General features: G+C 39.4%; 1 protein-coding gene and 2 long non-coding RNA genes across 3 annotated transcripts; 2 read left to right on the forward strand and 1 right to left on the reverse strand.

Annotated features, from left to right (window-relative positions):
• Positions 1–8,365: 8,365 nt before the first annotated feature.
• Positions 8,366–234,231, reverse strand: ptprsa (protein tyrosine phosphatase receptor type Sa). Its single transcript, XM_030082488.1, has 36 exons — positions 234,052–234,231; positions 189,801–189,900; positions 135,759–135,981; positions 121,695–121,837; positions 117,911–118,052; positions 100,102–100,290; positions 84,894–85,004; positions 82,446–82,457; positions 74,386–74,655; positions 73,590–74,171; positions 72,780–72,916; positions 72,519–72,663; positions 65,320–65,640; positions 62,775–62,968; positions 61,432–61,458; positions 60,155–60,272; positions 52,837–53,430; positions 51,682–51,776; positions 50,769–51,019; positions 50,457–50,544; positions 49,402–49,614; positions 48,970–49,130; positions 47,058–47,069; positions 46,619–46,734; positions 38,183–38,280; positions 35,307–35,430; positions 31,633–31,808; positions 29,465–29,584; positions 26,979–27,133; positions 25,521–25,806; positions 17,217–17,395; positions 16,678–16,804; positions 16,418–16,543; positions 12,975–13,129; positions 9,590–9,725; positions 8,366–8,959 (listed from the first exon to the last, which is right to left on the reverse strand). Exons 3-36 carry the CDS (start codon positions 135,853–135,855, stop codon positions 8,891–8,893), a joined length of 5,769 nt encoding a protein of 1,922 aa, XP_029938348.1. The 5' UTR covers positions 135,856–135,981; positions 189,801–189,900; positions 234,052–234,231; the 3' UTR covers positions 8,366–8,890.
• On the forward strand, positions 53,399–79,185 carry LOC115381222 (uncharacterized). The gene is made up of 3 exons (XR_003930409.1): positions 53,399–53,463; positions 78,065–78,073; positions 79,174–79,185. It is a non-coding gene; the product is annotated as an uncharacterized LOC115381222 (long non-coding RNA).
• LOC115381221 (uncharacterized) lies at positions 56,274–75,681 on the forward strand. Its single transcript, XR_003930408.1, has 3 exons — positions 56,274–56,384; positions 65,700–65,711; positions 75,671–75,681. It is a non-coding gene; the product is annotated as an uncharacterized LOC115381221 (long non-coding RNA).
• Positions 234,232–288,358: the final 54,127 nt, after the last annotated feature.

The following is a 288,358-nucleotide window of genomic DNA, read 5'->3' on the forward strand; positions in this document are numbered from 1 at the left end:
CCCAGATCCTCCTGTTTACCCAAAGACTCATCTATGAAGCTGCACGATTAGTAAATTGTGATCAGAAAATGTATCTTATATAATAAACTTTCATTTTATGCTATATTTCATAGGTATCGAGCTGCATCTTACTGTAGCTCTGCATTAAAATGTGATGTTGTTTTGCAACCACAAAGGTGAGATTAATGCAGTTTTTAATCTATCTTCATTCTTTTAAGTACATTGCAATAATGGTGTAGCATAGCAACTAACCTTTATAAAAATAGATGATGTGCTCAGCATTTGGCTTCACTGTATTTTCCATGGACTTTGTCCTATTCTAAATTAATGCTTTGCACACACACACACACACACACACACACACACACACACACACACACATATATGTATGTATCTCACGACATATATATATGTATCTCCATCCTATCTATCTTTTATGCCTGTTTTATCCAAGACAACTGTGCGGGAGCTCCATATAGTTCAAGTGAAGTTGGCCGAAGGGCAGGGTACACCCTTGATTGGACGCCAGTTCAGTGCAGTGCCACAGCGGAGACACACCCACAGGCAATTTTGCGTCACCGGTGCACTCAACATGCATGCTTTTGGATTGTGGGAGGAAACTGGCAGGACTGGGAAAAGCAAAAATCAAACAAACAAAAAAAAAAAAATTAAAACAAAACAAAACAATACACATGCACAGGGAAAATGTAAATTCCACTCAAAGACATCCAGCATGATATCAAACATGCCTTCTTACTGTGAGGGGAATGATAGCCACTACCTCACTGCACACTCGACAAAATATACAGTCAGTTAAATTATTACTTATTGATATCATCCCTTCTCCTTTTATGGTGTCTTGTGTCAAATTTCTGGACATGTCCATACATGTTATTTTGGTCCCTGAATAGCAGCTGTGTCACAATAACCAACCCTTTATGAAAACAAACTGTGAAATGTTTGATATGTTCAATAATATAAAACAGATATTTCTAACGTACAAAATGAAAAATATCACACTTCACCCGCTGAAACAGCGATTGTTTGGGTAATCACTTCTAGTTGCCTGTCTGTCGGGATAACAATATATATAATTTTTAGTGACTGTAAAAAAAAAAAAGAAAAAAAAAAACATCAAACAGAAGCTCTCAGCACAAAGGAGGTGGGGTGGAGGATGTTGGGGCACTCATGCTTGTATTGAGAGCTCCGACCTCTAAGCAAGGCCGAACTTTCTATACAGTTTGCAGATAGCTACGTCTTACCTAACCATTAGTAGAGACAGCAATTGTGCCCACAATAATATTAATATCCACATTTCATAGCGGAAGGAGAAATAAGACCTGTGCAGACAAAAGCTATTGATTGCATTGAAGACATATTTTCTATGACAGCAGCTTGAAAAAGGCAGCTTATGAAAGAGCTGGTGAAAGCTGATGCATGGTTCCACGTCCTACTGAGTTTTAATTGACAGATGACAATAAAACTGGCCATTTACCAGAGATGCTGCCTACGCTTAGCAGATGTGGCCTTGGAACTGCTAGCATGCAAGTGTGTACCTCTGTGCCCAACACCAAGCTGTACATGGAAAAACATATGCAGTTCTAAGAGCTGCAGTAGCCAAAAAACGTGGCAGACCCTCCTATCCCAAGAGCTTTTGAGAAATTCCATTTCGTATCAGGTGAGGAAACGCTTGAAATGGAAACACTCACCAGATCAGTCTCATTCATTTGTTTTTGTATATAGGTTCACGGTAGGGTTAGGGTTATATCAGTGGTCGGCTCTGAGCCCCTTCTTGTTTGCATTGGTGAGAAATAGGATGATAAATGAGTTCAGGCAGGGGGTCCTCTGGACCATGATATTGGAGATGTTATTGTAATCTGTGGTAACAGTAGATGCAGGTGGAAAGCAACCTGGAGGGGTGGAGATCTCCACTGTAGAGAAGAGAAATGAAGGTCAGTGGGCAGAAGACCCATTACAAGGGTGTGAGTGGGAGGAAAGCAGGTGTAAATGTGAATATACAAGGAGAAAATGTAGTGAAATTGATTAAGTTCAAGAGTGAAGCCAACCATCCAGGCAGGAAGAGAAAAGAGTGCTGGCAGGGTGGATTCAGTAGAGACGAGTGTCAGGTCTGAAGTGCGACCGAGGGATAAAAGCAAGAGTCAAAGGGAAGGCTTACCAGACAGCAGTGAGACTGGCTATGAAGTATGGTTTAGAGACCGTGGCACTGCCAAAAAGACAGGAGGCTGGAGATGGCAGAGATGACGATGGTGAGATTTTCATTGGGAGTGAGCAGGATCAACAGGATTAAAAACAGTTCAGAGGGACAGCTAAGGTTGAGCAGTTCAGCAATAAAGCAGGAGAAGCCAGGCTGAGATGGTTTGGACATGTGCTGAGGGAAGATAGGAGATACATTGAACAAAGAATGTTAGGGATAGATGGCTCTGCTCGCAGGAGTAGAAGACGAAGACCTCAGAGGAAAACTATGGAGATGACTGGTGTAGCAGCAGAGAATACAGGGTATAGGGTGAGATGGAGGCAGATAATCCACTGTGACAACTCCTGAAGGGAATAAATGAAAGATGAAGATGAAGATTACATTTTTCTAGTTGAATCCCTTTGTCCTTCCCACTGCCTTGGTGCCTTTGTTAACCATTTCTTCAGTCCAGATTGCCTGAAAAGCTTTCTTTCAGGAATTCTGTGTCCACATCCAGATGTGTGATGAGCACCTGATACTAATTTAGTATTTCTATATCTTGCTTCAACCTGTAGTGGTAAACAAATTTATATTTTAAAATAATAAATAAATAATGGTATTTACTGTATGGGCTAGTTCACTTCAAGAGCTGGTTATTTTGACACAGCTATAACTCGGGAACCAAAATACTATCTGTAAGCAGCACAGCGCGAGCGGCAGTAAACAGTGAGCACCAAGAGGGGATGAGTCAAGGTTGAGTGGTCCACTTCTTTTTATTTTCTTGTGCAAAAAAAAACAAAAAAAAAAAAAAAAACAGAAAGTGCAAAAAGTGCCAAAAAGTGCATGGGAGGATTTTGAAGGAGCATGGCTTCAACAGCAGCAGTGCAGAACCCAGCTACCAACTACCCTCAACTACAACTACTACTGGCTACAACGAATGTCTTCAGGCCCTTAAAGACATTCACCTTAAGTGGGTAAAACCATAAAAACTCCAGTGGTGTAAAACAGCTCACTAAAACTATGTTAAAATCCTCCACTACAAAAGTCATTATAATAATCTAAAGAAAAGCAAAACCCAGACTTAAGAATAAACTGAACTAATCACCCAAATAAATAAATGAAATCCTAAACCATATTGAAAACCTGTGGAACCACCCCCCACTGATTCCCACTCTTGGTGAAGCCCGAAACCTTCTTTCGACTGGACACCACTCCTGGACACAACAGCAGAAGGTGTGTAAAAATCACACACTTCACCACACTCACACACCAACACCTTCTCACATTCACTGCATGCACACCAACAACTAAAACGAAAGCCAATTAAAAACAGGCACACATGTTGCACATACCCCAATTTGATTAGTCATATTTGTCTTGCAGGCCCCCCGCCATCACCGCATGTGACACACCCCGAGTGGACACACACGCAAACAGTATTTCAATAAATAAATAATTTCAAATGACAATCGTTGTCCAAATTATTTCATGTGCAAATTAGCTTCTTTAAAAGTGCTGTGAGCATTTTAAAGTGCTTTCAGAGTGAGAAAAAGTGCTCAGTGCAAAGGCACAATGTCAAGTTACCAGTAACGAACGGCCTGTTCATTACACTATCCAAAGACATGGGAAGGTTTTTTTTTTTCCAGCTTAGATGCTACAGTGCCGTGATGATGAGCACTCACTTCACAGTGAGATATTGTCCACAATTAGTTGAGAATTTTGTCATCAAAAAGGAAATTTTGGCCTCCTACGTATTGACTAAGTGTATCCTAGGATAGTAACTGCAGCAAATATTTCACTGAAACACTGTGTAATCGAAAATAATCACACTATAATTTGCATGTTGTGATTCACAGCCATTGCAGGGCCAGTGTAAAGCAAATAGTTGCATTTGGAACCAACACATTTCTTTCATTTACAGACACTTCACAAGCAGATTTCTGAAGAGCCCCACTTGACAGATGAGAGCAAATACCACCAGGTGAGGGTTTACCTCTGCACCAATATCAGCCTGCCTGTGTGGCATTTATCAAGCCTGAAAAGGGGCTTAAGGACACATCGGGATGTGTTTGTGAAGAAGCCGGTGGATAAATATAGGAGGACGCTAATCAAGCCATCTATCAACAAAGGAAGAGCACCATCTGTGTGCTTTATCACTTGTTCCGCTGTACAGACTTTTCAGTGCAGGTTTCAGTCTAATGAATGTGTAAGGAAAGCAAAGCTGATGTAACCGATGCTTGAGAAGCCTCAACATAAATTTGCATATTAACAGATGCAGTTATAAATTGGCATATAATCAGAGCCATGATTTCTGGAACAATCACGACATCACAAATCCTATCAACCCAAAAAACAAACTAAAAAAAAAAAAAAAAGAAAAAATCACATACAAAACTATTTTCAGACAACATTTCTTTAATACAAAGTCAACATATCTACATACACAGTGGCTTTAAACCAATTATTGTTTCAGTTCGAAGTAACAGTTTGAAAGTGATAGCACTTGGCTCTCATATAAAGGAAAATCTATTATGCTGAGTTTGGGTTCTTTTTTGTTTTGTCCATATGTACTGTATATCTTCTACTTTTTATGTCATTTTTTTGTTAGTGTTGTTCTTTTGTTAGTCCCCCTCATCCCTCTCCCAAATATTCAGCGACATATTCCAATAAATTTTGGTGGCTGTTTTCAAAAGTCTAGCATTTTTTTACATGAAGTCAAAAGAGTAACACATTGCACAAGCTTCAAAAGACTTCCATGGTTTCAGTTTTGGCATGGGCCCAACGTACCAGTCTTTTCTGATTTCCACAGTCCATGATTTCAGGATTTTTGTCCATTATGAAACATCTCAAGGTTTCCATTGTTCAGAAATGACAAGCTGAAAATGTGGATTTGCAGCGAGTTTTTGGTTGTCCTGGTCATTCCTTGGTTGCATCGCATTGCTATGTTTCATTGAGTCCTGATTTCTCTCTGCATCCCGTAATGAAACATGGTTAAACATAAACACAGAGATGTGATTCTATACAAGGCTTAAGATGCACCGGGGAGGCAATAAATCAAATAAACCAACATGTCATGTTGCAAATGAAGCATGTATGGCCTTTAGCCTGGCTGTATTTGTCCATCAGTTAATAATGGATTTATGGATTAACACCTTGGCATTTTAGTGATTTGGACAGCTGAAATCTTCTGGGGGTTTGTGAGAACTCTGAAGCTCCTATACCTTCTCAGGTGAGAAAAGCAGGAGCACTAAGCTAAGACACCATTAGAATTCAGTTTTATCTTTGTGTTATCTGGAGGTTTAATTGTTTTAACACAATCAGTCTTCAAAGTCCTCTTATAAGAATAACAGGGTCTTAAATTGATTGATAGGCAATTCAGACAGTTGTCAGAGGACAAACCTTCCTAACTTCAGCTACATTTAAACCAGCAAATGATTTTGTACCCTTGTTGAGGCTTATAGGTGTGAGAACAGAAGCTGGCATATTTCCCTCTTTTAACGGGTAGCAGGGGAAATTAAAGGCAGAAAAAGGACGAGTGGTAATTAAAGACCGGGAAGCAGAGCTGGAGAAAGAAGGTTTCAGAAAACAGGCTTCACAAACATCAAGAATTTAGATATGAGCAGAACCTCGATTTGTGTGTTTCGGTCCCCACTTAAAGTATGAGGTCTTGAGGGTCAAATGATACAAATACATATAATCTACATATTTGTTTATTTACAAGTATACTCTAGATCATGGAGGATATCTAACAAAATGAATGGCCACATTAGGTCTAAAAATAACAAAATAATAATCATAATAATTATAATAATTAAAAAAAGAAAAGAAAAAATGGCTTTAAGAAACACAACAGTGAGGGCCATAGTCTGTACATGATCAAACAGGGTACAGTACGTCAAGTTGGTCTGCTATGGATGACAAAAAGAGTCAATCATGACATTTTTAATTGATATTTTGCTGATAAGTTCATCAACAAGTTTCCTTGATGAAAAGAATACCAATGTGTATACATCAATGCTGATAAAGAATCTCATCAAGGTTTAAAAAAAATGGTATCTCTTCATTCCTCATCGCAAAGGCTCCACTTACAGGTAGAGAGGATCAACAACATTGGTAGGAGGCAGAGGATGGCATCTCCTCTGCCTTCTTTAAGAACTAAGATTGATATATATATATATATATATATATATATATATATATATATATATATATATATATATATATATATATATATATATATATATATGTCAGACAGTAACAAAAAGTGAAAATCCATTCCATTTTCATGAAGGTAAAAGAAATGATAAGAAATAATGATAAAAAAAGAAATATTGAATTCATACTAAGTGTTTGGACATATATTCATAATCTGCATTTAAATATATATGCATGTGTCAGTGTGCATATATATGTATACATACATATATATTTGCACATACACACAGACATGTTGTACTTAACATTTCTACAGTGAAAAAATAGAATGTCTTTTAACATAATATGAACAGATAAGCATTTCTCTTTTCCTGCTAACTTTTAAAAAATGCAATACAACATCTCTGTTAAAAAACTAAACCAAACAGAAAATAAAAAGTCAACTATGTCATGTAAAATAAAATGTCATAATACAACATTAATGTTTTGTTTTTTTTTTTTTTCTCCATATAATGTTACAGTAACAATAAGGCTTTTTTGGAAATAAGAAGAGATTACACACAGTTCTGTCCATTGCTCTGGTTTTTGTGCACATCCACCGGAAACGTTTGCAGAATCCGTACGCTCGTACCAAAGCGCTGATCTCAAAATGAAAGCGTGGTGATTTTGAAACCATGATGTTTTTTTTTCTTTCTTTTTTTTTTTTTTCTTGTTAAATCAGACACATTTACATTAGTATGTGAACTTGCAGTTGTTTTGGGGGTATCTGCTTCAAGTTTATTCTATATAATCTTAGGGCTGTGCAAGATACTTGTACCGAAGAATTTTGTTAACACATCATGGCATCGAGATCCAACATGGCTGCTTGGTCTGGCTGTGTCACCCACAGAGACATCATCTATAAAACATTGGGAGAATACCAAAGCGTCTACTTTGTTTATCCACCTGTTACCAAACACACATACAGTGGAGCTATAGGCCAGTTTTCAACCACGTAAATGTACAGATTTGTAATTGCAACAGGCCTTTGCCACTCTTGAGTGTCTTATACAATGATATAGATGATTATAGAGGAGGCAGGGGAAAAAAAGAAGCGGCGAACGATGTCTTCATATGGATGCACTTTCAGTCATGCCCACCAGGGCGCGAGGAGTTAGCAGAGCTGGCATCTTTTATTCATTAGTTTCCTCTACCTCCAGAGTCACATGAACAGCATACACAAGATAAGCAGCATGTTTGGTTTTTGACAAAAAATTTTAAAAAAGGAAAAAAAGGTAACTCCTCATAAGACGAAAAACTTCTACACGATGACGATGAGCATTGGTCACTGTACACAAAGAAAGCCCCAAGGTAGTGGCCTTCCTTGTTTGGTTGTTCCTTTTGTCCCAAAGCTTCTCGTCCACCAAATTTCATCTTGTGTTCAAAATGGTGGATGTTGATGCCGCTGCCCCATGATGCAATGGTTCCAAAGAGAGGAGTGATTGTAAAAAAATCCTGGGACACGGCTGCCATTTCTCTCACTTCGGCCATCGGGAAACGACTTGGCTGGATGCTCCTGCGAGGTCCCCCCGTCCCCCAATACATCTGGGGACTGTGACGTGAGCCTTCTGGGGAACTTTTCTGCGTAAATACACTGTGGTACTTGTCACTCTGGCTATCTGGATTTTAGGATACTGATATTCTAAAAATCTGCAATTTGGTAAGATTACCAGAATAACAAGATCTTTTAATGTTTTACCGTTTTCCACTTGAGTGCCTCTAATCGTCTTTCAACTTTTACCGCTAAAAGCAGGCTGTTTTTCGATGTGTATCCTAAAGCTGTGTATTTTTGCTTTTTTTTCTCACGTAGGTTTTGCATTTCATTAGTGGTAAAACTCAATGTTTACTCCAAATATCAGTCTTCCTGTGTAATCATTTTTTTGTCTTGTTTTAGCTGAATGACCACTTGTCTTTACGGGGGCATCCAGAGGTTGATCATTTCTCAGGACACCCCTCTTATAGAAATATTTGAACCCCTTTTACACCCAGTCTTTACAAATACATAAAAGTCACCCAGTCTTGGCTACATCCGCCTGCTTTTCATTTATCTCTGCTTTCCTTTTCTTTCATTATCTGTGTCTTGTTACTGTTGTGTCACAAAGATATTTTTGAGAAGAGAAAAATGTCCACGAATGTTTACAATATCCTCCACATCGAAACACTTGAGGTAAGGTAAGCAGTCTGACAATTTGATCGATATCCGCCCCACAGCTTGAGCCGCAGCTTCTGGTTCCTCCCCTGCTGAGGATTTTCTTTTCTGTAAATGATGGGCAATTTTCTTCTTTGTGATTCATCTCGAAAGTCGAATTGGAATTATCCTTAACTGGTTGCTTTGGGTGTTATCTACTAAAAATCTATAGGATCCTGTTGTGTCTGAATTAGCAGTGTTGATGTGATCAGCTGCTGTCATCATTTCCAATTATAAAGTTTCTATGGCTCAGGAGACTGTTGAGGTCGGGGGGAAGGGGGGCAACAGGATTTTAGGGGTGAAGGGATGGCTTTTTACGTTGCATAGTGATCAAAGCTTCCTAAGTACTCCAGAGCAGCGTGGTAGCAGAATTGGTACTCATCCTGCAAAAAAAGAAAAAGAAAAAGGCACAAATATACCTGTATTAGTGAAGGAAAATGAAATTTACCAGATGGTTGCAGTTATAATATGTCTGTTTAATATATTCTGCAAGAGTGTGTGCGTGTGTATGTGGGTTTTCTATTGACCTTCGATTGAACACTTAGAAGTGATGCCAAATCTGTAAATATCCTTGAGTGCAGAATAAGTCCTCAAACATTTGACATTGTATTACAGCAAGGCAAAAGATGACAATTTCTTTGCAAAACATTTGTAGTAAAAACATAATTAGTGAATCATTGAAAAAAAAAAAAAAAATATATATATATATATATATATATATATAATATAATATATTTAAAAAAAAAAAAAAAAATATATATATATATATATATATATATATATATATATATATATATATATATATATATATATATATCAAGAAACGAATCAACAATCAGACCATACACCCCAAAACAACTGGAAAATTTAATGGGAGCATGAAAACATCTGATGAGGCAAATTTATGAATGATCTGGAAAAATCTACTTTATAGATACAGTACACTCAATGACAAATGTATAATGTATTCTAAATGTCTCTTGGGAATTGTGTGTGTGTGTATAATAACTTACTTCAGTTTGCACCATGGCTGGCCTCTGTGTCCGCAGCATCTTCACTGTCTGGAAGATATCAACCACGCCTTCATAGCGCATTCTCTCCAGGACGATGCTGAGGGTGATGAAGACTCCAGTCCGGCCCACACCAGCACTACAAACACACAGATACCAATCGCATTAATAATGACACTGAGACAATGTGTATTTTACCTTGTGTCTTATTGTGCACTTATTTTATAACATGAGTGCAAAAAACACCTTTAAAGTAACTGATATGAGACGTGTCAACCTGGAACAAGCTCCTACATCTTTTTTAAATATTACTTGCAACAAAGTTGCACACTGTGAACTTGGAACCCCGACAGTCAGAAATCCTGCAGGGTAACACAAGCCTAGCACAAAAGCAATTTTTATGTGAGAACCTTGTGAAAGCATTTACATGCATGTCCATTTTTTTTTGTCCAACGCAAAATGAGCCTCAAGGACACGGGCACACTCCAAATAACATACACACAAACAACCCAGCAAACATTTTCTGTCATTAAGACCCTCCTCCCATGTGTCAAAAAACTCAGCATGCTGCTGCTCTCCAGAAATACAGGCTGAGTCTTAACTCAGATCCTGAAATACTTGAGAGTTGGCTCTCTAAGCTGCTTTGCTGTGAAATGACTTCCACTTCACCAATGGAACAATAATTGATATGACAACAGATTTATTTGGGCTTCTTCCAGCCTCTGATGCTATTTTCTTGAATGAGAAGTGATGGTTGCTTGCAGACACATTTGGCTTGGAAGTGGCATGCAAGTATCCTGACAAGTGTGTGCGTGTGTGTGTGTGTGTGTGTGTGTGTGTGTGTGTGTGTGTGTGTGTGTGTGTGTGTGTGTGTCTGGTAGAGGACAAAGGTAAACTCAGGACAAAAATATAACTTGCATTATTTGATTAAAAGAATGATATCAAGCACGGCCATCTAACCACCTTAAATAATAATTACCCCAATGCCGTACTGAAACCCACCCAAAATCTCTTCCTGGGAGTCAGTCACAGCCTGACACATAGGCTCTTAAACTCACTCCTCTCTCTCTCTCTCTCTCTCTCTCTCTCTCTCTCTCTCTCTCTCTCTCTCTCTCTCTCTCTCTCTCTCTCTCTCTCTCTCCCTCTCTGTTCAGAAAGATACTGACTCTCTAAATCTGAAGGCTCGGGAAGCCACTGCAGACTGAGAGGATTTGGTGTCCCCATTCACAGGAAGTAATCAGGCAATTAATGACAAAAAGCATGTGGGTCTATTAGATAGAGGCTGAAAAAAAGAAGAGGAGGGAGAAGAAAAGAAAAGAGGGTTGGAGTGAAAGAAAAGAGGTCCTGGAGAATGGGTGGATGGGTAGACAGGCAACGAGAGAGAGAGGATTAAAAAAAAAATAGACGGGCAGATGACAGACAAGGAAGGGTGGCGCCAGAAGACAAAATAGTAAGAGGAATGGGAGGCATAAGCTTCTCCCTTGAAGGAGACAAAGCCTGATGGAGGAAGGATGGAAAAGGAGGGATGGGGAGGAGGTGTCTAAAGTACTGACAGATAAAGCAAGCAATCAACATCTACTCAAGAGAAATGTCTTTCCAAATGAGATATCTGCCTCCTGACACCTACCTGTAACCCGATTAACTGCACAAGACTCTAATGATTTGAGTGGTCATGTGACCCTTGCAGTTTGCATTAATAGTCTGAGGGCTCTTTCGCCCATTACTCTAGTCGTGCAAGAACCACACTTTCACTTTGAGGCAGCATTTTCTCTCTCTAATAATGACTTCATGGGAGGGCGGAATAAGTCAGTCTTATTGGAGCTTCCCTGACAGATATTACAACTCCCAGAAGGCCATTTGGTGGCTGGTGACATCATTGGTTTTTAATACTGGGGAGGTGATCGTCTTCTCCATGATGTCATGGCGCCTGAGCGCAAAAAAGGCACGTCCCGCTGTCCGAAGGTAATATATTGTCATGAGACGGCAAGGAAATTATCCATGTTGTTAAAGCTATCCATTCCAAAGGAACAGACGTATCTCTGGAGGCTTTTCAGGATGCAAATTAAAAACCACACTGAAGGAAATGGGCATTTTGATGAAACTTTGCCCCCCCCCCCCCCACCCTTGTTTGTCTAGGACAGCATACATAAACCAGAGCCCATCAACATGCTACAGAAAGTCACAACTCAGATGATTCCAGCACATGATAAATATGACCGATAAGAGGTCTTGGTGGTGACCACTCTTAAATATGACTTTCTATGAGCACCCATGATGCCAAGGTAATGATGAAAGTAACCTTGGAAGTTATATCTGAACTGATAAAAATGTATCACGACACAATCATAAAAACCAAAAAGAATGGCTGTATCATTTCATGTGTCTCCTTCTTGCAAATGCCAAGCCACATCTGAGCCTTATCAATTATGGAGGAGAAGGGCCTGTGGAGGTGCAGAGCTAGTGTACTGCAACAAAAAAAGAGGAGTGATCATATCTGAAGGTGCTATTAGACCTGCACCTCAGGAGAAACTGTGCTGCAAAACAATAACCACCTTAAGTGATTTTATCGTCTCTCTATTCTTGAAGCCTATATCTTTTAAGAAGCGAGGCAAGTCTTTGCTTCACTTGGCGAAAAACATATTACTGCAGTCTTGTCGGGTAAACCCAGAGGAAAATAAAGGATTTTTTTAATGTTATTTTTTTTAAGTATTTTATTTCTTAAAAGCATGTCATGTTTTGTGTCATCACGGATTAAAGATGAAAAGAGAAAGGGACTATCATTGCGTGGTCATATACCGTGACCAAGTAGTGAGGCAGTGCTGAGCATTAATGAATTCTTGTTTTTGCAAGGTTATGAAATATGTCAGTTTTATAAATTGCTTTTCTGAGATGTAGGATGCCCCCCAAAAACTGACAGGAGTGCAGTCACAGTGACTTTGACCTTTTATCATAAAAAATGAAAATATTAAGGTATGCAGTATTTAGTTATCACATTAAAAAAAAGTAGGACACACATAAGGTCGAAAAGACCTTTGTCTGTCAACATATCATTAGATACTGAGTGGGAGCTCTCTGGAGTATGTGAGGTGACACTATCCTGATTTTTGGTCGCTAAAAGCTGGACAACATAATTTTCAGGTGAGAGCAACGGTGTATCAAAATTGGGTAAATCTTCTCAACACATTGTTATGTTATTCTAACAGCAAGTGGGGATTTCTTTGTGTACTGTAACCTTACCTTTTGATCATATGAAATGAACAAAAAAAAGAAAAAACTTTTTTAGAAAATGTTTCAGCAACTGCAGATTTCTGATGGTACATTGCTGTTGATAAAATGACCCACTAAGAAAATACAGAACTAGAGACAACATGACATTCGGTGCTCTTACCTGCAATGAACAGAGATTGGTCCATCCTGTCCAAACTGCTCCTTTGTTTTATGCACCTGGCCTATGAAGTCGATAAATCCTTCCCCTGATTTGGGCACGCCTTGCTCAGGCCAGTCAGTAAACTGGAACTGCCTTACAGTTCTGGACTGGCCATCCTGCAAAAACAATGGAAAGCAAGTCCATAAGCATCTTAATGAGGTGTGAAAGCAGAGGATACACGAACAAAGGATGTATCTAACAGACCAGTGAGGAACTTTACGTCTGTGTGCATCACCTCTTTTGAATCTATTACTAATTTAATATCGATCCCTCTCTAAAAGGCAAAATCTGCAGATTCAATGACATACACAGTGTACAAGGACACAGCGTCCCCTTCTCTCTCCCCTTGTGTCTTTACCCCCAAGCCCAATGTTTCTCCGGTTGTGTTAGTGTGCATGTGTGTGTGTGTGTGTATGTGTGCGCGCGTGTGTCTCACAAGTAGGTCCCAGTTAAAGCTAATCAATAATGTATCTGCCATGACAAGCGTCTTCTCCCAGACACCATGTTGAATAGGATAATCCTGCAATCCGATCAATAAACCATCCTGATGGATGAGCAGAACGAGTGAGGTAAGAAGAAATGGTAAAGGACTAACGGAGCAGGAGGTGAAAATTGGAACCGCAAACCCTGGCACACTGACATGCACGTGAGAAAAAAAATGTCAATCTCAACAACTTAATCTCATATTGATTTATATAATCTTGTTTTGATGGGTGAGACAACTGTGAATGCTTCCTATGCAAACAAACACATTCAAATACATTTTTGTGGCATTGCACTAGGACAGGGGGAATGATATGCTTTATTTTGAGAGAGCTGATTATCCAGTCTGAGAACGCACAGTCAATACTTGTGTCCTTGCAAAAGAAAGTTCTCTTCAAATTGTCTTGGAGAGAGTAAGTTTCTCAAGAAAGTCAGCAGAGACAAGCATTTTTGCAGAGACAGGCTCCGCTTGATGCCACCAGTAATTAAGACAGCCAGGTGTTCATTTCTCCAGTTGTTTCTCACTTCCCTGCACAACAGACTTCAGCTTAGACATGACGTGTCATTCTCACACTTTCTCTTTCCGTTTGTTCACACTGCAAATGGTACAATTGGTTCAATACTCGCTTGGCATTTGGAGAAAACTGGAGTTATTTTTGTCTTTAGCAATAAGCTTGCAAATCACTTTGAAATGTAAAAATGTCTTATATGCAAGCAATGTATTAGGACAGAAATTAAATTTAAATTGACACATGTGTGAGGAAAGACATTAATAGTACAACAATAACAATAAATATGAAAGTTTTATGTCCTAAATGAGAAAAATCACTTTACCCACTACCTGAGGGTCTGAAATTATTGCTGGTAGCTGCCCTACATGTTCATTTATTCAGATTTTCCCTTCAGCTAACCATTCCCCTCTTCTGCTTGCAGGCTAAATGCAGATGGTGACTGTATGCGGAATGTACAGTGCATACAGATAGTTTATGTCAAAGGATATACATAATCTGTCTATTGAATCCTTGCGCCCGTTGTCTCATGTGCCAATGTGTGATGTGATGTGATAGCTGTGGAAATGCTTCGACATGGCAGCCAAGATGTAATCATGTACATTTATTGTACTTGACAAATACAGCGATCTGGGTTTTAATAAGTTAAGCTCCATATACCTATTCTCTTTGTGAAACATCTCGTGTCTCTTTCCCTGTTTTATGACGCATTGCATGTTTTCTTTCTTTCCTTGCCTTTGTTTTCCATCTCAAAAACATTTAGCCTCAGCAGGGGGATTAAAAATGAAAGAGGGGCAAAGACAACAACACAATAAACCAAGCACGCCAAAGAAAGAGAGGAGAAAAAAAAAAGAGGAAAATTTAACACACAACCTGAGGGCCCACGCGGCGTGTCAAATTGTGTGATTAAATACGTGACTGGCTCACAAGATGTGAGTGTTGAGGCGTGGAGTCTATGCTATTACTGCACAGAGGCATGCGACATACACGTGAACACACTCAACTACACACTTCCACTCAAACAAAAAAAAAAAAAAAAGAAAATGTACACTGATTATCTAGAATGTGGGGTGGAATTTAGTTTACCAACACACTGAGATGCATATACAATCACTAGCAGAGGCCTCAAGCCTACAGACGTACACACAAATACACTACACACGAACCCACAACAGATCATATCACTCTCCATGGCTCCGCTTTATTTTCTTAACTGCAATGATAAGCCTTGGCTGTCTGTTTGCTACCATTGTGCGCTCTTTGATGGATCCCTGTTGAGAGTCTTCTGAAAGAAACCAGCACTAACCGCCATGTGCAATGGACTGATTACATGCAGACATATTAGTACACACGTGTCAAAATATGTCTGTGGATTTTTATTTGTCCTTTTGTTTTAACAATTTTAACATACAAACGTAGACAAGGCAAGCATATGCCTATATTTGTGGTGAGAAAAGCAAATCAGCATGCATTAAGGTGCATGGTCAGAGCTGAACTCATGAACCTGTGTCCATGTTGTGCTTTGCACATTGTTTTGTACTTGTTAGGAAATAATGTAAAAGCTGAAGCGGAATTTCATTCAGATTTCTTTCCTCAGTGGATGGTATGTCTGTTTGTGTCTCAGCATATGTGCATTAAATTTTTTTGAAAATACCAATTACATGGCTGCTAACTAGCTGCCATACCACTGCGGAAACCATGGGATACAGCAACCACTTCGGTAAAGACAGAGGGAGCATTTTCATTCCTCCTGCTGGATTTCTGCTGTTGCAGCTTCAAAACCGTCAAACTTAATTGGACCAAAAAGGAATCTTGAGGTAAAGAGACTAACTTTAGCAATGTGGGCTTTGAGCAGTTCAGGGAAAGAAAAGTTAGTCTGGTCATGAACTCTCATTAATGAGGTCATTGTGGGCTTTAGTGAAAATCCATCTTATCACTATTTAAACCTTTTTTTTAGATTTTTTAACAAAATATATGATTAATGTACAGTATTTGTGGACAGCTTTTGTTCAAATCCAACAAAGAAGGACACTCTTGATTCCAAGAAACTGTTTCTGGCAGCCTCATATAAAACATTATTTTGAAGTTAAAACTGTTAACAGCCTATTAATATGGATGTTTGAAATGTTTGAAAATTTTACAAGCGCATCAACAACAAGAGCAACAACAACAAAACAGTCAAAAACACATCACCAAGACACTTAAAATACAGGTCGGATGAATGTATCATAATGTTGCAATAAAAAGTGATCACTGTAAATCCTAACATAAAGCATATAGGGATGTGATGCACAGATGGATAATGAACTAATGTTATTTTGGTATTTTTTTTCCCCACCTCCAAAATAATATCTTGTGCTTTCATAATTCATATCCAACCCATCCCATCAAAGACTTGACAGTATTGCTTACCCTGGCATCTGTGACCTTGAACTCTCGCAGGATGTACTGGGGCATGTTGTACTCTGCCATGGGATCCACCACAAAGTATTGATATCTGGCAGAACGCTCTGCTGGCCAGTACTGGTGACACTTTTCCTATTTAGCAAAAAGGACAAATAATTTATTTCAAAGATATTATTATTATTATTGATTTATTTAGTTATTCATTTTTTGCATAATTTTAGTCTCCAACAACAAACATTTCAAAGTAATGTGAATTAAAGTCTTACCCGGCCCATTTCTCTAAGTTTGGTCAACATGACAACAATAGTTGAGTTGTTCTCCCAGAGCATTCTCCAGAAGTCTTCTGTTGTCTCTGCCAGAGGTCCTTGTGTGGCAATGTAGGCCTTCTGTTGCCTGCAATAGAATCAGTCATGTTTGGCTTGGATAATGATTTTGTTTAAATATCACTCATGAAAAGCATGGCTAAAAGTCTTCACAGCACATATTTATTGGTGATCTGTAATGCATTATTGTAAAATATCGGACCATTGCTATCACTGAGTGGTGCACACTTGTGGATTGCAAAGAGTAAATGATATGGGATGAAATAAGTGAGTTCTTTAATTATTAACCTGGCTGCTACATTAGTATACTGATCAGTCATAACATTGTAGCCAAACGCCTAATATTGTTTTGGTTATAGTCAAAACAGCCCAGATGATTATCTGTGATTATAAGAAGAAAAAAAAATAAATAAAAAATTGTAGTTACACACATTTGCACACTTCATACTAGCATTCTTCCTGCTTTGTCAGGCGAAACCTACCTGTACCCATCAATGAAGCTGGCATTGATGTAATCAGACCCTTCCAGGCCTCTAATTGGCTGCAAGCAGACACGTGTGGTCTCGTACGGCATGATGTTGACCAGTCGGTTCTTGAACTTGTTGCAGGGAAGGTTGGCACTGATGAAACGTGATGTATGAGCTTTGGAGTTGGCCAAGCGCTGATAAAGAAGAATTGAAGGATCAGATTAATACACCAATGAATGGACAGCATAGAGAGAGAGAGAAAAAAAATGTTCATCATAATGCATGGATTGAATTATATGCAATTGAAGAGATAAGATTAAAAGAAAATGGAAAGTAATGTTAGATGAAGTGAGAAAAGCTAAGGGAGTTTCAAAAGGAGAGAGGTGTGTGAGATGAAATATGCTGGAAAGAGGACAGGATATGATAATAAAAGGGGATGGAAGGGAAGACAGGTGTGAGATGGCTGGAAAGTGGGGCCCGTTAGTAGCAAAGTAATAAAGAAAATCCAGTAAGAACGTTTCATCAACATTTTAACAAAAAAGACAAAGCTTCAAAGGGACATTGTTTATCATAAAAACGCATTTATTGGGAAGAAATTCAAAAATTTCATCCCCATTTTCAACTTGTGAGGTCCTGCAGGGTCGGATGCAGTGAAAAATATGCCTCATGCTCAGACTAACAAGCCTCTGGATCAAGTCTGTATGAAAAAGAAAACTCGTCCAAAAGTGGGTCACTAGCGCCTTTGATAAACGCAGTGTGGTATGTGTGCATGAAACACAGACTCACACAGGGATTTTCAGACATACAGACAAACGGACACAGGCACACAACACAGAGCATAATGATCAAAATGAAATGGTGCACTGCTACCTCATCATCACCACAAGGACCTGAGTGGGAGTTTGCGGGTCACCAAGTCCTATGATCACCTCTTTTTGGCTTCAACGTCTCAACAAAGGATGTCTGTGTGTTTGGGTGGGTGCGCCAGCTTGTTAGCTGGCAAATAGAAGCCACCTTCCTTAGATTGTTTAGGATTTCTCTCAGACAGAAAAAAATGGTCTTAAAAAACCTGCACAAGAACCTGAGGAGGTGAAAGAGGCAATAGGTGCTGCTGACCCTCATCAAAAAATAGGCAGGAATGCAGATTAATTTTTCATTCAGTGGGTGTCCAAATATAAAAAGTCAAATTGTTCAACTTAAATTGGAGAGTAACTTTTCATTTCCGCTTCCCATCAGAGTATTCTACTGTGTTTCTCTCCAACTCTCCCCTGCAGCACAAGTACATCTGTGTCTGTGACCACTTGGAGCTTGTCCAGTGTTTTTTTCCCTCCTCCCTTGGTACTGTTCTCCTTTGATCTGTGTTTCACAAAGGCACCTGGAAAGGCTTGAGGTGGCCTGGCATGGCTAAAGAGGCCCTCCGTTACACCAACAAACACCAAAGAGAGAGCAGGGAACTAAGCCAAACCTGGCAACCTGTCATTCAACAATGCAGAGATGTGCCTCATGTACCACTAGTCATGACTGCCAGCCTCATCCCATTTATAGCATAACTCATCCGGTCACTGGGATGATGTATTACAAAATTTGGGCACATCAAACCAAAATAGGTATCGTCACATTATGTATACTGGGAAGTGTGGTTTGCAGAAGCAGTTGTCTCGAGAACAAAAACACAGCAGTATCACAGTGAACTTGTTTTCTTCTACCACAAACACTTTGTTAAACATGATGCAATGATACATCCATTTTCTGATGTAAGCTGTCTTCAGAGTGCATTAGCCTTAAAGTATGGGTTCAATATTAGGTCATAAATGTTTTGCATCTGTAAATGCAATTTTCTACACGTTCACATTTTTTTTTTCTCCGCGGGATGCAGAATTTGATTTAGAAATACAAACTCTGAAATTATGCGCAAATATTCATGTACAGATGCAACATATTTGTAACCTACTATTGAGCCAATACTGCAGTTCTAACAACATAGTAAAGTTAAAGCTCATTTTGAATTTAGGACACTGTTCAAACCCCTGGAGGTTGCCCTCTGTATCCTTGTTGGCTCCCTGTGGGGGTTTTGATCCCTTTATTCGACTCTCAGTCCCTGGAGGAACTTTGTCGCCTTCAGTCCTCAAATGAGCTTTAGTGTTATCACCCTTTTGGGCGACTCTGTTTACTCCCCCTGTTCCTGGGCATGCCGAGTGGCCACATCAGCTTACCCTGATTGTAGGCCACCCACTTGACCTGCCCTAACTGAACAGGACATGGACCTGTCGTTCCATTTGACCTTGACCATTTGCTCTGCTCCCGTGTTGCCCTCCAGATCTGCCCTGTTTGCTCACTGTTCCTGAGATGCCACCCAAAGGCCATTTTCTTTGCTTTTGGAGGGGCTTTGTTGCCTTTGCCGTGCTCCCAGCCCCCCAAGGGGCTTCATTATGATTGCCCAAGTCACTGTCTCGAGTCCGCATCAACTTGCCATGGCCCCTGCTCACCATCTTCCTGAGCTGTCCCACCAAACAGCCCTGCTTCCTTGGCCCATGGAGGGCTTTTGTTGCCTTTACTCCCTTTTCATCACCCTGCAGGGAGTTCATACTCATTGCCCGCTCACGTTTTTATTGGGCCACCCTCCCAAGTGGCCCATTCCACTTGCCCTCTTTCAAAGTCGACCCCTCCAAATGATCCTGTTATCAAAACATGTTTCCAGGGTCACACTCCTTAGCTGTTCTGTCTGCTCACCCTGATTCTGGACTGCTCCCCCGAGCAGCCCAGTGTGCTCTGCCCTCAGACAGGCCCTTGGTGCTCATCATCCGCAGAGACCTTGTCACAATTTGAGCCACTGTCCCGAGTGGCTACATCTGCTCGCCCTGTTCCTGAGGCACCTTCCCAAGTGGCCCTATTGACCATGCCCTGTTCAGGGTAGGCTCTCCCAGACGCTTTCTTGTATGGTCCCGTCCGATCGCCCTATTTCTGAGCCACCTTCCCAAGTGGCCCTATTGACCATGCCCTGTTCAGGGTAGGCACTCCCAGCCGCTCTCTTATATGGTCCCGTCCGCTCGCCCTGTTCCTTGGGCTGCTCTTCCATGTGGCCGTTTCTGCATGCCTTGCTTCTTGGCCTCATGCACGAGCTGTCATGTTTGTACGCCCTTTTTTCTGGGTCGCCCATCCGAGCTGTCTTGTTTGCTCACACTGTTCCCAGGCTGCACACCTTGAGCTGCCCTGATCGCCCCATCCCCAGAGGCGGTTTGTCACATTCGCCCACCTTTTAAGCCCCAAGAGGGGCTTCATCATCATTGTTAGGGTCAACATCCTAAGCGGCTCCATCTGCACAGTTTCCAAGGATGCCTTTCCAAGGACTAATGAGATTACTTGGGCTTTGTTCAACGTGCTAGCTCAATGTGAACTTTTCACATCAACATCTGAAATCCATACCACAGTAACTGTTATGGCCCTGGTGCTTTGGTTCATGTTCTGCCTTGTTATTGCTTAACTCCGTGCGTGTGCATATAAGTGCTGCCCTAAAATTTGTGGGTTGATCCTTGTTCCTGATGTCCGATTATCTGACCATTAACACCAGCCTATTATCCTGGCCTGTGTATGCTTGCCTCTTGTACCACTTTGCATTTTTAGTTCTCCATTGTGGAAATGTTTAAGCACTATTTTTTGTTCCAAATGTTCAATTCTCCAATAAATTCTCTAATTGTTGTATTTAACAACTTTACTCAAAAATGTCCTTGGTTCTGTACATTGCATTCTTTTTCCACATATCAGAACCAGAACAAAACAACAAAATGGACAAAGCAGATATTAGTCCAGGGCTAATCAATTTGAGAGCCGACGTTTTGCATGCTTTAGGTCTCTCCCAGTTGCTGCACACCTGAATGCAGTAAGGAGTTGTTATTGGGCTTTTTGTTTTAGAAGCTTGGTGATGTAATAAACATCAGATTGAGGTGTGCTGAAGCAGGGAGACATTTAAAGCATGCAGGACATCGGCCCTTAAGGCCTAGAGTTAGGTAGCATGACTTAGTCTGTTGACGAGCACCAGGAGGTAAAGCTTGTGTTTGTGTCCCTTCAGTGAAGAACTGCAATAAACTGTGAACCTGGAACAGAGGGTGTAACAAACTATATGGGACTAGGTTCCCAGAGGACTCTTCTCTTCCTGCTCAAAAGCTCATCCGAAAGGCTGCGAATGGGCCCCCAAACGGGGTTCGTCACCACTGCAATCCTGCTCGGCTCCCTGAGGAGCTTTGTTGCCTTCAACCCGCTGCTTGACCCCCGGAGGGGTTTTATCCTCTTTGGCCCTCCGTGTGGCCCCCGGAGGGGCTTCGTCACCTTCACCATACCTTCTCTGCCCCCTAAGGGTCTTTCTTGCATTCAACCTCGTTCTTGGCCCCCGGAGGGGCTTGGTCACTTTCACCCCCGTGCTTAGCCCCCGGAGAGGCATTGTCATGATTGCCCAGTCTGCCATTCCACGTGGCCCTGCTTGCTTGCATTGCTCCTTGGCTGCCCCCTCGAGCAGCTTCATTCACTCGCCCTGTTTCCAGTCTGCTCACCTGAGCAGCCCTGTCTGTTTGCACTGTTCCCAGGTCGCCCATCCGAGAGGACTCATCACATCGCCCTGTTCCTGAGCCACCTCCACAAGTGACCCTCTCCGATCGCCCTCTCCGTGAGCCATCCTCCCATGTGGCCCAATCTGCTTTGGCCCACTGAGAATCTTTGGACTTCATTTGGTATGGACTTTTTTCCTCTCCAGACTTGCTCCATACCAAATCAGATATTGTCAATGTGAACTTTCCACATTGGTTTCAATTGTACCAATGTTGTCAATTCCGAGGCCATCATCCAAGCAACCCGATTTGCTTCCACCGTTTCTGGGCGGCCCCTAGAGCCACCTTGCTTGCACGCCCTGTTTTCAATCTGCCCACCTGAGTAGTCCTGTGTACTCATGCTATTCCCAGACCACTCTTCCAAGTGGCCTCATCGGCTTGCTCAATCTCTATGCTGGTCACACAAATTGTCCCATCTACATTGCCCTGTTGAGACTCTTTGGACCTTGATTGATGTGAGCTTTTTTTTTTTTTTAATTTCCAACTTTTCCCCCACACACCACTTTGTACCAATGTTGTCAATAATAATAATGACACCCCCCCCCCCCCCCCCCCCAAAACAAAACCCAACAAACAAACAAACCAACCAACCTACCCAGAAATATAAAATATTAGCACAAAAACACAAATTCTCATTCTAACGCAATCATTCAACACCAAAAATGTTTACATCTATTCCAAACTACATCATGATTTTTGGTTTCTGTGTTCTGTAATTTATTGACCATGTTTGGACTGTTTATGAAGAGGCTTCAGGGTCTTTCTTTTTGATTGGTACCATCTTTATATCCAATCAATTCAAATAATTTTTCAATCCAATAAAAATAGGATGAGAACTGTGATCAGTATCTTGAAAACAGATCAATGGGACAATGGAGAAACACTGAAACACTTTCCTGTGTTCATGTTGTATTTCATGAACTGGTTGATGCTGAATGCTTTCTAAAAATGATAATATATATCTGAACATGACTGTTCAGGAAACAAGCTCACATGTAATAAGGTGTTTGATATTTTCCAGATTTTTCTCTGCTATCCCTCCTGTATTCAACTCCTGTAAGTCCCACCAGACACAGCTTAAATCTGTACAATGCTGTGTCCCACCTGGGAGTTTACAATGCCCTCCCACCTTTCCCTGTTATGTAGTATTCTGTCCAATCGTTTCCTTCGTGCCAAGTTAGCATACAGTCATCCCTTTATTCATTAGCCAAAAGTCCCTCCCCTCACTTGCCCTGCCATCCACTTCCATTTGTCATCATCAAGTATTAATTACTTAGCTCACCCATCCTTATTCATGCACACAAACCTCCCTCCTCCATCCTGACGGTAGCGTGGACGTTATTAATCCCAGTACGGCTCTTGACGCCAACTCAGCATTATCCCTGTTACAGATGGCGATGAAGATTCCATCACAGTTGAGCGCCAGTGAGTTAAGAAAAAAAAAAAGGTCGGAACACACCGGCACTATTATTGTTTCTTGGCAGGGGGGCTGTGTTGATGAATGACAATGGGAAGATGACGGATGATTTGAGAGTGAGACTGTGTGCAATTCAAGGTCAGCAGAAACTGACTGGAGTAAGGAAGAAGAGGTGAGTTTATATGCTGATGATTGTTAAAGATTTCTGCTTGAGATCTATGTAAGTTTACACTGTGTCTATCCTCGCAGACTGCTTTGTCATGAATTTAGTAATGAAAGCATAAGCTCTTTCTGCCTTGAACTTAAAACTCAAATCCACACTGCCTTCAGCCAGAAATCCTCCAATGTGCCTCCTAGATTAAACCCAATTTCTTTGCTTGAGCATATTATTTTAAATCCTCAAATGAAACAAAAGAAGCTCTGGCCCTCAGTTCTTGAAGTCTTCAAGATTTCCATTTCCTAGCTCTGAAAAAAGCATACAATAATCCACAGTGTGTATCTATGTAATTAAAATATTGAAGTGAGGCTCAATAAAGGAAGGGAGATTTGCTTTCTAGTCCATCTGGGATCCCATTACCTGGACAGCATCTTTCAACTGCCAAATAGCTACCATGTAAATGAGGCAGGCTTAATTTATTCCTATTTCCCTTTGGCTGAATGGTATTACATCTTTAAGCAAAACACCCTTACGTCAAACGCTGAACTCTGTAAGCTTACACCATGCTCATTCAGTCTTGCCATTATGTCTTTATGAGCAACACACTGAAAGAGACTCCCCACCTACCTTTTGTCTGATGCCACATTCACATTTACCTGACATACTGAGCAAGGATTCACTGCAAACTGCATCTACTCTCAGCTTAAATGTTGTTTTCTCAGTCTGCGATATAACCATCCATTCTATATCCTCCTCTTTTTCTTAATCTAATTTTACAGTTGCTAGCAAGCAGCTGGCTCATAACCACTTTTTTTTCTTAAACACCAAAATGTGAACAACACAAAACATATATACCAACTAATATTTTGGCACACAGCAAAAAAAAAAAAGAAAAAAAAAAGAAAAAAAAAAGATGACGAACAAATATGTTAGAAGGGGAACATAGATTTGCATAGAAAGTAGTAAGAAAAGAGAGGTTACTGCAAGGCTCATTTACAAAAGCTTACACTGGGTTAAAATAAAGTGACAGAACAAAAGATAACATAGGATAGAAGATGGATGGGTGGATGGATAGATGTTCATTATACCTTTATGAGAAGAAATGAGAAGAACTTAATGGAACCTTAACATTTAAATTAGGAATGTTAAACATAAGCCCCAAAAGCCAAAATGGCCGGCAGAAAGATTCAGTCCAGCCTGCATTTACTAGTCTGATGACTTTGCAACACATTCACTGCGGTTTCTGAAAATGTCAGTGCTATTCCAAATTGGTGTCTCAATTTTTGGTGAGAGGAAATGAAATCAAGCAGTGGAGCAATTCAGTAAAATGACAGCAGAATAGCCTGTAAATACTGTAGACTCCAAAGATTGTCCTTTGTTTAGGTGCAAAAAGTACAATTACATTTTGAAAATGTAAAAATGTAAAAAAAATGAAACGAAACAAAAAAAATTATGTCTATTATGAATTATCCAAAAGTTTTAAAGACTAAGCAAGGCGAGATTCTATCAGTTTTCTGAATAGATTTTGCAGATTTATGGTATGGCTTGATTGTCAGTGCTACTTCATCAACACATATAAAGCTACTGTTCACTGTTGTATCTCCAGTGTCTCAAATATGAGAACTGTTGATGTCTGCTATTCAGTTTCAGGTCCCAAAGCTTCCTGATGACCACTAATGAGTCAATTAATATTTTAATGCAACAGTGAAGACAATTTTGGACAAGTTGGAAGAGAATCTAAAGAACAAAGCCAAGCCATGTTGTGGAAAAATTAAGTGCAGAAAAAAAAAGGATATTTTTATACTTCTTTGCACTAAAACAGAGAAAAATGTGTTTTTCATTTGTGCTATTATGCTATCATTTGACTGCTCTGGCCCAACTGAGAACAAACAAAGCTGCATGGTAAACCTAGCCCTTTTACCTGGAAACTAAAAGACTGAGACAAAAAACAAGCAGTTTGTGCCATAATTTTCATGACAGATTACAGCAGTAGTTAAAGTTCATCTGCAGCAGCTGCTAATATGCAGTCTTCAGCTTTCAATACTGATAAAAAGAGACAGAGCATAAACACAGTGTAAAACAAACCCCCTAAAAAATGTGGGTTCTTAAAAATGACCATGAGGTTATTGACCTGACATTTCTTGTACCTTAAACTCAAGCTCCATCCCAGTGACATGCTCGCCACTTTCAACCTGGGCCAGCTTCTGGATGTAGGAATACAGGCTCCGGGCTGCCACCTCAGTGTTTCCGCAGGCGACCGCCTCCAGCAGAGCATCATGAATGAAGCTGTACTGGTCCTCCGTCTGCACCATGTAGTTCCTCTGTGAGCGCATCAGCGTCACATGACCGTAAATATCAACTGTCTTCTCGTGCTTGATACGCTCAAGCATGGCATCGATGACAATGAAGCAGCCTGTCCGACCAACACCCGCACTGAGGGAGGAAAAAAAAAAGAGAAATAAAAAGGAAAGAGTTTAAGGACTGCAAATTGTATACAGGTCAATTTCTACAGTGTTATTTAAAAAACAACTTATTTTTTCCAGACATCTTGAGTCATCATTCACAAGATATCCACACATTTTTTTCCCCCTTTTTTGGGGGTTGTTTTTGTTTTTGTTTTTTGTTTTTTGTTTTTTTTTTTTGAGGGAGACATGGTTTGAATATTTGAGTGGGAAATTAAACTTGAGAAAAAAAAAAGATACAGCATGTGAATACAGAAACAATGCAAAATGACAAATACAAAAACACATGGACAGTGATGGAGGCTCATTGAAGCACGCTGTCAAATTTCACTTTTATTGTGTAGTGCTTTGGACTCACTGAAGTCTTCTTATCTTGACAAAAAGGAAGGTTTCAATTTGAATAAGCCATTTGAGAAATATCTCTTGTAAAAAGGAGAGGAGCTAAGGAGTGAAAAGGGAGAGGCAGAAAAGATGGGAAGGGATTACTGTGAGGCTTTTGACAGAAAGAAGAAGAAAAAGGTGTAGAAAATGACAGCGGAGAAAAAAGGATGCCATATAGAGGAGGATGATGTGACCAATGGTGAAAAGAAAAGACAGAGGTCGCATCAGAAAGAGTGCATGTGTTATGTAATGTATAATAAAAAATACACACGGGGAGCTCCTTTTTCATTCTGTTTGTTCATGGATACATATTAATGCAATATAATGGCGGAATAAAAGAAACAGGAACCCATGTGTCGTTCCATGTGATGGGTTGGAAAAAAACTGTAACAGTGAGTTCGACCAACCGCTGTATTTTCTTAAAAAAAATATTTTACTTAACTTTTACGCAACAATGATTATAGTTATAGTAAGTTTTAATAACAGAGCACACACACACACACACACTCACACACACACACACACACACACACACACACACACACACACACACACACATTGTCAAATATACACCAATATGACATCACAATCGTGCAACAAACAATGCTGAAGTTTAAGGTGGTTGCTTCTTCATTGGTTTGTTTCTTTCTTAAAAGATTGTGCCATGCTGCCTTGGTTCATTGAAAAGCTTTTGTGAAATCTCAACAAGACTTACCTGGATAGATAAAAGGCTTAATAAAAATACAGAAGAATCAATCTGACCTGCAGTGAGCAATAATGGGGCCAGCATCAGGTGGGTTGCAAGTCTTCACCCTACGAAGGAAGGCCAGGAAAGGGGTCGGGTACTCTGGTACTCCGTGGTCAGGCCAAGCAGTGAACTGGAACTGACGAACCTCCCGCTTCTCACTTGAGCCATTCTGCAGGGAAAATGGAGAAACACATTTGGATTAAATATAATGCTGAAATGAAAGTTTTCAGAAAACGATATCCAGTTTAGAGCTGAGTTAACCTGAAGTATTGCATAGTTAATGTTTCAATTGATTTTACAGTTGAAAACATTCTAAGACCGTTTTCGTTGAGACTTTTCTGATTTCATGAACTAAAAACTGTCAATTTAAAAAAAAAATTCAATTACCATGTACTAGAATTGTCAGACCCCAATGCAAGTTTTATAATTGTAGAGTAGAAAAAAACCCCACTCAGTCCTAATCTATCTTAAATGGAGACATAATATACTCACTGTGAAAAGAAAAAGAAAAAGATTTGACACTGACCATTGTGACAGTGCTCTCTGAAGTAAAAATGGTTTAGACAGGTACTTCTGAAAGGACTAGATTTATGATCTGAAATAGATCTTTGGTGCAGTGTTGCTTCTCAGGTTATACTTTGCCTTTTGGCAATACGTTAAAACAGAGCCTGCTGATCAGTCAGACTCAGCGGCAGTAAAGCACGCTCAATGTCAAGCTTATATCCTCATCTTAATAATGTTTCTACTGAGAGCACTTGAGACATCTACATATGCATGCAGCAAACACTCACATTACACCATATCTGTCTGTTAGTCTGTGTTTTAAACTCAAATCTTCCTGCATTTTTCCTGCACTTTGAAGAAGCAATAGAGAGAGAGAGAGAAAGAGAGAGAGAGAGAGAGAGCCTTGCATCTTTTTGTCCTCCTCTCTTTCCTCTCTGTAGACCCTCTAATGGAGGTGCTGTTTGCATTTCAGTGCAGTGTTTCTGCTTTCCTGACAGAGGGATTTTTTTCCTTGCTGAATAAATGAATAAATGAGTGTGGTAATTAAAAGCAAACTGACCTAGTTCTTATTTTCCCTTTTCTTTTTTGGACATTCCCTGTTTTCTTTTCTCTCTCTCTCTCTTTTAAAGCCACGGCACATTGGTTACGACTGGTGCTTGGCTGCTGAAATGCTTTAAATAATAATTATTTGTTGTGAAAAAAAAAGACAAAACAGAAACACTAGACACACTTTTGCTTCTCTGAAGGACACAAACACACGTGTGTAGATAGGAACCATTGCTTTTTAGATACACTGTTGTGTAGATGATCGTTCATCTACTAACAGCCTCTGCTACCTTATTCCTCACCCAGCAAACTGAAAACAGCTCAGTAAGAAATCACAGCAATGGATCCAGTTATAAAGAAGGAGAGAGAGGACAGATAGAGGGAGAACAGCATCAGTGGGTTTGATGAAGGACCAGCGAAATATGAATGGTCCCGAATATCAACCAGCTGGCTTTAAAGCATCATAGGTGTTACTAGTTTGCTTTGCTTTCGCATTCCTTTTTTTCTGCTAAATCTAAAAAGCAAACCAGCATTGTACAGTCTAGTTAAGAGAAAAATCTGATAAATGTCTAACCTCTCCACTCTCCACAATCTTTTGCAATCTCCTGATATTTTCCTGAAGGCTGAATGAAGAGAGGTCCCACATGTACTGGTGAGTTCAGTTTCTCATTTCTCTGTTTGAATTAATTTAAGTGTGTGTGTGTGTGTGTGTGTGTGTGTGTGTGTGTGTGTGTGTGCGCGCGCACACGTGTGTGTACGCACGCTTTCTTGTGTGCCTGTGTCAGTCATATCTAAGGGTGACAAGTTATTTTTGCATGTAAGGTGTGTAACTTTTGTTAATACAAAAATAAGCATGCATGGGAGCTTGCATGTAGAATATCTTCCTCTTGACAATATGCTCATTTGTGTTTTGACACTGCCTACCTGCTGGTGTGCTTTAATCTTTGAATTTGTGCCTGTGTGTGTGTGTGTGTGTGTGTGTGTGTGTGTTGGGGGCTACAGAAGCATGAGAGCAGTCTGCCAATTATGTATATTGAGTTTCTCTTCAACTCACTTTACCTAAGTGCTCCAATTTGGCAGATGCACATAAACAGATGATACATTGAGGAGAGACAGCTGAACAAGGTAAAAAGGGTGGACTAGAAGGATAATGGAGATGAGGGGTTATGTGTATATACCTTTTGTTTGTTCTGTTTATGGAAAGTGTACAATTTATGTGATTACTTTTGTTTGAGTAAATCCTGTAGCTGTATCTAACTGGTCCTCTGGTTACAGGGTGAATGATGAATAACAAATAATGACGTCTACAACACCATAACAGATGTAAGAATTTTTTCTATGTCCTTGCTTAAATTTGTTGTATAACTGACACAAACACAAGAACAAGGCAAAGGTAAATCTCGGTGAAGGAGGAAAAAAAAATAAACATAAAGGGAAACAATTTACTTACCTTGTGTAAGGAGAAAGTGCGAACACAGAAAGTGGCCAATTCTATGGTGTCCAGCAGGGTCACTTGAGTCATACCGTATGTTTCTGTGCCACGGCTGGGCCAGTACTGGTCACATTTTATCTGGGAAAAACAAGTGGGAGACAGACACATGAATGAGCTGAAATTTTCTTGCTTTCACTTAAATGGCTTCTTCACGAATGAACAACATCCCACACATAAATGGAGTAGTTAAAAAAAAAAAAAAAAAATCACGTCATGTTTTCCCTGACACAAATACGTATGGTTCTGCACCACTCATAAAGCAAACCCTCCTGTGGATTAAAAACACCAGGCGGTGTTGACAGAAACACTGCTGTGGCTGCCTTGTAATTTACATCTGAGAAACAACACTATGTACACCCGACAGATGTGACTGTCACAACAACTCCATTCTTATAGCTTAACTGCAGCAACCTCTCTCACTGCAATTACAATTTCAGATACTTATACAAAACCTTGCTTTCTAGTACACTGAGTAGGAGTAAAATGATTTTTTGAACAAATCCTGGATCAGTTTCTTATCTAGTGGGTGTACAGTAAATCTGAAAAACACAACACCTGCTTCCCCCAGCCGTTGCCGTCTGCCCACCTAATAAAGATTCATTCAATATGGGGTGTGAAAGTGCCAGTGGACATCTGATCAGATCTGACAGCTAGTGAGGGAGATGGAGTCCTCTCCAGCTTTATCTCCCATTTCCTGCTCAAGCTGACAGTCAAGTTCCACCGCCTGCTAATCCTGATCACGTTTGACAGGAGAGGAATGCGCATGTCAGGATAGAGGATAGGTAAACAATTGAAAGGGGGTAGAAGGAGGGAAAAATGAGTGGAGACACCCGGGGTGAGTGAGTGTGATGTTGACACAAGGTTAAATTGACAGGATGAGACATCACGGCTGGCTTTTTGACATTTAGACATGTCCCTCTCTTGCTCAGTCAGAATATTATCAACACAGGTTCCTCCTTTCGGCAGTGAATGAAGAAGTTTTCACCTCCAGTGTCACCCTTTAATGAAGTGAAACTATCAATCCAACACGATAAAAAAAACAAAAAAACAAAGCAAAACCAAAGTGTATTTGTACGTAAAAGCAGAAATGTAGATTCAGAAAAAAAAGTACCAACAAAAACCTACTCAGAATCCTTCAAAATGTATGTATGCAGATTGTTATTACTTATCCACAAGTATAGAAGCAGAATGTTAATGAGATATGCCTGATTTAAAACACTTCATATATGAGTAAGAGTTTCAATCTATTACATTTTATATAACAACAGTTTAACGTCAAACTGTTAAATTAATAAAACAAAAGATGAAAACAGCTTATTTTAACCTTTCCCTTTTACACTTTTCATAAACGTTTGACTGCAAAAGGCTTAAACAATTGGGTCTGTACAGGCTTCAGAACAATTAATCTCCTTATACACACTTAAATTGCGAGTATACAGAAGAATAAGACTGAAAGAAAATAACCAACTATAGTGGATGAGTGGAAACACCCCAGCATGTCATTTCTGCCTTCTTAAACTAAGCCACTGCGCTCTCCAGCCACTATTTCCTCGAACTTCCACTTATAACAGATGGATGTAGGCGGTATTGGTCACAGGTACTGCACAAGCTCTTCAGCTCTCTCTTGCTCAAAATCTAATTTTAGCTTTCTGCACTGTACAGTGTAAGTGCAACAACTTGCGCTTCTCTCAGCACTGCAGGGAACATGCAACAGCTTGCCACTGCAAATAAGACGAGAAAACAGAGCTAAGCGTGTGAAGATGCCACCGGTGGATAAGAACAGCTGACTGATATGCACATGTACGTTTGAGTGAACAAATATAGCCTGAGAGAAATTTCACAAATTCTCTGAGAAAAAAAAAAAAAAAAAAAAAAAAATCTGTGAAAAGAAACCAATTGTGATTGCTGTTCCTTAAAAAGGATCCAAGACACAAAACAATGTGAAGTCAAGCCATTTTAGGCAGCTGGTGAAAGTAGATGGTGTTATGGGGCAGAAAAGGAAAACACATTCACACACATTTAAAAGATGTCACTGGAGATGACCCGAGGTAAAAAGGAAGAGGTAAAAAGGAGCTTGCCCCAAGCGTTGCCCTGCGTCCGTCCAGAAATAGGCCGAGCAGACTTACCCGTGACTTCTCTTCCAACCTTGTCATCATGACAACAGTGGCTGCTCTCTGTTCCCACACCATTCTCCAGAAGTCTCCAAACGTCTCCGGTAAAGGACCCTGGGTGGCAATGTAGGCGTTCTGCTTCCTGTAGCCATCGATGTAATTGGCGTTGATATAGTCACTGCCTGTTATACCTGCACATAAAGATACAGAGAGAAATTTCATTACTGAAGGTGGAAAATGTTCTTTGGCTTTTTTTTTTTAATTCAAAATGCTTCTTGATCTTTTATCATTTTTTTTCTGTAACATTTTTTTCCCATACCATCTGCCTCAAAGATTCACACAGTTTCAAACACACTACTTCCCACCAATGAATTTGTGTGAATGTTAATTTACAAGAAAAGCAAACAACTAAAACCTGGCTAAATTCAACCAAATTTTTGGAGCTGTTGAAATAGAAGATTCCAGTTCAGCCAACCGTGGGACATATTGTAAGTGTTACTTCTTTTTTTTTTTTTTTTTTTAATACAGCTTATTTTTTATTTTGACAAAAATGATTAAGCACATCATGGTGTGTTTGTTAGCAATGTTGCCTCACAGTAAGAAGAACTGGATTCAAATCAGCTGTGTCAAGTCTGCATCTTCTAAAACAGGTACATTAGGTTAACTGGTGACTCAGATTTGGCCGCAGGTGTGTATTTGTGTGTGTCTATCCTCCGACTTTATCCCTGTAAGGAACTGGTGACCTTTCCCGGCTAAACAGTGCCTTTTGGGCTCTTTTCATCATTACTGGGATGCTACATTGTCAAATCTGGTTGAAGGATTCTCTTGTAGGTTAAAGTCCTTTGAAGAATACTAAATACAGAGTATTTTGTGCTTTTCTTGGCTGTTGACGTTTCCACACTTTTGTGCTACTGCACAAGGGACGCACAACTGAGAAATAAGGACTCTGTGAGACAGTAGTTTCAGTCACTAGCCTACTTTCCAGACTGCTGTATCGTGTGTTTTCTTAGGATGATGTTTCATTTTGAAAGGACCCAACTTGGACACATTGAGCTGGAGAAGCAGAAACAATAAGTTTGTTTTATGACCAAAAGTATTTTGGTTACAATGGAGTTTCTGAAGAGTCCTATTTTTTGTACTTGCTCAAGTAAACTTAATGAATTTATCACAGAAAACCAGATAAACCCTTTTTTTTAGTTCTAAAAAAAATCCACTTACACCAAATGGAGCACCCTTAAAAAAAATCAAAGAAAGAAAGAAAGAAAGAAAGAAAAGGTTGAACATATCCACCTTTTTCAGCATCTAACAGATGCAAGCTCGGCCCGTTAAAGCCTCTTGGCTTAGCCACACAAATGTGGTGACAAATAGTGTCACTTATGGGAGAAGTTTTCGACCAGAAAATACCTCTCACAACAGCTCAGTTTGTGCAACACTACAGAAATGGCTTAATTGCTTCAGGAAGTGGAGCTCATAATATTGCTTCTTCAAGTCTGATGAATGATTTAACTGTGCTACACAACGGTGGTAAATAAGCCTCAACTCATATGCCAGTGTTATCTCCACTTGGCTGCATTTTATTTTCATCCATAGCTTTTATACCACAGTGCCAGTCACAACACAACACCGTTCAAGTTAGATGATATGGATTGAAACACTCTCTTCTATGATTGCAGGCAATTTTGGTGTTAAACAGACTGTGTCGTCAGGCTGGAATTTGACAATACTAACTAAACTCAACTGGGATAATAAAGAAACATAATCTCGGTTTCAAAGTATCCCTGCTGTGATGATACAGTGGAGCTAAGAAAAAACACTCCCGTCTTTCCAAATGAATTGATTTAAATGCGACGTCTGCCTCACTGGCACAGCTAAGTATACTGCTCCTGCGTCAATTTCTCTTTTAAACCGCTTTGATTCTCGCAAGGTTTCTTCTGATTTACCACCACCACCACCATGAACGAAGCACGCCTGGAGGATACCAAGGGGTAAATCAGCCACTCAGCCACCACAGTCAGGACACAGATATAGCTGCCATGCCTCTCAGCGTGCTGCCATGCTCTACTGCACAATGGTCCCACTAAATCCAGTCATAAGGACCTCTTCAACATCGCTGTGTAGAAGAATGTAGAACATTTCCTCGCTAAGGATGATCCCGTATACGCAGCGTCTTAAAACTCAAGCTGTCCTTGAGCTCGGTGGAACTCACTATAGGCTTGGCTATTTTAAGATGTTCTAAACAGAACGTTTAAGGCAACATCCCAACATCATGCTCAACACTGAATGCTGTGAAGACATGACAGGGCATCAAATTTATTTTTCTATCCAACAAGCTATATATAGTGGTCTATATTAAGGCAGCATGTAGACTAATTTAATTTTAAAATACACACCAACGACCTCCAATGTCATCAGTGTCTATTTTGAAGATGACTGACATCTCCTGACTGAGGCAACAGAAAATAAAACACTCAATTAGACTTTCCAGGAGGTGAGACTGAGTGAGGACATTGCAAGGTGGACGAAAACGAGGGGGCATGTAAACATAAGAAGAGAGAAGAAAGCAAAAACAGAAAGGGGGAATAAAACTAGGAGAGGCAAATGTCATTAAAACGGGTACCACGTCGCACAATTTGACTGTGGTGCCTTGGCTTTAGTCATAGTTAAGTGAACACAGAATGGTGGTGTGCATGAATTGTTCTACTGCTGAGACTAATAGCAAAATCACTGCACTGTAAAATAGAAATTTCAAACTTGATTAATTTATGTATTTATGGACGAGGCCCCTTTTTTCCCTGGGATAATTTTGTTATGCATGTTGTCGCACCCTCAAATTGGCCTGACTCTTGCGAAATGTTGAAATCTAGTCTGAGCAGTTACAAACACAAAAGACGAGTACTCTGGAGTAGGGGAGTCTGGCATTACTGTGATGAGTCGGGAGCTCTTCTGGAGACGCAAAGCCAGAACAATGTCAGCGGTGAAGGGTGACTACCTCTGACAATGTCCCTTGAGATTTAGGAGTCAGAGGAAGAGGTTTTCTGGCTCTGATGTTCTCAGTACTCTGTCTATGAGCAGTTAAGAGACAATTCAAGGGAGAGGGGCAGATCTGATGAGACAAATGGGACGTTGAAAACACTGGCTCAAGTCCTGGTTCAGGCGCCGTGTGACATGGGAGCGCTGGGCCCGAAGATGAGCTTAAACAAGTCCTTTATAAACACTCAAAGAATTCATTGCATAAACTGTTTACCTCCCTTAAAAATAATTGAGCTGAAAAATGTTTTAGTTTAACATCCAACAAAAGGCTATTTTTTCTGAAGAAAAAAAAAAAGAAGTCACTGGTTGCTGCTGAACTGTATCTGAACTTCAGATACTATGAATTATTCCCCCCAGTTACTGCAGTATTTTGTCCTGTTTTTCCCTAATGAGCCAACACAATACTTGTCTAATCCAGTTCAGCTGTGCGGTTCATACATTCCTTTTTGTCAACCTCTCTTTCTTGTTGTCATCATAAAAAGTGAACCTCAATTTTATTCAGTTCCAGGCAAAATAAGCTGCTGTACAGATATGAACTTCAAAAATATGCACTTAGATTTTTTTTGATGTATTAAACATTTTCTCAACACGTGGACAGTGTTTTGCTCAGAAAGCTGAGCTGGTTTTAGAGGAAGAGTGTTATGATAGATGAGGCTTACCTTCAATGGGGGCCAGGATGACTCGGGAGTGATCGTAGGCAATGACGTTGGCGTAACGATTTTTGGGCTTGTTCACCTCCAGGTTGGAGTGTTCCCAGGTGAACTGCTGGCCTGGATCAATAGACTGACGGGGGGCAGACACAGGCAGAACATGCACACATAAAGAAGCAATCAGAGGGGCCGTGAGAGGAGCTGTGCTGCAACAATACAGCCTCAGTGTCTTCATGGACAGAGGGGAGGGAGCAGGAGAGAACAAGAAAGCATGAAATGCAAAAAGAAAGAGAACACTGTGTTTTTCACACTGACTGAAATTCAGCAGCTGCACATTTACTCAAATGTAGATCCCTAATGAAGAGATTGCATGAAGACAAATAATGATGAAGCTGAAGCGGACGCCTCTACCCCCCTTGATGAGAGGCGCGTGGAACAAGGTCCGAGACAACTCCAGCTGCCTCTTGAAAAAACAAGAGCCCTGAATAGATATTCTGAATCCTTGTCAGGACAATTACATATTCCAACACAATTTCCTGTTTGCTGATAGATGTGTGCTCTGCTCTGTTAGTGTGGTGACAGCGACTTGAATAATATTTACAGTTAAGCATGGGGGGGGGGGGGGAGAGAGACAGAGACAGAGAGAGAAAAGTCAGGAAGATAACATGCAATCTACACGCAATCATTACAGCAACGAGAGATTCCCTGTGTTCTAACCTCATCTTTTATTCTTTCTCTCTGCACTGTGTTTGCACCATCCCCTTCTCTGTCCCCATTTTTCTTATCAGCATCTTTTCATCTCCAAAGTCTTCTACTTTTATCTCTCTTTATCTTCTTCATCTACCACCTCCTCCCTGATGTTTATACCCCCTCTTTGTTAAACAGTCCTCCACCTACTCGATTATTTTTATTCCGCTTTTAAATGATCCTATTGATAACTATGAGTGCATGCTTCTTAATATTGGGGTCACTTTCTCTGAAAAGTCTCTCATTTCACAAACTGGAAACCCTACTTGTAAATTGTATTTTTTTTTCTCTCGAGTAAATTACATTTTGGAAATGTGACTGTCAAACGTCCAGCTCTGATTTTGAAGGATGACTGCTTCCAAAAGTGATTTGAAAACCAACTGGACAATAATTGCTCAAACTCCTCTTTCACAAACTACATTTTCTCCCATTTCCCTCTACCCTGTGATCCATGATGATGTGCTCGGAGATGAATGACGGTTCCTGTCAGGAAGACGTGGTTTTCAGGACACAGTCCCCACCTGCCTGGCACTAGATAAACTCTGGGCCTTCAGCATCATCATGTAAAACTGTGGTTGCCTTTTCATTGCAGTTTGTTTGTCACATTAACTTCTCTTCATCTCTACTCTCCAGCTGTGAAACCCCACTCTTTCCCCTCACTGAATCCTCATCATTAACCAAGCTTCTCCACCTCATCTCTCTCTTCTCTCCCCTCGCCCTGCTCTCCTCAATTTTTTCTCCTCTCTCACATCCCGCCTGGCTAAAAACCAATCAGTCAAAGCCCCGTAGAGCTGCGCTTGGCAAGCTGGGGCACCAGGACGAGCAGCCATTCATCAAGAAAATAACAAAATTAAAATTACACTTCTCTATTTAATTTGGTCATTTATTTTTCCTAGGGGGGTGGCTGTGTGAAGGGGCAAGCGGACGCAGAGCGACTGAAAAAGACAGAGTTGAGCGGGTGGTTTAAGGCTCTTTCAAAGCCAAGTAATTAGAAGTTGTACTCATAGCAAAGCATCAACTCTGGCATAACGTTCTCCCGTCTCTCTTCCCCAACGAATGGAACAAGCTTGTCCATTTGGTATACAGCCCGGATGTGGATTTATAAATAATAGATACCCAAGAAATACTGGATTGCTATGAGAAGTCATTATCCACCAACATCCACCAGCAGGCATGATGACGGCAATCTATGCTAGTGTGCCCGCTTTCTACCTTAGCTTGGCGCGCAGCGAGGCGACAGGCAGTGTGATTTAGGGATGGCAGGGAGGGGATATTGCTTGTATGCAAACGAGAGCTGATTCAGCGCTCCTGATTTCTAATCAACTCTGGTGTCATTTATAACCGCTGCGGTCTCAGAGCTCAGACAGCTCAGTTACCCTTTCTACACAGACACACACACGCGCACCACATGCACGCACGCACGCACGCACGCGCGCGCGCGCACACACACACACACACACACACACACACACACACACACACACACACTTTGTTAGAGCCTGGATATGTGTAGTAGTTCTGGGTTTAAAAAAAGATGGCTGTCTTTATTGAAGAAGGAAGAAAAAATTTAGTTTAAAATCACTAGGGTCTTTGAAGAATTCCAAAGTCATTTATTTATCATTTTACCGATATGTTACATTTTCGGAGGTGAATGTTGAAGATAGTCAGGAGTCTGTTCTGCTGAGGAAGAAAATATGGTACTAAAGTGGTAACAAAGTTTCAGGTAATCACAAATTGACATTTCTTTCCTAGAAAAATATTTGGATGGACATTTTATCTTGTTGCTCTGGATGTAGTACAGCTGAATAATTCTTTTATTTTACCAAGAATTTGAAGAAATTGCATTTGGGAGATCAGCGGCTGCCAGCATCCTACCATGGGAAATTCCATGTAATTCAGAATGACAATTTCCGTGCTCTGCTAATATATGTGGGGGAAAAAAAGCAGCTGAGGTGTACTGATATTTCATAATTGCTCAAGTACTGCCAGCTACGGTGCTGCCAAGAAGCAAGAATGGGGAATTTAAAAAGAAGAGACATAGCAGAAGGTTCTTTCTTGTCCTTTTCCAATGAAAACACAATCAGACAGAAATCAATGATCTGAGCCAACTTTGAACTTTGAACTTTTGGCCCACTTACCTCATATTCCTGGGAGAGTTTGAGGTTGTCGTTGGCCTTGAGAAGTTCTGTGTGTTCAGCCAGCTCTGAGATTGGGATAGGAGGGTGATTCATCATACCTGCTCATGAGCCCCAACAAAGAGAAAGAAATTCCACAAAGGGAAACGAGAAGGAAGAGAATGCGTTAACACTGTTGGCAGGATGCGTGACTAAAACTTACAACATGACACCACGAATCAGTTATGAGTGACAGCTTCTTGTTTACAAAACAAAGGTTTTAGTGATGAGGAAGCTTGTGCAGAACGTGGTGAATGTCACACACAGCAAAAACATATTGACTGGTGATGTTATAGTCACTTATTGAACCAGGCCAGAGCTCAGATGTTGATCTAGGCTGTAATGTAGCAATACTGACAGATGGTCGGACCTAGAAAACAAAGGCTGCTGATTGTGCTCAATTATGACTCAAACATTCAGAGGCATCAATAACTTTAATAACAAGACAACGTACTTTAAAATGATACAAGACTTAAAAAAACAAAACAAAAAAAACAACACAGTTTTGATAGAGACATCAAAGTTAAGAAACACCAGAGATCCTTTATACTCTTTCTATCAGGTGAGTGTGCATGCTGATAAAAACTCTTTGTACTCCTCATCGAAGATAATGAAAAGTAGCATTTGCTTTCATGGCTGCTATCAACAATAAAAAAATAAAAAAAGGAGAATTCAATACTGGGTCATGAGACCACAAAACAACTTTGTGATGGAAATGAGTCTCTCTTGGATTTCACGAGGGAAATATAACATGACATATAAGTAGTTATAAGTAAACACTGTGAGATTCATTGTTTCCCCCTCAAGTTATAGGCATTTACTGTGAGGGAGTACATACCCCTACTTCTACTATAGCCTGTGCTGTGTTGTCAGCATTGTGACCATTTTCACAGTTGCCTCTGTAAATAGCTGCTTATTCTAGGATCGAGCCCTGACCTGGGGGTTTATGGAAAGGGTGGTGAGAGGGAGAGAGGAGGAATAAGGAGGTTTAGGAGTGTGAGTGATGCTGAGTGACACAGTGAGCTGCTCCATTTCAGCCAGCTCGTGCAAAGCAAGCAAGACACCTTTTTTTTTTTTTTTTAAAACCTGTTGGTTTTTTTTCAGTCAAGGCATATTTATCCCATACCTTTCAAAACCACCAACAAGTATTTCTACTTGTATGTCCCATATGGTCCTCTACACAATTTATGCTCTCTTTCAACCAAACAATTTGATCAAATTCAAAAATGAATCAAGTTTTTCACTTGGGTGGGGATTTTCCCTATTTTCCCCCCGCCTTGCTCCAATATCCTGTGAATATTGTGTTGCTGCTGGTATAATGTTATCAGCACTGCTGTGCACTCCAGTCGCTAATCCATTTAGTAGCATAATGCTGAGGCCATGTAATGGAATATGGAGCAGTCAAAGATTGTGGGTCTGTCCCTGCGTGTACTCTGGTTATACTTAACACTTTTACATTTAGCAAAAGACCTATTTTCTGCCAACGTTTGAGGTCAACAAAACGTTGACGTCTCCTCACAAGAAAGTCACTTACGTTTAATTGGGAATGGAAATAGACATAATCACATTAATCATACTTAATTTGTCTTGTCTGACAATGCTTAATATCCCACCACTGTCACAGAGGTCACCAATGTTTTGGTTGCTTTTGTTGAGCTGAAGAGGGGTGCTCGGCTCTTAAAGCACTGACAGTCTTCATTAGTTTTGCTAATTTGTTTTACACCAAGAGAACAACGTGGCCGTCTCAACTGCATGAAAATAACAAACCATATAGGAGACATATGCCGACTCTTGGATTGCCAATTTGACAAGACTTGTGCAACAAAAGCTAGTGTTCTCAATGGTCAATTTAACATAATTTCTTTCACAACGAATGTGTATTTTTTTTGTTAAAGTTCAATATTTTAGGATAATAGTATAACAGATAATATTAATGCCTAACAGCAAAACAAAATGTTTATTTATATTCAAGTTTCTCAGTGAGCACACCCTGCAGATCATAGGGGAGGCAGTATGCCAGAGGTATTAATCACTTCTGTTGATGTCAATATACCAGCTTCGAATTCAAAAGAAAAACATTTTAGAAGCTATGAATGAATTAAATAAATGTATATGCAAATGCTGAGCCCTCCTTCTCTTTGAGAGAACAAGAGTGGGCTGTTTGAGGAGAGATCAAAGAATATTTGTGTTTGGTTATGTGTGAGCGGTGGTGTAGTTTACTATGTGTGTGTCCCTGTGTATCTGTGGGTGTGAGTTACAGGCATACTCAAACTCCATCAGTTCCTTTCAGTCAGTGTTTACTGCCCACACTACTGTCTGCATGTTTAAGTGCTTGCTAGGGTACAGCAGCCCAAAGTGTGTGCATATACATCAAAATAAGCTTTGTTGCACAGCCAGTGGGATAGGCTGAAGGTTACAAATATCAGGATTTGTTTATTCCCTCAAACTCTGGTTTGTTGCTTTCGGAAGTTACTGTAAAAAACAAACAAAACTATAAGATCTTTTTTCTTCTCTCACTCGGTTTTTCTTTTCCAAAATCACTGTATTGTTTCCAGGACAAATGATCGATCACACCGATTTCTACTTTAAATCATTCTGATATCAAATTTACTGACGCTGCATTGCAATGATTTAAGATAATATTTAGTTTTCAGTTTAGACTTTACTGTGACCTATCGCTGGACACTGTCAACCAAGGTCAAATTACCGTTCTTCTCTCCTCTCTGTTACAAACCAGCTGACCAAATGCTTTTTCCTAGCCTTTTAAAACCTGTTTTTTTTGTGTGTGTGTTTTTTTACGGCAATCAACAGATTGATCACTGAACATGCACAAAAAACCTGAACAAACTAGTGTCTAATTACACATTTCCAATTTCCCCGATCTGCAGTCGATGCGCCTGAAAAATATAATGACTCTTTTTTATAAGCCAAATCAGCTTTTCCTAAAGCCTATTTATGATGTTGCAAATTTCCATATAAAAGGGAAGATGTCTGGGCAAGCAAAGAAAATCGAGGGAGGGAAAGGGGAAAACCAGAAACTCTGCTTTTCTCTCGGATGATTTTTTTTTTTTTTTTTTTTTGCAGCGAGCAAGGAGAAGGGGTGATCAAATGTCGAGCCATTGTTTGCCACTGCTTTAATTAATTCTGCTCGTTATCTGCGAGCACAGAAAAGACCCTGTTGGTTCAGAATGGAAATGGAGCAGTGGTAGTGAAGTAAGAGGAAGAATAACAAAAAAGGAGGTAGGGAAGGGGAGGAAGAGAAAGCAGAATAACACACTGTACTCTTGTCAAAAATAATGCACCTCTTAACCATCTGTACATCAGCAAAGGTGATTCTATATTATTTATGCATGGTGGATTAATGCACAGCCAACAGCCCAAGTGAATATTGTGACTGACATTCAATAAAACAAAACAGCCCAGTTTACCAATAGAAAAAAAAACACAAGTTAATTAGTGCTTGAACTTTTGTTTTATCATGTGGAAAAAACAAACATAGGCAAATTATGTATTCGTAAATTGAGGCAAGCGGTGCTCAAAAAAACCTCAAAACAAAACAAAAAAATAAATGTATAAAGAAAGCTTGTGCGCAAATTCTAAAAGCATTGAGACTAACTTTCATAGTCAAAATCTGCTTCACTCTGAGGACTGCTTAGACCAGAATCTGTAGAGAGTAGCAAACATATGGGAGATGATTTCAAATAACTATATTGCAACAGAAAAGAGTAGAAAAAGTTATGCAAACACAAAACATGAAAATGTGTCAGGGTCAACTGATGAAAGGCCATGACATAAAGGTATTATCAATTCACTTTCTACATGCACATCTTTCTTTTCTTACTAAACCAACAGTTCACCTTCTCCGCACTGAGTTTCCTTTCGATTCCTTGAGCTCTCCACCAACAACTGAATTATCGAAAACTCTGGACAGCCTCATAAGCCTCCTCAAGAGAAGACTGATTGGTTATTGGTGTTTAAGCCTACTGCACACACAACGTAACTATTTCTACCAAAATGCCCCACGACAACAGGAAAAGAAAAACTGACTCGCTATCCTAAGGTTTCAATATGAAGGGCCCTGTTAAGAATACTGAAAATGAGACAGACATAGGAAAAACAGCTTATGGTAGCCGGTGAAAACCAGAACTGAAAGGTCTCTTTGTTTGTGGCCTGGTGCCGAGGCATTAGGAGTGAAAGGTGTGGAAAAGTGCCCACATTCCTCACTGACAGCTGCAGAGCTGGAGCTGATGGGAGTCAGAGCTCTGAGGAGTGTAGCAGTGGCTCAAAATCTTATCTGCTCCAGAGGAGAAGTCCTCTGAGGCTGCAGCCGGTCAATGTTATGTTCACATATTCTCAGGTCACAAAGCTGTTCAAGCAGAACGTAGCCATATGTGACAACGCTAACTGGACATGTGGCAAAGAGATGCAGTTTGATGGGCTGTGGCCAACCTGTCCGTCAAGCAGAAGCTAAGAAATTTTACCAAGGAGATGAAAGCTGTGGATCGATTGAAAAAGAAAGATGCTTTGCTTCAAGGGCGTCTGTAAAAAGGCAGAAATGAAGGGAAAAAAAAAAAACAACAACTAGAAATTGACTTTAAAGAAATGAATTTGAAATATCTATTTCCTGGTGTTTCTTTTGATACTCAAAATATCTTCAAATTAAAAATGAAACGTAAGTTTACTTAAACCACTGCTAAGCCTAACTGTGCTCACCGGAACTTCTCGATGGCGTTTTATCTTTCACTGACTTCTCGGTGAAAGAATGTCGTGCCAGTGGCGCCAGATGAGTGCGGGGAGATGAAGACATTGAACATCCCCCTCTCACTAATTGATTTGTGACAATGACTAATTAAACCTAGCGGGTGGTTCTCTGATTTACTGTCTCCAAACGTCATTCATCACAGCAGGAAGGAGGTACAGGCATGTCTGATTATGTTTACGTGTAAGCGTGTGCTGTATGCGGGTATGTGCTTCGACAGAACTGGGAGGGGGAGGGCACGGTTGTTACAACCATCGGAGTAATCTGGAGAATTGAGTAGGCTGCTGGTACATGCGAGGGACTCGCTGGTGTCTGACTTTAAAAAAAATGTGTGTGTAAGAAAATGTTTGATGTGTATAAATGGCATAAATGTGGAAGTGACTTTAACAGAATTACGGGAGTGTGAAGTGCTATGTGTGATGCTACATCAGTGAGTGAAGAGATAAAGACGAAGGGATTGGAACGGGATAATAAAAAATGTCAGAAATATGATGAAAGGTAAACTAAATAAAACTGATTTCTCCTGTCAATTTACAGACATTTTTTTAATTAAATGGCCAGAAGAGACCATTCACTTCGGCACTTGACACCTGACTGAAGAGGCTCTAAAGCCCAGAAGCTCGAGGTCCTAATAAATGATGGAATGAATAGATAAATAAATCTGATCACAAAAAAAAAACACCTTAAACATTTAGTGCTTGTTGGAAAAATTGCGATGAATATCCAAGATTGAAATTCACCAGCTTTTTAACAACAGTGCAAAAGAAGATGGGCTAAAAAAACAAAAAACAATGTGAGCACTTATTCCAAAGGGAATATCTTTGTCAGAGATAGAGTAGATATCCACTGTGTTGTACTGCTTCATTACTTTGGCCCCATTTGCCAATTAAACCCAAGGCACCAATGAAGATAATGACAAAACAAGACACTCTGTGGCCCAAGGAGTTATGGGATGACATTGTGAGGCTGTCACATCACCTACAGGCTTTAAAGCACGCACACACACACACACTCACACACACACACACACACACACACACACACACAAACGCACGCACGCACGCACGCACGCACGCACGCACGCATGCACAAACACACAGCATAGACATTCTCACTCAAACACAGTGCTTATTGGAAGCTTCATAAAAAACACATTTTATGCTCTCCAGCACTAGGGGTCAGTGAGCACACATTGCCAATGTGGCATATGCTCTATTGGATCGGCAAGGCCTTGGATAACTGCACTGGGAGTATGCTCATTTGAACAATGGCTGCTATTAGCTGATGGGGATGTTCACAAATGCTCACCGGCCCACTTAATTGGGCTAAAATGTCCATTCAAATTAAATTCCTCGGGTACGCAGATAACGACAGCACCTAATTCTGTGGAACAACGACAGGGCTGTCGAATGGGAACGGTCGCCATATATAAAGAGAACCCTCAGCATTTATTGGTGGATATTACGTAATGGAGCAAGAGACTGTAAGAAGAGTCTCTATTGTTCGAAAGACGGAAGAAGGGCAGCTGAAGGGACAGTGGAAAGCACTTGAAGTCAGAGAGACAAATACGAAGAATGGCCACAATGACACCGTTATTACAGAAGCAATGATAGGGCCCTGAGTATCAATCACGACTTAGATAAGGAGAGCCAAATGAATGCAAGGTTTCTGTATGTAAGATTTTTTTTTTCTTTTTTTGCATCTCTGTCCATTATTGTGCAATGTAAAAAAAAGAAGTCAGTTTGTTGATTTAAAAAAACAAAAAAAAAACCTCAAGACAGCATGGTTTTACTCCCAAACAAGCAAAGGAGAGATGTTCTATTTAGAACTCCAAGCCTTTTGACAGAAGGAACAGGGACTGGCCCTGGTTGACAGATAGATGGAAAAAAGAGAAAAGTTTGGCTGTTTTATGCAGTCTCTGGAGAATTCCCTCTCTTTTCAAAATTCACTAGGGTACGGAAGAACCGTGGCATTTGCACCAGGGTAAAAGTTTCTTGAAAATGTGGGTTCATATGTCAAACAACTGAATGAGACGATACAACCTGAATGCTGGGAGACCTTGACTCTAAAGGCTCAGGGGGATCCACTTTTTCTTTTTTTACCTTGTTGTAAAGAATAACTAGAAAGCATACACTAAATTCAAAGTAGAAGTAGATCAAGCGCAGTTTCGAAAATCAAAATCCATGGCTTGGAATGGGGCAGCGGGAAGTTAATTTAAAGCGATACTTCAACATTTTGGCAAATTGGCCCATCTAGGGCAATTCGGTAGTCATTTAGAACAGCATACTTACTTTTTTTGTGAGGGCGAGCTGTTGTTTATTCAGCGGTGAGTCTGAGGAGAGCTTCACGGCGGACATAATGGAAGTGGATGGTACAGTAGCTTCCCTCGTCAAACTCATCAATCCAACACAATCCAACAACCCCAAAACACACTTTGGTGGACACGTTATAATCCCCACATTCACTACGCTGTGAAATATTAATGCAAAATTACGAGATTGAGCGTTTTTTTGCGAAGATTGCTAAGACGGAACTACTTACTAAACATGGCGTCTGGGCGTAGTGATCTCAAAAGAAAAAGTAGTTCCCAATATTTGCTTCAATGTCGTAACGCTACAATATTATTTGTTGGTGTTTCACAGCGTAGTGAATGTGCGGATTATAACGTGTCCACCAAAGTGTGTTTTGGGGTTGTTGGATTGTGTATTTGATGAGTTTGACGAGGGGAAGCAACTGTACCGTCCACTTCCATTATGTCCGCCGTGAAGCTCTCCTCAGACGCACCGCTGAATAAACAACAGCTCGCCCTCACAAAAAAAGTAAGTATGCTGTTCTAAATGACTACCGAATTGCCCTAGATGGGCCAATTTGCCAAAATGTTGAAGTATCGCTTTAACAACAGACTCGCAACATGCACTATGGTTCAGACCTAAGCTCAACAAATTATATGAGGCTTGCTAACAGATAGGCCAACCAAAACAAAAGGGTCTGTAAAGGAGAGTGAAGGAAAATACTGCACAAGCTTTCACTGGAGAAACATTCAGAGATAATCAAAGTGTTCGTAACACCAGACTTAGGACAACAAAACAGGATTTCTTTTCCACTACAATAGGCATGATTACTATTTGTTATTCATCACTAGTTAATTGTTACTTTAGGACATGTTGAATGCACAAATGTGGCCTGCAGGTAGTTATGAAAGCAAATTACGTCAAACAAAATGAAATGGAGGAACAGCACTGACATGACGTTCTTCTGCACAAATTAAATCTGGAAATGCATCACTTTCACAAAATAGCCGGATTTTTTTATCTTGTGTTTATCAGTGTAACATTGTCATGGATGAGTGACATGTTTGTTATTTAATTAATAACTTGCTAAGCTGCATGCCTCTTAATACAAGAGCTATTGGTTTACATTCTTCGCCACTTTTTCTTAAAACTGTCTTTTTCTTTTACATTTCAGTTACAGAGGTTTCTTCCAAGCAGTCCGAAAGAGTCTCAAAAATGTGGCCGTAATGTTCCAGAGACTTCCTGAATAAACTTCGCTGTCATTATCAAATCATAGTGCAGCAAAACCATACTTGTGTTAACAAGATAACATTATGACTTTCAGTATATGTTGTTTGTAAATTCCTGTACCTGGAGTTTGGAAGTTGATGCGTCTCATTTCCACGGGGTCTGTCGGATGGTGGGGCGTAATATCCGCATTGTTCAGCAGACATTTTGTACGTGGCTCAGACTCTTTTCTTTTACGACTGTGAGCAAGACAAACCAAGAGCAGGAAGAGGGGAAGACGTACAACACAACAGAAAAGAAGAAATTTTAGTGAACAATTGTTCCAACTTGACAGTTAACAGTCTCAATACCTTAACAAGTCCAAACGACTGGTGGTTTGGGGGGGGGGGGTCAGGAAAGTTTAGACTGAGGATAAAATCAAGAAAAGGGAAGCCAGGAACATGTATCAACTATGCAAAAAGCTCCTTCACCCTCACTAATTAATGCATTTATTTCTTGCTGACGCAGGCTGTTTTGTCTTTTCTTGTAAAATGCATTAGATCTAAGTAAGACTAAGCCTTACCTGTCAGGTTTGCTGCTTCCAGAGAAAGCAATAGGAGTCAAATAAATATATAAAGATGGTGAAAACACAACACACAAGGAGAAAAGGAGAGGGGGAGGCAAGAAGAGAGATAAATCAATAGAGAGCAGTTTAAAATTCACAGGGGTCGCTGCCGGACTCGCAAAGAGCGAGATAAAGCTCATCAGCATTTGGAGGAACGGTGTGTGTATGTGTGCTTTATGTGTGCATGAGTTTGTGTGTGCAGTAGTGTCAGTGGGTAAGAATGAGTGAGTACTCAATGAAAGATTCAAGTACGCGCATACATTTGTAAGGCTGAGTCTGTGTCTATGTGCACGAGTGTGTGTGTGTGTGTGTGTGTGTGTGTGTGTGTGTGTGTGTGTGTGTGTGTGTGTGTGTGTGTGTGTGTGTGTGTGTGTGTGTCTATATGTGTGTGCACAAGGGTGCAGATACAGATGGGAAAGGGGAATGTCAGGGCCAAGGGCAGACCCGGGAAACACTATTCACCAGGGAGAGATGGGAGAAGATGGGACAGTGAGGTGGAGAGAAAGAGAAGAGAGAAAAAAGAGAGAGATCCAAGGAGAGATGTTACTCTCCCTAACCACCATGACGGAGGTAAGGCAAGGTCAGACAGTCAGGGATCATCTGACAGTAGCAAGCTGCACTCGTGTTGCTCACATCAGCCCTGGCTCCCTTTAGATAGTTCAAAGATCCTCCCTAGTATGTAGGGGGACTTCTTGCTTTATACTCGTTTGCTCAGTTCATACTAGCAGTAAGTGAAAAACAAGGGTGAAATATCGACTGTGTCACTGTTGTAATAGCACAGGAAGGTCAGTCTCGTGACAGGAGAGCAGGGACACTTAAAATGTCCATTACAACTAAATGAAAGTCACATAAAAGAATGCAGACAATATATGAATGACTATAATAACTTTCAAAAAAGCCGAATTAGAGCGATGACTGGCCATATTTTGTAGCAATGAATTTCAGAGTGGGTAATATGTACAATACAATTATTACTAGAATCTCTAACCTATCATTTTTGTGATTTTTCAATATTTATATTTAGTAACGTACATCCACAAATAACTGATTAGCTGAACTAGTCTAGTTAGTTCAGATAATGATTGTGAATTTCCGGCAGCCTTGCCTTTAAAACCAGGCAAGGACCCTATTCATGTCACCATTTTAATTTTATGATTTCCGCTGCGTACAATTTTATGATGTCTCGCATTGTAATTTAATGTACTGCTTTATGGTTGCGACTACAAAAACCTTCATTGTACATTTGCATTAAAAAAAAAAATCTTGAATTATGATCATATAAACAAAGTTGATTGCACCGCTGGTCTAGTTAGCAAACATCCTCTCAAAGAATCTCTTCCTCTCTTCTTTCTCCAACCAGCTCATTTCCCAAAACCATCTTTTTTCCACATAATTTTAACATGCACCAAGATTGTTGGGTCTTGGATTATCATGCTCCTATGAATACAAAATATGCCCCTATTTCAACATTCTCCCCTAACATGCAATTATTTCCCAAGAGCCCAATTTCACAGTAACACAAACAAATAACTGGTTCAACATCAAATGACAAGAAATGCTCATTGTATGTTGCTGGATAAGGGAAAAAACAAACAACAAACAATCTAAAACACATTTATCCCAATTCACACAAAACAAACAAATTATTAAAATTGCACCTTATGTAGCTTGTGACATAAAGAAACACCAAAAAATACAAAAGTTCTTTCAAGATGAGGTGATGCAAAAAATGGCTAAAACATCTCGGGAAAAATATTTCCAGTTTTGGCCATTTCATCTAAGACTTGTAAACAATGAAAGTTTTTTTTTTTTTTTTTCTGTCATTTGAGGTTCAACATCATTATATATTACGATTCTAAAACCAACTCACTTTTTGTACAGAAGGATGGCGATGACAATGCAGATGATGAAGACCACAGCCAGGACAGGGCCCACCACCCAGATGAGTCCATCACCAGTCTCTAATGGCAACGTTTCCACAAGCTCAGGCGTTATCACTGAGTTAGTATAGGGGCTGGTTGCAAACATTTTCTGAAGAGTAAAAGACCAAATCAAAGTCATCAATATGCAGGATGCAACTGAAAGTGTGTCATTTCACATGTTAGAGGTGGATAATGTTTGATATCCAGTGAAACATAAATGGATAGCAATAGCAAGAAATAAGGAAATAAATAAAAAAAATTAATTATGATACATGTGGATACAGTACACAGCACTGACGGCGAAAAAAAAAAATCAACTGCCACTGAGTAAAACATAAAACAAAGAACAAAAGCAAGACAAGTCTTAGCTGGAAGCCTACCCCGGCAGTCGCATTGAGTTCAGCCAGAAGGAAGAAGACATATCCCTGGCCAGGTTCAAGAGGCTTGTTCTCACAGGTGCTGTGGCGGTGGTCAGATCCTACAGTGAAGCTGGAGGGAAGCTGTTTGAAACAGGCTGTGATGTAGGGCTTCCTCTGATCCAGCTGAGACAGTTGGCGCCGTGTCCGGCGCTTTGGGTTCACCTCTCGTAATAGCTAAATGATGTAACAGGAGATTAGTTAAACATTTTTCATGGTCGTATTGCACATTAAAAGTCCCAAGTCATTTGACTAATCTCTCAAATAAAAATGAACACTGACAACAATTAAGTCATCTCAAGCATTTGTCTGATGTCTCAGAGAAGAATATGAAGTCAAGGAGGATTTTCTCTTTGCCTGTCTATAGAGTTTTATTAAAAAAGAAAAAAAAGGTTAGTTTTTACATTAATTGACTGCATCCCTTTTTAGTGAACAGCTTGGAATTGAAAAAAAAAAAAAGTAGGTGCCACTGCATCCTTGGATTCAAAAAAACCTGCTGTCTGGCAATGCTCCATGCAACCGAGCTCCAACTCCCCCCAAACCAACATTCAAGCTCTTTCATTCAGTTCAAACTGCAGACAGAGGCAGGCACTAAGCAGAGGGAATGTGTGTAATCCCAAATCCAATAGGGATGGTTGCTGTTGATCTGGTGTTCAAGGTGACCCCGAGCTATGGGAAGAGTGGGAGAAGACTGTGTAATTCTCTCTTCTGTATGCTTCAGGGGATAAATTAGCATAGCTGAGATGTACTTATGCCTGTGTTGTGTGTGCCCATTTCTGGTACATGGTGTGCACAATGCAGCTAGCACATGCTGGTAACACAAACATGTGTCTTTGGAATCTCTCCCCGAACGATTTTTATAGAAAAGAGATGACAGCCCTTTCATCATCAAAGTGCTGCCAATGTATTGAAATACATACATACCACATACATCTTTCTACATGATCCAGTTCTCCAAATAAATTTCACCATTTCTTGTATGAAGTAAATCCACCACTTAAGCTTTAAAAAGCTTTTACCTCTTCCATATCCATCTCATCAGGGTTCTTCAGGTTCATTACTGTTCCAGAGGTCCCCTTAAGTGGCACCACCACCACATAGTAGCTCCTGAAAACATTGCAACCATAAAGATTTCAATAATCAAGCTTTTTTTTTTTTTCCTTTCCTAAGAGTGAGAATGTAGATAGTACATCTTTGTAATGTTGTCAGACTCAGTGACTGTACATAAAGCCTATACAATATTTAAATATTTAACAACTGTATAAGGCATCATCTTTATTCCTAAAGGCAATGCAGATGATGTTTACAGTATTTTAGCACTCTCTACTCACTTGACAGCCTTGTTATCAAATGGCGGGAAGGACATGATGAGCATGTTATCCGGGTCAGCATAGGTGTCCAACTTGGGCTTCTTAACCAAAATGAGCGGCGCTGTCCTGGCCACAACACGGTGTCTTGGACCTCCATCCACACTCTCTTGGCATGTCACCTTGAACTCATAGGTGGTGTTGTGCTTTAGCTCAGTGACGAACACCCTCATCTGCCCGGCATCTACATCCATCTTGTGTCGGTTATACTCAATCTGGAGTTCAATGGGTCATTCAGAAGCGGAGTTGATAATTGGTGGGACAGGCAGTTGATGAGTGAATTGACACAAATAACAGGTACAAATAGAAAGGCAGTTTAAAATACATGCATTATTTAATACTTGCACAAGAAGAAAGCCAAAAGTTGGAATTATTTATTTATTTATTTATTTTTGCTTTCTGATTTATAAGAGTTTTTACGAGCTGCACATTACATCTGTAATGCTAAGACTACAACTGGATAGTCACATGCTGGCTAACACTGAAATTTAAATCAAAACCTTAATATTAATGGTTGTACTGACATTGCTTAATAATTACCACTGTTACTGGTAGTCTTGTCCTTGTAAGGCTTCATACATTGTAAGTGATTGATAATGGGATATTTTCAAACAGTTTTCATGATAAATATATCATTTCATTAATTTGTCAATTGACCATGCTTCTCAATGTTGTTGATAAGCCTCCAATCACTATCTGTGCCAATAAACTGTCAAATCATTTAATGAATTGGCCTTAACGCTGATTATTATCTGAGGTTCTCTGATGTACTGATATCTGTATAAAAACCTGATTGAGTTTACTCAGTGAGAATACCTGACTTATCTATGTGTGTATCTCAGCTGATCCTGGATTTGTTTTGAGAACATGAACTCACCGTGCATTTGTATGGCGACCTGCTTTCAGAAAACTTCCACGCTATGACCACTGTTGACTTGGTGGCCCACTTGACAGTGAAATTCTTTGGAACATCTGTTGGGTGAAATGATGCAGGAAAAGGAAAAACAAAAACAAAGAAAATCCATCTTCAGTGAGTGGACATGAAGAGAGAGCAAGGAGAGAAGAGTAAATGAGGAGCCTCTGGTTTAAAAAAGTTGTTCCTCCCCTGCAAGGGTCCTCTGGGTTGGAGAGTGAGTGTAACGGTGAGCTGTGATTGGCTGTGAGAAGGGCAACGCCATTGGTTAGGACACACAGTACGTAAGACTCATGGATGACATACCCATGGAGCACAAAGGTGTGCCTACTGGCCAGCCACCGTGGGTAGTGCCAACCCATCTCACCGCTGTCTTTGAATAACATCGATCATTCAATCACTATCAGCTGACCCATGTGGTCCAAATGCCAAGTGTCTCTACACCTCTATAGGGGTCCGGGTTGGCACTGCCAACGTGCTGCCATGCGGGCATAGACAGACCCAAAACACAGCATGCCAACAGTCCTCAGCAGTGCATCTGTGGGATGCCATGCCACAAGCTGTCCTGTTTTGGGACAGGGGGAAGGGCGAAGGAGGCTTCAGGAGAGGAAGGGGATTAGGAAGGGAAGAATATCTCAAAACAAACCCAAAATCAAAATAAAGTAAATAATTAAAATCTTATTTCTGCAATGTTTAAATATTCAAACATACTCTTGAAGTGACTTATTTCGCTGAAGTCCTACCTTGTTTGAAAACTGGGGTTGTGAGATAGCATTAGCTGCGTGAATGTGCTTGGCAAAGGGCTGCAAGGATGACTGACAGGAGTGTCTGACCACATAGCACTTACCTTGAATGTCTAGGCTGCTCGCCCCTCTCTCAAATGACTGACTATAACTTACTGACTTGGCTTTTACCTGGTTTGGGTTAGTGAAGTGAGTATCCCACGGCAAGCAATTAAAATATCAATCGTTCCCCTTTGATGAGGAGGTGTGGAGGTGGTTGAAGGAGGGGGTGAGGCAGTTTTCAAATTTGTGTTGCAGTTTTTTTTTTTTTTTTTTTTGCCAATTTCCAACCCCCCTGCCAACTGGGCTGGGAGAGAAACAGGCGAGCGAGCCCTACCTGCAGGATCAAAGGCCACCGTCCGATACTGGATAGGCGGGCTGTAGGGCCCTGGACCTATACTGGTGTGTGCACGTATTTTGACATCATATGCTGAGTTCGGTTTGAGGCTGTTGAGCACATAGCTGGACAGGCTGGGGGGCAAGCGGAGCTCCTGTGGCGCTTCTCCGGTTCCGGCTTCTTTATATGCCAAAGTGTACTCTGTGATTACTCCGTTCCTCTCTGCAGGCACTGGTGGAGACCACGACAGCTGCACTGAGCAGCATGTCACATTGGAGCCCTCATTAATCTGAGGGTATCCCTCTGGCGTATTTTCGGGCAGAGTGAGGTCCATCACAGCCTCTTCCCCGAAGCCCCCTCTGCTTTTGGCTGAGATCTTAAACAGATATGTGGCCCCTCTGTGAATGTTGCCCACAAGGTATTGGCGTTCCTGGGGAGCAAATTCCAGTGTGGCCAAAGGAGAGACATCTTTTCGGCCAAACTGGAGGCGGTAACCTTGTAGGTCCATACCATCGGTCAGGTCTGGAGGATCCCAGCGAACCATGGCTGATGTGTCTGAGTCCTGAGCCACTGACAGGTAGGGAGGACCAGGCACTGCACAGATGAGAAAACAAGTCAAAACCAGTGGTTTAAAAAAAAAAAAAAAAAAAAAAAAAAATGCATGATTTCTACCAAATGCAAATATTCATATTTTTGAGTCAGATTTTAATGTGACAAAGTGGACACAACCTGAAGTGAAAAAATAACTTTTGCTATGTAATCAATAGTGTAGTCCTCTACCAAAAATCAGTGATACTATCAAGTTTTGTTTTATTTTTCACATTATTCTTAACCTTCATTAGATTGTTTCATACCCTGTCATGTGATGTGGCTTCTATTTCTCCTCCTCCTCCTCCTCCTCTCAGGAAGAATATGGCAATTTTTAAATATTTTATAATTACAGAAATGCTAAAGTGCTTCAAGTGTGTGGTTGTTACCACAACCATTATACAATGCCGTCCCAGCACAGTTGCCATTAATACCCACAGGATACTACCAAGTCAGTCATATTTTAGAACAAGGAGCAGCAGACCAATACGATTATGCCCTAAGATATATTGCATATTGAAAAATATGGGAATAGACTTATGATAACAATGCTTCAATTTTCAGTGGCTACTCAGTTACCTTTAAAATGAACATAATAGGTTACAGAAACACCACTTTTGGTAGTAAGTTTAATTTAGATTTAGGTCATGCTACAGTTAACGGCGCAGCAAAACTGAGCTAGATTGTGTTGCAAAGAGATGTGAAAGATCCTCTGAGCTTTTAAATTCGTGAGTGATGAGTGTGCCCATTACCATTTCATGATACACGGAAGCTCCAGCCCAAAATCGTTTCAGCACAGCAAAGCATTACTAAAACTTTAAGTAAAGAACAGTGCCTCTTTCAGCTAGAGTCATCTCTTGTTGTAAAATGGATGATCTACTCTTGGGGTCTAGACACCATTCTTCACTGCGGCCCAGTTTTGCTGCTCTTATGGATGACACACGTCTCATGTTAACTCTCCTTTTAAAGTCCCATCACTGAGATAGAGGCAGGAGCAGTTATGGGAAGCCTTCACTTCTCAAGCTGCCATCAAAGCTATTGTGAGATATGAGACCGGCTGATTCACACTTTAGCCCTGCCGCTCTGTAAACAGATTGTATCTTGACTTATTCATTTATGTCCCTCCTTTCACTGAAATGCATGGCAGTGGCAGAACAAACCTCTGAGAAACGCTAGCGAGGTTGTAATGGCCATACGCATTGTTACCAATGAACTCAATTGTTACTAATATGAATACAAATCTGATAATGTCAAACAGTATATTCAAGATAATTATTTATTTTCACCTATCCCCATGGAATTGTGGAGCAGACCGATAATCTTTGTGTAGAGTAGAACTCTATCTCTGTGCTGTTTTGGTTGATCGTATAAGGCCCAAGTCTGCAGTCAGCTCCGACTCCTATATTATTATTATTACAGTTGCACACAAAGCTGTTTGGCTGGGAGCCAAGTTTGGAGTGAAAGTAATTCGGAGAATCTTACATTAGTTTGAGGCAATGGTGCTCACTCTCGGTGGAATACTATCATTGCACTAGTGTAGTCGTGTTTATGTATCTCCGTAGCATACTGCGCCAAGATTAAAGTCTTAATGTATATGTCGACAAAACATGGAAACACACACACGCCCGCACACGCACACACACAGAGCAATCTACTCCACACAGTCCTCCTTCCTCGACTCGTATTATACTCATCTGTTTGCTAACGGCTTGCTTTCTGCGCACTTTTGCTAGAGGAAGATGGGGGTGGTGAGTGGATGGTGGCTAGTCAGCTGAGCTTTTGCCAGTAATGGAAAGGCGGGGGTGGGCAGTCTTGGGTGAGACGAATGCTCCTAATACTTCTTGGCCACACTGGCTCAGCTTGGTGTCTTATAAAAGCCCACTCTGCCTTCATGGCTGCCGCTAATCAAGTAAATAGAATCCGAGAAAATGATCCTCTCATGACTATGTGTGAGTTTGTGTTTTCCATTTTACATGTCTGTGCTTCAATCATAAATTCAACAATCTGTGATATGTATTTCCGGGCCCAAAACACTCTTATTATTTGTTAGTTTAAAGCTGTAGTTTATTGCCCACTGTTGAGAGGGATCACAGGTACTGAGCCCACAGGCAGCAGGTAATTGTTCGAGGGGTGTGCAGTGTGTGTTTGTGGCGCTACAGGGTGATGAGGAAGCGTCAGAGTATGTTGAGGGGGTGAAAAAAAAGCCTGAATGAAAGATGACGAAGGTGACTGGGGACAAGGAGCAATCAGTGGCACAGAAGCCACAACAGGGGTATGACGAGACGGGAATTTGTGCATGTGTGTTACCAGGAGTGATTTTAGGGTTTTTGGACAAGTTGATTGTGCCGCTTGACTGTTTGTGTGTGTCACCCTACAAGAGACACACACACACACACACACACACACACACACACACACACACACACACACTCACTCATGTACGCACATACCTATGCACAACAAACAAACATGCATACATGCACACACTCTCAGATACTTTCCCAATTTCAGCCCTTCTTTTGCAGACTGCCCAATCTTGCCTTTCATTTTCTGACCTCTTTCCCATCCCTTACTCAATGACCATTTCAGGGTCGACCCCGGTTCAATCCCCCCTCGTGGGCCTCCCGGCACGTTTCCCATCAGGCCACAGTATTAACAGCTCACTCTTGACACTTACTTGGCCCGACTGAAAAAAGGGGCAATCAGGTTTCCTTCTCATATCCTCCCACACGTACACAACACTCATGTCAAAATACCGCAGCATACACACATGCAAAAATACCCAATTACATCTATACTTGTGCAAATAACTGAACAAAAAAGGATGGATTATTAACTGACCTGTCACCTTCGGTGAAAGAATCTCTGCTTTTTTCATTGTTTTGTGACAAGAAATAAAATCTCTCTGAGATTAAGCTGTGATTACACCCCGCCAATAGAGATTTAACATATGTATGGGAGTATGGGGGGAGGTTTTTGACCTTAACAGTAATGAGAAATCCATCTCTCTTCAACCTTCATTTTCCCTTTACATGTTTTAATTTAGTATGCTTACTATAGCAGCAAATGTATTTATATGCCGGGGGTTCATGGAGAGAAGTAATTGGTTGAGTAGAAAATGTCATGGAGACAAATCTACAATAAATTTCACATGGTCCATTTGGAGAGCCAGAACTAATGCAGAAGCGAGAGCAGGGAGAGAAAGACAGACAGAGCACCACTACAATAATGCTTTTTCACTCAATCCAATGATTTAAAAAAATGACTACATCAAGAAATTAATGAACATAACAAGATGACCAGATCAGATATTTCCTGTAGTTAGAACTGAAATAGTGGTGAGACTGTAAACGTAATTTAGTGTGAATACACCAAGTGGCACGAGCCACAACAACAGGAGTTCTTAACATTTCAAGGATGAACAGGTTTACACCCAACCGAGTAATGCAAACCACTTTATGAAATTACAAACAGCTAAAAATGATGACAAATGTCATTCATGCATGCATTATTATCAACCTTGCATCATACATATGAACTTGTAGGTATGGCCATGTCCCGTAGTACAAATAGATTCAGTATACTGTATGTATTTTTCTTCTTCTTCTTCTGCTTTATGTGCCGAAGGCCTTATTTTAGAAAAGTTGTCACTCTCATAACTGTTCACAGAGCAAGAAAAAAACTGATGTTCAATAAAATACCTTTCAATGTGCCGATGGGATAGCAGAACATCTTCAGACACAAACATTTTAATCTTTTGTCAATAAAGAATCCTTTTGAACTCCACAAAACTTTTTTCTTCTTGGCCATGGTTATATTCATTTCTCAAGGGAAGAGTTTGGAAAGTGTGAATCACGAAAGACTACTTTTTACTCTCGTCTTTCATTCAACAAATAAAGAGCCACAGACAAAAAAAGAGAGAAAAAAGTGGAAATCGCTTGCACTTTCAGTTGCATTTATATAATACGGAGTCTAGATAGATTCTTTTCAAGCATGTCTTGCACATCAAACTTCCAGACCGGCTTGTTGGAAAGTCAGAAAGATGAAAATACGTCACCATTAATGTGAACTGACTTTCTGCTGGCAAGAAAAAAAAAAATCAAAACGCAACAAAACAAATAGCATGCTCTATATCATGAGAATCCGTGTATCATTCGTTCAATTCATATTCAATTAAGAATCAAAAAACAATATATTGAAAAAAGAGTCATTTTTCCTTTTTTTTTTTTTTTTAAATTAAAAACAAATAAATGAAAATTGGTTTGTTTTTCAATATCCCATTTGCTAAAACAGATCAAATAAAGGAAAGTTGAAATATGGCCACAGAGCAGACTTTAATGTGATTTTTCAATTTCTTCAATCTCCGTGACCCGGAAGTTCTATTGTCTGTGTTTCGGTTTTTGCCAGCGGGAAAGTGGGCGGGTCACGTCAACCTGTGGGTCAGTTTAAGGCCAGCACACACTACAGGATTTTTTTCAATCTTTCCCGATTCAGAGAACACACACTAGAAGACAACAGAGGACAGATCGCACCAGATCTTCCTCTCCTGATCGTCGAGTGTGTGTGTCGCTCTGGAGCAGAACACACTAGCAGATTCTTCTGCCGAGAATTGGCTCCTCACTCTTCCAAATCTTGCGTAGTCCAACGTGACTTTGCGCGGTTTCCCTTCATTCCTGTGTTTAACACCCCCCCCCAGATCAGATCATTTTCTTATAATTTTCTCTCCACATTTGATAAGAATTCAACTTATTAATCTGTGCGTGTGTTTTTTTTTTTTTTTGTTGTTGGTTTTTTTTACTTTACTTTTAAAGCCATACAATACAAAAAAAACCAAAAAAACATCTGCATGTTAGAGTATTTCACTACTTTTCTTCAGTTGTCTATGCTCACTTTAAATTCAGGCTGGACTTGTCAGGTGTGTCCTGAAAAGGTCACGCAACACTGACAACACAGACGTCCAATCATCCTCACACACATGCACTCACAGCTTCACGCAGCATGAGGACGGCAGCAGTAACCCTAACAGGTATGGGAAGCTGGAGTACTGGAAAAACCCACATAGGTATGGAGCAAAAAGACAAACTCCACATATGTGAGTTTGAACAAGGAACCTTCTTTCTTTGACTTTGAAGAGCCAGCTATTGCACCACTGGGGCCCTCCATTTCAATTATTTACATTACATATTGAAAGACTGTCAACTTCCTTATATGTTCACACAAGGACAATGGCATATAGGTTTGAACAGCCAAAAACACCGGCGCGTGAAAAGCAGGAACACAGCTGAAAGATGGCAATGAGCAATGTAAGTGTTTTTTTAGACCTGACTATATTTTCACAGAGTTTCATTTTTTTTTTTCTTGAAAACTTCGTGCTAACCTTTGCCAGAAATAAACATTCCTTCTCATTTCTTTACATTCAGAAATGTAAGTAATAATGAAGATAGTTTTCCTCCTGGGGAGAAACATAATCCTCCAAACTGGCCTAATGCTCATCCAGTCCTGACAGGGGAATAGAGAGCAACAGCACTCATCCAAACAGTAAACCTGTAAAACATACACGTCAAGACCCAGAAAAATGCCCTATGCTTGCATGTACCAATGCTGGGTTCTTGATTGTTTCATACATGAAGGGTAGTGTTCGCTATGTGTGTGCGCAGGCTTTGCATGTCTACTTAGTTGTGTTCTTATGGGCTCTTTCAAGGTTTCTAAAGCCAATTGGCATAGATATCCATACGAAACACTTTTAAATTCTTTCAAAGAACATTTTCATACTGTTAGGCAGCCAGCTACTCAAGCTTACGTTATGTTCATGGTAACAAAGCTGCTGGTTTCAAATTGGGCATGCTAGACGTCTGTAAGGTGAAAAGGATTTGAAAGGTGCAGACAGGGGCATCTAAAACTTTATCTTTGCAGCTGGAGTCAAAGACAACATAGTTGTCATGCTAGAAAAATGTAATGTCTTTTAGCTTTGATCAGTGGCTGTTCTTTATCCATGCAAAATGCAAAGGTCACACATTTTCACACTTTCAGGCCTTTTCAGGTTTCTGTTGCAACCACACTGTGTCCAGATATAAAGGTAGCTGGACGGTAATGAAATGGCACTGTTTATTTAACACATATGATATTGAAGTCTGCTCTCTTATTGTTATGAAACAAACAGAGAAAGAGAAAGAGCACTTTGATTTGCGGGAATTCATCGTGACTATCATATCCAGTATTGGTGTCTGGAGAGGAAGGTCGTGTTTCTCTAGTCAGAGTAAATTGTAATAGTGATGCCATTTTTATAAGACTTTTTAGATCTTACAATTTTTTGGGAAACTCAGGCTTGCTGTGTTGTTGGATTTTACTCATGCTTAATCAGATTTTGAATAGCAGTTTTGATCTTTAGTCCGATGAATAATAACTAAATCTAATCTCAACAATGAACAATGCCACAGTATTCAGAAAAAAAGAAACTCTGAATGTCCCTAATGAAATTATCATTATTATTATTTATCTATTTTTTTTTGCATTTGTTCAAATGTGCTTTTTCTGTTTAAAAAAATGCTTGAATACAATAATCTTCAGCTGCAGGAGGGACTTTTTGAATGATGTTGGATTGGAATGATGTAGAATTGATGAGAAAGACTTCTTTAAGTCAGAGGCAGACGAAGGCAAGCTCTCTTTAATGCGGCACTGAAAAAAATTCTATGAGAAAACAAACAAATGAATAATTTATCCTTGCACTCACCTGCCCCTTTGGTCACCACCAGTTTGGGTTTGCTCCGAGCTCCATCCCCCTTGGTGGTGTATGCTGCCACCGTGATGGAGTAAGTGGTGTCTGGCTTAAGTCCTCCAATGACCATTTCCTATGGGAGACATGGAAGAGACAGGAACAGGAAAATGTCAAAATGTGCCTTGAATATTTCATGATTTGACCCCACTTTGTGCAGCTAAAACTGCCTTATGCAGAATGTTAATCTGAGCAAAGTGTCTCCTGGTCCTCTTTATTAATTTTCACGAGGCATGCATTAAATGTAATGTTTCCCCCTGTGTAATGGGAGACCATTCCATTACGTAAATCCTTTGAGCTGCCAAGGTGGAGGGGGGACATTAGGTATGTAAATGGAAAGTGGCCCCCTCGCAATATTCCAATCAACAACTTAACTTTGATAAATGCATGCTGAATACATCCTAACCATTTGCTGGCAGTTTTTACCTCAGCCATTAAGTTTCCTTGAGTCCTCTTCAAAGAGAGGCTTCCGATCAATTCTAATGAATCTTTCAAAGGAGCAGGTTTGAACGAATGCAGAATGAGGTTTTTAACAGGCTGCTTGGCAGAGGGATGGGAGAAGTCAATAAAGGTAAATGAGCTATAAGTACTGTCTTGCACTTGACATGGGGCTCATGTAACACAGATGGACTGGCGCTTCAAAACTGGGTTCAGAACGGGGATGAAATATTTTGTTAATGGGAAAAATGTAAATGTTCATTAAATATGCTATGTTGATTCCCACTGTGTTTTAAGGGTATCTACAAAAGCTTTCCCTAAACCATTGCCTCCATACAGCTTAAAGCAGACTGAGTGTAAAAAAATAACTAAAATAAAAACAGAAAATTGAAAATCTCTCTCTCACACACATAAATACACACACAGACACACAAAAGAAGAAAAATAAAAAGTCACACCACGACCACCGAAGCACAGGACAAATCACAGCACACAGTATGAAACACATAACATTAGCATTCCAGGCATAGCAGCCAGTGAATATTGCATCAGCCATCATTTTGTACAAGTTAAATGGCAACATACTTTTGTTTGTTTGCTTTCGTTGCCATATAGAGATACTCTTATAGGTTAATTCATCAGGCGATTGAGGTGACGCCTTTGAGCCACTTTGTTTACCAAATTTAATTGAAGATTCAAGTGGTTTTGTAAACTGCCAATCCAACCAGGATGATGCAGTACCCGCTGTTCATACCCTTTCGGGTACACAGAGCACTCAGGCGAAACTTCGTACTCACATATTCGGCTGTATCGTCCGTTTCCCACTAACCCCCAAGCCAAAGAGGAGAGTGCAGGAGAGAAAGCAATGTTTTTTTTTGGTTTGTTTTTTTTTTTTAAAGAAAGGGAAAAAAAGAAAAGGAAGAAATAGGATTGTGAGAGACGGGGGCATTGAAGGTTTGGAAGCAGTGGGCTGGTCCCAGAAATAAGTCACTAATTTTAAAAAGTCAGGAGAAAGTGAATTTATGTCAAGTGTATGTTATGAAGACCAACTTCAACAAAGACGAAGGCTGTAAAGGTCTGCCGGTATGGTTTGGAGATTAACAATTGTGCCATTTATTTAGCTATTGGTAGCTACATGGGTGAAATATTGTCATTATAACTAATGACTAGACACCTAATGACTAGATTAAGAAATAGGTTTAAATTAATTTTTTATTTAATTATTTAATATTAACATAAAAGTAAATATATTTCTGTCTTTTTTGTGCAAAATGTTCTTAGTAGTCATGAATCCATAATTCTACCAAGCTAAGCTTTAATGCCATGCTGGTGGAATATGTTCTGAATGGACTCTATGAGCCTTCACATCAAATATTCCTAGATTAATTTAATTACATAAAAATTATTAATTGCATTCCAAGAATATTATTTTCTGCTCGTCACACTACTGCTGAAAAGCTATAATTTCAATTAACATGATTGCTACTGTGCAGGAACTGTCTCATTTGGCAGGACACCTCCACAATTGTGCTGACAGAAGTTTTACAAAAGGAAAGAGGGAAAACACAACCAAATGGAAACAGGCAGCATCCATTACAATTCTGCCACCTGAGGCTGTATTTTGGTGAAATACTTTTCATGCCAATTTCCCTCCTCCCCCTAAGCACCGAATACTATAATCAGCATTTCTGTTGAGTTGTTGTATTTGATACCTGCACACAATCAAATATTTCATGACAGATGCTGCCATAAAGCAGAGGTTGAGACATTCCTAATGAAAGCCACAGAGGTAGAAGAGGGAGGACAAGATGAGTGAAGCTTTGATTATAGTTCTAGTTGTAGGCTGAGGCGAGAAGAATATTACAGCAATATGAAATGAAATCCAAGGGTAGCAAGGATCCATATGGCTTTTCACACTCTTGCAATATTTGCACAGCCACAACAGTGTGGATTAAGTATACAATTTACTGTCTGCTTAGGGAAATAAAAGTTATGCAAAGCTTCTTCAAATATCCATAAATTTGCAATTTCATGTGAGCAAAAACTGCATTAAAAATCAGTGTATGCATGCCATGAGGTGGTATCTACATTTTTCCATTATAAGTGATCTGTAAGGGGGAAAACTGTGAAATGGTCATACCTGTGCATCAGCCAGCATGACATCCTTGATGAGGGGCTGTCCCCGTGACTCGCCATTTTCCACACGTACATAGTGAACCTGGTAACCACGGATCTGACCGTGCTGTTTGCCTGGAGTCAGGGAGCGCCACATTACTTTAAGTGCTGTGGAGTTCAGCACCTCCACCTCCACACGCCTTGGAGGAGCCCCAGGAACTAAGTGAACAAAGCAAGACATTAAATCAGGATCATTTCTGGAAATTGCTCCACATTCACCACTAAGAACTTGGTAACAACTGTACAAATAATATTTATAAATAAAAAACGTAGAGCATGCTACGAACAAACATAAGATAGCATCAATGATATCACGTACCACAAATCAAATACATCAAAACACACTTATTATTAAATGCAACATCTTCCAGTATTTGCAAAGTTACTTTCAAGCTGAAAAGTAAACAACATTTATCATAAAGATTTAAATATGTCTGATCCTATGTTTGGAATATTGAAAAGCTTTACCAGAAGTCTATGGCAATACATGCTTCAAGCTTTCTAGTTTCTTATGTTATGAGCATAAAATGAAAAACTTTGTGACAATGTATACAACTTTTTAAATATGCATGTTGATGTATGTATGTTGTTATGTTTTCTTTTTTCACAGTAATGTATCAGAATAGAAATGTTAACATTTTCCTTTTGTTTCATAGTTTCACTCTGCAAATTCTGTAAAACAATTTTAGATATAGTTTTAATTATGTTGGTGCAACAAGTGCCAATTCTGTATGTGGTATGTTTCTGTGAAAGTAGTTTTAATCCATGACACACACACGTAAAAAAGGTACATTGCAGCTATTCCACCACAAAACACTAAAAGTGTTGCTATCCTTCTCATTTCTTTTCTAGTCTCAACACTGATCTGTATCAGTTTTCTCTACAGAGCAACAGAGCATTAATCCATGAATGTTGACTTCAGTGGCATGAATGTTTTATTTCCTGATCAAAACTGTGCTCCATTTGACGTCTTGTTTCAACTTCATGTTTGCAAGTCGGTTTTTGCTGTGGCCAGTCCACACTCGAACCCGATAGAAAGTTAAATAAACATATTTACACAAGATGACTACATATGAGCTGAACATTCCAAAATAAGAGTTTAGATCTGCAATCTGAACATAGCTTGAGTGTCTGTCAGTGGGAGGCCTCGTTCCTCAGCCACACTGACAGGTCTTTATGGCGTGCCTTGCTACCAGAGCTTTCAGTGAGTCACAAAGAGTCTCTTTCTGAGATAGATGTGCCATTAATAAAGCTTTCCCCAAAAACTGCCTCTATTTTTCTCTTCCACAAACACTTTGAAGTCTCTTCTTCACCCCTTAAATCACTACCCATTTTCTCCATCTTACCCGGGATCATGTACCAATCTTGTTTATTACCAAAATCTTTTCTTCCTTTTAGCCCTGCCTCTTATTTCTTTACCTGACACTTCTCTGTCATGCGTTATTAGTGTAATGACACTTGGAAATTTGTTAAAGCCAGTGTTAGTCTGGTCTGGCTATTGCTGCTGCGGCTCCGCTGATACAATGGCTTTAAAAATAGGTACGATAGGAATTTAGGTTTGTCTCCCCTGTTGCGGCTATTGTACATCAGTGTCAGAAAGAAGCTTAAAATGCTGTGGTAATGGATGTGTAATGGATCGTGGAGAACAGTCAACGTCAGCCATCCGTCAGTGATTCAGCTGTGCTCACATCTTTAGTTCTCAGTTTATATATTTTATTGTTCGGCGTCTTCACTCCTTTGTCATTTAGGTCCCTGCAATCCACAACTGTATCAAGCCTATTTTTCGTCCTGTCAACGAGGAAGTATCTTTGCTCTCAGATTTTTTGTTTTTTTTAAGAGCACTTTCCACAGTGGCTGCCCAAACAAAATGTATGGAAATGTAAAAAAAAAAATCTCTGTTCCAAGCTGTAGTCATATTTTTACCTGAAGCTCAAAGATACACCAACAGCAGTTATTAAGCACAGTGACACTGTTGCTGACTACGTTTCATCCATCCAAGCCATGCAACGACTTCGAATATACATACTGGACATCTTTAACCTCTAACCACACTGTTACCACAATAAATGCTCCTAGAATATCGCCTCAAATTGTACATCATTTATGAATGCTTATGGCTCTCAGCAGAGCAATACGATGTTTTTAAAAGCTCAGAGATGGATGCAGGAGAGCGGATGTGGTGGCTTTTATGATTCACATTTGGTTAGCTGCTTTTTAATAGCAAAATACTTCATTTCCCAAGTGTGTTATCTACTTCAAGTGTCCCCATTCATATGGTGTATGTCTCAGAATACCTGTGTGTTGTCTTTGAATCACTATCTTGCAAAAGTGCGACCACCCTGAACTAAGTGTGCTTTTAAAAAAGTATTGTTCTTCTAAATTAAGGGTTGTTTAATGAACTAACACACATGCAACCAAAAAAAATTTTCTAAAGAAAAGGTATGCACACTTTCACTAAGTAACAAAAACTACCATTAGTCTGAGGTCGATTATGAAAGAAAATCATGTACCGTCTTCGTCTGTCCGACAGATGAGGGACTCGCTCTCAGGGCCTGATCCATTCACAGTGGAAGCAGACACAGTGATGAGATATTGGGTCCATTTCTCCAGGCGCTGCAGTAACACCTGCTCTTCTGTTGCAGGCACCATTGGCTCTTCCGTGGCTTCCACATCATCACCGGCCCCTTCTGACAAGCCCACCACCTGGTAGCGCACCCTATACCCCACCAGGTCACCATTCTGACTCTTCAAAGGCGGGGGGTGCCAACTTACCAATAGGGTGGTGGAGCTGGTGCTGCTGCACTTAATGTCTTGAGGGGGAGCTGAGGGCTCTGGTGAGGTGGAAAGGAAAGGAAGGGAAAGGGGGTCGAGGATGAGGAGGATGGGGAAGGGGTAGGGAGGGGTGAAAAACAAAAAATAAAAAAGATGGGAGAGATAAAGAAAATGAAAAAAAGGAAAATTCAAAACTCAAACGGACAAAAAAAAAAAAAAAAAGAAATCATAAAAAAAAAAATCAACAATAAGAATAATCCAAACAAAATTGCAAAACAAAGACAGAGGCAAAATGTTAAAAATAAAGATGAAACAATCAAGCAAATGTAAACATAAGAGTCATAAAAGGACAACAGCACGTGCTTGGGTAATAATGAATCAAGATGTGTGATGCACCTCTGTGGCTTGTATATCCCACTAAAAGGCTTTAAATCCTTTATCTCTCTCTCTCTCTCTCTCTCTCTCTCTCTTCATACACATATATATATGTATGTGTATATATATATATATATATATATATATACATATACACACATATATATGTATATGTATGTATATACATATATATGTGTGTAAAAAATTACATGACCTAAAACAAGCTATCTAAACCCCAGCGAGGGTAGAGCATAGTCTGTTTTGTAACAGCATTAAATTGCTCCAACTTGGTGGGTCTTATTTGTGTCTGAAGTGGTCTTTGAAAACAAGTTAAAGCCTACACATCTGTGAACTTTCTAAATCAAACTCGGTGCCTTTCCTTTTCTAATCTGAGCCAAGCTCTTAGACAGCTTGTGCTTGTCCAGGGTGCGCTGTGCAGTGAGCGATAAAATATTTCACTTCTCATCCTGGGTTTGGCATTATACGGATAAGAGGACATGTATGAAAATATTTCTGACCGAGCTGGGTTTCCTCTATCCCCAAGATGGTTTTATGAGAAGCCATATTCCTTACATCTCTGTGTGACCAACCCAATTCATTATTACATTTTTGTATGAGATTGTATGCACAATAATCAAACATAAAACTGAATTTCACTGGAAAAAAAGGCATCCAACACAGAGCATATTAAGGGGGGGGAAAAAAAAAAAAACTTAACGAAAACTATTGAAACGAGCAACATGTTCTCATTCCAAAAAGAAAGCTGGAGAGATAAATTAATAACTGAAAAAGGGTACTTGAAAATGATTTTTTCTGTAACCCAGATGACTCGACAGAAAGAACCACAGTAACGGTTAAAGGTTCAAAATGACAACTCATGGGAAAACATGAAAAAACAGGATACTTGGCAGAAACAGAAACTAAGAACAATTTACTAACAAAAAAGAATTAAAATGAAAATTACACAAATACAAAATCAAAAAGATCTCACAAGCATTGTCTGCATCATACGTACCTGACTCCCAAAAACATTAAACTTTAAAGACTTTCTTACCACCAGCACCTGACTACAAAGTGTGTACTGTCAAGACACAACACTTTCCCTCTCAGAAAGCCAACCAGAAATTTTGATATCCTCAACATAAATTTGATTGACAAAAGAGTTCATTTTGCACCCATTTTGTGGTTGCTTGGAGGGAGAGAGTTGGCTCTATGCTGTAGCCAGGGCTGTTAAATACTGTATTGTTGGGCCGGAGGGTCCACAAGACTGTGAGAGGGGAAGCCCGTTGGATGGAGGAGGTAGTCATTCCCAAAATATTCTGATTTTGTAAACGTGGGCAAGCACACAACCATCACTACCTAAAATAAATCCCATTTCACAGCACTGCACCAATGTAGCTCTGTAAAGCTAAGTGCCATTTTGAGAACGCCAAAACAAGAGAACACAGGTAGCGAAACAGATTTCTCATATTGCCATATTCATAAAAGTTTAATGATAGTGTTCAGACTGCAATGTCACTTTGGGTAGAACTGCTTTTGAAAAATGAAACTGAAAAAACAAAACCAAAAAAAAAAAAAAAAAAAACCCAAACAAAAAAAAAAAACTAGTAGTTTTAAGTATAAGACAGGCCTCCTCTCAGTGAAAACTGAATGTTCCAGCACACAACAAATAAGACAGGATCTCAGCCTCAGTTCCCAAACCCTTCTCTGTGTCCAATGGGCTTATTTACTTAAGGTCTTACTGGATTTTGAGCCTTTCAGCTTCTTTCCTTCGCTCATATTGTATTTGCAAGCTCTCCACGTCAAGAGTGATTGCTCAGTTCTCAATCTTTGTGGTGCAGAAAAAAGGCTCTGAATCTGACAGAGGCCAGGCTATCACAGTGCACAGGCATCCTCATGCCTGATAACGGTTAAAGAGTAGCTGGGGCACAGCTTTAATAAAGTGCATATCCCATGAAGGCCATTGGTAGGATTATGGATACTAGAACTATACAACCACAAAAGAAGAAACTCAAAGCTAATGCTTCACTTGAAGTTCTTTTGAAGCTTCCCTGACATAGTTTTATAAATGCTATTTGACAAATAATTAGTCATGTCTGCATTCAAATCTTTTTCTTTGACTTTTTTAGGTCTGTTGTGATGTTGGTGCTTTGGATACAAGACGATAACGTTAAGTAATGGGAGCATACCTAATTATAATGATAGCCTTCAGATTAAAAGTGTATTCAGTGCAAAACCATCAAGTGCTTATACATTTCAAATATCAATGCTATTAGTTTAGCTATCATGGCAGTTTCTCAAAACATCTTGTCAACTTTTAAAATGACATACTGTTAGTAATTGTGTTGTTAGATTTCAAGCACATGTCTGTATTTGAATTGTTTTTTCATCAGAGGCCTCAAATGACAGGATGTTCGCATTCATAAATCATTACAGAATTAATCCTTTCCTCACCAATGCCAAATGGCCATGGTGTAGCTCACACAAATACTCTAATATATTTGAAAACCTACTTCAATTACTGTAAGTGGGGGGCTAAACTGCTTGTTTTGTTAAATAGAGAGGATTTGGAATGCCACTTTAATTTGAGAGATGGCACTTGACTGGCTACTGGCAGGTTCTAGGTATAATCTAAATGTGTAACAAAGCCTGACAATCCAGGGCCTTGGCTCATTGCTCACCGCTAAGCATGAAATTAATTCTGATGCTATGAAATGGGATTCTTATCTGCCTCTCTGGGGCCTTGCAGTTCCCCCATACCCATTCCAAGGGTCTGTTTAAGGTCCTCTAACAATGCCTTGCAACTAGATAACAGCTCAAACAAATGTCAGGAGACCTCCCAGCTCTCGGGTTGTGGACCACTCCGGCCACGTCTGAACGGCCTCACAAAAATGGTCTGGACCTGGTCTGAATTTGGCAGCATACCCCAGGAGGCTTTGTTTCTGAATGAGGGCCGCTGCTGCCTTATATACCCACACCTGCTGTAATTTTGGTTGAAGGAAACCAAAGAAAATAATTTAAAATCTCTTTGTTTTTCCAAAGCTTTTGATATCAGTCAAAGCAATTCCAGGGGAACGTTTTTTTTTTTTTTCATGTGACTTTTCATGAGTTTCTGACAGAGTGGCCCCCATGACAAAAGCCTCTGGTAATGCTACTTGAACTGAGCACAAACTTCAGCAATCTGTGAACATCATTTTACCACAGATAATAGACAACAAAGCAAACTGGAAAATCATGTTGTCTGTCTTTCTTTTCACTTTTGTGGCAAAGCGTTTCAGTCTGCCAGACATCAGTATAGATTTAGATCGGCTTTGAAGGGTAATGAGTCGACCAAAGGTTGACTCCCTGTCGTGGCTGTTGTCATGCAAACAATGAATAATACTTCTTGAGAAGTGTATTCTCAGGTTAGTTTAAGGTGTATATGTAAGTGAGGCTTTTCACAGTGAACCTGTGTGCGCGCCACACACATCACAGAAGCTTGACGCTTGTCACAATCATGTTTTATGTTGAAAGGTCCAAAACTTAACAAACATTGTCATGTTTGTTGCATGCTAGACTGAAATTAACCAAAGCATTGAAATAGCTAGTTAGATTAAACTGTAGATCTATTGAATTTTAAAACGCATGTTCTTTTTTACTACAGTTTATTTCTTTTTTCCCCACGGATATCTTCTCAAAAGACACAGTCCCTGCTACACTGCCGTGTTTTTACTGCATTTTACCATTTGGTTTACTGTTGCTTCTGACTGAATCTTCTACAGACATTAAATATTTTATTATACCATTAATTAAGATATACTTAAAATATATGTGTTGGAGTTGTAGAAAAGATATGATGAACCGGATGCAGAAATGGCTGTTCCTATCCGAGTCTTAAGGAAGCTGTCGCGGCAGACTGAATCCCTAAACCACACCATCACTTACCTCAGAGCATCCAAAAGATCAAGTAAGTTATTGTGTTGTGTTAGACAATACTCTGATTTGTCTGACTCAGCCTTGATTTGTCTTACAGTGATGAGACAGGATATTTCTTATACCTGCTTGTGCAGGGACTCTTCAATCTCTGAAAAATAATAACTGAAAACACCAGAACCTATTAGGTCAGACGTGTTATCCACATAAGTAGAATAGATAGGATAATAGCTACTAGACCTAAATGATTGGTAAGGAATATAGATTATTCTGTCATTGACAATAGAGCTTGTGATCGACACAACATTTACAAAAAATTTTTTTTTCATAATTTCCAGGACAGTAGTATCAAATATCCACAATATACTGACAGATATCTTCAACCAGCAGTTATTCGTTCTGTCCTTTGCAATCATGAGGATGAAAAAAATAAAAAGAAGAGTCCCTTGTCCCAAGCAGAGTTACACTTATTATTTCCCATTTTAGCTCAAAACTAAAATTCTGTCAGTAGGTCTGCAGCGCTGTAGTAAGTGTGCATGTGTGTGTGTGTGTGTGTGTGTGTGTGTGTGTGTGTGTGTGTCGTGGACTTGGGTTCTTAACGAACCCAAAACAAAACAAAACAACTGAAGCAAGCTACTGTTTGGAGTGATGTTAAGCTGTTATTTCAGGTAACCCAGAAATTAATGGAAACTGATAAATTAATAAAATATCTAGCGTAAAACCCCTTAATCAAAAGATTCAACATAAAAGGAAGAGGACATAAAGTGAGAAAGGTGATGTCAAGCCATTCCAGGGAGAGCTTTTGTTCCAATGCAGAGGGGAACAAGTGGCATAGAGAGAAACATAGCTGGAGAAGGGTGATGTAAGAGGAAGAGAGGGGTGTATCCAATCCAGTCAGCTTGCGGTGTATCGGTCAAGAACGAATGCCAAACAGAGGGGAGGAAATCACAAACACACACTGACAGGTGAAAATGTGCACAGACAATCGAGAGACGCCAAGACAGCAATGGGGCTTCATGAACATCAAATCATTTCATGCCTGGACTGATCAAAGATCAACTGTGCAGTGGCAGGTGCTCATCAGCACCCCATGTGGACAGAGTGAGTGTCACATGCAACTGGCGCTCTCCTCAGTGACTCTGCACTGTCTGTGTGGCTCTGCTGCATAGCGGTAACAAAAAGAACTGTGAAGTGGTTGTTCCAAAGTCCCCACGCCCAGACGTAGGGGTACAGCCAACAAGTTGCACTGGTAGAAACAGAAAATGTGTTAAAATACGTCTACTCCCACCACCATGGCTCTCCTATGTCCCTGTGAAAAATTCTGTGGTTTAAATCTCACCAAAATAAATAAATAAATAAATAAATAAAAAATAACAAAGCATGATCAGTTTATTAAGAATAAAAGTAGCCACTTCAACAATGCCTGTGTCATTGCCTCTGATTTCAATATTACGCATGAATCACATTCACAAAGATCCATCCATAATCCTATTAATCCTGGTACATTTTCATGGTTCTTTACCATTAATGTATTAAATGTCAATACACAGCATCACTGTTAATCTTTGTGTGCTGTGTAAACCCCAAAGACACGAACGTAATACCCTGTCATCCCAAAAGTACTTGCATCTACAGTTGGATATTTGATTGGATAATCTATGCGCAGTTTCTTTCTCTACAGCCTCCGCGATGCACTACGATATCAGTCCTGATATTTTTAGCTGACGGGTTTAAATAATTTAGAGGTGCATTGTGTTTTTAAACTAGAATAATTTCAGGAGAGCTGGTTTACCGCAATAAATTTAGGAAGTGGACATGTAAGTACTTCTGATAACTGTTTTGAGTGTATTTTGTTTCTCTGATGACCAAACACCGCATCAAACACTGCAGGAAGGCAACAGTACATATGAGAGCCGTGGTGGTTTTAGAGGAGAACCAACATTTTTTGTGTCTCTGTCACGTGGGAAGTGCACTTGCTGTTGACAAAGAAAAAGCAAATACAAACAAAAGTGAAAGGGAATAACAAAACTGCCAAAATTTCAGTCCACATATAGTTGATTTGTTTGACAGTGAAGGCACTCATATACTGTACCAGAGCCATGTTACAAAAAAAAGGTATTCTTAAATTATAAATTAAAAAAAGATGACTGTAAAACACTAAATAGTACCTTCATTGTTGTGAAGCTTACTTTCAATCTTCACTCTCCACAAAATAAACTCTTCTTGATATAAATGTCACCTTTCATAAGGTACAAAACAAAACAAAAAACCCATACCAGCAAAAGAGCATATGTATCAGGGTTAAACCACATATTTAGTTTAGAAAAAAGGATAACAAAAAAGAAAAATCACAACAGGTAAAACAGTTTGTTATCAAGTCTACATCAGCTCTCATCTGTGTGTGTCCGGGAAAACCTAGTTATAACTCAAAGTTGATGAAGCAACTGACATTAGAGAAATGTTGTCAAGCTCCGGTCAAAAGAAGAAAAACAAACAAAAGCTAAAACATATAACCTAAACAGAAATGTCTTTAGTAAAGGTTCAGAGGCATAAAATCTTTTTTTTTTTTTAACAATTCACTGAGGAAAATCCCTTTGTGAACACAACCTCAATAAGAATAGGAGAGAAGACCGAATAAAAGGCTACATACTGGCTTGCAAGGTCTTGTGCGAAATGTCATTTGTGAAGGCTCCGATGCCTTTGTTAGAGTTGGCTGCCAAGGAGAAGCGGTACTCTGTGTTGGGGCGGAGACCCTCCACAACATACGAATTTGTGGGTCCGAATGTTTTCTTCATCTGTTGATTGAGAACATATTATTGGCAGGTCTGACTTAAAACAGCTTCACAGAAATGTGATGCTGGATGATCAAAAGTACACCTTCTACTTTAGATTCAGCCACTGACATACTTACCGGGGAGCCATAACTCCCATCCGTGTAATGAAGCTCATAACTTATGATGCCTTCCTTCTCATAAGCTGGTTCCCAAGTCAACTCAATGCTGGTGTCTGACACAGCACCAACCTGGAATTTAGATGGTTGACCTGGAACTAAACAACACAGCGGAAGAGGGGGTAGGGGGGAATGACATGAATTATATATATATCAAAATAAATGCATGACCAGACAAAGACGTCGATGCTGTTCATGTGACAAGTGTCATAAAATTGTTGACCTGCTCAGAAACTTCATCAGAAATTTGTATACTGAGGCTGGTTGTAAAATAATGGGAATTCGATACAAGGAAAATGAGAGGAAAGCATAACAGGATAGATATGCACAGTACTGTCAGCTTTTACTTGTCAAGGGGGACTCTGAGAGTAAAAGTCTCACCTTGCCCTTGACTGAAGTGAACTCACAAGCCCTGAAGCTGTTTTCTTTGGACTAGTATAATAAAACAGGCTTTTGTCATCATTTGCAGATGTGCCAGTGAACTTGGTACAGCAGAGGAGTAAAAGTATTTTCTTGCAAGCAAACACAGCCTGCCTAAAGTTGCAGGAAATTTGTGCTGTTGATGCATAAAGCCAACAAATAAAGTTCCTTGCTGGATGTCAAAATATTCCCATAGGTCACAAAAAAATGTAACATATAAAGATTTGTTTTTGTGCATGTCATTTTAAACTAATCAGCCTTTGTTCACAGTTTCACATTTTCAACATTTACAACTTACATTTTCTACATCAGTGGTCAAGATGACCAAATAACGAGTGGACATTTCCTTACCTCCTTGTAGTACTTTAACATGGATGGGTTCTGAGAAAGGTCCATCACCTACAGAGGTGAATGCGAGAACTCTGATTGTGTAGGTCTCTTGAGGAACTAGACTTTGGATAGTGGTAATGATGCTGTCCTGAACATTATGAATCTGCCAGTTGCTCATGGGCTGTGAGGCGTCCATGGTGTAATAAACACGATAGCCCTTGATTTGCCCATTGGGCTCTTCCGGCTCTTCCCATTGCACCAACATGGTGTTTTGGGGAAGGATTTGAGCTTTAATGTTTCTCGGTGGACTAGCAGGGGCTTGTTCACCAGTCCGAGTTTCTACTGGTTCGCTGGGTGGACCCTGACCAATTGTGTTAACAGCTGAAACACGGATTTCATACTCTGTGTTGGGGTAGAGGCCACCAATGCTGTAACGCGTGGTGGTAATGTCATCCACTGTCTCATATTTGCTGTCTGGTGACTTGGCTCGATACTGGATGATATAGTATGTGACTGGATCAGGGTTTCCAGAGTCCCAGGTAATGGTCACACTAGTGGCAGTAGTTTCAGTAACCACAGGGGTACCTGGAGGCTTGGGAAGAGCTGGCAAGGTGACAAAGCAGAAAACAAAAGAAGATATGATGATCATGTCAATCACAAACTGAGGAACTCTGCAGTATATACTAAAAGCTTAGAATCAATTAAATCAAACTAAATCTGTATAATTCAAACAGCCACTCAAATTTCTGAACAATGTAAACTACTCAGAAGTAATCTTCTTCATAAGCATCCTTCTTCATAACCAGTTATCTCTTACATTTGACAGTGATTTGCGCCACAGCTTCAATGATGCCAAGGCTGCTCATGGCCACACAGGTGTAGTTGGCCGACTCACGAACGCTGCTCAGTTCAAGAACATTCCTGCCCACTGGCATCCCATCCTCTGGTGTCAAGTCCTCTGAGTTCAGCATCCACTTGACATAAGGCATGGGCGATCCCACCGCCACACACGTTATGTTCACACTGCCACCGGGCATAATTTCCTGACTCGTTGGTGGAATGGAGAAGCGAGGAGGCACCCGCCGGACTGGGAGAAGGCATGAGGAAGGGGAGAGGATGACAAAACAGGGCAAGGGAGTCAAAAAAAAAAAAAAGAGAAAGAGAGAGGTAACAAGAGAGGCCGATGAATATGGATCCTTCTCAAGGAAATATTTAACATAAAAGATTCAAAATGTTAATGTGAACTGAAACACAAAATAAAACTACACTCTTCAAAACATAAAGAAAATATACAAATAATGAGAAGGAACTAAACTAACAGAACTGCTTCAACAACAATATAGATTAACAATTAAGCAACGATTCATAGCAACAAGGTTCCATTGACCAATATTTGACCCATCACAGCACAATTAAAGACACAAAAATCTATTACGAGTTTCTCATCTTTGGGACTGAACTGCTGACATACATAGCACTAGCACATAACTGATCGTGAAGTATGAAGGCATGTGATAAAGGCCATGTGATAATGTTATCACATAAGGCCAGCATGGCAACCTGGAACTTCCTGTCCTCTCAGGCACTCATGCCAAACATGAAGTAGGCCATTATAGGCTCCTTCCACAGCACAGGAAGTGTAGGGTTACTGTACTACTGACCATCTCCATGAGGTCTCTAATGAACACAGTCTACCGTAAGTTTGCACTTGACACCTGCCTCTACTTCCTAGTTATCTTAAAGATGAGAAACTTTAATCAGATTTTTGTGGTTTAGGGTAGATCCACTGGACAAAGCCTTATTAAGATCTGACACGGTTCCATTGATAGATGCAGCTATCAGTTTCACAGACAGCATGCATAAATAGATCGAGGTAAATTAAGGAGTAAATGATAACAAAATCAGATATAAAAATTGAGATAAAATGCATAGAGGAATATAACTGAAGGGTCGCTAGCATGCCCAGACAAAAGACGATTGGAGAGGAAAGTAGAAGTACAAGATAGAGGATATAACATCCGAGGAGAAGATAGATTGAGAGGAAACAGTAGCAAAGAGTGACAGAGGAAGAGAAAAAGAGGGGAAGGTTGGAGGGGGTAAAGGGAAGGGTAACCCGCTTCAGTGCTGTGTAAACTTTTGTTTCTCTTCAGCTAATGTGACAAAATGTGATGATGGCACATTGTCACATCGCAGTTCTAGTTAACACAAAATAAGTACTGAGGAACAAGGTGTGTGCCTAGAAATACACAGAAAAGGAAGTATAAGTTGAAGCAAGAGAAGTCTTACTATCACATAGTGTTGGAGAAAAGAAACAGAACTGGATCAACAGGGAGTAGAAATCCAGAGAATAAGAGGTAGAGGGAAAGGCAAAGACAGAGGTAGCTGAAAAGGGCAGAATGACAGCTAAGAAAGGGAGACAGGGAGAATCTCAAAACTCATGGACAGGACTGGAAATCTGAGTGGAGGGAGGTTGAAAATGAGCCTGAGACGCAAAGGAAGGGCGTGACAGGTGTCGTGTATTAGCACGTGTTTAAGTAGGCAAAAGTAGACATGTTTTTCTTTTCTTTCTTTTTTTTTTTTTGTTGTTGTTGGGAGTTGATAGGCATGATTGTGCGTGTGTACAGTATGTAAGAGTCAGAGAGTGAAAGAGTATGACTGTGTAGAAACACTGTTTCTTCATGAGGAGCATCCCAGCAAGCACTTGACAGGAATATATTGTTTTTTTCATACCTACACGCTCTGGATTGTATTCCATAGTTGATATGGACGTTTAAGCAAAGTGAATTATTATTATTATTATTATTATTATTATTATTATTAATATTAGTAGCAGCAGTAGTAGTATTAATTGAAACATATCATGTTGTATAAATCCCAAGAAATCACATGCTACAGGTTTAAAAAAAATGTTCTTGATTAAACTGAACAAAACAACAACAACAAAAAATCACATTGACCAAAAGCTATAAAAGTGAAAATCCTTGGGTGATCTTTTAAGAAAACCAGACGGTCTGCATCTAATATTGTCAAACTGTTTGTTGGGATGCTAAGATTAAAAAGAGAGAAGGAAGTAGTAAAGATGTAGAAGTAATTAAAAAAAAAAAAGATGAACTAAATGGAAGAGATGACTTTAGAGACAGACAAGACAGGAAAGACAGGGACAAGGGACAAGACACAAGGCAGAACAAAACAGACTCAAGCAGCAAGACAGCAGACAGGACAGACAGAAGGAGACGGGCAGACAGACAGTGACGGATGGGCACGCAGACATACTGTACATTACGCAAAGGGGAAGGAGAAGGGTTTGGGTTGTTGGAGAAAGGGGGGAGGAGGATATAAGTGGGGGATAGAATAAGGAAATTGTGGTTCTAATCGATAAAAAAAAGTCAAAACAATAACCATAATAATATAATAAGAATAAGAATAAGAATAAAAAAAACCCAAAAAAACAATCATGGCTCAAAGTGGGTTTGGAGGTCTCACACACTGGGGCTTAAAATCAAGAATCGACTACACGTCCCCTCCTCCCCACCTTAAAACGCTGCACCTCAATGCAAATGCTACTTGGGAAGTCTTAGGATGGGTGGATGTGACGTGTGTGGGTAGAGCAGGTGGGGATACTGAAGGGGGGAGGATGGGAGATTTGGGAGGAGGCTAAGGGGGTGGGTTGCATCAAGGATAGGTAGCATTCCAAAATACACCGTGTCAATCCAAATGGGATTCATATGATCGTTGCGTTGCACAATTTGAGTTTTCCACCAAACTAAGGCACAAATATCACCTACACACACTCTGAGGGGATTTTTACCTGAGGGCTGACACATACTGAAACGGCCATGTAAATACTGTACGTCGGCATGTCATCCCAAGGTGTAAAACGCTTTCATGAGTAAAATAAAGCTGAAATTATGTGCAATCTCCAAGAGAAGAGAACACATTTTAAAATATATTAGCTTTTAACAGCCAATACCTATTCAGCCAGAAAAAAAAAACCCCGAATATATGTTTTACACATTTTTTCTCTTAAATCATTGCATAAGTTTAGATTACGACTGAATGAAACACAAATTGGGCTCTTTTGATCTGTAGTCTTCAGAACATTACCCTTTCAGAAATTCACTCTTGATGTCCATCACTCCATTACTCTAGAAAATACATGATCTAACCTTGAGGGGAAAAAAAAAACCCTTCTTTAAAGCTGGATTTTAAAGAGCTGTTTCTTTGTGGTACAAACATTATGAACTTTAAATATGTACCAAGGCAAAAAGTCAATAGCAGATATGAACAGCCCTCTGTTCTTAAAAATCTCCAAAGAATAAAAAAAAAAAAAAAAAAAAAAAAAAAAAATAGAAAAAAATGTCAACCAGAAACAAACTGGGATGCGGTTCTTTCAAAAAGTCTGCTGTACTCTATCAAATATTCATCAACTATTATATCCTGACTTCACTGAAAGGGAAATGAAAATAAACAATAGGACACAGCACATTTTAGCTGAGATTTACTTTGTCTCATCATGACTGTGGGAGATATTCTACAAAAAACAACAAAAAAACTTGTTGATCGTAGAAAAAAGAAGAAGAAGAATAAAAAAGTCCCATTACAGTGGGAATTAAAAAAATATATCCTTTCATTTTAGTTTGTCAAAAAATGACTGATTAAACAACAAAGGTGAAAGGGCAGCCCATTCCTCACACTGACATGCATGGGTGTGGCTATGGCATGAGTGACATATACAGGTGCGCCCCCATGGGCAGACACCAGAGAACCAATACAATCCAAAAAAATGTCACCCAAGCCCATCCAAGCATGCCATTCATTTTCAAATATAGCATTGTTCCAGACACACACGCACAAAATCAAATGAAAGGAAACAAATGAAACTGAACAAATCCACAAAAAGAACTATGTCCGAACAGCATAGACAGTACCAGAGTGCAGCTGTGTTCAACAAAGAGGTATGCATCAATACTATTAGATGTTTTTCAGCAATGATTTGTCACTTAATTTTTTTTCTCTGTTTTACTCCAATCATAAGAATGGTGAAAATGCAATATGCTAAACAGGGAGTATATTTTTTTTATTATCATGATTACGATTATTATTGGGGGGTTTTTCAGGGGGAGATGACCAATCAAAGTGTGTCTGAGGATGCTCTTCTCTCCCTGGGGCTAAGGTCAGCTAATGGACCGGGAGCTGTAGTGGCTGAGTGAATGAGGTTTCCCCACAGGAAGATGTAACTGATTATATTAGCGTCTCCAGTGATAGGGCAATGAGGGAACTAACAGCGGTGACCTGTTGATAATTATTTTGTGCGGATGGTAAGTAAGATCTGAGAACTTTCAACTTGTTGACCCTACACTCAAAGACTTTTGTAGTGAAATCATTCCTGATACTGGGAAACCTAGTGGCGAGCAATCAAGCTGCAACTAAAGAGTGGACAAGTGAAAACTGGAAAGGTTTTACTGTCAACAGCACACACCATGTGTTTGACAGGTAAATTAATCTGATATATGATTACTAAGGAAGGTTCAGAACTCAATGTCACATAATATTGTAAATATAGGGGGAGGAAATTACAAGTTTCAAAATGCTCAAGACAGTTTAGGAGGCATAATTTGCATAGCTTAAGGTCAATGTCGCATGCAAATGAGTCATTGCACTATCGTTGACTGGACATGGGCCTGAATGTTCAAGTGAAGTCTTATGTCAATGGTCCAGTGAGCCTCGACAAAACTGTGAAAGTGTGTGATGGATCCTCTCCTATCCTGCCATAAAATGTGTTGATAGCAAAACAAAGAAAAATAAAGAATCCCAATTGCATGGACAGGCTCCTCATTCACAGAGACCATGAGCCCAGCCGGCCCATTTGGAATTGAGATAAAATGAAAACCAGCATATACCTTTCATTTGGACTGCTAATAATATATAAATCTTGTTTCAAGCCCCAATGTGGAGAGAAAGACGAGAAGCCTTACACTGAACGAGGTGAAAAGCAGTCGAGAGAGAATGCCAGAGTACTGTGCTAACGCTAATCGTGGTCAGTGTTGTGGAGGGATTTGTGCCAAAAAACAGAGGTCGGAAGGTGGACATTATCGGCCATTTTGGTGAGGCAGGTTTTGCTGCCCCAAAATGAAGGGGGGAAGCCAAAATAATGTGCAGCCTTTAGTGTCACCTTGAAGCTGAGATTACACCCTCTTGCTGCCTGAGGACACAGGCGCAGTATGGAGATCCTTTAGTCACACTTGCCGAGTGAGGCCTACGGCATTTACATATAAGCCGCAGGGGTCGGCCTGTATTAACATACCTTGGCTGCGCCACAGTTAAACAGTCACTATGGGTGGCTCATCAAAATGGAAATTATTACCTAAAGGAAACTGACAGGAATTATGGAAGGGGTATCTATGAGCAAGCAATGGATTTAGGGGATTTCACAGTGTACCACTCCTTTCTGTTGTTTTAGGTTGATGATGAGCAGCCGAATAACACTGCAAGCATGTCCCCCACTGTGTGGATCTCTTCAGTGAGTATTATCAGTCAGATTGGAAAAAGGAGCGCAATCACGTAGTCTCAGTAAAATAGGAAGTATTTGTTTTGTCTGGAGCGTAAACATATTTCTGATACCAGTGTAATTTTCCCAAAAGGTGGCTGTTATCTACAGGACTCCTTGAGACAAACATCTAATAGAGATGGCAGGATTTTGCTTTGGCCAGTGAGAACATAAGGTGTAATCTAGCTTTCTTTCCCAACATTACACACAAATGCATAGCAGGACATGCAAGCACATTCATACCCAAGCAGATACCATTGTAGGAGGGTATTCATGCACATGCGTACATAACAGCCTAGTCTTTCTGCATCAGTGTTATTTGCAGGGCATAGAAAGAGACATACATATGGAAATAGAGATGAAAACATTTCAATGATCTCCTTTTCTTTTATTGGTGGTGTGCCTTGTGGACCCTACTATGTGCAGGGTGGTATGGGCAGATCGCTGACTGCTGGTTTTCCCAGATACTACAATTACAATCACTGATCAAGGTCATTATGACGACAATTTGGCACATAAGAACACTCAATTGTGTTGGAGACAAATACTTGAGCAGAAGGGATGACAACATATGTTTTCCAAATGGCATGTTTTAAGCACAAATTATTGGTTTGCTGAACTGCTGAAAAATTGGCATTGAAGTGGTAGTTTGCAGCCTTGTGGTGTTGAATACTTTCAGATAAGGTTTGGCTTGCTAATACTATTAGACTTGCATTGCCTTCTACATAGGCTTGAAGAAAAGACTGAAAAGCTACAAGATAAAAAATACCTAAGTGAAATCTCTCTGTCAATGTGCACATATTTAATGATTAAGCATCGACTAACAAGGTGCTTGGCGCAGAGAACACTGAATGCAATTTGTCAATTTATCTTTGGTGCCTTTTTAGCCTCACTGGCCGTTCACCACATGCCTATGCAAATTTCACATCGATTATTTTAATATCCTCACGGTTGGCATACTTTAAATGTTGTGTATTGTTGAAGACAGTAGAGTCATGAGATTAACAGGGGACCTCATTACAGCCAAAAAACTATAAAAAAAATAGTGTAATAGAGAGCTGCTCAATGCGCAAAGCCAGTATATTTTACAGCAAAGTTTTGCATTGGCTGCATTGATCACAAACTTATTAAGCATTTTTCTTGTCGTACAATATGAATGTTTAAAAAGAATGTGTTTTCATTCACTTTGAGATTCCTCATTACTTTAGTAACAGCAACCTGAAAAATCATTTCTGGTGTATGAGTTTATGTGTACTGGGGAAGTGAGGCTTTTGAATAATAGATTATAATTTGATTGAGTGTCATGACTGCGAGGGAATGCAAACAGCAGTCATTCAACAAAGCCAATCATGTCTAGCTGCCGCCATTTGAAAATAAAAGTATCTTTGAGCACCCGCTAAGCAACAGCAAATGTGATGTCGAAGCCATCATATTGTTATTGATCCACACGACACTGTAAATGGCATCCCTTAATGGCTGAGTGAAATCACCATGGAACCCAATCAGGCCCAATCAGGTCTAATTTTGTCAGTAATGGATTGCTATAAACAAGATGACAGAAACACTGGCTGCATACACACTTATTATTTCATTCTGCATTTGCATTTGCACTCCGAGACTCAAGAAGCAGAGCAGCATCATTTTGAAAAAGAAACACAAATTCCACAAACAAATGACGCACAAAAAGACAAACATTTTGAACAGAAAAATTAAGGTCAAAAACAAAGTTGGACAAAAAGGAAAAACACGAACACAACACCATAATTACAACACAAAAAATAACTGGAAAAATAAAATAAATAAAAGGTAAGCCAAAAAAAGGAGTGTCTCAGGGAAAAAAACTGGTTGAAAAACCAAACAAGGAGAAAGAAACAACTGAACAAAACACAGGGAATGCAGAAACCAAAAGACCATCACGGCCAAAACGATTTTGTACAGGCATGCAAGCACAGTTACATTCTCCCATCGTGCAACAGGTCCTGTTATTTCCACATGCTGGGTTTCCATGATAACACGTGCAAGAAAGCCTTTAGGTGCAGAAGCAATACCAAAGGATGCAAAACGAGAAAAGGCCCCACAATGCAAACATAAAAAGTAAATTAACAAGACCCGAGCTAATCGGGTTTGCTTTCATCATTTCTTCCTTGGAAATAAATAAAAGTTTATTTTCAAAATCATTTAGCACTTTGGAATAACTGATTAGTATTTCTTCAAATTAGTAATTAATCGAGCTAAGTAATAGGCAAATACAGCTAGAAATTTTCAACATGTTGATTTTTTTTTTTTTCAAATGTGGGTTAAAAAAAGTAAAAAAGAAAAAACACACCAACCTTCTCGAAGCTCTGAGGGATGTAAAGGGGTTGATGCAGAACACAATGACATGAGGAGAAGAGAAAAATAGGGGAAACACAGAGAGAGTAAAAAAAGCCACCTCAAGGTGTTTAGCTGCAGCTACATTTCCCTGTTCTTTAATCTTTTTTTTCTCCTTCTTTTCCCTTGTCCCTGCTAGTGACACCCGTCTTGAAAGTACACTTGCCTGCCCCCCCCTCAAATAAACTTTGAACCAAAACAATCAGATTCACCCCAGTGGCCGCACTGTCGCCTGGTAAGAAAAAAGTAGTGAGGCGCCACTGGAGTCAAATCATGCGTACCATACTCATAATTCAAAATTTCACAAGCTCCTTATAGCCACAAGGAGAGGCTCCTGTGGTGGCTGTACTTGCTTTTGTTAGAGAAGGAAACCAAACAAAGAGAAAGTAAAATAAAATAAAATAAAAAAACTAATGAGAGATAGAAAAGAAAAAGACACAGTTTGGGATGAAATTAGCAGCTGCAGTTCAACTGAAAACCTTTCAAAAGCCGATGAGAAGCACTGTCAATATGCTTTCTGTTTCACATTCTCTTTTGACACATTATGCACAATATGCGCATCTACAATTTAGCTTCATTTTGTTCTGTCTCCTAAAACTTACTCTAACCACAGCTGCTAATCTCAAGTGCATTTTGCTTCGTGAACAAAACATAGTCAACATCAAGTATCAGAATCGATTGACAAAAGTTAACTGAAAACAGACAAAAGTTGACACCATCAAAGCATAACAAGTGTGTTACATAGTGTGAAAGTATTTCAGTAATCATGGCCCTCGTGTACTCTGTTAAATGCATGCTGATGGAGCCAGTGTTCATGGAGTTTGCATGGATTGTTGGAAATGATATCAGGGTATAGTTTTTTTTTCTTTCTTTCTTTTTCCTTTGACCAAAATAACTACGAACTGTCCCAGTGCTGTGTCAACAATGTGTTCCCGTCATTGTTATTTAATGCTTCTTGTAGAACTCTTGACTGTAATTTCCAATGAACCTTTCAGCTTTTGGCATGCTGCACATGAAGAGGGTGGATAGCTACTTGACAGTGTCATTGCATCGCAGTGCAGACAGCATGAGCCTTCAAATGGATGGTGGCAAGGAGAGACACTAATCTTGATGAACCACATTTTTTACCTTCAGCTCCTCACACGTTTGAATTTTTCTTCCCTATGCTGCTACTTCACTGGGTATGATAATAACAATAATAATGAAAAAGCAGCTCCCTGACCCATTTTATAATGTCAGAGTTGTGAATTATTTATTGGGAACAAAGTTATTTGGTACACAGCAGAGGGAACAAACTGAGTAGATACTGAGGCATCTTTATTTAATATGCACAATATAAATAATACATGTCGAAAATGCATCTGCTTCAATTTATTAAAGCTCCCTCAACAGGGATTCATTGTCATTTAGCATTAGTGGTGGATGGTAGGCTTTTGTCTTCATTGTCTATTTCCTATGAAACTCTACATTCCTTGTGACTGATTGTTTTTTTATATCTTCACTTTGCTGGAACATGCCAGCCAAAATTACTACTGACTGTAGAAGACTTTAAAGATAAAACACCAAAGCAGAAACAGGGGAATTCTATGGATTTATGCTCCAGAGCAGCATGATGACGGAGTAGAAGAAGTGTACTATTTATACTCTCTGCGACAAAACGCTTTTTTTTTGTCTTGTTTTGTTTTGTTTTTTGTGTGTGTGTAACACAGAGCAGCTGACTGTGTTAACAGTCCCTTTCTAGTACTTCTTCTCCCCCAAATCAGGAGAAGGTTAAATGTTTGGGATTTTGATTGGTGAGCAGTAATACCTTGCCACTCAATCAAAATCAAGACTTACCGTTGTGCTCCTTTACCTGTAAAAAAAACTAATCAAAAAGAAGTCCTTCCAGACTCTTTTTGGGTTCCAACTTTGACGGAGGGGGAAACATTTGATCGGGCACACAATTACAGGTAAAAAATATCTTACAACCGGTAAAGTAAAGACATACGGCTTGTTGTGCTACACATTTCCTTCCGAGTGAGTAGGGGAGGGCATTAAAAGACAAAATGGAGCATAACATCATAACAGAGAAGAACATTAGTTGGTCAATTATAGTTTTACATTTGGAAGTTTCAGTGCATATGAAATTACATTTATGGGCAGGCAATGCTATCAATGCTGAAAGATTTATATTACTTGGCTAACACTATTTTGCAAAACACATTTTGTGCAAATACAACTAGGCTGGAATGGAAGCAATTATCATCTGTTAAGCTCAACAGTAATGTCACTTAAAGCTGAGCTCCACTGTGAAGACATTTTAGTAAGAATGAGTAGATGATTTTATTTAACTTTTTTCTTTCTTTCTTTCTTTTCTTTTTTTTTTTTTTTTTTTTTTGGCCTGATTCTGGGGCCGGGTTGCTCCCTACCTCGCACATAAAGATTAGCAGGGGACGAGTAGCGCACGCCTTCCACATTAGACGCCACGCACTCGTACTTCCCCTGGTCTGTCTCCTCGCTGTTCTCGATCTGCAAGGCACCTGTAAAACGACAACATGTGACAAGAGGGGGAGGGGGAGATGACAGAAACAGAGAAAAAGGGAAAGCAGGGAGGATGTGATTAGTAAAACTGTCTGTGACGGCCCGCAATGAAGTCAGACAACGCTCTAAGTGGTGGGCATCTTGAATTTATCACAATTACTTTGTCAAGAACAATTTCTTTGTGCACCAGTAATGCAGATTGGCGTGACAAACTGAGTTCCACCACAGTCGCAGTCATCCACAAACAAAATGTGCTACAATTAATTAAATAACAAAACATTGCACTGAAACAGTCACAATAAATTTGTAGCCAGGATGGTGTGCAAAGCCTGTCTAAGTCATGAGATCTGTTACCAAAAACTGAAACAAAGCAACGGTGTGTGATGAAAGGTAATCACAAAAGGCTGTTTAGATGGTCTGGTGAACTCAGCGAGATTAACAGATCACACTCTGCCCTCTAGTGTGATCCACCGCTGATGGAGAGGTTATCGGGTCTCAGGAAACAGTGGAACGGTGCGTTTAGTTTAGAAGTACAGCTCTATAAAACTGGAGGATAAACATGCACGAAGGTAATCCATAGGTCTTTGCAGCCTGATTTATTGACCTTTTTTTGGTTATGGCTACTTCCTGTTTGTTCATTTTTTAGTATTGGAAGCAAGGAGGAAATGATAATGGAAGAAGCTCAAGTTTGGGGCACAGAATCCACAGGATTACATACAGATTGATTTTCAATTTTCAGCCGAAGAATTTCGACTCTAATAAAAGTTATGAAGACATGCAAAACATCTGGAGCCCTGTCTCACATGATCGGGTCTAATACTGATGTCTTGATGAAAGCATTTCTAATAATCAAGTTTAATTGTCTAAACATCTAGTTTTTTTTTTCAATTTAATTTTATGAACTCAGCTGTGTTTACTTGATCTCATTTCATAGATACATACTTGATATCTACCTCTTTACCAATTCACGGTTGAGAAAATATGCATTCTTTCTATTCCATGCTCAATTAATTATTTTTTCTTTTAATGTAATTACACTTGATACGACTACTGCAGGGCTTAAGGACTTCCAGCATATTGTTTTTCTTTCTTCTACATTCCGCCATTTGGATGAATAAATAAACCTAAATGATTGACAATGCGGAAAAAAGCGTGTGGAGGGAGACAAAAGAAAGAGGTGAAACAACAGGCGTCAGATCATTCCTCGTTAGAGCGCTGTTGACGGCACTTCCTGATGATATCATTAGGGCTTCTGGCTGCCTCAGCAGACAGATTGCAGCCCAGGCCTCGCTGACAAACACAGCACCACTGCTCGTTAACGTTTAGCCAGGAAGCATCAATATGCCAGCAGCTGCCTTGGATGCTTTGTAATATACCATAACCTACTCCATCACATCAAGTAGGGAGAACAAAATGTTGTACATGGTTACTATTCTGGAACACTGGTCTAATAACATGTTTCAGCTGCGCCACAAATTAGACTATTGGTCTTGCTTAATTATAAGGATTAGTCACGCCTTTACTTTGTCTGTAGCTTTACACTCTGACAGTATTTTACACTTTATACTCCTGATATATGTCAATATTGACAGAAAGATTTACCCTGCAATAGTCTATAGGACAATATCCTTTTGCTCTATATGTGGACGTCTTCTTCGTATCCCCTTTCAGCTCATATCCTTCTCCTTCTTCTGAGGGAACTGTTTCAGACACATGGCTCCACATGAAAATGTCTACCTGCAGAGTGCAGGTGGTACAGTCTTCATTGTGGGTTTATACGAGCATCTGATTTGGATCTGTTTGGTGTGCGCTTGGAACTGCAAATGGCAGGCCTGGTGGCAGGTGGGTTGGAAAGTGCTCAGAGGCCTGGCGCCTCGGCACCGGGAACGTCACAAAGTGAGGGCTGTGTGAAGTTTCAGTGCATGTGGATGGTAGTGGAAAGTTCTAACAATGGCTCCTTCAGCCTTGAGTGTTGAATTGCAAAAACTTTGAAAGCTGGCTTTTTTTTCCCCCTTGTGTGTGTGTTGAATCATAAGCAATGCTTTAAACATTATATGATTTTATTATTAGCTATTGATTTTTTCTGGGTCCAACCGCTTCCAATAAATCTCAACATACCCCCCCAAAAAATTAGATATACCAAAGATTATTTACAGTAAAAAATACAAAAAAAAAAAAAACATCGATATGACAAGAACTGCAAAAATGTATTTCAGAGTAATTTATCTTCAAATCTGGCGGGTGTATACTGGTAAAGAGAGTGAAGGAGTCTTTGGTGAGATGCTGGCCTTTGATCAGTTACTTTAAATCATTTGGGGAGATTCCTCACTATTATCTACTGTTTCTACATTGCCACTGGTATTACTGCATTCAAGCCATTAGCTTAAAAAACGAAATAAAAGTTTATCCCATTGCAGCATGTGACGGGAGGGCAGAAATAGAACAAACCATAAAGGAAAGAGAAGGAGGAAGGAGTGAAGGTCATAGGATGCAAGAGATGACAAATGTAGAGAACCACAGAATGAAAATATGCTATTCTGTTGGTTTGTTTTTCTGTGTTTGATCTGACATGGCTATATGGATAGTGTACACAGAAATTCACAAGTATAGACATAGGACACTGATCTGCTATCAATTGTGTTACATTTTCTTTCACTTCACTTTTTAAAAGTGTTTCTGATTTATTTTGTCGTCTAATTTCCAAATGATTTTGTAAAGAAAAAGAGATAAAACAGATATTTTCCCTGTGGTATCCCAGCGACATGGCAGTTCTTTGATATTATTACCTTTTAAAGTCAGCAGGCCTCTAATATACAGATTTAGCCAAGACCTCTTTCATGTCCCAGCTCCAGCAGCAGCATTTATGTGCATGTTTCCAAACAAAACAAACTCCATCAGTGTGACTATTTCCTGCTGTTTTCTTTTGTCTTCTTCTTTTTTTAATGACTGCACTCTCTGTATTTTGCATAATTGTCCTCTGTCTACTCTGCCAGCCTGTGGCTCACCACAGTGCGAGTGGCCAGTGGCATTTTTTGATTTTGTCAGTAACAGAGGAAACACAAGGAATGGAATAGATGCTGAAAATTATCTTTGACAAACACACAAAAAAAAAAAAAAAAAAAGACAAAGAAAAAAAAATGCACCCAGCTTGTTTGCACAATGGGTGTTTACTGATAAAGACTTGCCTGGTGAAAAAGCAGTAATTCATAGTTGTCCTGAAAGGAAAAAGAAAAAAGTCCAGCATGGCGCCTAATGGCACATCTTCTGTGTCTGTAGCTATTGAATGCTAATATAAACAACAATCCCACTGCTACCAAATCCTAATTTGTTTACTGGATTCCAGTGAGTATAAGGATAGATACATCCTAATATTTATCAAACAAAGCTACACTGAATATAAACCACAACTAGATCCTCATCATTCATGTAGTATCATTAAATGACTGTGCTGAAGAGGAAATTAGGAAAGAAATCTGTATTTTCACTTCTTGTAGAAGTGTTTCGTTTGTGCAAGAACAAGAGTAAAATGCAGCATATGTGAAATTTGAAAAGCTGAATTAATTAATTTGTCACACAAGAGTAACCTGAGTCTTTCCTTTGAATTAGTGTGCAATAATTTACCTTCAGCTGTAACCCCATGACACAAAGTTATTGAGTGAGTTGGATGTTGACGCTGCCACGTTATCTCACTCAAGGACACTTAGAAAAGACGGATGGATGTCGAAGGACATCATGTTGTTGCGGGAATTGATTTGAGGATGTGCTGGAACAGGACAGACTCCAAATCCACTCAGAAACAACACTGATTATTATTAAATTGCATGGTGAGATTCTCTGCTGAGTTGTAATGCATGATGTGCCAGCTCAGAAAAAGAAAAAAAGGAATGGGGGAGTTTTTGTTTTTTTCCTGTATAATCCCAAAACACATTTAAAAAAGGAGCCATTTAAATTCCTTTTGTCCATTACACTTCCATGTAAACAATGTTAACCAAAGCATTCCTCAACAATCACACCCTCCAACCTCCTCTACAGCATTGCTCCTGGGTGTCTTGCTGTGTGTTTGCTTCCTTCATGCCTTTGATAAATACGGCTGTTTGGGGCAGAGGTTCACAAGCATTTGTCCCACCCATAACAGCTACCCTGGTTAACAGCGCTGCTTGCCTCAGGCTGATCTGATGACGGGATGAGAGGTGCAAAGGTATGACACCAAAGAAGACTGCCAGAGAGAGTTAAATAAATTCATGTTGAATGTGGAACAGACTTTGACACACTGAAGCTGGTCGAAGCAGAGAGTTTACTTTATGGAAGGAGCCTTGATTATATCATTATTATGATTATTATTATGAAATACAAAAACTGACATAGGCTCATAAATATGGGCTTTAATGAATTAATTACAGAATTTAAGACCAATTTATAATTCACTGTCAAGACCAAATTTTGTTAAATAAGAATCTGAAAGGGGAAGATGATGGCTAAGACTGGAAAAATCAGAGCAATCTGACAGTGAGACACGCAAAACAAGAGAAAGGGAATAAATTCTCATCCATGTTCGGTGCAATGTGACAAAAGAAAGACAAGGAGAGGGGAATAAACAAAACAAGCAGAGAGAGGTGGGAGGAATACTTGAAGAGATAGACAAGCACTGAAAACAGAAGGACAGATGAGAGGATAAAAGAAAAGCGAGGAGGGGCCAGCACGGATGATTAATTTCAGAAAGTGCCTAAAGCTGCCCACCCTGGTCGTTGCTTTGTAGCAGCTTTGCTATGTGCACCCCCCCAGTCCCATTTGTGCAATTCAATTAGTGTGGTCCAGCAGGTCTTGATTGATTTGTTTAGGCGATCAACAAAATGGCTGGCCAAGTTTCACTCATTCTTTTCCTTCCTTTTGCTCCTTCTACGTTAGGTCTGTCGGTGGCACGCTGTTTTTTTTCTTTTTTATAATTTAATTTTGCTGAGTTCAGGCCTCTCATTAGTCCCTCATTTCTCATCTGCTACACTGTCATTTCCTCTCTTCCCGGCACTACCCTCAAAAAAATCTAACATCATACAATAAATCCCCAAATTAGCTCTTTTCTGGATGCAAAATGGACAAATACAGATAACCATTTTCTAGTGTTTGAATTAGAGCAAAAAAGTAACTGTTAATTTTCTAGTGAACTTCTTTCATCTTGTAATGTTATAACGTGCCAGTTTGATCTAATTTTCAGTAACTTAAACCATGTTTTCACCTCAAGAAGTCACATACAGAAAGATGTGTACATATATATATATTTTATATTTTGTCACCCTAAATTTCTGAATTGTCTGCCTAAAGTTTCCAGATTCCAGCAGTAAACCCATAACTGTGAGGACAGCCACGGTCACTACATGGCAACCAAGTCTGGACTCGCCATTTATGCGCCGTCTCCCTCCTTCGTCTGCATCCTGGCCATCACTCAGGCAGGCTCTGCCACAACCTCAAGGTCATTACACTGTGATCACACCAGCATGAGGTTCCACGCGTGATGCCATTGTTGTCAAAGCCCATCTGGTTCCTTGTAACGCTCCCATGAAATCAGTAATGAAGCAGGTAGGGAGTCAAGCTACCTTTATACCTATCGCTTACCTCGGGGCCGGCACCTGCATGGCTATTGTGAGGATGTAAGATTAATTCTCATTGAAGAGGTTGGGAATCAGCTTGTGCATGGATGGGTGGGCGATGCGTCTAACATCAGACTTTATAAACTGTGTTTTTGTGATGAAGCACCTTGAAATGCACAAGGAGTAAGGAAGAAAGTGTGTACTGGCATGAATCACTTTTGTGTGTTTCAATCTCTGTGAGGAAAAATACTCTCCTTTATTTCCTATTAATTCAATTTGTAAATGCAGAGTTCATATGCTTGCTTTCATTTGCGACAATATGAATTATGAGTCCTTTCTAATCACACAAAGAAAGAGAAGGGAGCACTAAACTCAGCTATGATCATAATGACTGAGGGCTTTCAAGAAAGGTTTGTCTGCTGGCCAAAAACTCAAATGCGTTTCATGACATGCTACTCATAACTTCTTTTGTATTTCGTATTTCAAGTGGCTATAAATGGAGAACACATTTCACAACACCAAACTGTAATCAAAAAACCAAACGCTCTTGTTTTATCCCCTTGAATACATTTACAATCTTGGCAAACTGAGATATTCACTTACCTGCTCAGCCTGTGGAACAAAACCATTTTACAACAAACACACTGAATCAGCTGGGAGTGAATGTTTCAGCAATAAAGCGTGATGGATAATTACAAGTGAATGTTAAACTGTCCGGGGAAATGAAAAAAAATGAGGGGAGAGAAGGAATTACTAGAATAAAGCTTATGTACAATTCACAGGAGTCACACCACTTTATATCTGTGTTAATCCATCCCCACATTGATATCCTCATCCTATGACATGATAAACGCTGCGTTTGGTTGTTTTGGCAAAAAGTGTACATTCTGCCTTTTTTTTTAGCAAGCCATTTCATCCAGCCGCCTCTCCAGCTTTGCCTTTATAGGCTCAGTGTACCAGAGAGGGAATTAAATCAAATGTAATTTATGCTGGCTTTTCCCTTGATATACCACAAGCATCTGCGGCTATGAGGGTTAAATGAGGAGAAGATGAGGACGATATCAAGGCGGAAATGGAAGAGAGGAGTTTGTTAAAACTGTGTAAGGAAGTTCACACTTTTCAACAAACTGGCCTTTTCCTCAAGTGGGATCACTGTCACTTTACCTACCCTCTAGCCTAAAGCTCAAAAAGTAAAATAAGAAGCCGAAAACAAATAACACGCCTATCATCCTCCTTCTCTCTGCTTTTTAACCTTTCCAGTATTGTGTCACAACCAGCTGGCAACACATTTGGAATTTCTCAGTAGTTTCCTGTTATTGATGAGGTGGAGAAGATAGAAGAGAAATACACAAATACAGAACACACACAGAGGCAGAAAAACAGTACATTAATGATGACATGGGATACTGAAGTGTGAGACACATAACAAACTACAGAAAATACAGAGCACAAACACAGATGACATATATCAATGTTAGTGGAAAGAAAAAAAAACACTGTATACAGGAAAGCCCTCCTGCTTTTTCCCATGTTTATTCGCTGATGAAATTAGAAATCTAGTTATATCTGGTTATATGTAATTTAAAATTTGATTTACTGATATTTTCCCTTTTTTTTTGTTGCTGTTGTTTTTATGGTAGTTAAACATCTTACCTCGAATTGGGGTATCCACTGGCGGAGACAAACAAAAACGAAGACACAAGTTCAGTTTAGTTCACGGTTAATGTTAGTAGTGGTTAGAGGAGGTATTTGGGTTGGAAGGTTCACGGACACTTGGTTATCCTACTGCTGTAACCTCTCAGAGAGATAGGGTGTGCATCATTTAATTAAAAAAAAGGGGGATAAAAAAAAAACAATCACCATTGCTGGTATCACAAAAATTAAGAACTCTGTAAAGTTGCTATACTTTTGTACTTTATGGTTCTTGCCCCTCCCCTTTCCTTCTCTTTGCCATCAATGAAGTTCTACAAAGAACTATCACTATTGCAACGACACATTATCAGTAGCATAAAACTAACCTGTCTAACCCAGTTCACGTTCCCTAGAACTTCATCTCTTAAGATGACCAGGAATGCTCCTTGGGTTCGACTCTACACAAGGTGTCCATGCAGAGACTACTTGGCGAGTTAAGAGTGGAACCTCTCTTGACCTGGGTCTTTGATAAATCAGAGTGATGGAAGTATTCAGTGATCAGCAAATGTCATAAACTTGCAATTGTATTAAAAGCCAAAAAGACTTGTTTTTTTTTTTTTTTTTTTTATCTCTCTTATCACCAGTCATCCAATGTCCCGGCTTTTTTCCATTGTTTCATTTCAATTTAGAATTTTATTTGCTTGCTTGTGAATCTTGAGTCTCTCAGAAGTCTGACTGCAAACCTTATGTCCTATAAGGGACTATAAAATATTGAGCTTATCTCATCACTGATGGCGTTTCATCAAAGCGAACTGCACTGTGGCAATGTAGACAACATCCCTTGTAAGGCAAAGTTTGAGCTTGAAGTCAGAAAGCCAGCTTACCTTAAGCCCAGCAGATCTAAATTAAACTGCTTGTTGCTGTACTGTTATCATTATTCCCTCATTCCCTCAATGTATTTTCTTTCTTCTTTCTAAGTAAAAAAATAAAAATAAATACATCCCATAGTTTCAACCTGTGACTGATTTTTTTCAAGATTCAACATTTATTTGTGAAAATAACTCAGGGTGAAATTTTGCCTCTTTCCATCCCTTGAGAATGTGAGCAGGGTAGCACCAACCGATAGGGAGGTGTCTTTCTAGGCATATGTAGCCTGAAGGTATAGGTCAGGGTCAAGAATATGCATCGATCGTTCAGTTACAGGTCGAGCTTGCATGAGCATGGATCCAGTGTTGAAGATGCAAAATGGCACCAGCAATTTCCACATGTTATACTGTACAATAGACGAGATGAGGGGGAGTTGATGGGGGCATGGAATTTCCACTATTTTGTTAGACTTTCTTTGCATTTTTGCATTGACAGCCATTCTCTGTGATACCAGCAAATAGGGTTTAGCCAATAAATTTGAAGTTCTGCCTGGTTTTCAATGAAATGTCATTCATATTTTGGTCTGTTTTTTTTTAATATTTTCATGAGTAATGACAAACTTTAATTGTTTTTTCAATGAATTACAGTCTATATATTTGAGCGTTACGACATTTGAGGATTTCTGTTATTGAAACAATTAATTAAATTGTGTCAATGAAAAAAAAAAGTGTGAACCATTTAAACAGGATGTCATGTAAATTATTAGAACTTTGTAATCCTTTCAAAAGTTCTGCAAACTGATAATAAAATAAAAATAACTTACAGTATTACTTACAGTGTAGTTGAGACTCATTGAAAAACCAGGCAAAACCAAAGTGACATTTCAATATTTACTGTGATGATTCTGGAGGCCACATAATAATAATAATAAATATTCACAAGACAAAGGACAACAGGGCTCTGGGAAGGTTATGTTGTTAGAGTTAGAGTTAGAGTTAGGGTTTGATTTGAGGCTGCAGGTTTAATTTGCTTAAGCCGATATGGAGTTTAGTTGGGAGTTCAGAAGATACTAGGTCGGATGTCAAGGTCAAAGTTAGGTTAAGGTTAGAGTCAGGTTTAGGTTAATAAAGCAGGTTTGTTAAGGGAAGGGACATCACAAGAACACAGAAAGACAAAAGAGGCTATAAATAGAAGGAACATGAGGGGGGATGGTTAGGTTCAACAGTGAAAAAAAAAAAAAAAAAAAAAAAAAAAAAAAGGTAAAAGGAAATGACCACTGGATCTCTCATTCCTAATGATACATTTTTGATATTGAAGTGGAATGGGGAGATAAAAATAAAACATAGTCTGGGAAGACCAGGAAGGCTGGATCTAAATGGGGCTAGTGTTCAATTACAATGGCAGATCCACCTGTATTACTGGCATTCAACCTAATGGCCCTAAGCTCCCTTCTAAGCTTTGGTCAGTCAGAGGTTGATCAGATTAGGGTGACAATGACCTAAATATATCTCAACATGCTGCTGTCCGAATCACATTATCAAATGGACATTTTTTTTTTCCTTTTGCCCAGAACAACCCAGCTGTTTTGTTAAACAGCCCTCTGAATGTATTAAAATATTATTGAGGGCTATAGTCTGGGCAGATGCAATCTGGACCGAGATGTAGCCCATCTGCGTGTGAGGTGAATAGGGCTGTGTGATTGGCTGAGTGTCAAAGTCTGACCACCTCCAGGGGGCATCTGGCTGACCTTCTCTTCACCACAAACACCCATCTGGGACCCTTACAGTGTCACAGCAGGTCTCAGGCAAACCTGTCTGTTTCTACCACATCTGCAGAGGTCCTCATCACTGTCTTTCAGAGTAGCTTTGATGCCGACAAATCTGAATACTTTCCTTCAGATTAAGTACATCTGAACTCAGCTTGATTCATATTTGCATGAATGTATTTGTGTGAGGAGCCATCTAACATCAGCTCATGACTTTAAGCCCAAGAATAAAAAAAAAAAAAAGTAAGAAAAGCCTTGATCTCTATGGATACTCTTCCCCGTCCCTTTACTGTCATTGTGGCCCATGGTAATCTGTTCTGCATGACAAGGTCAGCAAGGGCCTCAGGTCTGGAGCCACGGGAACTCGGGGAGAAATGTCAGGCTCCCAACACACCTCTGCGTGAGCTCCTTAGGGGAGCCCGATGCAAATATCACTGCCCTGCCAGAACAGCATGGTCTGAAACATAAGGAATCAGTCTGCCAGCAAGTCAGCTATTCTGCACAGAATAGCAAACATGTCCTGAAACGTTGTTATGCAGTAATTTATATGGTGTGTGAATAACCCAAATCAGCTTCAACAATTCAAAATCACAGAATAAATGTCACTCCTGAAGAGCACTGAATTCGGGCACAAGGGTTTTTGGATGATGATTAGTGATGATCAGCTACTACTTGAGGACCCAATTCCAATTTTTTTTGTCCCATTCTTTGTCTGTTTCTACTTTAAACCTCTTATCACAAAAGACCCACCAACTTCTGAGCTATTCCCTGAGGGTGTATCTAATGCTAAGGAGCAAACAGGTAGGAATAACAAAATATCATCAGCATTATTTATTTATTTATTTTGTGAATTTAACTGCTTATTTAAATAGATAAAAACAGAAAGATACAAAAGACAATATTTTGACTAATTTTGACTGCTTGAAAAATGGCTACTGAAAGTACTGAGCAGATGTGGCAGTGATAGCTCGGCAGACATGGTCACTGCAGGCCTTTTTTTCATTTTTTTATCTTCTTCCTGCTTTATAGGTTTCCAACAAAATGTCCAAAGAAAAAAATGCCCAAACCTAGCATTACCTTCGAGAGGCCTGGTGTTGAAACAAGGGGAAGTAATTTCCTTTCCTGCCCTCCTACGTACACATAAAGCTTGAAATGTTAGCATAAAACACACAGCTTAACATGACTGAGTATATTTTTGCAAGCAGTTCAAGAAGTCAGGAAAAGAACCAAGCATGACGTCAGGTAACTATACGTTGAGCCCTCGCCCTCTTGCATGGTCAATAAAGCCTCAGCAAGACGTTTGTACATTGTGGCAGAGAAGGCCAATCTGGCAAAGGAAGAAAATGATCTGCTGAAAAAATATTTAGTGAAGACTGGAGGGTTGACCCAGCCGAACTGTGTGATTGAAAGATTCAGGCATACAGCAGCCCTGCAGCAGCCTTCACACAGAAAGAGATCTGAATTCTTTTAGCTCAGCACACTTTCCAGGGTATTTCTGGACAGCATGAAGCAATGTGAAAACTGAGGTTTGAACATTTACATGTGTTAAAAAAAAAAAAAAAAGGTATGAAGAAAAAAAGCATTGGAGGAGAAAAAAGGTTCCTATATGTTTATATGAAAAGGCAAAAAAAAAAAAAAAAAAAAAAAAAACTCCAGGCTATGACTGCACATGAATAATGAATAACTATCATGGAGTCAAACTGAGTCCAATTATTTGCTCAAAGCCTGTAGACTATATATATATATATATATATATATATATATATATATATATATATATATATATATATATATATATATATAGCATCAATCGACTACGGTTCATAAATAATGTGATACCGCTAAACCATATATTTAAATACTGCTTAAAAAACATCACAATGTTTAAGAAAGCATCCTATAAAAATTAATATGAATTACACATCTGTAAAAATAGCATGAAATCCAAAGTTCCTCCCTTATAAATAAAAGCAAGGTGGACAAGGATACTACCCCAGCTCATACTGAGTTCCAGTGTAGAAATGGGATAAATAATAATAATAATAATAATAATAATAATAATAAAAAAAAAACGTAAATGAAAGGTTGAGGAATAAAAACGTAACAGACAAAAACAAACAAAACAACACAAGAAACAAGTGGGGGAAGAAGGGGCGGCTGAGGGAAAAGCTGGGATGTCATGCATTTTGGAAAGAAGTTTAGAGATGCCATCTGGTTCAAGGACAGTGGGTCGGCTTGCTGAGCTTTGCAAGACACTTACCAAAGGTTTCTGAAAATGACAAAGCAAGAAGTAAATGGAAAAAGGGGGAAGAACAACATAGCTCATTTTAGGTTGAGGTTAAATGTGACTGATGCCCTAAGATCAAAGGAGCTGCAGCTAAGTTGAGTTCGATGTTCCACCTCACAGTTTTAATAATCCTAGCATTGTAATATATCATAAAATATTTATATTTTTGGTTTCTCTTTTTGTCTCAAATATATCTTGTGGCTTAATCTTGGCTTTATTTACAGTTTATAATTGTGATTTAGGGATTTTTTTTATGAGGTTGTAATAAACCCATCTTTCTCAATCATAAGATGTTCCAGATTGGTTTTAATTTTTTTTTGTTTAGATTAGTTTAATAGCTCATTGCTCTTTTCTTTCTCAGTCTGAACTCATTATACTGGTCAAGGCCAAATAAATACATAAAACAAGTTTGTTTGAAGACTCTGTGATGTGGACTTCAGCACATCTGAGTTTCAGACACAAATACAGACAAAAACATTGAGAGAGAGAGAGAGAGAGAGAGAGAGAGAGAGAGAGAGAGAGAGAGAGAGAGAGAGAGAGAGAACTGAACAGCAGTTCATTTCAGTTCAAAAGAAACACACAGACTGTTTATGACAAGTAAAGACAAATGAGGTTAGACAACATACAGGAAAGTAAAGTTCTTCTTTTCACCATTAAGTACATCAACTTGATTTTACCCTAAACCTAACTGAGAAAAGTCCTGGTGGAGAAGAAAAGCCTCCCAGCTGATAAACATACCTGAGAAACAAACACCAAAGTTTCAAAATACTGAAATACTGGTGTTAAAATCTTGAATATATTCAGTGTGTTTGATTATCATTTAATAATACAATTAGATCCTGCAACATCACACCACAGCTGGATATCAGACATCCACACAGATGTAATTGAAACATATTTCTTTTGACACTGCAAATTGATTTCAGTATCATTAATAGGTGCTGCTGTACTACGATGAAATATTTATTGATATGTAGCTCCACTGTGTGAAAGCATAGAGCAAATGTCAAGGGTGTAGACACCTCGTTTTGAGGCAATAACACTTTGTTAAGGTTCTGCATAATTCACACGATTTCTGCTGTTTTAGTGAGACTGTTCTAAAAATAAGTGAAGTGATGCGGCAACAATGTCACTGCAAAACAATCCTAACAAAATTTAACGACAACAACTGTGCAACTCTTATTTCAACAAAGAAAGCGCCCCTCTAAATTTATTAAAAATAATAAAGTTAAATACTCACAGCTGATTTCTAAGAAAACCATATTATTCACTTTAGGGGCAAAAGGCCTGCGTTGTGTGCAAGATTTTTGCTTCGTACAATACAGTGAACCAGAAGAGCGGCTTAGTAAAAATGGGAGCAAACTAGATGCTGCAAATAAACTTGGTTTTGTGCACACATGCCTTAAGTGTGATCTTCTAGTGGGACTCACTGATTGCAAAAATTGACACACACACTATCTATTGATCATGTGCTTGCCTACAGGAATACGCAATGCCAAGTCGGTGCAATTTCTTTTCTTTTTTTTCCCCCCATGCTATGTTCAGATTTATTTGCTCTCACAGCTTCTTTAACATCTAATTATTGCAAAACCTCATTTGAATACCGTATATGATTTAGTTCATGGTATAATTCTTTTTTGCTCACCAAATAAACAGATGCAAACTGAAAGCACAATCTATTTGTGTGAGCATGCAATGTAGTATGCATTTTTAGGATTGTAGTCAATCAGACCCTAAGGGTGGTTATCCTCAAACCTGAAAATGAAGCAGTGACTTTAATCATCCAAAGTGAGACGACATGGTTCCATTGGCCACTGCGAAAACTACAACATTTTTCCAGTGTGCAAACTGTCACACATTTAGATTGAGAAAAAAATCAAGAAGTCAAGGATGCTATTCATTACAAAGTTAAAACATGAATCCAAAAATTTAGAGCATTTTATGGAGCTGCAGAATTTGATGTATTTAGTAAGACATAAATAGTGCAATGACAAATTGATTCTTTTGAGTATACAGCTCTTGAGGGCCACAAGTAGGGCAGGAACTCAATGACAACAGACTCTTTATTTAGTGGTGTCTACCCTGATTTACGTTTGCAGCAACAAATCAAATAGGAGTCATTGGATTTTTTTCAAATGGTGACAAATCATCGACCTAAAATATCTACCCCTTATTGCCCAGAGCCACTCCAGGGCCTGCACTTAATTAGCTATATAATTAGACTTTGCTTTACTGGGCCTCTCAGTGGGGTTTTAATCAATGGGAACAAGACAACATATCCACCACTCACATGTGTCAGTAGAATGTGGACCTTGCTCTCATTGTGTGCTATGACACACTTGTGGGATGCTGCGAATCATTTGACCTCTTTAGTATTACTCTCCTCAACATGAGTTCCTACAAAATAGTTTTCAGAATACGTACGATGACTCTTTTAACATGGTGAGGGCAGATTGACTGGAGCTTGGCTTTAATCCTTACTTTCAATACTTTCTTTACTCTGGTAAATGTTAATTTATAGTCAGCACTTGCTCATTTCATAAATGCCTTCATTACAGTTAAAATACACCCCAACCAATAACAAAAAAATTAATACAAAAACTGAATCTACTTTCAATTAGTAAGGTTCAATTCATTAATCTGTGCAGCACCATATTTACCAAATTAAAATTTCATGCAAATTACTTTTTTTTTCAACAGAGAATGAAAGTAACCTGTTGCTATCGTGAGTGGTGCAGGAACATATATTTAATAATTAAATAATTACGTTTTCGAAGAATATAACTGTTCAATAAGAAAGTCACATTAATTAGATTAAATTGGCATAGAGCAATGACTGGCCACTGCAGAATACAAAAACGGATGAGTTAATTATCGTGAAAAAGATCCTGGAAAATCGAAATGTCTTTCAGGTTAGTGGGAGTGAATAGACAGTATCATAAAAGCTTGAGCAGTTTCCTTACCTGAGCGTAGCTGTTTGATTCGCCCATTACTTGCACTGGGGTCAATGGGCAAGAAGTCTTTGTACCAGGTGATTTCTGGGTCAGGGTTGCCACTGGCGGCACAGAGCATAGTGGCTGTTCGAGTACGCTCCACCACTTTGAGTTGAGGGCCCATGTCAATGTTTGGGAAGCCTGGTGGGAGTTGGTCCTCTGTGAAAAGAACAGCAAAAGAGTGTGAGTGTATTCCTTGAAAAGGAAAGGTGATTCTTTCTGAGACAGGCATGGTTGTCAGCACAAATCGCATGTCCACAGCATTATTCGATTGAAGACAGCGTTTTGGTATATTTTCCACTGTTGGGTGGCCAATGATACTGAGATTTGCTCCACCCAGCCACATGATTTGTTCAGCGCAGAGCAACTCCAATTGTCACTGGCTATTTGTTTTGTCTGTCAACAGACGGACAAAAACAATCTATTGGAAAGTCTATCAACCATGTTTTATATGTCTATCGAGGAAAATATATTTTGTGATATATATCTGCATTGTTTCACCACCCAGCCCTACCCCCCCAACTGCTTCTACTTTCAGTATTTTGTTGCCACCAAATCAGCTCTGAGAAAATTTGCGCTACAGCAGTAAAAAATGGTTTTATGTGTCATTTGTTAGACATTTTCATAACTTCCAAAGCAAAGATAGTGCACAAAATAGCAGTAATAGGTGAAGTATAACAGAAACTATTGAGGAACCTATCCAAATAGATTGAACATATTGTCAGTTGATGAGCATTATTATGAGCACATTTGATATTTTGTAAAATTTCATTTTAACTATGAAAAGTTTTACACAAGCCAGGACACATTTAGTTAGAATCAAAACAGAGCAATGTCCTTGCAGCTAATAATCATGCATGATTGAGCCATTACTTCACTTTCAAAAGATGACAGTGTACTGCATTCTGTGGTCATTGTCCTCCTTGGGCAGACTCGCTACTCTCTTGGGGAAATTAGTCCCATGGGTCAAATTGCTTGACCTATACCCCGACTGGAGCCAGAGTGGTGACTGATTTTCAGATGATGAGAGCTGAGGAGGAAGCACCCTGAGCTGTAATGTGCATCAAGAGCCCTCGGCCACACTACAATTGGAGGACGACTGACTGGCTTAGATGCTGGCCAGTGGCAAAGCAGAGGCCACTTTTCATTTGGTATGCCAATGACCTCATCCCCATTTTGGAGACATGATAGTGGACTCATCGACACCCCGTGAGCATTAAATTAAGTGAAATTGCAACAGCAAATTCAATAAAATCTCTATTGAGTAGTTGCGGGCTCAATAAGCAGAGTGAATCTGTCCAGCTTTATGTTAATATATTTGGGTAAAATCAATATTCTTATTTTCACTTTATGCAGGAAATATGATGTATTAAAGTGATAATCATTTGTATAATTGTCTTATCTCGGCCAATGTCATTTCAAGTCATATTGGTTAAGCATTTCAAATTAAATGGATGGTTAAAAAAAAGGCAGCAGGCATTTCAAGATAATGAAAGTTTATTGATTATTGCAGCTGGCATAATTAATAATCCTGATTTTTTTTTTTTAATCAAGAAGAAACAAAAATGGAATTGCATCTTTTGCTGTGCACACTATACACTAGAAATATGTGGCTATGGGTGGTGGCAGTTTCATGCACACACAGATTTTAAAATTGAATGGTGTACAATAAAAGACACAAGGATGAAAAAGAAGACAGAGAGAAAAAAAACTTAGTTGAGACAGGTTACCTCTAAGGCTGACATCAGCTGTGCACAATGAATATTTCAATGCTAGTTTCAAAAAAGTACAGGCATTTACACTGTTTTAGGTTTTGTGCTGTATCCTCACCATCAATTATTAACCATCATCCCTGTATAATCTCTTTATACCAAGTTCCCTGAAGCTCAGCAAAGCAATGGCAAACCTACAGTTCACTTTAGAAACTTAAGGACAAGACGGTGCAATATGTTCTTACAAACTCCCAGTTCTGTGTGTCATCAATGATCTATGTATAAGACTCCATAAGAGCCCTCTGGCTACATCTGTCTGTTGGAGAAGGATTTCTCCATTGGAAGGTCTATTTTTCTCCCTCAGTGTTATATCTGATGCATTTAAAGTTTCAGAGCACTATCTGTATACCACACCATGCTGGCGTGAAACCAAGGTATGGTAACAGTAGATGTAAGCCTACCCAGAAAACATCAATGAAGCTACTGAGTATGAGACTAATTGCATTAGGCAGGTAAGAGAGTGAATCTGCATGAAGGAGCAAGAGCAAGCAGAAAATGTGGGTGAACAAACAAACGTACTAAAACAGCAGTAAACAAGATGCGGGAATGGTGGATTCTTGGAGAGATTATTTTTTCGTTACAGCTGCTCTGACCTGATAGAGCACCAGCAGCCTTTCCTCAGTAAATGACATGTATGCTGGTTACTTGCTTCCAAGGGAATAAAACCTGATAGCATCTTCCCCCTGAAGCTTACAGGCTCTGTCGATAAAAGCAACCATGCAAAAATAAATAGATCACTCATTGAGGGAGTGTTGTGTTAGGGCTAGCCAACCTGACTGTGAAGAGGAGAAGGCAACCAATGACACGAGCTGATCGTATCCTTCTATTCCCAAAGGACCGGTGCAGCATAATGTCGAGCAATTGCATTTCTCTGATGTACACACCCTGTGATGACAGATCTTCACTTCCCAAATAGGATCAAAGCACGTGCACCATTGGTCAATGACAATGTGGCTGTTTATTTTGCAAGTTTTGTTACCTCGGCCAACAGCCATCACTCCACAATCCTATCAAACACCTGCTGGTGAGAGTCTCACACACACACACACACACACACACACACACACACACACACACACACACACACACACACACACACACACACACACACTAACACACACACTAACACACACACACAATCCGTCTGCTGATGATTTACATCAAGCCCTATAGATATTTGTACTTGTATAACAAATATTAAGTATTTGTGATAAAATAAATTGTTTTACAATATGGGTATTTGTTCTCAGAAGCCACTACCGAGGTCACCCAGTAGATTTGAACTTTGAACTGGTTCATGCGAGCAACAAAGGGAAATAGAGCTGTCATTATTCTGCTGTTACATGGGTTTCAACAGGTGAGGTGGGAGAACCTAAATCTTAATCTTCCCAGCATGCACTTTGTCTTCACAGTTGGTGTATCTTGTTATCAAAGTCAAACCAGACACTATTTGATGCATCCCATTGATTCAGGAATTGGTCAGTGCCTGTAAAGATGGTGGCCCACAGTGATGACTGGCACCTGGTCAACCTGGCTTATTGTACCTCCATAATGCAACATATAATGCTGAAACACTAAGGATAAAAGCTTGTAAAAAACATGAGACTCTCCACCAAACATGAATTAAATTGTGTTCATCTTGAAAGAAAAAGTGGATGTACGATACAGGCACATTAAAAAAAGATATAGGCTAGGGCAGTAGAGTAGTGAGATCATAACTTGTCACATTTGTTAACAGGAACATCAACTGAGGATTACGTCAACGGCAAAGAGTACATTTCTACCCTATACCCCTCACTATAGCAGGGTCAGCAACACTACAGATGTGAGCTTTTTGCGTGCTCTGCATGACCTCGCAAAGCTTTTTCATGTTTTTTTCTTCCTGTCTTTTTGCTTTTTTGAGTTGGTTTGAGTGCCATCATTATCCCTAATTGTGTTTAATTTTGTCCCACCATTTAATATCATTACACAAGCGACAGGTGCAAAGCCTTTAATCAGCCTCCAGTTAGCTTAGCCACTGCCCGGCTGTTAATCTGTCGAGTCATGCCTGCTGTTATGCTCTGCTTTCCATCATGCTACTGTACTCTCTTAACAGGACTGTCCGTTTCACTCATCTAACTCTTCTGGCTAATCCTATTTTTGGTAATTCACTCCTAACGAATCACCTCTAGTAGCTGTACCATGCACTTATATGGCTGCACACAAGGACTCTGTGAATGAATTTGGCCATTTTGTTGAGTACTTTCACCATTCCTAGGGCAAAGGGAATATACGGTATAGGCTACTTATAAGAAGGCCTGACAGGCCAACAGCAGGAACAAACATGGGCAGTGATATGTGTCTAAAGGTTAGAGAAGTGGACTTGAGATTGGAAGTTTGCAGATTTAAATCCCACTGCTGACATGTCCCCACTGCGGGTTCCTGAGCCAGACCATTGACCCCCATCAGCTCCCTGGGTGCCATACTGTGGCTGTCCAGTTCTCCAAATATTTATAGTTAAAGTTAAAAATTAAATGGGATTGGTTAAATGCAGATAAGGAACTTCTCCAAGGGGATTAATAAAGTGTGCGTGCTTTCTTTCTTTTTCGTGTTCAATGACTTGAGTCAGTTAATACCTTTCTCCTTTAACAAAAGTGGAAACCAGCAAGAAATGCATGCTCAATAAATGCTAAGTGACATTTTTTTAGGCTGAATTCTGCCATGCACACTAACCTTAAAGTCTATAAGCTATTCATGTCGATAACTTCCTTATTTGTATTGTATCACACACAAGGTTTAATCTTAGGATGCCGTGCACCAACCTCTGTATGCACTCAGCATTTGATCAGGATGTCATACTCTTTATGGATAATACTACTGAGTCACTTATTCTAAAACATCAGGTGTCTTTTATCAGAACAGAGAATGGTACAGGAAAAACAAGATTGAGAGTGACTGAGATTGCAGCAAATGCCATGGGGCGTGCCACCATACCCTGCACCTATTACTCATATTATTATTTTCACTTAGGGCAATGATTTAATTTCATCAGCAGCATAATCAGGTTAACTGATTATCCAGCGCCTCTGCATCGAGGAACAGGGCTTAAGCAGGCCAGTGCACTATTACCACAGAAGAACAACAAAGAAATGGGCAGAGAAGAAGCACCGTGAATGAGGAGTGAGACAGAAAGAAAAAAAAAGAGAGATATAAGAGCTGAAGTTAACAAAGAAAGCACATAATGGAAGTGCTAAAGAAAGACAATGGTCATTTTTTTCTTGCAAATACAAAAGAAGCCATTAAAGGGAAAATGTTACAATAAATACACAGAGCAGACGACAAAAAACTATAGGCGATTCTGTATCATTTACTATTTGCCTATAGCAGCAGTCCTCAAACCGTTTTGCACCCAGGACTGGTTTTAAGCAACACAATATTCCTGCCGACTGGCAGCATGGTGTGTAAACGCCATAACGAGAGTTTAACGATGCACGAAAAAACCCTGATGGTGTTAAGCATAGAAAATAAGCAGAAGTGAGGCATTTTTTCAGAACAAAACTCAACGCAGAAAGTTTAAATTTAAACTTTCAAAACAAAGCATTGATTCTCTCTTTGCTGCCCAATACCAAATGATCACATCATAAAAAAAACAATCTACTATTTGTGTTACAATGCATTCAAGCAGATTCAATCTCTTCGGTCTTCTTGTTATTTGTCTGTTTGTTGTTTTTTTAATTTATTGTTTTTGTTTCTCTCTCTCCAGCACTTGATGTCGGGCATGAACAACCAATATTCACTAGTTATTAGTTAAAAAAAAAAAATCTTCTAAACCCAGATGCTACTGTGATCTTTTTCACCTATCCACTTCCTTTATGTCGACAGTTTGAATTCTGGGGTAAAAATATACAAATACATATCTTCCAAACACCTCAAGTGAAAAGGAAGAAAATTTTGTATTTTATCCTGGTACAATGCATCATATTGTGGTATTCCCTGAATGTTATGACGAGTAAGATTCCTGTTGAATTGCCCGGGTAATACACAAAGGAAGACAGGGGAACAGTGGCACACAAAGATCTGGGGACAAAGAAGAATAGCATCACAGGGGAAATCTAATCACAGTGTCTCTGGCCCCAGCACCGATAGCCCTCTCTGGATAGCCATCTCAGCTGAATAATGGTTATTACACAGCCAGCACTCAACCTCTACCCCCTGTTCTGTTCCCAGAAAAACGCCTGATGTCCTATTGGTATTCTCCACACCTTGCACATCTAGTCACCAAGGGCAACATTTACATCCAAATCTCCAAAAATGCAACCCAGGAGTAACAGAGCAGATGAGAAAATACAGGAGAGGTAGATGAAAAGAGTGATAAAGGATGAGCAAACAACAGAAAATGAAAAAGTCCCAAACCTCTAAAGTAAGCTAGAAGTTAGTAGAATTGTTCCCTGCACTGAGAGATTAGTTTGTTTGATAGAAAGACCCCAAGTAAACCATCTACTGTTTTTTTTTCTTCCTGCCAGCATTTTAGTGGGTGACTGTGTGCTATAGTGTGGATGGACTTCATCATATGTTATGAATTATTTTAGCTTGTTCTTGGTCTTATTTATTTACATGTAAGACAGCATTGTATACTAACTGCATGTTCACTTGAAGCTATACCTGTAACTATCAAGTGACTGAATGAAAATCCAGTTAAAATATCAGTTTGTTAAGAGTTAGGAGAGATTTGGTTTAGTACAGACCGCCTGTTCTGACAGTTCTGAATGTGGTGGCTTGCAAACACGTTCCACACCACCCCCAATTGTGAACACAGCCATATTAGGCCACATCTCATAAAGCTATCAACACCACTGAGCTAAACAGCAAGAACACAGCTTATATGCCAAGGACAGACAGTGATAGCAGCCAAGAGGGGGAGCGACTGGCAGCAACCACCACAGGTAGCTGCTATGACCACAGTTTGTCAAATATTAGAGCCAAAAGAAACGAGGAAGAAAAAGGTGACTAAAAAAATGGGAAAAACACACAATTAAAGAGAAAAAAAAAAAGTATAGCTGCACTGGGCCAGAGAAATGTTTTGCCCTCAGGCTAGAGCATATCATAATGTGTAGCATGGGGGCATATTATCTAGCCCGAAAGAAGTAAAGTAACCACGTAACAAAAGTGATCCATTGCCTTTCTTCAGAAAGCAGGAGCCAGTAATACACTCACACAGGTTTTGGCTGTGGAAAAATAAGAAAAAAAAGCTGACACACTACTGCTGTAGTTGAATATTTCCTGAAGCATTGAGTACATAATAGATGCACTTATGCATTATAGACTTAGCTTATTAACAAATCATAAGCAATACTAAGTGTGAGCAGTTATGTGTGCTTTCTGTGCTTGTTCAGTTAAAGCAGACAAAGCCTGAGCTTAATCCCTTTTTAGTCCTTTTATTTCAACTTGTCCTGTTGCCAATTTCTCTGAAGAGATTTACTAATACATAAGGAACCATATATGACTTTCGTTAAAATTCACGGATCAGAAAAGTGGCACCAAATGTTGGAAGACAAAGATGATCAACATTATTCTAATTTCAAAGCTTTACTTGTTTAAACTGTAACAATTGATTTTCTCCCTGTCAGGGTGGAACAATGCATGCTGACGTATTTCTGTCCCCAAACATTTAAGTTCAAATGATAAAGACTGGCCTGTAGAGGTCCCATTTCCCTGATGTGCTGAGTCGTAGTGATAGACACAGCACAAACATGAGAATGGAGTAATTGCCTCGGACAGCTACAATGAAATCCTGCCTGAGAAAGAAAAGCATAGACTGAAAGAAAAAAAAATAGGGGGGAAAAAACTGTTTATCTGCCACAGCCAGTGGCAGTTTATCGAACAACCCCCTCACACAAGGATTCTTCCCTCTTTCTCTCTTGTCAGGCTCCTGAGGTGTCTGGGGTAAGACAGGCGAACTCCAGGGGAGACAGGAGATGAGGCTGGGGCCATTAAAGGAAGTGCCTCTCCATAGTGAAACGTCAACCAGTCAGGTCTGGTTTAGTGGTGGGTGGCTCTGAGAGTGTGTGTATGTGTGTGTATGTGTACATGTGTTTGGAAAGACAGAGCTGTGTGTGTGGAAGAGCAGTACGCACCGTAAACCTGGACATCAGATTGCCACATGATGTATTTTCTGTTTTGCCGTGCGACTGTGTGGGAGAGTTGTAGATAATGTAATGCAAGCCACCCCATTCAATCATTATATTAATGTTATGAAAATCTTTGGTTACATAAGAGATATAATAATTTTTTAAAGATGTAGTACAGAGATAATCGGAACAATGTTCTTCAATGTTTTTTTGTTTTTTTTTTTTAAAAGGATCATGCATTTCGTGTGGCTTGGATTTCTAAACCACGGCTTTTCACAGGAATTAGAGTGTTGCAGGTTTAATGCACTTGTTACTTGTCACGTTTTACAGAAGGGTGGATAGGTGGGGCTGACGTGTAGTTATTATCTCAGCCTGCAATTAGCTTGAAGCAATCAAGCCACTAATGAGGGATTTTTCAGACAGCTTTGGTGAGCATAACAACAATTATAAATATGTAGTGGCTCGAAATGAAGACCAGTTAGGTAAGCATCTGATAATTGCTCAATGTGTAAAAAAAAAAAAAAAAAAAAAAAAAAAAAAAAAAAAGAGAAAAAAAGACAGAAAGAAAGAAAGAAAGAAAACAAGTGTGGAAATAAGGGTCACAGAGGATTTGTGATATCAACAGGGTGAGAGCAGCTGAAGAGTTGGATAAATAAGTGACTTGAATGATGACAAGTTTAAGGGGGTGTGGGTGGCGCGCTGATAAACTGTGTAACGAGTGGATCTGAAGACTGCAGCCACAGATTCACCAACACTCCCTATTAGAGAGCTGCATTCACCCAAAACAATAGTGAGGAAAAGTTGAGTAAAGGGAAAACACTGCACAAAGGACAAAGTAAAGTTTCTTAGAGTTCTAATAGTCCACCTTGTGTGGCCCTCTAAAGAAACTCGGTTTATATGAATGGAAGTGTGTGCTACAAAATGTAAGTCTAAGCATTTGCTTGCAATTGGGGAAGAAAGAGGTTAGAGCAACTCACGGTTGGAAGTGGTGTTAACCTTTAAAAACCAGGGAGCACCATGTTCTTCTCATATAAATAGCTGCTTTTAAAGCCAATAGGATCTGGGCTGCGCTCCAAAACGAAAGCTTTGTAATCATGAAGAAGTTCTGGACAGCATCGTCAAACCGGGTTCGCTCTCTGACAGCCATTTCTTTCATATTCCTGCTGCCTTTGTGTTACTGCATCAAGTGCATCTCACAAAGAATTGTGATATTCTCACAGCAAAGTTGCAAGTTAAACAAGATCTGAATGTTTGTGTTTCTTATGTATTTTTTTTTTTTTTTTTTTGCCTACCTTGCCAGTTCCACATATTGAGGAGCATCTTCATTTTCCTCAACTCAGACTTATCAGAGGTACGCTCGCCTATCATTGAGAAAATACTAACAATTATGCTGCTGAGCTTCCCGGCCAACTTTTACCACAGGAGACATAGCTGGAGCTCTTGTGAGGCTTGCAGGACTTAAGTCTTATCAACTCTGCCAGTCATGCAGGCCCTGCAGTGCGACCTCTGTGTTGTATGACTTCAGTCACCTGGGCTGGTGGCTGATGTATAATGCATGAAGCTGGTGGTCCAGGCCATATCCCCTCCCTCGTCTTTATGCATGAGCTGGGTCATTCCGAAAGTTGTCGTTCGCATAGCTCTACAGGAGCTCACTCCTTTTCCTCAAGTCTTGTTCCCAACTAAAATGTGGGGCAGCAACTCCTGTCCTGGGATAGCTTGGATAATTTTTAAATATTGCACTGATGTGAGAAAAATAAATGCTATTGGGATTCCACAAATTAATTTATCACTGCTAAATAAATACGCATAAATGAAGTTGAAAAAACCTATATCACCTATCATCCCACAATGGTCATCCAAGTGCACATTAATTTGAATTTTTGAATGCATGAATATTCTAAATGACAGTAATCAACTAACTGTCCAGATTGAATACCAAATATATGGAAATGTGAGTGTTATCCAATCTAGTAACAAGGCAATTAAACAAAAATTGATTCATTATAAACTAGTTAGTTATACAACACAGACCTAAATGGTTTCTACAAATGTAAAATAAAAATTCCAGTCCAAGAAAAACCTAAATTGAAAATGAATCTATAAACTGGAGATCAAACTGCTGACAGTTATACATTTATTAAATAATGACACTTTTATTTTGCTTCCCTGTTTGACAAAAACAGTGCTGAATCTGTAATTTCCACCCAATATTCTTTTTTTTTTTTTTTTTTTACTCTTCAGTGGTGTCCTATATTGGCTGTGCCCTGATGTGTAGTTTTTACAGAAACAGGTCTACTTGAGTAGGAATGGACAGCAAATGTAAAATTTCCATTGATATAGCTCCAAAATCACTATTCTTTTTTGTATCTTTCTCTTTTCCTACAAGCTCTTCCCTTCCTTGGATCTTGAACTGATAATTTTGAGAAAGGTCCAGAAGAACAAAGTATTTGGTGTCACTCCTTCGAAACATTTCACCAATTCGGAAGAAAATGACAAAAGCTTCTTTTACATCAAAAATTCCACAACAGCGGCATGAAGGAGTAAATGCTTTGTGGTAAGACCACCCAGTGGGATTTTTAAAGCTGCTGTCTTTGGGCAACAGGGATGTGACAACGGTCCAACATATACCTCATGTGTGAACTTTGGCTGTGAAATCTTATATGCTCACGAAGACAACTTGTATTGTTTTGTCCTGACAGAATCTTCAAAGGCAGAACAGAGGCAGAACAAATCCGAGTGTTGTTCTTTGTCCATGCCTTTCAAATGGACGACAAACTGTAATAAAGGTGAAGCAGCCCCGAAACACCAGTGAAAATAGGTTTAAGACAGCTGTGGTTTTGTAGGAATAAAAATGCCAAATTGGAAATATAAAGCAGGACAGTGTGAGGGTTGAAGGGTAGGCAGGACAATATCTTCAAAAGAGAGGAAACCCTGGAGTCACAACATAGAAAATAATACTGAGGAAACAACAGAAAACTTATTAAGCTTCCAATAAGATATGAGGGGCATGAAGGCCAACCACGTGGTCAACGTTCACCTATTGATTTTTTTTTTTTCTTTGCTAGTACCAAGCCTGCTCTCGACTCTGCACCAATAACAGCAAAAGAAACCCGGCAGAGCACGATGCAGCAACTCATAAACCTCACTTCAAAACAAAGCATGAGATTTGCTGTGTACCTTCTCCACCTACAAAAGTGCCAAGCAATAACCACAAAAAAGACAAAAATGTGTCTCTAAATTGTGCACATAAAAAAGCATAATGATTTACCTTCCTACTTTCTGATCATAGAAACCTCGTACAAAAAACAAAAAAAAAAAAGAGAATTCTGAGCAGTAGCCTTCACTGATATAGATCTAAACGGCACAAAATGTATTATTTACGGGTGGAGGCAGCAAATGATGCTTGGGAATAAGAATTGACTTGCTTGTCAGGGACAAGCTAGATATAAGACACTTGGTAAAAACATAGAGAGCACCTCACTTTTTGGCATACAGCATGAGGTGTGTCAGTGTCTAACCTCATTGCTTGTTTCTTTAAACTCAATTTTGCACAAGAGTGTGTTGTGTTGTTACCACTTTCTTTCTGTTTTGGATTGGTGTTAAACCATTAAAGGACTAAATGTTTTGTAATTGTTCCCGCACACACACACACACACACACACACACACACACACACACACACTGTACACTTGACTGTCAAGCACATGACACACCCACTGAATTCTTCGGAGCCATAATACTTTGACATGTATGACAATATCCCCTCGCATCAAACATAGAGTTGTGTTGCTTCGTCTCCCACTTTGTTTTTCTGCAAGTTGTCTTGCAACACTTTTTTCCTCTTCTATCGTTCTCGTTCGCTCTATAGGTTTTGGAGACTAGCAGAAAAAAAGGCCAAAGGTCAATTCAGAGGCAGGCAATAGGAAGAGGAAGAACAGACAGATCTGTTGCTGATTCTGCCAAGCTTATTCTTCACTGTCTCATTACCGGGCAGCCACTGCCTGCCTGCTGGCTCTCTTTCTCCCTCTTTCTCCTTCTTTGTCTTAATCTTCCTTCTGTATACACACCCGCACACAGACACACATGCATACACACAAAGCGATTTTAAACACAGTATAAACCAAACACACAGCGACACACAGATTATTGACCATGCATACTAGCGCACACTTCAAGAAACAAGGTCTTTCCCTTTCTCTCACACACCTGCGCATGTTTCACTATGTAGTTATATACATTTTTTATAGTGCCTGTGCCGACGCCCTGGACTCACCTCCGTGAAAATAAACACAATAAAATAAGCATTCAACCCTTCAACACTACCACTGCAGTACATCTGCACTACAAAGACAGCGCTCGGAGAAGAAACTGACCACGAGCAAACCGCTCCAAAAAAGAAAAAAAAAAAAGAAAGAAAGAAAAGAAAAGTAAATATACAACCGCAAATAACAACCATCTGCAGAATAAAAGTTTTAGGAAAGAAGACTTGTCTGTTTCCCTTCCTATTAACAACTATAAATTTATAGGAAAGAATACGACCACCCATGGGGCCACAAAATAAAGCCAGAGGGAATATTTTGCACACCTAAATATGTGTTTGTGTTGTTGCTTGTTAGATACATTGGGAATACTGATGAAATTAAAAGCAAGGAGGACATGTTTTCCCGTCCTTTTTTTCCCCTTTCTCAACATCTCTCTATTCGGAGACTTAGTGTTCCCCTCTGTAGCTCAAATGAGACTTGTAAAAATTGAAACAATTTTGAAATCTTATTGCATCATACATATCAAACCATCAGTAAAACTATAGAAAAAAAAATAGGTTTGATTGCAAACACACACACAACACAAACAGAAACACAGCTGAAAATACTATCAGCTACTTGCTTCAGTCATTCTCTTCCTTTCAAAGCTTAATTCTGTTTGCCACCGATATAAAAGCTCCTTTTCAATCCACGCCTTCAGCATAGTGAGCATTTCTTTCAGTATCGTAATTGTTTTTATCTCTATTTGAACAAATCTTGTCAAGTCTTATAAAATGCTACTATGCTTTAAACAATGCTCCCTGTCCCACCAAATATTCATTAAATATCTCCCAGTTAATCCTGTGTGAGTGTGGGTATTTTAACGTTATCCATTTGAAAACAAATTCTAAAGTTTACATCACATGTATTCACACTTCAATTGCTATTCTCCACGACAACAAGCTCTTCAGCACACTAAAATACTATGAAAAGGACAAGTAGTGGCAGAGAGGTGAGAAGCGTGCAGGACACATCACATAATAGTAGACATATTACATGAGAGAGTCAGAAAAGGCTCATTGAAGCACAAAAAGCAAAAGTAAAATTAGGTAATTGAGGATCTTAAGGTCTGTTCTGGAGCCACCACTCTCAAGAGGCTGATTGGTCTCTGTCTCTCATCGTTCATGCCAGTTGTCCACTCTTCTTATTGCGACCCACTCCAATCACAGTGCCTTTCTGTCGGCACCTCACATCAATTTCACAGTGTCTGAACCACTCTCACATAAAAAGATATCTGGAAGTCACTGGGCTTGATTGGAGCACTGACAGTGTATGCATCAGGATAAAGAATCACATTAAAATTCACCCGCTGCTTTATGACGGCGGCCAATTTGGAGCCGGCCTGATCAAACAGTAGGCTCACTGTGCCCCATTCCTCTCTGGGTATTAGTATGTTCGCCTCTGAACCTGACTAGCATTCAGCAGCTGCAAATAGGTGTGGTTCAAAATCTATTTTACACCAAGTTAATAAAACAGTGCATGTTGTCCATGTAAGGTGTATGTGATAATACAAATACAAAGAGGTGTTTTTGTTTTGTTTTTTTTTTAATGTACAAAGAAACTGTTTCATTTAATGTTAAGACTCCTTATAATCGGCATCAAGGCATTCTTTTATTTTCAGAATAACTTTTCCGGATGACCAGATGACAATCCCATGTGAACGCACAGCTTTTGATCAATCAGAGAGAGAGAAAGAGAGGTAGAGAGAGAGAATTTGTAACAATGAGTCCAATTATTGGATTTCAACACAGGCTATTCAGGTCACACTGAAGCAAAAATACAGGTCAGGCCTTTTATTGCTTGAGTAAATTAAGGTTTCAACTGTTCAAGAACCAAGGAGTAAGGCTATATGTTTTTCTTGCTCGTCCCACCTCTTCATTCTTTAGGAGACTGCAAGTGAAGGCAACCTTCAAGTGGACTCTTTCAAGTGGTGTAAGCCTTTTCTTTGCAGCTTACTGCTTAGCTAAGATTTCAAGGTATATTATGCAGCTCAGGTGAAGCAACTAATAGGCAGCGGTGAAGCAGTCGCCCCGTGTGCACACAGATAGACACACCTGTTATCAACAACGCTTGGCAACTGAGCTAGACACATCTGTTTGGAAAATTTTTGCAAATTGCTCAATGCTAGCTTGTTCATATCCCCATTAATATGTAGAAAGACAACAAAACACCATGTGTACAAACAGCATTTGAAACAATGGTAACTGACAAATAACATTGTTTGACAACGCTTGATACAAATGGAAATGGTACGTATCTGCTTTGCCAACAACAAAAAACTGAAAGCTGGGAGCAAAATCTGGCCTGGGATGCAGCTGATACCATGTTGACTCTGAGAGACACAATTGTAACTATTACATTGTGATACCAATTTTCACCTGTTTTCAATCTTGCAACAATCTTTCAAAAGGGGGAAAGGAAAGGTGAGAGAAGTGGGCTTACCAGGTGAAACAGAAAAGTAACAATCATGCATTAGTTTAGTTATTTATTTATTATAATTTTTTTCATTTTGTTTTTTCTAAAGATGAAAGCCTGGATTTCAACATGACACTACAAAACGAGTAAGAGGACTGGAATTTTCTGGGTAGAGTGAGGAAGGGATTGGGCGTGAAGCATACATGTGTGTGAAAATTACATTAACACACTTCACTTATGACATTCCTTCTTCACACCCATAATGTTTTAGGGCTAAAAATACAATTGGGATGTACTTATCTGTAATGGTAAAAGGTTAACACACATATATTTGGCACAAAAACTCCTCTGCCTTGTTATGATCTCTTCAAGAGTACTTCAAGCCCAGAAAAAGACACATCGTGTTAACAAATTCCTCGCAAACATTTTGGACGTCAGACCAGATTTCATCAATCGCATATTTTTTTTTTTAACTCTTCAGAATGCCTCAGGGGAGAATCCATTTGGAACAGTAATCACAGGGCTAAAGACTGCAGTCAACTGAAAAGACAAGCATACAAAGAAGGATAACTCCCCATGATCTTCTCACAACAGCATGAGCTGACAGTATCCCAGTGGCAACTTTGCCTTCCTTTTGACACTCTGAAACACCTCCCTGAGAAAAAAGAAAAAGGCAAATCCTTAAACCAGGGGAAAAAAATAAAAAATAAAACAAAGCAAAAAAAAAAAAAAAAAAAATGCAAACTGCAAGTTGTGTCACATCTCAAGAGTGTGCTTCATACGCTTGTCGGTCCCTCTCCAAGGACTCCCAGAGGACTGTGTGCAAGTCTTAGTGGAGCCAGATGGCCCCCATCTTAGGTATTCAGCTGCAGCAGTGGAGTAACAGCCAAGGAGGTGTCACAGGCAATGCTAAATGCACCCTGCCATCGCCACCAGCATCCACGTACATACACACTCATGCTCAACTGCAAACATGGCAAAGACAGCAAAAAAGTGGCTTCTGTCACTGTCACATTTACTTATTTTAAAGTCTGCTGAGATGAGGTTTCCAGTTTTAAAGTTAGACTGCACATCTTTATACACACAGACTGTTAGTCAGTGTGTGTATTTTGGTATGTATTAAAATATCTGTTACCCAGTATGCAACATGTTTTCAAGTTCATGGACCAGTGCATCAATGTGGATTGTCCATAGTGTGTTTTAATACTTGTAAAAACTGATGCACCATTGGTTCTTTTTTTTCCTTTCTTTTATTTAAAAAAGTGTGCATTTTTTATCTCCTTGATGTTGGTGTCTTGACGCCTATGTGCATGCAGCTGTACACTCTCACAAATGTGAGCCATGGCTTTCCAGCCAAGTCACCCATCATAACGACCCATTTTCCACCTCTCTAGATCCCAAACCACGTCCCCTCTGTTTACTGCGAATGGGTCCCTTGTGCCTTGTCCCATATCCCATAATCCTCTGCCCCTGTTCCAAGAACCCATGTTCAGCTATTGTCCTCCTCACCTGTTTTACATTGCCAATCGTTTGCAAGACCTCCTGTTGTCTCCCTTTATCTGTGGCCAACTTCTCTCTGTTTGTTTGCTGATCCCCCCCCACCCCACCTTTTTTTTTTTTTTTTTTTTTTGCTCTACTTCATTATTGCTTGCATTTTCTCCCTTACATTCATCCTCATTCCTCACTTGACATGTTTCTCCATTCACACTTGTAAAATTTAGACTTAAAGATAGGGATGATTGGCTCTCACTTTCTCACACTTTTTAATCGTCACGTCTCCTCCCTCTTCCCTTTGGAAAACCTTGTAATTAAAGATAATTAAAATGGGATTTTTGCTTTTCCTGTCTTAAAGTTTTCAGTCTAGCATTATGTTTTCCCTGCTCGTGTGAACAGAAGTGGATTTGGATTGACAAGTGCATTCACTGCGCAATGTCTGGATTGTAGTTTAAATTGTGTTATTCTTGTTTTCTTGCTTCTTCTTTTTGGTCTGCATGTTTTGGTCTCTATGTCTTTACAAACAAATCATTCCCAAAGCGTGGCTGTGACATCAAATTTTATGCATGATTTTGTAAGAACTACACACACAAATGAGGTTATGATGACATCCAGACCAGACTAAAATTTTCTCTATATGCTGTCTGCTTCAGCAGGTTCAATATGAAATTCAAATTTAATGCTGTGCAGTGTGAAGTAATTGTCTTTAATTCACTTGCATAATGACTGAAAATTGTGTGGGAAATAAAGCATTTTGAATACAGAGTGTTCAAAGGATTCAAAAGTTAAAAAAAAAAGAAATAAAACCTAAATTTTGTTTTTAAAGTTGTTTTAAATTTTTGACTGTACACATTTTCTTGCAAATGGTAGTCTACATATTCTTATATATATATAAAAAAAACCTAAATAAAATAAAACAAAATAGCTGAGTGTTTCCTCTCTCGCTTGACTATGCAGTAAATAGGATCAACACAACAGTTCTATACTGAGACACACACACTCCTGTAGCTCCCAACCAACTACTGCTAGGAGTTGTTTCTAACAATATCTAGCCCAGGAGAACAGGCCAAACTTCCAATCTTTGGTCCAAAACCCTCACCACACACATAGCTACTCCCCAACCCATCGCTTGTGGATCTGACAGCCTGGGAAGCCTAGCCTGTGTGCTGCCAACCAGCCAGCAATAGCTCAGCTTCATCCAGCCCTGGAAACATGGCAGATGGCAGCAGGAGAAAACACAGGAGAAGGGAAAAGACACCGTGTGTGTGTGTGTGTGTGTGTGTGTGTGTGTGTGTGTGTGTGTGTAACGTGCACACACGTGCATGTCCATTTCTGTTTTGTTAGTTTTTTTTATGTATCCAGGTGGAGAGGCCAAACACTTTCCCCTGACCATCTCAATATCATTCAGAGGCTATTCTGTCTCATATTCACATAAAAGGATCATACTATCACCACTTTATCACAGTCCGTAGCAGTCAAGGTCTAATCGATGGAAATCATTCACACTCATTTTAATTTCTTGCCAACTTTTAGACAAAAGTCAGCTTCACAATATTGTCTGTGTATGATTGCATGTAGCCAGTTCTCACGTGCAAATATAGCATAAAAAAAGAAAAGCAACGTTCTATCGTAGAGAAATGCTACTGAGCTACAAGATATCCACTTTAAAACTGGCATTGTAGTTACTCACCCCGAATGATGGACAGCTTGGCATTGACGGTAACCTCCCCCTCGATGTTCTCGGCCACGCATTCGTAGATGTTTTCGTCTCGTGGTGTCCGAAGAGGCTGGATTCTGAGCACAGCGCCAGCACCCTCATCAAACTCAATGGTCTATGGGGGGAAACGGAGGGGGGAAATTTTGTTAAACAAATGTGTTATTCTGTGTGAAATACATGCCATGTTTAATCTGAAGCAGCCTTGCATAGTCAAGAATGGTACGCCACAGTAAACACAATTTGTAGATACAAATATAACATGGGTATCACTTTACTTTGTTTACCATGTTAGGTTAGTATGGAATCTATTTTAGGTCAAACAGTACACATAAAAGTACAGAGTCACCAGGGAACAAAGAACCTACATGTTATCGGTGTCTTATGTTTTCATCACTTGCTTTTATTTATGATTACATCCTCTCATCTATGTAAAGCCTTTTGTACTGAATCTTTTGAAACAACCTCAAAAACTAACTTATACTACAATCAGAAAGCAACATGTGCTGACAATATGGAGTAGAAGCAAGTCCAATGCTATCCACCAAAACAAACAAACCAAAAAAAGAGTTTAAGTTCAAAAAGATGAATTCGTTTGAAAAATGTGGTAAAAACAGTGTTGGGGTAATAATTGAACACTCTACAATTAACAATCTAATGAGTAAGTACACTGGGAAATAACTAAATCCAAACATCTTTCATTGGATGAACAATCATTTGATAACCAACCTCGAGCTCAGAAAACTCAAATGAAAATGAAAATGACATTTTGCACCATTATTTGACACATATGGAGATATACATTCTAAAAAGTCACCCATAAGTACAACACAAACAACTGGGAAAATGTACTTTTCATTCTTTAATTATTCAGAGGTGTTATTCAGGTGTAATGTAAAATAATTATGGCAACTCTTGCTCCCTTGAATAGCTCAGGTGCAATTACAGCTCACTGCTTTGAGAAAATGAGAGTTCAGGACTGTGTGACAGCCAAGTCGAAGAAACTGTTACTATGCGACAGCTTAACTGGATGCTATGAAGAAACAGAAGATCATCAAATGTCATTTTGTGATTGATCCTGTCTTCACTTTCACCAAAAAAAAAAAAAAACTAGTGCTGCCACTAGTGCATTTTCATATGGACCCGCTTTTCAGACGCACACCTTGTGCAAATATTCTGACAACGGAAAGAAAATGCCCATTTTCTTTATAATGCTTATAGGTGGATGTCGTTCTATTAAGAAAACAAGGTACTATCAAATTAAGCAATAACATCAGTTCAGAAGGAAGTTTTTTCGATGCCCAGATTTGTGCAAGTAAAATGACAGCTGTAAGAAGTATTTGTCAATAGAACAAGTAATCACACACAAAGCGATTTACAACGCTTTTTGACTTTTTTTAATACTTAACACATTTAACGGGGAACCCGAAACAGCTCAATCTTTATTGGAGATGACTGCTGTTATAATGCTGATATGCATTTCCACAGGTGGTCGGCTACCAGCTGTATTTGCGAGGTCTTTTTTTCAGTAATAGATATTTTCTTTTTGTTCATCAAGATTTTGCCACGTTTTCAAGTATTTGAGGCATTCAAGCATTGATCCAATCTTTCCGCTGCGAATGCAGGCAGTAGGACACACAAAACTCAGATTTAAACACCCCACATACTGCGGATTGAGAAAAAAAAAAAGTGTAATTTACTCGCATGATGATGCAATTGACCGCTCTTGATTTCAGATCTTAGTAAAACCAGAACCTTTACTGCTGAATTACAAATAATGTGATATCAGTGGCTGTTACTGACTGGAGGGGCATTTTGACAGGAGTCACACTCAGTCTCTCTGAAAAGCGTGTGCTGCAGGAATCAGCTGAAACCCACACCTTAAATAAAACATTCTAAATTAAATCATTTGAATTCTGAACTAATAATGAAGTGCATGAAATAGATACAGTCATTTCCAAAGCATATCTCTTTTGCTCTGATTTCAAACAAAGAATCACAGAAGATAGTCAGCCTGTCAGTCTCACAGCAAACACTTTTTCCGTATCTGTCTTCCCTCAGAGCAGCTTACACCAGCTCAACGGAGGACTCACTGCTGAGATCTCTGAGCAAAGCATGACTTTGAGATACAAGTACAAGTCTTCAGCAGCCCCGCTGCTCCACTGCTGCACATCTCAGGGCTGAGCTGCTAATTAGGCTAAAAACACTGCAGAGCACGGCATCATGATCGATATCAAAGCAGCTGTCTGGAGGGTAGAAGAGAAAAAAAAAATTCTAACTACTTCAAAACCCCTTCAAATTTTTTTTTTTTTTTTTTTTTTTTTTTAAATTTCATGCTAAACGGAGGAAAAGAAGCGTCCATTCTGCCGAGCTCCTTCTTGCCCTTGGCTTTGTTTCCCACTTAGCATGCAAAAGAGGAGAAGGTACAAACAGAACTTCTCTTTTTATTTTGTCCTCAGTGGAGATGCTGATCTCCCTCTGTTGATGTTGTTGTCATTTTTTGCTTTTTAGCCTCACTCCCTTATGGGTGTCCTCACGCCGCAGTGTGTGTGTGTGTGTGTGTGTGTGTGTGTGTGTGTGTGTGTGTGTGTGTGTGTGTGTGTGTGTGTGTGTGTGCGTATCACTGTGTCTTGTCACTGCCGTCATCGTTAACGAAAGCAACTTTTTAATTAAGAGACACTGAGCATCAATCAAGACTTTTAGAGATGCCATCTGGGATGCCTGCCGAGAAGTGAACAACAAACATCATGAATAACGCACAAACACACTGGCACAGACAAGCCTGTATGCAAAGATAAAAAAAAAAAAAAAAGAAAGAAAGAAAGATCACTGCATAATGTGACAATGGAAGAGCCAGTCGGGTGCTAAAGGGACAAGCATGAAGGAATAAATACTTCAGTAATTGGCAGGTTTTAGCTAATAGTGAATCTGCATGTTTCACATAGGTTAAAGATTTCGGTGGGTGTGAACATCATTCTGTAGCTCAGATTCAATCACACAATTATTCAGGCATTATTATAATGATATAACTATCACAAAAAAGTGTTGGAAAATAGAGCCACATTACACCAATTTTAAGATTAGCTGAAAAGATGTTTTGTTTTCAACAAGCCCATCTAACTTGACACCATGAATGCACCGCGCTCTCATTCAGGAAAACTGCATCTTAGTGACATTTTCCCATTAAATAAGATTTCAATCTTTATAAAGACAATATTGCAGAAGAAGGTGAACATGTTGGGATAGTGAGCTTCTGAGAAGTGTTTCTTTAACAAAGTAAATTTACTTCTCCATCATCTGTATCGGTCGAGTTTAATTTTTTACCAGATACTACAGACATCTAAAAGGTAAAATGTTAAGATCACACTGTGGTTGCATTACAAAATAAAACAGCAATGTGCTTGTGTAACTTCTTCAAAAGTCCTAAATTATATATATCTATATCTATATGTATATATATATATATATATATATATATATATATATATATATATATATATATATATGTGTGTGTGTGTGTGTGTGTGTGTGTGTGTGTGTGTGTGTGTGTGTGTGTGTGTGTGTTTGTGTGTGTGTATATATATATATATATATATATATATATAAATATATATATATATATATACATGTATATTTTATTATTATTATTATTATTTTTTTCTAATTGCCTCAGACCCATAAAATTATAACAACAGTAAGATAAGTGCATTTCTTTCATGAGATTGCAATGACAGAAAGGTCCGATTTTTCGGTCACTCACCTCTATGCGCTGGGAGTTCACCTTCTTCCCTTTCTTGTTCCAACTGACTCTTGGTTTGGGATCCCCAGTCGCCTGGCAGACAAACGAGACCACACCTCCCGAAACGCCAATCTGGTCGACTGGAACTTTAGTGAAACGTGGTGCTGAAAGGTAAAGAAATAAAAGAGAGATAGAGAGAAAGAAATATATATTAAACAAAGGGAAACGTCCAACTTCTGTTACCTCTAATTCTTTGATCGTATATTTCAAAGAACAGACGTCTCTCAGCTAATTAAAGTGCACAATGCACACATCGACACTTAGGCGGAAAATAACATCATGTCACATGAACTCAGTCTTCACACTCGCTTACTCCTATGTCTTAGTCTCGCTCCATACCACACAGCTACAGCAACCTTTGTGCCGTGAATTTATATGTTAATGTTGTGCCAAGGTGTGGATGATTAGTAGCTTAAAAAGATCACTCCATAGGGAAAAAAAGATTGCAGTTTAGTACACTACCAGTACAACAGAAAATCCTCAGAGAAAAGCTCATTAAAAAGATGAGCCAGTAAAGAAAAGGGTTTTTTTTTTCATTTGACATTGTCTTTAGAGTGTTTGCAAGAACCTTTTTTTCTGCTTGTAACACTGATAAAGCCATAAGCAGCAGTTAAACTCACACACGCTGAAAATACATATGTCTTGACAGAGGTGAGAAGTTTCAGTCTGTCTGTCGATCAAAAGTTAGCAGTTTCAGTGCTTCTGAAACTAGGATTTTTCAGTCATGTCCGGGTTGCAGTAGGTTTAACACAACAAGCCCGATAGAAATGGAGAAAGGGAGAGAAAACAGAGTCTCCTGGGGAACTCGTTAAATCTGAATCATACAGATATGTGGGGATGATCAAACGGCCAGCGCATATCGTCAAATTAATAATTAAGGGACCACGGGCCGACACCAGTCTCCAGGCACTGCTAAACACATATGAAGGAGAGTTCCTGCATTCATTATTGGATAAGGAGAAATAGAGGGTGAGAGAAAGAGGCATAGAAAAAAAAAAATAGAGTGCTGACATGCAAAGGACAAAGACGAAGGGTGAGTGCACTGCCTGAGGAAAGCAGAGGAAAGACATGTTCAGCTTTTCTTATCACCCCTCAAATAGTGATCCACACGTTTTCAGATAAATAATTTAAAAGTATACTAAAATAGACTAAACAAGTCACTGATTAGGGATTACTTCAACAAAATTTCACAGTCATGTGAGCTATGTGAAAGTCACGAGGAAGTAGAAAACACATCATAACAAACCCACAACTTTATTTCATCCCCGTCAAAGTCAAAACACAAACGTTTGACCTTGACTTAACTGTTAGTGTGAGAATGATGTTAAAAGTAAGCGTTGGACCTCATGATAGCACCAGTGGATAAAAGTATAAAAAAAGTTTCCAATTCCCAATATTTTTGCTCAGCTGTATGAATCCATAACTTTTACTGTTGAGAGGTTATACAAGATTGAAATATATATAATATAATATAAATATAATATAAATCTACCAGTAGTATAATCTTTTAACATACATGATGGTGAAGATCTTTCAATATTATCATTTATTTACTTTAATAAAATGCAGAATGAAAGTTAAACTGCATACAAATGTAATATTTTAATACTCTAGAAGAAAGGTTCTTTTCCAAATAATACACTATGTTGTAGCACTAATTGGCGAGGTTGTTTGCAATATGTTTACCCCGCAACTACTAGTACAAGCTGCTCTGTTTTAGGAGTAGTGTCTTCATAACACAAATAACTTGATGTTTAATGCTGTATTATTATTTTTGTTGTACAAACATTTTCTTCTGTGGTAAAAGCAAATTTTTTATGAGGTGTTTGACAATAAAAATCTGAAAGACAAAAAAGATGAGTGATTTAATGCTATCACTGAGTTACTCTTCTTTAAATCCCGGTCATGCGTGAGTATAAGTCCTTAAAAACATGAAGGTTATAGTATAGTAAAATTACCAGAGCCTGTTTTCTGTCCTCAAGGAATAAACTACTTTATCAGCGTGTTACACACAAAGATGGCTTTTTACATCCTACTCTTTTAATTTCCATTCTGAAACTATACAACGCTGCTTTACACAACACAGCTCCTCTGCATTTGACCTCGTCTCACAATGTGCCCTCTGTTGAGACAGAAAGGGGATTTACACAGATCAGGCCTGTGGCAGTGGTTCTGCTGAAGGCCACCATTCTTTGATTAGTTTTCCTCCAGACCATTTGACATTTCCACCCAGTCTCCAACTGACTCGTGTTCTTCCTTTATAGGATGAGAGAGATGTACAATAAGTGCGCCTGAATGGATGTCATTCTGAATATGACTTCTGACAGATGTCGTTTTCTTTTCTCATAATAAACTGTATGTAGTTTTCAATATTACATCAGGGTGGTTTAAATAAAGTAAAATGGCTTTGGAGCTGGCAGGGAAAAATGGATGGGATGAAAAAGGAACGGGGCAGAAGAGATTGACAGGAGCACAAGAGGAGGTGGAGGTGCAAAAAGACGGCTGGGAGAGGACAGTAGAGAAGGTGGCTGGAGGTCCAAAGATAAGAGCAAATGACGTGAGGAGAGAACCAAGGAAAGGAATTGCTGAATGTTTCATCAAAAAACGAAGTTTTCATAACTTCTACTAACTCTCACTCGCTTTGTGGTTGTTCCCAGCTTTTGATGTGTTTTCAACACAAACAGAAAGCATGAAAGTTATATGAACTTTTGTGAATTTATATGACATTTCTTTGCAACAGATAAAGAAACCAGAAGAAGACATGCAACAAAAACACCTGGAATTTGTTTGCTGAGTTCACTGTGTGGCAGACGGTTCTTACAGATAGCTGAGATGCATATAAGCACCACATATTGCTTCTGACTGCCCTGAATGTAATCAATATAGCCTGGTTATTTAGATCCATTTATATATTTTTGATTGTCTTACACGATATAGCTTTAAGGGATTGCAAAGTCATCTCAACCAGCCAGCTTTACAAAGCATTTTAAAAACAATCACAGATAAAACAGAGTGATATATATGAATATTTCTATATCTGAAAAAACACAGAACACAAAACAATGAAGATAATGAAACAATAGAAATCAATTCAGAGGAATAACAGAAATGATCTAGTGATATCTAGGTACACAAGACTGGGTACTTTAAAACGTCTTACACTAATCCAGCAGAGACGTAATGAAGGCATGAATTACCCATTCAAAGTGCCAGCTATCAAGAATAGGCTTCACCTTTTTCAACTACCTCAGATTAAAAGAAAACAAACAGAAAAAAATTTACACCAATTTGGATATAAAAGTTTGAATCTATTTTCTTCTCATGACAATCTGAAATTGTTTGTACTGTGATGTCACCAAGACCGAAGCAGTCCAATCGACAAAACATCTTTTCGTCTTCCACGGCACACAGGGTAGATCTAACAGTCACACCGATTAATGTTTACATTAGTTACAGTCTGACATGTCTCATGTTGCTGTCAGATCAATGTTTTGCTGAAGTTAACAGCTGGCTCAGTGAGCCATTCAAACAGTTCCCCATGGCTCACTTTCAACAAAGTGTAACAAACTCTCAAAAATCTGAGTAAATTAACAGCGACAAATCACTCCATGGCAATGTATCTCCACACTCTGTGACACTGGTTACATTTGTGACATTTGTGTGTGATGGGTGAAAGTTTATCCAAGTTTTTCTTTTTTTTTAAATTTTGTCAGCTCAATGTTTCTGAAAGTTATCAACAATAATTACAATATCAATAATACAATAAATAACACTTCATCAGACTCTGTCAGTACAGTCAGAAAGCCATTGAGTCGAGCAAAGCAGTATAAAAATGCAATAACTGGTGGAGAAAACTTCACAAATGTGCGTGTGTGTGTGTATGTGTATGTGTGTGTGTGTGCATGTACTTTTTTTTAATGATGTGCATATGTGTAAATGTCTTAATCTATCTTTTGTTTCATTTAAGCATCTGTCATCAGATACTGCCTACAACTGGCTGTGGGCCCATGAATGCCTGTTACTGTGTAAATACATCGGGCAAGAAGTGTGAGACTGTGTCAACTCTAATGACCAGAATTAACCTGTTTGGTTTTGTTTCACTTTCTAATTGTTTTTGGCTGTATGGCACAGGACTTCGGTTGCCAGTTACTGCTGACTTAAAACATTTTTGTTTTTTTCTTTAATTTTTTTGGTGGTGTTCGGGTTTGAATCTTGCCACACCACCACACTGAACAGCATAAAAAGTGACTTTTGAGTGGATTTGAAGTACTTAATGATGTAGTCTTTAAAATAATTACAAGGTCCTCTATTTTTGTAAGAGTGGAATATTTAGTTCTCAATTGTGCCTTTTTTGAAAAGAAAAAAAAAAATGCAATTTTATACCTGGCAGGTGCATTGTTAAACGTCTCGACTGACTGGTGTGCATTATGTTACCAGAGATGACATTGAAAGGACATTGCACCTGCAGTGGCCATTTGTCCCCTCCACCAAAGTCTCCCTCTATTCCCTAAGCTTCCCTCAGACAGGCTGTGGTATAGCAATGCCTAGATAAGCACACAAGACCTGTCTTTATCTGCCTGGCAGGGGGACATGGCCTGAGCTAAAATAACCAGCAACGGGTGCTCGGCTATCTTCACAGGGCCCCGAGAATAGAACAGATCCACACAAACAAGACTGGATAGAAGGAGGAGAAAAAACTCACACTGTGCACACAGAAACTAGCTTAGCTAATGCAGCCACCACCTGCTACTGGCCACTACCTCTGTTGGGCCTGATAACACCGAATACACCAGTACTGTGACTATAAAGTGGTGGAGAGTAGGAGGTGACAATGCGAATATGAGGCGGCTCCATTGACAGTACTTTAGCGCTGTTGTTAGGCGGCGGTGGGGGTTGGGGTGGGAGTGGGGTGTATTGTTTGGGCAAAAGGAGAGAGAGGACTGGCTTTATGACTAATACCGTAATTGATGGAACAAAAGCTTCTCGGGTCATAAATAGGAGCCATTATGTAGTGAATTAGCAAAGTGGGAGAAAAAAATGATGCACAGCCATTCAGTGATTTGCTGAAAAAGGCAGAGAATTGGTAGAGGGCACTTGTCACATATCTGGCTACAAATAGTTATGTTTCATAGCCCATGTTACATTCAGCAGAAACAAAGGAACATTTAGAACCTTTACAGATATTAAAACTAGAAAACTGATTTTACTGTCCTTGCAAGCATATGGCAACTGAGGAAAACATTGCAATCACAGTGACGATACACTGGAATTACACTCATGCATTTATTTTTTCCAGGTAGTTGTTCTAAGTTAAAAGAGCATAACTTATACAATCTAGTTCAATCCGACTCACACTTCATCTCAAAAGACACAGCACTGCCTTTAGATACGAGCAGGTTATATCCAAGAGCCCTGACAGGGCAGACTGGAATCATGTGAACAACAGTGTGTTACTCATTTAAAGATTTACTGATGCTAAACTCAGATTAAACTTAATTTTCATATTATCTAAACAGCAAACGCATGACATGTGTTTTTGGTTAAAAGCAAAAGTTACCAGTGAATGGAATGGATCAACTCTGCAAAATCAACTCATTTAATCTTTGTGTACTCCTACTCAATCTCGTGTTGAACGATAACTTCGGCCAGTTGCTGTTGTGGTCCGAAGAGCAATATTAGTTTGTAGTTTTCAGTGAGTGCCTATCCAAAAGACACAGCAGGCGGCCAAACTGCTGCAGCTGCCTGTCAGTCAGTCCTGCAGCCCCCAAAGAACCCCAGCTTTCATTATCACATAATCAAAGACACACACACACACACACAAATACACGCGCACACACACACATTGGAACATGCACTTAATGACTGAAGAACAAACAGATAAACAGATACATGGATTTGGCCAAATGTGCATTTGTGTGAGCTTGAACGCACACATGCACACACACACACACACACACACACACACACACACACACACACACACACACACACACACACACACACACACAAATCCCAAACAACCAGGCCCCATCAATCAAGACCAATTCTCACAGGCTGTCTGGCCAAGCAACATCACTATGGAAACCAAGCCTTTACTCTAAACCCTTCTTGCTTTGTCTTGTCTGCCAACAAAAACCAGTAAACCAAGGCAAATTCTTGAAGCAAGGCAAGAAAAATAGACAGAAAAAGGAAGCAAAAAGAGAGAAAAAGTTGTCTTGATGTTTTTTTTCAGAGGGGATTCTTTTGTGTCAAGAAAGTCAGGACCGACAATTCGGGTGACGTCTGCGTTTGCCAGTCAGAAGTTGAAGTTTGGGTCTGGATCTAAAATTTGTCTCTCACGTCTAAAATAAAATCTTCCATCAGTGAATCATTTTTTGTGACAGAGGTCACTTCATTTTTCTCTATAAAATAATCACCCTGTCTATTTCAATTGTCGCAGAGCTCAGGATGAAGAAATCTGACTGAGCTCACATTCTCATGAAGACAGTTTAAGTGTTCCCACTGATCACAATATTTCAAGATTGAAAACAGCACTGACACATTGAGAAAAGTTGTTCTTCCACTGGCTCTTAACGTTCAGATAAAATCAGCTCAATTTCATTTGCAAGTTCAGCGTCACTATAATGCAGGTACTGCAAGCACAAGTCAAATCAGGAACAAAGAAAAAATTAATCTTAAGCGCAATCCTTGGTGCAGAAATGCTATAAACATAATTACGGGTCCTTCATTCAGCAGTGAGTTAAAACTAGGGATAACAACCAAACGTGAGGGCTTTTTTGTTTTTGCTTCTTTTGCTCCGCAACTTCAAAACATCTCAGAACTTCAGTCTCAGAGGCATCCTGACAAAACTGCAGAAACTGTTCTACTAAAATGATTTATCTGAGAATTAGACAAGAATTATCACATCTTCTTCATAAGCTGCCAAAAAACTCACAAGCAGGACATTCAGCATCTACAGTGTTTCTAATGGAAAAACACTGTATTTAGAATGATTGTATCGACGAAATGTGACTGTCTGACACCAGTTGTCAGCTAGAATGAAAAGAAGAAAAAAAAAACAATTAATGACTGTCTAGAATCATAGCATTTTTAAAAGCTTCTACTATCAAGTAACTCTTACCATGACCATACATTGAGTTTGCAAGCTTAGGAGTTTAATGAAACAGTTGCACGTCTAATTAAAATATGTAAAAGAAAGGCTAATTGAGATGTGCTCTTAGTGCAGCTGCAGTGACCAGTGAGCGTTTGCCGCCTGGAAAGCGAAGCCAGTTCAAACAGTATGTGACATGTCTGCAAAACTGAAGCTTAAATAAAAGGGCTACAGTTTGTGCTGTTCTCAGAAATAATGGTTTGCACCAAACTGTTAACCTGTTTGAATGCAAGTCAGTACTTTTGAAGACTTTGCTTTCTAACAATGACTTGAGACAAAGAACTTACTTGAAAAATCTCATATTTCTGGACTGTGCCAGGAGGGCAAAGTGATAGCAAGTCTATCGTAATTAGGACTGATCAAAAGGAAAGACGTGGAAAAGAAATATAGGGTTTGCATGCTAAACCTTTGGAATTGCATCACATTTTGTGCCATCTATGTTGACTGCACTCCAAAGAAAGTTACAGGGTACAAGCTTAACAGTTCATGAGGGACTTGTGGCAGGATGTGGGAACCAAGTATAAAATAAGTTCTCAAGTGTTGGTACCCAGAGGTGAAAAAAACTTTGCCCAACCATACTGCTGTCACAGCAATGCTGCATTTCTAAAAAGAGTGGCACACTCATAATGTGCACAAATTGGTCCCACTGAAACCATTGTTAAAGGCTAAAGAAAAAAGCAGAAGACACTAAATATCCTTCAGCCCATTGGAAACAAATAGGCTCGATTCCTCAGAGAGAAGACGGAAATTAAGCTTAAGTGTGTGCCTGATTTTAAAATGGCCACAGTGCGCGCACAGAAGAGGTGAAATGAGAACAATTTTGTGTCATTTAGAGACTCACTTGAGGCAATTGACACTTGTTGGCTCATTAAATGAGAGGATATCTCAAATTGCCAAAGGTGAAATAAGCCTGATTGAAACAAAGGACAGGAGAATTAAGAAAACGAAAGGAAAAAAAAAACAAAACATCTCAGCTTCTATCACTTCACTGAAAACGCGACACTGAAAAACACTTACAGTATATTTAAATCTGAGTCAAGAAATATAAAAGCAAAACCCTTGACCTGTGCCATCTCAGAAAAAAGGATTTTCAATAATATTAGATCACAAAGACATCGTGTAATAACTCTCCATTTTTGGGGGATTCCAAATCCTTTGAAGATCTAAACTGGCTCATCAAAGCCCAAAAGAAAGTCCAGTTTAAAAAGCTGTCTCAGTAATATGAAGGACTCATTTTTCCAGGATGAAATAAATTCAGCAATCGAAACTTTGATACACTTTTACTTATTTATCTGTATTATACTAAGGAACTGCTTTCACATCACGATAACCACTGAAGTATGACGGTTAAAACACGCCAAGAAAGAGGCTGACAAAAAAGATAGATAGTAGAGTCATCAGAGGATTCCCATACAATAAATAATTCTAATTTAGTTTTTCAAAGACAGACTTTGTTGTCGGCGTTTTTGGGGTTTTGATGATTTACAAGGAGACAAAAATCCTCTCCCTGTAAAAGGTAGAGAAGAAATAGCAGCTGGACACTCCAAAAAACATTTTTTTTGTTTGTTTGTTTGCTGTAATTAAATCATGGAGCACATTTCCATCTTTTCAGATTAAGCAGATTGAGTCCCTCTTTGTTATGTTATCTGAGCAACGTGGATATTTGTAGTTGCAACAGCATTCATATATTTGTGTTAAAAAGAATTGTCTTTAATGAAATCCAAAAAGTTTTGGTGTGTTTTTTGGGGGCGTTTTTTTTTTTTTTTTTTTCATGTTAATCTAATTAAATACATTATTTTTCACTCTGCACTGGTCAAACATGTCGTCAAAACAAAATCCAGCCTTGCTGGATCAACACATCTATTGAACAGCTATCTCTGAACAGCCTTCCAGTCCAGAGTCGTGCGCGCTCACACACGCACGCGGGCGCACACACACGTGCGTGCACACGTCCACAGGCAATTCCAGATCAAATCGACCTCAAATGCCTGTTTTTGCCATTCCAGGGGAAAACCCAGAGGATACCCAAAGACATGTGGTGAGAATATATAAACTTTCAAGTGTGTCTATGCTGACAATTCTTTACAGTGACTCTAAAAGGACAACGGTTTGGAGAGAAGATGCAAAACTTTTGTTGCGTTTCAGGGGTCCACTGACATGACAACGACAACTGTTTAAAAAAATGCTCGTACTCTGTGAGCAGGGAAAACACGGCATTGTTGAACTAATGTTGCTGCACATGCACACTGCGATCATAGTGAATAGTTCTCTCCATGCGTGAGACGGACTCATTCATAACAAAGAATGTGGTGTCTGCTGTTCTCTCTTGAATTTAACAGCATGTCTATATATAAAAGTGTATATTTTCTACACTATTATCTGGATCACATGTGTAGACACATTTATTTTATGCTACAGATAGTGAGTAAATGCCTTAAAGTCTATGTATACTGATCATTCTTAACAGTGAGTAAGAAATCTAAACTGAGCTATCAAGCAAATTCTACCTTAAAAGTGCAATGGCTACGAGTGTACTAACAAAAGGCATGGAGAGAAGACCTTCTGGTTTATGACTTCTTTATGAGACATTTCTTGGACTTTCAATGAAAATACTTTTTTTTTTTTCTTGTTGCCTTTATTGTAATTGTAAAACTAAACACACTTGTTATAAATGAAAAAGCGTCTTCTTAGGGCACAACATTTTCTCTGAGTCATTTTAAAATGCACAGCTCATAGAATTCTACCTGTAGTCTGCATCGGCAGGCTATTCGAGGCAGAGATTCATGTTCGTAACTCAATTAAAAATTAACTTGTTTTCGTCAGAGAGAGAAAGGGGGAAAAAAAAGTTAAACATGAGGACCCAGCATGCAGCAGGAGGGTGCACATGAAATTGAATTTGACAGAATTAACTTGACAGTGTTGGCTCAAACATAATTTGACTGGAAAAAGATAAGGAGAGAGTGAAGCAGAAGGAAAGACAAAGAGCTACAGAGAGAAACAAGGGGTGAGAAACAGAGGGGCGAAGATATAGGGAACAAGAACAAGAAAATAACAGCTTCACTAAGGGGCTTCATTTTTTCCAATTGGCAGTTTCAAAGGAATATAAATAATTGAACACCCTCAACCCATCACTATGAGTTCTGGCCAATTACTACTAGGAGCGGTTTGCCAAGAATGCCACTGTTGAGAACTGTAAAAGGCCAAAAGAAAGGAAGAAAGGAGGAAGAATGTGAGGAGGAGGTGAAATGCCAGTAAAGAAGATGACAAATAACTCAGTCTACCTGTCTAAAAAACCCAGATACAAACAAAAACTCCAAGATACTGTCACTTCGCTCAGGTAAAGTCAAGAAATTGCCATATTTTGAAAAATGAAGGTAAATGTTTTATCTTTTTTTTTCCGTCAGTGGGGAGAGTATGAACTTGAGCATAATAAAATGATGGGCGCAAAGAGGAATAATCAGGGGAAAACGGGACAGCATCTCTCCTCTATCAGACAAGAAATAGGCCCTCTTTCAGCTCCCAGAGCACAACAGGAGAGTCTGAGTGAAGAAGGGAGTTCTCATGTGACTCTGAAAATGATATCCAAGCATCCAAACAACCACAGAAATAACTCAATACTCAATTGTTGAAAAAGTTTAAATTTGGGATTTCCCAATAAAAGTACCCAACAGCTGTCCACTTTGCATTTGTGTTTCTGTCATCTGGCCCAGTTGTCTTTAATCAGTGATCATGAATTTCCCTCTGAGATTAATAAAATATTTCTATTCTATTCTATTCTATTCTAACCAGGGATTTGCCAAATTCTACATTTTCAGTGTTCTCTCCAAATCTTCAGCATACTCTCATTACACAACAATCCCTGATCTTGTTCTGTTAATCTGAAATGTCTCACACACTAATTCATATCTAAACTTCTACTTTCAACAAAAATCTGTCTGCTCAAAAGCACACACAGTGATTCAGGTTTACATAAAGTCTATAAATAACAGAACAGCTGACAGTTGATCAATCTATTGCACTGGTTGCTTTGACAGCAAGGATGCCGAATAATTATTTTGCCTCATTTAATATCTGTTTTAGAATTTATTGACAAATTCATTCATCCATGCATGTTATAAGTTATGAACAATTAAAATATGCATTTCACTTAAATGAGATTCCACCCAAAGAACAGACATATTTATATTTATTTCATATGTAAATGCATTTACTCCTTGTATTTCTTGTATTATATTCTTATGAATGAGCATGGCACTATCATTTGGTTTTATAGCCGCACTTCTAAAACTTGATCAATGTGCTGTAGCTACATATGACATTCCACACATTAGTATAATTCAACCGTCGTGCATGCTCATACACAGGATCCTGAACACAAACGTATGCAAATGTGGAGACAAATATAGCCAAACACACAACCTGAGCATTGTTATGGTTCTGGTGGCAGAATTTATGGAGCCATATTTCTTTCTCTTTTGATTAAAAATGTCTCCTTCTCACTATGATTTATGGGCATAAATAAAACGAAAGGAGAGCGGAGAGAGACGGAGCGAGGGAGGGACGGGAGAGAAAAGGATGACATCATGCTTTCAGACGGGCTTTTTCTGTGAAAGGATGTCGTCTTTTTAACCCACAAAGAGGAAGCAGCAATAATTGGATGACTCCACAACTGGGAAAGGTGGAATGAAATCCAATAAGAGGAAGCAAAGGAAGTTAGTGTTCGACTTGTGTGCTTATACTCCCAAACATAAAGATGAGCCAACACTTGGTGCAACTCCCCGCAAAAAAAAAAAAAAAAGTACTAACAAAAAACTATGAAAAAAGAGATCAGACGGGAGAGCAGGACATATGCGCATGTTGTTGAAAAAGGAGAGAAAAAGCGAGAAAATAATAAATAAATAAATAAAGATGGAAACAAGAAGGAGACAATAAAACTGAATGAGGGAGCCTGACAAAAACAGCAATCATATCTGCCGGCAGAGCAGACAAAGACTGGCAGATACTGACAGATGGGGAGTGAGCCCTACTGTTGTGAGAGCAAGGGAGGGAGAGAGAGAAAAGGAAAGCTAATCTCCATCAAAGATGAAGCAGACTGCACTGAATGTTATTTAAACCAGGGTGAGCAAACAGAAGCTGGAATGGAAAGAAATCGAGTCCGTGCACGCAGTGCGCAACAAAGCTAAAGATGAGAACGTCCTGAAACGCAACTTGTTATGAGGAGCCGCTTGAACACATTTGCTTTTACTGTGGCTCAACTTAAGTGTGCAACTCATTGTGTCAGCAACAGAAACACATCAGGAAGGAACAGAACAAAGATATTTGTTTGACATTTGTCTGAGAGCGATTTCAACATAAAGTGCTACCAGACGAACGAACCATAGAAACAAATTGTTCACAACTCTGATGTTCCGGGAGAAAAAATGAAGTGGTCGCCCTGCTATTACGAACCACAGAGCATAAATTCACTTGATGTCAAAACTGAGATGAAGCAAAACATATACAGAATAAATAAGGTGAAAAGGCCAATTTACCTTGCAAATTACACAAGAGCAGATCCAATCAAAATGAAAGAATGTCACCGCCCTGCCTTTCCCCAGACCCATGCAATACATCAACAAAAACACCGAGGCAAATACGTATCATTTACATGTTATACAAAGTGCGGGTGGGATGCAGCGTCAACTGACCTAACGCACGAGAAGAGACAATCTTATCACGGACCCACTGGATACGCAATACACCGAAAGATGGATGCACATATTTCCATTTTAATACATATATAATTGTTTTGTAGACTTACCCGACACATGTACCCCCACACCCACTCATACGCACACAGGATTTACAAAGAATGAAAACCAAGGAGGGGGGGGGGGGGGGGGGGGGGCTCCCAAACTCACAATCACTCCTGTTCTATTTTTCTGCAGAGCCTCCTCTTTGCTTTGTCTCCTTAATGCTGCTCTAAGCCCATCTTAACGGGGAAATGGTGCAGAACAAATCTTAAGCAGGAGTTGACAGGGTGGGATAAGAGACTACTGACGTTCCCGTCTCACTAACACAGGAAGTCTTAGAGGGCAATGTTGTAGACAGATAGCATATCTACATGGTAAATATTCTGTGACATTAATGATTTAAAAATGTCTTTGTCAAGCTAAAAACATATCCAAAAGCCTCTGATGACATGAAAGTCACAAGATCATCCCACAGATAGCTGTGTGTCCACTTACGACTGAGACTTTATAAGTTTATTTAATTTGAGAACATTTTTTTAAATGTCTGAAACACGCAGGCTATGTAGATGTAAAAATACAAATTACACCGCATGCCTACAAACAAGGCATTAGAGCCATATTTTCTAGATTGAATCAACTAATCTGTCTACACAGGCTGTGTTTATCAGTGTAACTGCAGTAATTTCAGAACTTAAGCAATCAGCAGCTGAATAGTTTGCCTGAGCACCTCAGACATGGATAAATATAGTTAACCAGTGCTGCTGCAGCCCTGCCAATGTAAAAAGTAGTTCCAGACAGTGGGGTGTGATTCCTACATCCTTCTGTAAAAGGCAGAAGAAAAGGCTATCTATATGCTTTAAACTTTTTCAAGATGTCAAATCAACAGTTATCTGGCCTTATAAACATGTCATTTTGCACACATTATAAAATAAGAGCTCAAACGATAAGCTACCAGCGGAACACTTATCTCTGTGAAGGGCTTCAGGATGGAAATATTCACCAAATATGCTAATTCTTCCACCTGTCTGCAACACTATCACCAACTAGTGTATCAGATATGTGCGATTAGCTTTTAAAGGGCATTACGTTGGAAACCTGAGAAGATATCAGCACAGCACAGCTGATCAACACTGTGGTACTTACATAAGGCGTGGGAGCCAGTGAGCAGCAGTGATAGCAGCAGAGTGGTCACAGGCAGCAGAAGAGGCAAGGAGAGACGAGGGGCTCCACTGGTGGCCATCTTGGCTCTGATGAGGGAAGTGGGGCAGGGAGGGGCAGGGTGGGACTGATCTTTGACCTGGCCAGAGAGCCGGGGCCCAGACTGTACAGGAAGGTCCGGGGTTTTCACACAGGATGGCTTGGCACTCTGCAAAAAAGACAAAAATAGAATTTTTTTTAAAGAAAAATAGATATTGTAATCTGCTAGTTGTGAGACTGCAGTCACACCTTTATTCAAACGTTTGCTGTGATACATTTTATGTAAATGGAACAGCAAGTAATTGACGAAAACCAACTTAGGGATCAATGTCTGTTTGATAATACAGTGACTGAACAGTTGCCAAAGTTGGAGGAAAAGGTAAATGTACCTCGTGACACATTTTACTTTTGCATATTTGAGAGGGTATTTTTATCCAGAGTCTCTTGCAGCTACAAGGTGATTGTAAACAGGACATGTAACTTTTATAAACACACAGACTCCGACACTCTGCTGCACTTTTCACATTCCTCTGCAGTTGCCACATAACTGGAAGTATGGTAATGAGGTGTCAACAACACCAATGGAAGCAGAAGTCTCACATCTCCTCCAAAACGTGTAACCTTTGCATCTTGCAACTAGCATCTCCTTGCATCCATTAATTAGCAGGGTTGTCACTGTTTTCTTTCTTTTTTCCTCTTCTAAATTGCTTCATCTTGTCATTATTTGCTTATTTCATTGCTTTGTAATTACCCAGCCACCCAATGATATTCCAGGCATAGCTTCTTTGTTTTAGTCAAATTGTCATTAATCCCTGAAGCTACACACAAGAATTAGGGATGACACCCTACACACATGTGTACGCACACGCACACACACACGCACGCACGCTCACACGCACGCACACACACACACACACACACACACACACACACACACACACACACACACACCCCCTAATTGATATGGCTGGCGCAGCACGTAGTCACCATCAAGTGGTTATACATACTCTTTAATTAAAAAGGAATGAATGAAGAGACAAAGAAAGGGAGATGTGACAATGATTCATGACAAGAATGTAATGAGATGGCCCTCATTTTCTTATAAGCACCACGCTCAGCTTACGCTGTTTCACTAGTGTGAGCAAGTAAGCTGTAAAAAGATGTGTTTTGATACTCAAGGACAACAGAAAACACTGTCTGTCTCAGCAATCAAGCAGCAAACATGAAAACACAAAAGTGTCCACCGTCAAAGGACACAGATCGCAATACAAAGGGTCAAGATCCTGTGTCAGCCGGCATCTGCCCTGCTTTAGTGTCCTTGTGCTGGACAATAAACTCCCCAGAGCCCCAGGGATGCTACCACTCAGCTAAGCCTACATGGGGGTGAGGGAGATCCTGTAGAAGGGAGATTAATTACCTGCTCACTAGGTGGTTAACAGGGTACAATGGTGCACACTGTGCATACAGTGTACAATTTATTGTTGACAGAGCAACCAAACATTTTCTTTTTTTTTTCTACAACATAAAAAGAGAAGATAATATGGAGACACAAGTATAAATGTTTGTCTTACACAATGGTAGCTGGATTTAATAAATATATCAGAGATCGCACGATGATGCTAATATACATTAAGATAAGAACTGAAAAAAAGGCCAAGGTCCTCGGTTATGAGAAAGCAAATCCAAAAATAAGAAGAAGAAAAAAAAAAAAAAGGATACATTTTTATGTTATTATTTTGAGGCCTTGTGGGTGAAAAAAAGCACAGCTAATTGCAGTGATCAGGCACCTCAGAAATGAGGAAAATAAATTGGACCCAAACTTCATACATACTGAAATGCCCTTTGACAACTGGCACAAAATTAAATAAATGAATAAATAAACATGCCACAAAGCACACTGAAAACAAAACTATCAACATATACACCAAAACATCAAAATCACTTCACCTCTGAAACACAAACTCAAAGACACACACACGTGCACGTGTGCACATGCACGAACACACTCACACCAATGTAATTCAAAGAGAGAAATTCAAGACCGCGTGCCACAGGTGTACTTTCAAAAACACAAAAGCGAACGACCAACAATGGATCTTTTGTGTTTGGACCATGTCAAGAAAGAGTGGGTGTTTTTCAGTGGCATCGCTCCTCTTTCATCACAATACGACACACACGAGCGACATGGGTGTCCTTGGTATTTTTCCCTTTCTCTTTTTTCTTGGCGTGGAGAAGAGGTGAAGTCACCGGTGAGAACTGAAGGGAATATAGAGGCTTAAATTAAGAGAATGGTGGAGTATCAAATTGTCTAGGGGGGGGCCACTGAATGATACCCCTATTGTTCTGATTGTAAACATTGGTGTAGGTAGAGGGAATCTTCGCACGCCTGTGGGGAATTGCTCTATCTCTGCTCACATGATGCCTAGGTTATGATTTATAGCCCTTCCCTTAGGGCATGGCTTTATCTCCACCTCTGGTTGCTATATAAACTTCACAACACAATTACACCAGTTATTGTTGTTGAACAGTTTCACTCAACATAGCCCAGGGCTACATGTGGACTCCAGTTTAACCATAGACATGACGCCAAACGCTTAATGCAACCTTGTTAGCCTGAAATGTAAAATAGAAAAGGGAGGAGTTCATAAAGCATGGAAAAACAGACCAAAACTTCACTTCTTTAAGAAAGAAAGAAGTATGATCTCCCAAACAAAAATTAAAATCGTATTTGATCAAATGATCGGTAAACATATTAAATCACTGAATGGAAGTGCAATAATGGCTGGATAACAGTGAGAGGCAAATAGGACATAAATAGATCTGCCATGGATGCATTGCACACCTGTATCATACATGCATCAACAGTTTCCAAATTGCACATGGCAGTCCTTGGCTCTTAAAAATGCATGTTATAGGAAGCACATCATGTTTCTGAAGTTATTAGCACCACCTCGGGAATACCTGTCAACCCGTGCTAAAAGCCTTCATCACTCTCCCTCTAGAAATGGGCTGAGGAATGATGGAGTATTTAGTATTCTGGCAATGCTAGCTGAGGGGGCAATCGATTGATAAACCCTCAGCTGCTTCTCTAATACAGGCCGTGATTGGAAGGAAACTGCTAATGATCAACTTTTACAGATTTGACTGCGACTTGGATGTCCATAACATCTTGCTCATTTCTGAAGGGAATCAAGGTAATTTGTAATACTTTGTAACGTCCGAAAGCGATTGAAAGAGGAAATGTAAAAATAGCTGCTCAAATGCTTCTGCACTACTCAGATCGAAAGTGTATGCTGCCCGAGCAAAACAGCTTCCCTTTAGCTGCAGCCTCATGTAACATTAAAAGGTCTAAATCCTTTTTTGAATGTGATTCTTGTTCAGTATTTGTTGAGTTGCAAACATTTTCTACACAACAGTAACATCAAATTATACATCACCATAGCATTTCAAGGTGCCTAATCTACCGCTTGAAATAAATTTTTAAAAAATGAGGTAATGCAGTATTTTTTTTTTTTTTTTTTTTTTTATTAAAATCAGAAACTTTGCAGTGACAAAAGTCTATTCATTAAACTTGAGGCTATTCCCTCTAATGGGCAATGAATATATTTTGAAGCAAGAACTTTTATCCCCTGTGAAAACTGCTCATCACTCTAGATACTAACCCAGTGCCAGGTTTGAGTAATTACTGCCAAAATGGAAGCACAATTTCCACTGAGTGGTGGCAGTCACTGGCTATCAGGGAGTCTCACGTTGACATGGTCAAGCTTTAAATTCAGCTCGTTTCCCCATGCAATATTGATACTAATGCATTTGATTACTGAGATTGAGAAAGGCACTGAAGGGAAGGAGAGATCAGAATTTGCACCATGAGCATGAAATGAGAGCAGGACCACATGATCAAAATAAAATGGGTGCACATGCAGATGCACACTCACACTCGTAGTAATGGACCACAAAAAAATGAAATAGGACAGAGAAAATCCTACAATGACGGTACATGTGACTGTACATGCATTTCTCTAAAAGAAATCATGTTTCCAGTGACTTGCATCTACTTGTAAGCAATCCTCTGCAACAAACACATTACTGCTGTAAACACACACAGACAATGAGAAGGAGTGAAGTTGCATACACAGAGAAAAAACACTTATCACCTGAGGGACCACATTAATAATCCCTTTCATGATATGAACAGTTAGCTCACTTCACCCACACAGTTAAAAAGACCACAGTTTGGTTGGGCTTGATGATCAAAACTGTGTGTTTGATGTCGAGACTTTCAAAAAGAATAATATTTTCAATGTTTGTGTAGTCCAAAAAAAACGAGTTCTTTGGTGCCCGCAGGCTTTGTGAAAAAGTGAGTTTCTTAAGCATTGTCTGTCGGTGTGTGTGTGTGTGTGTGTGTGTGTGTGTGTGTGTGTGTGTGTGTGTGTGTGTGTGTGGGTGTGTGTGTGTGTGTGTGTGTGTGTGTGTGTGCGCGCGCAGCATAATAAAAACTGTGTGGTTCTATGACACTTGCAGGAGTCTACTTCACTTTTTAGTAATATATACAAATTCTAAACCATTGATCATTTCCACTTTCATACTATTGTTAGAACTATACAGGCAGATGTGTAAAGCACCGGGAGGCTGGTTTACTCACCATTCAATAATGAAAACAGTAATGAAAAGCCCTGACGATAAGCTGCCTGCCTCTGAATTCAGAGAAGGCCTCGTTTACATGGCAACAAAAACAAGCGAAAACACAAAACTTTGGGTGTCTATATGAAATCAATGGTCATTGCCACTGAGAAGGGTATTTTTTGAAAACAGCGGAAGTGCTGTTTCATTGCAAAAAAAAACCCCACAGTGCCACCTTATGGCCTGGCATGCTAAATGCATAAACGGATGTCGTATTCAGAGTGTTGCTGTCTCAACATAAAATTTTAGTGAAACAGAAATGCAAAAACGATACATCTTCATTTTCGCTGGCATGTAAAGAGGGCCTGGAACTACTGTCTTAGGGTTTGTGCACATTTCCAAAGTAGCAGTGGAGCAGTGTGATTCCAGTCCCATTAATGTCTAAATGAATCACTGGTGTATTTATGCCTTTGGGAAGCAGTATAGTCAGGACTTGGGGAAGTCGAATAATAGAATTCTCACAACAGTAGTAAACAAGCAACATGGGCACGTCCAGCAGCGCCACATTGTTGCTCCAAGTTCAGTTGTTTTCAGATGCATATTTTCCACCGGGAATGGGATTGTTAATACTTCCAAGTAACTTAAGAACAAAGACAGTAATTGATGCAAGCTCAATATGACTTAATGTATTTACTCATTATGTTTACACATGAAAGAAGCTGAAGATGTTTTTTGGCACGTAGAAATTCTCAGCCATGATTGTTTACCACAAGTGTGAACTGCTGCTTTTGACAGTGAACCTCCTCTACTCCTATATGTTTCTATTTTTTCATAAACAATTGATATAAAGGCAGTATTTAGCTGGAAAAAAAGAAAAAAAAAAAAAAAAAAGAAAACCCTCTTAGATAATAATGAAATATACCTGTACATGGATTGGTTTGTTTTTACTGTTAATTGTATTTCTTTCATAACATAACAATATACATATGCATTTTTTAAATTAATACATCAAGCAGCAATGCAGCAAAGCACATCTTAGCAAATGGAATTGGTCAACTGCGAACTTCACTAGACAAGCGATGGAAGCTTCAGCTGTGTTAAAAATGCAGTGGAGGAGCAGTAGATGACAGCAGGAGAAAAGTCTTCTTTTAGACGTTATTATCTGCATCCATAAAATGTCAAATCTATCGAATGCATGAAATCTAAAAGCCTGAGTAGCTGACACTGTGTTGTCTCTGGTAAGATGATGGAAGTTTTTTTTTTTTCTTCAAGCAAATACTGAGTTTTTCATTGCTCTCTCTCAACTTTGCTATATGCTGTTTATGTTCAGCCTTCAGCTGCTGTCTCTACCTCTGCAGGCTTTCAACTTAGATGAAGTTTTTTATGCGTCAGTGCTGCGTTGCAGGCTTTTACCTCAACCAGTTTACTGCCTTTTCACTGATTCATGCCATACCTGACATCGGTCAATTCAGTTTATGAGACCAACACATGGGAGCGCATGTTGTGAGTAGGGAATGTGTAAGCACATGAGTTGTATGTATAAACTATGCAGTCTCTGTGTTTTTAACATGTATTGTGCAAATGTGCATTTTTGTGTGTCGAGAAAATATGCCTGCATTGCATTGTATGTCATGTTTATGTTAGTTTATATTTACATATGTATTCATACAGGAGCTGATGCCTTGATACTCCTTTGTTATTTGCACATTAATGTGTGCATTTGTGTGATCATTCATTGTATGCTCATGCATGCACATCAATTTAATTTATTTCAATGTGTGTCTTTGAGTACTTATGTATATCTTTGCGAAAGCCACATGTATATGAAATAAGCATGCCTGTCTGTCCAAAGGCCATCCGTGCATTATCATGTATGGAAATTAATGATTCTGACTCCATGTACCAGTGATAAGGAATGGCACGAATAAAAAAGACTCATCGCCTCTACCTTTTAAGATTCCTGCACATTTGGGATTCTCCGAACTATGAGATGGATGTGTCAAGGCAGGTGTGTTTGTCTTCGTAATATATCCCCCTGATCAGAGCAGTCATCCTTCCAATCTTCTATCTCTGTTTTATTTTTGTTACTACTGCCCCTCCTCTTCCTCATTTCTTCCCTCCTTCCCTTCCTCCCTTGAACTCATGCATACTAAACTATGCTTGCATTGCAGATGTTTGGTAGGGAATCACATGAATTTGCATGGAACTGCAGGACTATTATGTAAATGGCCAAGCGTGTATCTACCTACCAGCTCCACTCATTCAGAGCCGTCCGCTCGCTCTTGAGCGATCTGTGGCTACAGAATTTAAAATATGATGCATCTGTCATTAACCATGTGTAGAAAACTGCAATGGTTGGGGAAGAGCTTAAATGTGGGCGACATATGTGATGCAGTTTGCGATATCAAAATGTTATCCTTTTAGCTCTCAAATTACATGCAACAGCAGAGGTAGTGTCAACAAGTACGAAGGTGGGAGAACGGATATAACAAGTGGGGGCATTATTTGTGTGACCCCGAATGTTTAGTATACTTTATTTGTACAAAAGTCAGAGCTGGAGCTAAGAGAAATACCCCTGCAGAGATAAATAATTTGGGGCACCTCTAAGGTTGAAGTATAGACACAACAGCTCCTGAGCAGGCACAGTCCTGCATGTTTTTAATGTCTTTTTGCTTCAACACACAATATTTAATGTATGCATCATCTCCAAGCTCTGCAGAAAGCCTGATAATGAGCTGCTCATTAGTTCCCGGAGTAATGAAGCAGAGACACTTTGAAACGCGGCAGGACTGTGGCCCTTGAAGAACCAGAAGTGCCCCACCTTGTCCCTTGGTCTTTAGACATTGGACATCAGAGAGTTTCCGGACAAGCATCATGTATATTGCAGTGGTGCCTTGCAAAGCCTCCTCATAGAAATGCCCATAATTGGCATACATGTCCATGTAAAACAAAAATCTGCAGTTTTCTGTAATGAATGCATAACATATTTCTGTCACAGTAATGCATGAGAATTCTGTTTTGACAAAAGTGAAGGTTGCCTGCATGGAGAACTACACTGCCTTGACCTCATTAGGCAATTGTAGAATGCCCGGCCCTGGCAACCTCTCTTTATGACTAGTTTTCCCATGAGCCTTTGCCCTTAACTGTTCAAGCCTCCCAAGCCCACAAATGCTGTTGACATGTCAGAGACACCTTGCGTTGGCCATCTGCTATCCCACTGGGAGCAGCATAACCTTTCTTGGGATCTTCTGAGTCTCTTCAGCCCCAGTTTGTACTATAAAACACATGTTGCTGTAATATAGTCTTTAAAATAACCTCAAGTATTTTTAGAACTGTTTAGCCTTTTTGTGGAATGCGGGCTTGAAAATATAAAGATTCGCTTTCCACTTTCAATAAGTCTACCTTTGAACAAAATGCTTCATTTTTAAAGGTCAGAACCATTACTGTTTTGGACTCTTTTTTTCTTGCAGATGATTGTTAGGCAATTTGAGAAGAAAAAAAAAGTAATAGACTGTTGTGTCTTACTACCATCAAAGGGAACTAGAAGTTTGGGGGGGGGGGGGGGGGGACAAAAAAAAAGATTTGAGACCAAATTACCAGAAGCCCATCTTCAACCACTTGTTTTTCTCCTGGTGTTGCTCCAAGTTCGATTGAGAGGAAATGGGTTTACTCGAAACATTATGAGACAGCACTGTCCTCCCAATAAACACTCAGAGCTGTGAAGCTTTTAGCGGAAATCCACCTCTGTTGAGGCTGAGTGCACAGCGGCAAGAGCATCAGGGCTGTGCAGCAGAGACTAACGGATTGGCAGCTGGGAGGTTTAGGTACCAGGCTGACCACCGAAACACAGACTTTATTGCACAGCCATTTTGTTTTCCACTGATGTGGACACACTATCTGTCACCTTTGTAACCCTTGACACTCTCTGTTGGGAGACAAAATTCATAAACACTCCTGGTGTTTTCTGCCCCTCTTGGTCTGTTACCACTGACAATAAAAGCCAAAGGTTTCATCTGGCGCTGTCCATGATACCCATCATTTTGTTTAGGAGCTGTTTGGGAAAAACGGAGAACTGATGATCTGACATTTAGAAACAAGGCATGAAAGTTGGAAAATGAACTGGCAAGGTGCAGGGTTGAGTTTTTCTTTTTTCTTTTTTTTTTGACAGGGGCAGTTATTCAGGAGAGACGTTGGTGCCTGAGAGGGAGGCCTGCATAGAGAAAGGAAGGCTGAAGGATGACGTCAGTTTTGGCTAGCTTCAGACTCAGACAAGCATCCTACCAACTGGCCAGCGGCTTGAATGCCCTTTCAATACTGGCACCGGAGGGGTGGAGAAGTTTTTGAAGGGCAGATAGGACAGCTAGAGAAGCAACACTTCACATTCATTCTGGAAGTGAGATGTGGTTGGAGGATGGGATGAGATTATTATAAGTGATCAAGTAGGAGGCAGAGGAGGGAAAGCCTGGCAGAATACGGTGTTTTAAGAAATATCTCTCAAACTCCTCGCTGCAATTGGCAGTACTCACTGTGTAACATTTGTTTTGTGGTTTCAGAAGTTTGAATTTCCAAGAGAGATGCATACTGTTTGAAAAACTGTGACACCTACACAGCAAAAATGGCTGCTGGCCTGTTAGAAAAATCCAAGAGCTGAGTAGGACCGGATCTCTGTTTTGTATTTGCTGTCAAAGTTAAATTAAAAAGCTACAGTCATATTTTCCACTTTTTCACTGATTAGACCAGCAATGAGTGAAAGGCTGCAAAGGCAAAACTGGCTCAGACACACACAGTGTTTTAATATGTTAATTGCAACTGAAAGTCCTATTTTCTATTTAAAAGCTCTCACATTTTTCACATGTAATGAATCCACTGGTTAGATATCGACATGGTTCAGCTTAATGTAAATGTACTCAAAAGAACAAAACTTGAATGTAATATCTAGGTGTGTGTGGTTTAAATATAACATACTGATCATTGGACGTGGCAGGATATTTCAACTCATTCCGCTGAAGGCAAGTGGCAGTTTTCAGTTATTTTTCAACCTAATACGATGGAGGTCAAGATAGCATGACACATGACAAAAACCCAAGGTTATTTAAAAAAGAAAGAAAAAAAATCAACCGAGTCACATCATCATTGAAAATCAAATCATATGTGCAATATAGAGACACTCGATATTCATGATCCTGGACCTTGATTGTGCCTATTTTTTTAATTACTGATTTTCACATATCAATTTAAAATTAAAAATAAGGCAAGAAGCACTACTGTCCTTTAGCAGCCTTCATCTGCAATCATGCAGCTACATCCTTTATTGTTGTAATGCTGCTCTTTTTTAGTTTAAATCTAGGGCTCCTTTTGTCCTGGCAGGCTTTTAATACATTTTGTATGTCTCAACAGTGAGAAAGACACACTGGCATATTCATCCATAAAGATACAAAAGAAATTGAAAGATATGCTTAAATATACAGGGCAAACTTTATTAACTCTGTTGGGAACAAAAAAAAAAAAATATTCAAGAGTGGTCATCTTTTTTAGACACAGTTTTGTGGGGGAATAATTGAAAATTGAATGAAAGTGGGACAGTTTTTTTTTCTTCCAACAATCATGAGAGGGGGCGGAACTTTTTATTCTTATGTGATGAGAACAGGTGCATTTTAGTCATATGCTATTATCCACACGAAATTTGTGAATATAAAAGCAATTTATGTCCAGCAGATGTCACATAACCATCACCATCAAGCCAAAGAGAGCCACAGCAAAGATGCACAAAACAACTAACGGGACATTAATTTTCTAAATGTGACAAATTCAAGAAGGTTGTCTACTCCCCATATGTTAGTTAGTACCATACTAATGTTCGAACCCAAAATTCTATGATTTCATTTTGCTCGTGACCTTGGTTGTGCTGTTCAGCGAACATGCTACCAGATGAATCTGCTTTGTTTATTTGTCTGTGTGAATCCTAGTTGGGCTGGTGGTTGGGCGAGCATTCCTATCCTTGTCAATCATGCAACATTGTAAAGAGCAGAGACAGATGGTGAAGTTGACCCGCACTCTGCCTTTCTGCCTGTCAGTACACCCATCACAGTCTCACCACCAGCACTCCTGCTACAAGCCTGGGAAAGACAACTGTTTTTTACAGCCACTTTAAAAAGATTTGAGGAACAGACAGCGACACATGTGCCACTCAGACCCAGGACTTTCTATCAAAACAGCAAGTTCCACTTTTCAACATGTGGTCAACAACTGAAAAGTAAGAAAATCCACAAAATGACAAGCAAAGGATATTCTTTAATGTTAATGTCAATCAAGGTTCCTTAGTTTTTAAAGATAAACTTGACTCTTTTTTTGTGGGCCTTCAACTATAGGTTTCATTTTCACAAAATCTTCTTCGTCTTCTAGCTCAATATGGAGGTACAAGCCACTTTATGTGACTAGTATTCAGCCAATGGCTGGTAGATGCTGTCAAGGGGAGATGGGGATACAGTGGGACGCGATAATGTGGCATGATCCATATTAATGTGCTTCTCCACAATAACTCCTTGAAACACAGAGCCAGTGCTGTGAACTGATCTTACTTTCCTCCCACCCACTGGAATAAAGGACTTGTTTGTCAGACAGACAGTGGGTTATTGTGGATGACAGGCATGCACGTGGGCAAAAGCCATTAAAAGGGCCATGATGATAACACAATGGAGCTTCCCAGAAATTCGTTCACAAGCACACAGATACAGTACATAAGTGCTGGCCCGTTTGGAGACAACATGTCACTTCTCAGTCATGTGGGCATATATACGGGTACAATTCCTTGCACATGGGCACATTCAGTGCACTATCAAAAAAGGAAAAAAATTCAGCCATCAACACACAATTGAGCAGCTGTCCACCATCTGACGCTTTTCACCAACAGGACACTGTACCGCTATTATCTTTTTAAACCTTTACGAGTTACATTTGCCTCTCCGTCCATGTGGAGCTGAAACCAACCTGTATGCAACGTGAGGCTTTCAAAGACTATTTTAAGTGACATGCAGAGCGACTTTAATGTACGTGCAGGAGAAGATACATCCAAGTCTCAAAATAGATTACTTAACACGTACGTGGGTTAAACCTAACTTTGTCCCATAACATTGTGTGCCATTGACTTGAGAATAAACTTCAGAGTGCAGGCAGAAATGGAAACTGAGAAAGGTGGTGGGGATCCAAGGTCAAAGGTGATAGGTCACACAGCTGGTAAACCTCTTTAAACCCCCCTTTTTCTTTTCATACATCACACATTCCTTCTCAGCAGGGCACTATTAGCTAGCCATCCATCTCTGCCTGATTTAACTCTGTCCGTGTGTGTGAAGTGGCGGGTTTTTTTTCTTCTTTTTGTAAATCTTACATATGTCTATGACTCACACCAATGAGAACTATATATTTAGGGTGACCACAAAACACTAAGGTAAGTTTATTCTGCATTATTCAAAATAGAGACACCCCAGTTGAAATAGGGTGGGTAGGGGTTGCCGGATTTGTTTGTTTTCCCGCCTGCAGTACCCACACTGATTTTAAGTGGTGGTAGAGTGGGTGGGGGGCTTTTAAGTCCTGCGAATAATACATAAACAAGACCCTTTTCTCGCTCTCACTGTCTTTTATTTTCTCTGCTTGTTTGTCGATTCATACACCCATGCTGTGTCTTGTTGCGCTGTGTGTCACACTGCAAGAAGTTGGGAAAGTAAGGCAAAGCCTGGGAGGAAAACAAAAAAAAAAAGAAAAGAAAAGAAAAGAAAAGAAAAGAAAAAGAAAAATAAGAGCGACAGCTCTACTTTACCAATATAATGTAAGAAATGTGATGTGCTCGCCAACAAATCAGACACATTCAGAGGTATGCATGCAAGCATGCGCCTGCGTACATTTATGAGAAGTGACAGTGGCAGGAAACCAAACTGCTCCTTAAAACAGTCGCAAACAAAAACCATGAGCTGAGCATATGAGCCTGACTGATGGATGACATAGCCATGGGAGGCATGTGGGTGGTGGTGGGGCCAGTGATGGGGGTTTACTCAAAACAGACAAACACATTATATCGGCCGCAGACGAGGCAGTGGAGACACTGCCAGTCTGAGCCATGTAGAGAACAATACATACCCAGAGATATGGTCTGCATGGGGGAGAAAAAGACGGGCAAATCTTGCGGGAGCTCAGATTGCAGCATCAGTGCTTCACGCAAGAAGTTTGGCTGTTGAGCGTTTCGCCTACTGAGGATTTTGCCTATGAGCACTTTGGCAGGGAAAGTGAGAACTATAATTCCTACTGTAGTTAAAGCTTACAGCACAGTCTGACTTTCCTGTCTCGGGATTTAACCAGAAACCTTTGGAGTTTTACTGACTAACACCACTATGGATTACTATTAACTACTACTATTGATTCTGGACAGAGACACCAAAGAAAGGGTTGTTCATTGACTATGAATAGGATGCAGTGATGTTTTCTGTTGTTTTAACACAACTTTTACATCTATAAGCTCTACTGTGGTCTCTGTCTGAAGTTGATCCATGAAGACAAATGTAAATAGCTATGGACACGTCTCACACTGTTTTGTCTGTGACATCTTTAACCTATCAACAAAATTCCCACTGTTCTTCTTCTTGTTATTATTATTATTATTATTATTATTATTATTATTATTATTATTATTATTATTATTATTATTATTAAGTTTGCAACACTGATGGTCCCACTCTTTTTTGCCCAAGATTTCCTCAGCCCGCATTCTCATCATGTTAACCCCCTGAAAAGCTTTTGGGAAGTAAACAAAGAACTGGAGATGCCAAGTCACAGCTAGTTCCTAAGAAATGGCAAAAATTGATTGTTTCCATTGTTTTCACATCACTGTGAGAACATCCAATGGCCATTTTCCAAGGCGCCTCTTTGCCAAACAGTTGTCACATTAGTCTCAAAAGTATTTGTCACATTTGTATGGTAAGAATTATACTGTTACAGATGCCTTCACATCTTTCTGGATTCGCTTATCGCTTTAATTCTGCATTACTGTATTTAAGGTTATTGTGAGGTGACTGCTTCTGTAGTGGAGATTGATCACTTTCCAAACAGACACGTATGTAATCCTGTTAGAAGTATGAATATCCTCAGATAATAATACAGAAACGTGAACTATACACATTAAGTTGATATCAAGTCATTGATATGTATTTCACTAACCTGGCATTTCAAGTCCTGTTCACTACTGCAAGCCTATTTTTGCCAAAGTGGATAGTGAGGGGAACATTTTTTCCATGCTAGTTTAGTCTTTTAAAACAAGATTGCCATGAAGATAAATAACTCTAAAGTTGTTTAATGCAATCTGCACTCCTTCCAAAAGGTCAGAACATAGTGAAATTGGTTCAGTCAGGGTTGTGTGAAAGGTGGAATGAAAACATGCCCTCAGAGGCTGTTGCAGTACACAATAAAAGGATAATGACAGCATGAATCTGAGCGCTTGTCAACAACGCAAAATCAAAACATTAGTGATGCAAAAGTAAAAATATAATGGGGTAATATTCTAGAGGTTCAAAAATGCAGACATCGCAGCAATTTGTCTTTTAAAAAGAGTAATATAATACACTGAAATTGTGAAAGTGCATTAAACAAATGAAATCCAAGCCAGGCTGCTGTAGTACCAAGCTGCTCATCTTCTTGGCACCCGGCTGAGTGTTGGCTTGCATTCAACCAGGAGACCCATTTTTTTTCTTGTTTTTTTTTGTGTTTCTTTTAGTTTAGGTTATTCACCATAAGAGTTGTGTACAACTCGTTCGCTTGCTCGCTTCGCATATTTGGATCAACCTCACTCGCCTTTCTTTATTGGATTGAAAAAGACGGCTGGTTTTTCCAAAGCCTCCGGGCCTTGAAATGCATGCAGGCTGGAATCCAAAGCCCCTAATCACAGCTAAGGGAATAGGCTGACTGGAGAGTCACGATTCGTAGCAAGGGAAAAATGAAGGTAGAGAGGGAGGAAGGGCGGGAGAGGAGGTGAAAATCAAGAGGTGGAATCTGGGAGAGAGAAAGAATGTTTTTCAACACACGGCAAGAAACAGAGCAAGCAAATAACTTGGTAGTAATGATAACACTAAAATCCTTGATTTTATAGATTGTAGATTATTTAAGGTCTTGTCTGATGGGATGCATTGCAAAGTGTGTATGTTGTATCATGCGGTGTTGGGTGTGTTTTTCTCATTTTGTTTAAGTCAATGCTTTTGAGAGCACTGCTGTCCATATGTGGGCAACTTCATGTCAGAGTGATGCACGAGTTCATGTGTTCGTGCATTTGTCCATATAATATGTGTGTGTGCTTGTGTGTGTGTGTGTGTGTGTGTGTGTGTGTGCGCGCGCGTGCTATGTGACTGTGTCGGTGTGTGCTTGTGGCCTGCCACTCCGGTACACCTCAAGCTGTTCAGCTGTCGTCAAGCTCGCTCAGCAAGAAACAGGCTGCTCCATCTGGTCGACCCGTCCCATCTCTGTGTGTGCATGGGTGTATGTTGTCTGGATTTGAGCATGCATGTGTGTGTAAGTGTGCATTAACACAGGTTTTACCATGAATTCATAACGATAAATACCACCACATGCACAAATGTGTATATTCACTCCTGAAGACACACACACACACACACACACACACACACACACACACACACACACACACACACACACACACACACTAGCTTAGCTGGTACTATAAACTGAATCAGTATTCTAGTGCTCTTTCATCCGATATTTCAGCCCAGTGTTTGCTGGCACGATGGCAGGAAAGCCTCTAAGGTAAATTAGAGACAATAAAACAAAATGAGAGGATGGAGAGTCAACAAGAGGAACCCTCCCAGGCCCAGAGCAAGCTTGTGTGTCTTTAGGCCCAGCTTGGTAACACATGTTTTCAGTATACCTCCAAACAGGTCTGCTAAAACCAAAACAACAAAAAGTTTCAATTACATTGTGTGACAGCTAATTGTACATTACACATGATGCGTACAAGCATGGCTTTTGGAATTTCTTTTTTTTTTTTTTAAGTTATCATAACTAATGTAACATTGAATAATGCAACGTCAAGAAAATAAGGGTGAAAGAATGATGGATGAAAAGAATTGGATGTTGTGATTCTCCAGAGAATGAATCATATCATGATATTTGATGTATTACACTACTACTAAGTTTCTTTGTTTTTTCCAATGGTGCAAAAAACAAGCACATTTTCAAAATTTACCTTTTTCGCTAGTTCCATTTCTCTTGACTAAAATCAGACATTATAAAGATGATTTCATGGCAAAAATCACACAATAAAAAAGCATCCTCTGACTGGAACCCACTGTGTGTGAACGAGTTGAACAGCAGAGTTTCTTTTAGCTCCAGAAATGTAGGTGTAGACCAAGTGTATAGCAAATCTGTGTGTGTTTGTTACTAACAAGGTCCCACGGGGCTGCCTCAGTCACCTGGGCATAGCAGGACAGCTTGTAGCTCGTAGCTCATAGCTCTTAGCCAGGTCAACTCATGAATGAACCCAAAGCAACAACAGGAAAAATCAGCGTGCGTGCCTGTGTGCGTCTGTACATGTGTGCCAGCTACCCCTTCTTCCCTCATCGCACAGGAGTGACTGCCCCCACGCCACGCCAAAAGACACACCTTACAACAGGAAACATTTGTTTTTTGTTTTTGGGTTTTTTTTTGCCAGCTTAGGAGACTAAAGCAATGGAAGAGCTAAAACAAAAAGTTGGAAAGTTCTCATGTCATCAGCACATTTAGTGAGTAAGTTTGGTTTGATTCCTGTCCAGTTCATACACACAGGTGATGTGATTCACTTTTTCAGCGATGGTTCACACTTTCCCACTGACACAGAGGTGTTGATCACCTGCCAAGGAAGCAGCAGCGTTCAGGATGACTGACCAAACAGACAGCCCGCATCTATGGGACTACAATTAAAATATATTGATTATCATTTACATTATATATTGTAATTCTATGTATTATCAAAATATATAATTTAATAGAACAAAAAAGAATGCCTATTCAGAAAAACTGTCATCTTTTTATGCTTTGGCCTATTGTTTTATGCATTTTACTGTGATGTCAACAATAAATAATAATTATCTCAAAAACAAACTGAAATGTCGGCACAAACTTGCTGCAAAACTGGATGTAAACATTAGAGACTCTTTCCCACAAAGCAACAATCATGCAATATTTTAAATAGATTATATTTTATTCATACTTTAATCAAGCACGGGCAGTAATGTGCTTGATTTTCTGCATAAACACGATGTTTTGTTTGATGCTATAATGCATCAAGTACACCTCAGGCATTTCTGTTTCTTGTTTACACTCAGGGTATTTTTTTTTTTTTTTGTATTTACAATAAATATTGTCATTCAATCTTCTTTGCCGCTTTCTGAGTGCCCTCCCTTAATTCCTTTGACGATAACTTGTTTTCTTTAGTTTTTACAAACTTCCACTGCTGCCTTCCAGCCTCATCCTTGCCTGTGCTCCCTCTCATTTTAACATCAGTCATCCATCTGTTTTACTGTTGTTTGCTTTACTCCGTTCCCTCAGTTCACCCCCTATCTGCCTGACTTTCACTTGGCTGTGAGCAGAGGAAGAGAAGAAAACAGCAACATGGTGACTGGTCTTCAGTGTTGGAGTCACACACACGCACACACAACTGAGAATCGAACGGATCAGTGGTAAGGCCGAACAGCAATTCCTTCAATAAACTCGTTTCTCTGACATGGAGGCATCCTCCTCCTCATTAAAGGGAGGGAAGGCTGTTGTTTGGTCCAGTGGAGTAATGAGGAGGCGGGGATGTATGTATGGTAGGAAAAAAGGAGGGGTGTAGAGTAAGGAGCGATCAAATGACACCCTGACATTTGAGCCCGAAACAAACGAATCGATTGTGATTAAATTATTCATCTGTCTGTTTACCATGGAAATGGAAGAGTTTAAGAGGAATTAGAGGGAGAGGAAAGAGAGAAGCAAAACAAAGTGGGAGCTGGCAACAGTTCTGATGTCAAATTCCAATAATAACCTCATTATAATGACCTACAGGACTGGGTGAACTTTGCAGCAGCCATGTCTGCCTTTGGGTAATTTTTTGCTGTATTTTTTAAAAAAAGCTTTCCTTTATCATCATGGCAGTCGTGTCCTTCGTGATGTCTAATAATGAAGCTGTAGCAGTAGTTTTCTGTGCTTGATTTTTCTGCTTAATCTTCCAAAGAATCGTTACTACACGCTGAGATACTGTGCTATCACAAATCATACAGTATTTTATAGTCTATCCTAGACAATACTATATGTGGTTTGATTGCAACATGAAAACTTAGATTTTTTTTTTTGTTTAGAATTCGAATAAACTGCCCAGACTTTTCATTGTCTGTCATTTCCTTGTTTGGTTATGCCTTTGTTGTTGTGACAAAGAAGGGCAGTTTTGCTGAGCAGATGGTTTGGAGTGGAAATGACTTTGCTCAATGTGTTTTTTTTTATCCAGAACACACTTTTTGTTTTTTAAGTTCAAAAACTTTGGTGGATTTTCTTTCTTTTTTCCCCCAAAAAATACAATGTGATTCCAGTTTTTAATGTAAATGTTATAATGCCCTCCCAGAGTAATACACATGAGTTAATGGTATTTCACCACTTTCTTTATTGAAATCAGCTGCATAAAAATGGCCAGAAAACTAGAGGGGGGTGGGGGGTAAATAAAAAACAATGCTATGACATAAAACTAATGATAATCACTGATGTAAATTGTGTACTTGTGTATCAAAATGGACATTTTACTCAGCAAAAGTTGTACTTGTGTGCTTCTTTGAATCGGTTTAGAATTCGACCTTCATCAAATGAGAGTGCTCGACACACATACTGGGAAAACTGTGTTATGCCTCAAATCCTCACCACATGTCTATTTTCTTCAGAAACTCCATATAGCTCCTCCCATACTCCCTCCCTGTCTACTGCATTCCTCACATAGAATAGATGGCCCCGCTTAGGATGACATTTTAATGAGTGTGTGTGGGAGAGAGGCTCTAAGAGGGTGACGATAGAAGGGCACACACATGCAGAAGCGCATGGATGGACACAAAGACTATTACACACTTACAAAAAGAGCTACTGAGCGTGAGTGTCTCGCACGCACACGCACACACACACACGCGTGCGTGCGCACAGAGTCATCAAAGCCCCACGTAAAGCCAGTCTCAACTCTTCGAAAAGGGCTTTATGCTGAATGTCATGGGTCTATGTCAGATACCAATCATTTATCAATCACTCAAAACAATTTCCAAAGGTACTGGCTCCTCCAAGAACTACACTTTGACATGCTGAGTTAAGTGAAAAGTATGACGAAGCTGAAAAAAAATGAATGCCATATTTTGACATCTACTACATAAGGGTCTCCTCTAACAAGAGCTTCTGCTGCTGCCTGCAACAAGTGGGCACATTTTTGCTGAAAATGAGGTAGTCATGTTATCCTGATGTTTACAGAAAGGTACTCTGAAAGGAAAAAAAAAAAAATAAAGTTCAAGTTTGGAATCATTTGATCCTTTACACTTGAGCTTCAACATTTTGTTTAATAAAATATGACTGACTTTATTTGAGAGCAAAATCAGGACACTTAGAAATTGCAAACAAACAAATGAAAAAAAAAACTATTGCAGATACCAGACATTTCTATTGATGATCCATATACTAAGAAACAGTGCTGTGTTTTGTAAAGTTAATCAAAGATAGCTAGGTAGATAGCAAGATATATATAAACTGGGGCGAAAAAGATGTCGACACATCACTTCTTAAAGTGCATGCACAGATAGTTAACCTCAGCAATGGCAGATTATATTAACCTTTTAGAGGAAGTGTTTGCATATGGAAGGAGTCTGAGTAAGCGAGAGAGACAGGAGAGAGAGAGAGAGAGAGAGAGAGAGAGGGAGAGAGAGAGAGAGAGAGAGAGAGAGAGAGAGAGAGAGAGAGAGAGAGAAAAGCAAGCGTTGCAGTGTAGCCGAGGGGTAGAATTAATGAGATTGGAGGTATCTGCATGGCTGCACATTTTGACTGGGCTTTGGATGAGGACGGAGAAAGAGAGAGAACGAGAAGAGAAATGGGGAGTGGGGAGGTCAGGGCAAGCAATGGAGGTGAAACACACACACACTCAAACACTCGCATGACTTAGTGCTGAAAGCTTCTCATCTTCAGCTCCCCAGTTATAACCTTCAATTAACCTTGCTCCTGAATAGAGGAGCATGTGAGTGGTCTGGAGGAGTGTGAGTGTCTGTGATTGTGCATATGCACAATCATATTCTTGCTCGTATTGTGTGTGCATGTCTGCTCACTGGCTTACATGCATCTGTTTTTACTCAGGCAAAAATCAATTATACCAGCAAACCCCCACGTTTCCAATCGGCACACATATCTCCCAGCTCATGAAAACTCAAAACATTCAAAAGCACACATTTCTCCAAAGGTTTCCAAGCTGTTGGACATTTGGCCCGAGGAGGACTGGACAATCATGGAAATACTGCAACACCTGCAAAACATATTACAACAGTTCTCTTCTCATGTTTCTGAATGTTTCAATGTACTTCTGCACTGACATGATTTGTTCCCCCCCCCCGCCGCCCCAAAAAAAACACCCCAACCTTTGTCTGCTTTTCTTCATATAGTACCTAAAAAGCTAAACCCTGAGTTCAAGAAAATGCTGTTACATCATAATTTAAATATATAAACAAAAAAAAGTGCTTTGAATGTGAAAGTCGCTGAGGAAAATAAAGCATTTTACGGAGAACAGTGAACGAGAACAGTGAACACTTTTTATCTTTTGTGATTGATTTCATGCAGATTTTCAAGTTTTTTTTCCAACCATTTGTTTTTGATCATGCTGTTGTGTTGAAGTGCTTACCCCCCCCCCCCCCCCCCCCCCCCCCCCCCCCCCCCCCCCCCCGCCCCCCTTTATAAATTTGCAGCTCATGTTCAGTGAAGTAAAGTAGAATGAAGGAAAGCCTGGAAGAAGTTAGAAAAAAAAATGTCTTCTTTGTGTTTTTAATTTTTACTTTCCAGGAACATTTCATACTCTGCCTGTTGCAACTATCTTACCTCCCTCATTGCCAGAGCTGCTGGCGCTAAAAATAGCAAAAGACTAGCTTGTTAGTATGTGTGTGCGTGTGTGTGTGTGTGTGCACGCAAGGTGCAGCTGCTCAGAGAGAGGGTTGAATTGAAGTTGATGAGGGCCATATAAACAGTGAACATCTGTGTGAGCCTATTCATACTGTAAAAGTATAGTAGGCATCAGAAAGTGCGTGTGTGTGTTTGTGTGTGTGTGTGTGTGTGTGTGTGTGTGTGTGTGTGTGTGAGTGTGTGTGTGTGTGCGATTTTGGAAAATTACACCCCACTCTCCCCAGTCTCTCTCTCACTCCTCTGTTCAACCAAACCTTGCTCGCCCATCCCCCCATTCTGCATTCCACCAGACTTGAGGGGCCCTCAATGACTTCCTGGCTGCCTCTTTAACTCTCTCATCCCTTTTACACTACACTACATGGTCAACTTAGGTATTCCACTTCATTCTGCATGAGGAGGGCTTTTTTCTTCATTATTAAGAAAGGTTGCCACAAAGTTAATGAGACATTGTATGATTGGTCTGCACATCAATAGTGTTGCTGATCAAGCCTCCGATTTAAGAAAGTCTGCTCATTTTGGAAATAACAGACATGGTGGCATTATGCCATCTTTGCATGGTTTAGTGTGAAACACAGAAGCCAGAGTAAGGGCTTCACTAGAGAAAAAAAGAAAAAAAATACAAGTATATTATTTAATTCGTGCTAAATTGCCATTTCACACACAGACATTAAATCATGTGCATGTGCACGTGTGCACAGAAAGACAAAGCTGAGACATACACATTAAACACATACAAAAAGCTTTAGTCGGGAGCAGGATACTCGAATACTTACAAGAACTCATTAGACTATGCATGTGCAGTCTGTACCAGCGCGTTCTTGTAGAAATCATGTACTATGCATGTTAATACATTCTGCAACATGGCAGGACATGTGTGCTGACATTTAGAGACAGGAAAATATGTCTGTTCAAAGGAATAGGTTGTATGTACCTACAGTGCATGCTTGGATGCACTCAAACCGATTCAAGGTCAAAGATCTGAAGGCATCTGGGAACAACTTTAGAGACAGCGTACGAGAGTCGCACGATTTTTTTTTCCTTACTCATCTGATCTCCCCGCCGTAGCCAGGCTTGTTGTAATTAGGGTAAGATAAGGAACATTTTACACCAAGTAAGATTGAGCCCTCATCAAATGACATATTTTTTCTTTTAAAACTGAAACCACTACAACTCAATTGCAACATTCTGTTGGGCTTGATATCATCTGAATAGCTTGACATGCCTCCTGTTAAAAATAGATTGCCCACATATTGTCCACAGAGCACTGAGCTGCTTCTGGGAAGTGTCAGAAATGTTCTGAACGCAATATCTAAAATGAATGCCTGGAATTCATTAAAAGTTCAACTAAGCATTTATGACAACTTCTGGGAGCATTGACAAGTGGGAAAAACAAACAAAAAAAAAAAAAACAAAATTATTCCTGTTCATCCTGTCAACAAAATACAAGTCTACAGTCTCACTGTTGATTAACCCGTATGCAGTCCTTTGCACAAAAACTGTGAAATCCCCTTATGTTTAACAAGCACACATTGTGTTTATGTGTATTCCCCAATGTGTCAAAATCTTGCTCTACACACAGGTAGGTCAATCGCATTGAGATTCATTTTGTGTATGTTTCTTTTCTTTTTTTTTCTAAATGAGAACCACAACACATCAGATTCTGTTAGCACTATGGGCTGACACTAACCTGTGACATGTGTCTGAAAAACTCTGCAGGTGTGGATTGAATACATATTCAGCAGACCTACATCATGCATAAAAGGGGTATTATATAGAGACAGTGGGGATGTAATTTGCAAAAATATGTTGGGGATAATAAGCCATATGCATGCAAGCAGATATGCGTGTGTGTGTGTGTGTGTGTGTGTGTGTGTGTGTGTGTGTGTGTGTGTGTGTGTGTGTGTGTGTGTGTGTGTGTGTGTGCGCGCGCGCGCACGCACGCACGATTCTGGCAACCTAAGTGATGTTATTTGAGGTTTAATTCGGGCAGAAGGTTTCAAATAGCAAAGAGACCAAAAGCCTTAAAGCAACAATACCAATGACCATATGTTCAGCCATTGCTGTGCAAATAGTTTCATATGTGAGTTTAGATCTTTTTTATTTTTCCCATGTGTTATTTTTGGTTAATTTAGTGTGATGCTTTTGTTGTTCACAAAAAAAAAAATTGTATTGTGTTAGTTCTAAAACACTGAAGACAGAATGCTTTTGTACACCAAATGAAAATATGTTAAATGGATGCAGACATTTGCTTTTCATAGTAGATACACTCTAAACCTTAGTCACTGTCACTGTTTCTTTTACATATTTGGTATTACTGTTTAGCCTGTTTGTGAGATATGAGATTTATTTCACTATAAAATGCAAAAAGTTGTATCAATATAAACTTGTGTTGAGACTCATCGATCCATTTAAAGTTGTTCTAGTTGTCCTGAATTCTCTGGCTGCTTGTTAATTGAGAGGGTAGAAAGTTAGTGGATCGTTTGGAAATGACAGGACTGAGTCATAGAAATCAGCACGGTGAAAGGGGTGTAGACAAGCACAGCAAGTCCTGGTGATGAAGAGTGAACACAGCAGATTCTGCAGAGAAAACTGAAGCATCAAACACCAGTCCCACTGCAGTTTCAGTCTGGATCGTTTTAGTGTACACAGTTGTTGTAAAAAACAGTCCACTTGTGTTATTTTTGAACATTTGCAAGTATTGTGTGCACGTGTGTGTGCGTGCGTGCGTGCGTGCGTGCGTGCGTGCGTGCGTGCGTGTGTGTGTGTGTTATGTAAACTAGGAATCCAAACATACTCTTGGAGTGGAAATCACCATTTGTGACCAAAGCATTCCTATGGCTCAAGGACGTCATGCTCTTCTTAAATCTGGAGAGAACTAAACATACTATGAAGGAGTAACTTCAAAAATTAGAGAATACTTGGGGCTGTCTGATTTCTAGAATTCGCTGCAATAATAAGTGAACCCACTTTAAGTAGCACAAAGATATGTGACACTGTCTTTAATCAACAGGTGTCGTTGTGTTGCCACAAACTCAACCAGTATGCAAAGAAGAAAGAGGACGTACTTTATCTGTGCATGTTAGAATTTTTTGGAGGACAACGGTTCTGTGTGTGTGTGTGTGTGTGCGTGTATTGAGGGGGATAATCAATGTGTATCGTATTACTCTGTATCACTATGGACATTGAATAAAAACTTTAAAACGTCATACAAAAAAAAAAACAGGAATTGAAAGAGCTCCACTGCTCTCCTCTCCAGTTTCAGGAGGAAGCAGCCTGTCGGATTCCTCCCACAACCTCCTGAGCTGTTATTGTGTCCTTGAAGAAAAAAAAAAATCAACAGAGTAAATCATAGCACTGTGTGTGTTTTTCAGTGTAGTCATCTGTTTCCTGAATTAAGGGCAACATTTGATTTGACAACTGCAACCCTGAATTCAATGTAGGACTGAGAGAATGGCTGGTTGGCAACCAGACTTTTAGTACCAATGAGGTGAACTATTTTGGCTACTGTAATCGAATAGCATTCTTGTTTTTTGCACTTGAGCACCATCCAGGGCAAGGAGAGAGAGAGAGGGAGAGAGAGAGAGAGAGAGAGAGAGAGAGAGAGAGAGAGAGAGAGGCTTAGGAATGCAAAAGGGAAAATAAAGCTGAGGAGAAGAAAAACAAAGAGCAGAGCAGGGAAGAGACAGAGGGAGAAAGAAAATCAATATCTTGACTTGAAGAGAGGCCCACACCAAAGGTGCAATTATGCTAAATGTGTTTTGTTTACGCGGCAGCAGTAGTTTCCAAATGAGGGGTTGGCTGGAGTCAAATTAAAACATTATGACTCCAGGGTATGATAACTCCAAATTTATTCAGATTTTGCTATTCCATGTCATATTCATGCCACTTTTATAAAACAAGATGACATCGGGGACAACAAAGGCCTTTTTACAGCCTCTTTTTTTTTTTTAATATGACATTTGTTATTGGCCCAAAAATATAACTAACCATAACCCTAAATATTTTTCCTTGACTGTGCCTTACCTGCTTTAATTCACAAAACCCATTACAGGGTGCACTTACATCCAGAAATGCGGTAAAAACTTTGTTCATGCAAGGACTATATCATTCCATCTCGCTTCATGCATACCTATGTGGTTTTATGACTTTAGGAGTGCAACTAAACAGACAGCAGCTGTATAAAATTTCGATAAGTGAATCTCACACGGACCAATTTCTGATTAACTTCCAGGTAACATGAGACTTACAGTGATACACAGATCTGTCACGAGCACAGCAAATATGGCTTTTAGAAAAATAATAAATAAATGTGCTTGATACATCCACCCTATTCTAGTGTAAAAAAAAAAATTTCCCTGACCGGCAATGTGTGGCTCTGGATAAACATCTAATCCAACTGCTTAAAAACTATTAAAATTCACGACAAATCCTGAATAAATAAAATGAATGGAGACAGAAGCTTTTTCACACTGTCTGAAGAAAGCCTCAGTCCTTTCAAGGCCAAGTGTAGCGACAGCTGTCAGACTATATGCAGCTGTGAAACAACTGTACAGCGTGCTTTGCATTGTGTGGGATCTGAATGTGTCCAAGTTTAGATACTCACAGCCCTGAATAGAACAACAAAGATCCTACTCTACACTCGTCTTGAGTCTGGAAAGTGCCATGATTAACTTCCAATGCTGATTTTCAATACTGAAACGTCTCTGTACATTGAGACTTAACACAACAGCTGAAGTATTGAAACCAAGCAACATGGCCATGTGAAGAGTGGTGGTTGCAAAAGGGATTTACATCCCACAATACTGTGTAGTACCAAAAGTCTCTGGAGTTGTGCTAAGTTCAAAGGTAGGAGGGTGTCAATATGGCAAGCTTAAATTCAAAACTCACTGCCACGCCGTGGTAGTTGTAACATTCCTGTCACAAGTGAACCCAAAAGTGTCAACAGCTGTTGCATCCTCTTCAAAGGGTTCCTCCTTCCACTTCCTAAAGATATCACAGCGATGCCTCAATGCTAATCCAATCAGAGGTCTTCTCTGAAGGACTGGCTAGTTCGACAGCCTAAAGTCCCCCGTTTGTCAAAACTGTAGCCGGCTGTGAAATCTGAGCTGACGTGTGAAGGACAAGATGACAGCGTCAGGTGACTGTCACTACCAGTTCACTGTTAAGTCTGGCCACACTGCAAGTGATACGAGCAAAGGTGGGCCCTAAAGTAGTTCTTTGCCCATTGTGCTTTATTAGCTGTTGACCATCTTGGCAGTGGAATACATCAGACTGATTGAAACTTTTTCACTGGAAGAAAAGAAGAAATCAAAGGGAACATCAAGTGTCAATGAATTTTTCAGTTCTGCACCAGGTGATAAGTTATGTGCTGCTGAAAGATGCAAGTCAAGAAAACACAACTTGTGTCAATAATGATACAATTGTGCAAGACAGTGTCCCAGAAAGATGAAAAAACAAAACAAAAAAAAAAGTCTAGACAAGCCAAATGATACTGCGATGTTTACTTGAGTTAAAACTGAATTTAGCTGGCCTCTTCAAGGCAGGCACAGGCTAGAAGCAATCAAATCTACCCTGAACTGCTTATAGCACAGTTGATCACCTGCTGCCTTTATCAGCTGATACTATTTCTATCTGTGGCCTTTAGTCCATTTTCCCCAACGACAGAGGTCATCCAAAAGCAGAACTGCTATCAAGGCACAGTAAGTAGTGAGGGAGGTGCGGAGGATGTCGCTTTTAAAAAGATGAAGGGATTTGTCAATGTAAAAAATTTTAGACATTATAGTGGTGGAACTTCAAAGACTCTTCAATCAAACTTCTTAAATTTCAAAATAATTAGGAATGAAAAGGAGCAATAAAAACCAAATAACTTCCCTGAGAGAGGGAAAGTTTTATATTTGGGATACTCTGCTATGTCCTTAAACTGGATTTTCTCCAGCAACACACTGAACATGAGATTTTTATACTACTGGTCTATGACAAAGTGGATGAATCCAACATCAAACAATTAGATCAATAGATAAAGTCTGAATAAGTATTAATAAACATTTCTCAAATCCCTATTATTCTTTCTTTTTCAGTTGTGATTATCACGCTTCTTTCAGTGTTGCTTGTTTTTGTCCATCTACCCGCTGCCTCTGTCTCCAATCTTCTCTTTGAAAAAGCTTGCAACCCTGTTCTCAGAGGAATCTTTGCATATACCACTCTCTCCTCCTCTCTCTCTCTCTCTCTCTCTCTCTCTCTCTCTCTCTCTCTCTCTCTCTCTCTCTCTCTTCCTCTGTGAAAATAAAATCATCCTTGTTAAGTGCGCACACACAAGCGCACACACATCTCTACGGCCTTCTTTCCGTCTTCATCCTTTACTCTTGTCTCAGCGCCCAGTGTTGCGTGCCCACGCCACCCGCGCCAACAGGTCAAGTGCATGCAATCGCCTCAGCTAACAACCTGCGCCGACTCAGATCAAGCGAGATCATGGACTCTGGGTGAAAATATCTTGTACATTTGGCTGCGATTCAAAGCCAAAGTGCAAATTGGCTTTGTGAGGTGGGGGTTACTGTGGAACCCAGTGGATGCTGGTGGGCAAGGATTTGAACTATCGTAACCACACATCACAATCAATCTGCAGTGTCAAAAATGAACAAAAGAAGACTTTAAATTACATTGTGGGCTGTGTTGCTTTTGAAGGGCATGATGTCCTTTTGTTTGTTATTTGAGAGTCAATTACAGTGTTGTTTGGCTAGCAGATAAATTCAACCCAAAGTCACCTTCTGAACACGACATGCAGGGGGGTTGAGCAGTTGCATGTGCAAGGTGGTGTTGGGTGAAAATGGGGGAAGGTGATGAGGGAATCAAATATTGAACCGTGGGGGAGCTGACAGAAACCGGCTCTCCACTTACTCTCACAGGTGAATGAAACATTTTTCTCTCCGTTGTTCACTCATGTTTGGAAAAAAAGACAGAGAGACAGAGAGAGAGAGACAGAGAGAGAGAGAGAAGCATCTCACTCACACACACACACACACACACACACACACACACACACACACACACACACACACACACACACACACAGTGCAGCTGTACATAACAGACAGTTTCACACAGACAGATGGTCGCTGTTACAAATTATGTGATGATCTCAAACTAATACAGACACATGCAGACAGTTGAGTATACACAATATGTATGAGCCTTCACATACACAGTGCAGTGCCTCTGCGGTTAGTGGAAAGGATCCCCTCATCTGTTTACAAGCTTGCATACCAGTGATCACTTCAGCTATCGAAGAGGAAAGCATCAACTAGAGGTTTCAATTACAACGACAGCACCAAAGAAAGTGCTTGAATGAGTTAATAACCACCCAAAACCTCTCTTTGCAAATATGACTACTCTCATTGCAAGGACACAAGGGCTAATTTCCCATGGTATGCCAGTCATTTTACTCTGCTGTGTTTTTTTCCACTTCAATATAATTGATATGTCTTAAGTTAAGGCTCCATGTAATACTGCACTGGCATTACCTTGAGAATAACAGTCTTTCTGCAGTAGAAAAACCAGAATGGGCCGAAGCAACTTTGACACTGTGGACTGACTGTTCAAGTAGTCAAAGCAGTGGACTGGGGACAAACAACTTTGAGCCATACTGTGGTCAAATTGTCCTTGAGCAGTGCAACACACACATATTTTTGATAATGTTCAAATGACAATACTGAAAGGTTATTGAATTTTAAACACACCAGGCTGTCCTGTCTATTTCCATCCCAACTTATCTATACCACCCATACCATTCATATCCCACCCACTTTGCACCAACCATCCACTGCAATGGCTAACCAATAAGTGTTAACACCATGTTAGAATGGGGTCAAGGTCATTAAAGAAAGAATGCAAGTCTGACAAGAGATTTCACTTGCAGGTGAAGACGAATGCAACATTTCTGAGCTAATGAGAGACTGACTGTCTGAATGAGCCTGAGGGAACAGAATGATTTCCTATATCAGTTCCTGATACAAGTCATCATTTCATTTTAGAATCTGTCTTGTATTCCAGAAATAGCTCAACCACTAAACAGCTCTGACCTAATATCAAATTAGGTATATTTGTTTGAGTCTATATTTTATATAAAGAGACACTCCTCCATGCAGACACTGAAATCATCCTGATGTCATTGGCTTCCTAAACATAGGCGTTGGAGTCATCATGTCATTTTATTTATTCATTCATATTTTGTTTACTATATTTCCAAATGAATTCCATCCATATGGTAAGTTTGGTTTTACAGATTTAGAGTGTGAACTACATTTGGCTACTTTTTTAGCAAGTCTGCTCACTTAAACTAGTGAACATTCATACTCACCAACCACATTCAAATCCTGATCTTAACCATAAACTACAGGGGTCAAACCCATTACTCCACACGTGGCAGACGCTCTCTGGATTCCATCTTATTAACAAAAGCAAAGGCTCAGACCACCGCAGAGCATTTGCAGGCCTCCTCAGCTATGCACAGATCTCACACACACACACAAATCTATGTCGGCCCTACAAGCTGTCAGAAGCACAAAAACATGCTTACACACATGCACACAGAGTCATCTTAGGTTACACATACCTTCTGACAAAACCTTCCCGTTTTATGTGCTGTAAATTCAACACAAAGGAGGCGGGGGGGGTCCGAACATTTTGTGTGAAATTCCCACTTTGAAGTGAGTGACGCACTGGAAGTGAAGGAAAATAGCAAACTTCAAAGACCAGCCCAGGTTCCTCAAGGTTCCTTCTGGCTTCTTTCTATAAGCATTCTATGTGCAACTTCAATCTGCCTGAAAGGATTAAGGTTTACTCTCAATGTAAAAAAAGCAATTTAGCAATACTGTAACACTAAAATTTCATCCGAGTAGGTTGAATTTGCTGCTTGCTAAAAAAGAAAATTGCTATCTTACCTCTATCATTAGCATTTGATTGGTTCCATAGTTATTGTGAATCTATATATTTCAATTTAATATTCTGTTACATACAACGTGACACAGAGGCAAAGGTCACCGTCCAACACGAGAAAAAAGAAACAGCTTACATTTTTCCTTTGATTATCAGCCTACACTAAATAAAGGAACACATGCTACTCTCAAGCTATACTCGCTAAGGTGTAGGCCAGGCAGGATCCCTCTGTGATTTACAATAGTGGGGCCCACCTCATTATTAACCGGCTTGGCTCAAAGCCTGGGGACCACACCATTGCCTCTACATGGGGGTCGATGCCACAGGCTGCAGTTGGTCTCACTGTGTGGAAAAACTGCCTGTTGTAAAATTGTTTGATGAATATGCTTACAAATACAGTCTGCAGGCAAACTTAGGAATCTCTTATGAAATATGCAAAATGTTACATACGTGTTTTGCCAATGTCTCAAAGATGAAACTAATTAAACTGATAAAATCATGTTCATTAGAACAGCTATACGTAAAAGCAGTCAGTTGTCAAATATTTCTCGACTGCAAGACAAATAAACAAATAAACAATTTGCATCACTATAATACATCGCACAGCATACTGTTGCATCACAATCAGTGCAACAACATGCTTAAATGTTGTACATTAAATTGAGTTAGAGAGGCAGATAAATGATCTTGTTGGCTGAAGGAATGGTTCTAGCCGGGCCAGTTAGGCACATCTCCTTTGGCATCAGATCCGCTCTGAGCCTTGGCACAACGCTCACCCACAGCAGTTGGCAAATGGGGCGATGGCCATCTTAGTGATTGCAGAATTGGGAGCACCCCTGTGCATCTGAAAGACAGTTTGGCTTTAGTTTAAAAAGCCACTAAACCCCAATCTGCTCCTTCCTATTTTTGCCCTTATGGTATATCCCTGGAGGGCATTGGTTCAAATTCATTAGTGCTCCTTTATCTCCATGAAAATGGGAGACCCTCTGCTCTCCATCTACCTCCTGTTTCTATGCTACTGTCTCCACCTCCCTCCTGCCTGCAGTTGTCATTCTCACCATTCTCTCGTATGCACCAGATGAAAATATTGTGTCTTGGTGTGTGTCTCTCATTTGGTTTCCACCACACTGACCCAAGGCCAACTGAGGAGGGAATGTAAACAGCAACCCCATTCCCACGCCAAAACTTCTTTAGTCTTCCTTTTCATGTTTTTTTTTTAACCCAAACTGTACCCTGTTGAGATTACAGATTGGGGTAAAATGACAAATATCACTTGCTTGTCTTGAGGGGTTGGGAATACTGACAGGATTTATCTCCAAATCCACCGTTCCCTCTGGCTAAAAAACAGAAGCATTCCAATAGAAAGGAAGGAACATTGCCTGGCTTCAAATATGGCCTTTGTGTTCACACCTTAGCTCTGTAGTGAACACTTCATTCCCCCCCCCCCCCCCCCCCAAAAAAAAAAAAAAAAAAATCTTGTAAGAAGCACTCAGCTGTGGCTCTAGGGAACTGACTGGGCATTACGGGAAACTTTTTTTTTTGTCCAACGCTGGATTTTTTTTTTCTTTTTCTGTGAAACGCTCCCTTAAAGCTTGTGTCCGCAGTTTTGAAAGAATGAGAGTTTTTTTTTAATCCGTCTCGAGGTTCCGCCCTCCCTCTGCTTTCATGAGCGACCAAGCCACGCCCCTTTAATTGTGCACGCACATTACCAGTGGGGTGAAAATGAGAGCCTCCGAGTCCGCAAGCATCCTACATGTTTAGCTGTTTTTGGTGGATGTTCAGCAGACAGTGGATATACCCGAGGTAAGCGTGGCTGCTACTCACCTCTGTCTGGGCGAGTGCGCGTGCTCTCTGGCGTGCTCTCTGGCACACGATGATTGACAGCATGACAAAGCGGAAGCTCGAAATCTATTGGCTGAAGCTGATCGGCGCTTTTTCGGATAACATTGGGGTCTATGAGATGAAGGCGGAGCTCATAAATAAATTTTTATATTGCTTTATGCTAAAATCATATTATAGTATTGAACCAGACTGACACATTGAAGCTCTGTTAAAAAATGATACATACATTGGAAATGAACGGAAACTCTGGACACGAGCTTTAAGGTGATTAGCTTCACATCAACTATCTTCATCAGTTTAGCTTATCTTTTTTAAAGTTGAGTTTACTCACTGGCCCAATGTCTTCATCTCAGCATTTGCGATGTCTTTCTACCTCTGAAGTGCATTTCGCTTCATGTTCCCACATGGCAGAAAGTTTAATCAGAGCAGTGCTGGCTCCCAGCTCCCTTCTGTCTCATTACGATCTACCCATATTAATAGCAAATAGACAGACTCTGATAACAGTCTTTATTTTAATTTATTTTCCCTCTGAAAGAAAAATCGGTGTACTTTCATCCTACAATGCTTTCCCAGTTCTTTCTTTCACAAGATAAACAAGTGTCTGCTGAAATTTAACTTCCTTTTTTTAAATATTGAATAGTATAAACTACATTGGTAGAATAGTGTTGGAGTATTGGTTCAGCTAAAGGGGCAGTCCACTAGGATTTGTGACTATTAATAAACAGTACATTATGATGTATTACACTAATAATGGGATAGCTTAGAAATTAAGGCTACTACTAAGTCTGGGATACAGGTATTTCCAAGTTAAATTTGTGTCAGTAAATGCCAGATTGCACTACAACAAATTTGATCCTTTATACCAATATAGTGGAATACTTCAGGAGCATATTGAACAGCTTAACAGGGCAGCAGTGAAGTAATTACAGCAGGGGGGAAGCACTGTCTCTGCAATCGCCCAGCTCAGATTATATTCATGTAAATGTGTCAATGATGCCTTATCGGGCATTATGTTACCTACTGACCTCCATGTCACTCAAGACTTGGACAGCACTGTATGTTTTATGTCTGAACTTGAAGCACAGTAATCCCACGCTTCATTTTCTCTGTCAAAATGAAACAAAAGAACAGCAATGAATACTGATATCTTCCTGAATTTTCCTCAAGACCTAAAATGAAATCTCCTAGCCTCTACATATAATATATATATATATATACACTTTTTTTGTTTTAATGTGTGTCAGTCATGAACAAAGAGTTGACAGCAGCAAGTCCCCGCCCTCTAATGGTGATAATCTCTTCAACCATGGCTGGTACCTCCAATTGCTTTATTGTCATTCTCCCCCCAACCTCTATCACTTTTTAATCAGGATTATCTTTCCTGGAAACAGACTCAAAAGTTAATTAAGGGTCCAGTCACTGCAGGTTTTGAAGCCCTTCTGGAACTGCTTGAATTAAAATGACATTCTTCTTTTACCATAATTTATCGTGACTTCAGAATCTGTTAAACCGCAACAACCAAATATTCCTGACAAAATAAAATAAATATCCATTGCCATTTGCACAAAGGTAATAATTTTCAAAGCCAGTATGTCACTGAAATTTTGTTCACTTACTTGCCCTCTTTTAGTTCTGTAGTTATGCTGTTTTTGCTCAATAGCAGTAATTATATTGAGAAGCTACCTTGTTAAAGCTTCACACAGTTGTGGGCATATTTCATTATATTTTTGGAACTTACAGCTGGTCAAGTATTTGTGAACCTCAAACTACAGTTGACACTTTCACCAGAGCTGTAATATATGCACAAAAGGTTCATTGTAGTTTAAGATAATCATATAGACTGTATGTGTAACAAATTCAATGGAAAATTTCTTATAATCACATATCCCACACATTGAAAAGTCACACTGCTACAGTCATCTGCCTGCTGCAAAACAAATATGAGAAAAAACAACTTCATCTTCATCTTGATTTGAAAAAATAAAAATGCAAGGTTGCCCACTCTGTTTCCTGTCAGCTGGAATACAGTGGAGAGTCGCTGTTGCCATTTACATACAAGTGTCACCTTCTATCTTCCTAGGGACAGAGGAAGGTTTTACTCTCTTCACCGTGATGCGCTTGACAAACCTTTCTTCCCCATCTGGGAGACAAGCTTGTGTTGAGCAGTGAGAAAGGGGGAGCAAACTCAATGCATTTTGCCTCTGGTGCCTTCTCTCTGTCTTCTTTCACTTTTACGCGCCACTGGTATGCTGTAATTTGTGTATCCAGACTGGAGTACATAGGCTTTGTTTCCATTTCACTGGAAGATGAGGCAGCATGCTGTTTGAAAAGGCGCCCTGGCTGCTGAGGTTGTAATTACTGAGGAAGCCTTATTATGGGGCACTTTGATGGAGGAGTTTTGTTTTGATTAGGGGGTTATTAATGCAAAATGAAGGATTTCCTAATGCCACAAAGAAAAAAAGAGCGGGTCAAACGAGAACACATCAGACGATAAAAGCTGTCTTCTTGTAAAAAAAAAAGAAGCAAAGGATGGAGTCATATGCATCTACAGCAATCATTTTCAGATCAGACAGCCCGATCTAACAGTCCTGCTTGCGTTCCCAGAAATATGCAAGCAGCCATTTTTTGTGGGTAAGTGGCCCACATAGTGAATCTGCGCTATTTCTCATAAACCGGGACGTGTATCCCCTGATGCATAGGGATGAACAATCAGCCTGACAGGCAGGTAGTTACTCCTTCTTAACCCTGGCAAGCGCTGAGTGATGCAACAGAACAGCAGGCCCCCTCCTTTTCCTCATCATCCTGCTTACTCTCTACGTTTCTCTCAGTCTTGTTCTTGTACCTTTTCACAGTCAGCATTCATCTTCCTTCTTCCTGAGCTGCCTAATTTTTGCACACTCCCTCTCCTCATTACCCCCACCCCCTTTCTCCCCTTCTATTCACTGGCTCCATCAGTTTCTCCCTTTTTCCAGAGGCCCATGTTTTCTTGCTTGCATTACACACAATTACTTCCATCCATCAATTATCTGCCTGCTCCTCTTTAGTGAGACCACTTCCCTTTCTCCACTCTGTGACAACCCCCCTCACTATCCCGATTACACGTGTTTTTCTACGACCTCCATTTCTCACCTCCCACCCTTCAGGGCAGCTGAGTATACCTCCTTACTCTCCTGTCCTCCCTCCCTCCCTTTCTCATCCTTTTTCTCTCCTTAAACCTCACCTCCCTTGTATAAACCCCCTCCCTCCAACACCAGATGTCCCTTAAGTTTGTGTGAGGGTGTGCATGTGGGGGAGGGCAGGAACAAAAGGAAAGGGTGGCGGTGGTGGGGACACAGATGGGTGGTGGTAATGGGGGGGAGGGGGGGGGTCAGCTGAATGATGCCCAGCCGTTTTACCCTGGGCTTTATGTGTGCACAATGAGCATCACCAGATTAACAGCTTTTAGCATACACAAGCCCACTCACATCTCTTACAACAATTTTACACCAAAGCAACCTTGGAAAAATCCAATATTTGGTGTGAAGGTGTTAAAGTGATTATGCCTCTCATAACCAGAAAAGGCTAATTTATGAACATACGTATTATACTACTCCTAATTTGTTTTTGTTTTTTTTTTTCATGCTATTTTAGAGTGGTGTGGTTAAAACGTGTAGTTTACAAAAATTTCACAAACACACACACACACACACACACACACACATATATATATATATATATATACACACACATATATATATATACACACATATATATATACATATATATACACACACACACACATATATATATATATATATATATATATATATATATACATATATATACATATATACATGAATACTGTTACATAAAGATTCACTGCTGTCAAGTGCTTCTGCTGCAGGAAGATAGTGAGAGTTTAAGTGGGGAGGATAATGGAGAGATAAAGCAGAAGCGTAATCGGAGATAAATCAATGATTTTTGCTACTGTAGTCCAATTACACATTCTTTTAATGCCAAATCCCCAGAAGTGAGACCTCTTGAGTATTGTGACCAAAAAAACAATTGTTGAAAATGGTTCAACCGTTGTCTGCCGGATCCATAAAAATCCACAAGAACACAGATTAAATGAGCTAACTGCAACCTGTTTGAGTCCTTGATTCATAAGAATGGGATCCTTATAGCCGCTACTCCCCCACCCACTACCATGTCTGCAAAACCTCACGAGGGTCAAACTTCCAGGGCACAGGGCAGCCCTTCCTGTCAGCCTTGGTTAGCAAAGACGAGAAAGAGGCAGACACCCCAAGGAGAACCTCTGTGCATCAATCTGGGGGAGGCCAGCTGGTAATCACACTTAACAGCCCAACAGCAAGCCCAAGGAGACACCCAGAGGGGACGCAGACAGAAAGACAAGACCAGACACGCCCATTTGATGCCTGTCCCAGACCGAGTGTTAATTACTTCTCACCATGAAACACCAATTCACATTAACTCCATAACCATAAAGACGATGGGATCAAGGCCAGGGGGAAAGAAGAGTGAATTGATGTTTGTGCGACTACTCTATGTCTGGTACAGTTTCCGCTCTTGGGCTTTAACAGACTATGTGCTGTGTTTGTTCAAGTGTGTTATATCTGGAGGGAAGGCAGACTAAAATGAAGGAGGCTGTAGCAAGCATCAACAGAAGGCCCTCTCCTGCTTGTCATCAAAAGCAGATTATTGTCACTTCATCAGAAAGAGCTGAAGCAAATCATTTTTGTAAAACCTGGAGGTACCAAGGGAATGGGCAACAGGCTGGGGAGGTGACAGTGTGCTGATATATTCCCAGAAGCAGAAGCAGATAGTCTGGCAGGGATTAGTATGTGTATGGTTATTAAGGGCCACCTTCATCTCTGCACACAATGCATGGACATTCTTTGATTAGGACTCTTCTTCCACCTGGAACTCTCAGGGCGATACAGGGCCAAACACGTTTGACAAGCACAAAATTCAGGCTTAAATGCAGTGAGGATGCATTGAGTAGCCAAATGCTACAATAACTGTACAATGTAGTCTGTTGAAAAAGGAAACACTTTTGAAAAATTCCAAGGATGATTCATACAAGAGTAACAGAGTACTGAAGTTAGAGAAAGTGCCTTTTTTGTTCATTCCCAGACATTGACATATACGTGCTTTACAGCCATGAAAAAAGCACACAGAGACAAAAGTGCAGAGCACATGGTAAAGAAGAAGGACAAATTGAGAGAGCAAGGTAGAGAGATGAAGAAAACCATGAATGAACAGAGACCAAGGGAGCCTGACAGTCAGCCAAGATGCAAGGTGGACTTTAACTCAGCCAGAGACGGATCAATCCTGCTGAGTTCACACACACCTTATCACAGCCTCGTCTTATCTGGCCCCTGTCTCACGAGGTGTGTCATCTCTGCTCAAACCCTTGCTAGACTGTGTAGGAATGCTGACCTTTTAGACTGGAGGAGAGTTGGTGTGTACCTGTGACTTTTGGACAGTGCAGGCCATTGTCATTTCTCCTCTGGCAAAGTTCTGATCGGGACAGAGAACCAAGACAACTAACAGAGGTGTCTGAGTGTGTGGTCAATAAATTGCTCGCCAGCAACTAGTCTCATGTTTCTACTCAAGGCCAAAATGAAAATGTAGGTCTTGGGAATGAAAACGACCCACCAGCTTCGTGAGGTTTAACCTTGATGATGTTTTCAATTATCAGGGATGCAGTGCTCCGTTTGTCCTCTACGACTGCTTTGCACTTCCTGCCTTAACAAATAGTCAAGTTGTAAAAATTTACTGCGGGAGCTTTACAGTACCCTCTGTGCATATTTGAAATACATCGTGGGGATCACAGGGATTTCAATGCATCATATGATATGCACTATAGTTCAAGATAAACATTTCCAGACAACCACAAAACAGTAGAACATATGCCTTTGTTAGCATCTTCCTCTGCATGGACACAGTATTTTCATACAAGGATCCAAGAAGTTTGTTTCTGGGTGATTTCACATCGCCAGGGTTTAGAGAGACAAAAGTTTGCTCTAGAACTTAAAACTGCATTCACATTTTGAACAACATCTGTTTTAGACATAGGGGAAAGGAGGCAAAGTACCCCATGAGGCTATGCTAATGCCAACAAACCACATGAAAAAAGCACAAGAAGCAAACTCTCACTTCCACACAATTCATAATGGATTTCCATTTCCATGTTTTATATTTTGTTGCTCTATATTCTGTTTTGGTTTTTGGGTGTTGACTGTGTTTATAGACTCTGACACACAAAGTGCTGTTTCAGGCTTCAGGGTGTTCAATAATTACTTTTCATGTTAGCAGAAACTCCACCACTCACATTCGCCATTCAATAACAATAGGTCACTCTTGTTCTTACTGTTGCCAGAAGCTGTTCTTGGAAATGTAAAAACTAAACAGTTCAACACAAAATAACAATGTGATGGATGTCATTAATAAAATTGAACAGTGCAGGAATTGTCCACATCAGCGAAATGATGTATTCGAAAAAATGCAAACAGAACAGTCAATCCAAAATGATGCAAGATCACAGTCCTAACGAGTAATAATAAACATTTTCTTATGTGTTCTGACTCCAACAAGTTTTTTTTTTTTTTTCTGTTGTGTAATGAAATGAATGGACACAGCCAGTGATTACGTCTAACTCTTGGTCTAACACACTTACCTTGGACAACGTGTTGCATGCTGTATGATCTTTCCATTGTGAGAAAATTGGTTCTTGAGCTATGCGGCTGTCAGATGCCACTATTATCTAGTATTTCGTAAACCTGGTTATGTGGTAAAAGAAATATGAATGACAAGGGATGCCTAATCCACAAATCAAAGAGGAGAGGAGGGGACACTTTACAAAACACACTGCCTCCTGTTTTCACAGCCAGACTAATTGCACCTCGTGTCGCTGGAAGAGCACTGATTTAGCACTCGGAGCAAATTAAAATGAATAAACACAATTAGCTGTGAGTGCAACTGCACCCTCTGCATAGCGCACATTTCTCTCTTTCTCTCCACCGCCGCACTCACTCTAGAACAGCTGCTATTAGCTAGGTTCTTGCGTCAAGTGCAATGTGACTAATTGCAAAGCACTTGATAATACCAGCATGCTGCTTATTTGGATTTGAACAAAATTAACTGGACACCAGGTGTGCTCCCAAAAGTCTTGAACATACGTTCAGTTCATACGCAAACAGTAAATATGAGCATTCTGCTGAATGTGACTATTATTTTGAACCATAAAAAAAAAAGTTTCAAGGGAATTCAGGCTTTACTACTGCAAACACAAAGAGAAGAGTCCTCACTGGAAGAGCGGCGTTACCACCACAACTCTAAAGTGTAGAATCATGAAAGGCAAACAAAGACATTTTAATACATGCACCACTGTCAGGAAGAGTCTGACATATTTTTGAAAATACATTTCTATAAATGTGGTAAGTAAATGTGCAACTGAATAGCAAAAAGTAAAGTTTTTTAGGAGCCTTGAATCTCCCTCCCTTCCTCCTACACTTAGATCCTGTCAAAATTAAGGATTGTGCACCATTTAATTCAGGTATGGAAAACAGCTCAGAAAATAGTGATTGCAAAGAAATGATTTTCAATACCCCAAGGTGGACACTTCTCCTAGACCTTCACTCTTTTTCTTTCCTTCTTTTTTTTCAAAAAAAAAAAGGGGGGGGGCATAATATTCAGGGCACAATTCAATTAGCTTTTCTTCCAACTGTAGGGAAAGAAGCTCCGGGGAGAAATGAAAAGCTTAGTCCAATAAAAGGAGTTTTCGAAGATGTAATGTTCTCACTTCTCCCTGCTTTTCTGCTGTGCATCACCACTGCTTACCAGCCTGCTACTCACACACCCATTGATTTGTGATTTCTACAGAAAATAAATAAATAAGGTAAATTAAATAAAACAGAACCTTACTGATACTGCTGCGACAGACACGTCGGTCACGCTCAGCCAACTATGGCTGGCAGCTTATCCTTGGCATTTTCATTGTCTTTTGTCTTTGTTGTCCAGTTATTTGACAGTGATCAGGGGTGATAAATTGTTCAATTAAAGCCACATTAAGAATCCAGAACACACACTTGATGTGCAGCCTCTTGGTTTATATGTTGTCCAATTAGTCTGAAGGACAACACTTCTACTTGCTACTGACAATCAACATGTGACTTTCATCATAAGACAAATGGGTTTATTTATACAGGGTAGCACACTGATTCAATCCAAGGATGCAAGACTGATGAGCTGGAGCTCCAAAACAGGTAAAAAGAACAACAAATATAAACATTTTTTCCCCCACAATAGAGCTGTCTGTTGCCTTATCTTTGACTACTCCTGGTCTCGAAACCTCCTACATGTAAAGGACTTTGATTTTGTTTTAAAACTCCTATAAAATGTTGTTTGAGCTGAACTCAGGAACTTCGATTGCAATGTGTTACTCCTCTTTTCTTTCAGTCTGGATGGTGGGATGGGAGGTGGGGGTGGGGGTTTACTGCCTGGGGAAAGTTTAGCCTTAAATGTTCTCTGAAAATTAAGATCCATGCAATTCAAATTCAAATTCGACTCACTTGACTTACTGAAGACATGCTTTTACAAACAAAAGAAAGATACAGAGATTAGAGGGAGAGAAATGGAGAACGTAGCCATAAGCAATAGTTAAACTTTTCAGCACAACCCTACAAAAGTTTCTTCATGATAAAGAAGTGAGAACACTTTCAAGTGGGGAATCTAAAAAAAATAAAATACACAGGACATAAACGGAATTATCTTAAAAGAGCTGTTTGTTGTAAGGGGATTACAAAAATAAGCTCTACCACAGGTCACTACTTGGTTAAATACTGAAAAGATCTTTCAAGTCAATAAAGACCCCATCATTCTGAGCATTTATTTATGCAATGAGAAGCAAAACCTTGGTTTTTATTAAATATATAAGGAAAAACACTGTTTTTAAAGTTTACTTAACATAACAGATGCTTCTCTGCTTTCAGTTATACTGTCAATATAAATCAATCCTGATCGGATTACCTGCATAAAAATCTGTCGTCAAGACAGTTTATAGAAAGCTTAGTTAAAAAGAAAAGTGTTTCTACGTTTTACTAAAAATTCTAAAGTCAGAATTTGTTCTGTTGAATGATTGGTCTCCATTATTCTAACATGAACCGAAATTGTAAGCATATGTAGCGTAGCAAAGTATAATGTTAAAAATACGAGTATAAGGTACAGTACTTGAGTAAAATCCCACACTTTAAATTATACTTATGAAAGAACGCCCAGAGTACTGCTAAAAAATGCTGTGAGTTTGTGTAAGTCGTAACTATGATCTGTGCCAAACACCAAAAGTCGCACACCTTAACTTTATAGACTAACAAAAGACAGAAAAGGCTTTCGAATTTAAGATGTTCATTGGGAGATGGTGAAGATGAGGAGTTCGAACTGCCTGTTTAAGAAATCCTGAGTATGTTTAAAAGTGCATATGAGTTATTTCTGTGTAAGGTACGCGCAGAAAAAAAAGAAAGTTTAAATAAAGCGAACAAAGTGAGCGCAGCCAGTCCTGGAGTCTCCAGCCTGGAGAAGACGCAGGGGAGAGCTGCGATTTATTTATTTATTTTTATTATTTTTATTTTTATACAGCGAACTGGTCGGGGTAGGGAGCATAAACTTCAAAGTTGATTTTACTATATTATTTTTTCTCGGGCTTCTATTCACGAAGGAAGTTGTTTGTGGTCTGAGCTGAGATTTCTGACACGGAGAGAGGGGACACCGTTAAGAGAAAGAAAGCTGCGATCACTTACTTGAGCGGCTGAGAAAGGTATTTTGAAGACTACCCCCTAGTTGGCTTACGGGGGACAGACAGCTTTTTAAATCCGTAGTCTCTGTCGCCGAGCGGTCCGCTCCCTCAGCAAAATGCGGTTGCGGTGCATCCTCGACGCTCAGGGAGGGAAGGAAAAAATAACGGAAATATACTCCACTTTCTCCAGCCACACAGAGTCACTTGTTAACGGAGGGGAGCGGGTTTAAAATACTCCTATTATTCTCCGTGCGTTTGTATTCCTTCCCCCCCTCAGATCAGACGCTCCAAGCCAGAATCTCCTCCGTGAAAGAAAAATAAAATACCCTATAATAATCCGTGCGCGACACCGCCGCGCGCGGATCTCCAAACGTGTATCTCTTTATTGGTGTCTCTCGTTATCTCTGCGTCCCAGGTTTGGATTCCTTTCTTACTAAATCCACCTCATACGGGCTGGGGGTGGGGAGACAGGAGTCAAATACCCCCCTTTCTCCCTCCCCTCCATTGCAGGGGGAAAAAAAGGAGCCCTGTGCTGCGTTCACTGCCGCCTCATAAACTTCGTCTTCTGACTTCTGCTCCGGAGTAAATCCTGCCACTTGGTGCATTCAAGCACGTTTAGTTTAGACTCGTACAACGAAACGGGTCGCTGCAGCTGATCTCTCATTTGATATTTATTTACCGCAATGGGAGGTTAAAAAAAAAAAAAAAAAATACTGAAAGTGGTGGAAAAAACGCGTCGGGGGAAAAAAAGTCAAGGGAACTGTGTAATGATTTAAAAAAAATTAAATGTGAATTTTCTACTTATATCAACAATGTGGTTTGCAATAATGCTGTAATATTATTGTTTATATAGAAAAGACTTGGATAAAAATAAAGAAAAATACTGGCAGTTACTGGTAATTAGAGGGAAATTGAAACTTATTTTAACAATCTCATTACAAGAGCAATATTTGAAATATCGTGTCTTAAAGTTATCAATTAATATAAGAACACCACTTTTACTCATAGCCTGTTCTTTACTGATTACTTCAATGAGACTAATAACAGCATTACATTATTAAAGTTTGTTAGAATTTGTTATTCTTTTGCCTTGGGTGAACACAGGAAAGGTGCTGTCTCTTTACTAGCGGATGACTGTAGCCTGTGTTAGTTTGTTTTCACAATGGCGGGTATGGATGAGCTCTTAGTTTATCTTTATAGAAGCCATCTGCTTCTGTCTTCATGATGGTAGTTTATCCCAGCTGTTTTGTTGCTGCGGTGTTCTGCAGAATTCTGCATCGATGCCTAATGTTGCATGCAGTGGAGTACTTGCAGACCTAAATATCATGTGTGCAACTCCATTTGAGTTTTAACTAACAGAATAAGTTTTAGCTACATGAATAAATCATCAAACTCACACAGTGCTCACAACAATGTGACACAATACACTATGTGAAGGTTAACAAAAGACAGTTAAAAATATCACATGGGTTACTTTTCAAAGCTTAACTCACTAGTAAACTAACTGCAACTTAAGAAAGGAAACTCGTCCCTACATCTAAGGGAACATATATTTAATCTATATGTTAGAGTAATACATTTTTCAAAAATTTGAGCTGTATTGCAATTGAGTTTACAGAATATAACATCCTTGTGGTGCTCAATAAGCCCTTGTCATTTTGATAAAATCTTAGTTCAACTTATTTCAATTAAATTTAAAGATTTTGCATTAAATTCTTTAAGTTGTCACATCAACATGCAAAAACAACACTGAAGAACCTTACAGCTTATAAAAGAGTTACCCTTGTGATGACAGATATGTTCAAATTAAAAAACATTCAGTTCAGGAGTCTCCTATCTTTAAAGTCCTTATTTTTAATGGTCAGATTGACCTTCACCATGACTTCACCCAATCATGGTGGCTGTTTTGTGAAACAGCAGTTCTGATTGGATAGCAGAATTTGAATTTGAAAAGAGACAGCTGGTGTCCACTATGTCCAGCAGGGAGATCAGAACCACAATGAGAGAGACACATCAATCAGGCCAGTCACCACTATCCAGCAGCAAAGCTCCTAATGCTTGACAGCAGTTAGTAGGGAAGTGTGTCATTATTGCTTTCTTTGTTATTGTTTGGTCACCAGCTGAATTCAAAGACTAAATCAGCACTGAATCAGAAAGTATCAGAAGTGACTAGATGATCCTAGCAATTACGCTGTGGCCTTAGAGAAGAAAAATAGCACGTCCCGTAGCTCAGCCACAGCTTTTCACCTGAAAAATGCTGTTAGCCGACTGCATCAAAGTACTTTCCCAAAGCTGGAAGAGCCAATATGTATGGGGAAAATGGAGGGAAATGAGATTTAATTAAGCAATCTCTGGAAGAGGATACATTTTTTTGAAGCGCAGTGCAGTGCATCACATAAAAGTCCTCCTCAGCCCCATTGGAGGGAGAGCAGCAATATATTTTTTTGTGAACTTTTCAAGGTATGCAGGCAGTAATGGATGGGAACAAGCCCTTTTAAAAAGACCCATCTCTGCTGTGTGTTGGCAGAGAGCCATCATGAGCCACGAGCAATCCTCCACTGCCCCCTTTCTGCTCTTTGTTTAAAATCCAGTGTGACATGTAGCACACAATAAAGAGGTGCAAAAGGGTGTGTGTGTGTGTGTGTGTGTGTGTGTGTGGAGGGGGGGGGGGTCTAATCAATTTACTGGTGAGTAAAAAACATGTGTTTATGTTATGTAGATTTCTCACTTGGCCTCTTATTCACACTACAGCCCCTTATTTAATCAAGTCGGTAAATCTTAGCGGCAACCCAGAGCTCTCACCACCATTCCCCTGGTGGCTTGAGCCTTAACATGGTAAATTTCACTCGGGTAGGGAAATGCGCTCAGTGGCCGAGGCTAGTGCTTTGGAAGGATAAAAAGAGCACTTACTGCCTGACATGTGCAATCCATAACAGAATAATGAGACTCCTCCACTCTCTGAGCTCTCTTCCTCTTCTATCTCTCTCTCTCTCTCTCTCTCCACTTTTTTTGTTTTCCTTTTGAGGGTGTTCATAAACGCCATGTAAATTCAGAAAGCGGAAGATGTGGCAAGTGCTCGAGGGAAAGTGTTTAATCGTTTGCGTCTTGTTATCGAATCATGTAACAGCATGTACTGTGTGAAGATGCTCCAAACAACCAGTGAACCTTGTTGAATCTACTGGCCTCCTTCTGTCAGCTTTTATGCTTGCGAGTGAAGGTGATCCCCACCACAGTATCTGCTTATCACTGCAGTCGAATGTAGAACCTTCACATAAAACTGAAAGCAGTTCAGTGGAGAGGAGTGTCTGTTTCTGTGATTGCTCAAAACTACAAACTAAAAGTGCAGAATACGATTAAATCAGATTTTAAAGGACGCCAGGACCGGAAAACATGTGTTTGATATCATAAATGTATTTTTTTTTTTTTTTACCAACTATAACTTTAATCATACTTATGCACAGTGCGATTATGTCTCTCTCTGCTGACTATGCCAACAATTTGAATTATTAATCAAACTTCTTGATCAGCAATTTTGTTGTGAATAAATTATTTAACAGATAATGCTCCTGCTTTATTTCTAAATGTATTAACTTAACAAATTATTTCAGTGTACTTTTTATATTCCTCTATGCTTTGTCAGAACTTTTCAGAAAAAAAAAAGCTTAATGAAATGCTTCCTGTTGTCAATGCAAAAAAATGAGGTTAAAAAGTAACTACTGTCCAGAGTGCAACTTGTGACTATTTTAAATCTTTGAACTTTCACATCAACAATTGAAAAACTCTACCATGACTTCTTACTGATGGTAACAGTCATTTTAGGCTATGCTTAAAAACACTGTAGTTTTCCTATTCCTGTTTCTCCAACACCATCATCTAGATCACAAAGTGAAGTTTCTTCGCATTTATGCGTGACGTAGTAGAGCGGTCCAATCACTGCCCTCGTGGTCTTCGTACTTTTCCTTGCATTCTGTGCCTCATCAAATGAGTAGTTGCTGGAGGTCGTTTGTGGCAATACGTACCCTTTGCGTACCGTTTGCCCATGGAGTATGAATTGCGCTAGTAAAAGATTTACTGTATGTTATTCTTAAATGGTTAGCTAACCAGTGTGAAAGGGTGTCTCCTTCAAAATGTCCCTCTCTCTTTAGAAAATCAGGACACACTCAGGGGCTAACCGGAGTGAAAATTGCAACACACATTAAAGGTACCAAAGGTCAGCTTGCCCTGACTCACCTGAATTCTCAGAATTAGTAATTTTTCCCCATCATGTTTTAACTCCGTGTGAAACTGTTAAAGAAAAAAAAAAAAAAAGAACATTGCTCCTTTCCTTATTGTCTCCCTGCTCCCCTTTTCGTTCATCTATGTCACCCTTAGGGGTTGAGGCACAATCACCTCCGATAGCAGCGGGCCATCGCTCACTCTGTCCCCGGAGGCGACAGCCCACTTACTGCCAGCCTGCGCTCAAATGGAGGACATTTCATCACCCAAGCGAAAACACAATTAAAAACGCGTGCGTATAGCAGTTGGCCTTCCAGAGCGACCCTTTGCCACAAGTTTAGTTACTACGAACCTGCCTCCCCCTCTCAGATATTTACTTCCCCTGTGACGGAGTGTTTGTCACATAGGTTGATAAGTGTTAGGTGTTGTTTTAGTGCATACAAGACAGTAGAAGAAAGAAAGGAAATGGACCGGTGCACTGTGCTCAACACCCTTCTCTCTGACAGACATTTGCTGCCTTGTAGCCTCAACAGTTAGCTGATAAGTGACTAAGCTCCTGGCTAAAATCTTTTTCTTCTTACTCGGAAGCCAAAATGGAGGACACTGTGCTGGGGTTTGTGGTGATGGGTGGCTTGCTTAACACGCACGAATGTGCGTGCACACACACACACGCGCACACACACACACACACGCGCAAGCACAGACACACATACTGTACACACAAACACACCCGACAGCAGGCAGGAACAGAGGTAGACTGACGGCTATTAGAGTGCAACGATGCTCACTCTTATCTCCCACCACGATAGAGATCTACAAAGAGCTTGAGAGAGATTATGAATTCATTACCTTGATACACCAGTGAGCACTGCAATAGACAGGAGTTTGAGAATGGAGATAGGAGCATGCTGGTGCATTGGGAGGAGCAGAGAGAAGAGAATCCTATGAATTACACGCTGCTGATGGAGAATAAATCTTTTAGTTCTCCCTGCATTTTTAAGAATTTTTGAGCTCTTCAGATGCCGCGCAGCATGTGGTACAGCATGTTTGTTTGATTACAGGTCAAACCTCATGTCTCGCTGAGCATCATTTCAACATCTGCTGAAATCCAAACATCTAACAACAACCCACAATTATTTCTTTTTTCTTTTTCTTTTAATAAATTCAGTGAAAAGTAGTTATGACTTACTGGAGTGGCTGCAGAGGATTGTAAAGTCAAGGTGTCTGATCCAGTCTTCTAATATAGGTTTCAGTATCTTACTGATTCAACGCAGCATAATGTAATATGGTTTATTAGGAATCAGTGCCCAGATTTCAGTGATTAATCAGAAAACCATTGTTTGATGCTGTGTGGATATAGCCTCCTATACACATTTGAGGTTTTTTTTAGGTGTCTCCTCCTGCAGTTCGAAGACTTGGTTTTGGTTAGCTGGTGTTCAGAAGACAGAAGTGGTGTTTGTTATGGTAATGCACTTGAGCCAACATAACTCTGTTGAAGGGCTTTCCTGTTACCGAATATGCTCACTTGCTCCCATCTGTATTTTCCCTTTAAACTCATGAGCATCTCTGACACCGGTTCTTGCTAAGTGTGGCTTTTTCTCTCTGAGTGTTTTCCCTCTAGCTCTATTGAACTCTGCTGACACGTGAAGGCTGGTGAAAGAATAAACCAAAGAAATTCAAGCAGTGAAAGTAAGACACAGATGAAGACATAGCCAAGGAGAGAATATTTCTGCACGTCCATGTTTAACTGGGAGTACTGTGAATCCTGTTTAACTGATTGTTACGTTTTGTTGCTGCCTGGTTCACTGGATGACCCAATTTCTAGTCTAACATTACTACAGAGAGCAGACAGTAAATTTAACAGTGCTTGTTGTAAAGTATTGTTCTCCAATGCTGAACATTACGCGTGGGTTAGATCAGCGTCATGTCATTATGTCTGGGTTTAATCTTGTTACTGACTGAAGTAACTCTATAAAGGAACAAAAGAATCATTGCATACCAGTTGCTATCTACATCTGAATTGGAAAAGAGAAAGAAAAGATACCTTCATTTTAAGAGATTTAATTATTTTGTAAAAAGTGGATGTTGTGGAAATTAATGGAAATAAAACGGTGTGGTTTTTGGTTGTATGCTTTAATGCTGCTACATTTGGTCTGTAATTTTTTTGTTTGAATATGTTAAAGAAGTCAACTTGCTTTAACAAAATGTTATTTTGAAGTACTTATCTATAAACTACTAGCATAAATAAATTGAATTCATACACTTTTCCATAAAAAACTGATTAAAAGTCAGCTAAATCTGTAATCACTGTTAAATATTGTGCAGTTTTTTATGTCCTTGGTACTTTTTGCACGCTGTGTGAGTGCATGGGTGTGTACATGCGTATGTGCATACGTGTGTGTGTGCAGACTTATTTGAGTATATAATAAGCACTTTTACTCACTCCCAAGTACCTGTAATGATATTGCACCATATCAATCTTACTTTCAGCAAAGTTTAAAACACATATTTGATTGTTGAGAGGCTGTGTGTGAACCACCCAGTGTATAATTTATGTTTAGTGTCGAGCTGTTTTTATGCAGCAGTATATCATTACTCTGCACATGTTGTACAAATGTGTAGCATGGGATGAATATGGCTTTTGTATATGCTGTGTGTGTGTGTGTGTGTGTGTGTGTGTGTTCAAACCACACGTGCCTTTCAGTGTGTGTCTTTGTATCTTTGTATACAGTATACTGTATTTGAGTGTCTTTCATGCTTTTGGGTCACTGTGCACATGGTGCTGTGTATATACGACATGAGTGTGTGTGCATTTCTTGTCAGTACGGGGAGGGGTGGGGTGGGAGGTGGGGGGGTCGGGCAGAGTGATGAGTGATGCCAGAGGTGGTTTTCTACCAACCGCTCTGCTGGCTTGCTGGCTCACTAATGGCCTCCACAGTGGGTCGGCTGACCGACTTGCTGGCTCTCAGTGGCTGCCTCTTCCTTATTTGGTAGTGAAAGGTGGGGGATGGTGTTGGCAGGGTGGTAGATGGGTTACCAGCCATACTCTGTTTACACGCAGGGTCAGGGGGTCAAAGCACCAGAGTGCCATAGAGCAAACGCAGATCACTTAAAGAGAGCCAGACAGGCGAGTCATTGTTTAACTGCTGTCAGACGGACGGATACAGTCAGATTCACCATGAAAACGTTTGATTTAGTTTGTGTGTCTGTGTATGTGAGGTTGGGGCAGGGTAACAGCACACATTTTGGTGAAGTCCCAGAAAAATGATACTACAGCAGGTAATTTCCACTTACATGCACACTCTGCTCTGTTTTCCCCCTTTTCTTGCTCTCCGGCCCTGGACAGTTGAAGGGAGTCACTACAAAGGAAATTAAAGGCAACCATCCTTATAGTTTTGCTCTTGTCCGCTTGACTGCCTGCTTGCCTGCCTGCCTGCCTGCCTGCCTGCCTGCCTGCCTGCTTGCCTGCTTGCCTGCGTTCCCTCGGCAATGTTTACGCTGTGCCCTGCCCAGGACAGAATAGATTCGCCCACACAGCACTGTGCTCTCAACCAGAACCTAAGTCAGTCTGGCAAGCCTGAGCCACAGTCCCATTCACTTTCACTTCTCTGGATTAGGCCCTATGGCCTAAGGCAACACAGCAATGACTGCATTAATAGACCTGAGATAGCATCTCTCAACACCACCCTCAAAAAATAATCCAAGGTTTTTTTTATATTAATACACATCAGCAGGTTGTTTATTTTCATTCATCAGCTTCCTGAAAGTTTAGCGACATAGTTTTGCTGGAGAAACTTTGCTGCTGAAGTTTTCAGTGTCTGTAGGTTCAGCCGAAGCACCCCGGATGGCATGAAATACTGTGTGATATTAGCTGTGAACTCAGTGTAGCAGCAGGTCAAAAACATTGTACTGCACTAAAGAAGTCCTGAAAAAAATCAAGTACAATCAAGCACAAATTAAAATCGTACATCTTGACATCGCAATCCCAGATGAAAACAACAAAAATGAGACCTCTCAATGAATCACACTGAAAAACTCTACACCAGGACCGGGGTACAAGCAAAACATTCCCAAATGCCATGAAAATAACATGCACAGACGTGACAAAATTAGTTTAATTCAAAACATGAGGTCAATCTACATTTCCTTAAATGCCACCATGAATAACCAAAGCATACTTAATTAAATGAGGCTAATTCATTGCTGTGTTTTCTTCTTTTTTCTTATATTTGTGTTGCTGCTAGTACAGTAAGTGCACACTGCTGTGATGAGGATGGTGGCAGCTCGCAGGGCACATTATCCAGCCTGTCAGACTCCCAGTGCCATGCTCAGGATAACAGTGCTCCGAGAGAACACAGTGCCTCTTGACGCCAGCTGTAAAGATTAGCAGAGCTTTGTTTAATTGTGCTGCTAACATCCTAGGAGCCACTTAAGAGCTACTGCGCGCTTCTCCTCAGAAACTGTCTTTAAAGCTCAGCCAGCAGTTGCTGCTGTCTGTTCACTCAGGTGCAAAGGCTGTAGGGATTTGTCCAAGTCAGGTATGCTCAGAGAAACTCACCTCTTCTTCCTTGTAAATGAAGGCTTCTGAATCAGCAACAAAACTGAATGGAGTCACATCAAACAAGACAAAAGCATCCTATTGGGAAAATCAATAAATAGTTTCTCTTTTAAATGCTGCAGATCCAATTAGAGGGAAATCTCAATGTCCATGATGTAATAGTAAACCAAAAGAGTGGCCACAGGCATCATTAGTGGCCCCTGGAGTCCATGTCACCCCCTGCCTTAATCAGACTGAAACATTTCGAAACAAGCCACCGTCAAACAAATGCTAGTGACATTTTGTCCAATTAGATCCTAATTTTTTCCACTTGAGATGGATATCACATTTTCGGAAAAATAAAACTTGCAAATTGCACCTGCTTGCAATCCAACACTGATGACCTTTTATCAGTGCACTTTGAAAGCATCCTGACTTAAACCTTGATGGTGAGAAGTGGTGTGCAGAACAACCTGAGGCAGCTTACCAGGAGTGCCTCTAGTTTATACAGCAGCATCAATGCATTTGTTTGGCAGTCATAAACCATTAGCATTTGTTGTATTCATTATTGTGACCTATATCATGTAGCCAAGTCGTCATCTCTTTGTATCAATAACAAAAACACAAAATTCATGTGCTTGATCTGCAGACAAATCATTAAAATCCATGGAACTGAAGTGTGTGAGACTGTCATAAGGGTAGTGTTGCTGTATTTTCTCTTTATGTGAATACTTAAGTATCTAGAGCTAAATATAATGTTATTAAAAGATGGCAGAGTAGGTTATTTTCCCAGGGATGTTTGATTTTATCTCTCATCTTGCCCTGTCCATGTGCAAAGCAAGACAAACTCTGTCCACATGATGTGTGAACACCTTGCAAAGCAGAACCATTAGTCTATGAATATGTACATGATTGTGTATGGAAATGGGTAAATCCAACTCAACATCTGTTCCTTCCTGGTGAGCATGCAGCAAAACACTTACTATTTAAAACTGAAATTTGTTGCTCCATGAATTTTACCAAGCTTTCAGATTAATTTAAATGGACCCCCCTTCATCCTGAGACAGATAACAGGAGGGTGGAACCAATCCTCCATCACCCTTTGAAAGCAGAGCAGACAACCCCCCGGACATGTAACCAGTCCTTTGCAGAACAAACACGGGATGACAGACAAGAACCTGCACAAACACTTTCGCTTCTACAGTCAGTTTAAAATCAACTATAAAGTTCAAATTTAGACTGTTGGAGAAACTCAAGCAAAAGCACATGTAGGCACAGAGAGACCAGAAGAACTCTGTTCAGAAAGGCCCCACATATCCAGCAGGTGCAAACAGATGTTACTACAACCCTAATGTGTTAATTAAGCACATTTACTGAATAGGAATTGTATCAAATAAAAGTTTAAATAATTCTTAGAATCCATCCGCTGATATTTCAATTACATACAGCCAAGCTATCACCCATCAGTCAATTGTTTGTAGTCCTCCCTCTTGGCCCTCCACGTTTCCACCTTGTGGAGCCAGTAGTGGGGGGTCCAGATGTGAAATGCTGCTTCTGCGATTTTTCCTCAGCCGCATGAAACGGGTCACTGAGGCCTAACTGTACCAAATCCAGCTGTTATCGCGGAGCTGGTAGCCTGCTTCAGCTAAGTGGTGAGAAGCAGGGGGCCTTGTGCACATGGAGAGGGGATGTCTGGGCTTGCATCTGCTCTGACATCCATTTGTTCACATTCATTCACAGTTCCTGCATGTCTGCCGCTACGCCAGCAGCAGAAATAATCAAGTGATGATATGGAAATGAGGATCATGTGCACAGTCTATGTAATGGAAGCAAAGTCAACTACAGTACATATTTCAGCTTGAAATTAAACTATCCACTGGACTGAAGCTGCAAGCAGCCCTTTGCAGAGGGTGTTTCATAACTCAGCAGGAGATTTCATTTTGACCAAGTACTGTAATATCTGGATGATTATATTAGCCCATCCATAGATGAGATGGATATGCAACACACAAATGCAAATCTGTAATGTCAGAAATGGAGGAATTGTATTCTATGAACACAACATTAAGTAAAATGTATTAAATGTGGGGGATTGTGCTCATTAAAGTAAAGCAAACACATATCAAAAGGGACTGTCATTTTCTCTGTATTCCAGAGCAGCGATGCGTATCCCTGGTCCTGGATGGCCTTAGTGCCACATGTTTTCAGTGTGCCCCTACTCCAACACACCTGGGTGTAATGATCACTGTGAAGCCCTGCAGAAGGCCTGATAACGAGCCAATCATTACTATCAGGTGCGTTGAAGTGAGGACACACTGAAACTGTGCAGGATTGCGGCCTTCCAGGACCAGAAGTGCTCATGACTGTTCTGGAGGTGTTACAAAACTCTATGTGTTTCTATGTTCATCATTAGTATTTGAATAAGTTGTGTGAGATTTCCAGCTCTGTAAGAGAAAGCATTAAAAAAGAAAGAAAGTTTTAGATTGAATATTTTAATTAGTTGCTCTAAATCTGACTTAATTTTTTTTCCTCTTTTTTCCCTGGCAACCACATTCTGTGTGTTTGTGAATTCTGCTGGAGCATTATCTGGGAACTTTCCCTAAAAATAATAATAATAATAATAATAATAATAATAATAATAATAATAATTATTATTATTATTATCTCAAGAGACTGTTGTGAAAAGATAAAGTTTAATAAATAAATCATACTATTAGAAATACAAACAAGAGTTGAGTTCAATGAAGAAATAGCTACAAATGTTATTTTAGGAAGTTTCTAATCTCCAGAGAGCTCTACACACTGCATACAGCACAAAAAATAATTAACCAATTTCAAAGAGAAGACTTGCAGACCAAAAACAGTTTAGCAGGGACTCTAAGTACCAGAATGGAGAAAATAACATGACTGAGCTTAGAAAAAGCTGTGTAACATAGGATTTTTTTTTTTCTTCATTCAAACTGACAGTTTCCAGACCTGAAAATCATCAATGCTGTGTGTTGAATAAAAAGAATTGCAGAAGTGCACAAGGAGTTCTTCAGTGCAGCCTGGTGTGACAGGTTGATGATAGCTCTCTTTCAGCTTGAGCTCAACTGTCAATATGGATGGATGGGTTTTGCACAGGGAACATAGAAACGTGTGAACGAGGATGACAGTTTACAATGTGCCATGATGTGGTTATAATCAGGAAGCACAAACAAGCATACTGGACCTGCATTAGTCAGGCTTCAATGAACTTTTACACTCTTTGTGGATGTGTTCACACACAAAAAAATGGTCACTCTGCATACTAAATATACAGACCATAGTTTTAAAATCCCCGCTGTGACTTTGGTGATAAAATATTGGATTTTTATAGCTTTTCTGTGGTTTGATTAACTGCTCACTGTGCACTGTGGGGATCTATTACTGATGACAAAATGTATTAATTAAACAAACAAGGCCTATTATATTCTCAGGTAGGAGGGAAGTTGATTTGCCAGCCTAATTTTGTGAGTCATAATTGTTAAGGCAAAATACAAGCAGGACTGTAGTGTTGGAAATCTGGAAAGCAGCGTTTGAAGGACTTGAGTGGAAAATCTCTCTTTACCTTGGGATTATGTTGCACTATGACTATGAGAGATTTTTAAGGTGAAAAACAAAAAACAAAAAAAACAAAGGTGGGGGAGAAAAAAGTAAAGAACAAAATTACAGAGAACTTGACCGGGCACAAAAATTCAGGAAAATTTGTGGATTAAGCAAGCATGAATTTTGCCCCTCATTGTAAAAATCAATCATTATGCAGCCCTGCAAGGTCTCTTCCAAAGAAGAGAACCACTTTCCTAAAATGGTGGTGCACTGTGGAAAAAAAAATTAGGGGCCCACTTACCGCTGGGTTGTTTTCAAAACCTCTTTAGCCTCATATCTTCAGCTGCTCCAGTGGGTTCGTATTTTTCTTCTTCTTCTTCTTGTTACACACTCACTTGTACCTTTAAAGTAGATAGAAAAAGGGAGAGAGGGAGGAAAAGAGGGGAAAAATGAAAGAGAAACATTAATGAAAGGGACTACTAAATGAACTGCCTCCTCAAGTGGTAGGTGGGGGAATTCGACAAATGCTGAAATGAGTTTCTCTCTCTCCGCTCCTTGCCCTTTGTGACCACGGGACGACAGTTCTCGGGTGAGGGGGAGGCTCGCTGCTGATTGCCTGAGAGCTGTGGAGTGTGAATCTGCATGAAATCCCTCCTGGCTTTTTTTTCCCCTTCTTCTTCTTTTTTTTTTTTTTTTTTTAAATCATTTTCTCCTTCACATCTCTAATGAGCCTGGCCCGAATCAGTGGGCACAAGTGTGTGTGTGTGTGTGTGTGTGTGTGTGTGTGTGTGTGTGTGTGTGTGTGTGTGTGTGTGTAGCTGATTAATGTTTTGATATTCACTCATGTGCAATATGCATTGATGGATATGTTTCTTCTTTCTTTGGAAATCTGTGCTTGCAGAGGAATTTTGTAATTTGTGCGAATGTACCTTATGAATTATATATTTATGACAATGCTTGTGGATTTTAACAACTTCGGTGTGGTGTGCTGACCCCATTTTTGTGTACGTCTGTGTGTTTGAACATGTAATTCTGCAAACACTGATGTGAGTTCCTATACTTCTGTAGGCCACGGCTAATGCACCACAGTCTCACTCAATATCCAGTCAATACTCTCAGTCAGGTATGCGGCTGTGGGTGGCAATGCACCCACCCTAAGGAGCTTCTAGTGAGCAGTGAAGGAAGGTTATCTCAAGTGAAAGGTCAAAAGAGCTCATCATTACCCTGTGCCCAGAGTCTTGTGCAAGATAACTATGCGAATATCATTGCTGGAATGCATGACAGTGAGGTGATCGATATGACATAGACACCCGGGGTCCTGTGGGAGAGTTTCTCCCAAATGTGCTCTCAAACGGCATTAAGGTTGGTTGCTTATTCAAAGATCACAATGCATTACTGGGCAAATGGGAATTTATGCAATTTCTTATTAAACTAGTGGCCAAAAAATACTATTATTGTGATGTTTTGCCTCATTATTTGGTGTGTAAACCATGAAAAAATTCAATACCAATGTGTGCCTCCCAAAAAGAAACTCAAAACTGTCAAATTTTCAAATTTCTTTGGCAATAAATTCTTTTGTGGAAAAAAAACTGTTGTGATAGACTCAATGGAAGAATATATCATCATGTCATTACTGGAAAGTCATATATGAACTTGACTGTTGTTATTATTAATTTCTCTACTTCCTCCATGAAGTCCCTCAAGTATGGACAGAATGCCACTCGAAATCCCACAAATACATTTATGAATAATGTACATGCTGTAAGCTAATTATAAACATGAAAACAAGATGCTCTTACTGGATGATATTTTACTTCAATGCAATGTTTTTAAACATAACTAAGCGTAATTGTGGGCCTTGTGCAGCTTCAGCATTGCATTGATAAATGGCATCATGTTTTAAAAAAGCTCTTCATAGTAAATTAGACACCAAATTAGCAGAAGAGTTCATTCACAGACTTAATTAGGAGCTCCTGAAGTTTCAAAAAGTAATATGTGAGGCAGAGCCTTCAGCTATGGCTCCTCTCTTATGGCACCAGCTTCCTGTTTGAGATAGAAAGGAGAAAACACTTTCTACTTTTGAGCCGAGTCTTGAAACTTTCCTGTATGCCTAAACTTACGCTTCGGGCTGGCTCAGGTCACTGTGGACCGTTTTCTTGGGTAAGCAGCTATAAAGTGCTGGGAGAACTTCTTTCATGTACTGAGCTCTCTCAATTACTCATTCCCCATATTTTTATATGTAAGTGCAATCCATTCATTGCATTCATTGCTGGCTCTCTGCTGCAGACTGTGCATTTCCTCCTCTGTCATGTCGCCACTACTTTCTTGCAGGATCCCTGACTGTGGAACAGGAAGTTCTTGGAGCAACCTGTTTGAGTCTCTCTCGATATATTTCCTCAAAAGTAAGGTGAAATGAGATGTCTATGATGTAATTATAGAAATAATTTAACTGAATTGAACATTTGTGCACATGGCCAAGAGGAAGGTGCTTCCTTGAAGTGCCGCCTCTGTATTTGAAAATTAAAAACTACCCCAAACTTCATGAACAGATCGAAAATGATTGAATTTTGAGAGGCTTACTTGGAGAAAAGAGGTGAGTTTGCACAAGAACAGCTTGTCAATAATGAAGTTAAGAATTTATACAGCTTTTTCCATTTTCATTTCAGAAATATTTTAGGAAAACAACGCTACAATTTCAGTGATATTTAGATGTATTTATTCATCAAACAGGCCCAGTAAGGATCTGGACTGTGTGAGAAATGTAATCCTGCTGACTCAAATAATACTGTGCTCAATGTAAAGTTATTTGGGGAAGTATTATTAAATTCAAAGGAGCCCATCCGTCACTTTTTTAACAGAGACAGTTGTTGTCAGCTTACTCATGCATGTGCAGAAAACCTACTGCCGGTAACTATCGTGTGCATGTGCATGATGTCAGAAGTATTGTTGCAGGCAAAAGCAATGTAGGTTTAATAATAATAATAATAATAATGATAATAATAATAATAATAATAATAATAATAATAATAATAATAATAATAATAATAATACAATAATAATGATAATAAAAAAAATATTCAATAATTCAAATTTTCCATCACAATTCACATGGTTGCATTTCATGTAATTAGCAAAAATGTATATCCAGAATAGCCATCATTATAAATTATCTGCTCACAAAACGGAGATAAAGTGAGAATTTTCTGGATCCCCCAGTGTAATGTTTGTACCTCAATTCTTGTAATTACGAAATGATTTGGCTCCATCTGATTTGAAACGTTCTGAGGGGTCTGCGGTCCGAGGGGTCTGTGATTCACCGCTGATCATTGATGATCCCTGACATGAGTAAAGAGTAAGACATCGAATAAGACATCAATGTCTTAGATCATTTCACGACTAAAAAATAAACGTCAATCGGTTTCAAATTAGAAAAGTAATGGATTGTTTTCATATCTAAAACGCCACAGAACGTTTTAGTTCTATCACTCCAACTAATAAGAAAACTGCACACTCTTTTGGCAGTACAAACTATTACAAATTCCCTTTTCTGTCCTGAACCCAATGCTATTGAATTTTCCTCTCTTCCCCGACTGCCTTCTCAACAACCGGGCCCTGCATGTAGACAGTCTCCTTGCATTCTCCATGGGCATTATTACCTCAACGACTGACCATCAACACGATTCTTTATTTTGACAGGCTACTGGGGTCAAGCTAGCCCTCACTGGCCAATCAGTGTCAACTAACAGGCCGGCTGCAGAAGAATCCCCTGGCGTCCTGATCGCAGCACAGGGGCAGACAGAGGAGGGAAGGTGTGTGTGTGTGTGTGTGTGTGTGTGTGTGTGTGTGTGTGTGTGTGTGTGTGTGTGTGAGAACGCACGCTTGTAAACACGTTAAAGAGGCAAAATTCAAACAAACGGATTCTTTGTGAAACTTCCTATATTTCATGTGACATGGTGTAAAATGTTTCGAGCGAATAAGTTCGAAAACAAGTATCAATGGTTTGGGGGGGGTTCCCATAGTACATAAATAAACGGATAAGTAAAAAAAAAAAATTGATTAATTAATAAACGTATGCATGTAAGTAATGTGTGTGTGAGTATTACGGCACATGAGCATTAATGCGTGAGTCCCCGTGAGAGGAAAAAAAATGTGAGGTTGAATTCTGCAATACTCCCACATGCCTGGCTGCCAAGATGAGCGCGGGGGAATTTGTTTAATGTACAGCATTTATTCACTGCACACACGCTGTTGCACTACCGCTTCCTCCGTCGCATGAGACACTCCCTTGGCTGGGCAAGTCGCCATTAATCAGCCGGAATGAAGGGTTAGCTGACGAGAATGAAAGCTAAAACGCATTTTAAATCAGGATCTAAGACAATAGGAATCCCGCAACTCAGACACTCAGATGCAGGTGAAAATAACAATGCTTAAATTCAGGCTGGCTTTTTTTTTGTTTTTGTTTTTTTGTTTTTTTTAATCTTGTTTACTACAGAACGGGGGTTAAGTTATTCCTTGTCCACTCACGTGGAAAGCAGCTCCGGTTTGTTTTCTCATGACCCTGCAACATACTGGCATTGAGTTTAGTCACCGTGCTGAGACAGATGGCCGAGCATCATGGTGCATGGCAAATTGGGAAATGAAAACATGCATGCTCAGAAATGGGTCTATGTAGTTTCTCTCCAGCAATGCGACCACATAGGGTTGATTCAGATGAGAAGAACATGGAACTACGACGCCTGAAGCACATATGTGGGGGAAAAAAAATGAAAGGACAAAAGTAAGAAAACACAAGGCTGACCTATTCTGTGTAAATGTCAACAGGTCTGTTACTTGAGGAGTAGAAAAACACACATTTCAAACAGATGAAAAAATGTCAACATAGTTTTCATCATGGCCTGACCACATAAACACAGAGATGTTCTACCTTTGAATAAAATTATTATGGTATGGCACCTCATGCCTCCCCATTTTCATTTTATGCTCACTCTACCCCATTTTCCAGGTCTCCAATGATCTCCTAGAATGAAATACATACAGAAACACCCTGAAGCAGATTAAAAAATAAATAAATAAATAAAACAGATCATCAAGGAATAGCGATAGAAAAAGCACATTATGAGAGTGAAGCAAAAGCATTTAGAATATGTGTTAAAAGAGAATGGAGAAGGTGAAGTGTGATAAAGGATTCAATATAGAGAGAGACAAACATGAACAAAAATATACTGGCCAGATGGAGGAGGAGTAGATAAAGAGAGGAAAAGGATAAAGTCAAGAAGAGAATAGATGTGCAAAAGGAAAACAGTAAGAAAACGACAGGTGAGCACAAGGGGACAGACAAGAGAAGACAAGAGGAGGAGAGGAGACACAAGGAGGAGGAACGAGCATGAGAGGAGACCGGGGAGTGGGGGAGGTGGTGAATGAGGAATAGAGAGTGGAACAGAGAGGAAATGACAAGCTGAGAAACAAGATCAGAGGAAAGAAGAAAAGGAGGAGAGGAGTGAAGTCCAGGGATATGAACAACCAAAAGAGAGAGCGAAGAAGCTTAGATCCAGCTTCTATATATTTGACATGAATAGAACTGACTTGAACTCTTAGCGTCTCTCCACATATAAAAATCTCATGAAAGAAAATTTGCCAAGGGAGTTGAAATATAGTTCTGCTGATTTTTAGAATAACAGAATTAAAAGGAGATGTATTTGTATATTCACACTTTGAATATCAAATTCACAAGGAAGTAAAATTAAAACTTTTTTCCTTTTTAAAAAGTAAATAGTAGATCTTTTTTAAAGATACCATGAAGTCAGGGATAGCATTACTAATGTGGCTTTTGCTGTCACAAAGATGTTTTTAGTGGATTGCAATTTCTATAATGATGCATTTTGTTATTTATTTAGAGATTTTTTTAACTTATTTATTTATATTGAACACAGGGAGATTTATTTTCATAACCATGATTCACTTTCTTCAATGTGTGTCTCTCGGTACCCGTTTAATTATAATATCTGTGTATAATCAAGCATCAAAAGTATGATTCTCAATGCTGTCGCGATGTACGGAGGTGAGGAACTGAGTGTGTTCTCTGCAGAAATGAACATGCCTAAGCAAGCCTACCTGACCACTTCCTAAAACATATATATGTTATGTATGTATATGTATATACGTATATACATATATGTGTATATATATATATATATATATATATATATATATATATATATATATATATATATATATATATATATATATATATATATATATATGTGTGTGTGCTTTTAGGGAAAGACGCAACTCATTCAGTGCCAACCTGATTTAGATACCGTATATATACTTGAGATATTGTGTATACTTTCTTCAGACCGTGGACCTTTTTTCTTTTTTTTTGTTGTTGTTGTTGTTGTTGTTGATTTGCTTTTGGACGTCCTCATAAAGATATAGAATAAAACCACTTGTTTCTTTGTTCTCTTCGTACAAGGATTCGGAAAAAGCCCCAAAACAAGGAACATAACCAAATTAAAGGTTACGGGGCAGCAAAAAGTGAAACTACAACCACAGACGATAGTGCTGATCGCTGTCGCTCTCTCATTTTGCCAAAAAAAAAAAAAAAAAAAATTCTCTTTCTTTTTCTCTTACACATATTGACTTGCCAAACAGCATATCTGCTGTTCACTAAAGGAAGACAAACTTTAGTATTACAGAATGCAAAACGCATCAGCTATTTCAGCTATTTAGAAAAAAAAGTGGAAATTCTGTGATTAGAGAGAGAGACACAGAGAGAGCGAGAGCGAAAGAGATTCCTGAAAAAAAACATGTAAGCTTTTAATTATGCAGTTTTTGTCTACCACCCTCATTATTCTCTAAGGCAGTTAACTAATCCCATACATTGGAGCTCTGCTAGAGAAGCTCGATGCACTGCAGAAGCACACTTCACACACGAGGCTCTTCAGCCATGAGCCACTCTGACTGAAGATGGTGCAACAATGTCCATTATACACACATGCTCTCTGCAGGTCTCCACTCATAATTACTTCCATGCAACATTAGCTGAGGGTCTGTGAGGTGACCTGCCTGCTGCACACCTGCAGAAACCAGGTAGTTATTCGTACTTTGCTTGCAAGTGAGGTCATGCATGTAAGTCATTATGACTTCTCTTGCATGTGTAGTTTGGATGATCGTGTGTGCTTATACAGTGACAAGTGTGTGTCTATTGGCATGCTGCATGCAGTGACTGATATTCAATTAGTCCACCTGCCACCTCGACATGCCTCGGCATTCCAGTGCTCAGTAAATCACTTCGCCTGACAGCGCACAGGTCGATATTAATATTAACGCCTCCATAAATAATGTTATTGTAGGTCCCAATGTTAATGGTTCATGATATGATGGGCATGATAAAGCATAGCGCGTGTTCTATTGTGAAGGTGCAGGGGTTTAACAGGCAGAGAGGGATAGAGTAAATCCCCTTCGATGTCCTTCGATAGGAGCGCTGGTGACATTGGGTTGGAAAGGCGCCGAGGTGGTCACAGCTGTGTTCCCGAGCTTGAATGACTAGGGGGTGGGGAGTTTGTGAGGGTGTGTTATACGTGCGCGTGTGGTGAATTGGTGGAGGGTTGGAGTGGGAAGCTGTTGGGATTGTTCAATGTGGATTAATTATTATAAATCATCTCCCAGGCCACATGTTTATGGCTGCTACTCAAATTATTGTCTGACTATCTGATTTCCATCTTATGCTCTGCAGTCTACGCCACGTGTGTGTATCTGTGACAAGAGAGGTCTGGGGTTGAACAGAAGAATGGCTTTGCTGTTTAGTCACAATGGCCCATATTTCATTTTGACAGCAAACATATCACTGTAACGTCTTTATGTGGTTGCTGCAAATCTCCGGATTAGCCATTGACTGGAAAGAGAGAGTCGTCATCAAGCTGAGAGGTGTTGGAAATGTAAGCCTGTTAAATGGACCTTGTAGGCAAAACTATGGCGTGAGTTACATCAAAATAAACTTGAATATTGATGTTTTAATATGTAATTCTACTCTTTTTGATTGATTTGTAAACTAGAAAATACTTTCAAGAATGTGTTTGAGCTCTGCAAGTGTTCCAAACATCTCTTCCAAGTAACTTCTCAGTCCACACGATGCTGTTTCTGTTGGCCTCTGAGCAGCCTCACTAGTTCAAACATGAAGTTCAAGGGAAGCTCATAAGTAGTTGCTATGGGAGAGAGGAGTTATGCTCATTCACATGCCCCTCCATGCCGACATGACTGAATTTCCAGCATGCAAATTCACACTGGCGGTCACAAGTTTCTCTGAACCTGTCTCATCAGTGGCATAATATGGGCAAGTTGGTCCCCCTCCAAAAAAACAACAAAAAATGCCTGAAGAGGATTGTTCTATCAGGAAGGCATCAAAAATCCAATGTAGTTTTAATTATTTTGTAATTCTCATATTTATGATAGCTGCTCACTCTTCATTTCATGAACAATTTTGAGAAATTTTGCGGAAAAAGATTAGCAGACATTATCCCTCTGCCAGCAACAGCTCGCAAATAATTAAATGGATGAATAAATCACTGCAGAAAAAAATATTAATCAGCTTTCATGATCATCTGTTCGGGAGGAGGTGGCTGGGGCATCACATGGCGATTGGTGGGCAGAGGAGAAGATGCGGAAATCTGCGCATGCACGCGCGCACACACACACACACACACACACACACACACACATACACACACATAAGCACACGATCATATTTTGTCCAGTTGTCCACCATTGCAGACAATTCTCAGAAAGATTTCCAAACCGAGTATGAATTGTGTAATGATGTCACTTCCAATCACTGCACACACACACACACACACACACACACACACACACACACACACACACACACACACACACACACACACACACACACAACTCTCACCAGGCTTGGACCAGGGGTTTTGCAAAGCCCGGATCATCCCCGCTAATCCACACTCATTAAGGATGAACTCCATGATAGCGTGCCACCACCACCAGCTTCCATGGCCCCCACCCCTTTCACCCCACTTCACATGCAGACACTCATCACACCAGCGTGGTTAAGTGGCAGCTTTGATGGTGATTTTAATAAATTACTGCAGATTGCTGCATGCGTGTTTGTTACTGCTGCTTGAGTAAACAGAACACCTGCCACACCTGTCGAAGCTAATCAGCCCCTATTTAATTAGGAGTGACAATGCTTTTATTTCACGCCGGCTAAGGTGATGTGTGTTTGACCAAGGGAAGCTGAGCACTCTTTGCTGCACTCTTCAGAGAGCTGTGTCTTTAAGCGGAAGAGTAATTCAAGATGAGACAAACTGTAGGGTGTCAGAGCTGGAGAATCGCTTTACTCTGGTAAAATGTAAAAAGATTTTTAGCAAAACTTCACATCAATTATTCAAACACTTCCATTGTTCCTGAGGATAGCGGAGAAATTGTTTCTGCTCTCAACAGTTATTACCCGAGGACTGAGACATGAATAGAGTGTTCAACCTCAGTGCTCCTCCACGTTGCACAGAAGGTCACTGCTGAGTAGAGTCTACCTACAAGCCCCTTGGGCTGAGAGAGAGAAAAAAAAAAAAAATGAAGTGCCACCCGGATGCTTCCCTTCCAGCTCTCTGTCTCCAAAATAACTCTCCCTTGGTGGGGTTCTTAAATAAATTACAGATATGCTATCCTCCCAAGATGTGATCTCTGTTCTCCAGTGCAAATTAAAAATTTAAATCCATTTAGGTTGGTGCCCAGTGTAACTTGAAACTGTGCGGCGGCAAGGGGCGATATCCAAGAGTTGTGTCACAGTAGTACTTAGTAGTGATGCTTGTTGCTCCCGGCTCTGAATGGTTGAGAGGAAGCAGGATGACTTGATGTTAGAATGACTATCATGTAACTCTAAGGTCACAGGCTTGATCTAACAGCACAACACTGTGTCTACTTGCAGGTGTGAGTCGTGTCAAAGTGTCAAGACACCAAACTCTGGCTCAGTCCCTCAGTGTGAATCACTTCATGTGACACCATCTCCTCCAAAAAAGCTTAAAATGTAATATGTACAACTTCAAAGAGTCAACTTTGAGGATGATTGCCAGTTTTATTTTCAACCAGCCTGCCCTCCTACTCTTCAAAGTCACATGCATAATTTCCAAGTTCAAACAGTCAACTTTGCCACATGAAAAATTAGATATCGCGAAGAAGTTTAGTCAGTTTGAGCAAGAATTTTCCAGCACCAACTTGTCAGACTTCAACTTTTTCTCTTAATATACTTAAATGTTTGCTATATTCGATCTTCTGTGCTGTCTTGTAAGAAATTATGATTTCAAATTTCACGTCTACACAGAAATTCTACATCTTTCACCAGAGACAAAAAAATAAAAAAAAAAACATTATATTCTGACTGATGTGCAACTGCAGATCAGAGTTCAAATTGGCTCAATAATTTTTTTAATCAATTTATAAACCACCTAAGTTTACACAACTTTCAAATGACAAAAGCAACATGCCGAGAAATACCACCAATCTCAAATACTTCATTAAATTCACCAGATGATACTCTGGGAGGATAATATTTCAGCAAAGAACGTCAAAGTTTTTTTTTTTTTTTTTGTTTTTTTTTTAGGATTTTTGAAGATTCATGGAGATTAAAGAAAGAGTAATGAAGACGGAAGCTCTACAAAAACGAACAGAACAACGGGCATCGTGTGAAGCAAACGTCGCCTGATCATTAAGCAGCGGAGGGCTAAATAAAAGTGTGTGTGTGTGTGTGTGTGTGTGTGTGTGTGTGTGTGTGTGTGTGTGTGTGTGTGTGTGTGTGTTAGAGTACGTGTGGTGATGGGCGGCATTTAATAGACTCAACCCCACTATGAACCCAGAGAAAGCGTTTTGTCATTTGACCTTCATTAACATCTTCTATTCATTGCTCCAACTCCCCGATAAATCAGGAAATGGCTCCTATTGTATCTACTCGCGGCGTGTACTATAGCATTCTCCACTACCTGAATCCCATTAGCTTTTGTGCCGTTAAACAATAACCAGAGCCTTGATCGAACCTGGGTTTTAAGGTATTTGTCATGAGGAGACCTTACTTAAAGAAATTGAACAGAAATCAAATCAAGAGGTGGTTCAACAAAGGTCCACAGCAGAAACAATCCTGGTGTAAAGTGTGCTTTAAACACTCTCACGTAAGTTAAGGCATGTGATGAAGAGCAACACCTTTAACCTCTGACTGAAGATAATCATGGGGGGGGGGAGAAGGAAAAAAAGCGGCTCCTTTTTTTCCCCTCCTTTTTTTTTAACAGGAGACTTTCGGAAAGGGAATGGCTTCCCTTCATTGAAGCATTGCTGGATTAACCTAATCAGAAGATTAATCAGACTTGAAACACTGGAGGCTGTGCCGGTGGCCTCTTTATCCGACTATGCCGGGCAGCAGAATTAGGATAGAGAGCAGGGAGATGGTGTTCCCACAACCCCTCTCTCTTGAGCTCTCCGCTTGCCAAAAGACCTCAGCAGCAGAGAGAGAATTAGAAGCTCCCAGTTTGCCCCAAGTGCCTTTTCGGGAGTGGAGTCAGCCTGCAAAATGTCTCATCATTATTCAGATAACGAGTTGAAAAGTTAGATTTTTACTTTTCACGTAACTTTTAAGGCAATGTATCAATGAAAACAATGACTCAATTGAATAAATAAGTTCATTTTTGGGAAAAAAGAAACCTTGAAATCAATCACTGCATGTGGTGCTTCTTTCGCATTTCAACGAATAGTACAAGAAAATTGAACACACAACTGTTGCTGATTTAAAAAAAGCCTCTTTTATTTTAATAGTCTCCCTGTGCCACCATCATTTACAATCCCAAATCATGTATGTAAAATTAACTGGATACTCTAAACTGGTTCTCGATGATTGTATCAGTACATCTGACTGTTTTTGGAAGTACTTTTGTGTGGATAAACCAGAGCAACTCTGCATTACAGCACAATTATACTATTGTCAACAAAATGATGAATAATAATTTATAGTTCCCTCGCCCTAGACAGCATCTAAAGTGCTACTCTATTTGTATTAATTTACAATGATTCTTGTATTTTTTGTACATATCTGAAGAATGTGTTCAATTGACCCCGATCAGCGTATTCCGTCTCTTAACGAATAGTACTCTGCTGTGAACGGGCATTAGAGTAGCAGGCCGCTGTTTAAGTGCAATCCTTCTTCCTTGCAGGGATTTAAAGAGGCGATGATCCGATTGCCCTCAAAACTGGTACAAATTAGCTCTTGCTGTGCCATGTTTGTCTGACCCTTTAATAAAGGATCAAATCTGAGAGGCCAGGCACATCATAGTTTTTAAGCCTGTGACGGCACAAGGAAATTTGGCAGACAGACAAATAAGGTATTGCAGTCAATCTGCATGGAATAATATAAAAATAAAAAATAAAACACTGGGAGTACTTATCCGTCTCCATCTGTCTGCCTTAAATAATGCTGGAACTAATCTCCCCAACTAGTCTCAGCAAAAAAAAAAAAAAAAGGACTGTAGCACATGTCTATAAGAAAACAACAACAAAAAAACATCCAAAAAAAAAATAATAAAAAATAAAAACAAAACCAGGAAAAGCCTGCAGTGTGAACAAGGAGGACATCATTGATCCCAGCTCTCTGGTAGCCAGGTCATCGATTGCAGCATACAGCTGTGATACTTGGCACACCTTGCTGACTCCAACTACAACCTTGAGTCTGCAGCCAAGAACATGCATTTCCCCGCTTCTTTTATCAGGTGTCCAAAAGATTGTCGGTGTGATCGGGTGTGTGCATGTGCACGGCCGCGTGCCTCTGTGTGTGTGTGTGTGTGTGTGTGTGTGTGTGTGTGTGTGTGTGTGTGTGTGTGTGCATGCAAGTGTATTTGAGAAAGAGAAATTTATCTTTATTGAAAGCTGACATTTCATGTGAAGCCATGTTTGAGGATTGAATGAAATAAATATAAGAAATCCGCATCGGCAAATGATTATTATGGCTAGATCAAAAGCAAAAAAAAAAAAAAAAAAAAATGAAAGAAAAGAAATTAAATATAATGTCTGGTGTGGGTGTGCGTGTCTGTGTGTGTAGCAATCCTCCACTGTCCACACATAATTGTGATTCAACATCATTTTTCAACTGCAAGTTTGCTTCCCCATCCCCAGGAGGCACTTTTTCTCAAACAGGGATCATTATGTTATGGAAGCAGCTGCTGGGCAGGGTTGAAAATGCAAGTGGAGCCAACGAGCAAAGGCACACACTCCTTGGGGTGCACAGACACACACGAAAGGGAGTGCCATTGAGGAGAAAAGGAAAAAAAAATGCAGTAAATAAAGCAACCAATTCTGATTTGTGGTACTTCTTTAAGATCTATTGATCCTGGAATTTTCTCAAGTCTTCTTTTGGACAGTTAAGCAAAACACAGACATCAAAGCTCAACTTGTTTTCCTTTGCATAGCCTCCTCCACACGTGCCCTTCCTACACCCACCGCTCTATTTAAAGATGTGTATCTTCGAACATTCAATAAAAATACACTCAAAAGAGCATAAGTGAGAGGAAGACGAGAGTGAAAAACCACTTAGAACAAGTAGTGGTAGGATGCGGCTAATAGCCGTTTGATCAGCCAGTGTTTCATCTTTGCCACATTATCTCCAAATTCAATATTGTTTCTTCAAACACTCTGGGAAAAAAGGGCTGTTTAGTCTAAACTCTCTTGCTATTTATGCATCCAGGACACACTTAGTTGGTATTCCACCCTTTTTGTTGGTGTCTCCTCTATTCCTTCTCAGTCCCTGCAGAAACAAGTCATACTATATGGAGAGTTTATGCACAGACATTGATGTCTTGTGAAAAATTTCATTTTCGCTGAATGTTAGACTCTTGTCTGTCAGTGCACAGCCGGATGTCTTATTGACTCTGACAAATTCTTGAACTCCACTGATAACAACTTGACAAATGGGCCCCACTCTTGATCTTCCAGAAACCAATATATCTCCCTATACCCCCTTGTCGCCCACCTCTATTAGATTCTATTAAGAGATATGATATCACACCAGAGCTGAATACAACCCAGGAGTGACTGAGACAACAAAACTGCATTTTGGGTGAAAAAAAAAAAAAAAAAAAGAAAAAAAAATCAGTGAAATACAAAATTCCTTGGAAAGATGTGAAAGGATCAAGACATCACTGCTGTCACTTGTTATTAAGTTTCAGCTATTGTTTTCCAGCTGAGACACTATAACACTATTGAGTTTTCAGGATATTACTTTGGTGTGCACTGATCAACTTAACTTTTTGAATTTCTGAGCTAAAACAAAGTTGCTCACAATAATGTTAATATAAAAACACTTGGACATAGATCGATTATGACATTATTTCACATCAAAGAATCCAAAGGGCAGTCTAGCTGTTAATTTAATTTGACGCAGCCATAACTACTATGATAACTACTTTCTTTTTTATTGGTATGTTTTTCGTGAGAATTTTCTTATTCCACCAATATGAAAAGGTAAAAAAGAGGCTTTGACTTAATCCGCTACACATTTGATATGTGCCTCTACAACTGACACAAGGCAAGAAGCAGTGAACTAGTAGGAAGCAACGCCAGTCGATCGTCAAACTGTCACACAAAAACAAGGATCTTCTTATACAAAGACATTGGTGTTGGTGGTTATTTATTTTTTTTTCTGGGAGGTTAGAGATGTATTTACACCAACGACGATCATAATACTTGGGTTTTTGAGGGGCTTTATCAAACTGCAAAAAAGTAATTTGAGAGTAACTGACATGGATGTGGGGTTTTACAACAGTTTTTCTAATGACAGTAATTAATCACCCTACACTTTGAAGAGAAACTGCCTTTTTTTCAAAGTTGACCAAAAATAACAACCAGGTAAGCTGGGCAGTCAAGTAATTTTTCATTAAAAAGCTTTATGGTAGAAAGATTTTTTTTCTTTCTTTTTCTTTATAGAAAGAGATGAAGATCTCATACCCAATGTAAGCTCAAACAGTCAGCCTCGTTCTTCCCTCGAAAAGCCGCGGGTGGTAGTTTTGGATTCTTCTTGTTCGGTGTCTCATTGAACCTTGTGACTGGCACAACTTTTTCAAAAGTGCTGTTCAACTTACTTGGAAAAGTGGTTCAAGAATCTGTTTTCAAAATCAATTTACAGTTATCTGCATACTCAATTACTGACCACAAACAGGATGCTCCTTCAAAAACTTTGAAATTATCAAAGCCTTTCATTTTATTTCTCAATGTTTTGGTTGTTGTTTTTCCTCCCAGTCTTTAACAGACACCATATGATAAACAGCAAGGGAAAACATTATTTTTTTTTTCATGTTCATTTTCACAGACGTTTGGATTGTTGGGGCTGGAACTTATCATTCTAAGTTAGTTAAAGTATTACACATATTCATATCTAAAGACGATTTATAGCCACAAATTTATCTAACAGGCATGCTTTTGGAAGTTGAAAAACCTGCCAGAAAACCATTCAGGCAAAGGGCAAATTTGTAAATTCAAGGACCTTAAAAACCAACCTCACTGTGAGATGAGAGTCCTTACCCTTACACAAATGTGCTGGCCATGACAGTTTTTAGAACTATCCTATAAGTCAAAGCAGCATTCATCTCATATCTTTGTATCTCCATATTTTGTTTCGTGTATTGTTGAAACCAATCCTGCCTTGTATTTTAACTTAACAGTTCTAAAACAAAGATCATTTGCATAAGCCAAGACTTGCACATGGATCTCATATGACCTTTCAGCAGCTGCACGCTGGTGGCCGAGAGGCACGACAGCTTTAGAAAGGAGCATGCTAATGTTAGGTGTGGTTGATGCCCTTTGGTGCTATTTAGCACAGTGTGATGAGAGTTCATCTTTTCACATCCTGCTTGTCTCTCTTTCTGAGAGCGAGTACAGAAATAGTCTTTGTCACCAACCAAACAGCAGGATACCAGTCACACACCATGTCCAACATGACTGGATGGAGGCACCGCGATGTGTGCCAATGTGTGCTTTGCAGGGCATTGTGAGCTAATGAGCCAAGGCTAAGTGTGCCAATGGGTAACTTCTATTAAGCAAATGTAATCTTACTTCCCAGGGAGGCAGGAGGATCCATCCTCAGCTGCAAATATTTTTTGGAATATTTTTTTAAGTAGTGACACTGAAACACACTGATTTTTCTCTCAATATTTTGGGAGGTTTTGTAATCAGGGATTGACGTCTTTCCATTCGTGTCTTACTTTTAATGGTAGAGAAAAGAGTTGAACTATGAACTTGGAGTAAAAATGCCTGTGCTTTGCCAGCCAGCTGAGGTGATTAGGATGTTGCTTTCTATTGAAGGTGTATTGGCCAGCCAACTGGGATCAGGCCCTGGGTCTGACCCTGGACCTGATGGACAGATTATTTCTCTGGCCTGACCAAGGAACAACTTATGGCACAAAAGTAAGAGTTGTGGGAGACTGCGGAGGACAGAGACAGCTGCGATTCAGTTCTCTCAATAATGCCGCTGTGACTGCAAAAGGAGCAGATTCAGTAATGTGGCCGGCCAGATGAAACTTTGCGTGATAAATAATTGCTTATATGTGTCACTCATGTGTGCGGAAGATCTTATATGTCAAATTCTTAATGCCACCTGATTTTTATCTGAAATCGTTGTATTCCAAACAGTGCTCAAAAAAATCTAATGGAAAAACATTGAGCAGTCTGCCAGTATAGCATGGAATGATACACTAAAGCAGAAGAAAAATGATCTGAGAGGGTGAGGGAAGTAGCAATAGATAAGAGGATTACTCAATTTCTATCTACCCCGGGGGCCGTTACCCCAGAGCAGAGGAACACGGTTAAAAAGGGCAAGACCTTGATTTCCAACCCCCTGGCATGCCCATATCATTTGAGTGAGGTAGAATCGCTACATGACATACTATCTCAGTCTGCACGGGGGCAAAGGCATGTTTTTAGCCCAAGCTCAAATGCAGCATCCTGAGGTGTGACCTTGCCCTTCCGTCCAGCCTTCCTCTGACCTTCCTCCAGAGACACAAGATGAGTGGATATTGTGTCTGGTTTGAAATTAGTGATTTAAACTAAATGAGGTGAAGGGCAGTTAAGGGATGTTAGTTAATTTAGTCGTTTCAACTTTATGAAACATCGTTCTTCCAGTGTCTGAATTAAATATAGCAGCTGTGCTCTAATTATTTTATCATATGAAGTTTTTACAGTATTGAGACCAAAAAAAAAGAGTTACTGTACATCATAAAAACTAATTTGAAAGAATTGTGGCAGATTACACTGCCTATTGGAAGAATTGTTTAGACCAGTTTAACCTTTCCCTTTAATTGTGGATTTTTCTCAAATAAAAGAGGGTAAAAATACAAAATCATGCTGGGGAAAGGCGTTCATTTTTGTCCGACTGCTGTGGCCCAGGGAGGGGCTCATCCAACACTCTGGAAACCACTGTTTCAGACTCGGCTACTGCTTGGAAATTCACAAAGTAAATTTGTAATGAAATGTGTTTGTTAAAGAAAATCACAAAACTTCACAACACATGATGATTTAATGTTATTCACAGATTCTGTTTCATGAGCGTACTTTAGCACACACACACGCACGCACGCACGCACGCACAAACGCACGCACGCACGCTCGCACGCACACACACACACACACACACACACACACACACACACACACACACACTGAAGTCCAGCAATTCAGCAATGTTTCATAATGCAGCTTGAGTTACCTGTGTGTGGGCGATCGCGGCAAGGCTCTCACTTTTGTTCAAACAAAGACATCAAGAGTGTTGGTGTCTCCACGTCAAGACTGAAACGATAATTACTGTCATTCAAGCAGAAAGCTCAAAGCACAGGCAGGAATTAATGCGTATTTAGCTTGTGACTGTGTCTTTGTGAGATAAACTTTCACCAGCTGTCTCGGTTTCATTTCAGCACAAAAGCGAATCTGTTCAACTTTGCCTCTTTGCCTCTTGGCTGCTGCCATAAGCTATATATTTCACTTTGTGTCTCAATTTCACTGTTTAGCATTATTGTTATTATTATTATTATTATTATTATTATTATTATCATTATTTTTTGTCTCTGAATTTACAATGAGTGAGCTGATGGCATTTTAGTGGTTTTCCTCGAGAAAAAACACCATATTGTTGATGAAAAAAGACCAGCAATTGTGTAGGTTCCCAATTAAAGGTGCTGTAGGCAGGATTCAGCATCTCCGCCATCTTGCTTAGGGTTACCTAAGCAAGATGGCGATTTGAAACCCAGCACAGCCAATTCTGTCCTGTTTTCTCTGACATCACGCCCTTACGCAAGTTAAGTCCCTCCCACAAGAACGTGTGACGAACGCCCCTCGACCAATCACGGTTAGAGCCTCAGGGGCTCTTCTGATTGGTCAAAGATACCTGGAGCTGTTGAGATTCCTTTTCAGCTCAGAACAGAGACAGATGGAAATGCTGCGCCTTTGCGGTAGTGCAATTATGCTACACTCCTAAAGGATTATCAGTGGATACTCTAACATTTAATCCAAAGAAAACACAGAAAAATTAGCATTGACTAGCAAAATCCTGCCTACAGCAACTTTAATGAACATTTAAATAGTACACTAGAGACCTGCTGTAGGGACATGCTAGATTGTTCTCTTAATTTATTCCATTTCGATATATACTTTTCATTTCACTATGAGGACAATATGCGCCCACTTGCAAAACTTACTTGTGAAACAAGATACAATTCATAAACCAAATTTAAGATTTCACTTTTTTTTCATAACACACTGCTTTTATAAATAAACAGCATGGGTTGATCAGTATTGTTGTGATTGTATCCAGTGGCTTGTTTTTTTGTTTTGGTTTTTCTTTGCAGATTTATTTTTGTTCTGAAGCTTTGGTTCTGTTAAGTTTAAGTGATAAACATAACTTTGTGATGGTTTTAAGAAGGACCGACTGGATCATGTTGCAAAAAATTGAAGTCAAGGCATCCACCAAGTCTACTCCAGACAGTGAATAGCAACAAATTCCAAATAGTCATCTGAACTGTTGTTTATGTGGAAATGACAGTTTCCAAATGCAACTGCTAAAATAAGATCAGGATATTATCTAAATGAAAGCATAATAATTTTAGACCAATGCTAAACAAAAACATATGGATAGAAAAAGTTATGTATAAATTTTACCTCAACATCTTGTTTAAGATCAAAATCCCAACGTTATGAAAATATTATATGTCCAACATTCCCAACAACACATCCCACACGCTCGAAAAGCTCGAAAAGTTCGAAAAGCGCCAACGCGCGTTAGGTCCGTTGAAGCTCGTCCACCATAGACTCTGAATGTAAAAGCAACGCCTGTGAAGCTTGCAACGCGTCCGGTGGGAATGCACCATGAGCCTACCAACACGACAGCCTTCGTTCATCTTCATGTTACTGATATTTAACACTTAATCTCTGCTTGGGACAATGCATGTCAGCTATGATCAACTACATAACCAGGTCACAGGCCTCGAAGGAGACCCAGGACTGACACCCACTGGGCATTCATCGGGAAATACACTGACTTTTAGGTCAATCACAACTGTGACACTGAGTGGTTTTGCTTGCATTAAAGGCTTTAAGTGTCTTATGGAAGGATACAGCATTTCTAAGGATATATTTTATCACATCCAGTGTCGGTGGTCAATTTAATAATGCCACAGATTAATAATTGATTGAGCCTTTTATTACTCCTCTCCTCTCCTGGTTATTTCCTTTTTGAAATATAAACAGTTTTAACAGACATATTGAGGAACCCCAGGGAAGCCAATACAACTTATATTTAATAATAGGATACAGAAATCAATATTTTTTGCTCGTTTATGAAATTTGTGATTGAAACCTTTGGAGATATTGAAAGAATGAAACCACAAAGACAAAACATGGTTCTTTCATGGTTTTGTACCAAAGTGAAATATATAACTTTGGTCTTTTAAATCCACCAAAGCTCTTGATAGCAACACATATTTTACATGGACCAAGCAAATGCATGTGGGGGCCTTGATCATCGTGATGAGACCAAAAGAGAAATGTCCCAAAATAAGAGGCCCTTCACTAATACAGGAAGTAGTGTGATTGGCTCAAACACAGGACTTTTCCCCAGCATACCGAGTCAATGTCCTATATGAAAGCTGACGTCTGCACTGATTTACTATAAATTATGTGGAGATTATATAATTTATGTCATTACATTATCTATTCAATTAGTATTAGTACAAGAATAAGAACACAGCTCATGTTCAAATTGTATAACATAACTTACATAACTAACATGCTTAACTCAATCCAAGAACTTTTTTTTTTTTCTTGAAGTAGTTTAGGGTCCTGAACAGAGTTGGGAGGGTTACTTTTAAATTGTAATCTGGTACAATTACAAGTTACTTGTCAAAAAAAGTAATCAGTAACTTACTCTAATTACTTTAATTAAAAAGTAATGTACCAGATTACTTTTAGTTACTTCTAGATTACTTCACCAGCAAACATAAAAAAATAAAGACAAATACAATGTGTCATCCTCACAGTGTATTGACAGCTCCACACAGTAAACACTAAATGCTCTGAGTCTTCTGAACTCTGCTGAACTCTGTGTGTTCAGACACAATTAATACCAACAACATGACCTTTAACCTCTAACCTACTGAGAATCTGAGTTTCTTTCTTTCTGACTCAGAATCAGAACCATCAGTTCAGACTGTGTTCCTCTAGTAGTTCTAAAGTCCAGCAGCAGCACCAGGAGCCACATTGGCAGTGTTAACACACATTTATATTATATACTCAGTCTGCTGTGTAGCTGTACTGCTGTAGTCACTACAGGAGTGAGGATCAGTGTTTTCATTCCTCAGTGACAGAAGGAAACATGCAGTCTCCAATAAATCCTCCATACAGGCTGAAGATATTATTGCCTCCATCAGATTCTTCTGAGTTCAGCCTGGTGAGGCTGTGGTTCTCAGCAGCAGGTTACTGACAGGTTAGCAGGCTAACAACACTTCAGCTTCACTGTGAGTTCAGGTGTGTTTCATACCTGTAGATGTGTCTTCAGGTTTGATGAGTTCCTGGATGCTGAGAGCATTTTCACAGCTGGAGGCAGAGTTTACATTGTGCAGAGAAGTTCTGGGCCTCATCTGACTTTAATACAAAATGTCTACGTTTCCAGCCAAAGAATGAGTTTCTCTCCTTGGAGCAGCCATGACTCCAGCAGCAGGGGGTAAAATTCATGGCAACGCCGGTTGTTTCATTCACGGTTAAACATATCAGTAGAGCAGGAGGCTGCTCCAAGACAGCGGTCGATGCGGCATCTATCATTTATATATCTACGGCGTCTATTGTTTATAGATCTATGGTGTGGCGGTTTGTGCCGTAAAGTGCTGTAAAGTGTCGTAAAGTGTGACAATGTCTGTATACGGTGCGTATGTCTGTTGTTGCTGGTATATTCCGTCTGATTTTCAAAAGTAATCCCGCTCAGTAATCCGTGTTTTTATCAGAAGTATCTGTAACGAGATTACATATTTTTGAGGAAACTGTAACGGATTACAGTTACAATTTTTTTGTATAATGATTACGTAACACCATTACATGTAATCCGTTACTCCCCAACCCTGGTTTTTGTTTTCCTTTGGTTTTGTTATCAAACCTGAAGTCCACATGTGTAGCTGGCATGTCTGTCCTCGTCACCCTGCAGTGATCATGTCCTTTTGTTTCGAGCATGTGTGCATGTGTTAACCCTACAAAAAGTGTAAAAATCACATTTTTTTTAGTAATGTTTTTTAAATTGTCTGCCTCTATTGTTTTAAATAGGAAAAGGCATGGACGTTTTAAATCTGTAGCCATGAGCACATTTTCTGATTGAGCCTGGTAGGCAAAAGAAAAAGTCAAATTTTTCAGAAATATGAGGGTAAGATTCTCTCAAAACAGTTGTCACTCTTGATAAAGATGTTAAAAGGAAAAATTTATCCCAAAATTAGCAGAGAGGCATATTTCTGAAAGCTCGGATGCTGCTTACCTATCTGTAACTGCAGCATGTCCACAACAAGGGACAACATTGACATGAGCGCACGTCCATTTGGGACCGATGTCTTGTGGAAAATGGAATTTCCTTTTTATTCCTTTTATGAGGCGAGTGACCTTTGCACTCTCAGTGGCTCTCACCACCTATTTCCACATTCGTACAAGAGATGTGGGGACAACACACACACACAGACATTTCTTCTTTCTTGAAAGAAGCCCTCCTAATACACACACAGGCGCACACTGTCGAACAGTCAATATTTTCTGAAGGATGGCCTCCCTCGAGAACTAGTATGCAATCTGAAGGGCCCCTGCAATGAAAGGCCCGTGATTGCATTCGACCATAGCCCTCACAAAGATGTCGTACATCAAATGCCAACAGATAAAAAGGCGTCCACGAAGAGTTAATCAGTAGAGTAGCTTTCATGGTCACACTGCAATCTGTCTCAATAAAATGAAAAGAAGATGGGCTCTCATAAAGAAAAAAATGCACCAATATAAATAAACACATGGCCTAAAATACGTTGTCACATTTTTGTTTTCATGAATTGCTGAATGCGCTGTTATCTCAAACTACTTCATGACTTCCAATGATGCTCTGCTTTCATCCCACCATTTACCAATATTGTCCGACCTTGAAAATGAGCTGGGTAAATGTGCATATGAACGGAGCTGCACGCCTGCTTTTGCACACTTTGTATGTACGCACCAGTTTACTGATCCCACCCCCTCTCTCATTTCTCAGTTTGGTTGGAGAGCCTGACAAATTTGTATTCTGAGTCACATTGCAAATGCCTGCATAAGAGGCTGTTAAGCAGTTTGCATACTTGCCACCTCATACCTGATAGAATACAACAGTGAGATTTTATGGAGTGGCACGCAGGGTGAAAATGAGGCTTAATATGAATAGCTGTTAACCCCCCTTTCTGACCCCCTCCATACTAGTCACCACATTTCAATCAAATTATTAGTCTGGTCCTACCAATGAACCAGCTGAAAAAAGATCAATGAAGTGGCACAATATTTAACCTGAGCGAGGCGCTCACAAAATACTTTAAAATGCAAAGAGAGCCACTTGAAAGATTTCTACTTGAATGACTATTTTCAGGTTTTATACAGTGTAAACTGCTGAATGACAATGGAATGTCAGCATGCAGATATTGATTGTGATACTAGCTCAGAATATATTTTAACAGTAAAGTCCAACACATACTGTGAAATGTGACAACGGATGTATTTTTAGTAATTTTGATTTATTCCATAGCTTATATAAAGACATGACTTTGTGTTTTACTACACCCTGAAATTACCAGTCCAACTACATTTATTTTGAATTTATGACTGTAAAATGTTTAAAGCTAGGGTAGGCGATGTTGTCCAGAAGCACTTTTTGTCATACTGAGTGAAATGCTCCTTGCCCCCTGGGAGAAGTCAATACATTATGTGTACGGAAAAAGGTGCGGAAAAAATCTGACAACTGTAACGGCCAAAGGACAGTAAAAACTCCGACCAATCGTAAGGCGCGGACCGCTCTTAAGAAACCAATCAAATCCCTTCGCCGTTCTATCAGCCCCCTGCGCGTACATTTCAATGGCGTGCACTGGCCCTGGTTCAGTGCGCGCGCGCGCTGCCAAGGCGCTCGCAACGCTCGCGGCTCGCGTGAAAAATAGAAGGAAGCGGAGCGGGCGCGCTGCGCTCCTATGCGCGTTGTGTGCGGGCAGTCAGAAAGGTTAATAATATTGGAGGCGATCACAAACTCCGTGCTTGTGGCGCTTCCACGCGCGTGCGGCGCTTCCGCATCCAGTGCGTTCGCTCCGAACGGGAGCTCCTCCAATGGGGTGGGAGCTAGGCGGAGCCTTGGGGAGATGCTACATTCGAATACATGCTAGTTTTCCAAGATCGCCGACCCTAGCTTTAACTGAGTGGTGCGTCTTCCCCTATTCGAAGGATAACACCAACTAACAGTATCGAGCAGTCATTGTACATGATGGTTGTTTTAGCCAGTGCTTGAAAATTCACTCACTTCAAAAATGTGCAACACGCTGGTGAAAATGTGTGATTGGACTCGTTGAAAAGTGACCCACCTTCAAGAGTGTTATATGAGTGCAAAGCTCAATTTGTTCACGTTTTCTTCCACTCTGTTGCTGCCAGTTGCTGTTGTTGTTGAAGTTCCTCAAGTTGGAGTCATGGGACGTACAGGATGCCTGTCGAATGGCAACATCATGGGACTGAAGGGGTTAATAAATAATCGAGGCATCTAAGGAATCTGTGCGTCTTTGCGACTCTCAGAAAATACTTGCACGATTGATTTCTGAGTTTTCTTAAAGCATTAATTTTTCAAAATATTTTAATAGAAACATAATCTTGAACCTCATATCTTTTATTGTTCAATCAATTTTATTTCAAAAGTTAAAACTAATTGGTGCTTTTATTATTTGAAATAAGGCTTGCTCCTGGTAAGCAGTTTTGTATGCCATCCACATGCTGTCTTTGTTTGAGCCGTCTTCAGAGCAGTCCATCCACCTCGGCAGTGGACAGACTCGATTATGTTCAAGGCAGAATCATCCCAGGGGCAAAATTCTTCATCTGTACCTGGAAATCTAAACGCTTGTTCCTTTTGCTCTCAGGGCACGTCAACTCAGACCGTCAGCATCAATTGTGTCAGTTTGATTTGACACAAACGTCTGTCACCATCCATTTACCTATATAAATTAGGGTGGAGCAGAATTTCACTATAAATATCAGACATCCACAAGGAGCTCGACTATACATTACGTGTGCTGCACTGTGGAATGACAATTGCCAAAAAAAAAAATAAAAAGAAGACATATCCACTGCCATGGAGCTAGTGCTTGTGGTTTGAATGCCCCTTTGCTGTAGCAGTGTTACAGTGTGTAAGGGCTTTGACTGCATCAGTGACTGTTGTTTTTTTACCCCCATTGGGTAGACCTAAGCCACCAGGCTATGTACCTGTAAGAGTGATTCTGATTTGATATTTCAAAGTCAGACTCTCTGCTCTCCAGGTAAACATGCACATCCTGTCACAGATCCCAAAGGTACTGTGTCCTTGGGAGATCGAACTTTCGTCAAGCTGTACATCAGACATCTGCTAAGCGCCTCATCATGAAAGTGCCGAGGTTTATTCCCTTGCGTTGCTGTGCCAAGAACAACTGGCAGGCGCCAAGAAACCTTCCACTCTGCCACCAAGGTTAGGTGAATGACAATGCTGAGTTACTGAGACACAAGACAAAGAAGATGAGAACCATAGCGGGAACACAAACAGGGAATTTAGGGTACAGTCACGTCCATTTCTGACCTATATTCTTCTTCTGATTCCTGTTTCGTTTCAGTTTGAATCTTCTATTGTGTTCTCTAACTTCCTCTCCAGCTTCTTGCTGTTTACTATTTCTCAGTGTCTCAAAACGAGTCATAAATTATGCCTATATATTTTTCCCTTTTCACTTTCAAAGTATGCTTCTCATTTCTTTTTATCTATTTATTTATTTTGCTTCAGAAAAAGAAGCGAACTAATACTGTGTCTGCATGTTAAAGCAACAGGTGCCTTAGATTTAGGAAGGTCACACAAAAGTGAGATCAGAAAGCAAAGCTGCTGAAATACATAATGTCTTCCATTCTGTCTGTGAAGCTTCAATTTTACTGAACTGTTCAACAAATGGTAAACAGAATTTATAAAGAGTTTTGGAAGTATCTCATAACATTTGCAGAGTCTCTGAACTGTCTGCCTAGAATTTTAAACATGCTCAAAATTCCTAATTGCTTTTTGTTTGGAAAATAGTGTCAAAGTTTTCAATGAATTCAATCCATCTTAGACTCTTCTCAATTAATTTTCCATGAATGAAAGAAGAACGTGAAAAGAAAATAAGGGCTATCAGTTTGGTCTTCTTCCCATTTGGGGTTCTTGTGAGCTCCGTTAATGTCTGATGACTCGATGAATGAGACTGTCTGCCAAACTGTCACATGAGTGCAGCATGAATAATAATGAACCTGTTATGTTAAAGACAACCCTAAATCATTTTATGCACACATAATAGCAATGTACCACCAAATTAAGTCTTTATCTTAAAGGTGCAGTGGTGAATTCACATTCAGGAAAACTACTGCTCAAGACAGACACTGTTTCCACTATATTTGAGGAACCATCCTAAATGTCTGGAGATGTATGAGCTGTAAGGTAAACTAGGGATTCCCCAAAGGGTCTCCAGTCTGTCGATAGGCTACAGCCTTTCCCTTTGGAATCCGGTGTGAGCGAGGAGCAATCCATCAGGCCTCAACTTACACTGCACAAGGCAGAGGGGGGAAAAAAAAAAACCCGGATGATTAATGTGCCTTTATGTGTGGTCACTCTTTTTCTTCAGCACACACACAAGCAGAATCTTAGCTAGGAGTGTACCCTCGCTCACAAATGCATAAGCATTGACACAAACACCCCACCTCCCTCACAGGTGCATGACACAAAAGGAAAAAAAAGCATGCACCTTCTGCAAAAGGTTATGATGAGGAGGAAGAGGAGTTCAACACTGAAAAAAATGGATGCCGGGTAAATTCTGAGATGGCTGGATCTCAAATGAAAATATGTTTGCTCTTGTTGGAATCTAATATCATAATGGATCCACATTTAAAAAGATAAAAGTTAAATCATGTTCCTATTTTTAAAAACATCATAATGCAGAATGAATTGGGTAGTTTATAATTTAGTTCAGTGTTGATTCATCTCACAATTGGAATCCCCACATAAGTCAATTTTATATGGACATTTTATTGTTAAAAATTCCTCTGATTCTTCCCTAATGTTTTCCCCCGAAGCTTTTTACTCTGTGTAACAGAATCAACACAATGGAGATCTGTTCTATTGTGAAAGAACAGGATAGTCTGGCCATTAAAAGCACCACACTCAAGTGGATTCATTTTTGTCTGGCCACAAAGGATGCTGGCGAGCTCATAAGCCACACATTAAAATGACCACAGATCAATGAGGCTGTGAGCAGTCTGAAGGTATTGTTGATGTATTGTCTGGATTTATGAGGGTGCAGAGATGGATGTGAAACAGGGTTGACTGGAAGACCTCACATGACTTGGTAGCGCTAACTAGTATTATTAATGGGTGCTGTGCTGTAAAATGCTTTAGAGAAATAATTTTAAATTTGGGGTGGGTGGGTTATGATTAAGTCACAATTTGAACTTTGAACAGACTGTTTAAAACTGATACTGCCACTGTATTGTATGAACGCAATATTCAGCACATATTCATGCAACAGCAACATTACAAACAGCTTTAAAAAAAAATCACAATATAAAGGCAACATGACTGGTCTGCTGTGACTAATTTCATGAAAACATGTAAGTAAGCACAATATAAATCCTGCTGCGACAGACTCAAATAAAACAAATTAATACTTTTACGATAAATGTCATACTTAATGACTTAATGTTCTTCTCCATCTAAGTACAAAGCACTTATTGGTGTTTCAGTACGGCAGAGATCACCTGTCAATCAAACAGTGTGAGTGTTTCAACATATTTTCTCTCCCTTTCGTTTTTTCCACCACAGTGGATTGTTATTTCAAGCACGGTGATGTTCGGGGCGTGTTCTGAAGCAGCATTGAGTTTGACACATCAAAACGAGTAATGGAAAAATATCCAGTGGTACCCGGGCTGAAGTGGTTTTTAGGACCTTTCTGTCTGTTACTCTGTCCCAGCCTGGGCGGGGCTCTGCTGGCCCCGGGCCTCGGACTATCAGTCAGGCTGATGTATAGGTCCACAGGGTACAAATGAAACCTGTCACAACAAGGGTAATGATGTCAGAGTCACTATAGCTCAACACTGGAGGAGCAGAGAGAGGGAGCGAGGGAGAGGGAGATGAGGGGATAGGAGGATGTGGGGAAGAGGGCCGAGCAGAGACAGAGGAATGAGGAGTAAGCTGGAAGAAAGGGATGACGAGAGGGGAGTAACAAAAAGGAGATAGGGGAAAACACGGAAACGGGAAGTAGAGGAGGGGGGACGTGCAGAGCCAAGTGGGGAAATTAAAGGATAGCTGCCGTATTTAGAAGACAGAATGATAAAACTAATGACAAATCGGTGAAAAAAGAAAAGTGGGATGTGGCGAAGCATTGATGGATTGAGTGAAATAACAGACAAAAAAATATGTGAGGAATAAAGAGAGAAGCAAGACAGATGCATTATCACAAAAAAAAAAAATTAATAGATCAGATATAACAAAGAGTTGAAAAGAAAAGTAGTAACAAGAGTATGGATTCATGATTGTATTAAGAAAACCGATAGCAAGAGGTAGAAAAACAACATTGTAACTATATGACTGCCAACCTTGACCTTTATGTTTTTGTAATTCAGTGTTTATTGATTTTGTTGTGCAGTCAGCTGTTAACGTAACAAGAAAACTCACAGTGTTGAGTCAGTGTTTTACTCTTCATCTTAATTTTAACTCACTCCCTTGACATTGGGAGTAAAACGGGAGAACAAGGTGTGTGAGTAGGAGTGTGTGATATGAGTAGTACAGTAGCTGGCATGGGCAGGATAAAAAAAAAAAATATCTCCAGTCTTTGTTTCACTTTTATCCATTGTAACGTCTCTCTCTCTCTCTCTCTCTCTCTCTCTCTCTCTCTCTCTCTCTCTCTCTCTCTCTCTCTGTCTGTCTGATACTTCTCCGTTGTCTCCGCCTCTCTCTGTCTCCCTTTCATTCTGTCTCTGTCCTCATCCTCCATTATCATTGACATCATCCTTTCCATTGCTCTCTCTCCACCAACCCACCCCGTCCGCAACACATACATACACATACACACTAAACTGCCTGCCTGCATCCTTCCTGCCTTTTCCTCTCTGGCAATCTCTCTCCATCTCAAGACGTAGCCACTAATGGATTGAAAGTCTTGGAGAAGAAACAACAGTCATTTAAAGATTAATGTCAGGCCTAGTATTCTGAAGGGCAGTCAGCCCAGTGTGATCGTTGCTGTGTGCGAGTGTATGTGTGTGTACGTGCGTGCGTGCGTGCGTGCGTGCGTGCGTGTGTGTGTGTGTGTGTGTGTGTGTGTGTGTGTGTGTGTGTGTGTGTGTGTGTGTGTGTGTGCGTGCGTGCGTCCAGTAGAGGACGTGCACATGTCATCTCTGCATAGATGCCCTCTTCATTATCAGCCATTAGGCAAAGACTCTGGGAGAGGGAGGAAGTGGGAGAGGGTGAGCTGGCTGGCCCATATAAGCACATATCACAGCTTGTCACCTTCTTTTCAATGCCCACCGCTAGACTGTCATTAAAACCAAGGACTTTCATCAATTAACAAAACTCAGTTTTAAAAGGATCTTCACTGCATTTGAACTAAATCTGCTTGTGGTTTGACTTCACTGGAGCCTTTTGGCTTAGAAGCAAAATGTGTATATATACAGTAGATTTGTGATACATATCAGTTGCGAGGGATGTAGCAGTATAGCCAGACAGTAAAGGTCCTGATTCTAACCCGATGAATCATCAGTCTTGGTTCATTTAGAGCTGTGCAGGCTTTGTGTACTTTTTGTTTGTTTGTTTCTTGTTGCCTGGGCACTCCAGGCATTCTACCACAGGCCAGGGTTTATTATGTTCTTGGTAATGGTGAGTGTATGTGCGTGTTAACGATTGTGCATCTGTCTGTATTAGTTCTGCGATGAACCGGTGAAATGTCTGAGATGAGACCTGCCTTTTGTTTTGTGTTGGTTCAAATTGGATCCAGCCCGTGTCAACTCTAATGTCATTCGCGAGAATAAAAAAATGATGGATGTACAGTGGAACAGAACTTTCTTTACAACAATTATATATTCATCGAGAAATGTGTTTGCAGTAATATTGTTGAGGAATTTTTATCAGCTGAGAACTACCAATGCCTCATAAAATGTGTAAAAAGTCAAAACAGACGAGGACCTTTCACAAGTAATGCATGGAGACATGATTTTAGATCAGATGATGCATCGTTGAGCAGCAGTAGAGTTTGTTTGAATGAAAGACAAAATCCCGAAATACGTACAAAATTGCCTGATTTGACTTCAAACCATCCACGGATCCACCTTATCCAACCTATGACTGCAGGGGGAAACAATCCACACTGGACAAGTCACCAGTTCACAACAGGGCAAGCAGAGAGGATCGAAGAAAACACACACATGTACAGCAAGAACTAAAAAAAAAAAAATCTTACAGAAAACCCTCTGAACCAGGAATCGAACCGAGGATTCTCTAGCTGCGAGGCTAGAGGACTAACCACTACATTATGCGCTCCCTTTATTTGACTTGTTTCTACAAGATGAAACTCGAAATGATGCCATGTTATCACACTCCTTTGCATGTCATGCAATAAAAGTAAGATGACAAACTGGCAGGGTGCACTCACGGAAGTAGAAGCCTCATAACTGGCATGTCACATTTCATCTAAAAAAAAAAAAAAAAAAAGCCAAAACATCCTTGAGCGAGACACTGAACCCCTGGTTGCTCGCTCTGTTAAAGTCTCTCTGAATGGCACCGGCTTAGACCACATAGTGGTGTTACACTGCGAGGGCACAATGAAGCCAGCCATGAATGTTGTGTTAAATCCTCTCAACTTATAAAACCTCTATCAATTAAATGCTTTGCATTCAACAATTAACCATGAATCCTGCAATAAACATGACTGCCTTGAAAAAAGCACTAGAAGTTGATTTGTGACACCTGATTTGCGTGAAGCACACTAAAAATCAGGGTAGTGGCTTACAGCAAACAATGTAAGAACATGAGTGTAGTTGAGAGTTTGAACTTCATATTTTAAATGTAGCAGTCTACTGTGAGATAATTTTTGATGCCATTGTCGCCCTGTTTTTTTTTTTTTGTTTTTTTTTTAAATAAATCAATAGCAGAGCAGCTTATTTATTGTTCTCTCAAGCAACAGATCATTTCAGTTCTTTCAGCAGTGTAAATGAAGGATGGACTTGCATATAAATTCTCCCATATTGAACAGCAAAGTAATTTGAGGGGCAGCCACTGAAAAATACACATTGCACAGCAGACAAGGAAATAATTATGGCTGTAAATACTGCACAGAGACCACACATACACTTGAGCAGGAAATATACCACGGGCGCGTGTGCATACAAACACGCAGAGGTCTGCATGGCTGAGTCTAAAAGATAAAGAGACAGAAACGCCGAAGCATTGCCTTTCAGACATACATGATAGTCTGTGTCAAATAGCAGCTTTTATTTAATTGAGCGGCTGCCCCTCAAACTGCCGCACACGTCTGCTGCAGAGACAGAGAGAGAGAGAGAGAGAGAGAGAGAGAGACACTTTGAACATCTGTGCTGCGTGTTCCTGTGAAGGCAGTGAAAGCAGCAGCCCGAGCGCTGCTAAATATTTAATGGGCCTGTCTGATGGTCATAATCGCTTTTAAGAACAATAGATGAAAACAAAGAGCGCCAATGAAAAACTGCACCAGAGGTTGAAGCCACATCTCAGAGTGACAGGACGGGCTGGTTTGGAGGGAATGTAGGAGAGAGAGAGAGAGAGAGAGAGAGAGAGAGAGAGAGAGAGAGAGAGAGAGAGAGAGAGAGAGAGAGAGAGAGAGAGAGAGAGAGAGAAGGGAGAAGCACTCAGTGCCATGAAAAATACATGGCAGGTGACTATCGATGTTAAGTGGGACTGGCGTTTGACCCAGGAGCAGTATATAGGGTCCCATGACAGACTGCACACTTAAGTGCTATTTTTGGAAATGACCTACTGAAAAAAAGAATGAAAGACAGAAAAAAAAGTTTACTTATAGACTGCAGAAGAATGTTAACAACTTGTGCTTTGTGACGTGTGATGCACATCATTTGTTGTTGTTTATTACTACTAATTATATTAATATCACATCACATGAACAGTACTTTTTATTACGATCAATTCCTTTTTGGTCCAATTTTAAGATATTTTCATAAGTGAACTCAAAACACTCCTTTGTTTTCAGCTTTGATTCAAAGCAGTTCATTTTGTAGACGTCTTTCACTGGCATCTGTTCATTTTGCAAGTATTTTATATAAAATGTGTGTTCTTCTTTCAATAAACAAACAAATAACATCTGTGCTTTATCAAGTATAAGTTTCAGTGGCATGCTACCTACCATTCATTCATCCATTCATCTTCTAAACTTGCTTTATCCTGGCTAGGTTCACACGAGGCTGGAGCCTTCCCGAGCTGACATTGGGCAAAAGGACAGGCTGACAGTGTATTGCAGGTCTAGAACAAAGAGAGAGAGACAATCACACACACATTCGCTCCCATGGCCAAACGAGACTCACCAAAGAGCCAAACACTCTGTGTGTGTGTGTGGATTGCATGGAAAAAAGCAGAGAATACCGAGATAAAAACCTTTGCAGTTAAAAAGAAAGGTCAATATGGAAAACCTGTGTTTGACAGCTGCAACAGTTGCAGCACCACCTCCTAGATCATACCTTTAAATTCAAAGAATAATATTTCTATATAGTTTATGTGCTAATGATATTGTACGACCAACTTGAATGAAAGCATTTTCCCTTTTGTTGAACGCCTGTCAGCTCCTGTCGTAAGTGACTCGAGCAGGCGGCCGCAACCTGCTGCTCTGAATGTATCTGACTCTTTAACTCTTCTGAAACAGCTCAATGTAGCCATAACAAAACTATAAAACAAACATTTTTAAACCATCTAAACTATTTTACATACTGCCCAGCAGAGAAACTTTCAAAATGACTCTCATCTCGCAGTTTGGGGTGACAACTTTGAAATTTATGGTTGGTCCAATGTCTGCTGCTAATGCATGAACAACAGCTGCAATGGCTGAAATTACTAAAAAAAATATGTACACATACATTTTATTTAAAAAAAAACTGCAAGTGTCATGTTCTTGTGTTCACGTGTTCTTATGGATTTTGAAGACCAAGCCTAATTATATTGACCAGAAAATAAGAAAAAACAGTTACCATAATCATGACAGACCTCCAGGTTAAGGTGAGAAATTGATTTCAAATGCATTGTGTTGAAGTATGGAGGTATGCCTCAGGTGGTTATCTTAACAGATCTATGTGAAAATGTATTACCTTTTTTTCTGAGGGGTTGAAGTAGTTGAATGTAGTGAGGACATACAGAAGTGTCAGTCAAACAAAATTCTTCATGCTCTGCAAAGCGGTGGATAGGAGTAAGAAAGCTTTCCACTGCTGGGCTTATCTCTGTAGTGTCAAATGGATATGTACAGATAGCTCAGTAATGGAGGAAGCGCTGCCTGAACCCACACTGGTCTAACTAAAACAGGATGTACTACGATCACTGGGAAGGGATTTATCATTTCCTTATTAATTATTAACAATTATGTATACAGTATTGTAAATTATTAAGTACATTTGGTTGAAATATCACTAATTTTAAGTAAGTCATTTGGAAACCACTAAACATCTTTTGTAAATGATTCTCCGGGATTGGTTATGTAGACCACTCCATATGAACCACTTTATAAGCATTAAAAAATAAATAAGTAAAACACATTCATGCGACTACGCTAATTCATTGCAAAGTTGACAAAGGAAGTATAAACAAATAAATATAAAAACAAGTGAACCAGGTAATCAGGACAGGCGACAACAATACAGGTAATCTGTTGTAAAAGGGATGTTTTCAGAGAGGGTAAGATAAAGAGAGAGTGATGGCTTTAAAGGCAAAGAAGAAAAAAACTGAATGAAGGACAAGGAAGGGCGGGGGATATAATGAACCCATGACAAAAAACAGTAGCAGGCAGTCAGATAAGGGGAGGATTTTTTTCTTCTTCGTGTCAATTAAAAAAAGCACCTTACAAAAGTATACAAGTGGGTGAGGAGAAGGTGGAGGATGTAGTTGAGCTGAGGTGACAGAGAGGTTGACATTTCAGCTCACCCAGTTGTCCTCCTGTCTGTCTTCTTGGGTATTTTGGAGCCAACAGGCACTCAAACTGCCTTGACTTGATTTCCTTTATCAAACACTCTGACAACTTAATGTAGTGATCTGGCATGCTCTGCTAAATAACTGACCGATTGCGTCTGTGTGTGTGTGTGTGTGTGTGTGTGTGTGTGTGTTTGTGTGTGTGTGTGTGTGTGTGTGTGTGTGTGTGTGTGTCTGAGTAGACATTGAAGAAAACATGCCATACGTCTCATGAAGGATGAATCAAAGTGATGAACGAGACAGCTTTGAAAAATCGGCAGTCCTATTTGGGGTTTGTCAAAAGTCTGGCTGATTTATTTGGCAGGAAGTGACGGCAAGATGGGTTCTCCATTTCCCTGTTTCAATTCCAGATAAGCGGGGCATGCTTGGAGCAATCGGAACAAGATTTTCTGCACATTTCGTGCTTTTCTGATTCCACAGCTCAAAGTGCGAAAGCGGAAAACTGAGGTGAAGAACGAAAAGAACAAGGAAAGGTGTAAAAGAAGTCAAAAGAGAGACCGAGGAAGGAAAAGTAGGAGGGACAGGTGCAAGAAGCAGGATAAAGGAAGGGGAAAGTGTGTGGAAGGCAGATGGAGAATAAGAAGCAGATAGGTTCACCTCTCATTAGCTCCCCTGCCACACACCATGCCACAAAGCAATGCACCTCCCAAGGACATGAATTAAACAGAGAGCCAACTACCTCAGAGAAAAGCAGCCCTGCCAGCACTTAGCCAGGGCTCATAAACAACCAGCTCGCATTTGTCACTTCCTCTTCACCCAACAAAGCGACAGCGGAAATAAATTACTTTTAAGTAGACCTCGTTCCTCCTCTCCCTCAGCATCCTGTTCCTGCCTTTCCAACTGGTTCGAGCTCGCAGCACAAACTGTCAAACTGCAAACAGGTAAAAACTCAATGATGCAAGTCAAACAGAAGACAAAGGCAGTTGGTTAAATATCACAGTGGCAGCCATTGTTAAACTCCTCTATCTGAATTCAACCTGGGTTATGTCTTTAGTTTTTAAACAATTCTAATCAACTTGACAAAAGTGTAGAAGCACCAGTTTGAATTAATATGGGAACCAGTAATAAAATCCGCAGACAAAACCAAACCAAAAATTACTCACGTTTAGACAAAAGTGCTGTTATTGATCAAACCAATTGACGGTCACCATCTGTGTTTTTACACGAGGAGTTTTACTAATTATATTCAGCAATCTGTTAAATAGATTGTATGAGTTGTGGAGACGGTTTTGGACTTTTTAACAAAACAACTAAAATGCTGCTGTTGCAGCTGCAGCAATATAAATACATAAGTGTGAAGAGTAGTCTTTGCGTGACATCTAAAAAGAACAGCAGATCTTTGCCATCCATTTCTCCCGGGACGAATAAGTGTTCAGTCATGGTGCTGGTAGCATATTAAGAAAGACAGGCTCTCTTGACTATTTCTATAAAGCAAGCAAATTCAAAGGTGAAGGCCTGATTTGTAGCGCTTATAAAATGAATTGTACAGAAAATGAGTAATACAAAAGCATGCTAATAAAAAACACCTACAGTCCCCCAAATCCTGCAAAAACTCCAAACAGAAAAGCATGACCCAAAGGCGTTAAAAAAGCTCTCCATGCCCCACCTATGCTTTCTCAACGTTTATCTGTTCCTCAACAGCCGGGATACACACTTACTTTTTGCCTCGTATCTCTGAAACCTGCCTGAAGAAAGAGAGAAAAAAAAGATCAAGAAAAGAGGCCGGCTCCTCAAATTCTTGACATTCCAGCAATGCCATGGTGTTCACAGCCGCCCGCACATCTATCATCAATCATCTCGCATAGAGCTGGACAGGAATCAAACACAAAACACCTGGATGCATGAGCCTGAGAGACCACCCACCCTAAATGATTTGTGTACAGTTGACTGTTCACCAGATGCCCTCACCCTAAGACAATGAAATTAGAAAAAAACAATGCCTTTTGCTAAAAAAAAAAAAACAAAAACAAAATAACAATAACACACAAAAAAGGGGGAAAAAATTACATTTTTCTCTTTCCCTGTTCCTCTCAGTGACTGTCCATTGTAATTTTAGTAAACAACCCTCCCTTAGCAGGCGAAGTTTGGCTGGCTGTTCTCTTGCCTTTACAGCTCCTACTGAGCTAGCCTCTGGAGAAAACACAGGTTTGTTAATCAAGCGAAGGCAAAACAATTACTAGAATCCGATAATCAATGTCTGTGGACAAACAATAAATCCTTGGTGGGTGCTTGGGAGAACGTCAAGCGGTGGGAAATGGTATCTCACTAATTAAAGAAAAAAACCTGCTGGTACATTATTGTTAGTTAATAGCTCCACTACTAATGACACATTTGACCAAAACATATCAAGGAGCAGAAAACGTCACAAGAGGCTTCAACATGTGAAGCCACCCTCACGTCCATCTTTCATGATATATCCAGCATTAAGTGAGTAGTATGTTCTTCACCGTAATCTGTCAACCACATAGACAGAATTTTTCAGTCTGCTTGTCCTGTGAGAGACAAAAAAAAAAAAAAAAAAAAAAAATCATGCATCACAAGACTAATAGGTTGCTTGGAATTACACCAAGGAAATCAGGTAAGACAAATCTGGGTGGATTTATGGGAGCTGTAAAAGCTAATAATTGCAGAACATAGACCTAGCAGCAGAGGATGGGGCTGAGGATATGTAGCTTGGCAATTGCAGTTTTTGTGTGCTGCCACAAATGATCATGCTTTCAGCCTTCAGATTTTAAATAATGTTGGCTGACAAAGGAATCAAAACTTGCCCAAATCATCATTTTTCTTGTCACATGCTGAAATAAGATGAGTGACAAACTGTTCTGCAAGATTTCCTTTGACGTTGTCCTGCAAGGCGCACCACCGAATGAAAGGGATGATTTTTTTTAAATGCCTAACAAAAGGTGAGTGCAGCAGAAATAATGATCGACTGTGCAGGCAGTCACACTGGCATGTCTCCACTTAGCACAATGGCAACCATAACTCTGCCATGATCAATAGATGTTCATGACTTGCTTTAAAAAGGTCCCATCCTCCACCCTCTTCCTATCCATCTATTCCTGCCTCATTTCCAGTCAACTCTTCTACCCTTTCTCATCTATAATTCTACCTCTGATGTTTATCTAGATAATCTCTTGTTCCCTCTCACCTTCCTTCTTCACATATTTTTTTTTCTCCTATCCCATCTTAGTCTCCTTTTACATGTTGTATTTCTGTTATTTTCAATCCATCCACCTTTTCCACAATTTTCCTCTGCATCTCTTTCATGCACACCCCAATATCTTTGACTTGCTGCTTTCCACACATTTCTTTCTCTCACATCCTTCTTTCAATTACCTCTCTGTGCTCTTTTACCCATCCATTTCCTTCCTGTAATTTATAGTGTTACCTTTCATTTACCTCTTTTCACCCTTTCTTCTCTCCCAGCATCATTTTCTCATAGTTCCATCAATGCCCCCCTGCTTTCCCACCTCTCTGCACAAACCTGAAACTCTCGCTTCATGTCTTTGTCTTTATGTTCTTTCTCATCCGCTCAGCGCCTTTTCCTTGTGCCTTCCCTCTTCATCCCTTTTTACCTGTCATGAACTTTTCTTTCCTTCTAAGCTTCCTGCATCCCCTGAAGCTGCCTTGCATCTCCACACTTCTTCACTTGTCCCATCACTCTCTCTTACAAGCCATCTCCTTCTGACCGCATGTTCTCGTTTTCCAAATGTAGCGTCTCCCCTGCTCTCCTGCAATCTGCAGTTCACAGGTTTCCCAGGGCACACTGTTGCATCCCAACGGAAGCTTGCACAGCATTCTCCCATAAATAATTGAAGAGGCCCCACATGGCCAGGCACGCTCAGTCTAAATGGATTATTCTGGGAGAGATCAATGTGGGCCTGTGAGGGTTTTATTAGGTCCTGTAGATGAAATGTACAAGGCCACCACCAATGTTCCCCTCTCTCTGTCTTAATTCCAGCCGGTGATCTGTTTCTTCTTCTCACCAGCACTTTCAGCCACCCACCCACTCCCCGTAGCCGTCCCACCACATTTCCAGACAACTGCAGCTGGCCCCTTACACTACACTTCCGTATCAAACATAAATGGCTATCCAAGAAAGTATATGAGTCATTCATTCTTTATGATTCCTTTGACTATGATGCAAGGTAGTAGTAAACAGGCAAGACAAGACAGTGTTTTGTTATTCTTGCTGTTGTCACAATGCATTAGATTCACTGACCCCTACCATCATCAGCCTCCACTCACCAGCTTGGCGGGAAACATCCGGCGATACCCACTGGAGTTGTCGTGAGCGAGACAAGGGGGGAGGTGAAATGCTATCGTGACCTTCAGGAGTTACAACCCTTGGGAGTGTAAAAGCGGCTGCAGTGGCGAATAACCCTTTGCAAAAAGCTCTCCCCAAGGAGATTTGCATCTGTCTCATCCAGTGGGAAGTTTGCTAATTGTTTGTTTTCCGGAAAACATCCCGCCAAGCTGGCAAACGTGGACAGCTTGTTAGTACTTTAGATCTGTCAGATTCAATTGGTGAGTGAATGGAAAGATATGCCAGTGTTTTCTTTGATAGTTTTTCCACATTTCACATTTTTTTTCATTGCAGATTTTTTTTTTTTTTGGAACATCAAATTCATGCATTTTCCACATTTCAATTATTTTCCCAATTCTGTGGACAGTATTTTGCAATAATAACAAAAATACTGGAGAAGAGGCTTATATTCAAACAAGAACTTAGCAACATAAACTATGCTATCAGTGCTATAGTTTATTTAGAAAATTTCTTTTTCCAGAAATATAATGGATTTAGATAAAATAAAAACCACACCCTATATTAATTGGCATGTTCTGTGTGTAACAGAAATAAGCCACGCACCCACTCACACGGCATTTAAAAAGGACATTAATGTGAAAAAAAAAAAAAAGTTAAAACATTATAATCTATCCTGATAAGCCTGATTAATATGCTCTTCTTGTGGCAGTCAAACATCAAGCATTCTGATCACTCCCACTCCTCCATGATCTATTACTGCTTTTTTCATTCTGGGGTTGTGGGTGGCTGGAGCCTATCCCAGCTTGTCCTGGGTACACCGTGGACAAGATGCAAGTCCATCACAGGAGCAAAACAAAGTGAAAGAGAATATTAATGTCACTAATTCACACCAACAAAAGCCGAGTTATCATTACTAAATAATGTGTTTTTGGACTTTGATGGAAAGCCAAACCTATACGACCACAGGGAGAACATGCAAACTCCAAACAGATGAGACACGTCAACCAGCTGACAAACAAGTTTAAACCAGGAAGTTTTTTTTCTTGTTTAATGACACTGTTAATTTATCCTCTCCTCATTTTGCTGGGATATAAGCTCCAGCCCCCTCGTAACCAACTGTCTAGGTGAAGGTAGCACACAAGTAGGATGGATGGGCTGTGCAAACATGACAGATTCAAAAAAAGGCATGAGGTTCAGCCAGAAAATATGTTGAGAGATTACCTTGAACCAACCAAATTAACCCACCTCACCTCTGAGTAATACTTTTACTTGCCTCAACTGGAGCAACACCTCATGTACTTTATGGTGGACAACAAAATCATCAGTTACAAATACAAGTGAAGCATCTATTAAATACATCTTGCCTGTAACCTGATTGCAAATCAGATTATGTTTTACCATTCCTAAACTGCTGATTAATGTAGGTTTTAGTATAAAAAATGTATCAAATAAAAAGCCTTCCAGAAATGAGATACATTGCAGGAACAAGTGGTTTGTTTCGGCTTCCGTTCCACTATATCCCCTCAGACTGTGTACTACACCTGCACACATTATTTGTTGGCATAATCTCACGTTCTCTAAGCACACACATTACCACTGCAATTATCCTTGAGTAAAGAGCTTTTGAATTCTTAACGTGAGGCTTTAACCTGAACTAGGTCTCCTAATGACTATGATGCATTTTTCTAACCTGTGACACTGAACCATGACACGATTTCACATTTTTCTTTATTATTGCCGATTAAAGAAAAAAAAAAAAAGAAAAAAAAAAACATTCTGAGCAGAAATTAAGGTGAATAAAATAATTTCAATTCATGTTATCATTCAATCTGATCTCACTCAAAGTCGTATGCATTGTCTTGATTGGGATTGTGACTCGCAAACCTATACAGACGTTTGCTTAATGGAACTGTGTTTTTAAATTAAACTTGGCACGTTAGACAGGGAAGGGAGGGCCCAGAGGCTTTTACCCTCATCTTTCACAACAACTCTTTTTACTTCTTGGGAACGGAAGAGAAATTTTACATTATTCCTGGATCACCTAGCTTTGCCCTCACTGACGTCTTGGCATGTAACAGGAAAATGTGTACATATCAAAGCCATTAAAGTGTCAAGCTCCACGGTAGGCTCAAACCAGGGCGGAATGTTCATGGAAAACTTGTGAATAGTGCATTTTGCCCCCATTCTGACAGTCAGGACTTTCTCTAAAGAGCTTATAAAGAACCACTTGAAATGACAAACCAGTGTTCAAAAGATGCAAGGACAATTTTATTTCTTAGCTGTGAGAATATTTCAGAACTCATTAGCATCTGGATTTGAGGAACATAATGCTTCCTGACAAGATTTACTGTACAATTTGCCACAGCTGGACATATGCTTGACAGTGAAAAAAAAACAAAAAAAAAAAAAGCTCGACCACATCTTGAGATTGGTTTTCTTCCTTTTTCTTTAATAATCACCTCAATCTGAATCACCACAGGAGTAGAATAAGAGACACAGATGTTTTGGTTATAGACAACAATCTATAAGCATATTTTTTGACCCTGAGCACTTACATACACTGAAAACAAATTACTGCATTACATTAGCATGTGGCTCAAGAGGTGCAAGGTGAGAATTCTATGAAATTGGATGTTCTGAAATTGACATTCACTACTTAGAATTTCAAATTATGCCACAGGCAGGGGAAAAGACAGTGAGAGAAAAACACACAGCTGCTGGTCTGTAAAAGACAAGTAACACAAACTCTCATGGTAATTAGATTGTTGATGTGTATGGAGGTGGGCGAAAAGAACAAGTTTTTGAAGTGTTTTAATGATATGGCATCTCTTTCTTTCTTTTACTGATTTGAATTCTTTAATGATCGGATGCCATATTTTTTTTAACATCCATTTCCACACTGCATTGATAATATTGTCAATGCTTAACATTGTTTAAGTGTAGTGTACTGAATAGACATGTGATGTGTATTTTTCATTGTGTAAACACAGTTTATATGTGCGTCTTTAAACAAGCCCACCTCTGTCATTATGCATGTTGACACGTGCAACATCGCCTTTTCGAGCAGGGGTGGCCTCTTTGTCTTACCTGAAACCATCTTGACTGTCCAACTGGTGACAGGTAAGCATGATTGAAGCACATTGCTGCAGGAACAAAGACGGAATGCTTGGACACGCCATCAAATCAGCTGTCTCATGCACAAAAAGAGTCCGGCTGATTGATGCCAGGCTAAAGTGTGCAGTGGGAACGAACAAATGGCACATTTCAATAATGGAGATTCACCTCACTGGAAGGTGACCTATGATCCCCTGTGCACTACAAATTACAAAGGCTTTTTCAGTGGATGTTTTGTAAAGTTGATCTTTTTTTGGGGGGTTGGAGTGAATGTACAGTGGAAAAGAAGCATTTCAACTTTCACCTGACATACTGAGTTACGAAGCTACCGAATATTGTGTTGCTAAAAAATTCCCAATGAAGAATGTTTTCCTGGAATCTGACTTTAATTTACCCCCTACCCTTCCCCATTTGGTGTTCTGATGGTTTGTGTACTTGTTCTTTAAAAGAATAAAAGTTTTTAATAACTATAGAAAAAAAAACCCAGTTCTCACCGGTTCCATTATGATTTAAAAAAAACTGTGTACCACTAGGTTTTAGAATGCACGGTCTCTAAGGCTGTTCAACATGGGTATTTGATTGCTCCGTGAATGAATGCTAGGTGTGGAGACGCTTCATAAAATGTGTCCAGCCCATTAAGTATGACGGAAGTACTCCTGTAATGGCTGTCTTTCCACCGACAGACGATGAATGACTCTCTCCTGCTGTAGTGATCAGTGGGTGGCACCACATCTTAATATCAGAAAAAGGGACTGAAACACTCTAAAGTGAAGCTAAGATTAGATCTATGATTAAAACTGAAATTCTAACGTCTTACAAATTGTTGCCTAAAATCCTATGGGTGCTGTCGTGGATAAAAAGATGTAGCTTCTCAAAGGCAAGCAGAGAATGAATGCAAATCTGTGTCTTTGTGAGTTGAGCTGTACGCAGCCTCTCATGCATTACATCATTTGTTTCATTACTGTGGTTCAGCTCCACATATTTTAATGTCTTCTTTGCAGGAGACCAAACTTTCAGCCGTTATTGAAAAAAAAAAATGTGTATGAAATATGGAAAAGGCAAAAACTCAAAAAGCATATGATTGGCTGCCAGAATAAATCTCTGGTACCATAAGTCTGAATATGATTTAGAGAGGATTTCCAGAGAGGTTTGGTGCAGTCTGAGGGTGTGCATTCCCTTTCATGCAACTCATTGGTGGACAGACCAGCCTTGCTCTGATGGTCCAGGGCAGTCTTTTGTGCATGTGTGGAGTGGGAAGGGGGGGGGGGGGGGGGGGGGGGGGGGGTAGAGTCACTTTAAATTCCTCATATGACGGAGCATAACTGGGAATTGTAATACACAGCAACATCATAAATTTGATTACATTACATAGCACTGCAAGCCTGTAAGCCATTTCCAGGCACCATAAAAAAGCTATAACTAAGTTACCACGGGTACAGAGAAAAATGAATAAAGCCATTTTCTTTTAACAACCCGAGCGCGGGCGAGATATTGTTCTCTCCTCTACTTTTATGAGCTTTGCAGACCCGTGATGCGCTCATTGCAATCGAAACGGGGAACGGGAAAGATGAAAAATACACAACTTTTAGGAAATAGAAGAGAGATAGTATTGTTGCAAATGTGTAAACATGAAATAAAAAGAGAGAAAATAGTATAGTAGACTCTTCAGATTGCTGAAATATTATTTAATGCAAAACGATATTAGGATCCAGAATTTCGTAGAGGGCGAAAAAGGGGCTTCTGCATTAGTTTTACCCACACGGGTTTTCTTCGTTATCTGTTTAAGTTAATCATCACAGGTTTTCTTTCCTCGTCCATATTTGGTGCCACAAAAACTGCGCATAAAAAAAGGGGGAAAAAAACCTTTCGGAAAAAGTGAAAGAAAAGTTAAAAATTTTATGTATTTTACAGCTTGAGACAATCAAACTTTAGTTTTTTTTAATTGGACTGTAGAAAAATACACACACTATCAAAATGATCGGATTTATGAGGGGACGCGAAGAAGAGAGCGTATTTGTTTCGCCGCGGAGTTTCCAGCATTCAACAAGGGCATCACTTGCACTCAGAAAAAAAAAAAAAAGTCGGTGTCATTGCTGTGCTGACTCCACCTCGGCCGTGGAAGGCTCGAGTGGCGCACCTCGGAATAAACCCAACTCTCCTCTCTCCAAGCCACTGACAGAGTGCTGCGCAAAAGGCAAAACCCCACCAGGAGCTCTGGACCAGAACTACTCCCGTAAGTCCAACATGTAAACCACGGGCGTTCAGTAACACACCAGCCAATCGGCGCCCGCGTGCACGGCGAGAGGAGCCGAAACTGAGGGATGGCATTCAAGAGCGACGCCTGAAAGATCTGCCACAGTCTGCGGGCATGCTCGTGTAGGTAGATCCTGAAGCAAGGCATCACGCGATTGACTTGGTCAATGAAACACCCCCCTGTAGAGCTCCACTTGCTGGGAAGAGGAGGACCCCCCCCCCCCCCCCCCCCCCCCCCCCCACACACACACACACACACACACACACACACACACACACACAGTAGAACGCGCCCGCGCGCACACACCCGCCCAGCAAAGAAAAAAAAAAGGTGATTCAGAAATATGCTTTATGTTTCAGAACCACAGCATTTATAGGAGCACAAGAAAGGAGCAGGAGAATATCATTCGCCTTTCTTTTACAAGAACCACCCGGGTTTCTCAAATGAGATTAACATTGTAAATGATTCTCTGTGGGAGAACCGAGAGGGAAGCCGCGTCTGTTACGGCCGTCGTTCGCAATGATTGATATCTTCCCTTTTCCAGCAGCAGATATGGTCTTCAGCCACCAGCAGTAGTACCAGCTGTGGCTTTTTTGCGGTGGTGGAGTCGGATCTCCCGCTGAGTCCGGGACCATAGATCTCGCTCCATCGCAAAGCTCCGTGGCAGCTTGGGCGAGCTTCTTTGCAGTATTTTTTTAAATTATGCTCCTTTTCTGGCACTTGCCTTCGTCTCTTTGCAGGTGTTCATTCGGCAGAATAGCGCATGGCTTATGCGCTCTAAGACCAAATGCCCACACGTATATGTTTTAAACATCTACTGTGATTTACATTACCAGCTTTTATTGGAAAAGTGGCACTGTCTCTTAAAAAAAGAAAGAAAGAAAGAAAGAGAGAGAGAGAAGTGTGCCTACCTTTCAGTCAGCGTCGGAGTTCCAGCTTCTTTCTTCTCCGCTGATAAACCCCCCTACATCTTCATGTTTAAAGCAAGCAATAATCCTCGTTATGGAGTTGAACGTGTGCGTCCCTGCGGCAGGTCCAGTGAGGAGCGGAGCACGCAGCTTCCTCTGCCTGGTTAAACAATGTTTTTTTCTTTCTCTAATCCACCCAAGAGCGCAGGTTGCTCAGGACGCGCCTGGGTACGGCAGGAGGAGTCGCTCCCTCAGCAGCAGCCGCCGTGCGCACTTGGAGAAACCGGAGGTCTGTCCGTGCACAGAAGCTGAGGGAATGATGTCATGCGTCCGGCCCTCCCTCTCCAGCCACCCCTCAACTCACGGCTCGCTCCGTCTCCTCTCTACTGCCTTTCATTTGCCTTCTGTTTTTACCATTTTATTGATTTAAAATGATTATTTTATGCCCATGTGCTCAAATCAGCGTCGGCCGACCTGGAAAATACATTCCGAGAGGAGGAACAGACGGGGGGAAAAACAAAAGACATACAAAGTATTACTGAATGAGAGGAAACGTTACTTTCGTCGAAGCAATTTTCTAATTGAGTGTTTCCAGAAATCAATGGACCATGTCATGTCTCATCAAAACAATCCGTCATGTTAGTTGAGCTGCATTTCTTAAGGTTTTAAAATTGGTTTTAGCCTGAAACTCAACTTGTTTCGAAAGATGTGTTTTTTTTTTTTTTTTTTTTTTTTTGTTCAGTGTGCCACCTGCCATGATGAAGTCATGCTGTTTTCCCCGCCTTAATTAAAGTATAGTCCAGTAGCATCGACTGCCTGACTTAACCAGTGATGAGAGGTAAAGCAAGGTAGCCTGAAACAGTCCAATGCGAGCTGTGCTCTGTCTCTGGCTGTCCCATTCCTCACACACCTGATGTAACCACCACATCCCACATCCTCTCAAAATGTAAGTGCTACTATATATATATATAATATATATATATATATATATATATATATATATATATATATATATATATATATATATATACATATATATATACATATATATATATATATATATATATATATATATATATATATATATATATATATATATATATATATATTCTAAGCAAGGTCAGTGTAGTAAAACTAAACTTCCTTTAATATGTGAAACATTTTGTCATATGCATTTTCTTGTTTAATGGTTAAGCATAAGGAAGCTGCTCTATCCCGCATTGTGATTTCACTGCTGGCTGCGTTGCTGAAGAAAAAAGCTGAAAGACTGCAAGGGTGTTTAATCAATCAACTTCAGCTGCAGTTTTTACTTAATCAAATCTTTAAAGTGGCAGGGCTGCTTTCCTCAACGCTGTGGTGCACAGGCACTCACAGTGAAATGTACTGCCTGTTGGAGCTTCTAAAGCATTGCTTCTCAATCCTCCATCTCAAGCAGGACCGCCCTGCATGTTTTAGATGTCTCCCTGCTCCAAGTTAACACACCTGTCTTAAATGAAGGACTTGTTATCAGGCTTCTGCAGAACTTGATCACGCACTATCCTACAGCATTGTTACTAACACCACCACTTCAAGAGGTAATTGCTTGAGCATTTATATATGCTGGGGAAAAACACGCTTTTGTGTTCAAATAAGTCGTGGTCATCTCTCAGGGACTGCTGCACTGCATGCATTCAGATAGACATGCATTGTACAACCAGCCATCATCTGTTTATTTTCATTTAAAACAATTGCTTTTTGGGTTAAAAAAGGGTCCAATCAGTTACTGCAGCTATCAATCACTCAGAGAATGTCCAAAAGGGGATTTTTTTCTGTCTTTTATTTATTGAAGTTCATTATGCGATGCAAAGGGAACCTTTATTAGGTGACTGTTTAAAATTTCACAATCATTGTCATCAATAGTAAGTTCAGTATGACAGGGTTTGATAGCCTGAACCTGTGCATGCTGGTGTCGGCATCTGTTAAGTGGAATACGCTCTGGGGAATTAATTGACGATACGGCGACGACCACCTGCTCCTGACAATGCCTGCTTTCAGTTTCAAGGAACAGATCACCTTAGCCTGCACTTTACAAGATAGCTAAAGCTGACAAATTCTTATTCTCCTATAAATGCCAAACATCATGCGTTATCTCTTTTATAGTATAGATAGAGACGTCACTGGAGCCAACATCTTTGTTGTGCGTGTCTCCAGCAGTGCTCACATTCATAACTCTGAAGTGGTGAAACTGTTCTTCATCCACAGGATACAGCAGAATGATGTGTTATATTTACACTAAACCAAACCATTGAAGCTCTCTGAAGTGATCATTTGATTGTTCTTTGCCTGTATTTCTCTTTACTTCTGATAATTGTGCATTCCTCTGATAACATGCACTAGCAGGAGTAAGGAGAAACCAGATACAGTATTACGAGCCAAAAAGTGAACATGGTGAGCAGCCTATTGATGCAGAACCAGCGGCTCAATGGGAACTAATACAGTTTGACTTCAACTTCTTGTCACAATGTTTCAGTCCCTAACATACGCTTTGTCAGTGGATATTTAAATCTTACCAACTCTGCTTGTTTTGCTTTTTCCCAATGAAGACACGTATTTAATTAAACAAGGAAAAAGAGAAGAGGATTGACAAAAACAAAAAAAGGAAAAAGTAAACATGTTTTTTTTAAATTGTCTTTGCTGCTGGAGGTGAATTGAATGAAACACAAATTGCTGCATCTCCATACATTACAGTTACATCAGTGAGACCAATCAATAAAACAGTTAATGTAATATTATTCAGGCAAAATGTCTGCTGTAACCTTGCCATGCCTCTGAGGTGGATGAATCAGACAGAGGCACTGCAATGAAAACGCAAGCTACTACAAAGTATTAATAGACACCAGCGTTTCTCTGTCTCAGCTGCAGAGGCTTTATTCAGGGTTACAACATTAGCCATGAATTAACCTATAGCTGAAAACTACTTGACATTATTTCAAAGTGTATAGAGTCATATTGTTTTATATTTCTTTTGTGAATGTATTCAAATTCTTCTCAATCTTACTGACACTTTTTAATAAATTTGACCTCCAAAAGAGCCATATTTATCTCCCTCCCACTAAACAAGTGGTGTCTGGAGCCACACAGATACATTTAACATATTAGAAACTTTGCCCACTTTTATATATAGTTTATATTGCAATTAAGATATCAGAACAATTCCAAAGGTTTTCCACAGTTTTTTGAAATAGACACTAAACTCCTATTGAGAGAGAACAAAAAAAAAAAAAAAACAAAAAAACATGTGTCCTACTTTTAAATTGATTAACCATTGAGGTGTACAGTCTAATGTGCAGCTTCAAAACAGATGTAAAAAAAAAACAAAACACTAAGTAGGCAACAGGGAGCCATTGCAGAGGAGCTAAAGAGCCACACATTCCTCTGGAACCACAGTTTGCAGGCCATATAGATACAGGCCTTGTAACATGTGACAGTCCCAGTAATATTTGCTTGAAAAGACAAAGGGCCAGACAGACAATGAAAGCATTGTGCAGACTGACTGCAAAATAAAATAAAATAAAATAAAATAAAATAAAATAAAATACAAAAACACTTACATTTACTGATTGGCAGGAGATAAGCTTCTTCATGCCAAGTCATAGCAAACAATGGCAACTAACCTCAACTGTAGGGAACAAGAGTAGCTCTCTTTCGAACTCTTCCACCAAGTCAGATGACCGAAGCAATTACTCGAATTCTCTGTCACTGCACATTTGAAGAGAAACTACTCAGGTTGCCTGATAGTGGACTGCAGGTGGACAAGTGATAAGTACATAATCATCATGTCTGATATGTTTCTGTTTCCACATAAAATGACTCCTGTGCTTGAACCTTGTGCTCCAAATCTTTCCCAAAGTGTTTGCTCTCGTCTGAGTCTCTGTCAGCTTTTCTCCTGTTTAAATAAAGATAAAAGAAGTGGTCCACTCTCCTTTAAAGACAAAGAGGTTGGCTCCTGTCTTTGATTTTCTAACAGCATTTTTCATCCTCCTGATCCATTCTCTCTCTTTCTCATTACCTACCTCAATTCCTCAGTCCCACTTTTTCCCTCCCTCTCCTTTTTCACCACTCAGCGTATTACCAAGTTGACCTCACTTCTCCCATGCTTCTTCTTTTTTTTCCTTCTTTAATATGTCTGCCTGTGTGTGGGAAATACCCGCCAATCAGAGTGACTGGATGAGTGGTTTAATTAGAGGAGAAGTAGTGTTCTGTCACCTTGCACCGAACACCAACAATCAAGAGCCACTGCTTTGAAGAGAAGTCAGACAAGGTCGTCCATTGATTGGCCATTTCAGGGGTGTAACTTGGCTCAAACTTGGCATTGGGCTGAAGATGAGTCTCTCCAAAATTATTTACTGTGCCAAAGTAAAACCAATTTGTATTTCCAGTTGACAACTTTTTTTTTTTTTAACTTATTTGTGAAAGTTTGTTTATCTCATGGGATGTTTCTCACATAACTTTGACTTTATGTCACTTCACTCAATTAGACTTTTTTTTTAATTATGCAGCAAGGGTATCAACAGATTAAAGTGACGAATATGAGAAAACACCAAATCAGCCCTCAGATGTTTGAATGCTGAACTGTGACTGTCTCGTGGATCGTTCTCATTTGTGTAATACCAAGCAGCATGCACAGCATATCCACGGCTAAGGTAAAGACGTAATGACATAGTTTTGTAACAGAGCATGTTGGAGAGTTTCAGCTTCCAAGTGGGAAATGTGCTGATTAATATAGAGCTTGGACAAGTGAATGATGAACCAGCTATTCTGCTGTTAAAAAAACTGAAAATAGTTCACTCATAAGTGTATTTTGTTCATTGTTATTTTTCTTTCGTTGCCATGTAAACAGGAAGTGGGAATTTTTTGCGCTGAATGACTCCTCAAATGAACTTTGCTTCCCTTTACGATCTGATAAAGAATCTTTAATAACAAGATATTTCATTTGTTATTTTAGCATAAGGGCAGACAAGTTATATATTAAACCATTCTTTCCTAAATGTTTAAGTAATAGCCCTTCTTTTGTGCAGAGTGGAAAGAAAAGTATGTTGCAAAGTGTGCAAGATTTAATTACCGAAAGGATTTTATGTTGAAGTGGCACTCTTTGCCTGGTGCATTGGAAAAAGTCTCCTCCAAATGGCCTATGTGCTTTCCGACAGCCTGGATGGCACTAGATTAGCCACTTGCATTAACAAAGGGCAGACTGTCTTGATAATTTATACAGGAAATAAATATTATTGGCTTTACATTATATGGAGGAATGAACATCAATTAAGCACATTTTATGCAGATGAATGTGACATTACTGTACCTTCCTATGTGATACTTGTCAGGCGTGAACAAAATTATGTCCCCCATGCATAAAAAGTGCGACACCATACTATGGTTTGCATTAATCTCACCTGAAATTCAAAAGAAAGTCTGTGTCATGGAAATTGAAGAACATGTTGTCATTAACATTTTAAAAGCATTTACAAAATGATCATGAGCCACAGTGTTGCAGTTGATATATTGAAACAAACAAACAAAAAAAAAACAAAAACAAAAACAAAAAAATGATTGTGATATTCCAACAGTTTTCAGGAGAAATCCATCTTACCTGCTGTACTGATATGTATAAAAATCCTTTGATGCTTTTTGATGCAACACTGAGTGGTATAAACAACAGCAACAACAGTGTGTTTTACCCCAAAGGTCTCTCCCATTGGAGCATTTCATCCTCAGTTATTTTTCATCACATAATGGACTGAATGTACCTTATCATTCTGTCTGACATAAACCAAGGCAATGGGGGAAAAAATATTTTAAATTAAAACCATAAATCAGATATTTATTATTCAGCATATATTTTTAGCAGTTGACATTAACTTTACTTTTACCCTACAAATTTCATTTTTCTTTTTTAAATTGATGTCAATATTGAAACTAATTATCGATCAGGAATAGAGATACGTATTCGCAGACCTTTAAAATATTTTTTCTGTTTAAATCGAAGAAGTCTGTGTATGTTTGTGTGAGTGCATGGGCTAAAAATGAAAGCTGGATGTCTATTCAAAATTGAGACTTATGTTTCTTGGATACCTGCAGTCATTCTCTTTGTGAAGAGGATGCATATTACTTTTCACTTTTCACTGTCATTAGTAATAACAGGTTGGACACGTTCCCTTGGTTACATTGTTTTCTTCAAAATCTGAATCTTCAGTGATGTTAATGCGCTATTATTAGTCATAGCATATTAAGTTCAGTTTTTTCTTACAGAGAAAAAAATGTATCTGTCCAAAAGGCAAAAAAAAAAAAAAAAAAAAAAAAAAAAATTAGTTCTACACTTCCTGTCTAATTTACTTCCAGGTGATAGTTTCTTTCTGTCTTATGATCACATCACATTATACTATAATAACACAGTCATAACCAATAACAATTGGGAAAATGAAGAGGGATGATGTACTAGCAAGTCACAATAATGATGGGTAAGCATCAATGAAATCCACAACCTCGATACCAAATTAAATACCACATTAAATTTAAGGTTTTTTAACAATTTGAAGTAAAACTGAGATTATTATTGTGGGTGTACCTTTAGGTTTGATCAGTGTACTTTGCTTTGGTATGATTTGCTTTGGTAATATGTGTTGAGAGATACAAGGTGTACCACCTGAGAAAATATCAAGCCCTTTGCCACTTTGACTGAACTGAGCTACAGGAGTGGAGGCTTATCCTGTTAGCTATAGACTTATAACTTATGTAATGCTTTCGATATAAAATGCATTTTTTTCATGCTATGGAACGTTTTGAACTATTTTGATCATTTAATATATTGTTGAATTTTTTTTCTTATTTCAGATATATAATCATGACTTGCTCCCACATACCACTAGAGGGGGCTCATGTACCCCTAGTGGTAACCATGTACCGCAGTTTGAGAATCACAGCTCTAAAATGATCAAACATTCGAAAATTCTCAAATATTTCAAAACTGTCACACATTATAAAACAAGCATTTCAAAATTGTCACACCTAAAATCCTCAAATATTCTAAAACTGTTCCACCCTCAGCAGTGGCGTGCACGCACAGAAGCGGCTCTCCCGTCGTCTCTCGGGCAGAGAGGGAGTATCTCAGAAAAATTCCATCTCGGAAGCCATTTTCAAAAAGTGACGCAAAAAGTGAGCGTGGCAACAGCCACCATTGTCTTGTAAACAGACACCCAAAACCTGACAAGTGTTTTGTGTTTTAAATGGTTTCATTGTTGTGGAGACTGGGCCTTATTACTTACATACTTATTCAAAATATAAATTTAATTTGATATAAATTCCCTATATTTTATATTATTTCATTCAAAGTTCTGTATTAACGTAATGATTTTAAATGATTTCAAACTATAAAGGAAGTTGTCTACCATTGGTGGTACACATACCACAGTTTCAGAATTATAAAGAGTTAAAAGATGTGAGTCCGGTGGAGGTCAGCTACCAGGCTTGGAGCGTCATGATGTTGTGACATTTAGCATGAATAGAATAACTCCAGCTCTCAGTTCACAGCAGAAGCAGTGTTACAGCACCAAGTGGGTGCGTTATACAAGCAACTGTTACTTCAAATCCATGCTGACTCTGGCTGTTTCTTTGTTATCCAAGCTTAAATTCAGTTCTTTGGAATATTTGATTTCAATACAAAGCAGACAAACATACAACAGACAAAAACAACGAATAAGTAAGTTGTCCAACCTTCTTCACTAATCCACACAATCAAGAAGAAATAAGTGGGTGGTGCAAGACATCAACCCCCTGCACAAACACACGTTGAAACAATGTCTTTTTAGGGTCATTTTTGTGCGTCCAATCTTGGTCCGCTGAAGGTGCAGACTGTAACGCCAGACGACGTCTTTTTACGACGTCTACAGAACGTCGAATTTTAGACCTGGTTTTTCTAATAATAATAATGATAATAATGGAGGTTCTTGGTTGCATTTGGTGGTAAGGTGGTGGGTTGGTGCTGAGCTGTGGGGAGCGGCGCGGTACTCACATGCAGCGTCGGAGCACGGAGTGTCGGGTCGGGGCGCCCCTTGTACGGCCACGGCGCCCTCCCCTGTACACTGCGCCCTAGGCTGCTGCCTAGTTCGCCTATTCACGTTCAAACCGCGGCGCACAAACGACGCCATGACTGCATTTGCACTTCATGCCACTAGGTGTGCTGTTTTCATGTTCAACCTTATTTTACACAGACACCACAGAGGAAGAAGGGCGCCGCTGCAGGCTCTCTCTGCATGTTGTTAGAAAAAGAGTGTGAGCCAGCAAGACAAGGTAAAATGTTTGTTGATGCGATGCACCATTTTTTCAATAAAAGACAAGAACTGAACGATCGTTTCCGCACATTTTCTTTACGTCGTATCAATTAAACTCTATCACAAGTAGTTTGTGTACTCAAAAGACCAAGATTCCTTGCGGATAGAACATGCGCAGAACAGTATTTCATGTCCCTTTCGACCGGGTTTTTAAATATGAATATGAGCATATTCAGGGTTTTGCACATGTTTATATGGCTGTACACCATGTAATGTATTACTCCGTCAATATTCCAGTTAATAAAGAGTTTTTGCCTTTATATAAACGTACGCAACCTCGCGGCATTCGATCTCGCGAGATCTCGTCCCATCCCTATTATTCAGTCTTTGATTTAATGAGCAAAACCTAATACAGGAAATGAAATTGGGAATCTGTCATGCAATCGTTATCTGCAATAGTAAAATATAGTCATGATAAAAAGGGAAGCATCAACAGAGCAGGGTTAAAGTACCCTCTTTGAAGTCTGTTCAAACCAAGTTTCTGAAATTGACAATAAATCTTTTCTAAGTAAATGAATTTCATGTCTACAAAACCTTTTTTTTTAATCAAGAAAACCTCAAAATTCTTTAAAATTATAGAATTAAAACATTGTTTGCTACAGGGCCCCTCAGGAGATGTCAGGAGAAAAAAGCTTGTTGTGTGGATGAGATATTTGTGAGCACGACATAGGTTTTTTGTGAGAATTACATAAAGTACAATGTGGGAGCTGTGATTTTCAGCTCTTTCAAGGAAGAAGGAAGTTTTTCTTTCTTTTTTTTTTAATTAAACAGTCGTTCAAAACACTGTCTAAATTTGTCCAGACTAATGCCTGAGATTTTAAATTGGTTTAGGCCAGTTTTAATTCAAAAATATAGCAAGAACAAAAACTAACCTGACACAAAGATTTATTCCCCATCGATTTTCTCTTTTCATAGCTTCAGCTCCTTCACGAACGTCAGAGCTCCACAGACAGCAACGTCAACCGCATCACCTGGACAGCATGGAAGCTGGGGTGGATTTTTGCGCTTTTTTAAAAATGCTAATTACACCCGAAGTCTTTCCCCATTGCACGAGAAATGTTTCTAGTTTGTATGTGAAATCTATACCATGCCCATGAAATAAGTAACAGTTCATGTGCACAAGTAACTTGGGATCTCTTTTTTTCCTCTTGGAGGCTCCATAGCATACTGTAATCTATATTATGAATACATAGACAAGTAACACCCCACAAACAAACAAACAAGCAAAACTGCCGAAATAGAATTACTAAATTAACACACAGTCAGACTCTCAAGTCCCAAAGAACATGCAAACTGCACTCACTAGCCAAGAACTCACAATATGTTTGTTATGAAGTAAAAGTGTCAACCACCAGGCCAATGCTGTGAAGAAACAAACAACAAAAACAACAACAACAACAGTAACAACAAAAGTCTCCAAATAAGACTAAATATATATATATATATATATATATATATATATATATATATATATATATATATATATATATATATATATATATATATATATATGTATATATATATATATATATATATATATTTCTTTGTCTTCAACTCAATGAAGGTCCTAAAGGGAACAGTGTGAAACACAAAGAGCCACAAAACCCACACTAATCCTGACTATATGTTGAAAAATACCAGAATTCCCATTTCTAACTTCATGATCAGAGATTAATTCCTGGTTTTTAATGAATCTTTCCATAAAGCGTGTACTCATATTCATCAGAGAGGGGGAAAAGTGTCCTCTGCTGCAAGGGATAAATGCATTTACTGTAAGTCAATAGCTATAAAACTCCCAAATTAATTGTACCTTAGATCAATCCCAGCATCTTTGCTTCCCATAGTTTGAGGAGCAGAGACCTCTCAACATCAGTCATTTGCGTCAACCTGCCTGAACTAAGCTACCTCTTTCTGTGTCTTTCATGATGACCATGATGAATTAAAAACTGTATTTTTCACCAGGTGGTATGTGGATGTTTGGATCCCACCATAATTTATGCAATAAAATGTGGGAGGGGGTTTACCATGAAGCTGTTTCTGGTTTTGTCAGTATTCAAGACAACAGTTGGATGGTGTGGTTATTGAAACATTCTGCGTCAGCATGCCACCCGCTCTGGTATCATCCAGGTAAACCATCATTTCTCTGAGTTCAATGGCCCAAGGCACATCTGGCGCTTCAGAAAATGTGATCTTTAAAAAGCCAGTTGAAATAGTTTTGATTGAGCTGGATCACGGACTATAGCACTGGTTAGACAAAGTTACATGATTAAATAACACAAATGAATAAGAGGAAGAAGGCAAAATAAATTAAAGCTGCATAAAAATATTGAAAATTTCTATTTTGTAAAATGCTATATATCTATTACCACGGAAAGTCATTTCCAGAAATATTCTCAGGAGACAACAAACATTTTCATATTTACTAATGAAACCCGCTCTGTGCTGGTCTTGAAATTCTACCTTTCTCTTTATTGATCAAAATACCACAAGCGTTTCTACCTTTCTCTTTATTGATTGAAATACCATACGTTTTTGAGTCAAAAGTAGCAACTTTCCACAACTCTGATAGTTGCTTAGCAACAATTTTCTCTAAGACCTTTGAATTAAAATAGTACTGAGAAAATTAGGTAGCAAGGTTCACCAGTTTGAAGAAAAACTTTTCAGCTTTATTTTTTTTGAAATTAAACAAACATATTGATGAGTCAAAAAAGGAGTTTGTAAAATAAGTTTGACAAAATTAAAACAACAAAAAAATGGATGCATTTGAATAGGCCAGAAGCATAATTTGCTGGGGAGTTTTAAACCAACCACAGCATGTTAATGAGCCTTTTTTTGTTGTTGTCATTTTAAAATTAAGCTTTAAAAGCAATAATGAAAGAAAAAAACTACACACACACATACAAGAATTCAACAAATAATTTGTTTAATAAATGAATAAAATGACTTAAACCTCCTACATTGTGAAAAATCCTCACTCTCATGATGTAGGTGTCTCTACTAGATTTAGGTAGCTTAGATAACTGATTCTAGAGACTCTGTAGAACCAATACTATAATGTTTTAAGTGCTGTTTTCTTAAAGCATCCTATTCATGCATCTCTCGGGTTGTTGGTTACAACAAGGTGCTACAAGCCTGGGGTACAAAATGATATCAAGGGCAGGACCGGTTTAGTTCCTCAGTTTATTGGTGAATAGAGCAAAAAAAAAAAGAAAAAAAGAAAAAAAAAAAAACTGGAAATCTGCACTTGTCAATAGGTTTAGTGAGAGGTACAGCAAACACATAATGACCACTATGTCGCATGTGAAGTGGCATAAGTAAGGACTTTGCCTTTAAGTCTGGAAAAAGTCAGTAAGCAGGTAACATGACAGTATGGTGGGTGCAGGCTGTGATAACAGAGAATGGAAATAGAAACACTGCTGTACAGGGCAATAAATTGTCTATAACAGAGACTTATAATGATTGTGTGAGGGTGCTGCTGTATACAGGAGCCAGTGAGAGGCACTTGGCTCATTAGGTTGAGGCATTGAGGGGATGAGTGGGTGTGGGAGCGAGTGAGTATGACACGACAAGGCTTTGATGCCCTGACAGGTAGAGAGCTCATTCTCCCGCTCTTCACCTGTCATCATTCTCTCTTTTCACCTCTTACACATTCTCTCACTCTTGATAAACTCAGTACGAGATGGATTATTGTTCCCCTTTCGGTGTCTGCACCCTTTCACTCTGTGTAAGCTCTCTGCTTCCTAACTCTGTCTCTTTTCCGCTGCATCTCCTCCTTATTCGCCTCTTCTTACTTTCTTTCCCTCATTCGTTGGCTTCTCCCCCTCACTGTGCTCTTTGTGGATATCTATAGCAACAGCCTGACAGGACATTCAGGTGGGCGAAGGTGTGAACATCCCTCCGAAAAGAGAAACCCACAGAAGATGAAATCAGCGTAAATACAGGATCTTCACAAGGTTGGCTTGCCATCACAGCAGTTTAGAGGATATGCATAGCCTTGTTAACATAGATTTGGGTGTGCTTATTCAATTTTATTACAAAAAGTAAAACGTGGAAAATAGAGTGCATATTAAATCTGTCCTCACTCCGCCTAGTTTCCGTATTTGGTCCTTGCTTCAAATAATTCTGTTCTGATTCATGAGGTATATATTTTTTGTCTTTGTGGCAGCGCTATTCTTTCTTTACCAGTCATGCATGCACATACACAGAAATAGATTTTGTGAATGAGCATGTTTGGTATACATTACCACTTGCAGTGGCTGGTTTCTGTGAGGAAAAAAAACAAACAAAAAAAACAGCCTTGGAGTGATGCCGTTTTTTTTTTTGCAAGTAGGAGGTTTTCACAAGGGTTTCCTACTTCTCTCCCCACTAATTTTTGGTAAGTACTATTTCTGGTATGGGCTGCGTGGTGGTGTAGTGGTTCACACTCTTGTCAGCCAGAGAATACATGCAGAGTTTGCATGTTCTCACTGTGCACAGGTTATTTCTGGGCACTTCAGTTTCCTCCCACAGTCCAAAGGCATGGCTTTGCAAATGAAATGGTGACTGTAAAATGATCCTTAATTTTCTGTGTTTAAGCTTTGATAGACAAACTGTAATCTTGTAAAGAGTGTATGCTGTGTTTACTCATTTCCTGCTGGGACTGCTTCAGCTCCCTGCAACCTCAAGTTGGGTAAAGTGGTAAATAGATCTGTGGATGACACTTCAAGTAAACACTCAATGGATTCTACTTTCCCGTTTGCCTGATGAGCAGTACAGAAAGTCCCTAGTGGGGCTAAAAACAACCAATTCTCACACATTGAGTGAAACTCTTCTGTGGTATGTAGACCAAAGAACACTTTAATATGACGATAATAATAATTTACCAAGTATTGCTGGTAAACTGATGTTTGTCAGCAGAAATAGTAAGGAAATTAAAAAGAGAGAAAAAAGAAGAAAAATACTTTTAGTTCATTGACTGTCTTGCCAGGTTGCTTTATTGAAGCTGAATGCAATGTGTGTGCTTTGTCCAGAGATCCTTCAAAAAACTAGAAAAAATACACAATAATTAGAGCTTTGAATGCTTTATGATGAATTCCCCTTATCCTTATCATTACATGGTAACAACACAAAAAAATTACACTTTACACAGTGACATTAATAGTTTCATGCTCCACTAAACAGTGCAGGACCCACCATGGCCTAGTTTAACATTATGCACCAAAGCTGTACACATTTGTTGAAAAAATGCCGTGAGTCAGTAAGTTGAACTGTGGCTCATCAGTATATTATCACCCAGCCTTTGCTGACTCTCTGTGCTTCACTTCAACTGCCTGCAAAACAGCATCTCTCTCACACGAGGGCCATGATAAGATCTGACTTAACCTTGGTGAGGTGCATCACCTCTAACAATAACACTACCTTGTCACAACCAGAGAACATCACCTTAAGGGGATAAGAGCACCATTAGGAGAGGAAAACAGGCACAGCAGATAAGACCAGATTTCAGTTTTGGATTTGCACATAGCATGCAGTATTTAGTTCTGCATCATTTCCTTCTCATGGTTTCTAATGAAAATCAAGCCAGTTGTAGCCAGCTACCTCTTAGCAGGTAGCACAAAAAAAAAAAAGAAAAAAGAAAGAAAGATATGAAAAGGGTCTTCATTTTCTTTCATTACCTGACTTGTCTGTGAATCACACATAGGAAGTACAGAAATAAAATAAAATACCAAAACTGTACAACAAACTGTAACTGGATGGATATCAAATGTCGCTTATTATTATTATTATTATTATTGTTGTTGTTGGTACTTTACTTCTTTACACTGGAGCTACCAACCAATGTATTTTTTTTTCTCCATTCAAAACAATGTGGAAGACAGTGTCTAGGACAACATCGCTGGTTCTTACTGAAAGTGGAGATAGGAGACACAGGTAATGTATTAATGACAAGCAGAGTATTTCTTGGTCTCCCTCTTGATCTCTTTTCTCTAAAACACAATCCTTCCCGCATAGTCTTCCCACATTTTCTTCATTACTTTAATGGCAGTGATGGTACTTATGCCTCCTGCAACACTTGGGCTCCTCTTGATTCTACTGTTACTGTTCTACTAAGGATCCTCATGCACCTATATAAGAGGTCAGAGTCTTTCTTGAGGTAATCCCTTGCTTCTGATGCAAGGCTCACATTAAAGTGTTCACAGTACCTTCACACCTGTTGGTATTGTGTTTCTACAATGGAAGCACAATGAAATGAGCAGTACATTAGACAATGGAGGACTGAAGTATGACAGCTTTTAGTTGTGCTGGTCACTACGAGCCTGATTCAGTAAGATCCCTCATAAAGTCTGCTAAATTGTACTCTCGCATACATTGATTCTGCTTTCAGTTTTGTGCAATTTTTTTTTCCTTTTTTATTGCACATGATGAACTAGTAATAAAACCACGAGTGACATCATAAACAGGAGTATTCGAATGAGGGTTGCATTAGGCAACATTAACATAAAAATGATCTGCTGGAAATGGTACCATTACTCGTTTTGTTTACTCCATGGAGTGATGCAATTCAGAGTTAAAGAATAGAATAGAATAGAATACAGAAATTTAATTGAAGGAAAGGAATAAAAAGAAATACAATCAAGTCAGCTGAACATGGCTGTATGTCTTGGAAGACATTTACCTTCTTATCAAAGTGGCTTCACCAGTTCTTGTTAACTAGATCGGGCTGGATGAGCTGAACTGATGAAGAAAGATAAGCGACAAATATCCACAGAGAATATATGGGATGATCAGTCGAAGCTTGAAATGTAACACAGAAAATATGCTATCATAAAGTCTGTAAATAAAAGCTGTGGGGAGCCAGCAAAGGAACTGCACCTCCATTCAAATTGACTTAAAAACACCCTGGCAATAAAACAACACAATAAATCACATTGTGCATTGTACAGCAATCTGTTAGCATAACCTGCACAGTCTATGTGCACACACAAGCAAATGTGCAATAACACATATGAATGAGAAGCTAATGAAACATCTGATATATCTACAAAACTAAATATATGTTGATGATTAAAAAAGCTTAACTTCTTTCAGTGTTAATTCATAGGGAATTTTGTTACTTTTGTAGCGACTACTGACATACATTTTGTGCTGTTTTTCACATTTGAAAAAAAGGCAATTGCCTCTTTTCGGGTGGGTGGGGTGGGGGTGGGGGTTTCAATCAGAAATCCCAGTGCATAATATATTTCTACGTCTGACAAGTAATTGATGTAAAAAGGATGGGTTATTATTCAAGGGCTTCATAACAGAAGAAATCCTGAGAAATTGAAAATTAAATGGATCCCCTTTAGCAGGTATGGTAATTAAAAGTTAATGGAATAAATGCGAGGATACTGATATAGCAGCAGTTGTCAGATGGAACACATTACAACATAATCATTTGCTTAGGAATGCCAGAGGTTACAGTGATGCTTTCTGAGAGAGTTTGGGATCTAAATCACTGAAATAACTGTAGGAGACACTCACGTGATGATCGATTGATACCCTTTTCCTTCCCCCTCAGCAGTGATGTTATTCAGATGAAAAGGTATTCACGAATAAACGCTCCAAAAGAGTTTTTTTTTCTTCCAACGTTTCACCACATATTTAACAGATGATATAAACAATAACTTGTCTGGTGTAGACATTTTTGGTAGCTGTGTGTTCAGTGTTTAACCAAACAAGTAAGAACAGGACAGTTAGTGACACTTCGGCAGTAAACACTTCAGCGGTTAGCTTAAAGGTTGTGACTGATATTAAGAAGACTACAGCTAAATAGATATGTGGACTTTTCTAATGAATTGGAACTGATGCCTGTGAGCGCTTAGACTGTGATAACATAAGATAAAAAGACAATGCTCAGATAACATCTGAGGGTACCTTTCTCTCTGAAAACAGATACAGAGTTAGGTGTAAACAGAACAGGAGTAGAAAGATTAAAACTGAATACTGTGTACATTCAAAGGAACAAATGAGGGTTTTGGTACTGTCAAGATACTAGTTACTATTATTGTACCTCAATACTGATTGAACCCATGTAAAATAGCAGCCTTGTGCTAGCACAAGTTTTACCCAACAGACCACCTTAAAGACATGTTTAAGACTGGCTTCTGCTAGAGTATACCTTACACCTGGTCTAAGGTGATATCAGGTGTATTACTACTGTCGTTTCCTAATTAAAAAAACCCAAAACAAACAATAAAACAATTACAATAAAAAGAAAACCCTGATGCCTTAAAAGCAATTGTTTTGTTGACCAAATATATGGAAGGTTTCATTAAAATGGAACTGTATGTTTTTTGTTTTTTTTGTTGTTTTTTTGGGGGGTGGGGGTGTTTTAGCAAAGCGATAAAGCGATTGGCTTAAAATATGTGCAGACTTTATTTATGGCAATTAAACTACTTCTTCTCTTAAATGGAATTGGCACCAGAGTTTCCTTGAACTCTTATTTTGAGAGTCCCAGCAATTATCTTATCATATTCTAATATATCAAAATGCCAGACATTCTTCAAAAAATAAAAATCTGTAATCACCGCTTTCAGATCGGTAAATAATAAAGAATTTAGCAACTAACAAAATATCAAAAGTAGACATGTAACAACACAGTTGCACCAGTTTCCAGAATAACAGCTATTGCTGCTTGAAAACACCTCATTGTAAAATAATTAGATCCATGTAAGGTTGGTAGTTAAACTAAACAGACTAGCTATATGACTACACTTTTTATTCAGGTGCATTCAAAAGCTCCAGCTCTGCGGTCCTACTGAGCTCTGCGATATCAAGTGAGATAAACTAAACTTTAGGAACAGTAGTGGGTCATTACTTGCTTAAACACAGCAGAGGTTCTTATTACGGCGAAGACAGCAATATGATCAAAGAAGACCCTGGATGAGGTGATCTAACCCATGCTGGCACCCTGCTGTCTGCCAGTTAACTGTAGTTTTTTATGGGTGGTGGCTTATTAGTTCAGTGGTTCAGTGCTTAAGCACAAATTGTAGGAGTTCATGAACCTGGGAGACCTGCGGAGGCCACTCGGTCTTTTACCTGTAAAGACGACAAGAATATAAAGCGTGAAAGCTTCCAGATTGTCAAATAATATGGCCTTAACAGCATTACCCAGGGGTCTGCTTTTTCTCTTCACCAAGTGTTTCTCCCCGCCTTTGCCTCTTATACAAATTGTACTCTTGCAACCCTTTAGGGAGGTGGTTGTGGTGAAGAAGAAGTGCCTTTAGAGGCCTATTATCCTCAGCGTCTGCAACGTTGATATGGAGGTATTTAACTTGAGCTTCTCCCCGTGCCTCTATCTGCCTCATCTGTCTCACTCTGTCTCTGCTTCCCAGCGTTTGTGTTTGTGTCAACAATCATTAATCATCTCCCGACGCCACAACAAATGCTCTGGGACACTTTTGGTTAAGTATAGCTTTGACAACCATGCAGTACTGTATACATCCCCCTGCCATCCATGTACACAGCGGCTCAAATTTAAAACAAACACATCGCTGGCATCTTTGGAAATATACTTCAAGCACAGAAATGACTGACCACCAAGTAAATTTTCACACTGACTTTTTGTGATGGTAAAAGTGTAGCTAAAGACTCAGTAAATGGATAACTTACAGTATGCATATGATCTAAACCCGTGCTAAAACGGCCATGCTATGTTTTCAGTCCTTTTCTTCTGTTTTTCTTACACACACTAACAGCTGTAAGCACTGCAACAAAAGTGTTGCTCTCCAAAATGTAACTCTCCAAAGGATGTAGCAAAACTTGAACGGATGCACATATAGTCATAGAATAGTGATCTACATACCCCCTCATCTATGCACCGATGCTGTTCTGATGCAGTTTTTTTTTTTTTCTTTTTCTTTTTCCAACAAGGCCAACTGAGAAGCAACATGAAACTAGCTTATATTATGAGGGCATTCCTATTTTTATGTAAATGAAACCAAGAAGGTGATATAAATAATGCAAATGACCTCAAGACGTCACAGAACAGCAACTGGTTACCGTTTCTAGGCAACAGTGGCGAGTTAGGTGCACAACAAGCTGAAAACACTTGAGAACTACTTCATTGTGACAAGTGTGTCAGTCAGTCCCTCTCCATCTCCCTCTATTCTATTCTATTCTATTCTATTCTATTCTATTCTATTCTATTCTATTCTGCAGGATTTACAACCTTTTAGAACCTTGCCATTAATATCAGAAACATTTGTTTTACTATTGGTGTAGAGTAGTGTGGCTTGCTTTATAAGAATTCATCATCTGACGTGTGCAATCAGTGAGACAAAGCAAAAACCATGAAAGAGAAGTGCAAATCTTATTTATTTCAAAGAACTCAAACACAAAGAATTGTACATTTCAATCATAAAAAAGTTAAAATAACAAAACAAAATTGCTTTTCTTTTGTTTTGTATGGTTTGGAAAATATTGTTAAAAATGTGTTATTGTAAAAATGACCGGTATCTGATTTAAAAAAAAAAAAAAAAAAGATCTTGCAGTTTCAAGCATCTGGGAAAATGCTAGATGTGAGTCAGAGAACGCAGGCTCCCTCGTGTCAACTACTTGAACCTGCAAAGAGAATGTAATGATGATGCCTCTTTAACCAGGCAATTTTAAATCATTAGTTTATTTATTTCTTATAGGACACCTCCTGGACGCCTCCCTGGGGATGTGTTTCGGGCAGGTCCCACCAGGAGGAAACCCCAGCGAAGACCTAGGACACGCTGGAGAGACTGTCTCTCGGCTGGCCTGGGAACGCCTTGGGATCCTCCCAGAAGAGCTGGAGGAAGTGTCTGGGGACAGGGAAGTCTGGGCATCTCTGCTTAGACTGCTGCCCCCTCGACCCGGCCCCGGATAAGCAGTGGAAGATGGATGGATGGATGGATAGTTTATTTTTCCAACAGATTCGTGTTTATTTAAAATACCCGTCCATGAATCAGACTGTCAATTCTGTGCTGAGTTTGCATTGTTATCTCTCATTTCCATCTTCAATCTCAATTACTGATCTTTTTTTTTTTTTACATTTTGCAAGTTAGCTTAGCTAGTTCTTTCAGTTTGTCCAAATATGCTGAAGGTGCTTTATTACATATAAAATGTATTTGTATCTGATGCAAATATAAGAAAAGCCATTCACATAAAATATGATATGTTTGTTTAAATGCTCCAATTAAAAGCTGGTTTGAACTATTGGAACAAGTACTTCAACTGCTGATAGTCTTGTACTAATTTCTTTCTTTTCAGTGACAATTACTTGTTGGACGTAGACAGTCTTGATTCTTTTATCATGGGAATAAAACACAGTTCTTCTCTATCATACTTTTGGGGTGGTTATAAAAACTATGAACTTACTTCAAACCCAAAGCATATGAAAATTTGTAGTACTACTGCACATCAAACTTCCCAATCCTGCACACTCGAAGGCTCATTCTGATGAGGACTGCTGAACCCGGAGGCAATAATTGTGACATCAAATCAGAGGGTTGATGTGACCCCGTGTCCCACCACTGATCCTGCAGACTGGCCTTATTACATGACTGCCATGTAAGTGCCAAATGAAAGTGGCAGCAGAGCTAGTTGCCGAATCCCAAACAGAATGTATAATTGGTACCAAGTGTAGTGGTTTAGTTTGTGTATTTGCATCATTTTGTGTTTTTTTGTGGTGTGTGTGTGTGTGTGTGTGTGTGTGTGTGTGTATAATATATAATGTATAATATAATCATAGCATTCAATCTTGAATTGAGTTTGATCAATGTCATTTTAAACAAACAAAAAAAAAAAAAAAACCGCTTGGTGTGAATCATATTTGAACTGATATCAAACAGTTGATAATGAAACCCTCAACTCTCCACAGTTTGCTGCATTCATTAAATTGTGTGTATGTGAAGCAGCGCTGATGATACAGCGAGGCTTGTAGACAGCATTATACCAGGAGCAGCAGTGCTGCAGAGTGAGAAAAGTTAAAACAGAAGCATTGGATGCGAGTGGAGAGCAGATGAAATTAGAGAATGTCATGTGTGTGGCAAAGTAGTTTGGAACTGCCTGTCTGAACTGATGTGTAGGACTCACTCCATTAGTTTGCTTGCTGCCCAATAGAGAAGGAAAACACACCCTGATTTTGACAAAACCATTTAAAGACTGGAGTTAGAGATCAGCCCAAACATTTGAATCTACTGAAAATGTTTAGATTAAGACTTTAAAATGGACAATGCTTCAGAACATAAATAATAAATTGTTATAGAGGTAGGTCTCTGTTCGAAAGGAGAATGCTGTAGTTGAATAAAATCAAAACAAACAACTGAGATGACATTATTTGCTGACAGCACATACACTGTATCTTAACTTTCCCCCCCTCCCCAGAGTATAGAAGCTAGCTCTCTTAGACTGCATATTCATTACAGTTCCAAACATTTACAACAACAGGCTGCCCAGTCCAGTCAGTCTTCCAATACTGTCACTGTGCTGTTCCAAAGTAGCAGGTGGCAGCTTTGGATATGCAACTCAGATGCATATGAACACCAGTTGTGTGAAGAAAAGACACAAGGTTACATTTCCTCGATATTATCTTGAAACTTGTTTGTATGTATATGTATTAACAGAAATTAAAGAAAAACCACCACTGTTTTTGTTTCTGTTTTGTGGTGATAAATAAATACAAAAACTATATAAACAAAATGTCTGCACACAGTCCATCGCAGAAGAGAGCACAGACATATCGTAAATTATGAAGCGCATTCATTTATCACTCAGAAAAAAAATGCATATTATTGCAGTATGGATAGTGAACGGATGTTTTCAAGCACAGACTCATGCAACATTCCCATTGTTTTGTTGAAAAAATATACACAAAAAGAAAAGAAAAATCAGCCATTAGGGAGTTTTGTTCATGCTGACATTATACACATACATATAGTGTTGCTGAAGGAGTTATATGCTGCAGTTTTTCAAAAAATGGACTCTTGAGAACAACAAGTTACAGTTTGAGATTGACACTCTTTGAGACATCTCAGATATGTCTGCGGACCTACTGAAAATATTGCTTAAAAATTGAACGACTTCCATCTGGAGCTCTAAGCTAAACAGCACTTTCATGTATTGTTTCAGTGGATCAGGAGAGTCTAATGTGAACTTTACCTACCAGCTGGCAGATGTTTATAGATCTGCCTTGTCGAAGCAGATTATTTGATTTATATAATGAATGTATTCATTATTTACTCAGTGGAGAGTGAAAGTTTATGTTAATGTATATTCAGCTGGAAAGTTGCAAATGTTGTGTTGTTCATGGGTCTATTTTGTTGATCCACAATTAGCCCACATCAGGTGAAACGCTCCACAAGCCTCTTACACAAGTGCTTTGTAGTTCTCTTCCGTCCCTATTTGTCCATGTTTCTGATTGCCTCCCTCAGTGCTTTGGCAGATGACACCACATGCAAAGGTGAATTTTGAGCCAGAATCAGCCGTTATGTGAGACGGTGGGTAGGGATTTAGCATTTTTGCTGAAAGACATTTAAACTGAAAAAGGCTTTTGATGCGCGTTGACTGTTGGAAAGCTCCCTGCCAAGTGTCTGGTGTGATGCTCCCTGGTTTCAATTTAAATATAAAATGATTTTCAAGTCTAGGGCCAATGATTTTCAGCCCCTCTTTGGTGCCAAGTTCAGTGGTTGACAGATGTGGTGTTTATGATGCAAGAAGGTGAAATTCTAGTGAAAAGTTTTAAGTTTGTTACTTACTCCATGATCAGATTTTAGAGTTTTGTCATGGTTAAAAGCATGACTGCAGAGAAGACACTTACACTGCAGACTCAATAGTTCAGTAAGCTGCTGAATGGTGCTCTGACTGCTGTCCATTTACTGATGCATATGAATATTACACAACACCAGGGAAGGCCATTAGTAAATTTCACTCAAATAAAAGTTATCAACAGCACATTGACAAGATTGATCAGTCTTGTCCTATTAGTCTTCCTCTTTCAACACACCTAATTCTCTCATTTCTCTATGCAGTTACTTTAGTGGAAGTGAACGATTCAGACTTTGCTTCTGTAATTTATGATTTTTCATCTGGTTAATAAATACTTTTGCAATTCATATTGGCTTCAATGTCAATATATGTTTCTGGTCGCTTCATAAAACCTTTTTAATATTCACCAAATGTTTGGAAAACACCTGGGAAACACCTGAGTTCAATCACTCATTACAATCACGTGTTGGAGCAGTAACACATCTAAAACATTTCAGAAAGTGTTGCTACCTGACCAAGTTTGGACATATAAACTGTCGCCATGGAGAATTAAAAGACTTATTTGATGTATTGCTTTTCAAGTACCCTTTAGGAAAGCTACAAATTATCATGCAGAGCGAACTGCTTATGGCACACCTTGTGTCTCAGGTTGCTATGACTTTCTGTGCAGCATCTCAACTCATTGTTATCCCTGAATATGATTTCAGAGCCAAGTGGAGACACAAGGGCTGCCATAGAGTCTGTTTGGGCTATCGCCACAGTCTATTTTACACCTCACTAGCTTTGGATGAACCCATAAAATTACTGTGTCGGGCGGGCCTCGGCCTGGTAAACCTGGCACCGGCAATGCTCTTCGGTGCTTCATTGCTGTTGAAACTCATATAAATTCATGACCTCTTTTCTTCTGCTTGTGTCATGAAAAAACAGAAGCCTCTCTGTTGCCTTATCAACATGATATCCTGCACTTCTTAGCTCACCTTCTGAATTGGCGGCGGTACCGTTTGCTGTAAATATAAATTGTGCTTCAATAGATTATCGGAAAAGATTTTCAAATCATGAAGGAGTGGCGAGAATAAACAGAAAGTAGGAGGAAATATGCTGAAAAGAGGTTCTGGTAATGATGTTGCTAATTTGATGGACATGCACTAGGAGGGTGGAAGCGGGTGAGAATGCAACATCACAAACACTTCATTTATGCATACGATGCTAATTAGCTTCTCTATTTTCTCTCATCATTTACTAGCCACCTGAGATGGCGCTGGGTGAGGAAAACAGTTTTGCATGCATGGACGCGTGAGTACATACGCACACAAGCATGCACTAACACACACACACACAGATGCGTGCGCACACACACACACGGCATGGGGATACATCCAGGGAAGCTGTGGTAAGAGATTTGTTGGCAGGCCGTTTGACTTTGATTGTTGATTGACCATTGCAATGCTTTCTTCAATACAAGGCATATATTTCACTTGCTGGCTGCTAACAGATTATTTTTTATTGAAGAAATGTATCCTGTGGCCCAAAAACCTTTAAAAGCTATATTGTATAAACAGGAAGTGCACTAGAAAAATCATATTAGTAGAGCAGCAGCTTGGTGTCTGTTTCTACACAGGAGGGGTAGTAAGTGTAGGTCACCTGTGATTTGGCAGTAGTCAGAACACGGCACACAAGACAAAAAAATAGACTTGAAGTCAAAAATACACTTCAGGTTATGTTTATAATAAAGATGTATTTACTATATAAAAAAAGACGTTTTCATGTTAAAACAAATAAATACCTTAAATGCAAGGACACTAAAAAAATACTGGAAGGAACCGGTAACCTAAAGCTGTGTCCTAGAAGTTAGACACATCCACTTCTCTTTCTCCTCCTGTTTATGGAGTCCCCATGAGGAAAACTACCGACAAACACATGAAAATGATTATAAAGCAACATCAAATGATACAGTTAATGAAATGGCTCTGACATGAAATGAAAAATTTTTCAATTCAGCATTCTTGTGTTATAATTGATTTTCAAACAATTTTATCTACTTAGTTTGTTATTTTTTGAGGGACAAATAAATAAATAAATAAATAAATAAATAAATAAATAAATAAAACTGAAGGAAAAACAGAATATAGAAATACAATAAAAGTAAATCAAAAAGAGCAGGACAACAAACATGAAATGCACTATTTCTTTACTTTGGATAATCAATATATTGTTCTCATCATCTTTCATCTCATAATCTTCATTGTACTGAAATACTTTTTAAGTTGCTGTGAACCAACAGTTTCCAGGATGAAAGATTGAAACCACGTCCCCTTATAAAGAGTTTTATAAGTGTGTTGCCTATTGTATACGTACAGTGTTGGGCAAGTTGCTTTAAAAAAGTGATTATTTAGAGTTCTTCAAAAAGGTAACTGAGTTACATTTTCTTGGTTTAAATTGAGAGCCTCTCACACTCTAATTGCCACTCTCCCACCTCTCCCATCCACTCCCATTATAAACCCCCAAAAATGCCTGAAATTCTTACCAAACTCAGTTTAAATCTTGTAGAAGACATTGAAATGGGTTTTTCCTATCTGAATAGGACAAATACAACCATATTTTAAAGGTTTAATGGCATCTCTATGTGAAAGTTTGACGAGACACAACGGACATGTTCGGGAATGATTTTTAAAAGTTTGTTTTTTTCAGCCAGCTTATTCATTTACATGGGGAAAAAAATGCCCGGTTCTTGGGAATTTTCTCAGAAACGGTTTGTAACAATGCTGAGAATTGTCACAGCACACCATTCCCTAATTTTCTGCACATTTTGATGTGCTTTTTGTTGTGCTGTTCCAATTTCGGTGCAGTTTTTGCATCAGAAGAACAAGTTTAAAATGTTGACCCTGGGCTCGGCCGAGCTAGGATAGTAAGCTTTGCGCCTTGCCAGGGGCAAGCATAAAGAATAAAACACAACAGATGTATATATGTCAGTAGATGACTGTACTTCCATTTAAAAGTTGTCTTTGAATGACCAGGGCTCTTCATGGCTGTATCTCTGTCACTTTGCAATCCAGTTCCTTCTTTCTGATTGATGATATCCTTTAGAACCTAACTAAGGGGTTTGCAACAGTGTATCTATTTTGAATGATGTCATCAAATAATTTGTGTGTCGATATGCAAATGACCAGATATGCAAATTAGATTATGACACGATTGATTGTGGAATGGAAAAACTTTTCTTTTTTTCTAAGGAAGAAACCTTCCTTTTAAAGATTAATGATAATGACATAAATTGACAGTTGATACTAATTTACAAATACGAATTCATTCATCTAAATGATTAAAATGTTGCTGTGTGATAATATGAGATGACTTGACGTGATGAACCTTGTACCAATATTGTTCCTTCTTTTTGTACACAAAATTCATGCCCTGCCAGCTCAGCTGAACTTAACTGGAAGTGAACTATGGTAACGGAACCACACTTCATATCATTGTCAGCGTTGCAACACTGGGAAAAGCAATTAGTTAGGGTACTTGTTACTAAAATAAAAAGTATTGTGTGGTAACGCTGTTAACTTTCAGGCAGTTACCCCCATCACTGATCATGTGTTGTTACAAATCAAATTTGCACAGGGAATCTCCCCTCTTCAAACAAGAATTCCATGAAAAAACAATGTAGAGATAATGCCAGCTAATCCCAAAGTAATCAAACAAATTTGATGACTAGTACTAATACTCCAGGTAAGACAGGCTGTGGCAGAATATCACAAACTAAGCCAGTAAAGCACACAGCAAGCAGTGGAAAAACTTCTTGCCTTTATGTTTCACGTGGCTTTATCAGAGCTTCCACTTTTGCTATTGTCGAAAACCAGTACTGCACTTATTTTAGTTTAGCCTTCTGGTGTCTAGATTAGTTTAATTTACACATTTCCACTTAATTTTATGACATTTTTTTTCTCTATTTTAATTCACTAGGGTTTTCAAAGTTGTTCTCATTACTGTTCTTTACATTTATCCCCAGTTCTTGAAAGCAGGTCATTGTAAACACTGGGAAAACTTTAGACATCCCTCTACAGGGAGTAGAAGTACTCTTTGACAAACATTCCAATTGTTGTTATCCATACGCCATTAAGTCAAAAAATTATACATAATCAGATTTGATTTGATGTTTTATTGAAGTGTGAGTTAGCAACTAATCCCTTTTTCAAGAATGTCCTTTAAATAATGTTAATTTAAAAAGTGACATAATAATAAAAATGTGGCATTTAAGCGATTACAAATATTTAATATAAATAATTAGATCTAAATGATTCACATTTTATGGCCAATAATCATGTTACTAACTGATCCATATAAATTTGTGATATCTAGATCTATCTATCTATCTATCTATCTATCTATCTATCTATCTATAAGTAAAATAAAAAACCCAAAACAACTTGTTTCTTTGTGAAATATGGAATGATAAAATAAGTCATAGCTGTTTTAAAATAAATCATTCAGAAATTTTTGCCTGCTTTCAGTGTGTTTTCTATTTGGACAAGATGCTATTACTCATTTACTTTTCTGAAGAATACAACACTTCACAAGATTATGGGTCGAAGCCAGAGCTAATAGTTTTTCAATATTGACAGAGAAAAAGAAATATGGTCAGCACAAGACTCCAAAACACATCCCAGTGAATATCATCCTAGTGTGCGTCAATTGTACAAATGCAGTGATCTCACCATAAGGCATAAGTCAAACAAACATCAGAGCAAAAGCATAAGGTGATTATCCAGTAAATAAATAAACAAAGTCTATCTGGATTTCTGTCTTCCAGAACGTAAGCTGAAATCATAGCATTGCTTGAAAAAAGAACTGAACACATCTTAGCCTGCCAGAATACTTTGCTTCGTGGTGGCAGGATTCACACTTGGCTTCTGTTATTGTAATTCAGTATCATGACCATTAAACTCTATGCAAAGTTGTACTTATTATTTGATTTCTTTTATGTGTCATTATTCCATGGTGTCAGTGGCAGAATCAACAACCAAAACAGCACTGATCTCAAAGATCTTATAAACAAAATGCGATAATGATAACTATCCTTTGAACCATGATCCAGCCATAGGCCGCAGGATTTATTATGACCCAACCCAAAACATTACAGTTAGTCCCTGCATGTTGCCAGTAGATTGTAAACAACAGGCTTTAGAAGGCAAAGCAGCATATTTTCTTTGCTCCGGGATCATCGGCTTCAGTCCTCCTCCACCCACTGCAATACAGGGAATTGGAGCTTCAAATTGGACAGTTCAGATGGTCTTAGTCGCGGGTTATAGATTTCACCCACTTCATTACACTGAGCTGTGACATGAAATGAACTGAATCCACTTGATATGGATTGTATCTCAGGTAACTGATCTGCCTAATATACAAATCTAATGTCAAATACACTCATTAAGTTGGGTGTAACCACCGCAACATGGCATCGGTCCCCAGCCGTTTTCTCTCTCTCTTCACTGTAAGCCACTTGGATTTGTCTTTGTATGAATCACAGAATTAGCATTATCATTATCCAACGTTGGCTTCAAATGTTGATCTTCCATTGCAATCATACTCTATTTAGCAAACTGTAAGTCTATTTATGATGGGATTTTGTGGGAAGCTGCTCTAAATACATGATCAGGTACCAGCAGGTAAGGAAATTCTAGACTTCTGAACTCCATCAGTGATCTGGATGTGGAGAACTTCAAGGCCTCTCCACATCAGTTGCACACTTGCCCACAGCTGCAGTGACTACACACACATGGTTGTTCTCACAGGACCATTTTTATTCTGAAGACCACCTCCTCAGAAACAGACTGGCAGAAGTTCATTCAGGCAAAAGAAATGCATGCTGGAATGTCCAGTCAACATTAAACCATTCTGACTTTATTTACACACTCCTTTGGTCCCAAATCTTTGACTTGACTGAAGACAAACTTCAGAGAGTACCCGCTGAGATGGGCAGCAGTTCATCCATGTCCTCTATCGCCATGCCATGTTCAGGGTTGTGGGCTTCCATCAACTGATAGAAATTAAGACTGTACTGGTCTGCAATATTGATGGAATACGATAGAATAGAAATCTCAGGAGGGAATTATGAGGGCGATGACAACCCACTGAACTAGTTTCAAAGGTATTCTGCTCCCCACATATTTTGAATACCGTACTTTAAAGGTTTTTCAAGGAAAACTAGGACCTGGGTAACTTAGACAAAATTTGACATCTGGGTCATTGTTGTAATCCATCTTTGTCAAAGAATTACAAGTGTTAACTTTTTGCTATTACAACAGCAACACTCCCCGATGGTTTCAGAATAACTCTTCATTAAAGTTTAATTAATGCTGTTTCAAATGTCATTGGGGGACATCAGTTATACTGAGGAACCACAAAAGAAGTTACTCAGTCTGACGAACTGCAATGGAGAAAAAAGTTAATGCTGCTCCCACTAACACAGTCACAGTTAATTGTCTTTCTCTCAACAAATTACCCAGGTTGAAATAACCTAAAATGAACAGGGAAATAAAAATATTTAAATTGAGACTCGGAAAGCAGACATTGTGTGAGTTTATGGTTTAATTAACTAATCCTGATGTGCCCATTCAATGAAGATCCAATTATTGTCACATTTTTGCACAAGATGAACAACCACAGCCAGAAATTAATTAATGTTAATACAAATCAATTTGCATGACACTTATTCTGACATGTCCCTAATACTTATCTATTTACTAATTATTTCATTGGCAGCATTTCAGTGATTTGAAAATGTTGACATATTCCATGATGGCATCACCGGTGTTGTGTAAATTATTAAAAATGTAGCACTTCATCACAGTTATGCGCTACTTCAAAAAGTTATGGAGTTACTTATAAGTCTATACTTACACATACTATTGATTATTTTGAAAAGTAAAATCATGTCTTTTATTGTCCCCCTTAATGAGGTGGTCAAAATAATGTGAACGTGGTAGTGTTATTGTATTGCTGCTGTGATACATTAGCTGAGCTGTCAGCACTGTGTGGGTCATTCTGAGAAACGATTCAGTCAACAAGTTCTGCTAAAGTTATATCAGTTAGTAGAAGATGAAATGGTGGCACATATATTTAATATCATGATCTCATTTGATGCATCTTTTATCAATACAGTTTAGTCTTTTCACCTGCAAGGGGGTACACAATGCTGAGCAGTTGTGCAGCACTCAGCATAAACAAAACAGCTGAAATCACCCACCAACATTCAGACGATGGCAGAGAGGAACTGGTAAGGTAAAACAGTTGTTATTTACAGCGATGAGCATTTTCATATTTACAGTTAACAGCAATGTCACATAATGTCAGTTATCTGCTATGATGCTCTCAGGATGATTAAATTCAGAAGTAATAAGACACAGCTGCTCCAGTAAAGGTAAGCTTTGGTTAACAGCCAGGAAGCAGCCAGGGTAAGACAGGAGCTCCACAGCTGTTTTATTTATTCATTTATTTTAATCTATGACACAAGCAATGATTAATGAGCCCTCATAAACTTCAGTAAGTGCTATTAATTTAATTAGTTCAATTAACTTAACCAGTTACTGGTATTACTGTCGTGTGTTCCAGAAACACTTTAAAACATCTGATTCCCAACACCAGGCACTATTGACCTTCAGTTCAGAGGCCCATAAATACTGCTATGCTGGTTATCAGGCCTATTGACCTGTTTCGCTCCCTCTCAAGAGTAAATGGTGACCACCAGCCCTTATTAAATGTATTCTCTATTTCTCATATCTTGGTTCAATAAAAATGCACTTTGCTTTGGTGAGAAGACAGAATAAATAAACAAAAGAAAGACCACAAGGCCACTGTTTTAGTCTCCTTTCTTTGACACGTGATTGGGGGCCAAAGCACTGTGCCTGTGCGAATGCCTTGTAATTACACCACCCTTTCTTCTTGGCTGCCATCCTCTGACAGCCCTCAAATGGATTCTGCAGTGGTGCTCCGGCAAACACCTGTCGGCCCCCGGATAGAGAGAGAGCGTGGCCTACCTCGTCCTTTTTTTTTTTTTTTATTTCAGTCATTATTTCATTACTCATGCTGTGCTTACATTCTGTCTTGCCTTAGGCCCCCCAAAGCACCATACTACCACCTCCCCCACTCTCTCTCTCTCTCTCTCTCTCTCTCTCTCTCTCTCTCTCTCTCACACACACACACACACACACACACACACACACACACACTGCCCCCATTTCACACCTTTCAAACAACAAACAAGTGTGATATAAAGAATTAATAAACAGTCAGTGGTGTGCTTCTAAACCTGGGAAAGTAAGTCAAGACAGGAAGTGGGTGTGCAGGGAGGCAGTGCAGTGATAGGGAAGAGAAGAGCAAGACGAACATGACAGGATCTGTAGCCTCACTGCCTTTTTAGCCTACTTGATCTTTCCATGGGAGCCAAACGAGAACGGGCTGAATTTAATGGAAATGTGTGTTAGACACACTCACACTTCAAGGCATAAAGTTGATGTGAGAGTGTAAATAAAGCACCCATACCTCACAAAATCCCAGTAACTTTCAAAAGCATGTAGCATTTTTACACACTCTTAATACATTAAAAGTGCTCCCTTTACTATACAGTGCAGCATTGGCCTCCATTTTTTATAACATCTTGTTTTATGAGATCTTTAAATTGATAGTGAAGACTATAGAATGAGTGGTGGAGTAAATCCAATTATTCCCAGGTTCGCAATTGAGAGCTGGCTAGCACCCATGCATACGTACGGCAAACACTTCTGTATTGTTTTGTCCATAAGGATCAAACGTTCATCTTGAAAGTTGCTCAATTAAAGCTGCCTGTATCCTTTTTTTTTCTTCCAAGTCTCCTCAAGAATTCTATCATAACTGTGATTGTGGGTTTGCATTCAGGGGATGAACCATTGCGCCATCCTGAAGTCAACATCAGTTCACACACAGTGCATGGCCCTATGACACCGTATAAGCTTTATTTTCAAGAACCACTACAGTTGGAAATTATTTTCTTCCTCTGGCTATTAAACATTAACATGGCTGAAGATAATGCATTTTTAAATAACACAGTCAGGAAGTATGGAAAGGTTTAGTTTTTTTTTCTATCAGCAGATATATCTGATTTACCAATGAAATCATTTGCATTCCCGTCAGAGGCGGTGAATATTTTGATGAAAATGCAGAAAAAGGGAGGCAACATCATGTCAGTGCGAATGAAAGTCATTACAGTATCTTGTGCAAACAATATTAGTTTTCATAAAGCAATAAAGGCATGCTTGAGGTAGTGGCCGATCTTTGTTGATGCATAAGATGAAAAAACGAGAAAGCCCGGCAAAAAGAGAGGAGACATTTCTGTATTATAATTGTGAGGTCCAGCCAGTGAATGTTTCAAGGAAACATAAAGATATTCATAAACTTTCTCTGATTTGGGTTTTAACCTGGATACATTCTGACATATGTTACTTATCAGTACTAAAATTTAATATTTAGAAACACAGAGATGTTATAAAGTTTGGCATTAATATGATTGGATATGTGATTATCTGAATTTGACTAACAAAAGGAGTAAAGAAAAAAGTAAAGATTGTAACTTGATTAACAAAATTCAGCAGAAACTGTCATTGCTCATTGCAACGGTCTTCGCATAAAACATTTAAAAAAAGTTTCATTGTCGAGACAGACTGTCACACACCTTTGTTACTATACTCACTTCTACGTCGAGATTTCCATGATTTAATTTGGGCATTACACTTCCCAATGGTGGTGGTGGAGTGTGTGCGTGAATGCATTGGGCCGGGGGCTTAAGGTTTTCAAATTTTTCATAGACACATTTTGAGAATAATCAATCAACTCTACGAAAAGGATATGAGTTGATTTATTTTTCTATGTTGAATCAAACACTTTTTGAGATGGTGTTAACACAGTGCATAATTATGCTGTTAACCCTGTCACAGCAAAAGTGTCTCCTGTTTGAGTTGAACATTAGAGTGTTTTTGCTCTTAGGATTTGTATGTTATTCATGTGTAGCAGCAGGGGATCGTCCATCTCACTCTCCAGATCATGAGGTGGTTTTCATCTAGCAGGCATCAGCACAAACCTCCTGAGGGCTGGATAAAGCGAGAAGAATTAGGATGGATCTTATATATACATATACAATGGATATATGTATGTACATATGGATCTTGTACATATAGTTGAGGTCTATTCTCATATTCAACAGGACGATGCGATATGTCAGCAAATACCAACATACATAAAATGTCCAGTAGAGCCATATGAAATCGGTGTTAACGGAATCGCGGACGGAATCGCGGAAATGACCAATAAAAACGGAATTGGAATAAAACGCAGAATATTGCGGAATTCGTCCTAATCTGGTCTGAAATTCAGTTTTCGGGAGAAAATGGAACCTTATAGTGCAAAGCAAACATGCCGGGGGGACCGCCCGAGCTGCTGCAACGTGTACGTCACTTCCACAGCGCTGCTAACATGCTAAAGCTGCGTTCACAACGCCAAATGCTTTCCGCAATTTTGCGTCAAAATACAATTGAAAACAAATGTGAACGCGCGTTCCAGCCGCGACGAAACGCGACGCAACAACACGATGTCCAAGCGAGCTGCTCCCTCCCCTCTCACACGTTCAAAAAAGTTATGAAACTCCACGCTAAGCGCTAAATACAGAGAAGAACAGTACACGGACTTTTATGCCTCAGGGGAAAAGCTTTTTTGTAAATACTGTTAACATACCGTGGACTGGACTCGCAAAGACGCATGCGACTAATTGAAAAGTATTTCTTTGTTGCAGGACTTTAAACATCAAATGGACTGTTATATTCTATTAAATTGTGGACATTTATTCATTTCCACTTACCAGACACCTTTTTTTAAGGTAAAAATGAGCATAAAAAACAAAATACCAAATTCAGAAATATTTAAACGGAAAAAACGGAATTTGGGAAAAAATAAAACGGATTTGGGGAAAAAATAAAACGGATTTCATATACCTCTACTGTCCAGACATCTAAAAAAATCTGAAAAGAAAAACTGTGATTGTTTTAACAATTAAATTAAATATTTTACATTTCTGCCATATCTAAGTGTTGAAAGTACAGAAATGCACATCAAAATGTTCATTCCATAGTTGAGAAGAAAACAACACAACCTAAAACATAATGAAAGAAATGTCTGACTGTCATGTAAATTACATGAAAACTGTTTTCATAAGAAATGTAATTACAGTTACTCATAGTTAACACAAGTGCTCTTCTGAACTGCGCTTTATAAAAGTGTGTGATTACTGCCCCACGTCAAAGACGTCCTTCAAAATACTTGAATAGGGACAGTCAGACTTTTACAGAGGATTTTTTTTTTTTTAATAAGTAGCACACAACACCTCTAAATCTGAGGGGGTGACTGTGTAACTCTCTGGATGTGATCCAGTGGTGCACGTATCATGATGTCCTCAACGCATGGACCGCTGTTTACGTGTTTAATAAAATAATGTATTGTTCATAACTAAACTGTGCATATAGTTCATGATGTGAAGTAGAGTGAATTATGAAAAAAGTGCTCACTGATCAAAAAAAATGGTTACTGGTGATTTGGATACTACTGAGCTTTGCTTGTTCCTTGTGTTAAAGCCTGTGTATGCATTCAGCGACTACACTGGCATTAAAATCCATATTTATTTGCAAGTGATAACCTACATTGCTCAAAGCTGTCACCTTTAACATCCGCTTAAGTTCTATGTACTGTAACTTAAGTGTAGTGCAACCTGTAACTTCAGCATCAATAAGTCATAACCATATTGATTTTTGAATCGTTGCGGTGATGACTTACTGAAACAACAGACAAACAAGAACATCACTTAGCAAATTGGTGCCCTCTCTCTGCCTCTACATGGCATTTTGACTGTGTGCCACTGGGTCAGATTGGAAGGAATTATACTGTGTGGCTGACACAAACAGACTAAAAGCTTTTGAGAATTTATTGCAATGGCAGATGGTGAGAGAAGTCAAAGTCCAGAAGGAAAGTCAAGTCTTACACATTTTTACTGTTTAGTAAGGACAAGGCAGCCTCATGACTTGACTACTTTACAATGTGAGTGGGTAACATAATGCTGTAGTTCTGAGAATCGTGGTCACACGGCAGCATCTTTAGCAAGAGATACAAAGGAGACATTTGTGTCAATGCAAAGAACACAAATAAAATCTATTGCCATTTTATAGTAGTAATACTTCAAAAACATTTTCATACACAAAGAGAAACATAGTGATGTGAGCAGAATATATTTGATAACGGTTATATTTGTATATATTTCGATATGTACCTATACATTTCCTCACATACAACTATACCAGGAAGGTTATGCGTACAAACTTTTTTGTGTGAGACCTGTTTAAGTGTCTGTGAAGGACTAAGAAAGCAGCAATGTTTGAAGATTAGCTTTATCATGGATATCACAATACATGGATTGCACTTCTTCAGGATGAATATTATAGGAAGTCCTTCCATAATTTCTAATATTATATACCACTTCTCAATCTATTTCTGGAAAGGACAAATACTATAATCTCAAGACCTGAGAAACTGCATGTCATGACGGCGGTGCAGCCACTGAACAGGTAGAATATTCCTCAGTAATGGTAAATTTAGTTATCTGTCATTGGTTGAATTTAATTATCAAATGGGAGGTCTTGACACAAGTATTTTAGGAGAAAATGCTCCAAGTGAATTTGTACAAAAACTACAAATATTCAATATATTCTACATTCATCTACTAACAAGTTGGTTTAAACTTGTTGAATTTCTTTTAGATGAAAGATTGGAGCACATGTAAAACTGAATGAGTGACTCCCTGTTGAGGTGAAAGTCCCAGGGGCAAACTCAACTTACTGACACTTCAGAAATAATTTGAAAAGAATGACTACATTTCAAGATGCTGTTTTTGCTGGAGTTGGCCACCCCCAACCTGCTGAACCGTAGCGGAGCCAGAGTGGGGGCAAGGGGGGCGGTCGCCTCAGGGCCCACAAGGTCATAGGGCCCCGTTTCATGTGATGCGTTCACATTTAATGGGAAATAAATGTTTATAATAAAATGTGCAGTGTATGCGAGAAGGTATGCGCATATGAGTGTGGGCTCCAATTTGCCAATTCTTACATTACGGACTGTCCATGAATACATCAGAGCTGTAAGCCTGATGTAAGCTGTAAGCTGATTGACTGTGCGGCATGAACGACTTTTTTCTTTGCACTTGATCTGAACTCTTTGGCGGGAAGTTAAACAGTATGCTAAACACTATGCTAGCCGCTAGCGGTATTACCCAAAACCTAACATCAGAGCCACTGGTGAGTCAGTGAAACCTTCAAAAATATTATCTTTATCAGAATGCTGCGGTCTTAAAGGGATACTTCAACATTTTGGCAAATTGGCCCATTTAGCGCAATTCTTTAGTCATTTGGAACAGCACACTTACTTTTTTTGTGAGGGTGAGCTATTGTTTATTCAGAGGTGAGTCAGGGAAGGTTTTTGGGACGGACACAAAGGAAGTGAATGGTATTTTTTCTTCCCCTCGTCAAACTCATCAAATACAAAATCCAACAACCCCAAAACACTTTGGTGGACACGCTATAATCCGCACATTCACTACGCTGTGAAATATTAATGCAAAATTACCAGATTGAGTTCTTTATGCGAAGATTGCTAAGACGGAACTACTTACTAAATATGGCGTCTGGGTGTAGTGATTTCAAAAGAAAAAGTAGTTCCCAGTATTTGCTTCAGTGTTGTAACGCTACAATAATATTTGTTGGTGTTCCACAGCATAGTGAATGTGCGGATTATAGCGTGTCCACCAAAGTGTTTTAGGGTTGTTGGATTTTGTATTTGATGAGTTTGACGAGGGGAAGCAAAAATACCATCCACTTCCATTGTGTCCGTCCCGAAAACCTTCCCTGACTCACCTCTGAATAAACAATAGCTCGCCCTCACAAAAACAGTAAGTATGCTGTTCCAAATGACTAAGGAATTGTGCTAAATGGGCCAATTTGCCAAAATGTTGAAGTATCCCTTTAAAAACCTGGCTATTTGAATGTGCCTTGTGTACAAGAGACCGCTGAGTCTATTTTTTTTTTCTAATATACTGTACGTGAATTCCAAAAGATATAGATAGCTGTGTCTATATCTGTCTGAATAAATTGTGTAATTTTAGACCAGCTGCATTCATTTTAAATTTAAGCTGTATGAAAGATAGTACAGATGCAACCCGTGACTTTTTATCTGAGCTTTCAGCACCATGGACAGCGGACGCTCTGAGATTGACACTAGCCAGGCTGCATTTGTATGTGTGTGTGTGTGTGTGTGTGTGTGTGTGTGTGTGCGTGTGTGCGTGCATATGTGTATTTGTTCTTCAGAACAAGTTTGTGAACTGGTTTGTGACTTTATTCTCCTTTCTGAGGCATATAGGTTTGCTTGGCTCAATACAAGTGAGCATTAGTGTGTTGTTTGATGGTAGGATGAGGTATTGTTTGAATGGTAAAATTACTATCATAAGGACCTGTCGAGAATGCTCCGCCCCCCTCTGTACTGAGACCCATACAGCAGCATACAGCAGCACAGATACATAGATACACAGATACATCTCGCGATTTCCTGCTAATACTGCGACATACTTGAAATTCACACTGAAAGACATTTTGAAGAAATTTGATTTCTTACAGCCTTGTGTTTTGTTTTCGTTGATTAGTGGTTACCTTAATCTCCAATGCATGCTTTATGATGGCTATGCATTTGGTCACTGACCATTGCAATAAAGCCCTGTTTGTGATTTCATTTGTCAGCTGATATCACCCTGCACCCTCCACCCTCCACTCCCACCCCACCCCACTACATCCTCAATCCCAACCGCGCCAGCCCACTCATATCTTTGAAGTCAGACTTGAAACCACTTTGATATAAAATCTGATGAGCTACTGGTCTCATAGGCTCTGAATTTGGATTTTATGTCCAAGTAATACAAGAACTAACAGCTTCTTATCATTTGTTTGTTTAGGGTTCTTGACTACTTTGCCTCAAGCTGTTTCACTGCTGTGATGTGATCTACAGCCTGATTGCTTTGCATTTGCATTTCAATAACTGTTTGTATACAACTTTTTCAAGGATTTCACCTAAGAAAAAATGCATTCTGTGCTCCTGTTTGGTTGTGTCAGTGATACATTAAAAGTGGAGTCTTGAGATCTGGGACAAGTCTGTATACGGAGCCTCTCAGGAGAGACGTATCTACCTTTTCAGTATTACACAAGACAAAAAGGTTATTTTGGAAGACAAGTTGAAAAATCCTTCCTTACCAACAGCTAAATTTCCATTCTTAAAAAAACCTAAATATGCACACTCTCACATGTTCACATCGACATCATACTTATGAATGCTTGATCTTCTACGTGACACTAATAATTCCTGTGCTATATAATGTTTATGCAGGTGACGCAGTGATTAGCGTTCTTGCCTCACAGAAAGAAGGCCCTGTGTTCAAATCCCAGCTGGGCTGACACATATGGACAGACAACCATTCACAAACACATTCACACCTAAGGCCAATTTAGGGTCACCAATTAGCCTGACATGCATGATTTGGGAGGAAGCCATAGAGAACCAGGAGAGAACCCACACACACACGGGAGAACATGCAAACTCTACAGAAAGGCCGGTACTTGAAACCAGGACCTTCTTGTCGTGAGGCAAGATCACTAATCACTGCGCAGCCTCACATACAACATATGCAGTTATATTAATCTTTGAACACACTCACTGTACACTGTAAGGATTTCAAATACACTTAATGTAGAAAGTGTACCAAATCCAATAGTGTATTACTTGAAAACACACACACACACACACACTCACACACACACACACACACACACACACACACACACACACACACACACACACACACACACACACACATCAACCTGTGAATAAACACTTTGAAAAATTCATAAAATCTGCACATAGTCATTTCTAGGCCTCCTGGAAATGCGAGCATGCTCACATTCAAACAAATTCAGTCTTGTTCACTCCAGTTTTTCCTCTCTTTCACTTTATTCTGCTCTCACCTCAGAGGCATAATCAGCCTCTCTAATCCATTCCCTTACATTAAGTGTTGCTTCCTCCTCCGTTTGGCCTCTAGCGCTCAATGCACTCGCTGTTCACAGCGCCGTTGTTTTCCTCAGAAAACCCCCTCCCGGTCATGGCAGGGAGATGGAAAGGAAAGAGAGACAGATCCCTCTGGCACCTCTTGGAAGATATCCTCATACTTTGTTTCTCCCCTTTAAGAAGACAGGCTTCTTTTTCAGCTTTTGTTTGGGGAATGTCAATGAACAAAACAAGCAAGTTCTGCCAGCATCCCTGCCTTTGGAGTTGAGCTATTTCTAGCAATGGATCAGATCAAGGAGCTTTGTATAGATTCTTAGAATTTTTGGTGTGGCTTATTAACAGTAGCAAGGGTACTCCAATGCACACAAGTGAAAACATAAGCGTGACTATGATATGAAAATGAATGATCGAAGAGTCCTTCAAGTCATTTCAGACCCTGAATACGCAGAAAGCCCACACGTTCAGGTAGGCCTCTATACCTCTACTTGATCTTTAACATGATTTGGAGAGCATCTTTCAGATATAGATGCAAGCCACAGTGCCTCACAATACCACTATGCACAAACAGAATCAAAATTTCAGGTAAAAATACACTTCACATGCACATTACAAACAGCTCCTTGTTTGTTGTCCATGGCTGAGAGTAAGCCAAAACGATGTGTGTGATCGTTTAAGAGAATCAGACAAAATCTAACACTTATTTTACAGCACATTGTTTTTGATAAACTGTCAGTTTAAACATGACCTGAAAATTTAACAGTTAATTAAAATTAGTAATACCAAGCCCATGCTGAAAAGACTCCATGTTTTTGGAAAAGTTCAGTGTTTTAACAGTTCCGCTCCTCATTTCACATGTACGAGTTCTATTTCCTTTACTTCACCATGCATGCATTCAGTGCGCTGACGTGTTGTGCTTCAGCACTTCTAAACACCTATTCAAGTAAAGCTGTAGTAATCTGATCAAACATTTGAAACATTATTAACAACAAATAAAACTGCCATCCCTGATACAGGTCTACTATGTAAAATACAGCTCCATTCCTGACTTGATGATAAACCTGCATCTGCTTCTGCTCCTGCAACCCCAATACATTTGAGCTGCTGGACAAATCCCTAGTGGGTAAGAGGAATAGAGTCATGGTCGCAGGTGTGCGTCTGTTTAGATAATACAATGATTTTCAAGCCCTTGAAATAACAAATGTTATTGGTTGTTCAGAGCTGTTTCATCAATAAAAGACCAATATTTTAAGCTCCACGTTATGTTAATTTTACCTCCAACCCTCATGGCACCTGTGTTCCAAACAAATAATCTGTTGCTGCTATTATTTTATTGAAGTGTCGCCAAACCAGCCTCAGGGGATAACATGTCCAGTGAGTACAACTGGCCTCAGTGTTTCTGCTGTGAACTCACACAAATAAATTGTAAAGATATAACCTGCTTGATTCATTTAAATGTCATCCTATATAACACCATAACATTGATAATGAACTATTCAGTCTCTGATCTGCAATCATTTTCTACATTTTTAGAAATTAAAATCTAAATTTGGTAATTTCATTGCAAAATAAAAAACTGGACATTGGTATGACTGTGCCTCAATTTTTGCAAAAAAGCATGAAGCTAGCTGTGAATTAAATACAGATAAATAAGTGACCTTTTTAAAAGTAAAAGTCAGAAAGTGACTCCACGATGTTTTCCATGCAATGAGGATACTCACCACCACTGCCAGGGTTGAGAAAACCCTGGAAGAAAGTTTCAATAGATTTTATAGACTGAGAAAATAAGTAATTTTCTTCTGAAGAACATTTCAGATTCAGCATTTTAGCAGATGTTCCAAAATATGAATGAAAAGGTAGGACGGAGTGACACAGACGATTGAAATAAGTTATGCGACTCAAATAAAGTCATGGAAATGGGAAATCAAAGGTGGTGAGTCAGTCTTAGATTATTGCTGTGATTTTAATTACCTTATCAATAGATAGCTATCTCTGCAGACTTGGCAAGAATCATTTCATTTCATCAAGATGCATCAAGACACCCCTCAGCAGCACATCCATTTTCCAAACAGTGTAAAATAAGTCCAGACATTTTTTCACTTCACTTCAACAGCAGGTAGATGCAAAAGCCTGAAATCAGTAATTTTTCAGGCTAAGCCAGTGAGAGCAGTCTGACAGTGACTTTTATTCCACCACATTGTATCTTTATTTTAAAGTATTCACTCCATATAACCATTTGAAAGCTTTCCATAAAGGTGATAGTTCAATAATTGCAATTAAAAAAAAAAAGTTTCTTCATTGTTTTTCAAAACACATTTCGTTAAAATTGGATTTAAATTAATTTATTTTTGGTTTTGTCAAGAGAAAACAGGGCTCGGTTAGGGTTTTCAAACCCTGTGTTTTCAAACCTTGTGTTACACATCAAATGTGCAGACTCCCATTTGTTTTTATTTGAAGTGAATGTTCTTCATTTTATATACATGCCAGCCATCATTCTGTGACCATGCTCAATTTTAGAGCTGCTTAGGACTCTATCATATAGTTTTCAAATTACATTAAAGAAGAAGATGTTTTAAGAAAACATGACAAATAATTGTATCAGTGTCCAAGCCAATGGAGGAGGAAGTCATACACATGTAATTTCAGAGGAAAGATAAATTATTTTTTTCCAAACAAAGCAAACTAGAAATATATACACAGACAGAAAAAATAAAACGAGGAGTGTCAGTTGCTGCAACAATTTTTTAGTAATTTCAGTTCGTATTCCAATTTAAATCTTGCTTATTACAGTTTCATTTTAAAGATGATCCTTTAGGGATTCACTATTATTATTATTATTATTATTACTATTATTATTATTATTATTACTATTATTATTAATAGATAAAAATATTTTAGGGCCAGGCAATTAAAATTAAAACGAAGTGATGCATATAAGTGTAGATTTTAGGGCAGGGCAAAGGACGTGCTTTGGGCATTTCACCAGATAGCCCCAAGAAATGAGAGTCTCTTGAAATACTCTTAATCTGTACAAGTTTGTCTGCAGGCCAAAGAAAAGCTTTAGCATTTACATACAGTGTATTAGGTGTTTAAAGAAGGCTCCTCTTTAGCATCTGCAAGGAAAGTTTCATGTTGGATCTGTTGGGTTTGCTCTGTAAAAGTGTCTCGAAATGACTATGTTGTAATTGGCAGTTTATAAATAAAGCTGAATTGAATAAAGTTATCTTCTAAGCTGTCATTTTAACTAGAAAACAGTTCTTGCAGTTAAAATGTAATCTAAAGAATGAGTCTTAGAGTAGAAACAAAGCACTAAAAACAGAACAAAATATAACATAAAAGCAAAAGTCACCCTTCCGTTGTTGACGTTGCTCTGACGGCTGCTGTTGTGGACGACTTGTCAGTACCACAGTAACCTTTCAGGGAGGGAGAGAGTCATCAAAAACACTTAGGACTATTGATGGACTTTTTTTTCTGCTCTTACTAATGTCAACCTTACTGCTGAAATAATGAAATGATTCCAATTGAAAATGAAGAGAAAGAGCAACTTTGCTCCAGACCTTTTAGTATTGTTGGACCTCACACTCAGAAGCAGACCAGACATGGATTAGAAAAGCATGAATTATTTATTGTAACTCAACATGCACTATGAGCAGAGTGTAATTAGGTAAAAAAAAAAAAAAAAAAAAAAAAAAAAAATGACAGTACAATCAGATTAATACGTGCAAAATGTAGGTTTGGGTCTTTGTTTGATGGAGGACACATTTGTTGATTTTACATTCGCAATGTAAACTGCAGTTCCCAGAACAACAAGAAGGATTCTCATTGAGCTTCTCCAAATTTAGACTGATCTTAATTAACTATGTAGATAATTATTAATTACAGTAAATGCAGCATTTGTGCTTATAGTTTATATTTTTTAAAGTACATATTCCACAGTCTGTGTTTGATACACAGTCATGTTTGTCAGTACATCAGATGAGTTACACCATCCGAGTGACTCCTCTGTCACTCATCCCTTTTATTCACATTTATCCAGTTGGTCTGGTCCATTCACACCGTCTATAAAGGTATCCCACATCATTGAGGACAGACAGTAGGAAGAGGTCATGGGGAACAGAGGAAGCCAGTAACAAAGAGAGAAAGTGTTGCAGGATGATGCTGCCAAATGTGGCAAATATATTAGTGGGACCTGTTTTCCTTAAAAAACAAACAAACAAACAAATAAATAAATACAATCACATTCTCCCACTCTATAACCTGCTCAGTGGCTTAGAGAAAATAGAAGATTGTCAACCTTTTAGCAGGCTACCACCCTCAAAGACTCAATGGCACTTGGAGGCTTCCCTCTTCGTACACAGAGAAACATGCATTCATGTACACAGAAAATGTCGTTTTGACAGAGTGCCAGTTATAGTACGTCCATTCTTTATCAAAAAAGAGAAAGAAGAAGTCAGTAATTGATGACATTGGAGAGAAAAACCTCCCTTTTAGCAGAAAGAACTTGCTGACACAGCAAAGCTGGAGATCATACTTTTGTACAATGTGGGTTTATGGGATAGCAAGAGAGATGACGCAGGCAGAGAGCAACAACAAACAAGTTGATTTCAGACATTAAGCTAATCCACTGGCTGCAGGCTTGAAGGGTGAAGGAGACACAGATCATAAACTTCAGAGATTCTGCAGGAAGGGACATAGACCAGAAAGACAGAGGCACATTTTAGTGACTTGCAGTTGTGATATAGGAAGATAACAAATTAATGTGGGCCATAGTGAGAATTTGCTGAGCTTTGTAAATGTCCTGCAGTAACTTTGGTTCAACTCTTACTTTTCTCTTTAGACTCGTTTTGTGTTTCTAAGACTATTGAATATGAAGACACAGGGGGTGTCAATGTCAAGCTGTTACAGATCAGAAATGTTTTTGTCTTTATGAGGCTAAAAATTATCTTCAGCTGTTAACTTAGTGACATAGGTGAGTGGTAATTTAAAGGTGCTGTAGGCAGGATTTTGCTAGTCAATGCTAATTTTTCTGTGTTTTCTTTGGATTAAATGTTAGAGTACCCATTGATAATCCTTTGGGAGTATAATTGCACTACCGCGAGGGCGCAGCGTTTCCATCTGTCTCTGTTCTGAGCTGAAAAGGAATCTCCACAGCTCCAGGTATCTTTGACCAATCAGAAGAGCTCCTGAGGCTCTAAGCGTGATTGGTTGAGGGGCGTTCTTCGCATGTTCTTGTGGGAGGGGCTTAACTTATGTAAGGGCGTGATGTCAGAGAAAACAGGACAGGATTGGCTGTGCTGGGTTTCAAATCACCATCTTAGATGGGTCAAGTCGCCATCTTGCTTAGGTAAACCTAAACAAGATGGCGGAGATGCCGAATCCTGCCTACAACACCTTTAACTTGCACATTTATTCAAACAGTTCATGGACGAATAATATGTGACAGTGAAAATTAAACTGCTGCTGTCATGTTGCATGATTACCGTCACCATGGACAAAGTGGACCTGTATTGGGCTTGAAACAGTAAATCAAAAAGTGGTCCGACTCATTCACTGTTTCCCTCTGCATACCACTGTGAATGTCGAGTGATGCACCACAGTCAGCAAGCTGCCGAGCTGAAAGCAGGTGCAGCATTTGATTTCAAAGTTGATCATGTTCCTCAAACTTGTATATCATCCCATCTTTTCTCACATTTTTTTTGAATGAAAATATGGATTGCATGAGTTGATGAACTCAGCAAAACAACAGATGTCCAAATATGCAACAATATCTTAGATCAATTTTAAGCAAAACAAAAAAGATAACGATGAAGGATAACGTTCAGTTTGAATCACTGAAATGTTGTTGTAATCATTAAAATAATTAGATAAAAATCTAATGTTAATTATAATGACATCTAATGTTACCCTGATGCAATGATAAGCATCTAAAGGGCTTATTACAGTCAGTTTATAGCAGCGTTGCATTGCTTTCAGGATCACCAATGACCCCAGGATCACTGATAGAACAGCAAATCTACATATCAAGGTATCATCCACTATTAAATCAGTGTTCTGATTTTTTTCCATCAAAATTAGAAATTACAAGCCACAGAATATCAAAGTCTGTAAATAGACTGATCCAAACTGGTTCATTTCAGAGGGACACAGGTCCTGTTTAGAATGCACCAATCTATTTGTGTTTTGGGGGCACAGTCGCCCTGCTGACCATTGTCCTGTTAAATACTAAAGTACAGATGTTAATGAAAGAAAGAGTTAATGAGTTAATAAAAGTTAATGAAAGATGCTATCTGTATGGTAGACTGCTAACATGGAAAGGGAATTTTCAGGACTCTGCCTTCATATTTTCTTTTCTTTCTTTTTTTTTTACTTTCCCTCTCCTAAAGTTTCAGAGAGACCTGCTAGGAGCAGTTTTACTTAACAGAAGGACTGTTTGCAGCACACTCTTCATGCACACTTTTGTGTGGTGGTTCAATAGCAATTGCAGACGTCCATGAACTCACATCATCCTGTCTAACTGTTAGTACAATTCTGATGCTACTAGACAATTTTTCTCCACTTCAGAAAAATAAAACTCTTTGAATGAGTCTCAAAGGGTCAAAGATCTATTGGTGAAGCATCACAAAAGCAGAAAGCAAGCAGTAAAGTGTCTGATCAAATGAAAAAAAAAATGAATGAAGTAACTAAACTCAGTTTTTCTCATTTCAACAAATATTAAAGACTAACAATATTTAATTCACTTTTATATTATCCTTATTTTTGTGTCATTGCATTCTGGATGACGATTGACAACGGAGTTGCTGAAACTTAAAAAAAAAAGGTTTTCTCATTCACACACCTGTTGGTGTGAAAGAATATCAAAGTCAATAGAAGTAAAAGACATGACCAGGCCAGATGGCCAGACAACACTGCACAAAGTAGAACCATGAACAAAGTGGAGCTGACAAGATACTATGAACAGAAAACACTGGAAGCGATGTTTGCAGATGCTAGAAATAAAATAATGATAATTTTCCAATGAAGAGTGGAAAACTGAGAAATGATGGCAAACAAACTGAAAACAGAAGTGTTACACAAACTCTGTTTTATTATGTAAACTGTTGGCGCTTCCATCTTTTCCTGTCTTTGCTTTCCACTTCGGGCTTTACCAGCAACTGACAGTCAGGGTCTGTCACCACACCACCAGTATCTGTGGGCTTCTGCGCACCATGAATCTCATCATCCAAGCAGACCTTTGCAGGCAATGAAAACATGGACACATTCACTGTGTAGCCATGTGGTGACTGTGCTGGCTGGTGAGTCTTAAAGTGTCGCTAATCCACAATTTCAACTTTGCAGAGCTTAGCAGGAAACTCAAAGTAGAACACACATTCCCTTAAATGAGGACATTATCCCCATGTGTTCATTATTATTATTATTATTATTATTCTTTTAATTGACACATTAGCTGAGGCATAAATTTGAAATTCTTAATGACAATTAGAAAAGTACTCTAGAAATCACTGAATAATATCAAATTTAAACTCTGCTGATTTATTATAGGGTGGTAGGTTCTATGGCAAGACTCAAAGTTGAAATAATTGCCCCTGAAATGAAGCAAATGTTGTTTTGAAGGACAGTGTGTTGTTCACTGAACCATGTAGAGATCTTGCCAACAACCTCCAACTACTGCATTAATAATTACTTTTTGTTTATATCAGGATCTCCAGCATACAGTGACTGCTCCAGTGTGTGGCAGAGTCGACCGAAGAAAGCTGTGGCCTGCAGAGAGACAGAAAGCCGTGCCTGGACAGACTGCAGCTGTAGAAAGTTCATGCACCACTAGACTCAATTATAAACTAACCCAGTAAATCCTGCTTGCTGAGAAAAAAGGATGTAAATTGTGTTTACTGTAGCCTTGTTCTGTACACACAATTTGAAACTGTGTCATGTATGTTATTCATCATTCTGTCTCCAGACTAGGACAGAAAAACTGGCAATTTTATAATTACCTCTGAATTATGTTTGCCGGCATTCAACAGATTTGATCCATTTTCCAGTGAATACTACTTATGCAATGAATAATTGGTCTTCATGCACTGCTCAAAATATTGCTTCATATCATGTTTTCATTTCCCTATAATAAAAGCTTATGCTATAGATCTGAAGTCTCGGGGGAGGTGGGGGGGTAGCTGCAGACATCATTACTTATTCTTATATCTGCATCTCTGAGAATGATAAAAGCTTTATAAATATAGTGAGTATTTTCTCTTCGGGTGACAGAACACACACTGTAAGTGTGCAGGGGGAGCACAGAATGTTACACAGATTAACCATTTCTCACTGTTTGACTGCGGCTGCAGCCAAAGAGCGAGAAGTAAATGACCCACTCCAGAGATGGAAGCAATGTGTGCATGAAAGAAGATGAAAGGGGGCGAAAAGGCAATATAGGGTGGACATAAAAGATATGTGTAAGATTAAAAATGTAGTAAATATGTGTAAAAACGGGATTGCTGCATGCGACTGCTTGGATTAAAATCTATTTGTTTTGAAAACAAAATAGACCAGTGCTCACTATGGTTTTAGGGACAGAATCACAGTAACTTTAACATACAATAGTGAGTTTTTAGTGGCAGTAATAGATATGTGTTCATATATAAAGATATTTACTGACTATCATCTGTCATTATTTTTGCTGCGCTGACATCTACATTTATTTGATCTGCTTGTTCTGCAAAACTTACAACTGATAGAAAAAGGTGTTTACGTCCTTTTTTTATTGTGATGATAGTATTCGGTTTCTTTGAACATATTCTTTCTAGAGCATATTAGGTCACGATACTTCAGATGAAACTGGCCTCAGTGTTGGCCACAATACCAAATTATAGCAGAGTTTCAAAATGTCAGCGTCCTCGGAATTACAGAGAGACAAACGTTCTGTCTGGTTTATAACTCATCCTCAGCAAGTCATCAGTTATCTGTCTTTGTTCTTTGTTTCTCCTACTTTAAAATTACCTTAACAGTAATTGTCTAGATAATACCTTTAGATGAGAATTCCCCTATGTACTGTATGGACTGATTTACTCTTTTTTTTTTTTTTTTTTTTTTACAGCTTACTGAAAGCTAAAAGCAGATTAAAATGAGTAAAGTGCTGCTATAGTAATCTCTTCCTTTTTCTGTTGCAATTTTTTTTGTTGACCCTTTAATCATTCATCTTGCTAATGACTGCAACACAGAAAATAGCAAATTAGCAGCAGTTTAGTGTACGAATGAGAGCAGACACACATCCATCCATCCATCCATCCATCCATCCATCCATCCATCTTCTGCAACTGCTTCATCAGCATTAGAATAAGAGAACTCAGACCATGTTGCTACTATCCCATCCAGAACTCACTGATAGCATCAAGTTAGAAACTTTAATCAACTCACAAGTGTGCGTTTGGAGAGAGCTGGTGTACCGCAGAAAACTCAGCCAGATACAAATCGCTTAAGCACCCATACACAGAAATGGTTGTCCCACCCCAAGTCATATGATCTTACAGTTTTTGCAGATTTGATTAATTTATTGCTGCTGAGTAGAGCTCGATCCAAGGAGCTTGATGACTGAGCAATTCTATCGACACATGAAATGTACTGTACTAGCACCTATGTAAAGGAAATGCAACATAAAGTAAAGGGAGCTATTAAAACAGCGGAAAGTTCAGGTTGCCTTCATAGCAATGCGATTGAGCTGTCATTAATTCTTGCATTACTTGTCTTTGCTAATTACCCATATATCCTCCTACAGTAGAAGTCATGTGCAATCTGCCTTCCACTTCATTACGAACCAGCTACTCTTAGTGTGACAAGTACAGATGTGTTAATGTGCTGCAATTCAAAAAAAAAAAAAAAAAAAAAAGTCAAAAACAATTAGAGTCCTCTCAGACAGTCAGACGTGAAAATCCTTAGAGTGGTAATTATCTCTCGCTAAAGACTAAATTGTGCTGTGTGTGGCTATAATTTCTTTCAGGATATTACTCATTAAAATGAAAAAAGATGGCACAAATAAACAAGTAGATGGAGGCAAAGAATGGAACGATAGCATTTACCATTTGACAAGGCTGATGGTTAAAATGCAGCACAACATTTGACCGATGCACAGTCTAAATTGACTGAGAAGATAAATGTGATGAATTCCTATCACCGGCACTTTTAGCAAAGTGCCTCATTTAGCCACGACTGTAGCCATTGTTTACCGTGGCATTTTCATCAGCTCTGTCAATCATTCTCTTTACTTTTAAAGATTTACATGAATGAAACAAGTCAGTCAATTTATAGATAATGTAGTCAAATTTTCTAAGGTTGATTTAACAAATTGAGAACAAAATGTACAGATTACTTTTACAGAACCCGCCATTCAGATGTCTCCATAAGTGGCAGGCAATGCAGACGGCACTCTGCATCAAAAATTTAATCCTTTCTGCTATCCAGCAGCTGTTCAGACTTATGTGACTCTTTTTTACTGAGAATTGGAGAAATCACTTAAAAGCTTCTCCTCGTGCTGTCAGCATCTAAAATGGAGAGAATAGTCTTCCAAGAACAAAAATCTGATTGATAGTGTAAGACAGATCCACTTACGTTACCAAGAACATGACAGAACCCTCTCTGAATTAAAGTCCACATTTATCAGTCACTTTACAAACAGCTCATCAGGATGTTGGCACCATTATACCTCACATTCAGACAATGTACTTTTACTCGTTGTGGTTTTATTATTTTAATGTGCTGAAGTTGTAAAGAATATTGAAAGATATAGTTCGTTGTGATGTGACAGCTGAGGATGGGGTTGAAGGTGGTAATACTGATTATTAATCCATGTATACATGTCTTCAGAACAGTCAATGTTATGTGCATTTTGCTACTGGTTGTTGAAATGACTGATTAAGTTATGCATTTATATATTCTCCTTAAAACAATACAAGAGAATGGAACTATAGAATAAGTGCACAGAGGGTCCAGATGCACCATGTCAACTGATAAAAATGATAGTTATACATCAGCAGTCGATCAGCAGTGCCAAACACAATGAGAATCTGAAGGCCACAAAGTAGCTGAGTGCATTATGAGTTTGCTCTGCAGCTGGCAGCTGCTTCTTGATAACATGATGAAGGAAAACTCTTGTCGCTCCACTTCAAAATAGTCAATTAATGGAAATGAAATTGTGTGATGTCTGTTGTGACACAGATGCTGAAAGCAAAGAAGACAAACTGAGACTGCATAAGAAGTTCTGTTGTTGGTTTACATTTATTTAAAAAAAGAAAGAAAAAAACATTTTTAAGATGGTGGCAGCAGACTGAGAAAGTCTGTGTATTACTTGTTTTTGTTTTTTTTTTTCTATTTTTTTAATAATAGCATTATGCATAAAGAGACATTAAATTATGTGGTTAATGGTACAACATATAAGAACCTTTGTCTTCAGTACAAAGTTTTGACATTAGTTGGTGATAAGCGCGCCCACGTGCGCACACACATACACACACACACACACACACACACACACACACACACACACACACACACACATTTGTCTTCGTGTTGATATAACTCAAATAACGAGGATTTGTTACAAAGCCTTAGTTTGACACTTTCAGCAGATCATTAATAAAATTGCAGTGTTGTGTTTAAGAGTACATAGATTTGCATGTTAATGTGTGATCATGATACAGCCAGAAAACAAGACATGCTGCTTTTTACTGATCTGATTTTTCATGGCTTGTACAGCAGTTCTTACTGACTGTACTTACTGACTCCATCTAATATTTTCCACTATAGAAACCATAAGTTATGGAGCATTTTATTCAAAAGCCCCTCACCTCTGTTGAATTTAACAATATCACAAAACAAAACAACACTTTCGTATACTTTTTTTAAGAAATGCAAAAAGTTATTTGTGAGCAGAAGCTCTGTCTGCTGAAACTTAAACAAATGCCTCAACCTTCACATCAACATCTCACATTCTGTATCTACCTTTACAAAAAAATAGCAGCGGACAGAGCAAGCTGCCCTCAAGCTTGGTGACATTTGTCAGTCATCTAGTAATATTTAGCTGCATGAACACACTACTCCTATAATAGCACTCACTTAATGAATCAAGGAAGGTTCTTACTGTAATATTTACAAAATAATTGAGTTGAAGCACTTAAAAACAAACAAACATTTCAGAATCTTGACATGGATAGCTCCAGTCAAGTGACCCCAAAGCCAAAATTAATGTCAACCTATTAAATTATTATATTATTATTATAATTGTTATTATTATTATTATTATTATTATTATTATTATTATTATTATTATTATTATTATTATTATTATTATTATTGTTGTTGTTGTTGTTGTTATTGTAGATATTGGGTTCGTGAAACATTTTGAACTGTTGTAATCAGTGCAATCAGTAAACTATCTAAAGCATCAAATGCCCAACACAATAAATGAAAATGCATATTTTCAGGTCCACAGGATTCACTATTATAAATGATGCATCTCATGTTTTCTTTTTTTCTCCACTTGTTTGGATGTTGCATTTTTAATCTCTTTGCAATCCATCAGGAAAAAAGATGTTGTTCCCTGTGATGCAGAAGTGCTCCAAGAATACTTTTTTTTTTTTTTTTTTTAATTGCACTGCTTATTGTATGGAGCATATCAGCGAGAAGTAGAAGTCTGTCCCTTGTGTGCACATGCAAGCACACATATTGTCCCACATAGACACACACTGTCGGACCATGTCTGAAGCTTTCTTTTGTCAAAGGAAGTGAAAGAGGTCTAATTGGCAGCATTACTTGCTTCCATGTTTTCATGGTCACTGAAGCAAACTTGTTCAATGAAGGATAAGGGGTACGGACGTACACCAAGGCAGACAAGTAGAACAATTGAGCCATTTATTTTTGTAACTTGCAAAAGCTATTTCTTTCTTCTTTTTCTTTCCAGCAGACAAATTCACTTGGAGGTGAAGTTAAACATCACAGATTAATATAATTTTTTTACAGGAAAAATAAATAGTTTGTGTCAAATTAAAAAAATAAAAGGTTTTAGCAGCCATTCTTCCTAATGTAAAAATTGTCTTTGTCAAGTAGTCACAACCTAATTAACAGCTCCAAATGATCTCTTTAGATGCTCCTGTAAGATCTGCAAGGGCCTTAAATGTCACACTTTGAGTTTATGCAAACAGCTTAACTTGGTTAATGGCCAAAAACGGCCACCTCTGTCATTTCTTTTCATAACTACAGTGGTCTGAAGTGATTTTTGATTTTGCTCCATTAAACTAATTGCTGACAAAAACAAAATGCTTGTGTCTGCCAAAGGCCTCGCAGGTCCCAGGGGCTCTCTTGAGCCATGCAGCTGACATCGAGTGCTGCTCAGTGAGTCTGGGGCTCCATCTGTGCCAGCTTCTCCCATTGGGTGTCTTGTACCCAACCACCCCCTCCACCCCCTCCACCCCAACCGGAATACTGGAGTTCTATACATCTGCCTACCCCCTCCATTGACAGTCTGTTAGTGAGTATGGAGAAGCATGATTGTGCATTCATGCTTTTATTGCAGAGTCAAAAATGCTGTTTTTTTGTTTTTTGTTTTTGTTTTTTTGTTTTTTTTTGCTACTGGTGAACATTTGATAGAGATAGTGTTTCACATTAAAATGATGGAAAGAATTTGGTTTGGATTAAATATAAGTAGCACCCCTTTAACAGACACACATGCACACACCCTTTTGCTTAACCAAATACATGCATTCCAAGTATGATAAAGCATCACCTTGTGCAATTTTAACCAACTGCTGTATGACTGCAGACAGAAATAAATCACAGCATTTACAGGAAAGGTTGAGGCTCCACATTGCTGACTTATTCATTTCTTCTCAGGATGTGTATTTGTTTATTTTACAAAATGTGAGTTTGCACATTGCACAGTGATCCACAAGGACATCGTCTCGTACATTCAACTCATTTGCATGCAGACACTTGTAACTGTAAATATTCACACACTTGTAATCTGTCTTCATTCACTCATTTGCTTGGAAAAATTAGGTCCCTGGCTCACTCCAACATACCGATTCATCTCTGCTGTAAGTGCATAAAAAGAGACACTCAAGGACATGCAGACAGTCATGTTACCATCACTAAAACATTACACTGAATATCCACGCTGTATTACTCAACCACACACACTTCTCTTGCCTTTGTCCATTATTTACTCATGTAAAGGAATAAAATATTAAATTCCTTGTAGTAGAAATTGATTTTTTTTAGTTCCCACATTGGGACTCTATAAACAAGCACCTGCTAAACATTAACAAATAGCTAAATCTAACCCTAATCCAACCACAAACTTTAATAACAAGTAACATGTGACTGGTTATTCATATTAGGCACAGCAGGCATACACGCACACACATGCATGCATGTACATATGCAAGTGTATATGTATGCATACATATGCATCACAAATTGCACAAATCCAAACACATATGTGTAGACTCTAAGATTTGGCAACAGTACCACAGAGTCTCTGATTAAATTTGGCATAAATGTGCTGACTTCTTGGGAGGTAATTGGTATTTCCCAATCATATTATGATGCCTCCAATCTGTTACTAATACTTCAGAATATTGTATTACAGCAAGCTATATTGGCTTCAAAAATATACAATTTACATATGCAGATATGCATTATCTCAGAACATTTCAGTTTTTTTTCAAGTCTTTTAAGTCAGTGAGTCATCTCCAGTCAGCATGATACAATGGTGTACTGCCAGTTGAGCCAGATGTGCATGCTTAAGCAAGGACTTACATAAGAGACACTCCTTAAACACACTGATGGTAGAAAAAGGGGGACAGAGGATCAATGACAAAGAGTAGGTAAACAGATGGAAAGAACACACTGTAATGAAGACATTGTTTACTCAGACTGCCAGCTCTCACACCTTGAGCATGACACATCAGCATTTGACTCCTTTCTCCTCACATGTCTTTTCTTTTTCTTCAAAACACAACCGAGCTTGTTTTATGAAGTGTATATTTTGGCTTTACCTTGCAAATAACATTTACTTTCTAAATTGGGACTAGAACCCAACTGCAAAAAGGAGGTATGTACAGATACAGTACTGACAGTTCGGACATGTTTGCCAGAAATTAATTAATAGTGTTAATTCTCATCAAGTTGCCTATGTGGAGGGAAAGACACCTTTTGCGCCTGTCACAGACACAGTATAATCCATTTCAGCTGGTGCCTGTGTATACGGAGATAGAACATAGATTGCTTTTTTTAGCGTTCATGTATACAGATCCTTTTTATATGATTGTTTTCAATCAGATTGAGAAAAACACCCATGTAAACTGGGCCACTGGCCCCGATGTTTTCTCCATTGCATGGAAGGCTGTGAGTTTAGATGTGCTGTCACCTTGGCACACTGATGATCTATCTACCTGTTAAAGATCAGTTTGGCAGAATAATAATTTATTTGACTGAGAAAAACGTCCAAACACTGTTCCTTTTGAAAGCTTAAATATTAGGGAAATATGAAGTGAGCGAGTCATCATAGGGCAACGATATCTAGAGTCAGACCTGGGGCGGATTGAAATCATTCCCATGGTCCTCTCTCTTTGGCGCGGAGAAGATCGGTGGAGCAGCTGGAATTCTCTGACAGCTGGGAACCACGTCAGTCTCCAACAGACCCCAGATGTCCTTCCCAGTCTGCCTCATCTCTGTCAGACACTTTTCTCATTCACCATATATCTGTCCCAAATGTGGAAAAAAAACTGGCAGATCTGCCGTCTAGTTGTAAAATGGTTGTTTTTGCCAATTATTTCTCTCTCCTTTGCCCCTTTATCTCAGATGTAACTGATCTTGTGTGAAGATGTTGGAGTTATGCAAATTGTAGCAGATCCAAGGAGCTGTGCACTGTCAGTGTGTTATTCTATTTTTTTTTTTTTATCAGAAACATTTTTGTGGTATCTTTTTCCAGTTGTTGATGCTTGATAACATAAAATATGTGATTGTATATTGGGACGTTTTAAGACAGCAGTTTGTCA

The sequence above is a fragment of the Salarias fasciatus genome, chromosome 23 (assembly GCF_902148845.1).
Source record: "Salarias fasciatus chromosome 23, fSalaFa1.1, whole genome shotgun sequence".
NCBI lineage: Eukaryota > Metazoa > Chordata > Actinopteri > Blenniiformes > Blenniidae > Salarias > Salarias fasciatus.

Excerpts from the sequence above, each read along its gene's own strand:
- ptprsa (XM_030082488.1), bottom strand. The coding sequence starts at position 135,855 with ATGGCCACCAGTGGAGCCCCTCGTCTCTCCTTGCCTCTTCTGCTGCCT. Across the intron at positions 85,005-100,101 it reads AATCAAACAGCTACGCTCAG|GTGCCTTGCAGATCGAGAAC; the intron begins GTAAGGAAACTG and ends GTCGTTTTACAG. Across the intron at positions 74,172-74,385 it reads GGCGCAAATCACTGTCAAAT|CTCTTCCCAAGCCTCCAGGT; the intron begins GTAAGAGATAAC and ends TCACCTTGCCAG.